This window comes from Cyprinodon tularosa, unplaced genomic scaffold (assembly GCF_016077235.1).
Source record: "Cyprinodon tularosa strain WSP-4 unplaced genomic scaffold, ASM1607723v1 ctg134, whole genome shotgun sequence".
Taxonomy (NCBI): domain Eukaryota; kingdom Metazoa; phylum Chordata; class Actinopteri; order Cyprinodontiformes; family Cyprinodontidae; genus Cyprinodon; species Cyprinodon tularosa.
The window spans coordinates 1,367,772-1,656,129 of record NW_024038158.1 but is presented as its reverse complement, the minus strand read 5'-3'; the positions used below and the strand labels follow the sequence as shown (position 1 = coordinate 1,656,129).

The following is a 288,358-nucleotide window of genomic DNA, read 5'->3' as shown; positions in this document are numbered from 1 at the left end:
GAAGGTTTATTTATTTGATTCAGTGATTTTGCATTTGTTTGACAAAAAAATAAGAAGAAAAAAAGACAGATTTTTCCCTTTTTATAGCCAGCGTTTCTAATTTATGCGGCACCACCTAACTACACTGTTTAGAGTACAGAAATCTGTTTAGTTCTTAAACATTTTATTGTAACTATTGAGGGAAGCAGAAATATCTTGCTAATACTGTTCCTCAGAAGGGTACCAAGAACTGGTATGTGACAATTGAGTTTGAATAATAAAAATTATACTATAAAAAATGACCATTGCTATGAATTAGATATTTTTCTTTGGTATTTTTATCTTTTTTAATTATCATGCTTTCTGACTTACACATAGTTAAAAGTACATTGAAAAGAAAAAAAGTGAATTGTCTGGTTGTTGTTTCTTCTTTTTCATACAAATGGAAAACCACTGAATCAATTAATCAAACCACAACAAAAAAAATTCCCTCAACATTGTGCTCCAAAATGCTTTCGATGGAGTAATAAATATTGTATGAGCAGCTGCTCAACAAAGCAATATAAAAGAAAATACATAAAACAGCAACACTAATGCACCCTCAGTCATCATAACTTTGCATGTTTGGTTATATTTGGATTTCACAGTTTACCTATAACAAGTAAAAAAACACATCTTTTTTAATATTTAAGCTCGAACGGATTGCACTATTGTGATTGCTTAATACTTAATATCTTCTTTTTGGCAGCAATTAAACACCATAGGATATGAAGTATTTTCTTTGACAGGGATGTAATACTCAGATAGCTAGCAATCTATTAAGTGCTGCCATTAACCAAACAATGTTACATAATACATTAACAGAAAAAGTTCCTGTAATGGGTCTAAAAAAAGTGATGAGGCAAAAATCTTTGCTCATAACCAATGAGAATTTCATAATAAAAGCCTAACCATCGAAAAATAGCAACAAGTTATTCCCATTTTAGTTGTCATGAACGTAAGGCAAAATAAAGCAGAGGTCTTCAACAGGGGGTCTGTGACCCCTAGGGGGTCCAAGGATATACTGCATGGGGGTCGCAAAAGTTTTGGTTTATTTATTTATTTATTTTTAATCCCCCTCTGCAATTTTTTTCACTAATTGAAATGTCTTTAAATACACATTAAGATGAATACAACACACTGTAGTAATCAGATAAGTGGAGGCAGAAGATGTCTTTCAGTCATCAATGCACACATTCAGCGACACAAAGGAGCTCTTTGAAACTGGGCACCGTTTTATTCAAAACACTTGTCCCATCAACCAGGAATCAGATTTAGAAATACTTTTATAATCCCAGGGAGAAATTACTTTCGTTACATGACTCCATCTGTAATAGAGTGACTATAGGATCAGTTTGATATAACACAATTTCATATAATATATATAATTAGGGGGGCCCTGCTCCATCGCCATAAGTTTGGGGGTCCCTGGCCTGGAAAATGTTTGGAGACCCCTGCTACAGAGGCATAGCCAGAATATTTTGATAAGGCTGGCCAGGCAATAACCAATGTACACTGAGGGGTGGCCGAAATAGCCCAGAACCTCAGGGTTAATCTACACTGTTCCAACAGGAAAATTAACAAGTAAAACATCCATATTTTCTAAATAAAGACAAACTTTATTTTCCTACAGCCTTTACTAAAAAATAGAGGCGTATATGTTTAAAAATCTGTGCTTTCTAAATAAAAGGTATGGTGGATAAAATTCTTTCAGTTTGAGATCTGGAGCGTAAATCTTTTCCATTTTTATTACTTACCTACTTGTATCAATAAATATTCTGCATAAAATTGATATTTAAAAGTACTAATATCTACATAAATTGATTATTTGATAAGTTTTTATTAAAAGTGTTATTTATCTATGATTTCACTGAAGCTAATGACTTGCAGAGACACATTTTCTCTTTACACCATATAACACAAAATCTAGTTCTGAAAAGAGCAGGAATTCTGTACTTATCATCTTTGATGTTATTATATTATATATTTAAAAAATAAAATGCTTTAAATATATAACTTGAGAGTGTTACTGCTGTCACATTCTGCATTAGAGGGGGAAAATGGTAGGGGTGATTGGCAGTGATTGGCTAAGGGTGGCAATGGCCACCCCTGGCCCCCCATCTAGCTCCGCCCATGCATAAGGTATTATTAGATTTTATTTCATTAGAGTAAACATTACACAATAATTAATTAATCTAAATCCACATATATGAATACTTGCTTAATACCCTTAACAGAAACGAAAACTTAATATTCTTACTACTTGATTTTATTTACTAAGCACATTATGGTTACTTGTCTCTACAAGAATGCTTTTATTGTGAAAATCTGGTCAGTTACACACCGGAAAAGGGGCTGTGTGGTCTGAGTACCAAGCAAGAGGAAACGGTCCGTCCTTATTCTTTTAAAGATCGCTGAGCCCGTCGGATGTTTTCGGCTCGTTTTGCGGAAGTTGTTATCATTTTTCACCATGCTACTATATACACTGTATCGCAGGGCCCCATCCAGTCTTAGACGGCTTTGATAGTGGATCATAAACAGGAAAATGTACAATACAGTAGAAATAACTGAAGCAATTTGGCTTATTATATGAAATCGTTTTCTTGATATTCTTTATTTGATAATCACATAAAAATGTTGCGTTTAATTTAAACCAAGACCATATGTAAATGTTCTAATGCTCCACTTTGTCATCAGTTGTCTCTTTCTTCAAGGCTTGTCTTTCACATTGGCCCCCGCCCGAACATTTGGATGAAGTAAATGTTGATTATGTAATCTTCTCTCTGGGCAAACAAACGTTGTTGATTGATGATGTTAAATCAAATAACCATGGCGGCGAAATCAACAGTCGGTTAGGTCACAGTAAATCTACTGCTCTTAAATATTAAAAGGTAGTAAAAGAATGTTTTCTTCACATTCCTACCACTCGAGCAGGGGCAAGCATGCGCACGAGAGGCCAAGCTTTAGCCTTATTTGGATATGTTAATGAGCGGCTACCGAAAGCCAATGGGAAGCGAGTATGATGCCATGTGACTAAAAAAGAGCGCTGAGGAGGTGGAGCCAGGAACGGACCTTCAGTTAAAACCAACGGAGGGGCTACAGCGCATTCAGTGTAGGGAGAAGCAGGGACTCACTTAGAGGGAAAGTTTGTTACTATGAAACTTAGGAATATTTATAAAATATATGCATAATTATCAAAATCCCTCGTGCATCAATAACTTGCCCCAAGGGTATCAGGTTTTAGGCTTAGTTTTCCCGGAATGGGCTTCTACACTCACTATTCTTATACTTTTTTTGAAAGAATGTGTGAGACAGACAGTTAGCCAGCCAGCTAGCTAGCTAGCTAGCTGAGAGGTGAGACAGGCGGCAGGAGAACAAAAGATTTTTTTGCGTTTTGGCCGGTTGTACTGACACCAAGTCCATGCAGAACGCGTCATTACCACCACAATGCCCGTTTTACTTTTTCTGATAGACACGTCCGCTTCAATGAACCAGCGCACCCATCTGGGCACTACCTATCTGGACATAGCAAAAGGCGCTGTTGAGACTTTTATGAAGGTACTGTAACCACGGGACACATTCATATATCGGGAGATCCCGAGCAAAGGGGGGGGGGGGGGGGGGGGGGGGGGGGGGGGGAAGAAAAAAAAAATCGCAGTTCAGATCGTCATTGTACTGTTGCAAAGCTCGCCTGTCAGAGCTGATCTCTCATTTAACCGTAACGTAATTCTTCTACTATTTCCACAGCTCAGAGGGAGAGATCCGGCCAGCCGAGGGGACCGGTATATGTTGGTAAATTTTGAGGACGCTCAGTTCGGGATAAAGGTAGAATTTGCTTTCGGGTCATGTCCAGCTTTACATCTGTCCTCCCCACCGCTCCTCCACGCTGTGATCACTGTGTCAGCCGTGTAGAGAAAATCTTCAGGAGGAGCTTTCATACCCCTTTTAAAACATGGCCGACATTTTGTTTCAGTCTGAGCAGCAAGGAACTCTGGGTGTTATTTATACAGCGAGCTAATATATGAGAGGGGGAGTGAAGAGGAAGGAGTGATACACTCAAAGCCTACTTTAGTTGTTTACAGAAAATTATCACTTTTTTCAGTTTAGATTCAAGTAGTAATTTTCTACATCATTTAAAAGTGACAAAACATGGATATAGGGCTGTCTATGGAAGAGGATTAGGGCCTCTGAAAAAATTAAGAAAGTTAATTGATTTCTAAATTTTATTTCAGCATAATATAAGAAAAAGACAGAATTCTGACTTTAATTTCAAAATTAAGTCTTTAATTTTAGAATTCCGTCTTTAATTTCAGAATTCAGTCTTTAATTTTAGAATTCCGTCTTTAATTTCAGAATTCTGACTTTAACTTCAAAATTTTGACTTTAATCTCAGAATTCCGACTTTAATTTGAGAATTCCGACTTTAATTTCAGAATTCTGACTTTAACTTCAAAATTTTGACTTTAATCTCAGAATTCCGACTTTAATTTCAGAATTCCGACTTTAATCTCAGAATTCTGAAAGCTAACAAACATGTTAGCATCAAGCCGTAGCCATGTCTGTTTTAGAAACTAAATTAGCTCTCTTGTTTTAATCACCCCTCTGCCACGTAAAAAGTCGCCTAATTTTGTCATTTTCCACCAATGTGTTACTGGCCCTCTCAGACAACTCACATCTTTGTCAGTGAAGCTGGGTTCTCCCACATCTCTTCCTTCATGGTGTCCATCTAAATTAAGATTCAAAATTCTGAGATTAAAGTCATAATTCTGAGATTAAATTCCGAATTCTGAGGAAAAAAGTCAGAATTCTGACTTTTTCCCCATATTAAGCTGAAATATATTTAAAAATCAGTTTTGTTTTGTTTTTCAGTGGCCCTAATCCTGTTACGTAGGCTGTCAAACTAATGTAAACATACTTTTTAACAGATAGTGGGTAGTTTTTTTTTTTTTCATAATACATGATTTTTAATAATTTCAATAATTTAATGCCAGACTTATTCATTATATTAGACAGTTTTTTTTTTTTAGCTATTTGCAGAAATCCTTTCTGTGCAAGTATGTGGTAACAGTGGAATGGAACAACTGCCTTTGAACAAAGAAGGAAAACCTGTTTCGAGTGGACATCTGGTGCAATCAAAGAAGACTGGAGGCCTCCAAAGAAAAGCGGCCTAGTGGTTAGGGCATTGCGCTTGAAATCCCGAGGTTCTGAGTTCAAGCCCCACTCCCACGGACTGCCACTCTGGGTACCTGAGCAATACCTATAACCCCACACTGCTCCCCGCCCACTGCTCCTGAATGGGATGGTTAAATTCGTTGCTCTGTACCTGTGACAGTGTAATCAATAATAAAAGCTGGGGGAAAAGATGCATAAAGAAAGTGAAAGTGCTCTAGTTTATTAGCAGCAGTAGGTTTTAGTGGTCAGGTTTAGGAAAGGAAAATGCTAAAAACAAATGCATAGCATGAAAACAGGAAGTTGATATGGTTAGATCTGTTTTAAACAGGCATTGGAATCGGTAGTTGATTCAAATGCAATACAAGTCTATTGACTTCAGTTGCTTCCTTTGTAAGAAATACATAGGAAGTTAGATACAGAGGGTATTAAAGTCTTTATTCAATTTAAAATAAATATCCCGGTGCAGTTTTTGGAAGCATTGGAGGCCATTAGTGGTTATACTATCCAGTGGTGGGTAATAAGTTAATAAGCTCGGTAGTAAATAGCTTTCAACATCTGCAAAAAGTTAATGGGAGTATTTACAAGTAATATCAGCGTAGACCGTCTAAGGTAAAAGGTTGGCTGAAACAAACCTACTTTCTGCCATTTTTTTAAAGATACATTTAGAAACTGAATCTCTATTTTTTAACTTACCTAGCTGAGGTGAACAATGTTGATAAATCATAAATTCTACACTAAGATGATTGTTCCATAGTGTAGAGATGTACTATTACCTCTCTGATCCACACAGAAACACCTTTTATGATATTTATCTGACAGGATGTTGGACTACAGAGTTATGTGCAGCATTTACAACCAGAAAGTTGATTTAGATGACATGTGATGGCTCAGTTTGGATGGTTTTTAATGATTGTTTTGCTTTTTGTCTCCTAAGGCTGGATGGAAGGAGAGCCATGCCACTTTCATGACAGAGCTGAGGAACCTCCAAGCAACCGGCCTAACAACTTTTGGCCAGTCCTTGAGGACTGCTTTTGATTTGCTAAATCTCAATAGATTAGTCACTGGGATAGACAACTACGGTCAGGTACGTAGTCTCTGAAGATGAAGAGAGGAAACAAACGTTCATGCAAAGTGCACCTAAAAAAAAGGAAAAACAGTCACCAGCTCCGCCCCCTTAAGTCCACATCCTCACCCCGGTAGTACAAGCATCAACACACATCCTCTGCTGCCACACATTCACAGTCAAATAAACATGAAAGCCACCAAGTTTCAGGAAAAGGGAAGTCGTTTTTTTTTTTTTTTATACATCTATAATGATTTCCTTTCCCATCAATAAGATACATACAGGTGCTGGTCATAAAATTAGAATATCATGAAAAAGTAGATTGATTTCAGTAATTCCATTTAAAAAGTGAAACTTGTATATTATATTCATACATTACATACAAACTCATATATTTCAGATGTTTATTTTGTTTAATTTTGATGATTACAAATGACAACAAATGAAAATCTCAAATTCATCATATCAGAAAATTAGAATATTACTGAAGACCAATAAAAACAAAGGATTTATAGAAATGTTGGCCAACTGAAAAGTATGAACATGAAAAGTATGAGCATGTACAGCACTCAGTATTTAGTTGGGCCTCCTTTGGCCTGTATTACTGCAGCAATGCGGCGTGGCATGGAGTCGATCAGTCTGTGGCACTGCTCAGGTGTTATGATAGCCCAGGTTGCTCTAATAGTGGCTTTTAGCTCTTCTGAATTGTTGGGTCTGGTGTATTGCATCTTCTTCTTCACAATACCCCATAGATTTTCTATGGGGTTAAGGTCAGGAGAGTTTGCTGGCCAATTAAGAACAGGGATACCATGGTCCTTCAACCAGGTACTGGTAGCTTCGGCACTGTGTGCAGGTGCCAAGTCCTGTTGGAAAATGAAATCTGCATCTCCAAAAAGTTGGTCAGCTGCAGGAAGCATGAAGTGCTCTAAAACTTCCTGGTATGTGGCTGCGTTGACCCTGGACCTCAGAAAACACAATGGACCAACACCAGCAGATGACATGGCACCCCAAACCATCACTGACTGTGGAAACTTTACACTGGACTTCAAGCAACGTGGATGAAGTGCCTCTCTTCTTTTCCTCCAGACTCTGGGACCTTGATTTCCAAAGGAAATGCAAAATTTACTTTCATCAGAGAACATGACTTTGGACCACTCACCAGCAGTCCAGTCCTGTTTCTCTTTAGCCCAGGCAAGACGCTTCTGACGCTGTCTGTGGTTCAAGAGTGGCTTGACACAAGGAATGCGACAGCAGAAACCCATGTCTTTCATACGTCTGTGTGTGGTGGTTCTTGAAGCACTCACTCCAGCTGCAGTCCACTCTTTGTGAATCTCCCCCACATTTTTGAAGGGGTTTTGTTTCACAATCCTCTCCAGGGTGCGGTTATCTCTCTTGCTTGTACACTTTTTTCGACCACATCTTTTCCTTCCCTTCGCCTCTCTATTAATGTGCTTGGACACTGAGCTCTGTGAACAGCCAGCCTCTTTAGCGATGACCTTTTGTGTCTTGCCCTCCTTGTGCAAGGTGTCGATGGTCGTCTTTTGGACAACTGTCAAGTCAGCAGTCTTCCCCATGATTGTGTAGCCTATAGAACTAGACTGAAAGACCATTTAAAGGCTTTTGCAGGTGGTTTGAGTTAATTAGCTGATTAGAGTGTGGCACCAGGGGCCATCAATTTTGAACCTTTTCACAATATTCTAATTTTCTGATATGATGAATTTGAGATTTTCATTTGTTGTCATTTGTAATCATCAAAATTAAACAAAATAAACATCTGAAATATATGAGTTTGTATGTAATGTATGAATATAATATACAAGTTTCACTTTTTAAATGGAATTACTGAAATCAATCTACTTTTTCATGATATTCTAATTTTATGACCAGCACCTGTATTTAACTCCTAATCATTTAAATGTTTAATTTTTTACGGTGGAATAACTCTACAACAAAGAAATTCTGGTTTTAAAACAAGGTTTATAGATTTTTCTTTTTAAATATATAAAATTTTGATAAATTATACACATGTAATAGGACATATTGCTTTTGATTGAATTATTTTCATGAGAAACGGTAGACTTCTTAAAAAAAATGACCTGTCTTCTAGAAAGTGGAAACATTTTAATCTTAGTAGAAAGCAGAATGTTAGGCTGATTTTTACTTTCTAAATCTATTTATGCGTATTTGTCCTGATGGAAGGTAAACTTACCGTAAGTTTAGCTTTCAGCCGTCTGATCCAAATGGGCCCCTTTAGATTAAAGGCTGTTTGTCAAAAAAGAAGGAATCAGGAATCATTAACTTTATCATAACCTGCTTTAAAATTTACACAACATATAAAGTTTGCAGCCATCCATGTATATGACACGAGGTGTTTTAGTCCTCGCTTAATGGTCTCAGAATGGAAGGATAAAGCTGTTTGGATATAATAATAGGGAAACTTTTAAAGGTGCCATGGTATGTGTTTGCTTTTTTCAAACTAAAAACCATTTCAGTCCCTTTCTGCCATAGTGGTGCTGCTATACTCGAAACAGTGGGTTGAATTGTGAAGAAAAACAAGCACCTAAACTGGTTTTATTTAAAGAATTTAAAAGAATCCAATTGATGTATTCAGGTAGAGCAGTAAAATATCCTGAAACATGATTTTTAGCTGAAAGAAAAGTCACAATGCAGCTTGATAGAAACATTTATCTACATATAAACCGGGGGGTGTACACGCAAACTTGTTAATATAGGTCAACATTGGAGTTGTGCACCTGATATGTGTTCTTTATTTTCTTTGCTGAGAAAATAACTTTTGAAATGCTCCAAATAAAAGCCCCAGATAACCGACATTTATGCCCCCGATGAGTGCTTAAAAAAATCTCTGCCTGGAACCGTTTCTGTTACAGCAGCTGTTTTACATTTGGCTGAAACTAAAATCAGATTTATTCTAATTAAAAAGTCAGTTTTTAACCCATGTTCAAGTATTTATGGCTCATGGCCGAGTACTGAGTGGTGATTTTTATTTTTCTGTTCTTTTTTTTCCAAGTAGCTGAATTCAGAGAATTGCTCAGCCAGAGGGGTTTAAGTAGTTTCTTTTTTTCCCTCTTTAAGCCCTGATGCAGCAAGAAAAATCAGCATCTTTCATTTCAGTCGATTTCTACACAAGATATATAATCTGGATGTACTTTAGAGGATAACTGGGCCAGAATCTTATCCAATTATATAGAAATAATTTCCAAACAATGCTAATTAGGGCTCAGCCATTACAGTGAAATCCAATTTTAATATAGCACATTTGGACTCAGGTGATAATTTGATGCTCAATGCTGTAAAAATATATCAGACTTCTTCCATTCAGTGGTTAATTTTTCTGGTTAAGCATGGGCGATAGAAGGAGATTAACCAGTTTATAAAAAAATCAACACTAGCCGTACAGAAAGAAAAGCTCCACACCTCAAGCAGAAATAAGAATGATGGCTGAAATGAGCAAACATTTCCAGGTTCCTGGAAAAAGTCTCATAGAAGGCAGCGAAATCTGGAAGTAATCTGCAGCCTGAGCGCCAAACTATTGGTGCCAACTAGCATCATCCTTCATGGATCAGCTGTAGTCCCTTAAAGCACTGAGAAAGGAGGGGAGGGGGGTATAAATAGAAGGTGAGACATTGTGTTTACAGTTATAGATGGCTGCTTTTATTTCAGATTACCTTGAACGCATGTCAAGGTTTCATTGGGAAACCCGTGGTCCAGTTTTACACAAAAGGATCATTGCCTCATCTTTGATGGCTTCATTAGAGAGAAGAACAATAAAGCAGGTTGCAGGAAATGCAACACCTCCCCATATTCCATTTTATCGTCATCCTTTTAAAACCCCAGAATCGGTTTTCAGTCTCTGCTAGCTTCGTATGAAATTCCATCCTATAAATTTGGGCTCTTGGCATCAATGCAGCATTTCAACATCTGTTTTCCTTTAAGGAGATAAAGTGCAGGGAATGGATCTTAAACATTTCCTTTGTAATGACTGGAGTCGCCCCTCTGCTAGGTGTAATTCATACATGCGGTGTACGTAAACGAGCGTGAAACGCTCCGCAGGAGTGTGAATAACATTCTGGCAGAGGCTGTGAGGACGCATGCCAGGGAACGCCAGCAGAGGTCACAGCAGACGGGTCCAGAACGCACTAACCCTGACCTTTGTTTCTAACCACTGTTTGCTGTGACTGTAATTATGGTTTAATAAGAATACGTTTTTGCTACTTAAAGAGGTTGGCTGCTGAACAGATGGCTCATTTCCACCACGCTTATTACGTATTAGCTTATTATTGTTTTCTTTAGAATAGAAGCCACTTGTTAGGATTGTGTTATTGCCCTCATACCTACTTAAAACAGTCCTATTTATAATTTTAAAAGGTAAATCATTCACCATTGTTTACTTTTTGATAATTATGCAGTTTGCTGGCTTCAAGTCACTCGTTATAGTCACAATAAAACAGGTGGATTTTTAATATTATCAACAAAGAATCATGGTTTTACATCTTTATTATTTTATCCCGTATTTATTTATTTATTGCATTGGTAGATGTAACTGTGCAGGACTTCTTTTCAAATCGGTGACCTTTTGTTGGTAAAAACAAAAACTAATGAACAGAATATGTGATTTAGGGCTGCAACTGATGCCTATTTTGATAATCAATTAATTAAAAGATTGATAATTGGATAGCGAGGGGTTCCTTAAAGATTTTATGTAGAATTAAACCCGGTGAAATTAAACTTTTCCACTTTGAGTTCTGGATAAAGCATTTTGCCAGAAGAAAAAGTTCTTATTTTTTTTAATCAAAAATGAAAAACATTTATATATTTTTTCACAGTTTTGGTATAATTACTGCTCACAGTGGATCACTCTGTCGGCTAGGGGTGTTTTAGCGTCTCTAAGCTCCCAATTAATGATTAATCGATGACTAGATTAGTTCATTATTTCACTAATCTATTTGTTTCAGCCATAATGTGATTACAGGAGAGTGAGACTAAAGTAAAAGGTTTCAGATCTGAATACATAGTTCATATATTTATTGCAAGGTATCGCCTCACAAGAGACCTTGAATTAACGTATTTTGTTGGGTTTTAATGTCACAGTTAAGATTATTTTATCTGGATTTTACGTGATGCGTCAGACAGGATTTTTTTTTTTTTTAACAATAGGACCATTTTTACAAATGGATCCAAATCCCTCCATTTAGCCCGGTTAGGATCACCACTCTGCTGTGTCCGCTGGTCTTCATTGTTCCCTTTGTCTCTATCCTCTAACTAACCCATAAAAGCCTTTATAGAACCACTCTATCTATGTTGCACAGTTAACAGACTTTCCTAATGAGGTCACTTTTGCAGACTAGTGTTTAGGGGGAACCGTATAAAATCAGGTTAACATTTTTTTGTTGTTTTAAAAGCAATGTGTACTTTTTATGTTATGTATGGGGGGTTATACCTTCTTTGTTTTGCTTTTTCTTATCAAATTAACCTTAAAAGAAGTATGAAAAAGAAAAATCCCTGTGAAGTCGGCATTAAGGAGGTGCAAGCGACTGTAAATGGCTCATCTATCATTTTCACAAGAGCAGACTTTAACTGTCTGAATTCTGAGAATCTTTTTCTTTTTAGGACTAAAACCTGACATGTTGCATCAGCGCTCTGACTCCATTATTTCTGTTCTTCAACCCCGAGCAGCTGTAAATCACAGCATGACTAAATTCATGTGTCGGCTTGTGTATAAAGCTCCTTCTGCGTGGTAGAACTCATCTTTCTCTGCCCGTTTTTTATGTTTTATCTGAATGTTCATCGACTCCCTGAGGTGTAAGATGTGCCTCAAGCACCAGAAGACTGTAACGAAGGAGACTAAGCCTGCTGGAAAGTTAATATTGCTCCAGAGTGTTTCTGTCTGCGGTAACAAAGAGTCCTCCAGGTTGCCAGGCATCTGGGATGACATTTCCCCCTGGGAGAAGACGAGGGGTTCGGGAGGTAAAGCGGGAGAAGGTCTGCGGGTAATCCTGATCAGTTTCCTGGGGACCAATCAAAGAGAGGAAGAAAGGGACGGCGTGAAAGAGCTGAGACTGGATTAGGACGCCTAAATTTTAATCTGTAACAGACTAAAATCTGCTTTCTTTAAAAACATATCTATTTCTGATAGATTACAATTAACATTTCAGTAACAAAACTTTGTTGTTTTGCATAATAGGTACTGAAACCAGAAGGGGAACTCCAGCTTCTGACCTGTTCTGATTCTAAGGCCCATTATTATTTAAATGGGGGGGCTCAGCTATTAAAGCTGAGAGAGCAGATGTTGCACAATCGGAATCAGAAAATCATCTTCCCATTTAGCCGCGTCGCTGACTCATTAGCATGCCAAGAAAGTTCCCCTTATAAAAGGATTTGAAGGACGGAGGAGAAGAGGGGGGGAGAAATGACTTGGTTGTCACGGATACCTCCAGTAGGGCAGAATTTTTGGTAATCTTGTGCTCTGTTTGCTCTGGGTCATATGGACAGATCCATCATTCAGCAGAGAACACGGCCCACAGGTAGAGTCCAGTCCGAGCGGGTCGGCTTCCATTAATAACCCCCGCCGGTACAGGACGGCCTTTGTGAAGCAAAGCTTCGGCATGCTGGCTGTTTGCTGACAGAACCTGTCACACTGCATTGAGGTTTTACGCCGTTAACTCACTGAGTTATTTCACGGCCCCAGTGGAGATCCCGTAAGGCTGATGCACGGTGATAAATGCAGTCCTGCTCCAGTTTCATTCTCCATGCGGAGTGCTGATGTCAGGAAATATTCTGGGATCTTGCAGAAGAGATGTTTCATACACTTGTCATTTGGAGGATAGAGGAAGCTTATAAGGGAGATGTACCTAAATACATACGTATATATGTTATTCTGCGCCGATTCTCCCTTTGAATTTTATTTGATGGTCTCTCAATTCACTTCAATGCAGCTACTAATGAATTATATGATGTAACCTGCAGAGGATTTCAAAAATATTTAAAACTCATTAATTTTTTTTCACATTTTTTCAAATACTTTATTGTATTTTTTGCCAGATCAGGCATAGTTATGGATGTTTTAAAGCATACCTAATATAATACATAGACGGGCTTCGTTGTAGAGCATTTGATTCAAGTTCCAGCTGTGGGTCTTTGGGGGCATGTCTCTATCAGCTTGGAGGCTGATTTTTTATTTCTTATTCTAGGATAATGTTTGCAGTTTTGAAAAACTGCTCAAAGCCAGTCGGAGATGATGCCAAGCATTCATCAACAACAGTTTTTAATTCTTGCAAATTTCAATGTGGACTCTGACGAGGTCGATCTAACTCATATATATTTATGAATCTAAACAAAGGATCCTCATATTTAACACATTGTTGGACAAAATCCTAAAATATTTGCTTTCATTTTATAGTTTTGCTTGTTTTGTGCTTGTGCATCATGTAAAATTCAAAGGTATGTGATTGCAATAAAACATCAAAAGGGTATGAATGCCTCTGCAAGGTACAGCAGATGTAAGATCATGCTGCTTATTTTAATGATTTCCCTGCATCTATTCATGTTGAATAAATTTCTCATTACAGGGAAGGAATCCTTTCTTTCTTGAACCTGCCATCATAATTGCAATCACCGATGGCAACAAATTGACCGGCAGCAGCGGCGTGCAAGACGAGGTCAGTCATCTTTAATCAGCCTCTGGGAGTCTTAATGCTGAAAATTAGCATAGCGTCTGGGCTGATGGATAAAGCCTGTAAATCTGTCTTTGATCTGTGTTTTAAATGGTCATCAGAATCACTCTTCAAAGTTCCTGAGATCATATGAAAGCATATATGAACCTCTTTGGTTTAAAATAAAAACATCTGTCCAACGTTTATTAATGATAAATATAACTCCAATAAAGCTTTGACCAACCTTTTTCGTCATGCACTTTCATATTTTACAAGATGAAATATTTAAATATTTAGCTTTAATCCTATTTCTGTTGAGAATAAGAGATATCAGCTTTTCAAACTTTGAATAATAGTGTAGTGGTTTAGGGTTAAAGACTAAATGTATATGCTAGTAACTGGTTGCATATGCTTTAATGACCTTGTGTCCTGCTGGTGTGGTATTTATTTTTCTCTTTTAAGCTTTGATTTTGCTCAATTTGCTAGTAAATATTAGCCTAGTAAACTAGCCCCACCAGCCAGAGGCCAAAATCATTTTACCTGTGAGTTTGGTCTAGCCTCGATCAATGCCCCAGGCCCTGGAACTGGCAGGCCAATCACAACGCAGAGTTTGTTTTGAATTTCTGGATGCAAAGTGGTCGGGGTTTTGAGGGTGTGGCGACAAATCTGCACAACGCTGGAGAAAACACAAGGAATTATTGAACAGTTCTCGTTTGACTCAGCTTTGGAATCACTGTTTTACAGACATGCTGTTTGTTTACACTCCCCCACCAGCTTTCCGCATACTGCGCAACAGTTAGTTGCGCTCATTGGTCAGTGCGTTGGCCAATAGGCACAGTCAGCGGTTTGAAAACAACGGGTTGTTCTCATCTACTATCTTCCGATGTCTCATTCATCGAGGCCAGACTAAATTACACATTTAATCTCACATTTACTCTGGTTTATCAGGCTAAGTAAATCTAGCCTTTCTGTGTATATCTACCGTAAGATCATGTGACCGAGATTACGTTATTGAGTATATGTACAACTGATCAATAAGCCGCAGCTGTGGAGGCGAGTGAGTGTGAAACTTCTGGTAGTTTAGCAGTACTGCCAGTAGGTGGCAGTGCTGTTTATATCAGCTCATTGCGCTGTTGCTGTGGTTCAATTTAGGCTCAAAAAGGACGACACAAAGACTGTCAGGACAGACGCCTGGAGCATAAAGCCTTATTTCATCATAATACACTGGATTTAGTTTTTTTTGGCATCAGACTATAATGTGACTATTTACCTTTATGGGAACAAGAGTGATAAACTTAATTGTCAAGGTGACAGGCTGGTAAAATGACACGATGAACTTAGAAACAGGAATGAGTGATTGTTATAGATTATTACAGAGTTTTTTATCCTGATCAGAACCTACACACTGAATGATAATGATGGCTAACTCTGCCATTATTGTCCACTGTCTGTAGGACGAGAATACCAGTTATTTAAGGTTTAATTGAAAGTATTGAATTGACATTGATTAAATATTGTATTCTTTGTGTCATCTTCTGTTAATGGTTACTGTTGTAGTTTAATTGAGAACTGTTTTAGGTTTATGTCAACAATGAAGTGTAGTCGTCGTTTACCATCTTTGTTGTTTATGCTAATAGTTGTAGTTTTGGCGGCAGATGATCTGACCTGTGTTTTAATTTTCTCTTATTTCATCAGCTAGGAAAGTGCCTTCATTGTTTGCTTTACGTTTATTTTCAAATCTGTCCCCCAGAGTCGTTACCAAGCAGAAATGTCTTTAAAAGGCGAAGGGGAATCTTTTCTGTTTCTGATCCATCAATGTTTTCCCATGTCCTCCACCGTCCAGCTCCATCTGCCTCTGACCACGCCGCTGCCAGGAAGCGAGCTCACCAAGGAGCCCTTTCGTTGGGACCAGCGCCTGTTTGCCCTGGTGTTGCGTATCCCTGGCAACACCTCCGTAGAGCCCGAACCGCTCGGCGGCGTCCCGCCCGACGAGTCCCCAATCACACCCATGTGTGAGGTCACCGGAGGTTGGTGAAGTTTTAGTTCATTACCTAAACCTGCCACACCCAGTAAATGGATCTAGCCACTAAATTTACATTCTGTCTGTAGTTGTCATCAGCGATGGTGGTTGAGAAACAAGAGACGACAATAAATCCACCCAATGGCCTTAAAGTAACAGGAGGAAAAAGTTAAAAAAGTATTATTAGTTATTATAGAGTCCAATATTTATGTCACTGAAAAGTTTTTGGAGGTTTCTAAAGAAGGGAAGACTATCCTTACTTCACCTCCTGTCCCTTATTTAGAAGTTAAACTCATCGGTCACTGCAGTGCCTTTCAGTGTTCTCTCATCTCTGAGGTTTTTTTCCCCCATTCTGTCGTTAAAACCACAAACCTCAATGCATTTAATAGGAGTTAATTGATCTAAAATATAATTTGGGTGTGACTGTAACAGGGTTTCCGCCGGTCATTAAAAGTCATTAAATTATAATTTTTTTAAATTAAGGCCTTAATTGGCACCAAAAATCATTAAATGTGATAATTTTCGCATTTAAAATGCTTTAATAATAAAAAAAAATGTATAAGAACAATTTCGTCAGATATATTGTGATTATATATGCACAGAACTGCTTCCGGTTGATCGTAAAGCCTTATGTTTGGAAGAGAAGCTCGAGGCGGAGAAAAATCTAGAGAATGGGGAAAATGCAAATTTCAACAAAAGTTGCTGGAAAACGAGGAATTTGGGACATGGCTGCAGCCTGTCGACTGGTACTTATTGATGGCATTAAAATAATTTCTAAGAGCATTTAAAAGCATTAAATTAGAGTCACTCATTCGTGTATAAACCCTGTGTAAGACTGAGGGAAAATGAGGCCTGGTTTTTGATTATTTTATAAAAAAAATTATCTATACTTTAATTTTGTTCTCCTTACTTTTATGCCCCTAAACTAACCAACATAACACCTAAACTGACCAGTAAAACCAGCACTTTAATAATGTTGGTAGCATCATGTTAAATGATATTTGAGAGGAATAATTGACTCTTAATGGGGCCGAATACGGATGTATGCCAAACCATTCAGGTTTTTATAAATAAAAAAAAAAAAAAACTGGAAAGCCATTTTGTCCCAAAGAAATCAAAATAGATGGGATGAAATTAGTAACATTTAAAAAAGCAACATGTCTTAAAGTTATCGTTGCCAAGGATCTCGGTTGGAAATCAAATTTAAATTATACCAAAAGAAATGGAAACGACATAGGTGTGTTGCATAGAGTCAAATTCTTTCCAAATCACTCAGCATTACTCACTTTGTGATCATGCCACACTTATTTTGTGCAGGTTTAGGGATCAACATGTAAAACCCGTACACAGTCTTTATTCATATTACAAAGAAGGGCACTGAATAAAAGCCATAGATCTTTCTAACCCACTTTTATTCAGCGTAAGTTATTAAAAATGTTTAGTATTTTAAATGCATAAAAAATTGACATTTATGCAACTTAAAAAAAAAAAAGAGAAAGTCACTAAAACCTGAAAGTAAGAGATCTTTTTTTTTAAAACTAAGGTTCGAAACCATAATTATGGAACGGAATCCAAATTAATCAAAGAATTAAAGAATGATGATAGCATTTTAAAAACGTATAAAAACTAGGGATGCACGATATTGGGATTTTGGCCGATATCCGATATGCCGATATTTTAAAACTTGTGTAGCCGATAACCGATACCGATATTTAAGCTGGACAAAAATACGTAGTCATTGAAAATAGCTTAGTTTTGTTATCCATTTCTGACACTTTGAAAAATAATATACTCAAATATATTTTCATATGCTGATATCAAATTGATTTTTAAAAAACGCGGTATCGATCTATTTTACTTTCAAAATCTCGTGATATTTTGCAAATTCTTGTGAGATTTTGTTAGTAAAATAGATCGATACCGCGTCAATATATCAACATATAAAAATATGGCAACATTTCGTGAATTTTCGGGGGATTTCGTAGCATAACGATATAGCAATATTTCATTAGTAAAAGAGATTGATATGGTGTTTTTAAATGGCAATATATCAGCATATGAAGATATTGTGATATTTTAATGTATCAATATTTTTCCCTCGTCTTTAGAAGTTTTTAAGTCGGTAAAAAAGAAGTTTTTGAGGAAGAAGAAGTATTATTTTTTTTTATTTTTTTTTAGACTTTAGAAACTCAGAAGCTGATCAAATATCGGGTTAAATATCGGTGGGGTGGCCGATGTCCAATATTCAGTTTTAAGGCCGATACCGATAGAGGGCCGATTATATCGTGCCTAATAATATATATATATATATATATATATATATATATATATATATATATCGTCCCTAATAAAAACTGCCATCTTTGGGATGTATAGAGTTCACGGACAGAGTTGTTGTTTTTAGAAAGGGCAGATATCATAACATTGTTCCTCTTTTTTTATGTATAAAAATATTCCGAAGCTCTGAAATCTTTTGTAAGGCTCTTTTTCCTGATCTATCTATTCAATAATAACAGTATCTGTTCATCCAGCCATACGTCTGTTTCTTATAAACCCAGAATATCTACAGGCTCCACCTGGTGAGTTCAGTGTATAAAAATAAACCATAAGCCATCAAAATATTGATATGAAATTCTATGAGAAAACTTGGAATCTTTATAGGAAAAGCATTTGGAAACACTAAATATTTTCAGGTTTTTTGTCTTCGTTTAGAATTCGGGTTTAAAACTCAACTGGGAGGAAGCCTCACTGGAAAAAATTGTAATCTAGATAAGTAGTTTTTTCTTAAAATAAGTGCATTTGTTCTTGGATTGAGGAGATGAAAGAGACATTTTCCAACATTTGCATTCTCTTATTTCAACTGTATGTTATCTAATCTTATTATAAGAGTAGAAATACTCATTCCGTTGGCAAACTATCTCATTTACCTACTCAAATTAAGGATAAATACACTTAATTTAAGAAATGATTGCTTTTTTCTAGATCGTTTTTCCAGTGCTCTCAGGATAGATCTGGAAAGAACATAAAATCAGGAATGAAAGCGTTTTGTTTGTAGTTACTGTTGCTGAATTGCCAGAGTGTGTTTTTATATAATGCCTTCCTCAGCTTGTCGTAGCGATCCTAAGCTGCACAGCAGAGCCTGGTGGAACACGCTGGGACAGGCTCCAAGTATTTATAACAGTACATCAAAATAGCTGTTTGTTAAACACATTCTGCCGCACAACAGATGAATCATCTATCAGCGTGATACAAGGAAAGGGTAATGTTTAGTGTTTAGCTTTTTTGATGCTGGAGGAAAAAAGGACTTCCAGTCAGGGAGATCCCTTGATTTCCTCTAAATACCCCGCACGGCTGTCTTAACCAGATGGATTTTAATGCTGCTTCAATCTTTCTCCTTCTTTATTATCTGAAGCAACTCAAACTGACGTGGGTGTAGGGAAGTGGTAGATTTATGGAACTGGTGATTTAAGATGTTCCTCTACCTGGCTCAAACCTGACTCGCAGGTCCTGTCAAAACGGTTTTCAGCTGGAAACTCCTTCTGCTTGCAGAATAAACCACAACCCCAGCTGTCTACATAGCAGCTGCGCTCATAGAGGCGGACTTGTTCCTCCAGCTGGCAGGAGGAACACACCAGAACCATGCTGGTGGCAGGTTTAAGATGAACACATGCACAGAGAGAGAGAATGGGGTACAGCGCTCTGTGTGACAGTCGCGGGGCTGAATGCAGAACATGACACGGCTCCATTGTGAGCCACGGCGGGCGACTGTACATGCTGCCTGTCCATTACTGCTGACACAAAGCCACGGCCTATTGAATGGAGAAGTGATCGGGTGCACTGGTGGGTCACTGGAGGTGAAGTGGGAGGCTTTAATTGATGAGGAGGCTGACTTTGATCAAACTGAACTCAGTGTATTTTTTAACAGCTTGTCTCAATTATGGCTCTGTGATGTAATTGGTGCTACAGCTGATTAGTTAAGACTACTTGAAGCCTTTCTTGAGCTCCAGTTAATGCAAATGTAAAAACTGAAACACATTTAAATGTTAGGATTAAAAACCAGGTTCTTCAAACTAGACGGGTTGCAGAAGCTGCAGGTTAACCGAACAATGCGTCAGAGCTTTTTCCTTAATAATGGTCGCCAACCCCTATTTATAATATCTAAGTTAATAAAAACCAAGAATCTTTGTCTTTATTAAACTGCAACAGAACCGAATAGAGGGCACAGATTATACGTCGGAAAAATCAATACACCTGAAGAATTTATAAACTAAAATATGTAGACAGAAGAGTTATCAAAATACTGAAATTCAAAATTTTATAGCGATGCAGAGGAAAATATTAAATACTTGATACCGTTTTATCATGGAGATAAACACTACAGAATAATTAAAGGCATAAAAATGTAATTAAAGTGAAAAAGGAACCTTTTTCAATGTTAGGTTGAACGTGCTTTCTCAACACAATCAGACTCTTTTACATAAATGTGCGAATAAATGCAAGATAAATGACTCAGATGTAACACTTCCTTATATTTTAAGATAGTTTGAGTTATTTTTCTTTTAATATGAAATAAACTAAAATTAGCGATGGTAAAAATGTTCAAACAGTTGTTTTCTGATTGATATCATGCCACATTAGTGTTGTATCTGGATACAGAGTTATAGTATCGGTACTTTTCAAAGTAGAAACAATTTTTTCAACCCTAGTATATACATGTGAGAATTTGTGACTACAGGGAGGATAGCTGCCTCCCCAGCTTTGAGGAAGAAGCTGTTCTTCAGTCTTTTTCTTCTGGATTTAATTCTGCTTTACATTTTTCTACACAGTGCTTTGCTCAGGTGGCCTTTAGTTGTAATCAGAAGAATTAGTTAATTATTACTAAATCATTTATGACACTGAGCGCACATTTCCAAAGGATAAGATCAGGTTTTTATTTGTTTTAAACAAACATTCCTTTGATTAGTGATGTAGATAAAATGTTGGGAACCCAAAGTGACTTTTTCCATTGAACTGGTGAGAAGTTCCCAAGATTTGAAAGCGTTGACCTAAACATCAAAACAACTTATTCCTACTGCTGTGAATTTAATAACACTGATTAATCAACATTAAAGAAAGAAATCAAGAGTTTAATTAAGTAAACATTAGTTCTGCTGGAGGTTTCTCCCTGTTAAAAGGGAGTTTTTCCTCTCCACTGTCGCTACAAGCATGCTTAGTGTGAGGGATTACATTAGTCAATGTGTTGATGAACTCAACTGGTTTTCCTTAGATAGAAAACTTTAACTTTAGCTTCTGGATAGAGCATCAGATGACACGTGTTGTGAATTGGAGATGTATAAATAAACTCAATTGAATTGAAGTAAGCATGCCTACTGCATAAAATATTACACCTTTTCTTGTTTTTAAAATGCTAACAAGGTAGAACGAGGAGATACCGGCTGGCTGTTAGTCCGACTATCTGCTCCGATTGAGCTTCCAATGACCTTTTTTTATTGTTGTAACTTTGTAATTATACTGTCACAACCAACATTTTTAACATGGACAGAAATTTAGCTTTAAATGTTGATGTTTCATTGTTTTCATATCTCTCTTTTTTTCTTTTTTCAGCTTTTGTTTAGATAAAACTCAAAGGTCTGATTCTTGCTGTGTCTGCCAGGGTGTTATTTACTTACTTACTTTTAATTATTATAATTATTTTAATTATTTTTAAGATGACTGGGGTTTGGTAAAAATCAACACACACAAATTTTTTATCACCTTCATTTCGAGTGTTCAGAATTAGTTTCACAATTAACGTTACGTTTGAGTTCACCAGCAGCTAGAAAAAAAAACAACTTGTAAAAGTTATTATAGCTTGAAAATCAAATTTAAAATGTTCTAAAATATGTTTCTTTAACTGCTCTTTGTTGACACTCTTTATTGTCTTTTAAAATGATCAGGAAGTAGATACTAATTGTGGTCGCTTGTGTGTTGCAGGGCGTTCCTACAGTGTGTTCTCTCAGCGCATGTTGAATCAGTGTTTGGAGTCTCTTGTGCAGAAAATCCAAAGCGGGGTGGTGATAAACTTTGAAAAGACTGGACCCGACCCTCCTCCACTAGAAGGTACATTTCTGGCAGCCACTTCTGTGACATCACTGCGCTGCGTCTGCTTGATAAACTTTCTCCCTCTTTATCTTTTTAATCCTCTCTGAGTTCGCCCTCAGTGTGCTGCTTATCAAGCTGCTTAGATTTATATTTATATGCATCAAGCCTTCATCTTTAAACTCTAACGTGGATATTAAAGCCTTTTAGTTGACTGATTTTGCAGAAAAAACAAACATTTTGCTGATAAATAAGCCTTTCCCTAATGTTTGTTGGCAGATGCTCCAGCTGAGGGGTTGAAGTCCGGTCCACAGCCTTGGCATTGCTGTCACAAGCTGATCTACGTCCGACCCAACCCTAAAACCGGCGTCCCCATTGGTCACTGGCCCATCCCTGAGGCCTTCTGGCCCGACCAGAACTCTCCAACACTAGTAAGAGATCTTTATAAAGAAAAAAAATTTGACTTTGATATGTTAATGTAAACAGATAATCGTTTCATTATTAATTGACGATTGATTGACCACATTAGTTTAAATGGAATTTCTTTTAGTGTTGTAATGTTAAATGCTGGATTACACTAAAAACAGAGGGTTGTATATCGCAGCTGGCTTCCACCTCACTGAAACGAAGTGATAAATGGTCTGACAGTAGGTCAGAGCGACATGCCCTGTCTGGTAAGGATAGTAAACAGGAAATCATAAGTGTTTTACATAAAGCTTAAACAATTAATTGGATTAATCTTTATTTATCGATTATTGAAATAATCGTCAGCTAATATAGTACCGTATTTTCACGACTATAAGGCGCACTTAAACGTCTTTTTTTCCCCTCAAAATGTGCAGTGCGCCCTTTGGTGCGGTGCGCCCTATGTGTGTTGTAACTGCGACTTTTGAGACCACCTCATTGAGGAGATGATGAAAGAGTGGCTGAATGTAAGGAGACCAGGTGTTTTTTTTTCCACTCATCACCATCGCTGTTAATCTGTGACTCCATGCGTGCCCATCTCACAGCTGATGTGAAAAACATGGGGAAACAAATTAACGCTGTGCTCGCTGTTCAACCGCTCGACATCGGTGTGAACCGGACCCAGCAGGTGCAGCAGAAGCAGCGAGTTTACATGCAAAGTCAATGGTTGATGCGCGTATAGGTGCAGCAAAAGGTCCTGCAGCGCGTTTTGAGCAGCAGGCGCTGCTGCTGCTTGAGATGGAAAAATTGAAGTTTTGCTGCTGGACGCGCCGCATCAACCAATCAGAGAAGCTGATCTGGGAGCTGACAGCGAGACAGACACAGCGCTCTGATGACATATGATATTAACGCAAATGAAAAGGGCTGGATGGATGAGGAGATGATGAAAGCGTAGCTGAGGGAGGTGTATGTGAGGAGACCAGGGTTTTTTTTCCACGCATCACCATCGCTGCGTGCCCATCTCACAGCCGATGTGGAAAAAAAGGTGAATCAAATGGATACTGTGCTCGCCGTTATCCCGGGGGTCTGACAAAGGAGCTTCAACCGCTCGACATCAGTGTGAAGCGGCCGTTCAAAGTAAGGCTGCGAGCGGCGTGGGAGCGATGGATGACAGACGGAGACCACAGTTTCAGGATAAGTGGAAGGCAGCGCCGGGCAAGTTACGCCACCGTTAGCGGATGGATTGTAGATGCTTGGATTAATGTGTCTGCTGGCTCTATTGTTCAAGCTTTTGCAAAAGCCGGCATTATTTCTGAGGAGCCGCGCTGCACGGAAAGTGACTCTGACAGCGAAGAAGGGGAAATTGGCATGTCTGATTTAGCGCAGCTGTTTAATTCAGAAACAGAGGATGATGACTTTGATGGGTTTGATTAATACTTTGTAATAAATACATGAATAAAGCACAATCATACTCAGTTTTGCTCCCGCTCTATTTTTCTACCTGAAAACTTAATTCAACAGCAGCCTCTGGGCCGGGTTTCCTCTTCACCGCGGTGGCTGGCAGGTGTTTTTTCATCTAAATAATCTAAATCTTGCAGCTATATTTGCTGTGATCAGTGGGAATAAAGTAGTTTTAATATGTTTTTAAGTGAGAAAGTCCACCTGAAAACTTAATAATTGCAGTCAGTTCATCCAGATTATCTATTTCTGTCGGAGGCGCTCAGACCCCCACATACCAGCGGTGCGCCGACAGGAGAAATCCTTTCATCAGCAGCCTCTAGGCTGGGCAGCCTCCGGGTTCACGCGGTGGATGGCAGGTGTTTTTCATCTAAATAATTTAAACTGCAGGCACCCATAAAAGCGAACATATTCCGTCGGCAGGTTTCAGGATTTTAAGTTAATTTAGGAGTGATCACAGCGCTCTGTCATCTGCGATGTGTCTGTCTCACGGCCAGCTCCCAGGTTTGATTAATACTTTGTTATAAATACATGAATAAAGCACAAACATACTCAGTTTTGCCCCCGCTGTATTTTTAAATACGCAGTAGAGGTATTTAAAGGTAGTAGAGGACATGTACCTGTATATAAAAAACGCGCCCTATAGTCCGGTGCGCCTTATGTGTGTGTTAAATACAGAAATGGGACACATAACTGAGACTGCGCCTTTTAGTACGGTGCGCCTTATGGTCGTGAAAATACGGTAATTGATTTAACGCTAACTGGTGTATAGAGTTGTTACACGTGCCTTTAGCTTACAGAGCAACCCGCTTACAGCAGCAATTATACCAAGATTGTAAAAAAAATATATATAAACATTTTGTATTTAAGATAAAAAAAAATCTTTTCGTCTGTCAATATGCTCTATCCAGAACTCTTGAAGTTAAAAATGTGTGTTTCATCTGGTTTATTTTCATAAAAAATCTTTAAGGAACCTTTGGCTATCTTAGACTTTAAAATTTTATTTGGCATTTTGTTTACACAAGTGTAAAACAAAAAGAAATTTCATTGTCTGATCAGTAATCGAAAAAATAATCGAAAGATTAATCAAATTCCCAAATAATCATTAGTTGCAGCCCTAGTTTCACAAATTATATTCATATTTTTTTTCTGTTACATAATAGGTTCCTGTTTTTTTTTATATCTTATTTTTTTAATGCTGTGGTATTATTTATTTTTTATTCTTCATATTGTAAAAACATATTTAGCCCTTCTTGTTATGAAAATATCCTCTTCTTAAAGAGAACACTCAGGTTTTAAAGAATTTGGCCTTTCATCAAATAATCATTTGTCGATCACTAAGATCAGTTGGCTAGAAGAAATAATTCATTTATTAACATTCCATCTGTAATTTTGAACCCAAGTCGGCCTCTGCAGATGGCCGCTCACACTGAGCCTGGTTCTGCTGGAGGTTTCTTCCTGCTAAAAGGGAGTTTTTCCTCTCCACTGTCGCTACAAGCATGCTTAGTGTGAGGGATTGCCTTCGATTCAATGAGTCGATGCAATCAACTGGTTTTTCTTAGATAGAAAACTTTGAATCAATTTGACTGGATGATCTGGTTGAACTGTAAAGTTCCTTGAGATGACATGTGTTGTGAATTGGCGCTATAGAAATAAACTGAATTGAATTAATTTTAACTTATGGATGCACTGCACTCAGTAAAAGCTATCCTGCCTCTTTATTTGAATGAAATGGAAAGATTGACAAAATATTTCAATCTCTAGATGTTCAAAGGTAATTGAGGAAAGCTCTTAAAAACCTGCAGCTTTATTAGCAGTGAAATATGTTTCTAAAATGGTTAAATTCAAAGATAGATGGTGACATGGCTGGTCAATGTTCTGGGCCAGTCCAGACACGTGTCCATCCGTTCATTAGAGCATTCAGTAGCCATGCATTGCTGCTCCACCTGTTAGTAAGGGTTTGATTTGGTAAAGTTCTATCGACCGATAGTTTTTCTTTTTTCAGTTTTATTTGCTTTTCCTTCTGCCATTTACATGATAAAAATGACACAATGATTGAAAATGTTACTAAACGTTTAATTTAAGCAAGAAGATAAAAATTTCTAAACAAATCAAACATTAGCAGAAATGGAGAGAGTGCTGTGCATTGTGCTTCGACTGACCTCAAGGTTTGGCTGCTAAATGCACCGATGAATCGGCCAACGCCAACATATCTGCCAATGGATCCCACTGTCTCTCATTGTGGGATTTTATAATATACATGGAGGAGAAAAAAAACTTCAAGCATCGGGAATCTGTCAGGCTAGATGTCATGATAATCATAATAAAACTATATCGATCAATCTGTAGTTTGATTAGGCACTGATCCTACATAATCAAATTATTTAGTTTTTTAATGTTGATAAATATAGAATAAAGCACCATCTTCCACCCATCACAGTTAGGGACTATTTTGTGTTGATCTGTTAGAAGAATTCAAATTAGATTATATATATAAAAGTCTGTGATTGTGAATAAAACTTGAACACCTCTGCAGGAAAACAATGAATAAAAATATGTGCATCATTAATTGCATAATATGACATTTTAAATGATATTGTAAAAATGTTCTATCATTAATTTTATCTTTGATAGAACTTTAGACTAATTATTACTTAAAAAGGAGGAATGTTAGACTGTATTGATAATAATGAGGTGTTCTCTATGATCCAACCACAGCCGCCCCGCTCAGCCCACCCCCACGTACGCTTCTCCTGTGTGGACGCAGAACCTATGGTTATAGACAAGGTGCCCTTCGACAAGTATGAGCTGGAGCCTTCGCCGCTCACGCAGTACATTCTGGAGAGGAAATCCCCACACACCTGCTGGCAGGTACGTCTCAGAAAAAAAGGAGGAAACTCTGAGGGGAAAGTTCAGTTTTATCTCTTTCTAACCAAGCTCATAAATTTCTGTGAATCTTTGATTTCATTCATGAAAACAGTGGTTTCAATTTGCTCTCATTCTCTTTCTTGACTATAAGATAAATCGTTAGTTTCTGATTTTTATTTTTATTTTATTGTGTGTGGGTCAAAACTTTAAAGCAAATCCTGATAAGCAGACTCTGCCCAGACTCCACATAGTTGGTTTGTGACGAAGAAACTGCTCTTTGGTTGCGAGTGTTTTCTGAAGGCTGCTGCTGTTTGTTTCGCCAGTACCAAGACTTGTACCAAAACTGTGGATAAATGCAGGCGAGCGGTCCAGCTGGACCAGGACACTAAAATGAACGAAGGTCCAACCTGTTAATCTAAGCTTAGTGTGCTTTCTGCTGTGATTTTCTGCCATTTGTGTATCAAACTGTCAACAAGAATAGATTCCCTAAGGAAAACAGGGGAGGAGTTCACTGTGATCGGTGAGAAAGTTTTGCCAAACAATACAAGGATTCTGCAGAGTTGTTTCAACTTGCAAGTTGTTTGTACTGCAAAATAATACTCTTAAAGACTAAACGTGTCATTGAAGCTAATTGCATAAAAATACACACAAAATCTTGCTTAATTTTCTCATGGATAAAAAAAGAATTAGCACAGTTTTGTACAAGTTAACATCTGAAAAATGTGGCGTGCATTTGTTTTTGTTTTTTGAGTTCTTACGGCACTAGTGGCTCGTTTTTCAACAGTAGGCTGACAGGAAAGGGGGTATGAGAGAGGGGAAGTGACATGCAGGGTAGGACCACAGGCCAGATTCGAACCCGGGTCGCCTGCGTCGAGGACTAAAGGGCTCGTATTACTCCCTGCTGCAGTGTGTCGCAGTGAGCTTGACGCAGACATTTTTGATTTATGCTTAAGTTTGAAGCGTGGTATGCGCCACGCCACAACGCAAGAGGTACAGTCATGAACTAGCTGATGGTCTAGATTAGGGTTGTCAAAAGTATCGATACTCAAAAAAGTATCGATACTGAAACGTTGTATCCGGATACAATACTCATTTTCAAAAGTATCGATACAGCCATCTAAAGTGCAGAATAGTGGAAAATGCACTTGCTTAATATCAAACTTGCTTAATATTGTGCACAGCATATAACCTCAAAATATTATTCTTATTGTTTTTTTTTTTATTTCTTGTATTTTTTTATTAATGAAAATATTTCTGTTGAATTTTAGAGTCTTTGTTTTTATTCTTGTGGTATCGAAAAGGGTATTGAGTATCGAATATTTTACTTAGTATCGGTATCGAGTTGAAAAGTTTAGTATCGTGACAACACTAGTCTAGATACGGCCGAGGCGGTGAGGAAATGGGGGCAAGTTTGTCTGACAACGGAGGGACATGAGGAAAAAGGGTCCCAGCGTTCTCGCGCATCTCGTTCTTCTAGCTGGTCCAACTTCACGAATTGTTTTCCGCAATTTCGTTCATAAAAACAAAACAAGCCGGCAAGCGGATGTAGACTCGACCAATCAGAGGCCTGCTGCCTGCGGCACTGTCTGCGGTTATTTACAATTTGTGAGAGGTGCAGCAGAGTGTCTGTGGAAGGAGTCGGGAACGTCTTTGCGTTCACTGCAACACCTACGCAGATACCTAGTATAAATCAGCCTTAAAGCCTCCATACATTGGTTGTGCATGCTAACCACTGCCACCTGCACGCCATGTGGCATGCACTTGTGCACTACAACTGCAAGTCTGCTGAGGTTAAATGTAGAGATTGAGCTCTTAACCAAGATTCACCAATTGTTTAAAGGTATAGAGTACGATCTTTTATTTTCGGGTGGATCATCTAAATAAGTGGTGACTAATTACAACGATGGCGCAGGAACCACGCAGTGGAGGAGTTACTTGACCAAGGGAGCAAACAGCAGTGATCATCAGTCTAAACTGTAATTTAAGTGAGTTTGCTATAAAGTCCACTATATAGTCCCGCTCTATATAGAGATTTAGGGATTAGGACAGACGTTTGGGCACAGTAAGCTTGTATGAGCTAAGAGAACAGCAACTTCTAAACAGAACGTGCACAAGGAGAAATGGGCTTGTGCACGCTCTCGCAAACGCATTTTTTCCCAAGTGGTGGAGGGTCTTTTAAAAAATTTGCGCAGATCCTCCACAATACTTTTAAGGCATGTACTTTTAACAACACAGAAACTCGGGATATCGCAATACATCGATCCAAACTGACTAAATGATTTACAATCTATTTACATCGAGGCAAAATGAAACAATCGACGCACAACACTCAACCCTCCCAACAGCCTTGCTTAACTTGGCCGTTGGAGAGCCTTAATCCTCTGCATACATCCCCCAGAATGCCATGCAGTTCTGTATTGAAGTTCGGTAAAATGAGCGATTGATTGTAATGTTTTCTATTGATATTAATCAGTTGTCCATTGATAAAGATATATATATACTTTTTTTTTGCTTGTTTATGTAGTCGTTTCTTTTCCCCAGCCATGTAAAATAAAAGCTGGTGATTTACATCCCTTAAACCTGGTTTGATCTAAACTGGTCTCAGAAGTTGAGCAAATAAGGTCAGGTTTACGCCTCAAAATGCTATTTAGCAACAGCGTATCGATTCATCAAAGCCGTTCCATCCCCACAGCATGATGATACCATCACCATGTTTCTCGGTGTGGATGTTGATTATATCGTTCCTCCAAAAACCACAAATTGTATTTTGTCTTCAGACAGTAAATCATTTTTAGTCTCATTCTTACTAAATTACAATGGATTTAACTGTGTTTTGAGATTTTTAAAGTTTAGGGTTCTGCTTTAAAGTTCTCCACAGCTAATAAGCAAACTGTAAACTTGTATTTAATCTCGTAATACAGACTGGTATGAATTAAAAGAATTTTAAAGGGTATTTGGTTTTACTGCCTTTAATTAATAGTGTTAAAGTTAAGGGGGGTTGAATATTAATCCCACATATATTTTTTGGATTTTTTTATTAAAATAGTTTATCATATTCACTCTGTTTTAATCTACTTTGTTTTAGTCTCATAAAATCTTAATAAATTGCATTAAATTGAGTTAAGAGGGAATTCACAGAATATAGAAACGACCGTGTGTCATTTCACTTCTTCTTTTAATGTCATAATGTGAAGCTGAGCTGTGGGGATAAGAACCGTCAGATGAGTCTGCAGGGAGCAGAAGGCAGCGATGAGCTGTCGTCCAGTCAGACGTGTGTGTTCGCCTCCTCCGAAATGATTCTCCAGTTTGTTAAACTTGAATTACATGAGCCGAAAATTTTCATTTTATAACTAATGCAATGTAATGATTATTTTTATTTATTTTTAACTGATATAAATATTCTTGAAGTGTGAATCTTAATTTGAGTTTCAAAGTGTTGCACAGATAAAAGCTGTTGCAACAAACCAGGAAATATTAAACACCGTCCTGTTTGCTGACGTTGAATTTCTTACAGTTTTGCAGAAATAAACACTAGTTTCCTGTTAAAGGGACGCCAATCTATTTTTTATTTTTTTTTTTTTTTACTGTGTTAGTTATTTGTGGAGGCTGATATTTATATAAAAGATATCCGAATTTACTTTTCTGACTATAGTTTTACACTAATTTCAGGTATTTAGTAATTATCTTGGTTTTCCATCTTTATTTGGATTCCTATTTTTTTTTGCATTTCCCTGCATCTATTTCTTAGGTCTATACATTCAATATAAACAAACATACAGCTAATGTATATAAACAAAAAAAAGATGCAAATAAAAGGCATTAGAACCAGAAAAGTTTGGTCATTTTTTTTTTAAATAAAAATGCAAAAATTATAGCTAATGCAATAAACATATCAAATATATAATATATATAACATACCAAGTTGATATAACACGTATGATGGTGTTTTTTCTTAAATATCTCCTCAAAGCGGTTTAAGTTTAATTACTGTGCTTCATTTTGATAATGCATCAAATATAATTTTGAAGTAATTGTTTGCTTTGTCTTCTGTTTGTTTCTGCAGGTATTTGTTAGTAATAGTGCCAAGTACAGTGACCTGGGTCAACCGTTTGGTTATCTAAAGGCAAGCACAGCCCTTAACTGTGTCAACCTGTTTGTAATGCCCTACAACTACCCTGTGCTTCTGCCTCTTCTGGGTAAGACTGCCGTCCAAACTAGTTAACCTCAGACATTTTCTTTTTTTTTTTACCTCGTGTAAAGTTTCCGTATCAGAAAGCATCGGTATTGTAGTTCCTTGCTGATGTTTTTAGGTTGGTTCTTTATACTCATCGTGCTCCTGTGGAGTTAAAGGTCAGGGGTTAGGGTACATTTCAGGTGAGAGGTTTATAGGAATTCATCATGGGTAGGAATTTGATTATTATAGACATTTTATTGTTGTACTTCTAAAAAAAAAAAAAAAAACTGGAACAGGATTCATAAGTTTGATGATATTCAAAGTTTTCTATATTCCTCACAATGCTATTTTACAATCAGTCCTTAAGATATACGAGCTACAAAAGTATTGGTTTATAAGAAGTTTTCATCAGCCCCCCTTCCACCACCTACAACATTTTTTTTCATCATTTAAACAAGGAAAACCACATGCAGTGAATAAATACTGCAATTATATAAATGGGAATCTCCCTTAAAGCTACAGTGTGTAATAATTACAGGGATATACAGTCAGAGATGTAATATATTATACATAACTATGTTATTTATCATCATCTACGAGCTCAGCCTCTTAACCTTAATATTTGCGTTGCCTTAGAATTCGTTATTTATAATTACATAGGAGCGGGTCTCGCAGCCATGGAGGCAGACATCTTTGCGCTACGGCAGCGCAGAGCCAACAAACTAGCGATTGCGAGATCGCCCATTACGCTCGAAAGTAACTACGGCAAGTTGAGAGAGATGAACTGAGACGGTACTGAACAATAGATGACAGTATTATGCCTGAGAATACTATCTGTAAAATTATCTATGTAAACAAACCTCATCACTTGAGAAGGTAGGTGATGCGGACGTCGTGGAAGACATTTTGTCCCGTAACGCTCGCCGTAGTGTTAGGGGGGAGAAGCGGTGCGGGGGAGATGTTCATGTTGCTTCGTTCTGTAGTCTGGATGTTAGATGTCGCTGAAAATTACACACTGTAGCTTTAAATGACCAAACTGTCGACTTCTTTAAATTTTTCTATTTTATCTGTTTAATTTACTCAACATTTAAAAAAAGACCATCTCAAAATAGGTCATTTTTTTGCATCCATTTCTACCAGGCCACCCCTGAAGTTACACTGCCCCCCACCTAGGGAACACGCCCCCCACTGGTTTGTCTATTTAAAAACCAGCTGTGACGTATTTGGGATCATCGTCCTGTTTGTTGATCCTGGTAGATTATTACATTATTAAACAGTCCGATCCAAACTTCCCACCTCAGAAAATTAGATGCTTTAGAACATCGCAGGCAGCAGAAGGCTGTTATAAACACACCGCTACATGGATAAGAATGTTCTTTGGAGAGATGGAGGGGATCAAACGCCAGGCCAACAATGACCCTAATGACTCCCTTATCAGAGGCATAGGCCAGTATCCCGTTTTGGAGGCCAACAATGACCTCAACAGCTCCCCATTACAAGTGGTGGACCTGTTTTTCGGTTATATTAGCATGTTTTCTAAGCCATAACAAGGCTTTTGTTTGGGCCTCTCTATAAGCCTGGAACTCAACGCTACTCCACATTTTGAATTGAGAAAGCTTCCTGGATGGGAAGCAAAACGTCTTTAAACTGGGAAACAAAGTCCAGTGGATTGTTTTTTATTTTATTTTTTGGAAGTAGAGGTGAGGCTTTCAGAACTAAAAGCGCTGAATAAGCTGTCAGGAATGTTGGTGGCGGCATCATGCTTGGGCTCATTTGAACGCAGTCGATCCGTCCAATAATAAAGACACAGAACTGCCTTATAATCCTTTATTTTCTGCTCAAACCAGCAAGTAAACTCATATTCCAATGAGAGGATGTGCTAAAAACCAAACTAAAAAACAAAAACAAAAAACACTCTAGAGATGATTGGATCGGAAAGAAACGAACCAGGCTAACTGGACACTTTTGGAATAACAGCCTCCTCAATGGGATAACAAGGACCATATCTGTGCCATGACAATCACTGATGGTTTTATAGTGTTTCCAGACTGAAAAAGAACAGTATAAATGTATAGTTAAAATCATAAAAGAAGTAGGGTATTGGCCAACACAAAAGGAATGAATCACCACAGACCAGAATTAAAGCCAGAAGCTGGAATAAATGGAATAAATCAGTGTAGCAGTAGCAGCAAAGGTCTGACATAGTTTCGCTTGATCTTCCTCTAGACGACTTGATTAAAGTGCACAAGTTCAAGCCGACCCTGAAATGGAGGCAGTCCTTTGAGAACTACTTGAAGACCATGCCTCCTTATTATATCGGAGTAAGTTGATGCTGCTAATTTGGGTTATTCCCACTTTTTCTAAACAAAGGCTAATAAATCACGTCCTCTCTCCATCTGTTCCTCCCACAGTCTCTCAGAAAGGCCCTGAGAATAATGGGGGCACCAAACCTCCTGGCTGAGAACATGGAGTACGGTCTGAGCTACAGCGTGGTGTCCTACCTGAAGAAGCTCAGTCAGCAGGTTGGTCTCTGGTTCGATGACTCCTCCCTGTCACCGCCTTGCACACAGACTTTAACAGAATAAATCTTTGTTGCATTGCCAGACAAAAATAGAGTACGACCGCCTGATTGCCTCGATTGGCAAGAAAGCCCCTCCAGAGCCCGGCATCAAGGTCCGATGGCGGGGAGGCGGCATCTCTTTAGCACAGAGGAGGGACTTCATCCAGCAGCTGCAGAGTCTCACAGGGGAGGCTCCCACTCTGCCCATGGAGCTCAACCCTAAAGAGTTCCAGGGTTTTCACTTGGCACTACTCAACAAAGTAAGAAGCAATGATCACAGTGCACTAGAGTTGTTTTTGGGTGTATTTTAAACTCCTCTTACCTCATCTTCTCAGGGCCTGAAGCCTCAGAGCTTCAGGAACCCCTACGACATCCCACGCAGCCACCTGCTGGATCAGCTCAGCCGAATGAGGAGGAACCTGCTCAACACCACTGTCTGTACTCTACGAGGGCAGGACTCCGGTAAATATCCATGGAAATGGGCTTCATGTGTTAATGAGAGAACTCTGATCAGAGTTGTATGGTTTGTATCCAGATTAACAAAGTTTAAACACTTTAGTTTCTCTTCAAGAAAGATCATATAAATAAGTCTCATGGTCTATTTTTAATATTTTTCCAACCTAGCTGCAGAGGGTGATCACTGATTTATAGCAACATGGAAAATTCCTGTCTTAGACTCTTTCTAAATCTGAAATGTTCCGCAAAGCCAGTGTAGAAAGCTCGAGAGCAGAGCATGTGAACAGAGCAGAGCGTCTTGCAATTCCCGCTTCCCGCTCAGGAGGATGTTTGCTCATTCTCTCCAGCGCTAGAAAGTCACACCGGGACGCTCCCCTCAAAATCTGCTCCGCGATCACCTTAATTTTCCTGCCGCCCGGGGAAATCGCTCCATGCTCGCACAAATTTCCAGGAGAAAGCATTTTCTGACATTTTTCCTTCGTGTATTTTTGTCCCTGGGACACACGGCGTTTGATTTAATGATATGACCGATACGTGTGTATTCTCTTATTTAACTCGCTGTTAAATTATCGCACAGTTTCCCTGCTGTGAACGTAACACCTCGCTCCATTCATGTTGCCCTGCGTTTCCTATTTAAGTAGAAATTTATTTTACTAGACTACACATAAGGTAACTTTGCATCCCATTGCAAATGAGATAATAGTGTATAATGCATATATGCGATCCATTTTCAAAAACACGATCACTTTAGGTAAACCCACTCTGTATTGTAAGAATAGTTAGTGTGTTTTTATGATATTTTTTAACCCACTTTTTATCACACAATATTCAATCCTCATGTCAGTGATTCCGTGGTAAAGTTGAAACATGGACTATAACAGATTATAGGCACAGACAGCATAGGCATCGGCCTAGGTTTTAAGTCAAACATGTATTTAAATAAAGTCGGAGCGAAATCCTGGCTCTGGCCTTTAAAGTGTAAACCGCTCTGCGCTCCACCATATTTCTCTTGCCCCACCGCTCGCTCCACGCTCCGCTCACATGCTATGCTTGAGAAAGATTTAAAAAAAAAAAAAGTTTAAAGCAAGCAGCTATGTAGGAAAATATTCATCCTACCTACGTTCTGCTTCCCTGCAGACGTCACAGGAAAGGTGAAGTTCCAGTGCTTCCTAAGGCATCAGTAAACATTCAGTAAAAAGTGTTGATAGCCCGCACCTCCGTGCCTTTCCCCTTTAATAGTTCCAACTGCTCCTCTTGTTTCCAGACCAGCTCCACAGCGTGCCAATCGCCCAGATGGGAAATTACCAAGACTTCCTCAAATCTGCCCCGCAGCCTCTCCGAGACGCAGATCCCGAACAGCCCAAACGTCTGCACACGTTCGGAAACCCTTTCAAACTGGACAAGAAGGTACACGGCCCGCATCCATCTAAGCACGAACTAAAGAGGGTTGGAGATTTACACTGAAATTATTTGATGTGACCGTCCGATTGCTCTTTCAGGGTATGATGATCGATGAGGCGGACGAGTTTGTGACCGGCCCACAGAACAAGGGCAAGCGACCCGGGGAGAGTAGCAACATGCCGGGAGGCGGTCCCAAAAGACGGCGCTGCATGTCGCCTCTTCTGCGTCTGGGCAGGGCCTACACCCCTCCAGTGACCCCTCCTGCCAGCCCACGCCACTCAACAGGTGACATTCAGCATAGAACGCCGTTTTAGAGACCTAAAGATGTCTTCAGAAAATAACTTGCATAAATAAACATGATAAATGAGTAAATCCGTCCCCTAAATGTCTCCCCCTGTAGATATGGACATCAGTGACGGAGCACCTGACCTGATCATCAACCACCTTAACCAGAACCACTACAGTTCCGACTCCAGCTCCGACCTAGAGCTGGATCACCCCTCGGGACCCGCCGACGTCCAGGAGAACCACAACTCCGCAGATCCTCAGCTCCTCCGGCTCAAGGATGAGGAGGAAAACAGGGGGACATGCGAGCCGCCAGGCAGCGAGGGAGGGGTGGAGATGGTGCTGATGGAGGACCAGACGACCCGATTCCTGTCGCCCGCTGCCCTGAAGAAGCACATCCACGGCGAAACGACAAAGGTCAACAACGAGCTGAGGGTGCAGATCACTAAGGAGATCAGGAAACCTGGCAGACGTATGTATGGGTGGACATGTTTGTTCTAAGCTAACGCTAAACTACTGAATTATCCCAGTAAACTTAAAAAAAAACATTAAAACGTTCAGCCCTAAAAGAGAAACTTACAGATTATATGGATTGACTAAACAGGGACAGATTACTCTATTCATTTTATTATTAAGGCTGACAGCTGATAAGAAACATTTTAAATTTCTAAGATAATTAGAAACTCTGCAGAGACGAAATCTAAAGCGCACAGGGAAAACTACGGACTTTACATTCGTCTAGCAGACAGTTATTGAACCGGTCTTTAAGGTCATCGCTATAAGAGGATGGTGGTTCTTAGAGTGCTGGATCCAGGCTTTTTAATGGAAGGTTTTGAGGAAGAAAGATGACAGGAATTAAATATTTGGCCTTTGCCTCAAAGTCCTCTTTACAGATTGATGTCTTGTTCACCTTTTTTTTAGTTTTTAAGGTCCCAGAAAGGCTTCAGATCCAGTGTGAAGTTTGGACAGATGTTTTTTTTTCATGACATGTTGTCTTCTGGTTTATGGCAACTGGGGTTTATCAAGTCCAAAGTCGGCACAGCCGTGTTGTAGAAAACTCTTCTACATTTTAAGTCAGAGTAGGAATGCTGAATGAAGTGGCACCATGGATGGGAGATTCCGGTTAGAGAATCAGGAAACCGGAGATAACGATCGGCAGCTTTATTATAGCTCCAAACACAGAACATGGTGCATAACAGGCGAAGATGCATGATTACATGTGAAACACATGTTACATGCTGGGCTCATGGAGCATATGAGTATGCTTTTATTTATTATGCACACAAATATCCACCATGAAGAAAAAAGATTTGGCGTGTGTCACACTGATAGCGGTCCGGGCTGAAACAAGAAACTAAACTAGGTTCTCTCTCAGTCTTTCTAACACGTGTTACGATAACACAGAGTTTTCTTTTAACAGACGCTAACCTTCAGACATTTCAGAGCATTTTAAGCTTCTCTCTGCTCAAAAGCTTCATGAAGACCCATCAAGGACGTGGCTCTTTCTCAGGCTGCTACAATGACCAGTACCTGCTTTAATAACCACTCTGTCATAACGCTTGTTGTAAAAATCTCATATTTCAATCGTTTTCCTACCAAATCCTAATACTCGCTTTTATTTTTTTAATTTATTTTCTTTACAAGAATTCAGTTGACATACATTTCTTTCAAAAACTAACTTTTATTTCAATCATCCGCTCTGTAGGTGACCTTAATCTAAATCTGTGAAAAATGAGATAAAACAAGCATGTTTCACAACAAACATTGGAAATATAACACTAAATGCTTGCAGCTTGTAGTATCACACAGTGACCTAGTTTATAACTTATGAATCCATGTCTAAGAACAAACTGAACTGATGTAAATCTATGGAGGCATTATGAGTAGGTTTTAAAAATCCAGATTTTCCAAAAATTAAATCATAAACAGAAAACTTTAATTATTAAATGTTGCATTTTACAAGTTATTGGTATATTTATTTGTTTAATTGGACATATATGAAATAGTCTTACATATGCATATTTCATGGCTTGCTTATTTATATTTCATTTGACATTTAAATTTACTATACAATTGATAATTGCGCTTTTCAGGAATCTGACTTTTCTTTATTATTCTTTTTTTGCCTCCTGTAATTAAATTATAGCCGTATTTTTATCTCCTCAGCCCTAAAACATTTGCTCCTGGGGTTATAAGCTTGTCTCTGTAGAGTTCAACATTATATTGACTTTCTTCTCCAAAAAAAAATCAGGAATTATTAGAGCACTTTCACATTTCTTTAGAATGTGAATGTGTGTGAATGGGTGAAGGATTGATTTTCATTTTGCGTCCTATCCGACAGAAAATTGCGTCGGACGGTCGTCGCGTTTAGCGCTCATTGAAGGTCAATGAGGAGGCTTGCTTTGCTCCAACTGGGATGGATCCCAGTATTAGTTCAGCGTGAATTCCAAGGGTCTAACAGGAAGAGAGACGCCGTTACAAAGTGAAACACATCCGCTTTGGGGGAAAACACAAATTTAAATCAGTTCATCAAACTCTGAAACGGTCAGTTTTGCATTCGCACAAAACAAATATAGCAAGTGGCACAGACTCATGCAAAAACAGTCAATGAAACATTAAAAAAAGAATACTTTACCCATGATAGGAGTTAACCCATTTAGGCCTAAAACGCCTGGAAAAAACACCTTAAAAACCTATGGCCGATTTTAAAAAATACCCCTAAAACCTGAAGTTTTCCCTGTAAATTCAGCAACTGTGTCAACGCCTAGTAAATTATTGATATCTCAGCTTCTGTAGCAGATAGAACTCAAAATATATTTTATCTTTGAAATTCTTCACAAAAAAAAGTGAAAAGCAGTAATCAAAAAATAAAAAAATTCAACCTTTTATTTTTTCCATATGTGATCAAGTCTTCATTGAGAATGTGCAATATAAAACGTTTTTAAAATAAAGAACAAACATTACATAAATAACTATCTGATGATTACTTATTAACAGTATTATTATGCATAATAATGCATATGTCTGTTATAAATTGCATACAACTTACCTCCAGATGGCCACAAATCTGTCCCGGGACATATTTTGGGGGAACTGCGTCCTGAAGAGAGGTTTACTCTGTCGCCAATAATCTCTTCGTACTGGCAACACAAGAAGTCCCATGCCCATACACAGCCCAATAAATGTCTTCATCTCCGTCACAGTCACGGGTGACCACTTTGCCATCTTTGCTCTTGTTGGAGTTTGGTTTGTTTGGTCACTGTACCTATTCGTCTCGGTAACAAGATGCATCCAAAGTTCTTCATTAAAAATATGCTCAAATGCCTGCAGCAGTGTAGCGTCTGCAGGCAAATCAACTTTCACTCCAGGTGTGCGGTTGAAAACACTCCGTGCATTGCGGTGGTAGTTCGATTGGTTCAGCGCGTTCAAAGTCATCATTTTCATCTATACCGTCAGCAAAGCCGACACACTCCTCAAAATCACTGCCTTCCGACAACTCTTCTCTGTCAAACTCCTCCATGTTTGCTTGAAAAAAACTTATTTCTTCTTGCTAGACTTATATGCTCTCCCGGCGTCAATGGTAGAATTACGCAACAGCGCCCCCGGCTTGAATGGTAGAAATGCGGTAATGCTTTCCCGGCCTAAATGGGTTAAGGAGAATGGAAAATGGATAAATTAGTGATCCTCTTTGAGCCTCACAAAAAAACAAAATAATGAGATGCAGACAGAGTAGCAGAGAAGCTCATCATTCTCCTATCTTTATGGAAAAAAATAAAAATTTCCCAGATCTCTCTGAGAATCACCTCTCTCTGCCTCAGTGAACATACAAACCATCCCACTGCATTTATTTCTGTGTTTTTCTTAGATCTCATGTTTTTAATATAGACCTATAAAAGTTCTCTGTTTGTTCTGGTTTGTGATTCTGCACAGACTTGTTAAATGTCGCTTTGCTTCATAGCTGCAGTTTATTTTATGCATTTATTCATTTTAATAACTTTTCATAATCAGTCCAAGTCAAAGTGGGAAATTGTTTTAATTTGTGTATAGCACAGAGACAGAAGTGGAAAAAAAATAAAATAAAATCTGCATGGATGTGCCCTCCCTGCTCAGTCAGAGCCTCTATAGTCAGTGTGACATGGAAAAAAATCGGATAGTAGATTAAAAGAGTTGTACGCAACCAGTGTGACCCGGACTTAAAGCGCTCACTTAAAAAAGGCGTTCTATAAGTACAGACTGTTTACCAAGGGTCACTTTTTGAATTTACTTTTGAAATAAATGTTTTTCAATTAGAATATGCACCCTGCAGATATAGGGAACTTACTGTTGATCAAAATAGTTGAGTTTTTACTCTGGTCTAACTTTATTTTTTCTTTCCCGTGTTTCAGACTATGAGAAGATCTTCTTCCTCTTGAAGCAGATCCAGGGCACGCTGGACACTCGGCTTATTTTCCTCCAAAACATCATCAAAGAAGCCGCCAGGTACCAAGTTTAGAGTTTCCCTAACCATCTCACCCACATTTCTAACGAACGGACGCTCTCGTCCACCACTTCGTCCAAAACTGGGGACCTACTCTGATCTTTACACACAAACATCTCTTTGATTTAATAGAGAATGGGTCTTTAAAAACAGTAATAAGAAAAAAAAAAGGTTGTCATCTGGATGTAAGCAACAGGCATCTGAGCACAGTTTGATGGATCTATCCTGCCTCCAATCATCAGCTGTTCAGGCTGGTTGTGGTTTAAGAATGTATTATTTTTATTGATATGCTTTGGGCTTCTTGGTAAGAATTTAACATTGTTTAAACACTACATAATCTAAATATTGTTGCTGAGTATAGGTGCATTTACACTAGCCTTTTAAAACCATGCTGAGAACGGTCCGACCACGCCTATCCTGGATCGCCAATAGGAAGCAAGGAACCATGTTAGCATGATGTGTAGATGGGCGTAAGGAACCAAGCTCAGCACGGTTAACTTATCCAAACTCGGTACTGATCAGTTTCAGAGAGGTAGTGTAAACGGTGCATTAATGAAACATTTTATATCCAGCGTTTCCATGGTTTCTTCCAATCTGATGTCACAAAGCTCAGATCCTCTCTAACTGGATACTTTGACGGAAAGATCAGTTCCTTTAACTTCATTAACATTACTTCGGTCTAAATCCAGCAGAGGACTGAGGGCGTTCGTAGGACAGGCGGAATCAAGCCATGAACTTGCAAATGACTTTAAATCTGCTACAGCATCTTAACAAACAGAAACCCATTCTGATACCTTTTTAATTTATACTACAGCTGTGCGGTTTTCTTTTCCCTTCTGTATAGCAACATAAAACATACACCTACAGGGCTAGAGTAAACAAGTTGGATTATTTATGTTCAATAAAAACTGCTTTTTAATTGATAATGAATATTTACATTTCCTAATACGTTCCTAATGTGATGTATGTCCAAATTATAAAATTAAGGAAGTTGTAAGGAGGTAGAAACAACTTTTTTTTTTTTCTAATACAATACCGATATTGCAGCTTAGAGAATTCACTGATACCAGTATTGAATCCATTTGATATCCGTGTGAATCATGAGTTATAAAAAACGTTAATCAGAAGCAGAGTGCATCTATCAGCACGACAATATCAGAGATTTTAGACACAGACCGATAAAATCCGATATTAGATTATTGGCCAATATTTGATATTCATATCGGATCGGGACACAAAAAAAAGTCCAGTACCAGTTAATTGCACCCAAACAAGTGGTTTGAATTCGTTTCCCATGCATTTATGCTCAAAAGTCATTTCCAAATTTAAAAGATCCTCGTTTTTCTTCATTAATACAAACTGGGAAAAAAAGTCAAAGTTAAAAATTTTAGCTTTAAATTGAATTCATTAGTTTTGTGCATCAGACCTAAACCGATAAAGATGATCCTGATTGAAATCATTCTTAATGCACTTTATAAAAAACCTCTTGCTTTGGCTTCAGAAGCTTTAAGTGATGCTTTTGTACATTTTCAAATATTCCTTTTTTTCTCCGCTGCCTTAAGGTTTAAGAAGCGGGTTCTCATTGAGCAGCTGGAAAACTTCCTGGAGGAAATCCACAACAGATCCAACACCATGAACCACGTGGAGATGCTCTGAGACCGGCTCCAACCAAACAGACTTTACTATGAGACCTGACCCTCCCCCCACATCTCCACCCCAACCAAGGCCCAAAGACGACACACGGCCGAACCCACGATCTCCAGCACCTTCAGCCGACCTGTCATTAAATCCACATCAATGGTAGACAGTATGTCCGACTCTGAATGGGTCTTAATTTCAAACTAGATCAAGGGGAGGGGGGCGTTAATGCTGATCTAAAGAGATGCTAACTCTCATTTTGGTTACAGTTGAGTTAACAGACACCTCCTGTATTTGAGGCGAAGTTAAAGACTTTTCCAGAGAGGATCAGATGAGGGCCTGCAACCAGAGCGTGATGTTCTTCTTTTCTTTTCTGTGACAATGTGGCAGATGGTTTCAGTCTCAGCATTATATGTTTTGTTTCAAACCCAGGGTCAAAAGGGATCCACCGAAGTGGTCATAAAACAATTTTCTCCCACTACTCTTAGTTTTCTGTGTGTGAATGAGGAGGTGAATTTGTTTCTACACTCCACCAACCAGAGCACTCCACTCACTAAGCTCCCAAACTGACTTAATTTGGCTCCAAACTGGTGATTATTATTGATGTTTGATGTTGGAGAAAGTGAAAGGTTCTCAGGATCCTCCGAGTTTCCTTTAAACCGAGAAGGAAAGGTTATGAAAGGGATTGAAGACGGGGACGAAAAAGCTCAGGAACTGTGACTAATGATTCAGCAATAACATCGAGTCCCCCCTCCCCCACCTATTTATTAAAGCCTTAAAGGGCAGATATGCAACACGGACTGTGGTCTGCTGAAAGCAGTGATTGAGTGGGGTCTTGGTTGCTGCCAAATTACTAACTCCCATCAACCACCCCCCACCCTCTGCCACGAATCTCAAACCAACTTCTTGTCGCTTCACTGTATTTGCACTTGTGTATATTTGAGAATTATTTAATGTAAGTTAAGAAATAATAATAAACTACGTATTTGTTGCAATTTAATGAAATATTTCAGCGTTCTCAAATGTACACAAACAGAACGCCGGTGGTTAAAGGTCTAGAGGTCAAAAGTTGATTTCTGATTCCAGTGGCCGTCGTCTTCCTCCGCTAAACATCCCCTCCTCCCCGAAAAGGGACCAAAATCTGCCATACTTGTCTTTTACTTGTGAAGAGGCCGCTACCAAAAGAGTATTTTGAATACACTGTAAAGATGTAAATACCTTAGAGTACTATTTAAAGAGAAATGTTCGGTGGAGAATGGCCTTTTTGTAATTATTTCCATAAATAAAGATTCTATTTTACACTGTGAAGGGCCATGTAAATAAAGTGTTCCATAAACATGTGACTCTTTGAGATTTTATTTTTTATTTGTAGCAGAACTGTAGAATAAATACACCCAATGTGTAAAAACATAAAATTTTATTTACATGTATTTACAAAAAGTAACATCCCTCCTCCTTCAGCATCGTGGTATCGTCCATTTGGTCCATAAATAAATACTGCTGCTGGAACTGGTTGGTGCGATTTGGGGGGCGGGGCTTAGAGGAGTGTTATATTACTTGGTCTGCAGGGTTCATTATTCTCCCCATAAACAAGATGGAGCCTGAGAAGGAGAGCAGACATTACTGACATTTGTGTGGGACATTTCCCATATCTTAAACTCAGATGGACTTAATTGTCACACAGAGTTTATACAAAAATAAATTTTGTTCAGCACAGCTCTCAAGATATTTCCATTTTTAAAGTGTTGCAGGGATAAAATGTAAACATAAGACGTATATGATTTACAGCATCAAACATTCAGCACTTTTTTTATATATATATATACAACATTCAGTGGTCTAATGGCAGCAGGGAAGAAGCTGCATTAGTGGAGTAAAGTAGAGATACATCAAGGAAGTATTTGTACTTTATTACTTGACACCTCTGGTTTAATATCTACATAAACATTACCAAAAAAGAAAATTAAAAACAATCCTCTGGACTTTGTTTCCAAGTTTGAAGACGCATTAGATTCTTGGAAGCCATCCGACTGCTAAATGTTATATAAAATGGGGTTAAAAAAGAAAAACGTATTCAGAGAACAGTAATGTTTATAGAAATGAACAATTGGCTCAGACGGCCTTATTCTAATATCTTTGTTTTACCTCTAAAGGATATTACCTTAAAGCTAGAGCTATTTCTAGTCCTTGTTTAATACTTTGTTGATGCACCTTCAGAAGCATGAAGTCTGTATCATGCTACCAGCCAGCAGGTCAGATGGTGAAATGATGCACGACTATCCTCAGATCTGCTTAGCAGTTTTCATTCGGAATCAAGTCTTGACGATTCAGCTGCAATTAGGATTGCTCTATTGATATTCATAAGGCTGCCACCACCATGCTTTATTGTAGAAATGATTTTGGCCGCTATTTCCTCCAACTATAATCCTTAAGGGTTACATTTATAGATGACTGATGTCACTATGAGAATGAAAAATGTCTCTAAGCTCCACAGACACAGACTTTCCAGTCAATTGAATTAATACCCGGTTTACTCCAAATAAGTTTTAGTAACAGGATTCAATATAAACCTTCATGGCGAAGCTGAAAAAATTTAGAAACGTGCGGTTTCATTTCTTTTTTTAAGTTTAACATATTTGAAAATAAACATAAAATGTCCTTTTGCGTTTAAGAGAAAACTAATTGATTTTTAAATATGTGTTTAACAGTAAGGAATACTTTCTGGATTCACTGCCCTTCCCATTTCCAGTTTTTCTCATAGCTTTCCATACATTTGTCAACCTTCCTTAAATAAAGTTATTTCTTCCCATGTTTTTCACTAAATTAAATCCACAATCCAAACCACTGGACAAAATTCACCATAGCTTTATAATAAGCTGCTAACAGTCTGTTGTGCACCATGATTCTTAGCTATTACTCTTCATGTTTTTATCCACTAGAGTTCGCTAAAGAGGATCTGCCTTGCATTTAACATATGATACATTTTTAATTTAATCTTGGCTATTTTCAGGACAAGAATTCCTCTTTTCAGCTATTTGAGATTGCTGGATTACTAGATGCATCCTTTAAATAAGTCAATCAGTTGAGGTTCACAGGAGAATCAAATGATTTTTATATAGCTATGGTATTTCTAGACTAGGTACCTGTGTTAACCTGCCGAATGAGGAACAAGAAAGGCCGGTCCGCCTTAAAAACTGGAGCACGGGATCGTTTCAGTAGCACCATGGCTGGAATGATAGGGGAAAAAAAGTCATTTGACATCCATCTACTTGGTTTAGTGATTTCTTATACAAATGAATGCATGACCCTGCTGACCTGTTGCAGCAGATGCCTTCGTCCCTTCCTCTGTAACTTCAATTCTGACTTCATGGAAGGCGTCAGAAACATAAAGACCCTCCTCAGCTGCAGGGAATCAAATCCAAAAATTATCAGTTGACCTAGTTGAGATGATTTCATTTTTATATGAAGAGAGCAAAGAAGTGATCAACTGACCTGATATCCCTGTCAGGTCGGCTAATGTCGGGTTAAAGGCATCACTGATGCCCAGAGCAGGGAGCACCGACCTCAGGCTGAACTTCTTCTGCATTCTGAATCTGAATCAAACCATATTATGAAGTCTGAGCCGCGTACGAAAGTCTAAAACCTTTAACCTCAGTGCCGGTTTATCACCTGGGCAGGAAAATGTCCATCTTGGTCCTTCGCAGGCCGGAGTCCCAAGAGGCCAGCTGACGAGCAGTGAGCAGGGACTCAAGGAGGGAGAGTGGGCTCTTCCTTTCACTGGGCAGAACCACCTGCAGGCTCAGGGAGCGGTCCGAGTACGGCAGCTCCAGCACCGTGTAACGTTGGTCGGATGCTGTCCTGAACTGACCTGTGGGGTGCGAATCACAAACTTTATTCCAATTTAGTTAAATTAAATAAATTTGCTTTAAATAATAAAACTGCACTTTTATTTGGTCCCCTTTTACTGATACCCCTAAATAAAATCCAATGCAAACAACTGCATTGTCAACTAAAAGGTGACTTATAGGTCATTAAAGCTCAGTATATCTACTGCTGAGCTTTAAGGGGAGGTTTAAAGAAGGTTTAGATTATAAAACAAGCATGCCCAAGCTTTGAACATCTCACACAGATCTAGACAAAAGCAGGGAGCATGAAAAGAGAACATCAACCAGGAACCAAAGTGCGGGAACTCTGGAGGAACTGCACAGATCCAGAGCTGAAGGAGGACCATCATCCTTAGGCTGCCATAGAACGACATAAAAGGTTCCATGAGGCTTGTTTTGTTGATTAATATAAACTTTATGTAGATATTATGATGGCGGTTGTAGTCATTCCAAAAAAAGAAAATTAAAAACAATCCTCTGGACTTTGTTTCCAAGTTTGAAGACGTGTCGCTTCCCATTCAGGAAGCTTTTTCACTTTAAAATGTCTGGAATGGCGTTGAGTTCGAGGTTCTATACAGTATATAGGAGGAAACCAAGCAACCCCTCCACAGATGCATGACCCAACACAGAAGAGCCACGTCCTCCAGACAAGACTCTGTATCACCATGCGTCTGTGGAGGGGTTGTTTGGTTTCCTCCTATATACTGTATAGAACCTCGAACTCAACGCCATTCCAGACATTTTAAAGTGAAAAAGCTTCCTGAATGGGAAGCGAAATGTCTTCAAACTTGGAAAAAAAAGTCCAGTGGATTGTTTTTCATTTTCTTTTTTGAATGTTTATGTAGATATTAAACTAGAGGTGTCAAGTAAAGAAGTACAAATACTTTGTTACTGTACTTATGTACACTTGATGTATCTATACTTTACTCCATTACTTATTCTTCTTCCTACTTCTGACTTCTACTCATTACATTTTTACACAGTTATCTGTACTTTCTATTCCTTACATTTTTAAAACAAACGTTACTCGTTACTCTTGGCTTCGGTTTAATGTTTATAAATATTTATTTAACGTCATGTGCTCCATCCAATGCAGTTGATTGGCTCCATCCACATCTGGTGAAAACTAGTGTAATTGGATGAGTCATGTAACGCAAACACTCATTGGTTAGCTAAAGGAAATCATCAGAAGCAAGCAGGTGTTCTTCAAACTGTAAACGTGAATTGTCTATTTCATGCTACAATGTTGGATTCAGAAAAAGGTGTTGAAATGTCTGAAAGGTCGGACACAGGCGAGAGCGTATCGGGAGACGGAGACCAACAAGACCTCCCTCTTCCTTGGCCCTATCTCAAAGAAGTTTTTTGAAATAGTCGAAAAACTGAGCTTTCAATTCATATTGTGGCATTTGGCTGTTTTTTTTAAAGATTACTTTATACTTTAATACTTGAAGTAGTTTTTGGAGCACATACTTTTACTTGAGTAAAGAGTTCAAGTTGATACTTCAACTTTTACCAGAGTGTTTTGAAACTGCAGTATCTTTACTTCTACTTAAGTAACAAAATGTTTGTACTTTTGACACCATTGTATTAAACATACTTTTTACTTAGACCATGTTTTTCATTTAAAAAGTCCTGAAAAAAAAAAAGAAAAACTCTTTACCGCTCTGATCTCAAATAGTATGCTGTATTGTTAACGCTGTAATCAGAAAACTGTTTATAGTTGAAAGGAATAAAGAGTTAACAGAGAAGAAGGTTTGGAAACGTACGCCTAAGTGAAATGAACTTATATAAACCGAGTCACTGAAATAAACAAGAAATCCTGTGATTCACAGCTTTCACATAGACCAGGACCAACCAACACCGAGCTGCATCATTTTATCCCTTTTATTTTTTCTCTTTTTAATCAAATTTGATTTATTTTTTAAAGAACATACAAGATACAAGCTTTACAAATATGTTTATTACACATAAGGTTTAAATGACTTTTTCACAGGTCCCTACTGGTAGTTTTGAACAGATTGCTGACCCCTGCCATAAATAACCGTATAGCAGAAAACTAACAGGGCATGTTGCACTGAGCACACAAACGAGCCACATGGTGGCGGCAACAACACGGCGTGCTGCATCCTGGGAAGATGATCTAAATTCATGGGAAGATTAGTGCAGGAAGGAAAAACCTGATGAGGGACACTCACCAAAGCTGACCTCTGCAGTCTGATGCATCATGGGCACCTTGATGGTGCTCCCATCAGACAGGATGAAGGGCAGCGTCTGAGTGTTGCCAAATATAAACTGTTTCTGCCAGATGCCTCTGAACGCCACCGTGTTGATCAGAGCCACCTGGGGACGTTGACCCCACCAGAGGGCTTCTGGCTGGGGCTCACCTGAGCCCGACAGCTCCCCACTGCTGCTTCCTGAGTTCAGAGGCCACCACTCATCTAGGACGGGGCAAAGAACACATTCTTTAGATCCTTCTTTTATAAGCAGCTTAAACAAGAAGGTTTTCATAGGTTAAAGTATGAACTGTAGTAAATAAGATAGAGGGCCTACAACAAGCCGTAATCATTCTGCTCTTTCAGGCTGGTAGGGATGACTCAGCAATAACATGTTTACAAAGAGCTGACATGTCTGCCGTTGGGGACAGCTCATTGCTTTTTGCAGAAAATGTAGATTTTTTTTCTTTAAAAAAAACACCTTTCAGCAAGAGAAGTGTTAAATCTAACAACTTTCCAACTCTGCTTAGTAAGCATCAGAGTTCTTTGCATGTCTGTGGTGTTATCTTTGTTTAAAAGGTGTGAAAAAATATATATAGTAGAAATGCTGTTTTTAACTTTCTCTAGTTAAAAGAGATTTAACATGGACCAAACTTTGTTTGGATTTTGTAGGTGCGATCTTCTAGTGCAGGCCTGCCCAAAGTTGGCCCTCGAGGCCCGCCTTCCTGCAGGTTTTAGTGGTTTTCTTTCTTCAGCACAGCTGATTTCAGTTGATAGCTGATGAACAAGTTTTGCTGAACTGCAACGATCAGAATCAGCTGTGCTGAAGCAGGGAAACCTCTAAAACCTACAGAAAGGCCACCTTTGGCTGTTCTAGTTTATTGATATCAGAGGTAGGTAGAGTACCTAAAAACTGCACCAAAGTAAAAGCAACTTTACTTAATCCTGTTTTTAGCAAAGAGTAAAAAGGTATTTGTTAAAAAAAGGCTACTCATGTACTGAGTAAATCAACATAACATCTGATATATTAAATTATGTAAAAAAGACCAAAATGTGAAGTTATGTGTAATTCTTTGGTACTTTAAATACTATAATGAAATATTTAAAACCAACAAAAGAATAAAAAATAAACATTTCAGGCAGAACATTTTGTTTTAACATAAAACCAATTTATTTATTAACTTAATTTGCCATAAATATGAATGTTTTTCATTTGGAGCACAGTTTGACTTAGTTACAGTAAAAGTAGGGATGTTTTATTAAGCTATTAGATAAAAGTAAAATGTATAGAGCACTAAAAATACTTCTAAAAGCATATTTTTATAAAATGTTGCTGAAGTAACTGTAAATTAATAAATGTAGATAGGTACTGCCCACCTTTGATTGACAGATGTTGTCAGCCGGTGTTTATGATTAACCTGAATTGATTTGTAAATTTGTAATATGCATACGAGTGAGAATCACAGCACTGGTGTTTTAAGTGCACTTTCTTGCAAAAGTATTCATACACCTTAAATAAACTTAGCCGATTAATGTCAGGTTACGCTCATACAACCATGTTTCATTTTAAAGACCAACATAAGTTAATACGTAACAGAAGAAGAATATTGTTTTTCAGGCTTTGCTATAAAAAAAGATAAATATCAAAAGGGTGGGGTGCATTTATATTTAACCCCACAGGAATAATTTGTGGACTCTTTCTTTGCCAGAGGAAGTTTTGGACTTTGACTAGGCCATTTTAGCACATAAATATATTAATCTATATGTTTTAATGTAGTTCTGGCCATGTGTGTAGAGTCTCACAAATCTAAGTATTTCAAAGGTTTACAGTATATCCCATAGAAACCTGCCACTGCTGAGGAAAAGAGTACTCACATCATGCTAGAGCCACCACCATGTTTCACAATAGGGATGGCATGTTTGGGGTTTATATGCTTCATCTTCCAGCCAACTTTGCTTTAACCCATTAGATAAAATTAATAAAGTACACTGAGGTTGTGTTTACCAAAAGTCTGAAAAGGTTTCAATGTAGAACCCTGTGTGTAGTGTTTTTGTAAGGTAATGCTGAAGTAAGATAAGGAATTAAATCATTTGCCCCAATATGCTTTGGGGTTAACAAAACTCCTCAAACAGGCACGTTTTTTTAGGCATGTTTATTGCCCTTTGACAAATGATTATGATTATATTAACTGTTGAAATGTACTCAAACTATACTAATTAATAAATAAGACAGAAACCCAATTTAAATTGGTAACAAATGCTATTAGGTAAATAAATTCAATGATTTTAACACACAGTTACTTGACCCTATTAGGAGGATTTACTTTTCCACCACTGATGCCAGTCGGACACTAACATATGGTATGCAGTAAAAGTGCATAATAAAGCTGTCAGGATCACCGTGGTTACGTCCTGATGTCTCTGAATGGATGCGATTGGGATTAGCTTGGCTGAAGTTGGCTCGAACAACGCTGGCGTTGACCAAGGCTGCAGCGTTCTGGGTGAACTCAGCCTGAAGCTGGACTTCACTTTGGATGATCAGGGTGCAGGTTAGCTGGAGCCCCGCCCCCTGGCTGCTGTTGCTCATGTCGCCCTGGGTGAGCAACAGGAAGTCTCGCACCTGAGCGTCTGCAGAGACAGACAAGAATGCAAGAGTGTTTTTCCTTCATGTCTCACTTACCTCGTTTAAGAGCAATAAATTAGCAGTTGTCTCTGCATTGTTACTTCGCCTGCAAGTTTCAGTAGCAAATTGTTAAATTCCACAATACATCTTATGGGGATCCCATACAATCAAACTAAGGCTTTTTAGGCATTCAAGCTGGTAAGTGCTGTAGGTTAGATTTACTCTGAAAAGCAATGAGCATTTCACCAAAAAAAAAAAAAAAAAATCACATCATCTCCTCCGTGCTATCTTTATAAATAATAGCACATTTTATATTGATCATTCTGATTCTTCCACTTCTTCATGGTTTAGAATTAACAGTGACAAGTTTCATTAATATTTTAGATCAATTTTGTTCTAAAACTTATTCTCTTTATTCTAACTATGTCACTGTAAATTCTCCAGTGGGTACTTTTAGTATTTGTTTAGTATTTTTTGATTGATCAGAGTTTGGAAACTTTTTATAAATAATCCAGGACTTAAAATAGTGGAGGAGTTTTGCAAACTTTTTAAAAGACCCACCCTCTCCAATTAAAAAATAAATGCACATGCACAACCTTGTACCTGCTCCCTAGAGGGAACGCCTAATAAACACGTTTGTTCGGGAGCATGCATGAGCCCATTCCTCTTCATGCACGCTCTGTTTAAAAGTTGCTGTTTGCATTGCCCATACAAGCTTTCTTGATTTGCAATTTTTCCACTTTGTCAGACTCACCACCGGTAAGTGAAAATGGGTGCGAGCATGTAGGACGGGCTAGCGCAAACATATCACCGGAACAATGGGCTCTATGCACAGCTCCACTACTTCCTGAATTTAAGGCAGCTCCTTTGTTTCCTGTCTTTCATTACTGGACGAACTGATTAATCCAGGTGTGTCTGGCCAGTTACTTAGGTCATACACACCTGGATTAATCAGTGCATCCAATCATGAAAGACAGGAAACAAAGGAGCTGCCTTAAATTCAGGAAGTAGTGGAGCTGTGCATAGAGCCTATTAGGAGGACCACTTATTTTGATGATCCACCTGGAAAAAGAACATCCTCCACTATAACTTTAAGCTTATCAAGGGTTGCCAACTGGTAATCAAAAGTTTGCAAGTTTGACTCCAGCTCCCCTCCTTCCTCGGTCTTAAGGAAAGAGGTTACATACCTATAACGTGCTTTGCAATAGAATTAGTAGTTTAATAGAAATGGCAGGGTAAGAGTCACTTTACATTTTCACTATGCCTAAAGAAACCATCACATACATGAGTCCAGTCAATTTATTGTTTGAGTTTCTTCAAAACAGGAAAGGTTAAAGAAAACATCCCCAATGAAGTAGGGTAGATGTGATTTTAGCCATGTGTCAGAAATGGGCTACAGTAAATGAGCTGATTCCCATTATCTACAATTACAGTAACTATTTCAGGTGTTTAACTGGATCCTTAAGTGAAGCAGGAAAAGGTTGTAAGGGAGTAAAACACACAGACAAATAAAACCAGTGAAGGACACTGTTAGTTAGCTGAGTAAAACCTGCATAGCAACCTTGAGATAAATGTTATAGTAGCTGGTTGCTTGGGAGGAATGGTAGAAAAATAAATTTTCTGTAAAACATTTAGAACCGTAAAGATGGACAGTTTGCTGTCCATGACATTTTGTTCTACCAGATTTTGTTTAATGTGATGCTCCTGGTGGGTCTGCTGTAAAAAAAAACAAAAAAAAAAAAACAATATCCTCTACCAAGTAAGGTGGAGGCTCTGTGATGCTGTGGGTCCTATTTTTATGTATTTGTTAAAAGCCTTTTATTACATGAATAAAACATTTTCTTTATTCACATAATAAAAAAAAACTCAAACTAAAGGTTAGAATTTTCCTTTTTTTTAATGTGTGACTATGCTACCACTAAAGAAGGGGTTTGCATTTTAAGACAACTTACAGACCTTTACCAGGGGGCCAAAAATTGTTAAAGCAACATATTTAGAGTTAGGAATCCAAAGTTCCAGGTTAGGTAAAAAGGGCAGCATATGATCAGATTTTCCAGCTATCTGAGCTGTAAGATGATATCAGGCAGCAAAGAGGAGCTTTATCAGTCATTTCATTGGTAATGAAACACACTGGCCTCCTGACCCTTCGCCCGAGGCCAAGCTGCAGGAGTGGTTAATGAGATTAGAGCTGGTGTGGAGGCAGGTATTACGGCTCCAGACACCGCTGTTCTCTGCAGGGCCAACGGCAGCAGCAGCACCGCTCCACGCCACCTGGTACCAACAGCTCTGAGCGCCACCGACAAACCTCTCCAGCTCCCCTTTTCACAGCGAAATGAGCAGCTAACGCCCACCTTCCCCCTTAGTACAAAACAAGACTAAAGCCTACCATTCACGTTGTATCCCAGCGTTCCCTCCAGCTGAGCCCGGGTGTTGCCCCTGGCACCGAGCTGCAGCAGGGCCAGGGACAGGGCCACGCTGGCTGGAGACACAATCAGGTTGGAGCTGTTCTCCGTTTCAGTGAGACTCTGGTAGAGGCTGACTGCAAACCGGTTGTGAAGCTCCCTCATGCTGTCCTGAAAGCTGCTGGTGCAGTGGCTCCTCTCTGGCAACCAGAGGAACACGAAAAGTGAAGCCAAAGGCAGACGACACATGTCCTCAGATATAGTCCACAGGATTTAATCCAGAAATCACACCTGTAGGACCAGAAATAGGAAAAACCGTTAGGATTTCTAAATATTTAAAGTTTTTTTTTTTTTAAAGAGGGTGACGTCTTTCATATGCAAGAAATAACATTAATCACAACTATTACAAAAATTACAAACAACTTGAAGTTACATTTAAAGACCAAACCATTTATTCCCGATCTAATTCGATACGATACATGAGCTGAGCATTTGGCCGATATCCGATACCGATACAATACAACTGCTGAATGAATAAACTTTATAGCTAAACTCATGTGAGTAACAGCATCATGCTTAATATAACTTTGTCAAAATAAAAAGGTGACACATTTACAGAGATATAAATCATAAGTGGCTGTTTTTGATCTCTGTGATGATGTAATCCATATTGCAATGATAGAATTGAAGTCGATTTATCGCTGTAACATTATTGCTGCATATATACTCAAGAAATAATAGAAATGACTTGATCAGAATGATGAATCAGTGTTATCAGTTCCAGTTTTTTTGATATCAGAGCGATATCAAATCCAAGTATTACATGTGCATGCATGAATAAAGCATGACTAAAATGCTTTCCTAGGATATTCATAAATATAATTTTTTTGTTTGGAAATAAAACATGATTTCTAATTATTTAAATGTTAGGCATGCTTTTTGACAAGACTTTTTCCAACCCTGCATTATTAAACATCAAACTAGTAGGAGCAACTTAGTAATAAAAATCTAGTGATAAGGTTTTAATATCCCAAATTAGATTTGTTAAATGTACAAAAAGTACCTGTGGACAGGTAAAGCAGCAGCAGTTTGATGTCACTGGAAGCATTCAGACCCTGCAGCCAGCTTGTGCTCTTCTGTCAGTTGCTTCCTCCAGTAGCCCCTCTCCCTGGCTGTCAGCCTCTGGCTCAGTCCTCCGGTCTCCTGTCTCTCTAAAACAGTCATGAGACGATATTTAAAGGGAAACTTTCTCCTTGTTTGTGGTTGCAGTCGGCGATGTCTGTACCAATCGTCCGGGATTCCTGACTCCTCCGGAGCTATAAAGAGGCGGAGGGAGGCATGTCACCAACCAGCAAATCCCAGGCTAGGCAGAGGGGAGAAAACACCCCCAACAAGTGTGTGTGAGCTTGCGGCTGAGTGTGTGTGCATGTGTATACATTTGATTTAAAGGCATGCATGTTCCCATGAAACAGAAAAGATCATCCCATTCAGTTTTATTAGGAATAACACAATAGTACAGTTATTCTAATTGCAATGAGTCAAACTCTTCAGCAGAGCACATGTCATGCGGATTGATGTTATTCTAATTGTGCCTTCTGGGGAAAAAAAAACAAAACACATTGACAAAAATTGTTGATATGCCTCACTTATGGATAGAAAAACCAACAATATCAACAGAAATATCAATAATCTGAGAAATTCAGTGAAAATGAGACCTATAAAACAAGGCTTTTCAACCAAGGTTCAACCAGAATGATTTCAAAATATAAACTCATGAAACAGGCCTGGATAAAATGATGCTAACCTTTACTTAATATTTTGTTGCACAACCTTTTGAGGCAATCACTGCAATCAAATCATTAAGTTGCCAATTAGACTCCTGCTCCTCTCAGTGGGTAATTTGTTCCCACTCCTCATCAGCAAACTGCTCCAGTTGTCTCAGGTTTGAAAGGTTTCGTTTCCAGGCGGCATATTTCAGCTCCTTCTGAAGATGCTCAATTGGATTTAGGTCACTCTGACTCTTTGCCATTCTTGTCTGTGTGTTTTGGGCCATTGGGTGCATAATGGAGACCAAGCTTTCTGAGATTAGGCAGCACATTTCTCTCTAGAATCCCTTGATATTCTTTAGATTTCATTGTACCCTGCAGAGATTCAAGACACCCAGCGCCAGAAGAAGCAAAGCAGGCCCAGAGTATAACAGAGCCTCCTCCATGTTTTAGGGGCAGTGTTCTTTTCTTGATATGCTTCATTTTTCTGTCGGTGAATATAGAGCTGATGTGCCTTGAAAGCAGAATTTTAGTCTCCTCTCTCCATAGGACATTCCTCCAAAAGCGCCCTCCTTGGTTGCCTCCTATTAAGTCCACTTTGGCTGAAACGTTGAAGACGTTGCAATTTCACATTAATGTTCACCTTTAATCTCCTTAGAAGATGTTCTTGGCTGCTTTGTTAGCATTTGTATTATCTGTTCTTCTGATTTGTCATTAATTTTCTTCCTGCAGCCATGTCTATAGAAGTTGGCTAAAGTCCCAACTTCTGAATAATATCTGCACAGATATCACAGGAACATCAACCTGATTGGAGATGCTCTTACAGCCTTTACCTTTAACATGCTGGTCTATAATTCTCTTTGTTATCTCCTGAGGCATCTCCTTCCTTCGCTTCCTCTGGTCCGTGTAGAGTGTGGTAAACACCACGTCCACAAACAGCACAGTGACTACCTGTAGACTCAGACCCACTGACTGATCACAAGATTGTAGACACCTGTGATGCTAATTAAATTAAATTGCTAATTAAATTGCATATCGGGCAGAGTTAAATCACCCGTAGATAATGGGAAAGGTTTTGCAGTTCTATGGTAGTAGAACAAAAGGCAAGGTTCTGTGGAATTGTCAACTGCCCAAGGAGAAATTTTTTATCAAATGCTAACCCAACTGTTTTTAATATTCTTTTTTGTTTCTGCATTTTTTTTTTTTTTTTTTTTCCCTACTTGCTTTGATTCTGTTTTATCTTCCTGTATTTTAATCATGTAAAGCACTTTGCATTGTCTTTGTACTGAATTGTGCTATACAAATAAATTTGCCTTGCCTTGCCTTGCCTTGCCTAATGGACACAGCTTGATTTAATACGTCCCTTTAGTCACATTAGTTTAAGTGTTTTCCAGGGGTGCCATTATTTTTGTCCAGGCCATGTCCATGAGTTTATTTATTTTTTAAATCATTAATTTAAAACTTGGTGGAAAAGAAACATCTGACTTTCATTTGTTCATTTTTTTTGTATCTTTATTTATTATTACTTTTGTCAGATTCAAGTTAATTCTGTTATCGCTGATTTGTTTTTTGTTTTGCTTTTTGTTTTGCAAACCAACAATTTTGTCCATGTGTGAAACCAAATTTTCCATATATCTCTTAGGTACAGACACACTTTCCTGCTCTGATGATATATCATGTTTTTAAAAAGTCTTACAGCACTGGCAGATTATTACACTTATTTCAAGAAGAATCTTCTCAAAAGAAGATTAATAATCCAACACGATCTGCTCTTGATTAGATATCAATCTGAATAAAAGATCAAAAAGACTTTTTGACTACATATAAGACTGTAGGACCTGGTTAGATGGACAGTTTCTGCAGCCTATAACCTCGGCTCCTCACTCGAAAAATACATTTCTGAACATTTCTGTTTCCAACAAACATAATTGACTAAAACCCTCAGCATCTGAGGCATTAGCTCTAAAGTTGTTTAAGTTTAGGTGTTTTTGACCTGTAATTATTTCACTGGAATTTGACCTTCTGAGTTTCAGTGATTCACTATTCTTTGGTCAAACTAAAGGTTTTTTCATTACATCCTCATTAAAGAAAGGTCAAGTTTTTATTGAGACAATAAATCTATAAATTGTAAGATAATAATTCTTTAATTCAATCCACTTCAGAGTGAATTCCCCTTAATTGTTCCCCTAATTGGGGCCTTGACAGTCAGCTAAATAAGTTGCTGGTATTTTTCCCATGAAGAAGAGAGCATGATTGGTAGCCATCAGGTATTTAGCTGCTTTGTCTAACTTTGGATTCCAAGCCATTACTGGAATTGACTAATTAGAGAATCCATGGCTCTGGGCTTCATTAAACAGGGCTGCTACATTCTTCTAAACCCCAAAGCTCCAACTCCAGACACAGGAATTTGGAATTTCATGTCTTTGTCAGAGCCGATCAGATGTCACAGTAAATTAAAGGACAATTGTCTGTAAATAGGGGTAAAGACTCACAAACAAGCTTATCCTGTTTTGGCAATTTTGTGAAAACTTTATTCTTCATTCGCTCCTTTCTTTTTGGTTACTGTCTCAGAAGATCCAAAGTAACCTGTGTGTTTTTCCTAAGTTTTATCTATAAACACCAAGTTATAAATGCTTTGTCTTCAAAAGAATTTAAATACTTTTATTTTCTGGTGTTTTGTAGAGATTTAATGTTAAAGATTAACACAATGAATTGATCCTCATTTGCATCAGAATTATTTTATTAACCCCTTGTGGAAAATTCTTTAATAGTAAATTATTGAATATGATGTCATTAAAAGGCTGCAAAGGTTAAACATGGTAGACATAAGTGGAGGGTTTATAGTTTGAGTGGAGGAAGAGAGGTGTCGCTTGTTGCACATCATGTTTTGGTTAACAGACAATATTCACAATCCCCACCTAGCGGTGATATTTTACTTATTTCTCCTTAAGGTTCATCCTGATCCTTATCTGAGGTAAAACCCAATCTTGCAACCTTGATGTGTTTCTTAGATCATTTCTTTTTCCTTGTATTTTTGTGTGGTTTAGTTAATTCTATGATTTGTTGTATTATTTAGCATTTCCGTTTTCAGGGTTACATTAGCTCTATGGTTGGTCTTTCATGCTGTCTAAAGTGTCCCTACACTATATAAAATATATGATATCTGTAAATGTCGGCAATCTGCTATAATAAAATGATTGATATCACATGTTGATATCAGCCCAGATTTTTATATCAGTTCCTCTCTCAAAAATCCTGATATCATATATCAAGGGTATAGTACCGTCCAATCTATTATCAACAAATGGAGCAATGACAAGAGCAACAAGCCAATACTTTCAAGGCAAACAATTCTTTGTCAACTTTGATTTTATGTTGTTGCTTTATCTTATGAACTTTGTTGAGCTTTAGCACTATAAAATCACTATATTACTGTAGTAATATAGAGTAGTTTAGGGTTATTATTACTGTACTTTTGCATTTTTGTGTTTCAAACATATAAATATGGAAACCCAAAGCACCATAGTACATGTGTGGTCTTCTTCATCTCTATCTCAGACTGGGGTCATGTAGACAGCAGTCCTACACTGGAAAAACAATCTAGAAATAAGTAAAAATATCTTAAATTAATGTATTTACCCTTAATTTCAGTAGGTAAATGAGATAGTTCGCCAAAGGAATGAGTATTTTTACTCTTATAATAAGATAATTATATAAAATGTACTTGAAATAAGACAATGCATTTGTGTTTTCTTATTTTAAGTGTAAATTGTCTTGTTCCATTGGCAAAATGTTTCTTTTACCTCCTCAATACAAGAACAAATGCACTTATTTTAAGAAAAAATAACTTGTCTAGATTTAGATTTTTTTCCAGTGCAGCAGTGACTTCCCCCTCCCCACACACCTTCTTCAGGTTCTTTCTGCGTGGCACAGTCGATCTAAGCACAGCTGTAGTATTTTTGAACGAGGGAGCAAGCAGAACCATGTCATCCACAAAAAACAAGAGTTGAAATCATGCTCACTAAAGTAATAAATGAGATCTGTGGCAGAGGGAAGTTAAACATGCAGGGGCGAATTCATGCCTGCAGTCGTTCATAATGCAAATGGTAAAATAGACCAATGAACTAAAACAGTTTTCCTTTTTTTTGCATTTATTTCAATCAGCCAGTCAAATGGAAAACCTCATTCATTCGTTTCATTGTCTTAATTCTAATTTATCAACAAGAAAAACTTCTTCAATGGCACATCTAAATACAGGCAGAAGGGGGGGGGGGGGGGGGGGGACACAAAAAATGTATGCTTTTATGCTCTTGGTGTTCCTCTATCAAAGATGATATTGATATTATGAAGATGATATTACATGATCTTGGCACTGATGACTTATAATTATTTAATTTCTTCCACCTGCTTAGCTCCACCCAGTTTTCATTTGCTCTCATCTGATCCACCTGTTCCAGTTCTTATTTAAGCTGCCTGTTTTCGAGCCATCAGTGCCAGATTATTTGAGCTGAGTGTGTCTAGTGTACCCTGTGGTGTTTTGATTACCTGATCCTGACCTGTTTCTGTCTCTGGACTCCTGAGTTTGGTTTGCCCCTGTTCCGGTCTGTTTGCTCCCCTTCCTGATTTTGGACTGCTGTTTGTAAACAACCTCGGATCCGTCTCCTGACCCCAGCTTGGAATCCCCCTTCAGTACCTTTTCGTCTGTCTGATCTACTGGCCTGGACATCTGCTCTGGATTCTCTCTTCATATTCACCTGCTCTTCTGCATCTGCTGGCTTCTTCTCATCAGTCTGCTCTGCCTCACTCCTGGAACTCTCTGGGCAGCTCCCGCTGCATGCTGTGGAGAAATCATCCGACTGGTTTCCATTCCTTCCTCTAGGCACGGACAGAACTTAAGAAGCAGGTTAGTGACTCACATGGTCACCCGTCTGAGTTTCGTAGTCACTAACCTGAGTATGCATCTCTACAGAGATTCCAGTAAGCCGGTCCCAGCTGACGAGCTGCAGTACTCTGAGCAGTCAATAACACACATAAAAAAAACAAAACACTGTTCTATCTGCCTGAATTCTGGGTCCAACTTTCTGAGCCTTGACAGATATTGTGGATTCGGACAAAACAGATGTGACAGGAGCTAAGCTTACGTTCTCCTCTGCTGGTATGTTTATTTCGGTTCTGCTGTGGGCTCAGTAGCTTTTGTTTTTGTCACACCTATACATCCAGCCTAAAATATGACTCTGCACCGGCCGACCCCTACAGGCAAGGTTAGCTACACCTGGAATTTACAGGTCTAAGTGCCTCTAATGGCTAAAAGTTGCACAGTGTGACTTTAATTCTGTCCCTTGTTTGTGTAGTGTGACCTCTATCCATAGAAGTATTTAGAACAATCTAATGTTCATAACATGTCAAGGTCGCAAAAATCTAAAGAACAAACTAAATGAAAGGATACCTTAAAGTGTTTTATAAAATGTAATGGAAAAAATAATACTAATAAGAAATTCATTAAGGCGGTGAAGCTTAAAACTGTAGGCATCATTTTACATGGGAAAATGCACAGGAAGCTGTTTAAATAAAAAGATTTCAGAGTAATTATACAAACCTTGGCTAAAATCTCAGGTTTAGACTTACAGATGGATCTTTTTTTCCAAAGTCTCTTTGTAAAGACATCCACACTTACTAGTTTAGCTTTAAGGCTCTCTGAGTTCATTGGTTGATGATGACATTCCCCTAAAAATGCTGCGTTACGCAGGATTCTCCATACCCAGCACGGTGCGGTATGAAGAGATATTCCTGCAAGTACCGCATGCAGACCACACAGACAGACACATGTTTTAGTGATCAGACTGAGCTGACACCACAGGGTCTAACACACCTCCCCACACATTACACACCTCAGGAAAGCAGCTGCAATGTAAACAAATACTCTTTCATAAATCACAAAGAACTTGGGTTTAAAAATCAAGAGATCAGTTGGGGGATATTATCTCTAATGGAAGGAATGACACATTTTAGCACAAGGGGGCAGCATTGTATAGCCCCATTTAAGCTTTGAGAGCAAAATCAAGACCTTTTGTATTTTTGAACACCAATGCATATAAGTTCTCCTTCCTTAACCAAAATAGAGAGAAAAATTCTTACATACTGTTTCTAAAAATACATCTATAATTCATCTTACTAGACATCTCTGAAAATCGTACTTGAAGTATCTTTATTTTAAAGGACTGAATGGTCAAATCTATCCATCCATTATCTGACACGCTTGTCCCGAGTGGGGTCGCGAGGGGTGCTGGTCTTCAAGAGACGACAATAAATCCACCCAATGGCCTTAAAGTAACAGGAGGAAAAAGTTAAAAAAGTATTATTAGTTATTAGAGGCCAATATTTATTTCACTGAAGTTTTTGGGGTTTTTTTAAGATGGGAAGACTACCTTTACCCTATATTTAGAAGTTAAACTCACCGGTCACTACAGTGCCTTTCAGTATTCTCTCAACTCTGAGTTTTTTTCCCCCATTATGTCGTTAAAGACCACAAACCTCAATGCATTTAATAGGAATTAATTGATCTAAAATATAATTTGCGTGCGACTGTAACAGGGTTTCATTAAAAGTTATTAAATTATCCATCCATCCATTATCTGACACACTTGTCCCAATTGGGGTCACGAGGGGTGCTGGTGCCTATCTCCAGCAGTCAATGGGCAAGAGGCAGGGTACACCCTGGACTGGTCACCAGTCCATCCCAGGGCAACACAGAGACAAATATGACAACCATTCATACACACCCTCACACCTAAGGACAATTTAGAGAAGCCAATCAACCTAACAGTCATGTTTTTGGACTGTGGGAGGAAGCCGGAGAGAACCCACGCATGCTCATGGAGAACATGCAAACTCCATGCAGAAAGACCCACTGATCCACTGAGCAGCCCTGGTCATATATACAATTACAAAAAAAATTCAAATTGAAACAGAAAATCCATTTATTGTCCTACAATAGGGAAATTCTGGTCAAATATGCTGAAAGTCAAATATAAAGTAAAACATATTCACAACAGGAACCTCGGGATCATAGACTTTCTTATTGTATGATTGAACTATTTCAAATTTATTATCTGATATGAGAACAAGACTTTAAAAATGCTGCAGCAGCTGGGATTTAGTTTCTTTTCAAACCAACTACTAAAACAACGCACCTTTAAATGATGATGTGATATTTAAGGACAGGTTAAATGTGCTAGTTTTCACATTTTGTTGTTTGTATGCAACAAAGTTGTTGAACAATACTACAATAAGACACTTTTTTATGGTTTAGCCACAAATCCAGCAGCAGAGTGAGGGATGTTTTCTGGAATAAAAAGCAATTTTAAAGCTGCTAGACTTGTAATCCGCTCAATATTTTTCTGCATATTTGATCATTTTGCAGTAAAACAATACATTTAGCTTTTATTTATTTGTCACTATTTTTATTTTATGTTACAGATAAATACAAAGGAAAAGATTTGAGTCCCAAGAAGTCCAGTTTGTAGTTGCCAAAAGTCAAGTAAAGGAAGAAAATCCTCTGGTCAGGTGAGACCCAAATTTCCTTTTTGGATGCACACGACCCTGAACGTCATCCTTACTGTGAATCACGGTAGTGACATCATCATGGTGTGGGGAAACTTTTCTTCAGCAGGTAGAGGGAGACAGGTACGATAAGGGAAAATATACAGAGCTAAATACAAGGCCAAACTTGAAAAGAAACCTCCCGTGGTTTTGAAAATAATTGAGACTGGGGCAGATGCTCATCTTTCAGCACAAACTCTAGAGTGAGAATGAGCTATTTAGCAAGAAACAATGCAAGTACTTCACTTTCTAGCTTTAGAAAACCGTATATTCTCCTAAAGCCAGCTGTTTTAACTACAGTAAAAATGTACAGACAATAGAAAACAGTATATCCCCTGCCTTTTATTGATCAACCATTTTGCAAAGCACTGTAGATAGACCTAACTGTGCTATAAAGGTAACATTTAACCTGGAACAGGAGAGGATTATATTTTAAAGAATACAAAGTTCTGTACAGAATTCTGATTGATCCTTTAAAGGAGGATAAAATTTGGCTGATATTTACAGAGATCCTATCTACATCCAATAAAACACAAGACATGCCTCAAGTTCTGAGGTTTACTCTACTTTCACTATAAGCCACTAGAGGGCAGAGTAGATTTGTGTTAACCGATCACATCTGTGGCCAAATTCAATCCTTTCAGCTTTAAATCAAATGTAAAATTCCTGCTCTTCTTCTATCCTGTCTGCCTCTTCAGTCAGTGCACTAATAATGCTGCAGCTGTCTGACAGGTTGATGGAAACTTCGCTTGAGGACGGCGCGGCACTTGTGCTTAAGCTGCCACTTTGGAGACGTGCTTCCATCAAGGTGGACGGCGTGCTGTTGATCGAGAAGCTGTTTGGCGTTCGACCCAAAGTGGCTGATTTGTAGGCATTGTCTGGGATATCAGGAGAGAAGGTGGGTCTGACTTCTTCCGGAGGCGCTGATAATGGCCGCGGGGTCAAAGGCAGGCTGGATTTGATGTAAGCAGACACCACCGAAAGGTCCGCACTGCTGCCGTGATTCACTTTGTTTCCCGTGTCCACATCTGTCTCCTCTGCACCGATCAGTGAATCCACGTTCAGGCGGAACGGGGGGACAAGGGAGGGTCTCCTTTTAAGGGAGCAACTCCGGTTGTGGAGGTTGAAAGATGGGACAGGAGCGTTACAGGCTGCAGTGGAGCCTGTTGAGCCCAAGCTGGGCACGGAGAAATGGGAGCCTGACTGATAACCCCTCCACTGGGACTTGAGGAGGTCAGGATGTTGTTGGGTAGACCACTCCTCCTGCTCATCCTGCTCCTCGCAGGCCAGAGGGAGGGAAAGGTTGGAGCTCTGGTGGCCTCCGGGACGGGAGGTCACTCTCGGCTGGTGGCGGCGGTTTTTGTGTGAGTTGACGGTGCGGGTAAAGGTGCTTGGAGCTGAGAGTGGCTCAACAACAGCAGTCGCTATGTAACAGGGGTCTTGTCTGTTCCTCAAGCTTCCACCTTGAACCTGAACAAAAAGAAATAACACACAGTTAAATACAGGCTAAAAATGAAATCTCTTCAAGATAGCAAATGAATCTCAAAACAGCCAAATAAGCTTTTGTTCATGGCAGTCACGTTGACCTTCTGTTGTAAGAAAAGCTTGGGTGGAACTACTAACAATAACACTGGACCTGTTCCACTCCAAGCTGAAGTCAGCCCTGACACCCAGCCAACATGGGGGAAATAGCAGCTGCTTGGAGCCGAGCTAAACTAAACAGATTGCAGTTTTTATTAGTTTTATCCTTTACATATCCACTTTTGGCCTCAGTGGCTTGTTAAAAAAATTCTGCTGTTAAACAGTTTCAAAACCTTTAAATGTATACCAAAGAAGCAGGGCTATAAAAGACATGCACGTTTTAAAGCATTCAGCCATTTCTTTTTTCAAAACATTCCATTAATTTTAACATAACTTGTCGATGTAAAAAGTCTGCAACTCTATATAGTCTTGGTGACAAACTAAAAGAAATATTGTCTCCTAAGCGTAACTTTCCTGTTTTGTAGTTAGAGGTGTAGAATATGTCAGGTCAAACTGTCATCATGTTTTCAAGCTTCCTCATGCCAGATGTTTTTAGTCAGTTGGTTTAAGTTTATCTGCTTGTTATGAACACATCAGGGTTAGATTTAAACAATCAAGATGCTAAAGCTTAGGATGAGTCATCAGAGAAAATCAAAACAGGTGACATGCCAAGATATTCCAATCTGAGACAGTAGGAAGTAATTTTATGACGTATGATGCATTAAACCCGCCTTATAAAGCAGAACTTTTTACATTAATGTCCATTTAAGGGGAGTGTTGGATTAGTGGTTAGAACAGTGCGCTTGTGCTCTGAGAAGGTTGCAAGTTCCCGGTTCAATCCCCACAGACTTCACTCTGGGTCCCTGAGCAAGACCCTTAACCGCACACTGCTCCCTGCAAAATCGCAGCCCACTGCTCCCCAAGGGGAATCGGTTGAATGCAGAGGTCAATTTCTCCAGTGCAAGATCAATAAAGTTAAATTATTGTTCCAATATTTTTAAGGGTAGCCTTAAAACTTTCTGTTTGGATAAAGGTTATAGTTAGAGTGGCTCAGGTTATCCTGATCTATCTCTACAGTTATGCGTTACGTTATGCTCTCTCTGCTTTTTCTCATAGTAGCTTTGCCTCGTCTGTTCCTGTTTGGCTGTGACGCCATCCTGGAGAGAAATATCAGCTGTGCTGCTGCTATCAACACCTTTGATTATAGATGTTGAAAATCGGCCTGTTTTTCAGTGTAGTCCTGTTTCTCTGACCGTGACTGAGTGGATGTGCTCTCTTCGTCCTCTGACATGGAAGTTGGCTCGGAGTTCGTCTGCCTGGCTGTGTGTTTCCTGGACGGGGCCGCCTTTTACAGCTGCCTTTTGTATGTCTGCTTCTGCCTCCGTGAACCTCAGTTGGCCTCTGCAGATGGGCGCTCACACTGAGCCTGGTTCTGCTGGAGGTTTCTTCCTGATAAAAGGGAGTTTTTCCTCTCCACTGTCACTACAAGCATGCTTAGTGTGAGAGAGTGCATTCAAGTCTATGAGTCGATGCAATCAACTGGTTTTCCTAAGATAGAAACTTTGAATTGATTTGACTGGATGATCTGGTGAATTGTAAAGTGCCTCGAGATGACGTGTTGTGAATTGGCGCTATATAAATAAACTGAATTTAATTGACTTAACATTTTTCAGTAGAACAGCACTGAAATATCTAGACATTAATGCAGTCCTGGTAATAATGATGAGTTTTAGTCAGTTATCAAGTAAAACCTAACATTTTCTATTTCCGTTATTTATATTTACTAAAACAATTCTTATCATTCAAACTCCAAATAATGAGCAGGTGTTGTTACTGCCTCCTGTGGCCAAAACACAGAACTGCAGCACTTTACTGCCCGCTCTTTTAGCTCGCCATCGTACTTGGAAAGTTTTTTTTTGTGTTTTTTTTTCCACTTTACATCAAGTTGAGATTGGTGTTCGACTTAAGCTGGATACCGGTCGCTTCTGAGTATTCAAAGAAATCCATCTTGAAAATACAGCTTTGATTGTTTGCCAGGATTGGACCCATTCAATATGGACACGCTTGACGTCACATCTGAAAAACAGCACAGGAACTTCTGACCCGCAGGACATTCATGAAAAATAGGCCACAGGCTTATAGATAGATCAGCGCTGAGGTTTTAGTCCTAAAGGGTAAAATAAAAAGGCTATTTTAAAGTTATTTTTTTTGTAAAAATCGGCATAATGTCTCTTTAAATCTAGTCTAGGGTTGAATCCTTTGAAACCTTCCATACACTTTAAATAATGGTCATTGGGGCCCATTCCTTATGAATTAATATAGGCATTGTAGGGTCGGACACATCTTTCAGCTGTGGATGCGATGGACTTAAAATAAAGAATTTATAGTCTCTGAACTAAACTGGGTCTCTTAGTCAACCCATTTAATCCCAGGTTTAAACTTCCTGGCTCCTCGTTGTGCCATTTACCTAAGAAGTGCTTGTTTCTCCTGCAGCAAAAAAACTAACAAAAACAAAACGCTCAGCCTGAAGCTGTCATCATAGTTATTAAAACAAAACAACTAAATGTGAGCGTCATCAAACCTCAGGCAAAGTGATGGTTTCTTCCTCCCTGAGTGGCATTTCTAGTCCAAAGCTGGTTTCATTGAGGTCTGGGCTGACACAAACAATTTACACCGAAACGCATGCATCTCCTGGACACCTCACCTTTCATCGATATGATGGTATCCTTCAGGATACCACTTCCTTGTACAGAGAGATACACATTAGGTGCTTCTTGCTTTCTGGCTTTCCAAACCGTTTCCCACAGAGTTAACTTTTCTCCCTCCGCTGCTGATGCCTCCCATTAGTTGCAGTTTCATGTATCCAGCGGAATCAAGCCTCCGCAGATTTACCCCCTTTTCCAAACAACATTTTTCACTGCTGGTGTGTGTTTCAGTGTCATTCATCTCCATCAGAGCCTGCTCTGTTGTAAAAAAAAACGTGTATCTTGAATTTCTGTGGGTTTATTGCTAAAACAGGTGCGTTTTAATCAAATCTAAGATCCTTAAGGTTTCCTAGAGCTTTTTGTTTGCTCAAAATTGAGCAATGCTGAAGAGTAAGAACTTCCTTATGTTATACTTTGTGCACATGTGCCAAAATAAAACCCTGCCAAGGTTACAAGAATAGGGAGGAGCCTATTCAGGGTCATTAACATCCATATGTGGGGCTCTTATAGAAGGAGGTGCTCGTCACGCGACGTACAAGAGGTGAAATACGTATGAGAGGAACCCCCAGGGCGTTCAAACCGCACTAACGCTGTACTCCGGTCAGGCACTTTATGAATCAGAGCTGCAGCTGGAGAAACCATCATAATCCAGACGAGCCTCATATGCTCGCTTTTAGAGCAACGGGCGTTACGAAAGGATTTGTCAAAACGTCTGAAAACGTAAAAGACATTTATTTTCCACAGAGATGCAGGTTCAGAAACATAAGAACCAATAATTCGTCACAAATGTAGAAAGGTTTTGTGCTTGGCTGCAGTAGTGCTCAGATCCTTTTTGGTGTCAGTAGAAGGTCTCGGCTTTGTCTCTGTTTCTGCTGCATGTCTCATTTCATGTCACTGCTGATCGTTTCTCCTTATGTCTAGTCAGATACCTGCTTTTTTGTCAGCTTTCCAAAACATACAGGGAAAAGTAGAAGCAACAACTTTCCACACAGATAATTATTTCCGAGAGCACGGAAGTGTGGGTGTGAGAGACTTTTAAAATCTCTTCAAAAACATTCTGAAATTTTCCTAAAAGCAAGAGCTTAAAAGTTGAGTTGCAATTTTCATTCGATGTACTGATAGAGGATTTCTCCCACTATGAAATATTCACGAGGATCTTCTGATGTAATGGTTGTCTCCGAAACCTTAGCATCAGCCTCATTTATCCCTTTCCAATGAAGATGAGTGTTTGGGATCTTTATCCTTATATCTATGCCCAGCTGTGTCCAAAACCAAAAATTAGACTGGTATCATCACCCTCAGATAATAATAATTTGGGAAGTTGGAGAATAATAGGAACCACAAAGTTCTGGAAGAAAAGAGCAGTCATTGTCCACATTTGACTGAGAGGGTGCTAAACAAGAATGCCACTCCCAACATGGCCGCCCAAAAAAGGTTTGGATGTTTGTTTGACCAAGAATGATGTTGGAACAAGTAAGAATTAAATTTCTATACCAAAGAGCATCATTCCGTCCAGGCAGCATCCAAAGTGCTTCTTTTTCCTGTCACTGGTAGCGTTTGTACAATAGAAAAACAAATCATAAAATTTTATAATCAACTCAAATCGATCTTTAAATGTCTGTTTCTTAGACGCGCAACTGTCTGCTCCTACTGGAACTACTGGAAACAGCAACTACACACATCAGTTAGCTTTATGGGTTGGAACCTGATTTTAACTAGAATTTTGCGCATAAAATCTGCGTCAGAATCAGGAAGCAAATCCAATAGGATGAGATCTACCAATATGAAATGAATTTTGTTCCATTATTGGTACAAATAAAAAAAGAAATATTTTGTAAATGGAATTTTGAAAAACAAACAAACCATGTTTTGTAAATTAAGAATGAGAAAAAAATTACAATCCAGAAAGAAGCTAAAAACAAATATGATAAAAAAAAAGGTTTTGAAAGTAACTTTATTTGTTTAAAAAGAATTTCTAACACTGAAATTGAATATTATATTTTTCTTAGTTCTTCAAAGAATAAAAAAATATATATTTTTACAGATTTTTTTATTTTCAAATTTTATTTAAAAAAAATAACTTTTTTTCCCCCAAATTTCTTTTTTTCAGATCAATTGTTACAAGTTGCATTTTCTTCAAATTGTGTTTCACGGATCACATTCTCTTCACTTCAAGCCCCATACAAACGCTTGTTCTTTATGCTCACATTGATCCACATAAATGCTGTCACTAATGTCGATGTAGACCAAGAGAAATGTCATTGCTCATTACTTCAGATGAAAGCCCTCAATCTAAATAACAGAATAAAAAGCATTGAAAATATCAAATCTGTAAAAAGAAAAAAGAAAAATATCTAAGAAAAAAAAAAGCGAAAATGCTCTCAAAACCTTTTTTTTTATTAAAATGTTTTTCAAAGTTTCACTTCAGGATTGCATTTTTTTTTTTTAATACAAAACATATTCTTAGTTTGCAAAATAATGGAACAAAATTCACCCCATATACCATCTGATATAAAGATTGCTCAAACAGCTAGAACTTTTCAATACAAAAAGAATGTTAGGAAGATGTAATCTAGTAAGGGGAAACTCAACCAAATATTAGTGCAGGTTTGTAAATCATGTGAGAATGTACAAATAATTCTAAGTCACTGTTAATTAAAAACCATTTAAGGTGTTTCTCAATAAACACAGTTTTAAACCAGGCGCAAACCGACAGGGAGCGAGACTTGGCACCGATTACAAAAGATCTGCCAAGAACGTGAACAGAAAAGTTAAATACATGTTTATACCTGACAGGGAAGAAGTAGTGAAAAATATCCTGCAGCAAAGCCAAAAAATGTGGCTAAATCTGCAGACAAAGCTGACTCTCCTGATGAGTTAATTTATGGTTGTGAGTTTATTCTCTTGCATAGCTTTCCCTTGAGAGTCTGTATAAATCAATGGATGAACTCAGGTCAGCCATTGTTTTTCAACTGTCATTTTAAACCCTTAACATCATCACTTGACTGCTGCACGTTTGGTCTTTATGGAGCCAAAAGTGAGAGAACTTAGAAGAAGTGGGACTGGAGAGCAATACTTGAACCTCAGGACTTCGATTTGTTGAGCAATTTAGTTTCATCGCTCGTTGATGAAGAGGAGTTAATCCAGTTTGCTGAGACATAAAAACTTGTAAAAATTGTTTATTGTTTGTTGTATTCTGGGAAGCTTACACTCAAAAGGATGATGATAAAATATGTCAGAAAGTCTTCTAGAATCAGAGCGGTAGAAAACTACTGTAAGATGTAAAAATCAGTCAACAAACAAGTGTTCAGAAAGTTTCTTGATCCTGACAGAAAGGTTTCCAGGGTTTTTCCTAAAACCCCCATAGAAAACCTCCTTCTGCCCCCAAAAAGTGCACAGAATGCTGATTTCTCTCCATTATGTTTGTATTGTAGCCAGGACTAAGAACCTATGAACATTAACTATTATTTTCAAAATAAAAAAAATAACAAACCAACTAATTGAACATCAAATTCAATAAAAAAGCATTTGTTCCTGGATAGAAAAAAAAAGTGAAACCAGAAATAAATAGCTGTTATTTAACCAACAATAAAAAAAAAAAAAAAAAAAAAACAAGCTTTGCATCTTTATAAGAAAAGTTGTAGGGAAATCATATTTAAATGTCAAATCATTCTGGCTTAAACATGTATATAACTGTACTCTATCAGACAATATTGTCCCAAAAGTTATACAATTTAAATTTTTTTGTTGTTGTTTTTATGGCACTAGTGGCTCGTTTTTTTGACAGCTGACAGTTGATTGTGCTTATTGACTAAAAGGGATTGTTTTGTAAAGTGCTGGACTATGTGTAGTAGTGACGTACCAGCTTAAATGAACCTACCGTATTATTTAAAAAAAAGTACGGTAAGGATTCTTTGATCAACCGGGATAACGTTGGTTAGGGTTGATGAAATTAATTTCAAACAGATTTAAAGCAAACCTTCAAGAAAACCTGTTTTTAACCTTAAAGGAGAATTCCGGTTTTTAACACTTTTAGCCCATTTTCTGTAGTGTCCAGGATGAAATCGAATGATCGACACCAAAATTTTGACAATTGATCCTGTCTCTGCTTTTTGGCTCATGCAGAATCCCCCCCTGGCTGCTTCAGAATGGCTTCCAGAGTGCATGTCCGATAATGTCCTTAAAACAACCTTAAACGTTCTTTTTTTAAAATATCTTACTCACCGGGTCGTCAGCGCTGTTCAATGACGTTCCAAAAAAAGTTTCGTGAAGAAAAACCGTTCCTGTCTTGTTTTATTTAGCATTTTGTAAATCCCAGAACTATTTTTTCCGATACATCACAACCGCTTATAAACTTCCGCTTCCGGTTCGAATCTGAAGCGTTGCACACTCCAGACCACTAGTTGGCGACGGTATCCTCTACCGTCAAACTCAAAGTCCAATATGTCCTCCTCAAGAATCCACCTTTCGTATTCCATTTTCAGAGTTTTTTAAAGTGTTTAACAGAGACGTTAGCACCTCGACGTCGGAGTACACAGAGTGAAGCAGAAACACGTGCCTTGCGAAAAGACTACAACTAAGCGTAAACAGGCCCCATTTCCGTTTCCGGTGGCGGAGGGATATTGACTATTCCAACAGAACTCAATGGGATTTACAAAATGCTAAATAAAACACTACAGGAACGTTTTTTCTTTACAAAAACTTTTTTTGGAACGTCATTGAACAGCGCTGACGACCCGGTGAGTAGCATATTTTAAAAAAAGAACGTTTAAGGTTGTTTTAAGGACATTATCGGACATGCACTATGGAAGCCATTCTGAAGCAGCCAGGGGGGGATTCTGCATGAGCCAAAAAGCAGAGACAGGACCAATTGTCAAAATGTTGGTGTCGATCATTCGATTTCATCCTGGACACTACAGAAAATGGGCTAAAAGTGTTAAAAACCGGAATTCTCCTTTAAAGTCGTAGGGAGGTCATATTTAAATGTCAAATCATTCTGGCTTAAACATGTATATAAATGTACTCTTTATCAGACGATATTGTCCGAAAAGTTAGAAAATTTCTATTTTAAAAAAAATCCTGTCTTTAAATCTGTGTTTTTTTTCCCATTATCTTATGCAGTCCAGTTAGTTATACGTCAGCTTGTACACCTAAATTCGGCCAATCATATATCAACGGTCAGCTGTCAATCAAATTTTTTTCGGTCATAGCATCTTGATTCATATGTGATATTCATATAAGAATCATTTCCTTTCCCATTGAGTTCCATCCCAGAGTTCACTGAGATGGACGTCTGTGTCTTTAGCAGGCGTAGAGCTAACAGAACTGGCAGCGTTGCGAGGCAAGGGCTCAAACATGTACGGCTGTAAGCCTTCTACACCAAACCAAGCTTCTGCCGCCCTGGCGTCCTCTTCCACAACAACTTCGTCCCCACTTTCCTCCTCGAAATAAATAATTTATGACGGAGGAGAATCCTCCACGACCTCCGACACAAAACTCTCCTCATCTTGCATGTTTCCGCTGTCCATAGTGTTCCTTAACAGTGTCGTTTCTACATCACCAATTTAGTCCTACTTGGTCCCAATGGAATTTTCCATTGGGAACCTACTAGCACTAAGTTGCTAACTGGTTAGCAAGATGCTTTCGAGAAACTGGCCACAACCAAATTGGCTTTCGAAATCCCGCCCTCTTGATAACATTGACTTTATTCACTCATGCACCACTCGGGAGAATTCGGAAATGAAACGGTTGGAACAGCCGCTTCCCTAAGCTGTCTATTTGACCTTTGACCCAGTCTCCAACGTTTTGCTGCTTCCATATAGATAATCAGATTATCATATATATTATGAGAGTCGTGCACCACTCCGGAATTCAGGAAAATTTAATATTGGAACAGCCGTTTCCCTATGACTTTTACTCCATCATAGTGTTGCCCACTAATTGTTTTTTTTTTTTTTACATTTTTACCTTTTAAAAAGCTTGCACAGCTCATTTGAATGTAAAACAGTAATACAAGTTTAAGTGTTTTTTCCCTCTCAGCCGTTTCTCCTGTTGTCTGCCATCCTTCTCATCCTCTTATTCACTTTGTCTCTTCTTTCAATGTCTTTGCTTTGATTCCTGAAGTGGTTGCATGCCTGCATTCTTGGCTCTCCTACACAGAGTAGGAGGCTGTAAAGATGTCACGAAGCTGTCATTTCAACCTCAGTGGTACTTAAAGGAGGCTAGAGCGAGTCGGTGTTGTTTCTCAAACAGATGGGTCATGAGAGAGTCTCTGCATCAAGCCTGATGATTAGCAGCAGGGGGCGATGGGTAATGAGGTTACTGATTTGACGCTAGTAAGACCCTCAGTGTTTTAAGCTCTAGCTATATCAGGATAAGCAGGTCTGACCTTAGTGAGGCTAATAACCCCACTGCTGCTGCCCAGCACACCTCAAAACATAAACTACCGGTTTGACAAATGTATAATTCAGCTGAAAAACCCATCAGTCTATGAAACTCACATAATGAATCACAATTTATTATGTGAGATCATTGTTAGCTAAACAGCTTAGAGTTAAATTAATAAGCCAAAAAACAAACAAACAGGGAGATAAAATTAACAGGAGCTCTGAGGTTGTTTGGTAAATCTAATGTTCAACCTGATTGAATCAAGCACAGAAAAAAGAAATGAGAAATCTTAAAGAATGTGCCTATTTTTCAACACAAAATATATTCAAATTCAACAGTTATGATAAAAGCAGGAGGAAAAGTGTGAACATTCCAAACAAAACTGTTTGTAATCATTGAGAAGTCACTATTTGTTAGCCTGTAACTAAATATCTTCTATTGCATGTATAAACTGTCCAGTCCAGCTGGTACTTAAGCATTATACATATGGTCCATTGTCATGACAGATTAGCTGGTTGTTTCTCAGTGTTGCACCAATCCCGGTAATGGATTGCATCTTAATCAGCTTGAACTTTCCAAACTACTTATGTCACACCGGCTGGACACATATTCCCTGTGAAACGGATACCCTCAAACAACCACCTTGTTGTGTGAGGTCTATCAGAGAGAGCACATTGGCTTACACAAGCTTTCCAGCTAGAGTCACTGTAATTCAAACAAAGCATTGATACTCAGCGTACAGTTTTAACATTTCTTATGGTTACAACATTAAAATTAAAAACAGACAGGAAACAGATACACTTCTTTATAATAACCCTAAAATAAATCCCCATTGACTGTCAGATGTCCTCTAATTTGGTGTCAAGTAATCTCAGAATATATTCAGCTGCTCAGTAAAGGCCAAAAAGGTTTGCAAGAGAACATAGAGTATGAAGGAGCACAGCAGGTTGGGGATAGAAAAGCTAGACGTCAGCCTACACTGGACGGTCCAGAACAGGATCGGAAAACCAGACATTCAGCCTCCATGGTAACTAATGCAAAAAGCCAGATTGATAATAAGTAGCACTGGGTTATCTGGAATCTCTCACATCAAATCTTTTTGGGGAAAAGGAGGGACATTCTAATTGGGCAGAGAAACACCTAGTTTTGTCTTAACCAGTCAGGGTAACATATAAATATGTCAGGAGATGCCATGAGAAACCACAACAAGTTGATGTGAAAGCAGCAGCTACGCCTCTATCCTCCTGTGCTGGTTATTTTATTTTGGTTTGCCTGTGATTGTCATGATCCTGGTGCTGATGACTGGCTTAATTAATCATTTCATTCACCTGTCTACCTCTGCCCGGTTTATCATTACCTTTCATCTGATCCACTTGCTCCTGCTTCTATTTAACCAGCCCTCTAACCAGTCTTCAGGGCCAGATTATTCCTGAGCCAGTGAGATTATTCACGAGCCAGTGTCATAACCCTAGATCATTCACTAGCCAGTGGTGAAAGTGTTTCAGTGTTACCTTAGTGTTTCTGATTTGTTGTTCTGCCTCTAAGCCACTATGCCTGCTTGTTTCTCACTGATCTGTTTGCCTGACCTGTCTTTGGACCTGCTGGGATCTTCCTGTTTCCTGAACTTGGAGCAGCTTCCTGGATTTCCCATCAGAACCTCTTTAGATTTCTGATCTCCTGGTTCTGAATCCTGAGCACATCCTTGATACCGGCTTTGGCTTTGCCCTCTGGAATATCCTGCCTTCCTTAGTCTACTCGGATCTGATCTCCTGCTTGTTCTACGTCCTCTGGGATGTAGAACAAGCGTCTGGAACTCTATGAGTCCCTGAGGGTCTGGGACTCTATGAGCAGCGTATGTCGCGTCTTGTTGTCAGCGCACCGGGCGTGAACTAAACTATAAAACCAGGTTAATGACTAACATGTTTATAATGATCCTCCATCAGATTATCCTGGTCACTAACCTGTTTCTCTCCAGCAGAGGTTCCTGCTTTAGATACCCTTGCTGCTGTAACTTAAGATCCTATGCTTTTAATAAACATTTTTGAGTAATCCCACAGTCTGTCTTGCCTTGAATACTCTGTCCCCTGTTCTGTGCCTTGATAGTGGGCTTCGAAACTCTTGTTTTAGTTGCATAATACTGCACCGTGATTGGCCAACCCATTTTGAGTTGAACAGCTAAAGTGGGAGTCGGACAAGATGGATTCTCGTGGTTTTGTAAACCCACAAATACTACAAGAATTCAGCTTGCAGGCAATGTTCCCCAGAGATCCATAGCTCAACTATAAGTTGTGCATGCCATAAATCTGGTCTTTTTGGAGGAAAAGCGGGATGAAACCTGTTATTGAATATACACTCACCGGCCACTTTATTAGGTACCCCATGCTAGTGACGGGTTGGACCCCCTTTTGCCTTCAGAACTGCCTCAATTTTTCGTGGCATAGATTCAACAAGGTGCTGGAAGCATTCCTCAGGGAGTTTGGTCCATATTGACATGATGGCATCACACAGTTGCCGCAGATTTGCCGGCTGCACATCCATGATGCAAATCTCCCGTTCCACCACATCCCAAAGATGCTCTATTGGATTGAGATCTGGTGACTGTGGAGGCCATTTGAGTACAGTGAACTCATTGTCATGTTCAAGAAACCAGTCTGAGATGATTCCAGCTTTATGACATGGCGCATTATCCTGCTGAAAGTAGCCATCAGAAGTTGGGTACATTGTGGTCATAAAGGGATGGACATGGTCAGCAACAATACTCAGGTAGGCTGTGGCGTTGCAACGATGCTCAATTGGTACCAAGGGGCCCAAAGAGTGCCAAGAAAATATTCCCCACACCATGACACCACCACCACCAGCCTGAACCGTTGATACAAGGCAGGATGGATCCATGCTTTCATGTTGTAGACGCCAAATTCTGACCCTACCATCCGAATGTCGCAGCAGAAATTGAGACTCATCAGACCAGGCAACGTTTTTCCAATCTTCTATTGTCCAATTTCAATGAGCTTGTGCAAATTGTAGCCTCGGTTTCCTGTTCTTAGCTGAAAGGAGTGGCACCCGGTGTGGTCTTCTGCTGCTGTAGCCCATCTGCCTCAAAGTTCGACGTACTGTGCGTTCAGAGATGCTCTTCTGCCCACCTTGGTTGTAACGGGTGGTTATTTGAGTCACTGTTGCCCTTCTATCAGCTCGAACCAGTCTGGCCATTCTCCTCTGACCTCTGGCATCAATAAGGCATTTCCGCCCACAGAACTGCCGCTCACTGGATGTTTTTTCTTTTTCGGACCATTCTCTGTAAACCCTAGAGATGGTTGTCCGTGAAAATCCCAGTAGATCAGCAGTTTCTGAAATACTCAGACCAGCCCTTCTGGCACCAACAATCATGCCACATTCAAAGTCACTCAGATCATCTTTCTTCCCCATACTGATGCTCGGTTTGAACTGCAGGAGATTGTCTTGACCATGTCTACATGCCTAAATGCACTGAGTTGCCGCCATGTGATTGGCTGCTTAGAAATTAAGTGTTAACGAGCAGTTGGACAGGTGTACCTAATAAAGTGGCCGGTGAGTGTACATTTCTGTTTGCAGTTCGAAAGTTCCATATAAGAATACATGGCTAACACATAAAAGAAGGTAAACTGGTCAGATTACACCAACTTTGATCTTTTCGGCCAACATACAAAGCCCTGTTTGAGCTAGAAATAAAGTCAAGTGCAAAGCGCCCCAATTCAACCATCACCACCATGGGTTAAAATCTACCATAGGTGACCATGTAGCTACCTTAAAATGTCACCTACAATTAAGTTCAAGATATACTCTCTGTGTGTGCCGTGTGCGAGCCCATAGAACCGCTGTACCTGTTTATAGTTGACGCGAATGTAGATGCAGTACTTGCAAAATCACAGAGGGGCAGTTATCAACATAACAAGCGTTTTTGTTCGCTTTTTATCATTTGTAGTGTATTACAACCTGAGGAAGCACCAGCAAAGATTATCAACAGAATCCTCACCTGGAGCAGGATTTTATTTCCATCATAGTCCTCCGTCTGCCAGCGGACGTCACTGATAGGACTGCAGGGGTGTGGCAGCAGTGGGACCAGCACGCCAACGTCTCGTACTCTCACCTCCATCACTGCGGAGTCCAGAACTACAGGATTCTGTCCCCGTGGGAGTTTCTTAAATGACAGCTGGATCTCCATGTCAGGGTTGGAGTACACCACAAAGAAACAAAAGTCCTCCTTCTTCTGCGCTACACGTCGCTGTAGCAGTAGCTTGTAAAGCCGGACCATGTCAACATAGTTTTCATGGCGACAGTAAACTGTAAATCGGACAATTTCCTTGCCGTAGTGCACCTGCCGGACAGCCCAGAGTGGAGTGCCCGGTGACAAGGTAAAAAAGTCCTGACTGCAAGGTGTGAGAGGCAGCATGCTGCGGCCATTGCTGACTTTTTCAGTATGATGGTAACGCCATGGCGGTCTCTGAAGAGTGCGGTGCAGCATCAGAATCCGCTCCTCACCACCGTACGCTTCCTGCAGGAAGATGATGACCGCCATGGCTGGCTGAGACCCCGAGGGCGGACTGCCGTTTTGGTACCGCTTCGTCCGAGGCCGCTGGGAGGAGGACGCCCGCTCAGAGACTCTGAAGAGCTGCAGTTCAGGGTGAACCCACGCCAGCACGGCGTCTGCAGCACGCTGAAGGAACTTGGCCTGGCCGGGGTCAGTGATGAGGTGGATGCTGACGAGGAATGGATCTTGGAGCTCACCCATGGATAACTCACCTCCAGAAGCACACATGCAAAAGACAAGAAAAACAATTTAGTAATATGAAGTATATATCTTTGTTTTTTGTGCCAAATCCTAGAGACCATGTTTATTTAGACTTGGCTTGGACTTAACTCTGGAAAGACTTAAAAGAATTAGGACATTTTCAGATAACGATCCAGGTAAAACAGAACATTTCGGCGTGAGAGGAGAAGCTTAGTTTCTCGCCTGTTATTCCTTTGGCTTGATTATTTTTCTCTTTCAACTTTTCCATCTCACTTTTGTTTCTAAAATCACCTTTTGCTCTTTACGGTCTCTATTCCACTCAGCCAAAACCAGCTCCATCTTTTATTCCAGTTTTTGTTGTTTACCTTTCTCTTCCCCCTCTGCTGCCCCTCACAGAGGAGAGGGGCAGGGGAGCAGGGCAGACTCATGTGGTGTGGGGCTCCTCTGCGAAGACTCATTAGTGCCATCAGGAGTCATTACTGTGGCCCAGAGGAATGTCTGAGACCACAGGAAGAGCGACGCATTCAGGTGTAGCCTCTTCCTCACCCCTGGACTTGTTACCATTTACCAACTACTAAAGTCAGGTTCTCTGCCTGCATGTTTAACATCTTTCTCTATGTTTATTCCTCCTCTCTCTTTTTAAAGGTTTATCCCTGCAGTCTTTAATGGACTTCTCAAGGGACTCATCCCATTTCACTTTGCCTGTGAGAAAGAACGCTCAGTCTGCTTATCCCCGGCAAAGCAGAGTGTTTGACTGTTGCCAGAATCCCTCCATAAAGCATTGAAGTCAAACAGGGACGGCGTCTGTATCACCATTTCCCACTGGCCTTTACACAAGAGCAGTTTCTGCAGGACCAAAGAGGTGACATTTCTGAATCGTTCTGATCAGGTTACTGTAAAAGCCACCAGAGGCAAACTGAACCAACATGTCTAAAATAATAAAGTCTGAAAGTTAAACATTTCTTAAGCTAATTAAGCAAATAAAAAAGGGTATCTGTATTATCCTCAGAGTTGGTTAAAGTTGTATCAGAAAAAAAGTGGCGGTTCTTTCAAGGATGGATGAACAACCCCTCCTTCTGACACCCCCTCAAACCATTGATGTCCATCTATTCTTCCTACTCTATACTAAAACTCAACATAAAGGCAATGTTACACATGTTCTGGTGTTAAATTAGTGAGATTTAATTTTTCTGAGACTTAGCTGCCCCTATGCCCAATATGCAAACCCCAGAGCTGAAGATACAAATTGAAATAAAGATACATAAAAAAAATACTATTATAGGCCCAGAGTTTAGAATAAACACTGGCTAATGTTATATGACCATAAATGTTATATGATGTTTCTGTTGTTCTGCTTTATGCACAAGTGAATTAGGAGCCTAGTGAACAGATATGGCTTTGTTATTGAGCGTTCAGTCAACAACTTAACCGATATGCATCTTGAACCTTTTGGTCATATCTTTATGAGTGATTGAGGACCCCTCTATAGTTTTACTCAATGACTGTTTTCCCTCCTTTTTCTTGTAAGCACAACAGAAGAGGTTAAGGAGGTGGGAGCTTGCAGCCAATCCTTAGAAAATGTTTCAATCAAGCCAAAACACGATCCTTTATCATGGATAAGCAGCTAATTTCTTTTTAGATTCCTCCAATCATCGTGCTGCTCTTTCAGTGTCTTTGCAAGCATGTCAAAGTTGATTTGTAAATCTTTAAAGGACAAATGTTTGGTGCATATATAAGTGTTAGCCCCGATACCTGGCTGTGAAGTAATGGCCAATACCATACCGATAGTATCTGTCTGAAACTGATGTGTGTGTATATACATGAAGAACTGCATACTACTTGAATGTAAAATAATTGCCATCATGGCTTTGTCAAGCTGCTGCCTACCTTTGTGAAGCAGGAAAAAGACTAATACAAAGTGAATACAGTACAATGTTTTATTGCCTACCTGGAATGGGTGACAATAGAATAAATTTTTGGCTCTCAAAATGGTATCGGTGCCCTATTTGTTGGTACTCGCCAATACATATACAACCATTTTAGTGCTGGATCAGGGCCCCACCGGATACTGGTATCGGTGCAACACTAGTTCTTATCAGTGAAACTATGTTGTCTGTAAAAAGAAGAAAATGGAAGAACTTTGTGTGGTCGTTGAACAATTGAACAAACTTGTTATCCTCTACAAGCCAGTTCACTTTAGCAGAGCTATCCTGAGGTTCTACATGGACCAGGGTCTCTCTTTGGGCCCAATCTGAGCTGAAGAAGTAGAACCTGGGTATTTAGACACTAGAGGCTAGGTTTCTGTTTTCACCCAGAATAAAGGGAAGGCTATTACTAAGTAATCTCGTTATCAACTTTAACATTAAATGTAAAATGTGACGAATTCTATGTGAAAACATCGATTAGCTAAAAAACATGATTGGTAATACCTTAGACCGGCTCTGCATACTTTATTCAGTTCCTGTTTTGTTCTAAAACCCAGCTGAGAAAACCAAATGTTTTACATCCTTCCTGTTGAGATTATTTCTACTTCAGTAACTCTTCGTCTCTGTTAGAGTTCAACATCTCTAAACAGAAATAGTTTGCACATAATCGTTATTTTTATGTTTATTTCCTGACATCTTCAGACGCCTTTCTAACATGCCATTAGTTTTCAGAAATGAGCTCCACGCAGGCACGGCCTCACTAATGATACATTTTGACCACAGAAGATGTTTTAGGGCAAGGCGAGAAGCCATGCTGACTTTGACCTGAACTGTAAAATAAATTAGATGTGTTTCCATCATCCTTTTGTTGAGCATTTTGAAGTGTTGCATTAAGAGAGCTTGAGACAGGAAATTGTAATGAACTTCATTTTGCAAAAAAGCTTATATGGTTACTTGAGGTGGTTTTTCACTTTTTCAAAAAAGCGTAAAGGCACTAAAACAGACGATGGAAACATATTTTTCGAATAAGTTTCGAATATGTTTCACTGCATCCTGCTGTTCCCGCTCTCTCATGTTCCTCCGTTGTCCCACAAACTTGCCCCCACTTCCTCACCGCCTCGGCTGTCTCTAGACCCAGAGCTAGTTCCTGATTGTCCCTCTTGCGTTGTGGCGTGGAATAACATAGCGCAGACCACGCTTCTAAATTGGGCATAAATCAAAAATATCTGCAACAAACTCACTGCAACACGCTGCTTTATAACTTTATAACCAGCCGTTAACAAAGAACCCAACGACTGCCCATTCTCAAGGGATGGACCCGTTTGTCCGGTTCGATTTGCATGTTTTCTAAGGCAAAACAAGGCTTTGTTTTTGGTTCACTCTATAAAGCCTCAAACTCAACTCTATTTCTGACATTCTGAATTGAAAAAGCTTCTTGGATGGGAAGCAAAACGTCTTCAATCTTGGAAACAAAGTTCAGTGGATTGTTTTTGAACCTTTTTCTAACTTTTCTGGAATGACTATGACCTGGATGACTGGTAATTTTCACCACCAATCTCAGCTAAATTTAGCTCCAATTTGCCCAATTGCCCCATTCGTATCACTCAAAGTCCATCACATTGCCAGGCGTTAATTTATTCCTGAACGCACCTTTCTATGGGATAACATGTAAATCCTTGGATCCTGTCATCACCTTCATATTCTGCTTGAATGCACATTTAGCCTTTTAAAGCCTAAAAGCAGAAAATAATTGTCTGAAAATTCAAATTGTCATTGAACATTCTGTCAAACAAAAAAAAATAATTAGATAACTTTTTTGTATTATTTTTAATACATAAGGCATTTTTGTGCAATTTAGTTTAAAATTGTCTGTTCACTACATGTGCCTGATTGTACAAGTCACAAATTTCAAGAGCTAAAAAAATCACTTTGATAATGTAGAAGTTTTAATAACTCATATACAGTGGGGCAAAAAAGTATTTAGTCAGCCACCAATAGTGCAAGTTCTCCCACTCAAAAAGATGAGAGAGGCCGGTAATTTTCATCATAGATATACCTCAACTATGAGAGACAAAATGAGAAAAAAAAAATCCAGAAAATCACATTGTCTGATTTTTAAAGAATTTATTTGCAAAATATGGTGGAAAATAAGTATTTGGTCAGTTACAAACAAGCAAGATTTCTGGCTCTCACAGACCTGTAACTTCTTCTGTAAGACGCTCCTCTGTCCTCCACTCGTTACCTTCATTAATGGCACCTGTTTGAACCCGTTATCAGTATAAAAGACACCTGTCCACAACCTCAAACAGTCACACTCTAAACTCCACCATGGCCAAAACTAGAGAGCTGTCAAAGGACACCCGAAACAAAATTATAGACCTGCACCAGGCGGCACAGGTCCTTCTATCTGGTATCTTAGGAGAACAGTGTGGTTCAAGTAAGGCAGATGAGTGCACATAATTGTTGACCCAAAAAAAAGGAAAGTTCACTTTAACCAAGCCAGAGGAGCACTTCAAAACAACAAAAGGGTTAATACCAATAGAACCAGTACAATAAATGGTGGACAGAGCCGAGGTTTAGCGAACAAGCAGGATGCTAAAAGTAGAAAAAGGTCTTTAAAACCTCTGTAAGAGAACACCAGCATAAAAGGGGCATATTGGATTCACCCAGACATCATAATCATCTATTGTCATTTATCTAAGGCTTTTATTTTGGTAGTTGTTTTTTCAACACTACTTTTAACTTAACTGAGCACTTTGCCTATCAAATTGCTCAGTTATTGTTGAAACTTTCCAGTCATTTATCTGTGTTGACATCTTGAAGCTAAATAACTTGAAAACATCTGGTAAAGTGGCACAAAAATGTCTGTTCAGCTCTGCCTTTCATAAACATATTATTTTCAAATAATTAGTTTTTTTTAGAAAAAAAAGTCAAGTTTATTTGATTTTAAAAGCAAACATTTGTTTGGTAACGGGAACCCTATTTCAAGTCAAGTGAAACATACCATGTGTTTGTATTTATGGTGCGCCAAACCAATAGGTACATTTGCCCAAATCAGCACATTAGGCTAATGCATTTCGTCTTGCAATAAATTTTAATGGGACTGCAGGAGAGAGGAGAATATTTCAGTGATTAAGCCATGCCTTGCAAGGGGGAATCAGGGAAGTCTGTTTGCAAATCTCCAGAGGAGTGTGTCTCTAAGCTCTTAATCCACCTGAGCCTTGGAGCTGAGGCTGATGTTCAGCCCTGGCAGCCCGTAGTGCATCATCATGCATGGGCACAGCTATTATCAACAAGGAGCTGAAGACAGGCATTTCTTCTGTAATTCTCAGAGACTTTTACTCTGGCTTCGCGTTCTGGTGTTAACTGGGACCACATGCTCCCAGGAAAACCCGCCGATGATGATGTGAGATAACACAGCAATCCCTCCAGTGGCCCCTCCACATATGAGAGCCATTAGAAGTGAAAACTCAGCTTCGCCTCACAACGCGTCTATGTCTCTGTGTGCATGCATGTGCTGGAGAGCAGCAGTCACAGCTTCAGCTCGTCTGGCTCTCTGTCAAAGCAAGTGGAGGAAGAAATTCAATTCACTTTGTTTCTTATGGTGAAGATGACATAAAAAGAGAGATATTTCCCTTTTATATCATGTTGGCTGACTTCTTCCCTCCCAAAAAACAGTAAACACATCCGTAATGTAGCACACAGTTTGCCAATAATCTTTCATCCTAACTATCTGCTGATAAAAACTGTTTTTTACAATGAATTTAAGTGTAAATGGAAGTAAATTATATTCAACTTTATAAAACTTTTAAGCCAAACAGCTTGCCAGGATAAAGTTTTAATCGATGCAACACCAGTATCCGACTGAAGCTGACGTCATTACTGGACTGATACCAGCAAGTGATCCAGGATGCAGTCTGTTGTTGCTACAAGTCCTAATTAACCCTTTTTTTTCTCGAAGTTTAAACTTACAATAAATTACACATAATGATCTGTTTTACATATACACAGTGAAACCCCAACCCCTAGCAGATTTAGGATTGAGGTTAGATTTTGATTCAAGCAACGTGTTTCTTATGATTGGAAGTAAGATTAAACTTTATCAGATTCAACCACAGTCTGGAATTTGCGGAGTGAGCTGGAGATTTCGATGACAGCAAAAGGACGTCCAACCACAAAGAATGGGAGCTCACTTCCAGAGGTAAATCATCAAAATACATTTGCAGCTCTACAAGTTTTGAGTTTTTATTGTTGTTTAAGTTCATCTATACTGGCCTGACATGGATTGGGTGTTCCCTGCATTAATTAATAAATGGGTATATAGGCCAAACATTTCACTGGAGCATCTCGACTGCAGAATTTCATAGATAATGCCCCTGCAGATATTTTTTGTCTTGTGAGTGCCACAGCAGCTGTGTGTCATTATTAGTGTTTATATATTTTCTACAATTTCAGCATAATTAATGCAGTGCTGGTTGCTCTTTCAGTTAACGTCAAGAATTAGGGTTGGTAGACTCTAGTTCAGGGGTCTTTAAAGTTTTCCAGACCAAGGACCCCCAAATTGATGGCAAGATGAAGCGGGAACTCCCTAATTTTATATATTGTATGAAATTGTGTTATATCAAACTGGTCCAATAGTCACTCTATTACAGATGGAGTCCTGGGATTATGAAAGTATTTCTGATTGTGATTCCTGGTTGATGGGACAGGTGTTGTGAATGAAACGGTGCCCAGCTTGAAAGAGCTCCTGTGTGTGGATTGATGACTGAAAGACATCTCCTGCCTCCATTTATCTGTTAATCATACTGTGTTGAATTCATGTTAATGTGGATTTAAAGACATTTCAATTAGTGTAAAAAAAATTGCAGGGGGGGAATATAAAAAAAACCAGTCCAATCAACAGAAACTTTCGTGACCCCCATGCGATAACTTCGTGGACCCCCTAGGAGTCCCGGACCCCCTGTTGAAGAACTCCGCTCTAGTTAATGGTTAATTAATTACTAAGTTAGTTGATGATTACTTCAATAATCAGTTAATCACATTGAAACCATTTTTTTTTCAAGTGGAAGGGACACTTTTTACAATATTTTATTTAAAGCTACAGTGTGTAATTTTCAGCGACATCTAACGTCCAGACTGCAGACCGCAGCAACATGAACATCTCCCCCCCACCGCTTCTCCCCCCCAACAGTGCGGCGAGCGTTACGGGACAAAATGTCTTCCACGACGTCCGCATCACCTACCTTCTCAAGTGATGAGGTTTGTTTACATAGATAATTTTAATACTGCCATCTATTGTTCAGTACCGTCTCAGTTCATCTCTCTCAACTTGCCGTAGTTACTTTCGAGCAAAATGGGAGATCTCGCAATCGCTAGTTTGTTGGCTCTGCGCTGCCGTAGCGCAAAGATGTCTGCCTCCATGGCTGCGAGACCCGCTCCAATGTAATTATAAATAACGAATTCTAAGGCAACGCAAATATTAAGGTTAAGAGGCTGAGCTCATAGATGATGATAAATAACATAGTTATGTATAATATATTACATTTCTGACTGTATATCCCTGTAATTATTACACACTGTAGCTTTAAACAAACAAATAAAATAAATCAAAATCTACTATTTTAGGTTAGAATAAGGCAAGATGCTTACAGAAACAGTATAAGTAGTACCGGAATATATATATATATATATATATATATATATATATATATATATATATATATATATATATATATATATGAGAGAGAGAGAGAGAGAGAGAGAGAGAGAGAGAGAGAGAGAGAGTACACTGTTTCCTTAAACTGTTGGTGTCTCTGGTGAGTTTGTGTTTAGATGTTTGTTGAAATTAAGTTACTCATGATGGTTAGAGTAGCCAGACATTTTCCTCAAGTACTGATATTTCTTTATTTTTTTCTGAAGTAAAACAAAATTAAGCTACTCCTAAAAAGTACATTATGCCAGCAAATGTAAGTAGTTGCTAAACACATCTGGTCATAAAACAGATTGGAGCATAGATGTAGCTGGAGAACCCATTATGTACTTATCAGTACTATGTGAAAATAATTGAAACCTTAGTTATTTAATCTAATTTTATATATATTTAATAAGGTGAGGCAGCTTGTTGTCATTTACAATGCTGACCTTTTAGACATTTGATCGTCACAGCATCTTTATTGCTGTTATTTCCTCTTGTGTTAACAGCCCTTAAGTCAACAGTTCTCCTGTTGTGCTCTAATTGATGAGGGAAAACATTATTTTTTTTCTCTGTAGCGCCACAGTATTGAGCCTCTAAACAGTTTCATATGTGCCACAGGAGAACAATATAATTTCACAACATTTATTGTTTATTTGTTATGGTTGTTAAATCTTTTTGGTTGCTTCCAATTAGACAAGTCAAAAGTGATAAAATAGGAGCTTGTCACAGCGTTTGTCTTCCTCTGCTTCACTTCATTCCACATGGAGGAAAAACTACAAGTTTACATTGATACACATGATTAACTTAGGCTGCATCGACCGACACATGAAACTCTGGTTTGTTTATTTACTCGCTAAGTTAAAAAAGAGCACAAGTTGGTACTTTTGCTTGATGTATTTAATTATTAGAAACGTAAGCGAGGCCAAATAACGAAGGAAATTCCTGACTTCTTTTCCCAGAGAGAGCAAACAAAGAGTTCTGTATGTATGTGCTGCCAACCCTGACGTTTCACAGAAGATAAAAGTCAAACTAAACTGTGGAGCCGCTATTCATGACCTAAACATGCCGCTACTTTCAGCCTGAGGAAGCATTAATATTATTACAGCAGACTGTTTTGAACAAAGATTACAAGATGAGAATTAGCGACAAAGCCAGATGGATCGCTTCTAAAGCCAAAAGCGCCAACAGATCAATGTGGAGTTTCTCACAGACGGAAGAACTACAGTATTTACAACTAGATTCAGAAAAATACCAACAAAGTAAAGGGGATTTCTACTTTAGCTGATTAGATTTCAGCTGAATTATCACTGATCCCAATACAGATAAATGAACAGGGACATATGAACAAATTTAGTCAGTCATAAAATTATTTAGCAGTACCAGTGCCCTTAAACAGTCTGTGAGGCATGTTTTATGCTTTATTAAAATGTGCTGTGGGAAAACATTTGGAAAACCTCCAGCGGAAGTTTTTTCTCAGCTTAAGTTTGTGCCCAAAATCTGACTTTGGATCTCCCTCTACCCTAACTGGGGACATTTAAATACAAATATTTATAGAAAGAACTATTGAGCAATGGATTTGGTCTAAATTAATTCGATAAACAGAGATTTAAAAAAAATAGGTTAAGTTTTAAGGGGTTTGCAACTGTCAAACAGTTTAAACTCCTTTTAATGAGCTGCTGAAAACGTTGGAGAGTCTTGAGCTTTCTCCTGCCATATGGAGTATGAGGTAACTCAGTGCGGTCCCTCTCCCTTTTGTTGCTGCATGGTGCCAGGCAGCTGGCCAGATTAAAACTACAGATTCCCCTTGCTTAAAAAGTAAAAAGCAGTGAAATATAAATGTGCAAAACCTGCAGAAACTAACTATAATGCAGAAAAAAGAACAGTTGCTTTTATTAACTATTACTGACAATCTAAGCATGTTAGTCTTAACAGCGAATGATTGCAGAGCTACCAGAGCAGACAGCCCGACTAATATACTACTAACAGCTAATATCATTAGATTCCCAGAGTGATTACATATTTAAAATGCTAAAAAAGGTATAATATACTGAAGAAATTCTTTAGAAAAATGCAAAGGTATCTAGTTGCAGTGTATTTTCTATTTCTGCTTAAATGCATATATAAAACTAATAATAGCAACATTAACTGTCATAATAAAATAGGTACTTTAGCTGCAATAGGAACAACTGTTTACTCCATGCTATTTTACAATTAGGATATTTATTACTGCTTAATACATTTTAAAGTTTTATTTAGATTTGGAATTTCATTCATCTGTCCAATATATATGTATTAATAAAATATCATAGACATTTTTTAAGCTTCACCAGGCCACAAAGGGTTAACTTTATGACCAAATTCTTATGAATTTTCCCCTTAAAGGTAAATTTTCATGATTTATGCCTCTACCAAAAAAACTAAATATAGTTATCGATGATTAAAAAAAAAAGGCTATATACTGTTTTGATCATCCTTTTTGAGCCTAAATATAATCTCAGCATCGGGTGCAAATTAGCTGGCATTAACCGATGTGGCGCCATCTACTGGCAGTGCCACTGAACTATTAGAAAGTCAGATGGTGGTCATTAATCCTTCAACTAAATAGGTCCCAACTGAGCTTTAATGTCTCACAAACAACCGATAGATCGGAGGATAGGGCTTAAAAGCAATGCTAACAGCAGCAGCCCTATTAGCAAAGACATGTGCTTGCGTGTCTATCAACTTTGCAGCTACATCGAATGTTTCCTGAGTTTTAGCTGCAGCTTTAGTAACTGTTTTCCCAACACAACTCTAGTTTAATTCTTCTTAGATGCAAACATCTTCTTGCACCTTTTTAGACTTGATCTTGAACTTTTCATTTTTTTTCACAACTACACTGGTAGTTCAACATTCGCTCGCCTCTAATGTTCTGCTTGTTGACTAATCGTAAGCATGTGCAGTGAAATAAACTCAGTTACATGTTGTTGTTTTAGTAAATATACACAGAAGGGCTGTATTTACTAACAGACTGAGCAAAAGCTAAGTTTCAAGGTCAAAAATACCAAGCATTACAATGACAGCACAGTGTAATTTGTATTAAAAACATGTCACTTACAAAAAAAACTACAAATACACGTAATACATGCTATGTACCTACAAGAAATATTTTTAATCTAAGCTTTATGTTAACTGTTCAGCTAGCCATTCACTGTACAACAAAATGCATCATTGGAAAGACTATGCAAACAAATCAGACCTCATTAAGGATGGATGCGATTGCTGAAAAGACCATAAACATGGATTCATGGAACCAACATATAACTGTAATAATACTCTGTATTATTAAAGTCGTAGGGAAAAGGCTGTTCCAACTGTTGCATTTCCGAATTCTCCCGAGTGGTGCACGACTTTACACGAGTGAAAAAAGTGAATGTGATTGGTCGTTTATCAAGAGGGTGGGATTGTTGTGGCGGGAGGGTTCACAAGCAAGTTTGATTGTGGTCGGTTTCTCGGGAAGCGTCTTGCTAACCAGTTAGCAACTTAGTGCTAGCAGGTTCATAATGGGAAATTCCATTGGGACCAAGTAGCACTAAATTGGTGACTTAGAAACGACACTGTCAAGGAACGCTATGGACAGAGGAAACATGCAAGAGGAGGAGAGTTTTGTGTCGGAGGTCATGGATGAGTCTCCTCCGTCATACATTTTTTATTTAGAGGAAGAAAGTGGGGGCGAAGTTGTTGTGGAAGAGGATGCCAGGGCGCCAGAAGCTTGGTTTGGTGTAGAAGGCTTACAGCCGTACATGTTTGAGCCCTTGCCTCGCAACGCTGCCAGTTCTGTTAGCTCTACGCCTGCTGAAGACACAGACGTCCATCTCCGTGAACACTGGGACAGAACTCAGTGGGAAAGGAAATTATTCTTATTTCTTGTTTCAACTGTTGCATATATTAGCTGCAACATATGAATCAAGATACTATGACCAAAGAACTTTAATTGACAGATGACCGTTGATATATGATTGGCCGAATCTAGGTGTACAAGCTGATGTATAACTAACTGGCCTGCGTAAGATAACGAAAAAAAACCCCCCACAGATTTTAAGACAGGATTCTTTTTTTAAGTAGTCTGATAAAGAATACATTTATATACATGTTTAAGCCAGAATGATTTGACATTTAAATATGATTTCCCTACGACTTTAATGGTTTTCAGCTTAAATATAAACACTATTGACTGGGCTCCACTGTCTGACAGTACTCTTTACTCTTCTGTGCCATATATTAAAAGCATGATCACATCAAGGCAGAGAAAAGAAAGTGTATTCAATTAACAGACAGCTGACAGCAGCATAATAAGCTATCGTGGTCCAGATTGTGATTTTGGCACATGAATAATTTAGTAGAGCTTTAATGCAAGCTGACTTATGGCAGAGTCTGGATCTAATAAGCTAAGCTAAACGGAGTAAATCCAGTTTGTGTGTGAGAGTCTGTTTGAGAAAGCAGAGCTGCTTCATCAAGGCTTTATCCACTCTGACTCTTCTTAAACCACCTTAAAATGAAGATTCCCGGTTCTCTTTCCTATTCTGAGCATCAGATTATGAGTGTATGGAGATGAGATGTAATGATTGATTGAATCCCTATGAAAAAATAGACCATTCAGTGAGCATGAAAAATGAAAGCATTGTTTAAATCTTTAGCTGTTTAAACACAGCTGTTATAAAGGGGCAGGGTAACAGAATCAATGATTTATACAAGATCCAAGATCTATGAGATGGAAGTTAAGGAAATACATAAAAGACAGTACTATAGTGTCCTTGTTTCCGTTAAGACTCAACAGATTGTCAAGTCATTAAGTTCCAGCAGTTGATTAGTCTTTGCATGTTTTTCTAGCTAAACATATATTTTCCACAACATTATAACCCATGAATGCAGAAAAGCATGCTTTAGTATGCAGTTCTATCAAATTAAATTCGCTTAGATCCGCCTTAAAAAGGCATCTCGTCTCAGCAAGTTAGACATCTGCTGCAAGAACCCCGAAAATCCCTGTCAACCCACAACTGCCTGGTTTTTTAAAACAACAATCCATCAATCCTCTCTGAGCCTCTGTCTTTAGGATCGTCCTCCTGTTCCTCATTTGTCTCTAATAAAGCTGTTCTTTCGCTGTCGTCTCTTTTTCTTATTTTTGCTCAGCATTACCAGCAGAGTTGGCTACCTTCAATGCTTCTCCGGTTTTATCTCCAACTTTCATCTAACTTTCTGCCTCGTGGATAATAACCATACTTCAAACTTTATTTATTTAACATTTGCAAGTATACACTTACATCCACTGAATATTGGTTAATAGACTGAAACAAATCACACATGTCCTGTTCTCTCTGTTTTCCATCCTGTTGAGCTCATAAAGTCACAAGTCCTTCCTACGGTCCAAAAACATTTATTACTCCACAGCCCACTTAAAGGCTCTGATAATCTATATGCAAGCAGGAAACCTTTGGAGACTGGGTCAAAGGTCTAATAGACATCTTTAAACTATGGCTAACAAAGTATCCCACATATGATCTTTTATTAAACATTTCAAGAAAAACAATTAAATGTGTCCTTAAAGGCACACTATGCAACATTTTTCAGTTAATTAATGTGTTCCATAACGTTATGGATGATTAAATGAGTCATTTCAGGTTGAACAAAGGTATTCTCGGCCGCCCTGGTGGTCTGTGGGGGAAATACTGCACTTGCAACTGCAGGAGCCCTTAGCCCACACCCACAGGCTCAGAAGTCTCGTGAGAGTCAGTCTTGCTTTACGGCGAGAACTGCTACACCCCCCAGTTAAAAGCATTCTCGTTGCTAGCACAGTGGCAATCTTTGTGCAGTTATGCTACGTTCACGCAGCAAAAGCAGCAAAATTGCGTCTGCTGCTTCCTTTTTGCTGCTTGTACCAGTTAGTTCTGACGCGCGGCTGAAGCAGCTTTGCTGCTCTGGCTGCGCGGTGCAAAAGTGTGTCTGAGGCGCGTTGGGCGGAGCTTCACTATCCTTTCTCTGCCTTGCAGCTATATTTGCTGTGATCAGTGGGAATAAAGTAGTTTTAATATGTGTTTAAGTGAGAAAATACACCTGAAAACGTAATCAGTGCAGTCAGTTCATTCAGATTATTATCCTGCCTTCAATATTTTTTCTGTCGGAGCCGCTCAGACCCCCACATACCAGCGGGGCGCCGACAGTATGGATCCCTTCATCAGCAGCGGTTCACCGCGGCAGCTGGTAGGTGTTTTTCATCTAAATAATCCAAACTGCATATTCTGCCGGCAGATTTCTGCATTTTAAGTTAATTTAGGCGTCAATAAACTGTTTAAGAGGAGTGATCATCAGCGCTGTGTCTCTCTCCCTGCGTTAAACGCACCCGACGCGCTGCTTCAGCTGCTCAGACGTGCTGCGCCTGGTGCTCAAAACGCGCCGCGGGACCTTTTGCTGCGCCTTGACGCGCGTCAACCATTGACTTTGCATGTAAACTCGCTGCTTCTGTCGCGCCAGCTACGTCCAGTGTGAACGCAGCATTAGTCATTCGCTGCTAAGCTCAAAACAACCGCGCCTGGCTTGACGGAGAAACCAGGAGAACAGCTGAGCATATTTACGACAGTGCACTTTTACTTTCGCCCTCTGGGGGGAGCCTCGCTGGAAAATCAACACCGGTTGCATAGTGTACCTTTAAGCATTTTGAAAATGTTCTACATGTAAAATGTTATGTTGTTGAGATGACTGCAAAAGCCAGTTATTGTAATTTTTTGTTTGATTTATTTATTATTTTGTGAGTAACTTCATTTTATTTGAATTAATTCTGTATTTCATAACGCAATGTGCACTTTATTTTAACAATATATATTTATTTTTGTCCTATGTTTGAAAAAAAAAACTTAAATTTACAGAGTACTTTGAAGTACTCTTTACTGTTCTGTAGTTTTGTACAGTTTTGATGGAAGCATAACACCTAATTTTTACAGTTTTTGAATAATTATTGGCCAGAATTTAAACAAGGATATTTTTATTCTAGTTTCTTAAAAGTGCTTGAAAAATAATAATAATAATAATACTAAAAACTTTTTGTAAAAGCATTTTTTTTAATGCCCAAATAGGCTTTTACACTTTAAGAAAAAAAAAAGATAAAATATGCAATTAATTTGCGATCAATCTCGAGTTAACTGTTGATATTATGCGATTAATCGCGACTAAAATTTTTAATCGTTTGACAGCACTAACATGAACTAAATCATTTAACAAAAGATTCTATTTTTATATAATGCTTTTATTTCTTTAAGTTCTTTAACATATATATTTATCTATGTGCCATTGCCAGACATTAAATTTACATTTGCAGGAAGAATTATCAGTTCTACTGAATGAAAAAAAATTTGTGGAAAGATGAAGGTAACTTATTTCTTTGGACTTTTACATAATAACTACCAGTTATGGTCAAACTGCGCACTTGTAAAAGTGTAATATATTATAATATAATATTGGAGAAAATGTTTGAAATTTTAAGTGCTAATTCTATCTGTTGTTTCTGCATTTTACTGCACAAAATTTCAAAAGAAACACATTGTTTTTTGCCTTTTTTCAGCATAAAAATTGCAATTTATGTAATATAAAAGACACATTTAATGGAATTAATTTTTTTCTGTTTCTAAATATGTTTTTTTTCCCGCAAATGTTGTCTTTAAATAACTGTATCACAATTTTTAATGAATATTTTTCATAATGATAATTATATAAAGTTTAAATGGGTCTTTTTATAAATTCTTAATTAGCCATCTCTCTAAATAACACCTCGGTCTTCTCTGATGTAACAACCGACATACAAATACTGATAACTTGGTTCGCTCTGCTTTGCCAAGCAGCTCAAGCTCAGTCAGAAATGGCAGAGATAATCTGTTACTCAGCTTCCAGGTGGTATAAACCTTTTCAGTAGCCTGGACTTTAACTAGACCATGCGAACGCAGGTGAAATTAAACTCTTAAGCATTTTAATATGAACCACTCAATTGCACATCTGGCTACATTTTTAGGGTGAAAAGTGAAACTAAACTCTTATATACTGTATATAACATCCTTTAAGGCCTAAAACAGGTTTTCTTGCAGGTTTGCTTTAAATCTGTTTAAAATATATTTAATCAACCCTGACCGACTTTACCCCGGTTGATCAGAGAATCCATACCCTACTTTCTTACAATACGGTAGGTTCATTTAAGGTGGTACTTCACTACCACACATAGTGCAGCACTTTGCAAAACAATCAAGTTTAATCAATAAACACAATCAACTGAACGCAGCGTCTTTGTTAGAGATTCACTGTTTAGGAAATTGTTTTATAAGCAAACTTTTCTTCAAACAGTAGTTCTCAACATTTTGACCTGATTCAAATAGAAACAGATGAACTATATTTACTAATTCTGAAGGTAATTATTTGTATTGCAGTTTATTTAGAGAAAGAAGGGTAAACGATGATGTACAGAGGGATGTCGGAAGAGGAGAGGCCTCTGCTTCTGCCACAGCCTTACCTAGGTGAGGTTAGCAGTAGGACAGACCTATTTGAAAGGTTAACGTTTGTATTCATTTTATTCCCGATTTTTTTTTTTACCTTGGTCTGTATTTTAAATACTTAAAAAAAACTAACTATTGATATCAACTAATGGTTAAAGGCTTTTTATTGTGATTTTCCAGTCATGGGGTATGAACACTTTCTAAAGACAAAGCTGCTTCAGATTCATTATTAATTAGATTTATTGTAATTAATCTAAATGTCCATTAAGAGACTAATTGTATAATAAAGTCAAACTGTATCAAAAACATATAAGGTTTGTATTTAAGAAGAAAATAAAATGCTCTGGTTTATATTCTGCAAAAAATCTCCTTTAAAGCTCATTAACTGATTAAATAAACAAATAAAAAAAACAGTTGAACAGTTGATAGATTAATCCAGTAGCCAAATAATGAGGAGTTGCAGCCCTGTTTCAAACTTTATCCCACAGCTCCTGCTTTGACCTCCAGTTCTAACAATAGTGAGCAAAAGTTCATCTGATACATCAGTGATGACGGAAACATGAGAGGAAAACCAAACCAGACAGCCACCGATGGATTACTGTGTGTCTTTGCATCCTCTTCTTCCTGTGTGGGTGTGGTGCAGGCCGGGAAAACGCAAATTCCTGAAGGCCAGATTAATGGGCTAACATTAGATTTAATCCCTCTATTGTGAAAGACATACAGAGCGAAGGCAAACCTGGATCTAGAAATTGGCTCTCTGGACAATCACAGCTAAAGCTCCACCTGTAATAGTGTGTTGATTTATCACATTAAATATTCCCAAAGATGTGGATGCAACAACTATGCATAGAATGCTAATAAGAAAATAATAAATTGCCTGCTAGTTAATTAAATAGAAAACCAAATCCACTGTGTATTCATGTGCATCTTTATCATATCTATTGATGTTCCCAGGCTCCTCTTCTGTCCCTTCACGGGACCATTTCCAAATTCCAAAGAAACTTTCTAAAGCCGTTTGTTTATTACTTATTTCTGCTAGCTTGGGGGTTTAAATTGGGGGTTTAAAGTGGGAGGCATCACATGACCTATGGTACCGTAGCTGACATTCGTCAACAGTGAGTTAATCTGCATATTATTTGGTTCAGACCAAGTAAAAAAAATCTTAGATTTAGAAGTACTAGATAATTTGTCTTTTTTTAAGACATCATTTATCCTTTTAAGTATTGCCTACGTTTAGTTTTATAACTTAAAATCTTAAACCAAGAAATTGTCGTAAGTAAAATTAATTAGCTGCAGTGAGAGATAATTTCACTTTGTTTGAGTAGCTTTTCCCTATGATTTAGTTTTATGTTTTTTACTTTAGAAGCTCCTTTTTTGCAGCGTAATGGAGAGAATTTGTCCTTTTTTCAAAATATAACACTGTTCAGACTGGGTAAATAAAGCAAAAATATTTAAGTATTTATTCTTTTTGTCCGTCCCAAGCAACCAACATGGGATCCCTAGGATCACTGATTCAGATTACTTGGCTCTTTGTGCTCACACTCCTGTCAAAATCAACACAGCATTCATATATGTTCTCCTTTTGCATCCCTGGATGTTATCCTGCTACTCTGGCCTTCTCATAAGACACAAGTGTTAGCTTAGCTGGTCTATATTGCTCTTAGGAATGAGTCTGCATGGCGGTTAGTCCTGTGTGGAAGTTTATTTTTCTTAAAATTAGAGCTTTTTTTTCTGGAATTAAGTAGTTTAGTGATACACTTTGCCAATGGAATAAGGCAATTTGCATTTAAAATAAGAAAAAACAACTGCAGTCTTTTATTTCAGGTGCATAATATCTAATTATCTAATTTTATACTCATTTTAAGAGTAGAAAAGTTCATACCATTGGCAGATAATCTTATTTACCTACTCAAATTAAGGGTAAATACCCTTCATTTAGGACATTTTTTGCAGTGTGACCTGTCTGCAGCCTAACCTTCTTCTCACCCAATGGCAGAAGGAGAGACACTGCAAAAAATAAGGAAAGAAAATAAAAAATAAAAGTATTTGCTCTTAATTTGAGATATTAAAGAATATTATCTGCCAATAGAATGAGTATTCTTTCTCTTAAAAGAAGTTAATTAGGTATTATCCATTTGAAATGAGATAATGGAGTTGTTTTTTTTTATCTTAAATGTAAATAATCTTATCCATTTTATTATTCAAATTGTCTTACTTATTTTGCTTAAATCAAGGAAAAATTCTTTTTTTTTAATAGACTTACATTTTTGCAGTATAGGCACCATTCTCCCTACAACCCTTCAAGGGTATCTGGATATAAATAGATTTGTATACACTCTCAGTTTGTATATATATATATATATATATATATATATATATATATATATTTTTTTTTTTTTTTTTTTTTTACTACATGCAAGCTATAAATTTCACAAACGTTTTTCCATTTCTCTTAACTCTGTCCATGCTGTGGTTCCATTTTACCAAATGAAATAAAGTAAACAGTATGTTAGCACAACCAAAGCATCAGTATGATGCTGAATTCAAGCTGCTCGTTCATTCCACACAAAGACTCTTCTCCAAAATCTCCTATAAGTTTCCAGGACCACTGAACTTAACTAAAACTTACTCCCAACCATTCTTCTCATCTCAGAGAGGATTTATTTAGTCAGAACACATTACAGAGATGGAACCCGCGCCTCAGCTGTGGATTTGTGCGTGTTACTGTTTGCTCTGCTTCGTGTCGAGGTTACTTACTGCTCGTCGAGGACAGAGGGCTGTAATCAGATCTGCAGGGGGAAAAGACAAAAGAAAAAAAAATGAGAATAAATACAGAGAGATGATGCAGACATGAAGGGGAAAGGAGGAAGAGGAAGATGAGAAACAAAGAGAGGAGACAGAAGTTTATATTACGGTATGAAGTGCAGCCTCCATGAGGACCTGCCTCTATTTCAAATGAAACGCTGGCTTTTGGTTAAACTTTAGAGGAGCTCCAGCTGGACAGGTCACAAAAATGAACAGAGACATTGCAGCATGGTTTCTATCTGGAAGGATAAAACACTGGGACATTTTCTCAGATATCATCCTGCCGCACTCTGCACCGCCGGAGTGTTTCTGCATAATTTAGGTGAAAGCATATTTCTATTGCATTCCAATACGGGTGAAGAAGTTCAATTCCCACTATGTCACCAGCTGCTTAACTATCTGCAGAGTACATTAAAACATCTCCTCTTTAAAGTGACAAACATTTCTAATCAAGCTAATTATCCAGTTTCTGGGTTTTACTTGTTGAAGCTCAGCACGTTTTGCACACAGCAAATGATGTATCTTTGTGGTTGATCTCACTCTTTCAGGCACAGTTTTGTTTAGACTGTTTTATAAGCAGCTAAGCTGAAACTCATTCTAATGAGAGGAGATTGAACATATTTCAGATTCCTGGCAGTAAAAGAGGAACATGAGACATTTTACAGCTGGAAACATTTGGACATGACTGTTATTCTGATGAGGATTCATACAACGGATTCTACTCGTATAAAAAGAGCTAGCCAGATGTGTTGTCTAACCCTTAGAAAAATAAACTAAAAAACAATATAAAATGTCTCAGTAAGCAAATATAAAGAGATTCGGGCAAATTCTGCCTTCATTATTGACATTTATAGGTTTATAAAGATGTCATAATGAATTGGAGCAAATTAAAAAAACATGCAGTGTTATTTTACATTGAGTTTGAGAACAAGAAAAGAGCATTTAGGCTAAAATAATAATAATCTAAATCTATCAATCTGTGTAAACTCTCTTAATTTTTATTTATTTATATATTTTGATTGAACTTTCTTTTCTAATACGACCTTGTAAATCAGATCTTAGTCTCAATGTTTTCGGTTTGTTTCTTTGTTTTATCCGGTTAAATAAAGGAAATGAAAAAAAGGAAAAATAAAGAGTTCCGACCAATTTGATAATAGTTAGAAAATTACCCTGGTTCTCAATATAAAACATTAAACTATTTCTGAGGTGATAAGCACAGTAACTCATAAACTAGAGTCCTTATCTTTACCAGCATTTGATGATAACTGATCTAATGAAACATAGAACCTTTAATTGCACCATAGTAAGTCTGTTTATACCCCTTTAAACATCTTCCATACTTTCATGTAATGTTAGGATAATTATCACTGATGATGTGTGAGTTTAATACACCTTAATATTAGCTGCTGTTTTTTCCCAGTAGTTTATCTAATTAGGACAGTACCTCAGTCCGGCTATACACAGTTATAATCTTCATTCTGCACGTGGCAAAGATTGTAATGTTTTGATAAGGCTGGAGCCATGGATGTTTTCACATCTGCAAACGTGTATAATGTAATAATGTGATGATGCGGCATACTGAAGTATAAAGGGCGGATCGTACTTCTGCAACCGCACACATCAAATGTCGCTTGCGTCTGGTCGTGAACCAGTTTTGCTGGTAGGCTTCTGCACCGTCGGTCTGGAATTTCTAGGGACGCACAGCAGTTTCCCGACAAAGCGTAAAGGCCTGGTTATACTCCTGCAGCAGTGTGTCGCAGTGAGCTTGACGCAGAAATTTTTGATTTATGCTCGATTTTTAGCGTGGTCTGCGCTATACGCTGTGGGTCTAGATACGGCCGAGGCGATGAGGAAGTGGGGCGAGTTTAGTCCGACAACGGAGGGACATGACTGCGAAAAAGAGCGGAGATCCAGGTGGAAAAAGGTTCCCAGCGTTCTCGCGCATCTTGATCTTCTAGCTGGTCCAACTTCACGAGTTGTGTTCTGCAATTTGGGTCATAAAAGCAAAACAAGGTGGCCTCCTGTCTGCGGCACTGTCTGCTGTCAGTCACAATTTGGGAGAGGTGCAGCGGAGTGCCAGCGGAAGGGGCGGGGACAGCTTTTTGTTCACTGCAACGCCTACGCAGAGGACCTGGTTTTGGAGCATAAATCAGCCTTAAGGGGGAGCCTATTCGAGAACTCGCGAGAACTTCAGCAGATGGTCACGAGAACTTCTTCGACAGCACCGGCGGGAGTGTTTGTTTTCCAAAACATCATGTCTGAGGCATCGTAGAAGTGGTTGTACTTCCGAACCTCCTTGTTCAACCTTTCGTCGCGGTTATCCATTGTTGCTATTACTCCTCGGTTTTTAAAAATGGCACACCCCGGCACCGAATCGAGAAGGACGACCACATATACAGCCGGAAAGGCATACCAAGGAACAATTACAGCTGCTTTTTGTCTGCACACTTCCACTTGAGGTTTGCGATCGTCCGATGCGTAGTCAGGATTTTTGAGGCACGCCATGGCGGTTGCAGAGTCTCTGCGCGGGGGGCTTGGTCGCGCACAGAGACAGATTTGACGGTTGCAGAGGCTATGCGTCAGAAGTATAAACTGGCCTTATAAAGTTTTGCTACCTGTTTGTCGTTGCCACTTCCCGAGAAGTGAGCCCAGTTGGTAAGCAGCTGCTTTCTGTAACCCTAAGCAACTTTTGTGATCTGAGTAAGATTAAAAAATCTGTTGTCATGTCTCATGGTTATTTATTACATATATGTTATTAAGTGTTATTTAAAGAGTTTGTCCCATGGGATCTCTTTTCAGGAAAACTGAACCGGATAGAGAAAGCTTCAAGGTGTAGACAGAGCTTTCCTTTAACAGTAAAGGCTGATTTATACTCAGAAACCAGGAAAATGGTTATTGTATTTTATTTTATTATTATATTGTATTTATTATTATATCTATTATATTTCATCATTATAAAAAAAGTTAGAACTGTCATTTTACTATTTTTCAAAGCTGCACTTTTAAAAAGATGAAATTGTCCAGTGGGCTGTTTTCAAACGAAATTTCTTTTTGTTTTACACTTGTGTAGACAAAATGACAAATAAAATCTGTCTTAAGTCTAAAGTCTTAAAGTGTAAAGGTCGTCTGCGTGTGTGTCGCAGTGAACGTAAATGTGCCATTGTGCAAATTGTAGGTGACCGCAGACAGTGCCGCAGACAGGAGGCCTCTGATTGGTCAAATCTACATCCGCTCTACACTATAAGTATTTCCTGGTTGGTGCCTTACCGCAGACAGGAGGCCGGCTTGTTTTGTTTTTATGACCGCCATTGTGGAAAACGACTTGGACTAGCTAGAAGAGCGAGGTACGCGAGAACGCTGGGACCCTTTTTCCACCTGGATCTCCGCTCTTTTTCGCTCTTATGTCCCTCCGTTGTCGCAAAAACTTGCCCCCACTTCCTTACCGCCTCGGCCGTAACTAGACCCACAGCTAGTTCGTGATATTCCACGTTGTGGCGTGGAATAACATAGAGCAGACCAGACTTGAAAATTGGTCATTGATCAAAAATATAAATAAATACAATATATCAGTGTTTTTCAACCCTGGTCCTCAAAGCACACTGCCCTGCATGTTTTAGATGTTTCCTCCCAGCTTTCACACACCTGTTATCAATTGATAGCAGATTATCAGGCTTTGCTGAACTGCAATCATCTGAATCAGGTGTGCTGAAGCTCAGAATACATCCAAAACAGGGTGGAAACAAATTAGAAAATTATAATATTATGAAATATACTGATATATATATTTTAGATGTGACAGATAAATATTTGATCTTTAATGACGAGTAAAGCTGTTTCGTTTTTTGTCGGATTGATGACGTATTTCCGCCCTAGGGCACAAACATCTTTGGCCATAGATTCTCATTAAAAGTTGTACATGCACAGTAACCCCCACCCCACCCCCATACACACACATACACACACCAGCCGTCACTGAGTTGGTATATAAACTTTTCCCATAAAAAATGTATAAATAATAAAAATCTTGAACAGTTAGCCTCCATTTAATAATGGGATCCAAATAATTAGGGTGGAATTAGTTTATTCTATCATATCCCATTTTAAAACCATCAAACTAAAACATGAAAAATTGTCAAAATAAAATGATGTAGGGATATGAATAGTCGCTTTGTGAGGTATTGCTGTAAAATTTAACTGGAGGAACTAACCAGTATTCTGGATTATGTAATTACAGGAACCATCTGTGAAACTTCAGCTTGAGCATATATACTCTCCAGCCTGGGAATATTAGTCCCAGAGGATTTAACTGACAGCCAGAGAATGCTGTCCCTCCTGTGTCTTCATCACTAAACTAATAAGGGCTCTGGAGCTGCAGGAAACAGAGGAGAGGGCCTGTTTCCTGCAGCAGGAGGTTTTCAGTCCACCTAATGAGAATTAGCACAGGAGAAAATGGATGAGAAGGACGTGGGAAAAGGAGGTAAGGCCTACAAGGTAAGAGAGATGGTGGGGTACCATAGAGGGGAAACCATAAGTCAAGCAGGCGTGGAAAAATTAAGAAATTCACAAAGCAGATATTTAACGACAGGAAGGACCCAGAGAAATGCACAAAGTTAAAAACTAGCCACTGCATGGAAAAAATATCCTTTTTTCCTATCATGACTCTTTGGAGCAAAGTTGGAGGTGGTCCTGTGAGCAGTTGATGGTTCCTTGGGGTGTGAGGACTTGGCAGCAGCTCCGGCTAACATCTCGCCTGCCGTTCCCAGACTGGAAGCGCTGCCTCACTTCATCCTCATCCAAAGATAATAAACAGAACGTGGAGCGCAGACAGGCAGAAGCCCAGCTATGCACATCAGACCTGAGCACAGGATGACCTAAAGAGGGTCAAAATGACGTGTCTGACCTCTGAAGAGACGAACAGGCTGAGGCGCCTCTGGTCCATATCGGTAGAAAAGAGATGAAGTGAAAAAGAAACGATAAAAGTCTTATCGTTTCACCACATGGGCTTAAAACCAGTGAATCATGAAATAGTGTGAAATGAGAAAAAAAATATTTGAAGCCCATTGAATGCAGGTGGTGGGTGACTGGAGGTCAGATGGTAGCAGAGACAGCAGGTGTGGGAGGTCGGATGGGAGGCTCAGCGGTTATCAGCTGCTTTTCTTCCTTTAGCATCAGCACTTTCCATTTATGTGGATCTGTGGTGAGCTCCATAAATCAGCCCTCTGACTAATATGAAGATGGATTCCAGTTCATTTCTAAAAAAGCACCAAGGTCCCATATATTAAAAAGAGTTTAATACAAGAACTGACTGGACAGATAAAGATAAGGATACAGAGACGATGATTTTTGCAAATATACTATGATATTTTGTCTTGATTTTGGTTCTGTTTGTGTTTTCTTTTTGATTTTTCATCAGTTTTATTTCCTTTTTGTGTTTTTTTAGTTGTTTCTGGTTGTATTTGAGTTGTATTGTATTGCACTTCTTGTTTACCCTCTGTTGCCCTCTTGTGTCAGTCTCCTTTCCCCTAGCTCCCTTCTAGTTTCCTCTGTCCACACCTGCTCCCACTCTGCTGATCAGACTAGGCTTTGTTCAATCTCCCTTCTCTTCAGTTACTGTTTGCTGGTTCCTCTTCGTTTCTTGGCTCCTCATGTGTGTTTTCCCAGGCGTCTTCTGGTTTCTGTTTTTTCTGTATTTGTTTTTGTGGACTTTTGCTACTCTTGCCCCTTGGATAATTAAATCTGCAAGAAACCACCTCAACTTCCATCTCTGCATTTGAGTCCTCTAAAAACCTCCTCACAACCTGACATATTTTCAAATTCACTTTTTTTGCATAATTATGGTTATTTTAACTTTTTAAATATAGTTTTTTTTTCTCTAAAAGGCTGCCAGCTTGTTAAAGATTATCAGAGAAAATACACTTCTAATTTGCAGCCCTGTCTCAATCATATTTTAACTTGAACAATCATTGATCATTGAATCTGGCAAGTTCTCTTTGCAAGATGAGAACTGAAAATATCCCAAATTCATAAAAAAAAAATCTTGCAGGTTCAGAAAATAACAATAGATAATTTAGAAGATAACAATAATGAAACTTAATTTAAGGAGAAATGTCAAACCGTTCTACTGTGTTTCATTTCAATAGTCTAAATTAAAGATTTAAAAGATAATTCTATTTTATCTGTCATTAAATGATCTAAAAATCAGCAGATTTTACATTGATTAGCAGGTGAACAGCTATAGTTGTCAAGGCAGGACAATAACTGTACTAAAGATTATTAATCTGATTATATTCATTTTGAAAACCAACTGTTTTGTTTTTTTATCCAACAAACATATACAATCTGACTGCTGCTTTAAATGTTAGCTGAATATTTCTGGGTAGCGTTTCTTCTTAACTCTCTATAACAGTAATCTATTTGGTAACGCCTGTTGTTTAATGCAATTTGAAATGCTGTAGTTGGGAAATAGATGGGAAGAAGTTGTCACAGTCAACATATTTTAATGAAGTGAAATGCAAAAAAACAAACAAAATTCAGCCAGAAGCAACAGAACCAGAACCTTATTGGGATAGATACCTGCAGACACATGTTCCTAAATGTATCTAACCTAACCTGATTGGTTCCTATAAAGGCTGTATAACATAATGTTTTTTTCCCTGGTTGTATCATTATTGTTCTGGTTATTTCCTGTATTTTTTTTTCTTTAATTTTTTACTTGCAAAATGCCCCGTAATTAAATTACAGTTGTCTTGATCTTGATACAGAATTGTGGTTTTTTTTTCATACTTGCCAAATAAATTACACTTTCTTTAATTATTTCTTCAATTATTGCATTTTTTTTAACATAGCGTAGTTTAATCCAAAAAAAAAAAAAAAGATAATTAAAAACAATCCACTGTAGTTTGAAGACGTTTCCCTTCCCATCCAGGAAGCTTTTTCCAATTCAAAATGTCAGGAATAGCGTTGAGTTTGAGGTTTTTTTGAAACAGACGAAGGGGTCCACCCATTTGGAATGAGGGTATTTTTTTGAAATGACTATGACCTTGATGACTCTTCATGAGCATAGTGCAGTTTTGTTTTTAAACCACCCTTTTTACTTTTACAAATAAAGCACCCTTTGTTTATAATAAACATATTGTTGTCTGTTTGACTTTTAACTGCATGGAGCATAAATATTTACAAGAAACAGACACAAAGTCAAATGTTGAATCATAAGTTCAGTGCATTTGAGGTCTTCCATCCAAAGCTTTGACCTCTGACCCCCTAAAGCCACTTGTGACCTAGATTACAGCTAATTAAAGTAAACAAACATCCTTAGAAAGCCAATTAATCAAGGACATAATGACATACACAGGTTCAACAACCCTTCTACTGATTTTAACCTATTTAGTTATTTTATAACAACGCAAAACAATTATTTTAAAGACAACAATGAATCTTCTGAGGATGCCTTTTTAACTGTTTTGTTTGATTACTGAAGGATAGTAAAATTCCTCTGCTTTTAAAATGTGTCTAAATATTACATATTTACATTTTTTTAAGACCGTTGTATGTAGAGGAAGTGGATCTTATGTGTACAATTTTCTCTGTGAAGATAATTCCTCCAATTTTAGCTCTACTCGCTGCAAGCATTATTTATTGCATTTCATTCTACTTAGTCAATTATATTGATTCATAGGCTAAGAAACTGTGTCTATATCTACAATGTTTTCACATTTTTTTCACTGAAAATGGAATTTAACCCCTTTTTACCAGATTTTTTGGAACTAATTGCATTTTATTATTATTAATATTATTCATGGTTAGGGACATAATTAATTAAAGAAGCATATTTGGGGTTTAAACTTGAGAAGAATGAAAAGGAATGCAAAAATATGCACATTTAATTAAAAGAATTATATATAGAGGTCTGTCTTTTCTAAAACAACAACAAAACTCTAATCTATACTATTCTATAACACAATCATATTAACAGATCATCACTAATATGAACATACCACAGGAGAAGGGGAGGCACATCTCTGCTTAACAGCTGAAATAAAGTAAATAACAATAACTTAACTTAAACTTTCTCCACTTTTAAAAATTATAACTGTCTTTTTAAATTATAATACTGACATATTCTCATATTGGAACTGTAATTATTATTTTGCACAAAATATGCTTTGATTCTGTAGCTGCCTTCCTTATTTGGATACAAAATAAAACATTTTTGCTCACTTTGATAATGCGCCACCTCCATCTGACCCACTCACACAAACAATTATTATTATTTTCAAATTCCTCCCTATATGGGTTTTTAAAGTTGTAAACAAGCCTATGTGTGACTCAAAATGTAAACACAGTATGATTTGAGTCAGAAGGGTTAGAAATGCTGCTTTTAAACTCACCCCCCTGTCTCTGCTCCTGAATCCACGCAATCATCTTCTGGGAAGGTTTTCTCCATTTCAAACTGTTCTTTGAAATGCAGATAACTGCATTGTTTCCAGCAGCTTTTATCAATAAAACGAAGAGCTCAAAAAACAGCAACACAGCTATCGTTACAGGCAGACTGTAAATCTGTAAGTGAGCTGCGGGTTTTTTACTGGATGGAGCAACAGGCGGCTGCTGCTTCTATGGTGCATTCTAGCGCTGTTGGAAATCTCGCTACTCCAACAGGAAAACAAGTTTTTAGTAGTTTAAAAAGACAGTTTTTGGAGGAATATTTGTGTAATGTGTTATATTGATAAACAAACAAACGATAGAATTAAATTATTTATTTGTCTTATTTTTTTTTCTTTCCGAGACAGAAGTTGTAAATAAAATGCTAGTGAATGAATTATACCAGATGACTTTAACAGGAGATCTGCGACCTCTAGTGGGTCTACGGAGTTACTGCATGGGGGCCTGCGAAAGTTTTGGTTGATTAGACTTTTTTATATATATTTCTCCCTGCAATTCTTTCCACTAATTGAAATGTCTTTAAATCCAAATTAACATTAATTCAAAACACTGTAGTAAACAGATAAATTTAGGCAGAAGACGTCTTTCAGTCATCAATGCACACATTCAGCGACACACAGGAGCTTTTTCAAGCTGGGCACCGTTTCATTCACAACACCTGTCCCATCAACCAGGAATCAGAATCAGAAATACTTTAATAATCCAAGGGAGAAATTACTTTCATTACATGACTCCATCTGTAATAGAGTGACTATAGGATCAGTTTGATATAACACAATTTCATACTATATATAATCAGGGGCCCATCAGTTTGGGGGTCCTTGGCCTAGAAAGCATTAAAGACCCCTGAATTATACTTTAAGTAGTGATTAAGCATAACAGGTAACTGAAATTGTCATATACTCTTTTTGTTGCGTATATGTGAAAACTGCTACTGGGATGTGCTGTTGAAGGAGTTCTGCTAGCATGTCTCCTGTCAACAAAAAAAGCTACTGTATCTCTTTAATACAAAAATACTCTCAACAAGACTTGTGGATTTTTATTTAATATTTTCATTCAGCATTTAAAATACATCTGCCTTTTATTTATCTGCTGAAGTTGATCACAGGAATTACAGTAATTCTGTCAGGGTTTGGTTGTGGTTTGAGGACCCAAATGCAGAGGCAGGACGCAGAGGTGAGCTTTAGTAAACAAACGCCTGAGGCCGGAATCCAAAAATCCAACAAGAAAAAAGTAAAACAAACAAGGAACCATGGAGATTTGAAGAGAAAACAATCATGACAAGGTAAGACACAGAAAGACGGTGTTGGACGACGTTAGACGAGGAACCAGCACTGAGGAACTGTACACGCCCGGAGAGTATTTATGTGAGACTGAACAAAGAGAGGACTAACGAGCAGATTGGGAGCAGGTGTTAAGATAGCAGTCAAAGGAGCTAGGGAAAATAAGACGTCACAACGAGGAAGACTCAGGGAGATGGAGTCAGAGGAAGTTTGACAAAGTTAGACAGTGTTTGACGAGGAGCCAGCAGGGGAACTGAAAAAAGAGAGGGCTTTTAAAGGAGACAGAGACAAAGAGGGGGCTAATGAGGAAACTGGGAGCAGGTGTGCACATAACAAGAGGGAAAGAGCTAGGGAAGAAGGAGAACACAAGAGGGCAGCAGAGAGCAACAAATAGAAACCTGGAAGACTGGAAATAACAACACAATGTTAAATTACTAGGATTATAAAAAATGGAGAAAAGAAAACTAAACACTCAAAAGAAAACATAACAGAACCCAGACTAGGACAGTAACCGGAATAAACCAAAGAACACAGCAAAATAAAAATAAAACCACTAACACTAGAAAACAAGGAGTAAAGCAAGACTGAATACTATAACAGAAACAGAAACCTGACACTCTGCACATTTAGAGTAAAGCTTTGCAATTAAAACAAACATATTAAATCATCTTGTATGCTCCTGTCTGAGTCTGTTCCAGAAGAAAGTGGAGGCATTCAGAGTGACATCTTTAATTTAATGTGGCAAAAAAAAAACAACAACAACTGTTTCCTGTGATAATAGCAGGATTTAACTTCAGTGTCTCTTCTTCTTAGATTTACAAAACAGTGAGAGAAATTAATTTATTTTCTTACTGACATTTAAAAGCTGAGCGAAGAAAACCTGCCAGTGTTGTTAAAACTCTTCCATACCATATATATATATATATATATATATATATATATATATATATATATATATATATATATATATATATTCTCTACAGTGGGAAAAATCTAATCTGGAGCCAAAATTTTTAACTAGGATCATTCTAAACTGCTTTTTTTGAATGACCGTTGTTTGTTCTCTACTCCCAAAGTCAACATCTCTTCATCCATTCATGCAATAAGAAGTTTCCTTTGACTGGATTTGATTTAACTTTAAGTCCCTCGGTATAAAATAAATATTTTGATGGAGATGGGAAATCTGCTTCCTGGTTGGTGAATAACCAATAGTTTGCATCCAATCAATTAAATAAACGGTGTTAGTTTTTTTTAAGAATTATGCTCTAATTTGTAGTTACCGATCTGTTGCTTCTATATATTTTAATTTGACGAACTGGAATTTCTCGACGTTCCTTTCCCTGTTTGGTGCGATTGCAATGCGGATCTTAACCTGCCCGGACCAGAGCGGAGCAAAAAAAAGCTCGGCTCCGTATTTTGTCGGTGAAGGACGGAGAGGACATACATGGACGGAGACGTGCTGGAGGAGTAGCCGTGGATGTGGAACAGCTCTCATTAATTTACATGAAAAACAAGCTCTCCGCACGATGTTTGTCAGCGGGGCGGAGCGCTGACGGAGTATGTGGAATTTCGGGGTTACCTTGCCGCAGCTGCAACGGACCATCTGTGTCACCTGGCAACGCCGCCCATTTAGAATGTAAGTGGGCGGGGACTCCACCAATCTAAGAATTTTCCGTTGATGATGTCATAACAGCCCAGTTGTGATTTCACAGCGGTTCTAACAAGAGCTGGTGCCTGACGCAGGAAACTTTTTAGAAAATTTTTTTAGAGATTAATTTTAAGTCTTCAAAATGTCCAAGGTATGCCCAGAATCCCCTGCTGTGAATCTCCAAAAATCAGCTAATTTTCGGAGATTATGTGAATTATTAAACTTTTTTTCAAAATCTGAAACAAGGAAATACTGCCTTATGGATTATCTGGAGGAAGGAGGACAAGCACAAATTTTCAAAGGTAGAAACCAAGAAACTGGAGAGATTGTTGCAATAAAAAGACCAACAGATTTCCTGGGAATTTGTATAAATAAGGAAAAAAAGGTCTTACGGAAAATTAAAGTGCTTGGATCGGACAACTACAACATAGTCAAGTTTTATGGCAATTTTTTCTATGGAAGAAAACAATGCCTTGTGTTTGAAAAGCTGGATATCGATTTAGACAGGTTTGTAAAAGACATTGTAGGTGAAGGACTACATTTGAGTGATATTCGTGTTATTGCTGAACAGGTTCTAGTTGCTTTAAATTTTCTACATAGCAATGGAATGGCGCATAGAGATCTAAAGCCTAACAACATAATGCTGGTAGACCGCTCGTCACTAAAAGTAAAATTAATAGATATGGGTTTAACTGACGAGATTAAAAAAATAAACAATTTTAGGTGTAATCCTCTGTGTTACTTAGCTCCAGAGGAAATTTTGCTTATGAAGCTAGATGCAAGTGTGGATATGTGGTGTCTAGCTGTCAGTTTGATCTTTCTCTACACTGGAGACAGGCTGTTCGTTTATAGCAGCCCGGAAGAAACAATCGCAGCAATTGTTAAAATGTTGGGTGAACCACATTGTAGTTACGATTGTCCCCCTGCTTTTAAAAAGAAATTCAGGAGTTATGATCCAAAGTTGAAACTGAAGTCATTGGATGACCTGCTGAAAATCCGACCACCAACACAAGACCCCATTGAAAGGGAGGATTTACTAAGGTTCATTGATCTTCTAAAACAAATGCTAGTTACTACACCGCAGGAACGTATTACACCAGCAGCCGCCCTTAAACACAGCTTTATTACAATGGACCATTTGCCTGTCATTATCGGCAACATTTCTTATGTTTTTGGGGCCTATGAGGCGATGTTTACTCACAAATCTTTGACGGCAGAAAGGTTGGGACCCAAATTATTATATCCCGAAGCATTTATAAGTCAAACTCAAAGCTCCTCTTCTGACAGTTACAGTGTCACTTCAGTGGACTGTGACCCACCCAAAGGTAATTTCTTTCATGCTAAGACTGAAAAAGTCCCAGAAAGCTTGCCAGTGTCAACATTTAGTATCTCTGACCAGAAACAAGCATCGCCACCCAGTTCCAGATGTATGGTAGTAGACAAACAATGCAATACTGAGGAATCTGAAGTATCTGAAGACATCAAATCGTCAGTTCAAGATATCAACACATCAAAAACATTTGATGATCCCTCACATCTAGTTACAGTTAAAACCAAACACACTTTTTGGAGGAGAATAAGGAATTTTTTCTCCAACCTAAACTGTTGTCGCCCTCGTTCCCCAGAAAACAGCCTTACTTGAAATTTAATGGAGTCAATGGATTAACTTAAATCCATACCCCCTCTCTTCTTTCTTCTCTTTTCCTCCCTTCACTTCCTAATCCCTTCCTCTCTTCATTCCTTCATCTCTTCCTCCCTTCATGTCCTAATCCCTTACCGCCTTCATCCCCTCATCCCTTCCCCCTTCACCCCTAATAACTTCCTCCCTCATCTCTTCCTCCCTTCACCCCTAATCCCTTCCTTTTGCCCTATCCCTGTCCATGTATGGGTTTTCTCTGGGTACTCCAGTTTTCTTCCCACCTAAAAAAAAAAATATGTTTTTTTACATTTAGATCAAAAATTTCATTGAACATGTGCTCCCGCTTTTCTGGTCTGTATGCAAAATACTGATAAACAAAAACAACAAAAAAAGACTTATTTATTATAAATTTTATTTCTCTTAACTACATTTAACAGAAATGCTAAATTAGTAGTACTTTTGTGAATCTAATCTAAAATATTAAGATGGATGATGACTTGGAATATGTATTCCAGGTATATCCATATATAAGAAAGAAATGTCTACGTTATCTTGCATTTCAGAATTCAAAAGCTGCACTTTACATTCAATAAATAAGGACACTACAAAACTTCAATGCAAGAGAAGTTACATAAACCTGCATTTGGATGGATGTTTCTTTCAATTCCAATTCCTTGATTATGTCTTGCATTGATACATCGGCTCATATTGTTAAGAGATCAGGCAACAGTTATATAGGAGATTAGTCTCAGTTTATTGATCATCCAGTCATTAAACCTTTAAACTCATATTTAGTTTTTCCCTATCCCTGTCCATGTGTGGGTTTTCCCTGGGTACTCAAGTTTCCAGCAGTTTCCAGCAATTGAAAAAGACAAAAATTAAATCAAAAACATTGTATTGTAAGCAAGATAGTGAGAAACAAAAACAAAGACTTCATTTATGCTAAATTTAACACAGATACTAAATTAGTAGAAGTTTTGTGAATCTATTCGAATCTATAAAATATTGAGATGGATTATGGGATAATAATTACTTTTGCACGATACCGATACCAGTATCGGGCAGACCCCCAAACCAGCACTAAAATGGTGGCATCGGTATTGGCGAGTACCAACAAATAAGGAACCGATACCATTTTGAGAGCCAAAATTTTAACTAGGATCATTCTAAACTGCTTTTTTTGAATGAACGTTGTTTGTTCTCTACTCCCAAAGTCAACATCTCTTCATCCATTCATGCAATAATAAGTTACTTTTGACTGGATTTGATTTAACTTTAAGTGCCTCGGTATAAAATAAATATTTTGATGGAGATGAGAAATCTGCTTCCTGGTTGGTGAATAACCAATAGTTTGGATCCAATCATTTAAATAAACGGTGTTAGTTTTTTTGGAATATATAAGAATTATGCTCTAATTTGTAGTTACCGATCTGTTGCTTCTATATATTTTAATTTGACAAACTGGAATTTCTCGATGTCATTTTCCCTGTTTGGTGCGATTGCAATGCGGATCTTAACCTGCCTGGACTGGAGCGGAGCAAAAAATAGCTCGGCTCCGTATTTTGTGGGTGAAGGTACGTGGACGAAGACGTGCTGGAGGAGTAGCCGTGGATGTGTAACAGCTCTCATTAATTTACATGAAAAACAAGCTCTCTGCACGATGTTTGTCAGCGGGGCGGAGCGCTGACGGAGTATGTGGAATTTCGGGGTTACCTTCACCCATGCCGCAGCTGCAACGGCCCATCTGTGTCACCTGGCAACGCTGCCCATAGATATCCATAATATCTATGGGCGGATATTATGGATATCTATGACTCCGCCCACTTAGAATCTAAGTGGGCGGGGACTCCACTAATCTAAGAATTTTACATTGATGATGTCATAACAGCCCAGTTGTGATTTCACAGCGGTTCTAACAAGAGCTGGTGCCCTACGCAGGAAACTTTTTAGAAAAATTTTTTAGAGATTCATTTTAAGTCTTCAAAATGTCCAAGGTATGCCCAGAATCCCCTGCTGTGAATCTCCAAAAATCAGCTAATTTTCGGAGATTATGTGAATTATTAAACTTTTTTTCAAAATCCGAAACAAGGAAATACTGCCTTATGGATTATCTGGAGGAAGGGGGACAAGCAAAAATTTTCAAAGGTAGGAACCAAGAAACTGGAGAGATTGTTGCAATAAAAAGACCAACAGATTTCCTGGGAATTTATATAAATATGGAAAAAAAGGTCTTACGGAAAATTAAAGCGCTTGGATCGGACAACTACAACATAGTCAAGTTTTATGGCAATTTTTTCTATGGAAGAAAACAATGCCTTGTGTTTGAAAAGCTGGATATCGATTTAGACAGGTTTGTAGAAGACATTGTAGGTAAAGGACTACATTTGAGTGATATTCGTGTTATTGCTGAACAGGTTCTAGTTGCTTTAAATTTTCTACATAGCAATGGAATGGCGCATAGAGATCTAAAGCCTAACAACATAATGCTGGTAGACCGCTCGTCACTAAAAGTAAAATTAATAGATATGGGTTTCGCTGAAGAGATTAAAAAAATTACAAATTTTAGGTGTCAGCCTCTGTGTTACTTAGCTCCAGAGGAAATTTTGCTTATGAAGCTAGATGCAAGTGTGGATATGTGGTGTCTAGCCCTCACTTTGATCTTTCTCTACACTGGAGACGAGCTGTTTGTTTATAGCAGCCCGGAAGAAACAATAGCAGCAATTGTTAAAATGTTGGGTGAACCACATTGTAGTTACTATTGTCCCCCTTCTTTTAAAAAGAAATTCAGGAGTTATGATCCAAAGTTGAAGCTGAAGTCATTGGATGACCTGCTGAAAATCCGACCACCAACACAAGACCCCATTGAAAGGGAGGATTTACTAAGTTTCATTGATCTTCTAAAACAAATGCTAGTTACTACACCGCAGGAACGTATTACACCAGCAGCCGCCCTTAAACACAGCTTTATTACAATGGACCATTTGCCTGTCATTATCGGCAACATTTCTTATGTTTTTGGGGCCTATGAGGCGATGTTTACTCACAAATCTTTGACGGCAGAAAGGTTGGGACCCAAATTATTATATCCCGAAGCATTTATAAGTCAAACTCAAAGCTCCTCTTCTGACAGTTACAGTGTCACTTCAGTGGACTGTGACCCACCCAAAGGTAATTTCTTTCATGCTAAGACTGAAAAAGTCCCAGAAAGCTTGCCAGTGTCAACATTTAGTATCTCTGACCAGAAACAAGCATCGCCACCCAGTTCCAGATGTATGGTAGTAGACAAACAATGCAATACTGAGGAATCTGAAGTATCTGAAGACATCAAATCGTCAGTTCAAGATATCAACACATCAAAAACATTTGATGATCCCTCACATCTAGTTACAGTTAAAACCAAACATACTTTTTGGAGGAGAATAAGGAATTTTTTCTCCAACCTAAACTTTTGTCGCCCTCGTTCCCCAGAAAACAGCCTTACTTGAAATTTAATGGAGTCAATGGATTAACTTAAATCCATACCCCCTCTCTTCTTTCTTCTCTTTTCCTCCCTTCACTTCCTAATCCCTTCCTCTCTTCATTCCTTCATCTCTTCCTCCCTTAATGTCCTAATCCCTTACCGCCTTCATCCCCTCATCCCTTCCCCCTTCACCCCTAATAACTTCCTCCCTCATCTCTTCCTCCCTTCACCCCTAATCCCTTCCTTTTGCCCTATCCCTGTCCATGTATGGGTTTTCTCTGGGTACTCCAGTTTTCTTCCCACCTAAAAAAAAAAAATATGTTTTTTTTAAATTTAGATCAAAAATTTCATTGAACATGTGTTCCCGCTTTTCTGGTCTGTATGCAAAATACTGATAAACAAAAACAACAAAAAAAGACTTATTTATTATAAATTTTATTTCTCTTAACTACATTTAACAGAAATGCTAAATTAGTAGTACTTTTGTGAATCTAATCTAAAATATTAAGATGGATGATGACTTGGAATATGTACCTCAGGTATATCCATATATAAGAAAGAAATGTCTACGTTATCTTGCATTTCAGAATTCAAAAACTGCACTTTACATTCAATAAATAAGGATACTACAAAACTTCAATGCAAGAGAAGTTACATAAACCTGCATTTGGATGGATGTTTCTTTCAATTCCAATTCCTTGATTATGTCTTGCATTGATACATCGGCTCATATTGTTAAGAGATCAGGCAACAGTTATATAGGAGATTAGTCTCAGTTTATTGATCATCCAGTCATTAAACCTTTAAACTCATATTTAGTTTTTCCCTATCCCTGTCCATGTGTGGGTTTTCCCTGGGTACTCAAGTTTCCAGCAGTTTCCAGCAATTGAAAAAGACAAAAATTAAATCAAAAACATTGTATTGTACGCAAGATAGTGAGAAACAAAAACAAAGACTTCATTTATGCTAAATTTAACACAGATACTAAATTAGTAGAAGTTTTGTGAATCTAATCGAATCTATAAAATATTGAGATGGATTATGGGATAATAATTAGTTTTGCACCGATACCGATACCAGTATCGGGCAGACCCCCAAACCAGCACTAAAATGGTGGCATCGGTATCGGCGAGTACCAACAAATAAGGAACCGATACCATTTTGAGAGCCAAAATTTTATTCAACTCTTGTCACCCATTCCAGGTAGGCAATAAAAAGTTCTACTGGATTCACTTTGTATTAGTCTTTTTCCTGCTTCACAAAGGTAGGCAGCAGCTTGACAAAGCCATGATGAAAATTATTTTACATCTAAGTTGTTTGTCTTTACACTAATAATAATGTTAGGGTTATTCTTTTATACATCATGTGCATTGTTATTTTGTTAGTCAGATTAGACAGAGTAGAAGGCCTTCCTTCACATTGTGGATGTCACGGTGTGTACGGAGGTCATCTAATTGGGACAGCCTTCGTGTCTTTAAGAATACACAGGATATGGGCACATCTTGGATAGGATAGGAGATCTGATAGGAGAACTATCCCTGAAGCATAGAGGCAAGCTGCATGGAGTTCAAGACATGGATGGCGTGTCAGTTTCTGATAAGGACAGCTAAGCATCCACATGATGCAACACAGACTCAGAAGGTATAAGAAGCAGGAGATGACGTTGTTCGAGGCTCAAACTTTGCCGGACGCTCGCGGACGTGATTTTTGAGACCACAGCTGTGCAAGCTCTAAGCATTTTTCTCTGTCCTGTAACGACCTGATCTGGAATAAACTCTGTTACTTTTTTACTCCTGTTTTATAGTCCTTTTTATATGGTTTTACCCAGTTTGAGTTAAGAGTAGTAAATAACTTGCTCCCAGGAAAAGAACCGGTGAGAAGGCCCCCGGGGCACAACAGCTTCTTCCAAGGGGACAAATCCTCCTCATTTTGACAATAACTAGAAAAAGCTGTTTCTGAGAAACAGCAAAGTGGGAATGCTTTATTCTGCTGAATGAAAAAGAAAAATTAGCTAAAGAAACTGAATAATGGAAAAAAGCAGAATTTAGCTGAAAAACCTATGAAAATGTAATAGGAAGTAATCAGAAATTTCAAACTGTAGAAAACAATGGAATGGAAAAAGACTCATCTTAAAAGCTGCACAGCCAAACCATACATGATATAAAAAAAAATATCATTCAATGTGAGCACTAGGAGGGTCTGATGATAATACTTCATAGGTTTCTAGAAAATTTCAAAATAAATTTTGACGGGGGGCCACATACTGCCCGCTCGGGAACCCCGGCCAATAGTGCCCATACACGTGATATTGGGGCTCCCTAGACCCCAGACCAATTGCTTACGCCTTTGAGGGCTCCTGAAGGACAGAACAAGGGCAATCCCATTTGCACAGAGAGCTGTTTGCCACTTTGGCTGAAAGGTGCGAAATAGATGTACGCAACATCTGACGCACAAGGGCCATATGGGTTGTCGATAAAGCATTGTAGTGATGAAAGCACTGTTGGCGGCCTCAGCTCGCATGTTATGAGCCGTTGTAGTGATGAAAGCACTGTTGGCAGGCTTAGGCTGCATGTTACGAGGTTAGATGATGCTTTATTACAGTGGAAATGTTAGAGCCTTATTAAGAAATGCTCACTGAGGTGCGTTGTCAACAGGCCTCGGCAGTGTAATTTGAAGAAATTGGTTAAGTCGAGTCATAGCTATGAGCCATACGACACAACAAATGAGTGTGCATAAGAAAGAGGCTTTTATATTGTAATCTTATTTTGAAAGTCTACCATGGATGTGTGTCAAGGGAAGGGCCATGCCCAGCAGTGATATAGAATCCATTTCCAAATGTGAAATCACTGGTTTTCCATGTTATTGGGTGAATAGATGCTGTATTAGAGTGTACATGGGAGACTTATATTGTGAAATTTGCTCTGGGATGTGTTTTGAAAAGGTCCCTAGAGTCTAATAGAAACAAGCTGGTGGAGTTTGGGTCATAATGCTGAGCCATTTGCATCAATTAATACACCAGTATAATCTAGAGGCTTTTATTTTGTGGGGTTTATACAAGCTCTGAGATGGCTCTGGTGTAAAGAAAACTCACAAAGAAATGTCTCAAAGTGTTATATCTGATTCAAAGAAATGACTAGTGGAGAAAAAAAATGTTCTGTACACAACGATTCACAGGTGATTTCATCCTTGATGCTTTGAGCCATGCTGCATTACTCATTCATACACTGGAAGTCTGACAATCCTCTATTTGAAGCAGGAATATTACAAACACTGCTGCAAAAATCCAGACCTCTAAAGATATTGTATAAGAAGTGCTAAATCAATATCAGTCGCTGCTGGCAGAATAGGTAAATTATTGTGTTTTTGTGTGACTGAATGAAAATTTTAACATATTGCAATTAAAGTATAAATTGTGCTTTAACTTTAGGCTTGGGCATAATTTCATTTTGCATGGAATATTATTAAATATATATATTTCCATGTATTGACATTTTCTTACGGTTTTATCATTAGACCAATATTCATCCCTATATAACTCTCTGAATGCACTAGTGACTTTTTTTTTTAATCTAACTTCATTACAGCTTTATTATTTTGAGGTTAATTGGTTAAAACCAAGAAGTTATAGTTTTATTGCTGAAAGCTAATGTTTTCATACTACTAAAAACAAAACAAATGTTTAGTTTTTTTCATTAGTGGCATTAAGTGAAAGTAAGTATTTCCTATTTCAGTTCAAGTAGGGTTACCAAAATAGTTTTTCATTTCCTTAATGCCTGCAACATGAAGAAGATAAGTTTCTTTGATTTGATTTAAATACTCAAACACATTGCTATGCAAACAAAAACCCCAGCATAATTTAATCTGATAAAATTTTGCTAATGCACTCCGTGACAAAGACCTTAATCAGTGATGCCAAAAGTACTCACTTTCCGTACTTGAGTAAAAGTACAGATACTTGTGTTAAAAAATACTCTGGTAAAAGTGGAAGTACTGATTAAACTTCTTTACTCAAGTAAAAGTAACAAAGTACAGGCTTGTAAATTTACTTAAAGTATAAAAGTAAAAGTAGAAACCACTTTTTTCATGCCGTTGCCTACATTTTAAATGGATGTCTGCCAATAGGACTAGATCTCTGCTGTGTTCATTTTCAATCATCTCGTCGTCCATGCTACTATGCTAACACCACCACTACCAAGCTGCAATGATTTGCCACGAATGAATACCGCCGAATCTGTCGATTCATCTTGTAGTGGTGCGTCAAATGCAACGTAGATTCCAATCCAATTAGATTAAATTTGGTATTGATGACATGAAAAATAATAACGGTAACTCCATTGAAATGATTCAAAACTAAAGTAACGAGACAATTTTTAAAATGTAAGGAGTAGAAAGTACAGATATTTTTGTAAAAATGTAAGGAGTAGAAGTAAAAAGTCGCCATAAAAATAAGTAGTAAAGTAAAGTAAAAATATCAGAAAAATCTACTCGAGTACATTAACGAAGTATTTGTACTTCGTTACTTCCCATCTCTGACCTTAATCCTTGGTAATGTGTCGTGTGGTCTGGTGAAACTGGAGTTAAAATATTTCACCTTAAATACAGTTGTTTTATTTGAGTGAAAAGGCAAAAAGATTGCAATGTGAAGGGCATTGTCTCAAATGTGAAGAACAGGGATGACAGCATCATGTTGTATTTGGCTGCTAGAGGACAGGTGCTGCTCACATGAAAACATCATAAGAAAAGAGATGAAGTGTCATCTTTATTCTTAGAGAGAGACGATAACACTAGAGTCTCTTTATAGAGTTGTAACATGAGGTATTTTTGAGGCAGCGTTTGAAGACAGAATGCAGGGAGTTAAAAGTTTGGACAAAATCGGATAATAACCTTAAAGGTATAGAGGATGATCTTTTATTTCTGGGTGGATCCTCCAAATTATCAATTATTCTGATAATATGTTTACACAAGACCATCCGACATGCTCAATCCGTTAACTATCTTTTTATCAACATGCACACTTTCAGGCGTATATCTGTAGTGAGCTTCTGTATGGCAGAGGGTGAGAAGAGGTAAAGTGTCTACGAAGTGTATGGGAAGAAAAGAAAGGCCTCAGATATATCCCAGAATGCTTTGCACAGACAGCTCTCCGCTGCAGGACATCCATTCAGTGGTGAGAGTAAAGTGACAGCAACTTCTTCTGCCCATTCAAGTTAGAAAACTTGCAACTCTGCAGTGTTTCAGCAGGTATGTTGCCAAACCCAAAGCGCTATTATCCAAATGATCTGTTTTTGTTTTATTCACTTCTCTAAACTGTAAAATGTGAATTAAATCATGTTACACAAATATCCCAGGCTAAGCTCTTTCTTTCTTTTTTTTTATTTAATTAAAGTTTCTCAATAACATATGACTTTCCATTCCAGTGGATTGTTTTTGATTTTTTTTTTCTTGGATTAAGACCAATTTATGGACTATGATGATAAAATCACAATATGGTGAAAGTTGATCATCAAAGGCCAGATGGTTAAACAATTTATGGCGAGTTAAAATGATGAAGAGTTTAATAGATTTTGTTGTTTCAGTTCTTCCATTATTTTATTACTTTTGCCTCTTATATTCATATAGAATTAATAAACTTCTGATTTATCATAATATATATTATGTAATTGTAGCTCCTCTTGCTGTTCCCCTTGATAATAGCATTATTTAGGTAGTAGAGTCAATGTTGGGCATTCACTACTTCTCACAGTTTAAATGAAGAAGGGTTAACAGATTAGAAATGTATTTTGTCCAGTTTTTACTTTTAAAATAAGCTTTTAAGCTTTATTATAAGTTTACGAACTAACCCAACCAAAAAACCTGCAGTCGAGTTTGTGTAACTTATTGATTTTTTTAAATTTATTTATTTATTTTTTTACTTACAGGTTAAACAAAAAATGTGCATTGAATTACCAATGAACATATGAGAGTATACGTTGAGGCTTAAAACTCTGTTTACATGTATGGTTAATACAGCTATTCCTTATTTGTGCACATTAATTATGTTTTTGATAAAAATCCTTTCACTAAAATGCCATCAGAATGCTTATAATATTAAGTTTGTCTCAGCCCCCACCCCTTCAGTGTCCACCACATTGGATCAATCCATTTGCTGCACATGTTCAGAAAGGTCCAAACAGACAGCAGCAAACCTTTTAAAAACAAACAGTGTGAAGAGCAGAAAAGAAGGACAGTGTTATGTACTTTTTCCGTCGCTATTTTGGAAACACAGGAAGACACAATGGGCTAAGTGAGCTCAATGCTTGCAAAAAATCTTTCATTCCTTTAGAGACTGCATGAAAAGTCAGCTGAGTAGAAAACAGAGAGGAAAACAACAAGAAAAGGGACAAGAAGAGAGGGACAAAACATAGAACAAATAATGTATGTCTCTTCTATAAAAAAATTCTATATCCGTCTGTATAATGGGTCTGTTTTATGTCTTGTCTTCTCAATTCAGAGGGCCCCTTGCCTGTTTTTGCCAAGGGCCTCAAATTTCCTGAATCTGTCCCTGGGCTTATCGCAGGCAAAGGCAAACAGAATGCAAACAGAAAAGGATGGGAAACAACAACTAGGAAAACATAAATTCAGTTCAGAGTGATAGAGCCTTTAAGGCTTTTACATTGGTACAGTACATCAAGGAACACGTATATGAAGACAATTAGGTAAAAAAGACGTTCAATCTGAGTTTTAACTTTCAACTTAAAAACTTTACAGCTGGGAATATGGAATTTTTCTACCAATAATATTAGGGTTAAGAGAAAAAATAAATCATTTTTTGGGTGTACAAACACAAAGAGCCAAATTATATAGTTCAATTTTTTTTTTTGTGGCCTTTGTGCTTTATTTATTTTATTATTATTATTATTATTATTATTATTATTATTATTATTATTATTATTATTATATTGAAATATTTTCCTAACAAACAAATATACAGATTTTTGGCCTGTATTTTTTATTGTTTTATGTATTTTTGCCGGATGACGTAGGTGGAGACGTCATATCCACGCGCTGGCTGAAGGGGATCTTACCGTTTATCTGCACGTTGATTTTTTGGGGGGTTTCTTACCTGCTAGCAGCTAATTTTTCAGCGTCGGTTTTGTTCTGGAAATATCCCCGAAATGTCAGAAATGTCTGTGACTGAGATGTTCAGCTACATCCAGGGCTTTTTGAGCGCCGACCAGGACGTCAGAGAGGTATGACCGCGAAGCTCGCGCCTTGAGGCTAACAACATTAGCGCCCCACACCGTTAGCTAGTGAGCTAACCCGAGATGAAACCCTTTATTCCTTTAAAAAATATTATTTCTTCTGAAAATTTCAACTGAAATACACCTTATTGAGTCGCGATATTTATTATTTGTGTTACACTTACACATATATATATATAATTTTGTTTTAATCTTTTCATAGTTATCAGTGTTATGTATTTCCTTATAAACCTGTTTTTTTCCTGGCAGGATATCCGTAAGGTGGTCCAGAATTTGGAGCAGACTGCCAGGGAAATCCTAACTGTGCTTCAAAGTGTCCACCAGCCTTCTGGGTTCAAAGAGAGTGAGTTTTAAAGTGGAGTTCTAGTGTATGGAGGACCAGCTCTGCCATATTTAAAAATAAATACAGAAAAAATAGAAACTCAATAAATAAATAAGAATACAATCCATTGCTCTCAAAAATACAATAAACAAATTAATGTAGGTAAAAATTAAATGATAAAGACATAATGTGTATATATATATATACATATATATATGTATATATGTGTATATATATATTAATTAGCTTCTTTATTGATTCGCCTTTGTAGTAATTACCTTATTTATTACCTACTTATTTTTAAATACTTATTTATATGCATGTCATAATATTTTTGTCTGGTTTATTCTTCCTTTTCTGTTTTTTTTACCCTCTTTATTCAACGCTATTTATTTCTGCCTGTTGTTTTTACATTTCTGTATGCATTTCTGCCTCATTATGCAAATGCCGAGGGGGTGTGTTTTAGAGGGTCAACTCTGTTCATTGGCTGGTAAGCATTTTACTGCATCCGTCGAATGTACAGGAGGAGAGGAGAGTTTTGAAATCGAGTCTGAGTCACAGGCTGTTTCTCAATTTATAGGAACGTGAGTATGGACTTGTGTCCTCGCTAAATATGTTCTTGAGAAGAACCCAGTAAAGTCTGGACTTGGGGCGAACGGGAGCACACAGCATAAATCTGGGTGAATTGGGACAGAAGTGTTCTTGTGGCATCACCACACGCTCGGCTCGTCTAAAGCTGCTTTTCACCTCCTGTTATTAATAGTCTCTAGATAATAATAAATTTGTACTTTTTTCAAATATTAGGGGGAATAATAATTAACACAGTCAGATAAACACAAATAGAATAGCCTAGTAAACTAGCCCAAAACTAGGCCAAAATCATTTTTGCCAGCGAGTGGTCTAGCCTCGTTCAATGCCCCAGGCCCTAGAACTGGCAGAGATTTTTTTTGAATTTCTGGATGCAAAGCGGGCGGGGTTTTGAGGGCGTTACGACAAAGCTACGTGACGTTGGAGAAAGCACAATGAAGAAGATGGCAGCAACTATTGAACGGTTCTCGTTTGACTCAGCTTTGGAATCAGTTTAGGAAGGATTAGACTTGGGGTTTTCGTTGAAACGTGAGCAGGAAGAGGCTCTACGCTCATTCATCTTTAAGATGGACGCATTTGCCATTTTACTGACAGGCTGTTTGTTTACACTCTCCCACCACCTTTCTGTCAGGCTTACTACGTCGCAGTCAGTTGCGCTCATTGTGTCAGAGCGTTGGCCAATAGGCACAGACAGCGGTTTGAAAGACAACAGGTTGTTCTGATCAACAATCTTCCGATGTCTCATTCATCAGGGCCAGACTAAATTACACGTTTAATCTCACTTTTAGTCTGGTTTATGTGGCTACAAATCAAATTCACATTTTGGCAAATAAAACAAAAAAACTCACCATCATAACCAGCGGTCCTTCACACACGGCTACGCCGAGAAAGGGCTGCTGCAGACGGGCTAGGATTAGACCTGGCTGCTGTTAGCCACGGTGGTCCGCTGGTTGCCGTGGTCCTCTCAACTTCAGATTTCTTTTTTTATTACGCATTAAATCGGTAGATGGGCCATATAGTGATGCTTAAAAGTTTAATGTTCTTGCCTCAAATGATGTTAAAACGTAGTTTCATTGAATAATAGCAACAGAAAAGAGAACTTTTAACTACCCTGAGCTCTACAAGTTAAGAAGATTAGCCGCCAACCAATGGGCAGAAATTGCCCCTCAAAGACACACCTCTCCTTATTTGCATAATGAAGCAGAATTTTTTTTTTTTTTTACTTTATTTATATAACAAACCAATAGTGTACAAAGACTTGTTGAGGTACAAACATTACAACGTCAGTAGAGAAAAAAAAAATAGAGGCCATAAGGCCAATGAATAAATATAGAGCAAGATTTAAAACAAAAGAAAAGGAGAAATACTGGCAGTTACTTTTTTTTTTGGCAGAAATGGATTTCAAATGTTTCAAATGAGGTGTAATACAATTTAAATTGGTTAAGAAAAAATTCAAAACAAGGAGTAGAACCTCTCCATTTACAGCAATGTATATGATTTTTGATGAGCAAGAAAACAATATTAACCATATTTGAAATTTTACTATCAAGGTCATCAACATAATACAACATGTGGGTGATTTTTATCTCTTGGATGTCCTCAGTTTTATTTTTTTGATGTATCTCCATAGTTTAAAAGAAAAGGGACAGGAAAAAAGAGATGATTTATTGATTAATCTGGACATTCTCAAAAGGCACAGCATGTTAAGTCAAATTTTGATCTTTTGTGCAAAAATTCTGTCTCTCTTTAACCTTTGGTGAAACCGGCCATTTAGCAAACTTAGAGAATGCTTTCTGAAATAGGGGCAAATTAGTTGTTGTCAAATAATGAGGCAGAAATGCATACAGAAATGTAGAAACAACAGGCAGAAATAAATAGGGTAAAAAAATACAAAGGAAGAATAAAAAAAGACAAAAGATATAACATGCACATAAATACGTACTTAGAAAATAAGTAATTAATAAATAAAGTTGAAGATAAAACGGACAATAAATAAATACGGTAATTGTTACAAAGGCGAATAAATAAAGAAGCTAATTAAAAGAGATATATACATTTATGTCTCACTGTATAATTTAATTTCTACCTACATTTATTTGTTTATTGTATTTTTGGGGCCAATTAAATGTATGCTTATTTATTTCTTTATTTTTAAATATAGTAGTAGTAGAGCTGGTCCTCCATACTAGGGCAATGTTGGCTTCTTCTAAAGTCACAAACCTCATTAAGATATTTTTGTTTCACTTTTTAGTTCCCAGTAAATGTGCCAAGGCAAGAGAGCTGTTCTGCACTGTGAGGAGTCAACTGTCTGAGCTCAAAACAAAATTCCCTGTGGAGCAGTATTACAGGTAGTCGGCTATTTGGACAACATTAATCCTGATTGGTATTAAAAAAATAATAATTTTACATCACATTGTTCACTTTTACTACAAAGAAACATACATGCTAGAAGTATCTCAAAATATCTGCTTCTTATCCCTCATAAGTCTTATAGATGTCTTATATTTATGCTTTTTCTTAGGGCTGCACCAATCGATTTTTTAGTAACCGATTAATCTATAGGTCTTTTTAGATTAATCGACAAAAACATTCTTGATACTTTGAAATAAAGAAAAAAAAACGTTGATGCACATTTGAAATTGCAAAAAACGTTAAAAAATTTATATTCATAGAGATTTAATTATGTTATTATAAAAATAAAGAAGCAATTAAATTTTTTGTTGAAAATGTATTCTATGTTTACAAATGTTTTCATTTTGAATCTGTAGAGTGTTGTCTTAATTAGTGCTTAAGTATGTTATTCTTTCAGAAAATGGTTTAAGAAGCAGTGTAACATTACTCAGGGTAACAATGTTATTCGATTACTAAATCTATTTTCAATGAACAATAAATCCGATTAATCGTTTCAGCCCTAGTTTTTATTAGCCTTAATGCCTTCCTTTGTTTCACTTGTAAACTCATTTCCACTTTATATTTTACCCGTTACTTTAATTTCAGGTTCCACGAACACTGGCGGTTTGTCCTGCAGCGGTTGGCCTTCTTAGCAGCCTTTGCTGTCTACCTGGAAAGTGAAAACCTTGTCACACGGGAGGAGGTGGCTCAGATACTTGGAAGTAAGGACCATGTTTTGTTTCAGAACTATCATTATCTCTTTGAAGGTCTCCCTAACTCTGCCATTTCTCTCTGGCAGTCGAGGTTGTGCGAGAGAAGGGCTTTCATCTGGATATTGAAGATTTTCTAGCAGGAGTGCTGATTATGGCTAGTGAACTGGTGAGTTTGGCCGATGGTTTGCTGTTACAATAATTATATTTCAAAAAAGAAAACTAAGCACAAGGCAGCTTAAATTTGCTAAAGAAATATGGGAATGCATCCATTGAAGTTAACAAAGTCACACACACACCATATGCGGGTTTAAAAGGTGAATATAGGTTTAGTATTTACTGGACCAAACCAGCACCTTAAGGGCAGATTATACTTCTGCAACCGCAAACGTCAAATGTCGCTTGGGTCTGGTTGCGAACCAGTTTTGCTGGTATGCTTCTGCACCATCAGTTTAGAATTTCTAGGGACGCACAGCAGTTTCCCGCCAAAGTACAAGGGGGAGCCTATTTGAGAACTCGCGAGAACTTTGGCAGTGCCGGCGGGAGTATTTATCTTCCAAAACAACAATGGCGCGTCTGCCAAGATATCACGGTCACAGGGATGGATCTAGAGTTATTAGACATAGCAGAGGAACAAGGTTCTATTAATGGAGTCAGCAAAAAGACCAATTAGCCTTTTGTCATAGTTGTCCATTGTAGTTGTTCCTCGGTTTTTATCCCGAAAGGCATACCAAGGACAAATTACAGCTTGAAGCTAATTCTACCCAAACTGTGGCTAATTCTACCAAAAAGAGTCAAATGCTCTCTACTTTACTTGACTCAGATGGTAAAACAGAGCTGATGTTGCAGGAAGATATTGGGGAAAAAATGTAGCAGAGAATGTGATATCTTTTTAATAGACTGATGGTAATGAAAGGGACAGTTAGAGTAATAAAACCATGCTAAACAACACCTAAGAAACGTTTTGCTTGCGGACCACCCTTGCAGCACTCGATGGTCTGTTTGCTGACTTGTCACAGGATGACAGAGGTTAAAGTTTCCCTCCATTCAGAAAGAGCAGAATGACACTCTGTGGTCTCACAGGCCGGTCTGTTTGTAATTCATTTATTGCACCACTAGATGGAGGTAAATCTTAGTGTCTCTTTTAAGGAGGTGAAAGGAAAGACAACGCTTCTGTTTCACACATTTTTTTCTTCTGCTATTAAATATCTTCATTTTTGCGCACTGGTTTTTAATATCAAGACAGGAAAATCATCAGCCTTGGAATATTAAAGTCTTTCATTCTTTTATTATTATTATTGATACGAATAATTTTAAACCACCTTTTGAATAACAGACAGATTAACAATTTCAAAGTCTTAATCATCCTGTGTAATTAACTTCCCTTTATAAAATGTAGTCAAATTTTACAAAGCAGGTGTTGGAGACATCAGACTACAAATCTGAATAAAAGCTATTTCTTTTTAGTACTTATAAAGCTCTCATAAGAACAGATTAGCCATCATTAGATTGGCTAATTAGATCCTGGAGATTTTTACCTACAAACTTCTAACTTGCAGAGCTTAAACCTGAGGCATAAGAGTTAAAAAGTGTAATTAATATTTTTGACCTACAAACTCCTTACTTCAAAAGATCAAAAGTTATTCTAAGATTTTTTGCTGTAATACAGCATGTGGGCGTGGCATAACCCCAAATTCTGACTTCTTGCCCTAACATAAAAACACAACAGCCCCAGGCCATGTTTTAGAGAGAATGATGAAACTTGGTACACAAATATGACCCAAAAAGATGTACAAAAATGTCTCTTGGAGCCCTGGTCAAAACTCCACTGGAAGTCGGCCATTTTGGATCAAATATGCCATTTTCTGTTATTGACTCATGTAGTGAGTCCTACAGCGTTTGAGTTACAAGATTCAAACGGTTTTTGCATGAAATTTAGGCATAGATGGTTAAAAGTCATCAAAATAATTTTTATACATTGAAGCATGTGGGCATGGCCAAGCATCAAAATCTTTCCTCCAGCCATACAGCATCATAGTTTTAGAACCTCAATAAGCAACATGAGTACATTTTTTTTTGTGCCATCTTCGAACAGCTTTCAATTCATTTCAGTTTATTTCTATAGCGCCAATTCAAAACACGTCATCTTAAGGCCCTTTACAGTTCGCCAAATCATACAGTCAAATTGATTCACAGGTTTCTAACGAAGGAAAACCAGTTGATTGCATCGACTAATTAACTCCAGGGCAATCCCTCACACTACGCATGCTTGTGGCGACAGTGGAGAAGAAAAACTCCCTTTTAAAAGGAGGAAACCTCCAGGAGAACCAGGCTTAATGTGAGCGGCCATCTACTGAGGCCGACTGGGGTTCAGGGAGACAGAAGCAGAGATACAAAAGACAACTGTAAACCAGCTCCACAGGCGACCTCGTCCAGGAAACGCATAGCCAGGCAGAGCTCCAACACAGACAGGGTTGAAGATATCAAAATAGTTGAAGATAGACTAGCCCCGCCCCCTGAGTTCAGGATGTCCAATATTTCACTGTTGGAAGCCCTTGCTCTCGTGTGCGCGCTCTATGGGATAAGAAATGGCTAGAACTGCGGACAGGAAGGTCAGATTTGTACCACATTGGCATAGGTGTGTGGACGACGGATGTTAGAGGCAGAGAAATGCTGATCTGCAAGGGCCATCCAAAGCCACTTGCATCTTTTATTTTGTTTTACGGCACTATTTGTCTGGGGTTTTTTTTTTGACAGTAGGCTGACAGGAAAGGGGGTGTGAGAGAGGGGGGGAGACATGCATATAAGGACCATAAGCCGGATTCGAACCCGGCCTGTGTTGCTACACCATTTTTTCCCATATAGATAATTTTTCAAAGAAGTTTTTTTAAAAAACTTTCTAAAAAAAACTTTCTAACCTTTTGACTCTGTGCCATTTGCTCCTTTAGTCGCGGTTAGCAGTGAACAGTGTCACTGCAGGAGACTACAGCCGGCCGCTCCGCATCTCCAACTTCATCAATGAGCTGGACTCCGGCTTCCGTCTGCTCAACCTGAAGAACGACCCGCTGCGGAAGCGGTATGACGGTCTGAAGTACGACGTGAAGAAGATCGAAGAGGTGGTCTATGACCTGTCCATACGCGGTCTGGCCAAGGAGTCGGAATCAGGCGGAAACTAGTAGAACATGGAGGTTTGTTGGTTTGCTGTCGGAGCAGGAGGAGGAGTGTGGCAGCTTCCTCCAGCTGGGACCTCTGCAGGATTGTTGCAGGTTGGAGAACCTTTCCCCATCTGGAAGTTACAGACCCAGGAATCTGCCTGGGGTCCCCAGCAGCCAAAGACAGACTGTATGATGGTGTGTCTGTGTATGCGTGCTAATGTTTCAGCATGTATTTGTGCAAATGCATGCAGGAGCGGTGGTTAAGATGGATGTCAGTCTGTCAGAGAGGCAGCAGAGGCGGTAAAGGATCTCAGCATTCCATTTCAGAAAATCACGACTACAGGTTCTGTTTGTTGCAAGTTTTGGAAATGTGTTCTCGCCTTGTTACAGCGCCATTTGGATTCACAGTTCAGAGTCATGTTGTAAATTAAAGTGAACACTGTTGGCTTCAACCAGTTTCTGGATTAAATTTTATTTCTTTTGTTGACTTGTTAAATTTGTCAAAGCTGTTTGCTGCAGGGTTTGGTTGCTAGTCATCATAAAGCTTTTCAACCAGACGCTCATCCAAACTGGGTTCCTAAAGCCACATTTATGAAGCAAGTTTTTACACAAGTTTAAATTTCAGTGTTTATAAAATAGATAACTGTTTTTGTCACATTATTGGTTTTTTTTTTATTTTTTTTATTCTGATTGATAACATACCTACTTTACGGATGATATTGAAAAAGTGAGAAGCAAAATAATTTACAGTTAATTTCAACATTTAAAACTAGTTAAATCACCTTTATTTAGGAAACTGTTGGATTTTGTGCTACGAAAATATTGTTGAGACATATTTGTAGTTTTGATTTGTAAAAAGTGGTGGAAATAAAAAAAGTCCTACACGGCTTTCTTCTTTTTTTAAATAAAATATTGCTTTCTTGAAAAAAAGTTATTTGCACTGTGTTTATTTTCCAGCCTTCCTCATCCTACAAAGACATCTTTGAAAGAGATCCAACAAAAACGAGCCAAAAAAACATGTTTAAAATCTTTTTAATATAATTCACAATATATTACACTAAAGAAATCATACATCAGATGTTTCAAAACAAACAGGGGAAGTAAATAAACCAAATGCAACGCACAAGGTGTTTTCTTTTTGAAATTCCTGTTTCTTTAAATCCCAGCGGCAAATTAACCTTCACATGGAGTCGAGCAGCTCTGCCCTAAACACAGTGATACTTTACTTTTTGATGCTACTTTACAATTAACATAACAGCAAAAGTTGTAAATCGTTGGTCTGAGTGACTGTAAGCCTAGTAAACACACTGTTTTTCTTAAATGAAGGAACATGTTTTTTTTTTTACCAACAGATGTACTTAAGAGTAAATCTTTCTCTTAATTATAATAAAGTGCTTCCAACAAAATAAAGCCTTCATAGGTAAAAACACACTAAAAAAAGAAGGCAGTTCACTGTAAAAGGAATAATTATATTGCCTGTAAGTAGATGTGAGTGCAGACAGAGGGCAGGCTTGTCTGATGGAGAAAATTGATGCTACTGTGACAGATCTTAAAATTTGTCAGTCTTAGTCTAACAGTGATAAAGTATAAAGGCACAACAGCTCCTTGCTGGTCACAGAACACGTTTAGTAACCTGTCATGGTAACGTGGTCGGGAAGCTCGGTCCAGGAGGAGGTCGTTGGGGGAGCAGAGTTTTTCAACCTTTTATGACGGAGACAATGAAATGAGGTGACAAGAAAATGTATCACACTGGGCCACTTATTCACAAAAACGTAAAATTTGAGCTTTTATAATGTAAAATCATCACTTTGCTAAATGTAAGGACTTTGGTTTTAAGGGTTTAGGAGCTCAAATTATTTTCCCTATACTTATTAAAACAATTGTTTTTAGAAAAATACAATTGGCGGCAAGAAATACTGCTAGAATTGATTAGCTAATAAAACGAAGTACATCTATGATGCTTAAGTTGTGCAGCTCCACAGAATGCATCGATGACGTGAATGAAAAACTCTGCTCATGACACAAAGAGGTCAACTAGTATTAGAGACGCACCTTTCAGTATTTTCTATGGCCGATATCTGATCTGTCGAGGTGACCTTTTAAAATTTTGCACAAGTTCTGTTTCTCTTTAGCAGTTATTTATATTTTGAGCAGGGGTGGGGATTTGTAGACTTTTAACATGGCATTTTAAACAGTCTTTATAGAGTCTTGTATTAGCGATTAGTAAGGCTAGAAGGTATTAGTCCTTCTCAGAGACTGTACACTCACCGGCCACTTTATTAGGTACACCTGTCCAACTGCTCGTTAACACTTAATTTCTAAGCAGCCAATCACATGGCGGCAGCTCAGTGCATTTAGGCATGTAGACATGGTCAAGACAATCTCCTGCAGTTCAAACCGAGCATCAGTATGGGGAAGAAAGGTGATTTGAGTGACTTTGAACGTAGCATGATTGTTGGTGCCAGAAGGGCTGGTCTGAGTATTTCAGAAACTGCTGATCTACTGGGATTTTCACGCACAACCATCTCTAGGGTTTACAGAGAATGGTCCGAAAAAGAAAAAACAGCTGCAGTTCTGTGGGCGGAAATGCCTTGTTGATGCCAGAGGTCAAAGGAGAATGGCCAGACTGGTTCGAGCTGATAGAAGGGCAACAGTGACTCAAATAACCACCAGTTACAACCAAGGTGGGCAGAAGAGCCTCTCTGAACGCACAGTACGTCGAACTTTGAGGCAGATGGGCTACAGCAGCAGAAGACCACACCGGGTGCCACTCCTTTCAGCTAAGAACAGGAAACTGAGGCTACAATTTGCAGAAATTGGACAATAGAAGATTGGAAAAAACGTTGCCTGGTCTGATGAGTCTCGATTTCTGCTGCGACATTCGGATGGTAGGGTCAGAATTTGGCGTCTGGATCCATCCTGCCTTGTATCAACGGTTCAGGCTGGTGGTGGTGGTGTCATGGTGTGGGGAATATTTTCTTGGCACTCTTTGGGCCCCTTGGTACCAACTGAGCATCGTTGCAACACCACAGCCCACCTGAGTATTGTTGCTGACCATGTCCATCCCTTTATGACCACAATGTACCCAACTTCTGATGGCTACTTTCAGCAGGATAATGCGCCATGTCATAAAGCTGGAATCATCTCAGACTGGTTTCTTGAACATGACAATGAGTTCACTGTACTCAAATGGCCTCCACAGTCACCAGATCTCAATCCAATAGAGCATCTTTGGGATGTGGTGGAACGGGAGATTGGCATCATGGATGTGCAGCCGACAAATCTGCGGCAACTGTGTGATGCCATCATGTCAATATGGACTAAACTCCCTGAGGAATGCTTCCAGCACCTTGTTGAATCTATGCCACGAAGAATTGAGGCAGTTCTGAAGGCAAAAGGGGGTCCAACCCGTTACTAGCATGGGGTACCTAATAAAGTGGCCGGTGAGTGTATATCCTTAGCTGTGAAGTTTCTTAAAGGCTGCCAATATTTTCAAATCCAGCATATTTAATTACAGACAGAAAATAAGAGCTCTATAGGGCCAAATAAAGGCAATTTGTAATATGTTAGTCCAGGCTTCCTGTTATCTCCTGGAATTCTTGCTCTCTCCTGGCCCAAATGAATCACAAACATCAAAATCTAATCCTTAAAAAGTTTCTCCTACCTTCAACTATACTTCACACAAAAGTTTTTTAGAAGTACTGAGGTGTTGCGTGTTTACTGACAGCAAATTATTGGATTTCTGAAATTTAAACCGATTTATTTAAACCGTCTGACTCTGGTTTTTACCTCATTTCTGGGTGCATCTCTAACTAGGACTTTTTGCTCTTTCTATTGGACAGAGCTTTACTGTTTTATAACACCATAATGATCTCAGATTTAAAGACAGAAATAGACTTCCTTGATGTTGTTGAAGAGATGCCTCAATCTTCCAACCACCTGATATATCAGAGGCCAGGTAAACCTGCCTTAACTGCCACAACATAATAAAGAATAACCAAAAGAGGAATATTGGGGAATTAACTGCATAAAAAGTAGCTACTTCTTTAAACTGGCTGAGATTATTGCTGTTTCATGAAATCCCATTGAAACACAGATACACCAAAGGTCTGCTTTCAGTCTGAGGCTCTGCTCAACTGCATTTCTGGCAGTGAAAGTTGTTATGTTGCCTACCGACAGTAGAGGGCAGCAAACAAAGAGAAAAGAGCAGGGTCAGCATAACATAAAATTACACAGAAAACCAAAAAATCAGAGGAATCTTTACCTTCTCAAATGTTTGCAGTTCTCACTGTCTCATATAAAAATGACATTGCTGTTTTCTTTTAGCAGCCGGTCATGTTCAGTCATGCTTTCATCAAGCACACCTTTAGCTACTCAACAGTCTTTACAATCAAGGCTGGCAAGAGCAGCCCAAGGATATCTTTTTTTTGGTTGTTCAAAAACCTGGGAATTTTTTTCTACTTTTTTCTTTCTGTAACAGCTTTAAAGTTAAATCCTCACTCAGTTTCATGGCGCACTTACTGCTTCATAGGAAAAAAAGTGCTTAGTTTACTCACAACAGTGTGAGACAGATTGTGTGATTGTTTACGGAAATCTAACAGAACAGTGGTGTTACTCAGAAAATGCCGTCAGCTGATTTTTTGTTTTTTTGTTTTTTTATGAGCCTCAAAGATTTTGGGTTATTTACAGAGGAACACGGATGCTGCGGAGGCTAGCCTCAGGAACGCGTCTGGTTGGCGTTGATCATGATGTTGGGCAACGCGTTTCGCCTTTTCCTCCAGGTACCCAAGTCACGTGCGTATCTCTTGATCTGGTGGAACCATTGCTGGGTGTGGGATTTGTCCGTGGCACGGAAAACAAATGACTCCCGCCTGATGTCGAGCACCTCGAAGGTGTCCTCGCAGTCCGGATCTGACGACACAACGCAGTTTCCGAGACGGATTGGCTCTCTCAGCACTGCGAACTTGCCGCTGCTCTTGTCCTTGATTAAAACCAGCACTCCGTCTCGAACGCTCTCTGCCATGCCTTCCACCTGTCGTCCGACATCAGTTGCCCGCCCAGGGGAGTCTCCACCCCGCTGTGTCCTCACCATCAGCAAACTCTGCACGTTTTGGAACTTGAGGGCCTTGCTGCCCTTTTTTAGCCATTGACCATCTGCTGGCTGGGACAGCTGGAGAGGTCCCTCCATGACGAACCGGGTGTTTTCTCTTGCCCAGCCAACCGTCTTCATCGACACCTCTCGCATCTCAATGTTAATGACCTCCCGATTCTTGCGGCTATCGCGGCGGAACGAGCGTAGAGACCAGGTGACACCGTTACCCTCCTGCTTAGTCTTCATGTTGATGTGCTCCAGATGGGACTCCACTCGACTCTTGGCCTCCCGGAGGCGTGTGTAGTCCGGGTGACATTCGGGAGTGACCTTAATGATGCGACTCAACAAGAGCGGGTACTTAGTGACGCGCTGGAGCGGCGCCATGAGGAAGGAGCGCAGGTTCATACGACGCAGTGCGGTGTTGTCATTCTGGGAAACATCCAGGAATATTCTGAAATGAGAAAGAAGGGGAAACGTCTTCAGCCGTGGTGTATCTTGAGAAATGTAAAACTTTATTACAGGGTGTTATAGAACCTCCTGGCTGGTTGGTGAAATGGAGATTCTGTCTGAAAACATGAATCATTGCAGCTTAACTCTCAAAATAGACCTACTTCTGAATAAGTGATAAGACGCTGTCCTATCCATTAAGAATTACACAGAGCAGCCGTGGCAGAAACAGCAGAAAGCTTCCAGAGCAGACCTCTCTGTCATACAGCCCAGCAGGGTGAACGGTTGTTTGGTCTTGTGTACCTGAGGAGCTCCTTCTCCTTCTCCAGAGTGTTGAGCATGTTGACCGAGGTGGACTGCTGCAGACAGTAGGTCTGGAAGGCTGGCAGCATGTTGACAAACTCAAGAAAGATTTCCCCGATATATACGGTCAGCAGGTCATCGTCACCCTGGAAACAAACCACATATACACAATTAAAAAGAAAATTTCACTGCTGTCGTGGATTCTTGCACACAAGGTGACATAATGGAGAATTTCAGGAAGTGATCACTTTTAGATTCTTTCTAAACAGCCGAAATACTTTCATAATACAGGTCACTTTTCACCATTTACTTCCTGACAACTAGGAGTGCATAAAGGCCTAGTGGGTTAGAGCAGTGCGCTTGTGATCTGAGAAGGTTTCAAGTACTCGGTCGATCCCCACAGCCTCCACTGCTCCCCAGGCGCCATGCAATGGCAGCCCATTGCTCCCCAAGGGGATGGGTTAAATGCAGAGATCAATAAAGTTCCATTATTATATTATCATTATCATCATTAAATTAAAATTGTGCCTTGATTACCTCCAATATCTTCTCTGCTATTGGATTCTTGAGGACTGTTGAAGTCAGAACTCAAAAGTGCATAAGCGTTGGACCCATTCACCATAGCCCGTAAACCTAAAGACCCTTAAAGCCGGACTTACACTGTACGATTTTTTTCCCTTCTCGGGGCGACTTTCCAGTTGTGCGATTTTTCCAATCGGGGCGACTTTCAGCTTGATCGGGGGTCGTGTAGTGCATAATTGGAATCGTGAGGTCGGGAGAGAATCAAACATGTTTGACCTCACGATTCCTGATGATTTGCGCATGCCCACTGGGTGATTTGTCGTGGGCAAATCGCCCAATGGGCATGCACAAAACAAGGATTCTTCTTCTTCTCATATGAAAACACAGAATCATGGCGGGGATGCAAGTAAAATCGAGTTCTTTCTGTGAAATTGACAGACCGTAGTAGCCACGTCTGCTCAGCCTTTGTCCAAATACGTTGTCGCCTTTTCTTTTTAGGGCTTTCAGCACACAGTATTGCACAAACTGCAAATGCAGCATGTTTCACTCTAGTGAGTAGGGCTGAGTACCGAACTTCGGTTCTTTTATGGTACCGACCGAAATGCTTCGGTTCTACAGAGTATCGAAACATGCCTCTTCTTTCGTTACCAAGTTTCGTTGATTGGCTGTAACACTTAACGTGATTGCGTCATCCGTGGTCACGCCTACAGCCAGGGTTCATGTGTATCTGTTGTGAACTGGTTGCAGCGTCGTGGAACCCCTTTAAAATGCCCCCCAGGTCAAAAGTGCGGCTTCACTTTAAGACTGATGCCAATAGTGCGCAATGCAATACATCATGCACGGAAACATTTTAAGAGCAGAAAGTTGCTCGGTGTTTGACTGCAAGAAGAGCTGACCGCAGCCAGCGCGACCATCCTCCTCTCAGCAGCCCGTGGGCAGAGCAAAGCCAGAGCGGAGTGAATCATGCTGCTTTCAAACTGGACGCAGCAGGAGCAGCAAAATCGCGTTTGCTGCTTCCTTTTTTGCTGCTTGTACCAGCTTCTAACGCACGGCGGAAGAAGCTTTGCTGCTCTGGCTGCGCGGTCGAAAAGTGGCTCTGACACGCGTTGGGCGGAGCTACTCTATCCTTTCTCTGCCTTGCAGCTATATTTGCTGTGATCAATGGGAATAAAGTAGTTTTATTATGTTTTTAAGTGGGAAAATCCACCTGAAAACTTCATCAGTGCAGTCAGTTCATCCTGCCTTCCAATATTTCTGTTGGAGCCGCTCAGACCCCCAGCGGTGCGCTGTCAATAGGATCCCATTCAACGGGCTTGTTTGTCAGACATGGTAATTTTTCTAAAGGAAAACTGCTAAGTAAAAAGGTCCTCACAATGTAACAGTGAATATTAGACACTGAATTTTTTTTTTTTTATGTAAGAGGAAAAATGTAAATGGAAAAATCAGAGCTTAAAATAAAACTCAAGATTTGTACTTTTCTTATGTTGTGTAATTTTCTTTTTCTTCGAATTGATATTATAAAACTGGTATCGAAAAAAGTATCGTTCAGGAACCGGTATCGAAGTGAAGGTATCGGTATTGGTACCGGAACCGAAAATTTTTGAACAATACCCAGCCCTACTAGTGAGCTTCAGTTTCCTCTTCTACTGGTTTGGCTTTTGGATAGACGAGTCCGAGTAGCGCTATCTCACTGCGGAGCTGAGTCCGACGTTGTTTTTAGACGTACAGTTTGAGCAGGCAGATCGCATCAGAGCGTCGTGCTACACAGTGTGAGAACAAACATCATGAGCTGCGAACTCACCCTGCGGTTTCGTCTTACAATGTGAGCTGTATCTGCAACGATTGAAAAAAATCGCACAGTGTATGCCCGGCTTAAGGTAGCAATGTTAAAACTTTCTTAACCAGGAGATACCCAAGCTACTAACAAAGTTTAATGCACATTTAACCATCTTTGGCTGGCGGTACAGATTTTTAGGTGGAATTTTGGGGGCTCAGTCCAAGAATGTTTTGACCTGGATATTTCCTGGTAAAAGGGAAGTTTTGACATTGCTACCTTAAGGCTCTTAAGGTTTATGGGTTATGGGGAATGGGTCCCACACTTATGCACGTTTTAGTTCTGACTTTAGCAGTCCTCAACAATCTAATCATGGAGGTTTGACACAATTTGAGGTTTAGCATATATGTATATATATATATATATATATATATATATATATATATATATATATATATATATATATATATATATATATATATATATATATATATATATATATATATATATATATATATATATATATATATAATGCCCTTGTGGGTTAAGCTGTGCCTCTTTACTGAATGGACATCCCATTAGCTTTGTCTGCTCTCATTCCTTTTTCATATAGAAGGTGCACCAATATCGATACTGATACCATAAACGCTGTAAACCAGTCCTTATGAATACAGGGAGCTGCAGAATACTAGCAAATAGACAAAAATAGTAGCTCGCATGCATGGAGGGTAGAAACTGGTGATCAATGCAGTATTTCAACACACTGCCCAATATGCAAATTTGTCATTATGACCTTGAAGCAAATTCAAATGTTTACATTTTGCATCTAGACCTAAAATTGAAACTTGTTTTTTCACAAACGTGAATGAGATTTAAAGGTAACTTCTGATGTCCTTCTATCAACAATGGCTTTATTGCCTCTTTGGGACTGAAAGAGCGAATGATTGATAGTGGCTGCTGATCTGTGCAGGTTCATCTTACCTTATTAAGCTACTTCTAAAGCCAATTTATTGTGCAATATTTCATTTAGCGGTTTTTACAGTCAATACATTTTTTTTGGTTGCTGGTGTTATTAAGATGAGGTTATTTGCATTTATGTTCATAAGTGATAAGAAGGTCACCTGGTCAAATGCCTGATCAATGCTGTCCTGCAGGTGTTCAGTGAAACGGTCGTTGACGTCTATAAGCTCCTGAACGTTACCAAACACCACAGTAAGCTGCTCGGCTGTCAACAGCCCGGCACTCTGCATTGGGCAGTAGAACTCCTCCTTGATGATCCTCAGGTCCTCGCCATAGCTCGACTCAGTGTTTAAGAACTCCAGGATGGCTTCCTTACGCTCGGTCCGGATCTTGGAGCAGCGCTCACACATTCTCTCCCCCCGATCCTTGGAGACCCCATCCCTCTGTCCGCAATCAGGGCACGGCCTCTGGGATTCCCACGCCCTGAGAGAGGCGGATGGCCTCTTCCACGTGCGTGACAGGCCTGGGCCAATGCCGCTGTCCACTCGCTCCACCTCAGCTCCCCTGGTTCTGCGGTGATGCCGTGGCTCGCGGTCCTCCTCCTCCCGCTCATCGCTGAGGCCCACCACGCCGCTGTCTGAGCTCAGACTGCTGATGGTACTCCAGCGGTGCTGCCCGCAGCGAGTCACGTCAAGAACTGCCTGCCGCTCTTCGCCAGGTGGTTCAGAGTGACCGCGGATCGCTGCTGGTGCTGTAAGGAAGAAAATACAGTTTTCATCTTTGAATTAACTACCTGTCTTTGTCCATTTCTGAGTCCAGCTGGCTAAAAGGACCCAATTCAATTCAGATAACAAATACTCAGTAATGCCCTACCAGAATAAGCTATTACAGATTTGATCTTATTTTAATAATTAGATACGCAGCCTTCCAGGAAAAACTTGACCTATTGAAATAGGGGGGAAAAAAAGTATTTACTGTTGTCTGACACAAAATTACAGGCTGAATGAGTCCAACTTTTTAAGAAATAACTCACAGGATTGAGTTGGTAAACAAAAACCACCGAAAGGATGATAGTTTTTACTGGCAAGAAAATAAAATGTATTTTGTTTCTGGGAGGACAGCATTAGCTAGAATAACAGTAAATATCAACCAAAATTGGATGATTAACAATGAAATTCCTTCAAAATGTGAAGAAAAACCAAAATGTTGGTGTTAACTGGAAATACGCCAGAAAGTGTGAAATGGGGACATAAAATGTCACAGCGTCAGCTCCATTGAAGACAGCCATGGTTTCCAAATGGGAATGGGTTTTTTTTACATAGTAGATAAATCGACTCTGAAAGTCAGTGAACCCTCAATGATTTTACTGACGTCAGAGCCGCGGGGCCTGACAGTGGGAGGGCGGGCATAAAAAACAGGACACACCATCCTGACAGCACACACTGCCTGGAAAACAATTGCATAACAAGTGGAAAAAAGGAAAGCCATAACCCTGGTATCTGACAGTCGACATCGATTACTCTGTGTCTGTGACCTTTACATGTATATACCTTCAAGGAAAAAGTCAGAAAAGCTAGACATACATGGTTCTATGCAACCTAAGCCCTCCTGTCCCTTAAATGAATGTAGCTAAACCAGTGGTATTAAGCTTTACTTTTTCTTTGCAAGTACCTGTTGTTGGTACTCAACTATTCCATTTCTTTTAATTCACCCTTCCTTTCTCTTTAATGATCCTCTCTTGATCTCTAATACCAAACTCCTTCAATCCTATCTCTTCTCCATCCCCCTTTGGCTCCTAAACCTCATCCCAACCTCTTTAAGCTCCTGTTCCTCATCCCATCACTCAACTTTTCAGCCATCATTTCTCCTCCCTTATTCCAAACAACTTTACCCATCATCCCTTACTCAGTACTCCCTTATAACTCATCCCTTTCCCCAAACACCTTCAACCCTCATTCTGTATCCCAAACTCATCTGATTTCATTTATTTCTTCAATGAATTAGGACTATGCATATTAATAAAAAAAAAAAAAAATGGGAAAAAAATCATTGTAAATATTCCAGAATTAGCAAAAAAAAACAAAACTAAATTGCTTATTTCTGTTCTAAGGCTGGCATCATGTATCATTACACATTCATCACATTACATGCATTGGATTATAAAGTATAAAATACCCAGAAAACATAAAAATAGACAATAGTATGGAGTATGGAGCAAACTCCGTTATCCCTTTTCTAATCCTTAACTCCTTCAACCCTCTTTATGCCAAACTCTTCTTCCCTTATCCCAAACTCCTTAAACCCTCATTCCTTATCACAAAATGTTCATCCTTTAACCCAAACTCCTTCAACCATCATTCGTTATCCCAAATTCATTCCATCTTAATTACTTATCCCAAACTCCTTCAACACTCATCCCTTATCCCAAAATAATCTTCCCTTATCCCAAACACCTTCAACCCTCATTTCATATTCCAAACTCTTCATCCCTTACCCCAAACTCATTCTATCCTCATTCCTTATCCCAAACTCCTTCATCCATTTTCTATTTCTAAACTCCTTCAACCCTTACTGTTTGTGCTGAACTTTTAACCATCATACCGTATCCCAAACTCCTGTAGAACATCCCCTTTAATCCTCATGATGACACCCTTCCTCCCTCATTCTGGTAAATCTCTCCCAACTTCCTCCTTTCTACAACTAAACTTTTCCATGCCCCATTTCTACTTCCTATCATCTCTACTTATTCCTCATCCTTTACTATTTCCTCCTTCCATTGACCTGTCTGGTCTTCACTTACCACTGGCTCTGTCTCTGTCCCTGTCCCTGTCCCGCCGATGACCATGGAGCCGGGCAGCCGCAGCAATCTTCATTTCCAGCTGTTTGCGTTTGGAGGCGTCCGCTGGCATGGGATCACTGTAGTGGGGCCGGAGGCGACACTCGCGCTGTGCCCTCACCGTCTCAGCCGGCTCGTAGGCTGCGTCCGAGCTGGAGCGCCTGCAACCCAGGCCTGTGTGCGGCTGTATGGAAACAACATGAGGATCAATGAAACGGACACAGCTCTCCATCAACTGGTTAATTAAATTACTTTTTTCTGAGTAGAGATCAGGAGATGTATATTCATGCGTGTTTCAATAAATTACGATATTTTATTTCAGTAATTCAATTCAAAATGGGGAACTCATATTTTATAGGTTAATTCTCAAGGTACTATGAGTGGTACCTTCATTGTACTCACAATTCTATGAAAAAGTTCATTTTTTTAGAAAATGCATATTTAAAACAAAACCAAAATTTCCTTATTGTAAAAATGTCTAATTTCTCTAAACTACATTCACTTAAAGCAATGCATTCAATGGTTGCTCAGAACTTAATCTGCATGAATTACTGCACTAATACTGACGATCAACCTGTGGCTCTTCTGAGATGCTGCCAAACTCTTCAACAGGTTTTGCTTCATAATCATTCAAAGCTGCAGTTTTGTCAAATGTATACTTAACTGTAAAGTCAGTCTACCCTTGGATCACGCAGACCAATTTCTAGAGTTCAGATCAAACATTCCCAGCTTTGAGAAATCTTTGCTTTTAAATCAGCTGTAAGCAATGATTATCAAGGTTGACATAAATAAATGCTTTAAAATATATCCCTCTGAGTAGAGTTTTCCTCTGCAGTGTCACCATGATTTGCTGTGATGGTGACGTTACATAAGAGCTTCTACTTATCCCTCTGATCCCTAGCTTCTAGAGGTGCCAGGAATCCCAATTTCATCTCAGATGCAGCACGGACTTCCTGGCAAGCACAAGCTACACATAAAAAAAACAAATTCTGTTATCACTACTTAAAATCACACAGGGTTGAGGATATAAAAGAAGTATTCGTCTGATGGTCTCTTGGGCTTTTCTGCAAGTGATGAAAGGAAATCCCAAACAAAGCAGACTCCTCAGGTTCAATCATCAAGTAACAACCTGAGGAGCAAAGTTTAGCTGCTTTTTGACCCTGTAGTCTCCCAATTCAGTTGAGATCGATTATATCGTCTTAAATACGAAAACATTTCTTGCATTACATGTGCTCTGACAGCGACCTGCTGACATGACGCACAGGGTGCACTTTTGATCGCCATGTCTTTCATATCACAAAGCTATGATGCGGAGCTAGCAGGAATCAGGTAAACTGAATAAGAATAATTAATATTCTGCTGAGCGATCAAACAGCAGCCATTACTTTCGGAATGCAGAGGCGAGCTATGATGCAAAACCTGACATAGAAATTGAAAAAAAAAGAACACAAACGCACCTCAACATCTGTTCTCTAAGCTACCTTCAGACATGCAAATCAGGGAGCAAAAATATCAATCCGATCAGACAGGATCTTCTGTTCTGCAGATGCAGCGGGGAGCTCGATGCTAGCTGCAGCCAAAGCAGCAGAAAGAAGGAATGATTTTCAGCAGCAACCTGGTGCCTGAGGGGCGTCTTAATCCTGCTTTTTTATCCGTCCTCAGACCGCCAGCTGCTGGTGGAGGACGGAGCAACGCATGCTTGTTCTTGTCAAAGCAAATACCTCTGCATAAAAGATCCACGGGTGATGTGCATACGTGTGTCGCAGTCTCCTTGCTTGTCCCAGTCATCCCTGAATACTGATAGATTTAAGCACTTCTTTTTTGCTGCAGGACGACATTGACGGGCGCAGATGCACAGGGGATGCAGAAAAATGACATAACAAAACCAGACGGAGCAAATAACAAAAGAAACAGGTCCTTACGCATCCTCTGGTCTCTTCCCCTTCCCCGGCTGCTTCTCCTGCAGGCTCCTCGTCAGCGGCTTCGGCTCCGCAGGCCGTTGTCGGCGTTGCCATGGCAACGGCGAGGGGCTGACAGTCGGTCGAGGGGGCGGTGATGTCACAGCCTCCGTCCCGGTCACCTGACGGCTTGACAGGGGCTTTGGCAGAGATCTCTGCACTGCAGCTGGTGGGGAGAGAAGAATAGGTGAGGATAGATGGTTGGTTGGATGGATCAGCGATGAAGAACATGGCAAAAAAAAAAAAAGGGAGAGGAAAGGAGGGCTGGGATTATAATTCTGGAGAAAAGCTTGTCAGCTTAAAGCTTCTTGTCATTCCCTTTCCTGCACACATTCCCCCTCTGCTCCCTACTGAGTCTTCTGTCCTCCACACCCATCCTCCTCTCCTTCATCGCCTCTCAAACCCCCAAACGCCTCAATCAATGCCCCTGCTTTCTTCCTACCCCCACTCCTCCTCATCCTGGACTCCTCCCCAGAGGGATACCAATTAGGGACATCAGTGCATATTAACACCTGAACCCCGGGACCACATGGGTAATTCCTGCATGCAAGAGCTGACCTTCCCGTCATTCTCCCTTTGTCTGATAAATGGACAATTATTCTCCACACACGCAGCCAATAGAACCTCTAACGCATCCTGATAATCCAGCTGACCTGAGATTACGCTGCAAATGCTGATATAGTTGATGGTTAAGCAGAAATTCACTGGTTCTAATTGATGTTTTTGTTATTTTATCTGATGGTCCAATAAAAAGTTAAAAAGTAATAGGAAGGAGGAAAATCAAAATAAATCGCAATGTTAGTTAAAAGAAAAATCAAAATTTTTGAGTTTTGGCTAAATTATTTAGCCCTTCATTCAGTTATTTTACTATATAATATTATTATATATTATATTATTTATAATTATTTAGTCACAAAATGACAATAAAAAGTCATTGTGTGACATGATGATTCAGTTTAATAGGATTTATTTAGGCTTTCTTTAATAGGAAATCTTTTTTTTTTGCAAATTTCTTTTAAGGCCAATTCAAGATTCTGCCAAAAGAAGTCGGTAGATTTGCATGTGCCATAGATGACTGATGTTACAGTGCTTGATGAGATCATCAACTGTTCTCCATGAACCAGTGATGTCTTCACCGAACAGCTGCATTAATGCAGAAATAAATCAAACACTAATCATGTGTCTTCTTCATTTACATGGATCAGGTCAAACAGGGGCTAAGTGCATGCAGCAATTTTCAGATATTTGGGAATTTTTGATGACCTTATATTGGTCTATAACGTAAAATGAAAAGTCTTAGAACAAAACTTAATTATCGTGAATGGATACCTGTAGTATTTCAGAAATAAACAGCAGGTTTATTTAATAAAGCCATTTAAAGCCTGTAGTAAATAACTATTGATTCTTGGAGCCATAAAATAATACACACGTCTTTAAACTCTGCTTGTAACATTAATCCCAACACAAACTTCCCACTAGCGTATTGATCTAGTTTTTCAAACCCTGGTGAACTCATGGGCTCCAGAAGCTACGAGCACAGGGTGAAATATTGCTGCCTACTGTTGTAAGGAAGGAAAATATGGAGGCTGAGGGCGGCCGTTTCCCTCAGATACTTTTTCACTGTGGTTTTCTCGAGATAAGTTAATTTTCTCATTCTCTAAAGATAACAAGCCATTTTCTCTTTAAAATGAGATGATTGGTGTGCATTAAAACTGATTACAGTACATCCTTTAATACCACAATAGCAGGAGATGATTTATAAGTATAAGTCATGGCATCCTATGTGTAATAATGTAAATAATCCTGTTTATCTATTAGGTAATGAGACGACGTTGTTGGTTTGATGATTTGCTTCCACTTCTGATTCATAAGCATTTAGACCTAAGCCTCTGGCGCCTCTGTGTTTTCTGAACAGCCTCCGGTGTTACGCCTGCAACAGGTACAAGATGCATTAACCCCCAAAATGAGTCCAGATTAAAGCTGAAGTCTGTAAGTTTTTAAAAATCACTTTTTTGTCATATTGGCTAAAACTGTCCCTATGCCCAGACAGCAGTACATGTGATATGTAACCTGTGAAAAAAACTGCTTCAATTGGTCCCGCATACTGCCTGTATTGCAATCTGGAAAGAATATTTCGGGACGAGACAAAACAACCAATCACAGCCAGAGGAGCGTCTGATGGAGTGTCAATCACAGCTCACACACGCTGAATCCCGCCCCCTCCCTCTCACCGCTGAACCTGCCGCTGCCGCCCGGCAGCCGCAGTCAGGAGGACGCGCGTGGAGGTCATGGCGGAGCGACAGCCACCAGCGAAAGACAAACTGCCCTTACTGCCCCTGCCGACAACTGCTTACACGGCAAAGACTTCAAAAAAGAAGATGTCAACGCTTCTGGTCATATGCGGTAGCCGCGCAGATGCTGTGAGAGGGGTGGAGCTTGGAGGTGGGGCATGAGTGAAGCAGAGAGGGTGGGGGAGTGGCGTGAAACCTGTTTTTCTTCAAATTTTCAGTCGAAGTCTGCTCTCTTCTCAATGTTACAGACTGCAGCTTTAAAGATTTTCATTGAAAAACATTCAGATTTGTTTCTACTGTATTCCATGCAATCCAATCCTCCACCACGATCTGACGATGAGTGAAACAGTCATTATTTGCACACTCGATACCGTGACTGCCAAGTCCCCCCAAAAACCAGGACCCAGCGTGTCCCTAACCAGAGAACTGCACTGCTACTGGCAATGGGGGCCGTAGTAGAACCAGGACTGGGCTGGCAGATCAAGCGAGAATTTAAGTAGGCTACTAACATTTGTAACAACTTTGATATCACTTTCAGCTACCAATGCCAGATGCATGCATGACCGACTTAAATAATGCATAAATAGTTGGATTCACAATATTGTTAAGCTGTTCTGCAGCTCATCAGCTCTATCACTTGTGAAAATAAATGATATTTTTTTGTTAAAGAATATTTATGCATATTTTGAATTGTTTTATTTATAAATTAGAATATTATCATCATCTTAAAACATTGACAAAGATTCTAATCTTACTAAGATTTTTCATTGCTCATAAAATACATCTGGTAGCTGTCCAGAGAAGAAGTGCTGAAATACTGCATGTCTGGGAGAGGGGGAAACTTTCACTTCCCCCTTTCCTGAGCTGAACTGTTGCTGGAAAAGCTGAACTTCATGGTGGACAACTAAAGAGACTCTGCAGGTTGACAAGGAGTGGGTCAAGATAATTTTTTTATTAGTTACAGGGTGGTTCAATATAACATTAAAATAATCATATTAATTTAAGATTTGTTCGTGAGAATCTAAACTAAGTGAAGTCATAAATATTTAGAAATCTATCTATCTATCTATCTATCTATCTATCTATCTATCTATCTATCTATCTATCTATCTATCTATCTATCTATCTATCTATCTATCTATCTATCTATCTATCTATCTATCTATCTATCTATCTATCTATCTATCTATCTATCTATCTATCTATCTATCTATCTATAAACACTTTTATCTTCACTTTAGATGTCAGGAAGAATCCCTATGGTTTCTTTTTCATGAAAAGTGGGTCCAAGCGGCTCTTTGAGTGTTAAAGGTTGCAAAAAGACATAAAGCAAACTGCATTACCCAAACTGTATTGCTTAGCACGGAATAAAGTCTTTTTTTTTCACAAAAAACATATTTGTGACTGTCTACCAAAATCAAAATCCATCATGGTCTGTTTGCCCAGATAGAAATGTGAATATATCATAGGGACTGCAGCACGTATTCTGTAATATATTTACAGATGCATTAGACATAGACCAAAGCCAGACAGTTTTATTACCAAAGTAAACTCCACAGGGGTGCATTTCAGCTATCTGCTCAGGACCCTTTAACTAAAAGATGTTTTTTTAGTTAAAGAGTGAAAACACAGAGTCCTTAAGGAATCAGTCATAAAGAAAACCTAACAGTGTAACGTTGTAACTAGTCAAAGCTCAGAAGAAGATGGAGGGACCCTAATACAAAGCTGCCTGCACCATTAGTGGTGCATGGAGGAACCATTGGTTCCCAGTCAAAAGGTGGGCGACAAAGAGCAGAAAATTGAGAAAAACTCGACAGGCTGAGAACAGTTGAAGAAAAGCAGTGAGTTTTACAAGTCAAATGTCCTAATGGGTGAAAACAACCTGATCTAACCTGTTCTGAGTCGACAGTATGTAAGTGGATGCAGTGCTGCACCCTGTGACGCTCTAGTAAAAACTAATTCTACATGGCACAGCCTGCGCACAGTCTTATGGCTGACGTCACTTTAGGCATGCGGTCCCTGTAGAAAACACAGCTTTGATGTAAAGCTGGTGGGGGCGCCACTAATGTAGCATCACATCCACTGTCAGTAAACCAAGGAGCTGAAAAAAGAAAAACCTGACGATGAAATGAAATAAAGGAGGACGAGGGAAAAGGAACGGCTGTTTAAAGAAAAGTGAAAAGGGTCTTTCCAGTTTTTCTCTTTTAAATCAATCTCCTATTTCCTTGCACCACTTTTAATTTGCAATAAGAAACCACACTTTTTATTTATAAACTGCACATTTTATATAAAAGGAGCTTTAAACAGGACCATATGGGAGCTAAATACTTAATAACATTTTATATAGTCTAATTATAAATATGACTAAGGGTTATGTCCATTTAAAAAAAGGTGTAAATCTAGTTCAGGTAAGGTTTAAAACACAATAGTCTACTTTAATCATGTTTATCATAATTTACCAACAACAAAATAGTGGCTAGAAAAAAACGCTGAGTGGCTAGTATCTTTGGAAAACCACTAGTCCAAGTGACTGGTGTGCAAAAAAGACGTGCACCTACAGTTCCAGAGAAAGGTGCCTCAAGACGGGTCACATCTAAATAGATACCTCAACTTCCGATTTCTATTTGTGGAAAAAAAATTTAAAACAATAATTTTGTTTTTTTTCCATTTCACAAATGGGCACCACAGAGACTTGCCACTTAATACATTACGGTGGTTGTGGTTGTGATGCAAAAAAGGTGAAAAAGTGCAAGTGGGGGAAAAACTTTCATAGAACTAAATGAGAGGTGTACTTTTTATTTATCTAATCAAAAAACCATCACAGCAAAGATGTTCAGTTTTTTAAATGAAAGCAGTGAGGCAGACGGCTAAAGCGACAAAGGCAGCCCTGAGGACGCAGCTCTGATGAGTCCAGTCGCTTCAAACTGTCATTAAAAAGGCCTCTCTCTCTCTCTCTCTCTCTTTCTCCCGTACGCTGGATTAGCTGTCATGACCCGGATGATGCATGGGGAGCAATAACCTGTGCCTTAATTCATCAGGAAATCACTGTTTGTGATGGATCACCTCTCAGTGCTGCAAGATGTGACAACAAAATTAGGCGGGCTGTCGTTTTAACCGATGCATGTATCACCCAAATGAATTCAATGCATTTCTCTTTAAGCAACGATGTCTGATAGTGATAAATAAAGGCAAAGCATGTGCTCATATACACAAGCACTGTTCCCTTTCACACTATGCTTACCCACTGCGCTTTTATTGCAGCGTAGCATTTACTCAGTGGTGCAGTTTTAATGCGCTAATCCATCTGAAGCCTTTAATAACCCTCCCAGGTATAACAACATGCCTATTACAGGAATCCTGCAGCTGAAGGAGTATCATTCTCAGAATGCAAAATGTTCTGCATGATGCGCCTGAACAAAGAGACTTGTGGGGGGAAAGCCAAACACTCCAGGGCGTACAGATCATCCAGAAAACTGTCATGTTTAATTAATAAAACTTTAAATATTGAAGCATACCCTGAGCCCCCTGGTTTGAATCTGAAACTGCTGGAGAGTCAGGCGTGTTGGATTGTGGGTATTTATTGAACATAAAAGAATCAAGTCGGGAAGAAACGGACCCAGACCTACTGAATGTCACCTTGGTCCATCAGGGGTTGAAATCATTAGCTACCCGGCTCAGGAAATAAAAGCTTTTTGGAGAAACTAGGACAGAACACTTAATTTTCTCCTTTGTTTTCGTTTGTTTGTTGGGCACACCTGTGTCTTTGTCCAATTATTTCCAAACTTTTACTTGGACATCTATTAGAAATAGGATTGATATCAGCGTTTGCCAATGTTTTCATTTTTAAAGTAATGGTCTGATAAAATTGAGCAAATATTGACAAGTGGCATTTATTTCCACTTCGTTTCTGATTTCATGATTTCAATGATTGTGATGCAGCAAAGCATTGTGGGTGTTTAACTGAAGTAGAAAAGCAATGTCGGCACTGTTTTTTGTCTTTTATGATTTCCAAAGGGTTAGGAAAATAATTAATATCTGTAAATATACCGTAAATATCGGCCATTATGGTGATATATTATTATCCAATATCCTTTGAGATTTTCATATCGGTGCATCCCTAATAGCTACCCACATATTGTACACTATTGTGATCACTTATGCTGCTCTGCTTCATAGGAACAATTGAATCAGGCCAGAATTCCTCTATTTTGAATTCCAGTTTTAAGCAAATTGCCAACTAAATCCATGGTATTGGTATCGGAGAGTACCAACAAATAGGGCACTGATACCAATTAGAGAGCCAAAAGTTTATTCAACTATTGTCACCCATTCCAGGTAGCGCTGAAAAGTTCTACTGGATTCACTTTGTATTAGTCTTTTTCCTGCTTCACAAAGGTAGGGAGCAGCTGGAAAAAGCTATAATGGCAATTATTTTACATCCAAGTAGTATGCAGTTCTTCATATATACACACACACATCAATTTTAAACAGATGGTATCGGCCGATACTGCACAGCCAGGTATCAAGTATCGGTATCGGGGCAAAAAATGGCATTTCTAGGGTTAGGGTTAAATATTGCCCATGACAGTGATTTATTAATATTTGATATCCTTTAAGATTCTCATATCTGTGCATCCCTCATAGTTACCCACATATTGTACACTATTATGATCACTTTTGCTCCTCTGCTTTATAGGAACACTTGAATCAGAATAAAGTGTTGGATAATTCCAGGTTAAAGCAAATTTCCAGATTTCCAGCTTTTAGCTGCATATTTTAAATCACAGGACCTCTTCTTTTATAAAAGCCACACCAAGTACTCTGGATTTAAGCTAAATGTGTGGTAGAAAAATAAACCCACACTGTCATCCTCAAAACAGTATCCCATTATGAGACACAGTAGTGGCAGCATCATGCTGTGGGGATGCTTAGTTTTCAGCAGCGAGAGGCTAGCTGTGGCTTGTGAAAGATCAGGCTGTGCTTTAATCAGAGCAGTAGCTTGGAGGCGCACATTATCTCTGGAGGAGCTGCAGGGATTCAGAGCACAGGTGTGACAGCTACACAGCAACGCTGCATGAAAAGCCTTAAATATAGCTGATATTGCCAGATGTTAAAACTTTTTCCCAATATGTGGTTATGTTTGCCAATTCATTTGTGCATTTGGCAGCCGTGCCTTAAGATTACATGAAGTACATGCATTCCCTCTCCTTCCATTTGCTATTGCTATCCATTCTTAATATTTTGTTGGATTTGTTGATAAATATGTTTTTGTTTACACTGAGACCTGTGTAATGTTTATTGTCATAATGTCCTATTTATCACGTAAACTGAGGGAAAAAAAGCAACATGAGCTCAAAGTATTAGCCTAAAAATATTGGCAGCATATATGGGGGATCGTTAGATCAAAATAAAGAAAATCAGTGCGTTATCTACCGTAATAAACCTGTATCTGTCTATTTCTATTTTCCAATATGACACATGGTAGAGGCAGCACCACTTGGGACCGGGGAGTTAGCCAGAGTTGATGGGAAGGTGGATAGGGGGAAGGTTTTGCTTTGCCAAACAGATTAATTAAAAAAACAAAAGCTGCAGACTTTTACATGTACTTGTTAGCTCAGACATCTATCATTTTGACTATGTGGACAAAGAAGAGAGTGAGAGGAGAGTCTGGACAGCCAGGTAAACTCTATCTCCTACTACAACATGCTCTGCCTGGGTTCACTTTATATTATTGCACAGGCCAAACCAAGCAGCTCCTCTATGCTCCAAACTTCAGCAGACACAATTAATAGAGGCCTTAAAGGCAAGGCAGCGTGGTAAATTGCACCATCATCCTGTTTGCCCTTGATTGGGATAAACTACAATCGATGTATTCATTTATCCAGCCAACAGCTGACACACACACACAGAGAGACAGGAAGCAGTGAAACAGTGAGTCTGCAGAGGCACCGCCAGTCCTCCAGTCTGCCATGCCTCATGTCAGCCTCTCGCCCACAGCCCGTCTGCAGAGACAGCCCTGTTAACTCCGACAGCTGTTAGCACAATAACTGAGATAAATCGATAACCCAACAGCATGCGCCGCCTCAAACAGATGGAGGTGCACACACTGATGTGAGGCTCTAGGTGTGCGCAGCACACAGATATGGACCTGAGAGCTCAGTAATGATCCTAAGACCAATACAGCTACAAGGCTCGGATAATTTGCACTGTCATCCCTATCATCACAGGGATCCAATGGGTTTTAAAGAGATGATAAAGGACAAAATTGGCATTAAATGTTAAATGGATGTATACACGATAATCTGTTGTTTTGTTTCTCAGCTTGAGGGTGATCTGCAATCAAATAAATGCCATAAATTCATGATAACCTAAAATCTGGTAAATGTTTCCAGGTTCAATACTGAAGTAGGAGTTCTAGATCAGACATTTACTGCTAAGAATTCAATATTATTTACAGTGGGGTAGTATAGTGGTTAAAATGTATTGAAAAGATGTTTAATTAATTTAAACAATAGAAAAAACTCAGCTGTGGCTCTACAGTTTGATGAAAACAAGTTGAGCCACATAGAATGAATCGGCTCTAATCCACTGACTAACCTTTTCTTGATGAGGTCCAGAGCAGATCCGATGAGCCCGTCCTTTATCTTGTATATTTTGGCTCCATACTTCGACAGGTCCGTCCCCTCCAGAAGTAGCGCCGGGCAGCAGCTGGAGGGACGATCCCAGTTCTCTCTGCTAGCAGTCAAAGGAACCGACCCAACTGTTTCCAGACTACTCCTCCTGCGCCTGGCGCTCCCATCATCTCCTCCTACAACGGCTTTGTCCTGGGCTGTGCAGGCCTGAGGCTGCAGGGGTGCACGTGGAGACGGGCCTGTACGGATGGGGGAGTTCCTGCAAGAACTGCAGGATGAAGAGGAGGCTACGTTGCCATTACTGTTCACTATGATTAAAGCAGGTTTCTCTGTGCAGGTAACAGTTTGAAGGTCTTCATCAGTTCTCACTGCATCTTGCTCCCTCTTTACCTCTTCAGAATCACACTTCTGAGTTCCTCTAGGTCCTTTTAGAGGCTCAGTCCCATTGGAGAGTTGTCCATTATGTTTAACACCATCCGCTGCAGGCCCCTCGCTCTGTTTTCCCTCCCTCTGCCTCATTATCTTAAACTCCTCAAATGTTGGGATGTACAGACGTCCCACAGGAGGTCTACAGCGCTCAAAGGCAGCACCTTTCCCACTCGGATTCCTTTTAATGTTTTCTGTTGTGTAGGATGTGGGGACCACTTTTGGGACAGGTGGAGAGCTTTGGACGGTCAAGTTGGGGCTGCTATTCTGCCGCCTGAGCTGCAAGCGCCTCAAAACCTCCTGCTTGATCTCCTCTGGAGATGTGCGCATTGTAAACGTCGGCCTAGAGCAACCACCTGTTGAGGTCCCCTGTTGCAAACCTCCACGCTCAATGGCGGAGGTACTTGGGCTCAACTGGGGCCGCAGTGGGAGGGGCCTTAAAGGCTCAGCAGAAGATCTTGCGCTCTGCAGACGGAGTTTGTCCCTTAGTTCCTTTCTTGTGTCCCAGTCATCCACACCGCCTGGAATAAGCAGCTGAGGGAAGAGTGGCAGATCCTTTCTGGGTAGCCCATGTCGAGGAAAAAACGCCAAACTCTCTGGGTTTGGTATCAGCCCATGGGCCCCTAGTAATGATCCATCTGAAGCTCCATCATACCAGTTGCTAGAAGAGGTGTACCGTAAAATAAACTCGCTGTCTAAGCTCCTGCATGGTGTAGCACTGAGTGCACATAGACCAGAATCTGCTATTGTGTTCCAGTTTAGGTTCTCCATACTCCTGTAAGGCCTGCTACCATTGCTTCCAGTGTCCATGCAGGAGCTCTGGGCCATCCCCTGCCCTGGCTCCACCCCCTGAGTGCCCTGCTGGCCAGAACAACACCTTAAACCAAAGTTGGTGAGTAAAGTACTGCTGTTGCACCTGGCAATAAGCGGGTATGATGGTCCAAGAAAGGGTCTGTGACGGGGGAGAGAGTTCAAGGGGTCCGGGGACAGAGGGAGGTTGGCGATGCAGGGCTGCATGTCGAACCTGATGTGCAGGGGGGAACTGCAGCCAGCAGGAGAGCTGGCGGACAGAACAACAGAGGATGTGGAGGGGTAGTCACATGGTGAGGGGAGCTTCACGTCTGGCATGGCTGTGGGCAGAGTGACAGCCCCTCAGACATACGGTTGGCAGGTGTGAGGTCTGGCCACCTGTAGGGACAAAAGAACAAAATGATAATAATGCTTCTCTAATACTGTCATTAATATGATCCTTCAACTTTTCACAGTTAATCATTGTATCACCACCAACTTCAACAAATATTACATGACTAAAAGATAGTAAAGAGATATGTCCTATATGCAAAGTCATTGCCATATTTAAACCTGAAAAATTATGCACCACTGTGAGATGATACAGGTATTTCTATTTTATTTAATTATTCTTAAAGATAAAAGTCTGGACACTAACTGGGTCATTCTGACATAAATATATATAAGCAATGTAAGTGTATCTCTAGTTTTGGGCTATACATGGTTTATGTATTGATATAAGAACCTTATTCAATAAAGGTGATCTCAATAAAGGTGTCCTTCTATGATATTAATATCGGATATAGGTAGCCAAAAAACTAATATCTGATTTCATCTGCCAGCATCTAAAATCCTTGATATTTTCACACTGATAGAAACATTTGCTTCTGTTTTTGCTTCAGTTTTCATTATTAGTAGTACCTTATTGTTTTAAATGTATATGGGTCCGTTGTTTTCATACATCTTTTGTAGACTTATGTTTCCTGTTTTAGTAATATGGCCTGATCAAGCCTTTTCTAATATATTACAGCATAAAGTAAGTGACATAAATCGGTGTGATTCATGCTATGCTATGAGTATGTGAATGATGATGCTTACTACATATAAGAAGCACTTGGCAGCAGTTCAGCAGAAGACTAATCTCCAACAAGGTAAGTTTTCGCAACAAAATCAGTCACCATGGATGAACCTGTCCTCTGACATTATGAGATATTTGAACTGATTTATTTAGTGTTCAGTGAGCTGATCTTTGCCCTGGAAAATGTTTGGTTTGTATTGGAAAACATTAGCAATGTTTTTAAAACTGGCTGTGCCCAAGTAAAAAGTAGAGTTGGAATCTGTTTTGTTTTACTCAAGATGTAAAATGCAAAATAAACCAGACTTTTTATGGACAAACAGAAAAACCTAAATAGAGCAGGAGAAAGCAGTATCCTGAGTGAGAAAGAGGGGGAGATCTTTACAAGATGACATTACATAGAAAAACTTGTAAAGCGCTGCCTGCAGCTTCAGTAAGAGTTTATAAAAAGTTAGATGTTGTAGAATAGACTGGTAAACTTTAGTTTGTATATTCAGAGCTAGTTATGAGCTGTTTTGCTAATTTATTATAATGTTTTGCGAACATACTTTTTCACGCTAATGTGTTTTTCTTCATGAACATACCAAAGTTACTAAAGCAGCCAAGAAATAAGAAAAAAAAACCCTGGTTAAATGTACAATTAATCTGTTGAGTGTTTAGCTCTAAATAAAAATAGAAAAATGGCTATTTTCTTAACAATTATTTCTGAAATTTAATAATTTTCACAGGTTTGCACATTATTCTGCCGGGTGCGTTCCCTGACAGTCTTCTTGAGACTTTCATATTATTTATATTCATATCAGAATCATATTACAAAATTGTGTTACTCTCAGGATTTTGGGTTTAGGATGACATGCATATGGAGCACAATTGTCTATGCATCACAAATACTATTGTGAATATTGTCTTGTGGACAGGTACATTTTATTTGCTTGCTTTAATTAGTATGTGCATATGTGGATCTTGTGATGTGGAAGTGAGGATCTTATCCGGTGCATGTGTGGATCCTGTGATGTGGAAGTGTGGATCTTTTCCTGTGCATGTTTTGATCTTATAATGTGCATGAGTAGATATTTTTCTGTGCATGAGAGGATCTTTCTCGGTACATGTGTGGATCTTATCCTGTGTATGTGTGGATCTTATCCTTTGCATGTGTGGATCTTATCCTGTGCATGTTTGGATCTTATCCTGTGTATGTGTGGATGTTATGCTGTGCATATCTGGATCTTATCCTGTGCATGTGTGGATCTTATCCTGTGCATGTGTGGATCTTTTCCTGTGAATGTTTGTATCTTATAATGTGCATGAGTAGATATTTTTCTGTGCATGTGAGGATCTTATAATGTGCATGTGAGGCTCTTATCTGTTCGATGTGTGGATCTTGTCCGGTGCATGTGTAGATTTTTTCGGATGCATGTGTGGATCTTGTCGGGTGCATATGTGGATCTTGTCTTTTGCATGTGTGGATCTTATCCTATGCACATCTGGATCTTATCCTGTGCATGTGTGGATCTTATCCTGTGTATGTGTGGATCTTATCCTGTGCATGTGTGGATCTAATCCTGTGTATGTGTGGATCTTATCCTGTGCACATCTGGATCTTATCCTGTGCATGTGTGGATCTTATTCTGTGCATGTGTGGACCTTATCCTGTGTATGTGTGGATGTAATCAAGTGAATGTGTGGATCTAATCCTGTGTATGTGTGGTTCTAATCCTGTGTATGTGTGGATCTTATCCTATGCATGTTTTGACTTTACCCTGTGCATATCTGGATCTTACCCTGTGCAGATCTGGATCTTACCCTGTGCATGTGTTGCTCTTACCCTGTGCACATCTGGGCCTTACCCTGTGCATATCTGGATATTACCCTGTGCAGATATGGATCTTATCCTGTGCATGTGTTGATCTTACCCTGTGCATATCTGGATCTTACCCTCTGCATATCTGGATCCTACCCTGTGCATATTTGGATCTTACCCTGTGCATGTATTGATCTTATCCTGTGCATATCTGGATCGTATCCTGTGTATGTGTGGGTCTTATCTTGTGCATGTGTGGTGTTGTCCATGAGTCTGTTAATACTCCTCTAGCTCAAATAATGCAGGGTTAGACCAGAATGTCTCCTCCATGAGCTATGGATCTCTTTAGTTCTTCTACAATTCAAACTTTTGAGTTTTTCTTTCTAATAATGTAACTTTCTTATCATACCCCATTATTTGAGTAGTCATCTCTTATTTTTCTGAACAATTAAATGATTAATTATAAAATGAAATGCTTAAATCTCAGAAAATACTTCTTAAAACCTTGATATTATTGAGGTGACACCTGACAAGTTTGAGGGTTTTGAACACTTAAAAAGAACTGTGCCTGTGTTTAATTTTGATGCTCTATAGCCCTCTGGGTTGATGATATGGAGCTGTCAGAGCTCCTAAACAACCAGATGGACAATAGGATCCATGAATATTTTATAACCACAGACCATGATATAGAAATGTTTCCCCTGAAGCATATTTCCTCCTCTACGACAACTACATTCATTTTGTATAAACGGGTGCCCTGCCTAACCCCTTAGGGCTTTTATTTTCTGTCATGATGCAGCTGGAATAATAACAGATGGATTATTGCTCTGCTTGCCAGGCTATTAAAACATGATGATTGAGAAACAGATACAAAGAGAAAAGCAGTGGAAGACGGGGTGCTACAGCAGGCAACGAATGGATGGAGAAAGGAGGAATTAGTAAAAGACAGCAGAAAGTGAAAGGGACTGTAATGAAGATTACCGGCTTGCAGAACTGCTGCCAACTACTCTCTTACTACCGACTAATCAGACAGTAGTTAGAAATTACAAAAAGCGAGAACAGACAACATGGTACTGAGCGCTCTGTGGCTCTCCCTCTCTTTCTGCAAAATGAACAAATTGCATGTTGACCAATCAAACCAAACTCCCTCCATCATCCAGATCGTATGTCTGCCACAGTCAGCAGTGCAGGGTTAGAGCCTGATTATGGATGTAATTATGAAGCAGGGACTCAGAGGGCTCATCCTGGATGCATCACGTGAACACTAAAATTTAAATATTATCTGCAGAGTCTACGATCAAACTCCTCTGCAGCTTTGAGCTAATAGATTTATTGTAATTCCTTACAAGGACGGGGGTAAACAGAGTTGTGATCAGGGTAAATTAGAGGGTGGTGTCCCTCTAATTTAATCTGTGAACTGCTTGCTGACTAAAATGAGCTAATAAAAAAAAGCCAGGACTCTAATTTATTGATTCTTAAACTGAGATGTGCTGCAGTTTATGTGCTGTTTAAGCTAGAAACAGCACATAAAATCTGCAGGCATTTGGGTCCTGTGCACAAAAATGCTGATACCAAGGAGTTATACTGTCTTTGGATTTTTTTTCAAGGGGTTCTTCATGCATTTTTCTATACAGCCTGATTGTTCCATTAACAGTATTTCTAAAGCCAGTTGATCCCTAAAGAGCTGGTAACCAGCCATACATTATCAAACAACTGAAGAATCAACTATGTCCATGGTTCTGCATCAGGGTACATGCATTCTTAATGTTTCTTATAAACAGAAGTCTTAGATACTGTTGATTTGACAGAAATGTTGTTCTTTCTCTTTTGACACTAGTCTTTATTATGATAGTACACACTGTATGATAAGATGTTAATGTTTGATACAAGTGAAAAAACAGTCAAATTAAACGTTTAAAGAACTTTAAAAATACAGGAGGACTGTATATTAGAATTGCTGTAAAGGAAAATGAACCTTGGTTCTTAGTTCATACAAGAAAAATATCAAGCCTTGGCCGAGCGTTAGGTATACAGTAATAGTGTGAAATCCTACAGTATGAATTAAAAAATAACCTTTAGTAAACTTGGATGGATGGATGGATGGATGGATGGAATGATGGATGGATGGATGGATGGATGGATGGATGGATGGATGGAAAAACTGACCAATGGATGGATGGATGGATGAATGGAAAAACTGACCAATAAATGGATGGATTGATGGATGGAAAAACTGACCAATAAATGGATGATGGATCAATGATGGATGGATGGATGGATAGATGGATGGATGGATGGATGGATAGATGGAAAAACTGACCAATAAATGGATGGATTGATGGATGGAAAAACTGACCAATAAATGGATGGATTGATGGATGGAAAAACTGACCAATAAATTGATGGATGGCTGGATGGATGGAAAACTGACCAATGGATGGATGGATGGATGGATGGATGTATAGATGGAAAAACTGACCAATAAATGGATGGATGCATGGATGGATGGATGGATGGATGGATGGATGGATGGATGGAAAACATGACCAATAAATGGATGGATGGATGGATGGATGGAAAAACTGACCAATACATGGATGGATGGATGGATCAATGGATGGATGGATGGAAAAACTGATAAACAAATGGATGGATGCATGGATGGATGGATGGATGGATGGAAAAACTGACCAATAAATGGATGGATGGATGGATGGAAAAACTGACCAAAAATGGATGGATGGATGGAAAAACTGACCAATAAATGGATGGAAGGATGGATGGAAAAACTGACCAATAAATTGATGGATGGATGGATGGATGGATGGATGGAAAAACTGACCAATAAAATGGATGGATGGATGGATGGATGGAAAAACTGACCAAAAAATGGATGGATGGATGGATGGATGGAAAATCTGACCAATAAATGGATGGATGGATGATGGATCAATGATGGATGGATGGATGGATGATGGATCAATGATGGATGGATGGATGATGGATGGATGGATGGATGGATGGATGGATTAATGGATGGATGGAAAAACTGACCAATAAATGGATGGTTGGATGATGGATCAATGATGGATGGATGGATGATGGATCAATGATGGATGGATGGATGATGGATGGATGGATGGATGGAAAAACTGACCAATAAATGGATGGATGGATGGAAAAACTGACCAATAAATGGACGGATGGATGATGGATCAATGATGGATGGATGGATGATGGATGGATGGATGGATGGATGGATGGATGGATGGATGGAAAAGCTGACCAATAAATGGACGGATGGATGATGGATCAATGATGGATGGATGGATGATGGATGGATGGATGGAAAAACTGACCAATAAATGGACGGATGGATGATGGATCAATGATGGATGGATGGATGATGGATGGATGGATGGATGGAAAAACTGACCAATAAATGGATGGTTGGATGATGGATCAATGATGGATGGATCAATGATGGATGGATGGATGGATGGATGATGGATAGATGGATGACTTAACAAACCCTGATCTTCAATTAACCGCATGAGAGGTTAAACAACAAAAATATCAAACCAGCCTTATGATAAAGTTGCTTTCTCTTTTTTTTAAAGGAACTACTTTGTAATAACTTTTTAAGTGGATTTCTATCTTTCCTCCACTGCCAGCAGATGCTGTATCATTATGTCTAATAGGCACAAACGTGCGTACGTATTAAAAAGAAGAAAAACCATTAATATGTGGAATTTGGATTTAATTAGCCAGAGTGCAGCGCTGTATCTCTGAGCCTCTCCCTCTCTCCTCCTTTCTCCAGCTGAATTTTAAACCAGTATTAACTGTTCCCTGGAGGTCTGTGCTCTCCCTGCTCCCTCCTGTCACTGCAGCTAACTGGGGAATAACTTATTCCCACCAGCAGGGCAGTATATCATCCACCATGTCCCTGGGAGGGTGCAGAATATTTTCTCAGGACTGCAGAGTCCATGAAAAAGAGATAAGTCATTAAGGTATTTCCATTGATCTTTAGCGTGACCCTAATAGAAACACTCACACTGACCTTAATAGGAACAAAATCTGTTCCTATAAATTTAGAGTAATTTAATCAGAATCCTGAGGAATGAAAGTATACAATACCATTCGGAATAAGGCTGCAACATAAATAAATGTGGAAAATTTTAGCACTGTAAATACTTTGAGAATGCAATCTAAGTGTTTAATATAAATCTATTTAAAATAGGGGTGTCCTGATAGAACCTTTGAGAACTGACCAGGACCAATACGATGGATGTATCAGCATACTATACGTACATTAACACTTATTTTTTTAGAGTGTAATGTTAGAAAAAGTTAGATCAATTGATTTTACTCACGCAGAGAACAACAGTCCACAATAATAGATATAAGAATAATGGACCCATTTATTATTAACAAACGACTTACATAAACTTTAGGCGGAAGCATTGTTTTTTATCAGCATGCTAATATCTGAGTATTTAGGTTCAGGCTAATATAATCTAATATCTGATATTGGACCTTGTTTAAAGCTCTTATAATTCCACTGTCTGTGAATTTTCTTCAGTGTTTCTCTCAGCATGCACACTCACACATGCATTACTGTGATGCAAACCAAACCAATGTCCTGAATTTTTCTATCAGCCCCTAATATGAAGTCCAAGATTGGCCCGAGGTTATCCGGCATTGAGCATCACGTCGCAGGGATCATGTTTGCTTAAATTCATGCACCTAAAGCTGCATGAAACTTCTGCGGTCTTATCTCTTAAACTTACCCCATTTTAATTAATCCTCTGTTCTTCTCGTGTTGTCCAACAGCTCATTGACTCAGATCCCAGTGCAGCCAGTTTCCTCTTCTCAGTCTCCCTCTTCACTTTTCATTGCTCTTTCAAATCAGACAGATGTGGCCCAGAGCTATAGGAAAGGAGAAAAAAAAAAAAAAAAGAGGGAGGGTTGGTTACCACGGTAAATGAGCTGTTATTTCATCTTATAATACCAAACTATCACAGTTCAGGCATTAACACTGACTAGTACTGCTACCGTTCTCTCAATGAGAGCAACACAATGATGCAAGGTTAGAATAGCAAAGGTATCCTGATACTGTAAAACAAACCCTGCTGTTCTTTTTTCTTATTCAATTAGATGCTGAGTAAGTTACATAATTAGTGCTCCTGTGTCAGGAGAGTCCAACCTACTGCGTTACAAACATTCCCAAAAATCCCCCAGTCGGTCTGCAAGAGTTTATTTGTAAATAGACCAAAATAATGAAGATTGTATTTCAGACTAACTCTAAAATAAGATCCTTGTGTATAACGGGAACAGACCTACATAGAGAAATAATCTGGTAGGCAGGTTTCACCTTGATCAGCCTTTGTTAGTGATCAACAAGTTGGAAACTCATAATAGTGAAAACATCACACGGAGCACCACTAGGTTGTGAAAATAACAAACTTCTTTAAAGTCTATGCCGCTGCTGCTAAAAGAAGACGCAAACCTCAGTGAGGTGTGTAAATTTAAGAAACAGGAAGCAGAAAGATGCAAGAAAGATACTATTGAGGCAGAGCCATGCAGGAGCAAGACTGAGCAGGAGTTAAGCAAATGTTCTGGGTTAATCGATTTACCCCTTATGTCTGGTGGGAAGTATGGTGAGATGTTTGCAGATAATAGAGTAAAGGTACGAATCTTTGTTTTTGGAATATACATTTAACCAAGCTGATCAAAGATGGGATCTGCAAGAACATTTTGTGTTTGTTTTTACAATAATGACGACTGCATTTACACCAATCATCTCTCACACTTTTATATCAAGTATTTAAAGCGAGATTGGAAGGAAAATTAGTAAAGTAAAGCCCATGCTTTCAAAAAAATGATCTATTGTACATCTATATCCATCTATTTTACATCTATATCCATCTATTTTACATCTATATCCATCTATTGTATAGCTGTATCCATCTATGGTATATCTATATCTATTTATTTTACATATATTTCTATTTTACAGCTATACCCATCTTTTGTATATCTATATCTATCTATTCTATATCTATCCATTTTAAATAAATATCTATGTATTGTACATCTGTTATATATATATCTACATCTATCTATTCTAAGTCTAAATATCCATTTTATAGCTATATAATCAATTGTATATCTGTATCTATTGATTGTACATCCATATCTATCAATTGTATATCTATATATATATCTATTTTACATCTATATATTTATTTTACATCTATATCATCAATTGTAGATCTATATCTATTTATTGTACATCTATTTCCATCTTTTGTGCATCTATTTCTATTTATTGTACATCTATATCCATCTATTTTATGTCTATACCCATCTATTGTATATCTGTATTATCTATTGTATATCTATATCTTGCTGTTGTACACCTATATCTATCTTTTTTAATATCTACATGCTCCAACAGAGGATAATATACGTTTTATTTATTTTTCCAAAATCTAAACGGAGTCTGGAAAAGTGTTAAAGATGGATAAAAGGTTGCAACCGAGCACCGACAACAAAGACAAGCTTGTACAAAGACTAGTTGGATGGAGTATTAAGTAGGCTGTTATATTCCTATATATCTATTATATGTAGGTCTTTATATTCACCATCTGGATGCCAATAATGTTGGCCATTTAAATGGGTTTTCATATTATTTGTAATAAATTCTCATAACTGACTACGGATGCAGTGATGCTAAAAGTCGTATAGAGTGATGAGGACCTGTGATGTAGGAGGCGATGAAAAGTGGGATAGTCACGACCAATATTGCAATATTTGTAAATATTAATGAATGTTAAATGTTTTTAGGGAATCTGGATTCCAGCTCTAATTAAAAAATGGAAAATACTTTGACTATCCAAACATGAATGGGATGACTTTATAAAGATAGGAGAGGCTAAAAAATCATTTTGAGATTTAAGAAAACTTAAGATTGTTAGTAGAGGATTTAAGTTGTATTCTTGGGAACCGGACCAACAGCATAAAAGCCTTAAAAATGGAGTATATCCAAAAACCCAGACTGAAATGCTCTTCACTGATAACAGAGGCTTTAGTGGATCCTGTGAATTTTTTTTCAAAACATTTAAATATGAAAATACTTTGTTTATATGAAACAAACTACATGAAAAGGTTTCCTAATCTACAACAGACTAAACGATAGAACAACAAAGCTTGCAAAGTCCGAAGAAACAACTCTTAACTGAGAAACAACGACATGCGAGAATCATTTCAAGACACAGAAAAACGAAGAAGTGATTGAAATATAAAAACAAGCTCATCCCACCTCACTGTCTGCACTAACAGCTCCATCCATCTCTTCTCTATCCATCATCCACCTGACAAGAAAAGCCACCATAGCTGAGATCATGTGATTCCTGACGTCTCCCCTGCTCATGGGATGCTGGGATAGAATGTGCTGTATCTGCATCCTCCAAAGCTTTGACAAGTCGCTGTCACACAGGGATGAACCCTCCACCTCACCCGCCTCCATCCCCAGAAGACCAAATGACTGACAAGGTTCTCCAATAGGCTCTCCCAGCTTTCCCATGCATGTCTGCTATTTTTATTTACTGAACAAAAACACTTTTAGTTCCTTAAGTTTAATAGATTTTTCATCTCAGCGCTGCAATGTGTGTTTGAGTAGAAGAGAGAATAACATCAATCCGACAATTCCACCGAAACTGACAGTCTTTAAAGGACCCGCTTATCAAGAGTGACTGAAGCGACCCATTTATTTCAAACTTTTTTTTTCTTTTAAAGCCCGGCCGGCGTTTTTTAAATCACTGAGCCAGTTTGCCATCGTTCCGGGCCGTTTCATCCATCCTCCGCTCCCTCTGAAACTATGCAGGAGGCTTTCAGAGCAGGATGTGCTCGGCGTTTATTAGTGATCTCTCCCTGTGTGCGGCGAGCTCTGAATGTCTTTCACATCCTGCGAAGTAGTCGAAGAGGTGAAAATGATGTGTGCCGCGCTTGTTGACAGCTTTGTTGCTCCCAGCAGACGTGCGGCCTGATACGAGCGCTCGTTTGGAATAGCTGCCGATGGTGTGTTGGTATGAGCGTCTGTCTGGAAGTCTCTCAGCTTCTTCCGCATCTTCACACTTCACGGTCGTATTTTCCCTAGATGACATCACCTCATTTTCATTTAGGAGTTAATATATTCTGACTGCTCGGCTTTGATGCATCCATAAAATGAGAGGACTTGGCAGGTATGAAAACAAAAACATGGAATACCAGTTAAAAACTGCATCATTAGAATTTTGGAGCATACTCAGGGAAATCCGACAGCATTCATTGCAAAAACACACAGCTTAAAAATGGTGTCTTTGTGATTATATTTGTTAAATAACAAAAAGCAAATCTGACAAAAGAAATGTATAAATATATAGAAAATAATCAGACTCGTCAATACAGAAGAAAAAAGAAACAAAATAAGGAAAAAAATATATAATTCTTAAAATTAACATGAACAGAAAGGAAGTTTAAAGTTGGGAAATCATATTTAAATGTCAAATAATTCTGGCCTAAACATGTATATAAATGTGCTCTTTATCAGACGATAATTTAGAAAATTTATTAAAATCTGGGGGGGTTTCCGTCATCTTATGCAGGCTGGTTAGTTATACGTCAGCTTGCACACCTAAATTCGGCCAATCATATATCAATGGTTATCTGTCAATCAAATTTTTTCGGTCATAGCATCTTGATTCATATGTCGCAGCTAATATAAGCAATAGTTGAAATAAGAAATCAGAATCATTTCCTTTCCCATTGAGCCCGTCCCAGTGTTCATGGGGATGGACGTCTGTGTCTACAGCAGGCGTAGAGCTAACAGAACTGGCAGCGTTGCGAGGCAAGGGCTCAAACATGTACGGCTGTAAGCCTTCTACACCAAACCAAGCTTCTGCCGCCCTGGTGTCCTTTTCCACAACATCTTCGTCCCCGATTTCCTCCTCTAAATAAAAAATGTACGACGGAGGAGACTCATCAATGACCTCTGACACTAAACTCTCCTCCTCTTGCATGTTTCTGCTGTCCATAGCGTTCCTTGACAGTGTCGTTTCTAAGTCACCAATTTAGTGGTACTTGGTCCCAATGGAATTTCCCATTGGAAACCTACTAGCACTAAGTTGCTAACTGGTTAGCAGGTACTTCAAAGAAACCAGCCACAATCAAACTTGCTTGTGAACCTTCCACCACAACAACCCCGCCTTCTTGATAATGGACCAATCACATCCACTTTATTCACTCGTGTAAAGTCGTGCACAACTCTGGAGAATTTGGAAATGCAACGGTTGGAAGAGCCGTTTCCCTACGACTTTAAGGTCTTACTGGAAGCATTAATGCACGGTTCCTCTTTAAAACAGCTTGTTTCCATGGAAATGAAATTTTAATGACATAAACTACCACAAACCAGTAAGGAGATGCTATCTGTTGTTGTCAGATCATCACTCTAAACGCACATTGATTCATGAAAAAGGATGACCGCAGCCAGTAAGAGCCATGAGTTTTTAGGTGACTTTATAAAGCATGTCCTTAACGTTATTTATTATGCGATCATTAGGAGGTCTCTTTGGTACGGACCAGATTTTTTTTTTTTTTTAAAGCTACAGTGTGTAATAATTACAGGGATATACAGTCAGAAATGTAATATATTATACATAACTATGTTATTTATCATCATCTACGAGCTCAGCCTCTTAACCTTAATATTTGCGTTGCCTTAGAATTCGTTATTTATAATTACATAGGAGCGGGTCTCGCAGCCATGGAGGCAGACATCTTTGCGCTACGGCAGCGCAAAGCCAACAAACTAGCGATTGCGAGGTCGCCCATTACGCTCGAAAGTAACTACGGCAAGTTGTTCAAGTCTACATGAAATCTATACCCTACACAGACTAATGAAATACTATCTGTAAAATTATCTATGTAAACAAACCTCATCACTTGAGAAGGTAGGTGATGCGGACGCCGTGGAAGACATTTTGTCCCGTAACGCTCGCCGTACTGTTGGGGGGGAGAAGCGGTGGAAGGGAGATGTTCATGTTGCTGCGGTCTGCAGTCTGGACGTTAGATGTCGCTGAAAATTACACACTGTAGCTTTAATGGTGATCCTTTCTATGAACAGAACATTATCTCATCTGGAGGAATCTTAATCACAAGAAGAATATGACAGGATGAAAAGGGTGTACCGCTGCTACTGTGTGAGCAAGCTGGGTGCAGCAGAAATGTATGCAAAGGTGAAGCAGTCCATGTATAAGGGCAGTGAGACAGTGGGGGGATTGTTTGTTAGGAGAGAATAGTAGGCTTTATATGGGACTATGGTTACCTTAACGATGAGCTCAAAACTGCTGTTTGCTTGTGATGGTGATGGACAAGCCGATAAACATGATCTCGACAACTGCTGGGTATTTCTAAAACCAAAATGGTGGTTTCTGTTTGCAAGGAAGTTGTGTTGCACCGATATCTACCAGTATCAGATGGGGCCCTGATCCAGCACTAAAATGGTGGTATCGGTATCAGTGAGTACCCACAAATAGGGCACCGATACCATTTAGAGAGCCAAAAGTTTATTCAACTATTGTCACGCATTCCAGGTAGGCAATACAAAGTTCTAGTGGATTCACTTTGTATTAGTCTTTTTCCTGCTTCACAAAGGTAGGCAGCAGCTTGACAAAGCCATGATGGCAATTATTTTACATCCAAGTAGTATGCAGGTCTTCATATATAAACACATATCAATTTCAAACAGATGGTATCGGTATCGGCCGATACTGCACAGCCGGGTATCGGGTATCGGTATCAAGCTTTACTGGGTGGATAAATAACTTTACATGCAAAGTATTTAGCATGAAATAATCTTCATTTGATTCAAAATTGACATTTTGATCACAAGAAACACCCATAAAGTGTTTTGACAAATTATTAATTTTTTTTGTCCAAATTTGGTTATCTGTCATTCAATTTCTTAAAATCATGAGGCCCTTATTTTTTTACTATTATTTTTTAAGTAAAATTTAACCAAACATTAAAATCTTTTATTTTTAACCCAATCAAACATTACAGTAGCTCTTTTGTAATATTTCAGGTAGCAATTATCTTCACTCAGGGTCACTAACAGAAGATCAAAATTGAATTCTCAGATGAGCAGTTTATCCTTAATTAAGAGATAGAAAACACAAACTACAATGTCAAAGAAAAAAGAAAATTCAAAATAGACGTATACCAAAAACCAGTTATTACACCAGTATATTTATATGAATGCCAACAACAAATAACTATAAAAACTCTCTATAAAAACGAAAGATAATTTCATGTACAGGTTTATTTTTTGCACATAAATCTTGCCTTTCTGAGGCTTTGTGAAAGCCAACCTGTGTTTTAAATGGTCCAATATTGTGTCACGTGCCTATAAAATAGTGTACCAGTTTAATAACAGAGAAGCTATTAGTCAGCTTTATATTTTTTTAATATAAAAAAAAATTGTGCTAAATTGTCTCTTGTTTCTTTAAGGTTTGACCATCTATGCTAATTAACAAGACACCAAACAAAGGTTAAAAGAATAATGCAGTGTTTAGGATTCAGGAAGCTTTCTATGGATGCAGCGAAACCCAACCCCATACATGTGAAGCTTAAAGTGAAAAACACACTTTCTAACTGCATAGGATTTATAAAAAAGGAGGACTGTTACAACAAAGAATAGATCAACAAACCAAAAGTATTACAGTATTTCCATTTTTTGCATGATTTGTGGAACTTTAATCAACAAGATTAAATGTAAAGAGAAAATTTTTTGGCACTATGTGAGCTAGTCAAATAGGTTGAGTACAGTACCCAAACCCTATAAAATCGACATTAATACCTTCCCTCCTGCCAGAGTGTGCTGCGGTTCATGTGGGGTCAGCATGTGAGACTCTATAATATTAGAGAGAGACAGGCAGGCTATGCTGGCACAGCTGGCGATCACAGCAGGAAGGTGACAGACATGCAGGGGCAAGCCGGAGGATGAGGAGGACATCCAGTGGGATGAAACGTTTGAATTTGCACTACTTAAACTGTTTTGGATCTTACTTCGTAATTGGTGGTGGATTTTAAAGGCAAACACAGAGTTCTTAATCTCCTGGGTGGCCAATCCAAAAAAACAGGACCTTACAATGTGAGTTGGTATTTTAGAAAGTAGCGATTAAATTTTGCTTAGATTTGTATGTGTTTGTTGCTATCCACCTGTTCAGCAGAGCGTCATGCTCTGCAAAGCGGAAAAATAGAACAACCAAAAAGCAAAGGTCTTTTTTTTCCACTGTAGTGCAAATTGAGGCAAAGTTTTGTTGTATTGTTGTCCCCTCAGTGTGCGAAAGAGCAGGACATACCACTGTCCAAGCACCACACGAGCATGCAGCTTCCATTAAAGATACGGCTCCAACCCAGACGCCTGCTGTGATATTTCACGCTTCTGAAGACTCAGTCCAGCAGCTCTCCTCTGACACACGACTGTCTGGTTAAATTTTATGAGTCCCCCTGAAGCAACAATAATTACCACCTACCACAACAATGACTTACCACTGAGGCTCTAAAGGGGACAGAGATTGTAAATGGGAGGCAGTCAGGTGTAATAACAAAAGAGAGCAATTGATGGTAGAGCTGTGAAGTGTTATTCCAGTGCTAAAACCACTATAAATGTCAGTATAAGGCCCCGTCCACACGAAGTCAAAACGAACACGAAACGCTAATATTTTCCAGAACGTTTGTCGTAAAGACGGAGACGTAAAATAAATGTGATCGTCCACATGAATGCATGAAAACGCTGCAAAATGTATGCCTGGCCTGTAAGTGGTGCTGTGGTGCCAAAGCAAAAATAGGCAAAAACAGGTAACGAAATGTTGGGCATGCGCAGTAATATTTATACAACAACCAAACCGGAAAACCGGAAAATGGCCCTGCGGGTCCATTTTCGTTGTTCAGTCAAATTGAGGTGATGAACTATGTGGTCGATATTGCTCTGTTCTTCCTGGAGATATTCCAGAAGAAGAAGATTCTGTTGTAAGCCCGACAGCAGGATGAGTAGCATGAGCAGCAACCATTCAACACAGTACGGCGCCATTGTTGTTGTGATACTGTGTCGCACATGCGTGTTTAGAGGCGACGCTATGGCGCATGCGTGTAAGAAAAAAAATGTGGTTAGAGCTTAAAGATGGAAACGCGAAAAACTGCGTTTCAAAATCTTCCCTCTCTGAAGGCTTAATAGAAAAAAGATCGTTAACAGACCCCCGAAACGCTGTTTTCGTATGGATGAGAGGCTGGTTTGGTGAAAAATTTGTGCTTTTAGGCCAGGGTTTGGCTTCGTGTGGACGGGGCCTAACAGTCTGTAAGTAAGTTATATTTGAGTCTAGGGCTGCAACAACGAATCGATAAAATCGATAAAAATCGACTTTTAAAAGCGTTGGCAACGAATTTCATCATCGATTAGTTGTGTCGCGCGATTAATGCGTCATCCGCCGCCGCCGTCATCACATCCACTTGACTGAAGCGGGGGAAGAACAAAAAATACGGCAGAGCGAGCCAGCGCTGCAGGCGAAGTGTTGCCAACTCAGCAACTTTTCAGACCCCTCCAGTGACTATTTTTCAAAAAAGCGACTAGCGACAAATCTGGCGACTTTTTGCGGTGCCACTGGCGGCTTTTGGAGACTCTTACGTGAAAGCATGTATCATTCCTACTCTGCCGTGGGGCGCCTCCCCCTGCTCCTGCAGGAGTCCCTCTCAGCGCTGCAGTCAGAGCAGCAGGATGTTTACCCTCAGCATCCAGACTGCAAATGAAGCGCGCATGCGCCGGGATTGACGGCGCAAATTGATCACAATAATTAAATAGCCTGCGCTTTGTAAAGCGAAAAAAGTCGTAACATGCAACTTTTGTCAAAACAAATTAACATGGCCCGGAACCACCACTGTTATGGCAGTGAAGAGAGCTGATCAGCAGGGTGAGCGGCCATGTTTGTTTGGTTTTAAAGGGGAAACGTAACGTTAGTTTCTCAGGTAGCTCATCTGATGCTTTCCTTACCGTGTTAGTAGGTTACAGACAGTGATAAGGTTGGCTACTTATGTTACTTTTAATTTCATTTGAATTAGCTTAAGCAGCGTTTATATTTACTTTATAAATAAATTAACTTGCAAATTATGAGGGCAAGGTTTTTAAAGTTTAAATCTTCTGGCAAAGATAAAGTAAAGAAGATCCTGCAATTTATGGAAGTAAAGCAGAATAAAATCCAGCAAGATCAGTAATATGTCAATTAATTATATGCCACATTCCCATGTAAATATCTGTCTTTGGAGGATGTGTTTTTTAACACCCCTAGTTCTCTCATTTTTATTCCAAATACAATTTATAATTCGAATCACAGGGCTATTTTTATCTCTATGGTTCAGTATTTTCTCAAGTAGCAACTTTAACTGCTATACTTTCCTGTCTTAAAAGGCAGAACTCATCTAGTCTAAAAAAAACTAATTTGTTGAAATGGGGGGGCCTGTTGTTTGAACCCCTTAGGGGTCTTTTTTTGCACTTTATGAAACAAAGTAGCCTATATTTTGTGGATGTACAGCTTCATTTCTCATGTAAGTTTGCGTAGTTTTAACACAAACATTTATTTTTCATATTGCACCAGTACAGTTAATGAGCAACCTGTACTTGTGTGCTTGTTTGTTCTGTCAAAATTTTTTATTTTGGAATAAAAAGTATAAAATATAGAAAATATTTTTTGTCCGATTCATCGATTAATCGAAAAAATAATCGGCCGATTCATCGATTTTTAAAATAATCGTTAGTTGCAGCCCTATTTGAGTCAAAAGGCAGTAAAGTTACTGGGATAGCATTTAGACTGAAAACAGTGGTAGTGGTGGTACAGATGAGCAAGAAAACGTTTTAAGAAATAATTCCTGCAATTATCATAACAGTGCTAATAAACAATAAATTTGAATTTCTTTAGTCTGTGGAGGAACAGTTTATTAAGGCTAAGAATCAGAATCATCTTTGACATTTCTTACTAAAAACAAGGAACATGACTTTTAACTAAATATCTTAAACTTTATATATGACACCAATTATTTACAACAAATGTAATAATTCATAGTTATTTTATTTAGCTCTAGAAGTCTAAAGGAGCTGAGATTGTTTCATATTGTGGTGTAGAAGCATTAGTAACTACTAAAAGTAAAACCAGATGCTGATCAATTTAAAGTGGATGAAAATGGCTCAAAATGAAACAGAATCAAATAAAAGTGAGAAATTGACTGTTTGTGTTCGTGCCATTATGAAAACATAATCTCTATACATTCCACATTACCACCGTCTCCAAGGAGCAATAGTGGTTTTTCCATCCTAACCTCCCCTAACGCCTCCATTTAATATGCAAAACTCTGGAAATGATGCTTTTCCCGTTTCGAGTTCCATCCTCCGACCACAGATGAATACTGCATTAGAAGTGCATTAGCCTGACACCGAGAGTAATATACTGAAAATTAGAAGATGGAAATAACAAAGAGAAAAAAAAGGTAATAGCTCCCAGCATATCTTTAAAGAGCTTCTTTATAGAAATGCTTCAGCTTTTTCATTTTCTCCTCCCAGACACATTCCAACGAGCAAACCCCTCCAAGCACCACTCCCAATTCCTATCGGCAAGTGAAATGTAGGTTAATGAGGCACCACTCAGGACAACCAGCAGCAACACCTCAACTAATATGTTCATCAGAGAGAAGGGAGGGCTGGGAGCCGGTGGGGGCGTAGAAAAGCGCAGTTAATTAGGCAGCGGGAAAACCGTGTGGAGGAATGACTATGAGCCTCTGTGGAGATGCACAGATTGGTAAAGTTAGACACTTCAAGAGATCAGCTTCAAGCTACGCTCTGCATGAATCTAAGACTATTTAAAAAAAAGGAGCTAAAAATAAAGTGATCTTAGTGTTATTGTTGAAGAAGCAGCAGGAGGGAACATTGAAATTCCTCAACGACCAAAGACAACCAACTGCGTCACAATGGGGGAGGGGTGGGGGTCCATGCCCTTCCCCCTTACCCGGAATGTGACACAGCACATTTCAGCCCTCTGCATTTTTAATAATGCACAGCTCCACAAACCAAAGACATCCCAGCTTTGGTCGTGCCCATGTGAAACATCAACAGCTGCTATTCATTACAGTTTAATCGCCTGTGTGCCAAAGTCTATTGAATAAATGGAGTTGAAAGCAAGTGGGGACCAATTTCACCTGATTTCAAGGACCTGTATGAATTTCAGACGAATACTATCAGAACCCTTGTGTGGAGAGTTTTCCTTTTCCCCTTGGAACGCATCTATCTGTTAGGGTGGAGGTCTTCAACAGGGGGTCCGCAGACCTCTAGGGGGTCCACGGAGGAACTGTATGGGGGTCGCAAACGTTTTGGTTGATCAGACTTTTTTTTTTATATTCCCCCCTGCAATTTTTTCCACTAATTAAAATTTCTTTAAATACACATTAAGATGAATTCAACACACTGTAGTAAACAGATAAATGGAGGCAGAAGACGTCTTTCAGTCATCAATGCACACATTCAGCGACACACGGGAGCTCTTTCAAGTTGGGCACCGTTTCATTCACAACACCTGTCCCATCAACCAGGAATCAGAATCAGAAATACTTTAATAATCCCAGGGAGAAATTACTTCTGTTAGATGACTCCATATGTAGTAGAGTCACTATAGGACCATTTTGATATAACTTAATTTCATATAATATATAATTAGGGGGTCCCCGCTCCATCTCGCCATCAGTTTGGGAGTCCTTTGCTTGGAAAATGTTGAAGACCCCTGTGTTAGGGATGTAAGTAGCTGAAGCCATCTCTTCATCGCCTGATAGTCCCATACTTTGGTAACACATATTATAGTCTTTTCTCTGTGTTACTTTACAAATTGCTCACCTCTCGTCTCTCTGGATTGTCAGCTTGGAACAGAGCTCTCCCAGATATATCCCTCAGAGTCAATCTCTCTTGTTGCCGACCTACGATTTTCCTCTTCTCAGGGACTGCATCACAGGAAGCAGCAGTTATAGGCAATCTGAGGGGTTTGCAGGCTAGTGGATATATCTGCTCATCTAGTTACCATGAAAGATCCCTACTTTTCAAGGGCCATTGTGGGAAATTTCAAGTCCACTACTTTTTCATCCACTAGACGATCAGCCAGAGTCCCTGTATCATCTCCTGGGCCTCCACACATTCAGACATGCATGTAACATGCCTTGACAGAGGCATCTCAGGCCACCTGAGAATCTCTACTCTAACCACTCTCCTGGATTACAGAACGTCCGACCCTCCCACTGCACTGTAGTCTCATTTGAGACTCTTGTATCCAGGATATAGTTTTTTTCAGTTATGATCAAGAATGAAAGAGTAACAATAAAATCAACCCATAAATCAAGAGTTTCGCCTTTTGACTCAGAGCTGCTCTCTCCACTAAGGACCAGTACTGCGTGCGCATCACAGTGATGGCCCCACCGATCCATCTGCTGATCTGCTATGGCGTAAAGACTGTGCCATTGGTTTGAGTGTGCAGGCACCGATCCGAATGGGCAGTGAGACAGGTATTCAGCATTTCAATTTGCTTCGGTGGCGCAGTGGTAAGCGTGCATGACCCATGTACTGACGCCTTAGTCCTCGATGTGGACGACCCGGGCTCTAAATGGACCTGTGCTCCTTTGCCTCATGTCTCTCCCCTTCTCTCTCAGTCGTACCCCCTTTCCTGTCACCCCACTTTACAAAAACAAGCCACTAGTGCCGTAAAAACACAAAAAAAGTTATGCTGCAGATTATTTTGTAGTGGTAACATTTTACAAGGAAAAAGGAAATAAATAAACTTAGGATCAGAATTCCTTTTATTGTCATTGTGTAAAAAAGCACAACGAAGTTAACAAAATATCAAAGTTGGGGCAAATAAATAAACGATATGAAAAAATAAGTACATGACACAGAAAAACCGGGATGTAAAGGTAAAATAAATGCAGAAATTAATAAATAATGATGAAACATGGTTTCAGGTTTTACAATACATGACATGCAGAGGTGGAAAGTAACAAAATACATTTACTCAAGATACTGTATTAAGTAGGTTTTGTGTGTATTTTGTATTTTTCAAGTAGTTTTTAAAATCGTTAATTTAAATTTTACTTGATTACGTTTTGAGTGAAGTATTGTATTTCGTTACATTACAAATCCCATCCGTTACTGAGTAAAAAAGAAACTTTGGAAAACCGAAAGGAAGACAGAAAATCGGGCCCAGAAGCACTACAGTGAGTGACGTGATCAGCATGTAGATCTAGGCTACCAGGCGCCAAGTCTTTCTGTAGGAGATTGGGAACGCGATGGAGGTGGACCAGGAGAGCGACGACGGTTCAGAGAACGTTTCACTAGAAATGCTAGCTGAAACATCAAATTCTGCTGCCCAAAACGACGAAAATCCTTGGCCACATTTGAAAGACTGCTTTTTATTTAAATTCCAGAGGGCCAACAGTATCATCATGCAATGTGTCTGCCAAAGGTGACTGAACTGGCAGCATTCAATAACTCCACATCTAATCTGCGGAAGCATGTTTTGGGAGAGATCCCCTGCTCCGTTCAACTGTTTTTTTGTTTTTTGTTTTGTTTTTATGTAACTAAGTAACTTTTACTTAAAATACATTTTAAATTAGCTACTTATTACTTTTACTTGAGTAATTTTTCTGATGGGTAATTTTACTTGTACTTGAGTAATATTTCATCCAAGTATTGGTACTTTTACTTGAGTATGATATTTTAGTACTTTTTCCACCTCTGATGACATGTAAATCATCAATCAGAGCCAATGGAAAGAAAAAGCCTTCAATTATAAATTCTCTAATATCTAAAAAAAAATATATATTTTTTTAATTGTGTTTAATTTCTTGATTTAAATTATTCCCATTTAATTGTTTATTTTTTAAACTGGGACAGTTTATAATATACGTCAACCTCAGTAAGGAGCGATGCATTGTACCTGTTATTACTTGTGCTAATTTCTACCTGTAATCCTCATGTTATAAAAACATGCACTAAGCTAAAATAACATTAATAACAGCATTTTGTTTCACATAATGCACATCCATTCATTTACAGCCACATTATATCAGACATTGATATTCAAAAATGGTGAAAAAGTGTGAAATCTGGATATTTGCCAATTTTGTTATTCCTGGTTCTAAACAGAAGTTCTTATTTGAGCTTTTGTGAGCAAATGCCTTAAAATAGCACATTAAAACAAACCTTTGATTTCATTTTTTACTTAGTTATAAAAACAATATTATCTAACCTTAATGCAAAAATTAAAATAGCTTAGTTTTACATTAAAGACCTCCTACAAATCAGCTTATAATTTAGTGTTCACCTTGTGGTGGTGGTTCCGGTCATCTTGGCTTCATTCATATTTGATGCATTCGGAAGTAGAAATGCTGTGGATGAATAATGCAGTTAGTCGATGACCTGAGAGCAAACATTTCTTACTTCTTTTGCATGAAGCTTCTCCATGAACGGCATGCATTCAATGAGGACAAAAAAGGGAGTCTTTTCCGCTAAGGAGAGACGGTTCAAAGGAGCCAATTCATGCAAATGATGAAGCGTGATAGGAGGCCTTTAAACAAAGATAAATTGTCCTGGCAAGATTGGCGCTTTGAAGTGATACAAGAGGGATCCTTTTGAGAGGACGAGGTTATTACGCTTGATGAGGTTTTTGCTCTAAACGGAGTATTTTTCAGATCTGAATGGATTACCAATTTATTCTATTAAATGTTGGGTCAGCTCTGAATTCTCCTTGAAAACAGCATTTTCTCTCTCAACGTAATACAGTTAAGAGTTATTGTATGAAAGCATGTTGTCATAATTAGGCCCAGTCAAAGGAAAGATGTCAGCAGCTCATGTTTAATTTATAAAGCAGCAAACTGTCTAATTAACCCTACGATCAGAGGAAAACAAGGCCTGATTAAAGAAGGCCTTGTTTCCATAACATAGCCTGTGTGTGTGTGTGTGTGTGTGTGTGTGTATACCTGTCTAGCCCTCAGAGTGAGGACCATTTTTCCAATTTCACCATCAAATTGAGCACCAGTTGTTCTAAAGCAAGGACATTTTGCTGGCCTCATATGCTATTTTGCTAATGGTTAGGTTTAGGGTTAGTTTTAGGGTCAGGACATAGAAAGGGTTGAAAATGACTAAAAATAAATGGAAGTCAACACATGCTCCTCACTACGATGGCAGAACAAGTATGTGTGTGTGTGGGGCCATGTCTTTAATACCTGGTGGGGACAATTTCCTAGGAATGTGCTACATTTTGGGGACTCATAGGTACTTGTGGGGACCAACAACTGGTCCCTATAAGGAAAGTTTCTCTTCTTGGGGTGGGGGTTAGGTTTAGGACTAAGGTGTGAATTGAGTTTAGGTTAGGTTTAGGGATAGGTATTTGTCGGTAATGGTTAGGGTTAGGGGAAGGGTCACGGTTAGGCCATATAAATTAGTGGGAAATGAATGGAAGTCAATGGAAGGTCCCCACAAGGATATTGTGACACAACAAAAGTGTGTGTGTGTGTGTGTGTGTGTGTCACCCAGTCAGTATTGTGGCTTTATGTCAACAGTTTCTCAATGACTGAAGCAGTGTTTATGGATCAATGGCTGCACTGAGCTAACCTTCAGAGCAACAGATATCTGTAAACACATCCTCCTCTCTATCGACTGACAATCATTTTCCTGTCTACACCCCAGCGCCATGATTAGAAGCCCTGTGAGACTTTTCAAAGTTCTGAACTTCAAACAAGATGCTGGATGAGCACGTTTAGAAAGTGTTATATCTCAGAGGAGGGGAAATGAGGCGACGCCATCGTCGCCGCATGTCTGTGCTGCATGATAAATTACAACAAGATCAGAAAATACGGCACAAAACTGCAGACACCAACAAAGACAGATAAAAAGGGGATGTTATATCACAGGCAGAGAGTAAATCATCCTGCTGGAGTTTGAGTAGAAGAGATAAAAATGTTTGTTTCAGGATAAAAATCACTCGCCTGAAGCAGTTCAACATTCCTTCATATTCTTTTATCAAAGCTTTTAAGATCAGTCATTAATCCACAAACATTACAATCCCTCTCCTAAGGTTTCAGCTTTGGTACTTTTAAATTACATATCTGCTTTATCACAGAGCTAAGATTTTGGCTAACATCCTAACCTTAAAGGTATAGTAGAGGATGTTCTTTTTCCAGGTGGATAATCAAAATAAGTGGTCGGCCTAACTGTCAATTATCCTGGTCACACGCTTACCTAAGGCCATCATTGTGCATGATGGCCTTAGGCCATCATTTTGCATGATGAGTTTGAGTAAATCCGACATACTGGGGCTTTAAAGTGTAATTATTACAATTTGTACACTTTTTTTTACCGTGTAACAGAATTCAACATTGCGACCAACATTCCTTTTTTTAAATTATCCCTCCAAATGGGTCTTTTATTCAATTAACTTTAACCAATCCCCGGTACAATTACACTGGTCCCACTCTTGTACAAGTGACTCTTGTTCACTTGTTCTGCACATCTGCATCTGGGGCTAAATGCTACAACCAGCTGGACTTGGACTTTAGTTTATTTTTCTCTGTTTCATTCTGTATAAATTAAGAGATTTCTGCCAAATCATTGTTGGAAAATACTGACAGAAACATGTGGTCCTACTTTCCTTCTTGATCCTCACTTCAGCTGAATAATAAAACCAAATATAATTATCGTTCTGCATTTTTTTGGTGTAGAACTTTGCACTTTAGTCCAAAGATATGTTCTGCACGTGTCTAAGTCGTAAACAGCTGTATTTGTTTTTATTAATTTGTTTATTAATAAAAACATTTTTAGTCACTAATCCTTGCATTACAACCCTTTTTATCATGATAGCGTTACCTACATATCAAGCTGTGTGTGTATTTGAAAACTTTCAGATTGCTAATGTTTCAAAGAGGGCCCCCAGTTTAAATTGATTTGTAAATACCAAATGTTGTATAAATTAGTGTAGGCTACATATTGGGGTAAAGGTTAGAGACAAGGATTAACTTAATATTAATGATACAAACTTGTTTTTTTTAAAGCAGGAAAACAGTCCAGTTCCGCAAGCACAAGTACACACACCTTTGTCACACCTCAGAGTTGCTCCTCAGAGGGTTTTCCTGCATCTGATGTTTCTCCAGAGGATCATAATGACATCAGTGTCAGCAAACACCTACATAAACAAAACGCCCACACAGTCTGCTTAAGTTCATATCCATATGCTTCCACACACCCTGGCACACACATGGCTGACCTCATTCATACAGTCGCTCTCCTGGGGCCTAAAATATGTTGTGGCAGACGTGGTAAGAAAAAAACATATAAGGTGAAAATAAGTAAAAAAGGATTTAGAGAGAGGAATTCAGCTTAGGGAGAGAAAGGAAATGAAAAAGGAAAATCTGGTCAAACCTACGCATCAGAAGGAGGAGGGTATTTCAGGTTAAGATAAGTAGGTATAGATAAGGCCGGTGGTGATATCAGTGTCACCCCAGGAGCCATGTTATTACAAAGAATGAGGGTCATAAGGCTGCAGCAGATTTTCTGGGCAGCAGATGGCTGCGTGAGTCACCTTCTCACAGGGAATGAATGGAGCGGATAGGCTTAAGGGCTGGTTATACTCCCACAGCAGTGTGTCGCAGTGAGACGGTCGCAGATATTTTTTATTTATGCCCAATATTGAAGCGTGGTCGGTGCTATGTTATTGAACGCCACAACGCAAGAGGGACAATCACAAACTAGCTGTGGGTCTAGATACAGTACGGCCGAGGCAGTGAGGAAGAGGGGGCAAGTTTGTGCGACAATGGAGGGACATGAGGGTGAAAAAGAGCAGGGATCCAGGTGGAAAAAGGGTCCCAGCATTCTCGCTGTTCACAAGCTGTTTTCCACAATGGCGGTCATACAAACAAAACAAGCCGATAAGGTACCAAACAGGAAATACACATAGTGTAGAGCGGATATAGATTTGACCAATCAGATGCCTCCTGTCTGCTGTCACCTACAATTTTGGAGAGGTGCAGCAGAGTGTCTGCGGAAGGGGCGGGGCATATTTGCATTAACTGCAACACACGCAGACGACCTGGTTTCTGAGTATAAATCAGCCTTTAAGGGGATTACACTCAAAACAAAAACAGAGAACAAATGGGAAAATAACATCTGCCATGTACCTTATAAAAGCATTTTTTTGACATCAGACAAGAGAGAAAGAAGTCTTTTTCAAAAAGGAATAAAAGGTGGAGAGGGCAATCATTTTTTTTTTTACAGTGCTGGTCCTACAAACTGAGAAAACGTTATAGTAGTGGTGGGCCGTTATTGGCGTTAATGTGCTGCATTAACACCAGAATCTTATCAGGCGATAATAAAAAATATTGGTTTTAATCACTTTTCTCAAACTTTGGTTGGAAGTTGGGTTTATACTAAGTAAGCTGTGAGACTTTCACCTTGATATTTTAGTGCGGATGTATATCTGGTGTGGATCCAGCAGGGATGTATATCTGGAGGTGAGAACGAATCAGTCTTCCACCCGGTGTAGGCCTACTGTGAAATTACCACATCGAACGTGACGTGCTGACATGGATGCAGCTATAATCTGCCAGGTTTGCTTCAGGGAACATTTATTTTTAAGAAGCTTCCCAATGGAAACCTCAACAAGACTAAAGCTGTTTGCACCTTGCACAATGTGGAATTAGTACCACCTAAAAACAGAAAGCATCCCTTGGCCAATGCAGAAGATGCCGGGCGAAGCACTGATGTAGCGCAGGGGAAGAGTCGTGTTCATCAAACTACTGTTAGGATAATTATCATTGATGTCTGATTTTATTACATATTAATATCAGCTGTCTGTTGCGTGTCAGAACTGATGTTTTCCCCAATAGTTTATCTATTTAAGACAGTTCCTCTGTCCGGATATACAGTTATAATCTTTATTCTGTACGTAGAAAATATTTGGGAGCTAAGAACAAAGCCTAATATTTTGATAAGGCTGGAGCCATGATGTCTACTCATCTGCTTACACGTATGATGTAATGATTTGATGATGTGGCAGACTGGAGATGTATAAAATGCCTTTTTAAAGTCAAACTAATGGGATCTGAGATAAAGTGAAAGACAGCTGCCCACATGGGGGCTCAGGAGGTACACTCATTCAGTAAATTAGAACCAGCATCCTGATGAGGCTCATTTGCCAAATTAAGTTTTTTGAAAATAACTTTTAAACTCAAATTATGAATCCTTTTTGATTTCACACTTTGACACATCTGTTTTAAAATGATTACATTTCTAATTCCATATTCTTATCTTGAATGTAAGGTTGTCATTGGCTTAGTTAAGGCTTGGAAACACAAGTCTATGTGTAATTATTATATAGTAATACGTATTGACCTGTGTTTACAAACACTCTGACATGCTAAGCTAGTGATAGTTTTAGACCTGCGAGGTTCATAAGTAGTCTGGTTGTCGAGGGTGTCACCTGATAAAGGAGGGACTACGTCATGAGAATTTGTCCACAATATCCAAAGAATTGGGCATTAAGCCGTGGGGTCTGTGCAAATTAGAAGTGTTTCCATCTGCTGGAGAGATTTAGACTTAGAATTAGACAAACTTTTTTGTCATTTTGTATACACTGAGTGTATACAAAACGAAACTTTGTTTTGTACAGCTCTCATGACAATTTCATTTCTTAAAGTGCAGCAAATGTAAACAAAAACATAAAACGCATATTGATATGGTCAACCATAACCAAATGTATCGTAGTTGTAAGTTTATGCTACGCTTATCTGTATTAAACAAAAGGTAGATGCGCAAATATGCGGGGAATGTTTTGCAATATCACAAGTTCCTGCACTCCTGATTGTTACTATTGTAACAACTGTTTACATGCATCTTGCACTACTCACCTTGACTGAATATTGATTTGCACTGCCGACTATTTATTCACAGTACCAATTGTTTGCATATACATATACACCTCCCGCCATAAAAACAGCTTCTTCCCCTCTGCCATAAGACTCATGAACACATAACTATATGTCAGACTCCATAACCTGCCCATGCCATTTACACTGCTGTATTGCACACTGCTCTATTTGCACTACCTTGTACATTTTACTTTTTATATATTTTTTTATCCATATTTTTATCCTAAGTGTATATATTAGTATATTTTTTGCATGCCTTATACCCCAGTGTTTTTAGAGATTTTTATAATTTTATTTACCTATTTCATATTATATGTTTCATGTTGCACGATTGTACCATAAAAAATTCCTAGTTTGTGAACTCCTTCACTAACAATGGCAATAAACCCGATTCTGATTTACAATACCTGTAAGTGTAATATGCAATTACCTTCCACTGCACTTTAATTTAGATAACTTCTGTCCAAACTTTATTTATTCATTTTATAGTAAAAGCCATCTGTAACTTATGCTATTGTACATAACTGTAAAAACCCTTTTTATAGTAATATCCACCTGTATATTATATTCCGTACATATTCAGCTGTAAATTTAGTTCATAACACTAGTGATCTATATATTACATTTACAGGACAAATCTATTAGTAAGATTCTGTTTATAATGGTATTCATCTCTATATTATTCAGGAGAAACCCATGTCCTTTATTTATAGAACCATTATTTATCCTGCACTTGGTGCTATTGCACTTCTGGTTACACCTAAACGGCATTTCCTTGCCTTGTACCTGTACCTGTGTAATGGCAATAAAGTTGAATCTATAAAAAAGAATCTAATCTAATCTAATTATTTTTCTGATTAATAATCCGTTAGCCAAATGTTCCTTAAAGAAGAGTTTTTACGAAACTAAACCATGAGAAACTCAAACTTTTCCACTGGAGGACTTCTGCATAGAGCTCTTGAGAGAAGAAAATCTTATTCTAATCTTAAACGCAAAATGTTTATATATTTTTTTTACAATTCTTTTTTATAATTGCTGCTCTAAGTGGGCTGCTCTGTCAGCTAAAATCATGTCTTAAAGTCTTGACACTCTAGTTAACAATTAATCGATTACTAAAATAGTTGAAAATTATTTAATCAACTAATCATCATTAATCCAATTAATTGTTTCAGCCCTTTTTTTTCATGTCAGCTAGTATTAGTGATGGTACATGCCATTCAGAGAGGCCAGATCTAAATGAATGAAATCTTATGAATGAAAGGCGGGGAACCCCTGGACAGCCATGTTTTTATGAAGGAGACAGACCCAAGGCTGCAATTCAAAACGAGGCCCTTCTTGCTGCAAGGCAGTGTTGAAAAAAACTGCACCACCATGCAGCCACATAATATTAATTACAATAAAACTTAACCGTGTTATATCACTGAATCCAAAAGGCTAAAATAAGTTCTTAAAAATACTTACATAGAATCACCTTATTGTTTTTATGTTTGCTCCAATATTTGTCAAATTGACTTATAATCCAAAAGTCATTTGTTAGTATTTCAGGAAATATTTCCTTCTGTAAATCTTTTTTTAAAATCTAAATCTAAAATATCAGCAAGGCATCTGTAGGAAATGAGTTGTCCCTGTTTGGTTAGAAGACATTCCCACATTCAACCGTGTTTCAGGGTGAAACACTTTTAGTCAGATTACAATCCAGTTGTGAGTCCGGGGTTTAGCAGGACCCAGTGGCATTTGTAGAGATCTTTACACGCAGCTGTATATAAAAATATGAGAGCAACGTCATAAAGATTTCACCTCCATCAATAAGCAAAGCATGCAGGCATTGAATGAGAAGTAAACAAGTGTTATGAAAGAAAGGACTACCAGGTTTCTGGATCTATATTAGAGCTTTTTATTGTTCAAACTGGCTAACCACCCAGAACCAGTGATTCAGAGATAATCTGGATAAATTATTACATTAAGGGAAGCTATTCCAACCAATATGTTTTTAATCTGACACGATTAAAGCCACAATTCATCATGTGCGCACAGGCAGCAGCAGCGGAGGACAGAATAAGCGTTAGCGTCAATGTTAGAATAATGAATGAAAAATACCTGAAACTGCTGTTGAATGGGTTTTCTCTATAATCTGATGTGAATTGATGTCTTGGAACCGAAAATTGCTTTTCAGTCTAATGATGCAGAAAAAAGAGAGAAGTGATTCTGGGTGTAATAGCAGGGAAAATGGGCTCAGAGTCAATAGAACCAAAATAACCGCTTTAAAATCAACCCTATGTTCTAATGGTAGCTCAGTGCCTCTGAATCAATGCTGAACCTTGACCTTCCAGAGGCGTGTCAAGGTTTTCCACACGGCTTTGTTGTCGGCAATTTGCCAACATAACAAGTAGCCGTCAGAGATACATCAAGGCTGTGGTATCGACCAAATGGCTCCTGCAGGCATCTGCAAAGATCTGGACCTGCTGAAGCCCTTCTGGATTCACCACATGACTCACACTTTCTTTAACGACGGGGAGAGAAAAAGACGGGAGGAAACGGGGGAGGGGGGCAGGAAACCCTCCCTGTTATTATAAACCTGTGAATCTACAGATGCAGATATTAAATATATAAAAATACAAAAAAGAGGGAGAAGAGGACAGGAGGAGAATGGATGAGAAATAAAAAGGTAGAGCTGCAGAAAGGATACAATAAGCAGCACAGTAAAAAACCAGGATGGGATGGAACAGGAAAGGTGAGACATTGATTAGCTGTCAGTAGATTTCACAGGGACATGATTAAAAATGCATTAGCGGCTATAGGATGTATAAAATCTTTGGTTGGCATTCTCAAACATGTTGCATCTATGATCGGCTTCAGCATTGTTTTAACATTCAGCTAGTATTTCACTTTAAGGTTAACATGTATATAACATATACCAACCCTAAACAAAGCCATCGTTTTCACCAGTTTCTCATTCTGTTCCTCTGGCTTAGATGCAGAATATAATTTAAGCCAAAATTAAGTATAATATTTAAGTTATGTGATATCAAAACCCACAGTGGACAACAAAGAGACAGAATTGGTTAATGTTGAAATGTGTCCAGTCTTTTGTCTTAAATTAGACATTGAAAAAAATCAAATTTAATTTGCTGGTTTTAGGGCTGCAACTAACGATTATTTTAAAAATCGATGAATCGGCCGATTATTTTTTCGATTAATCGATGAATCGGACAAAAAATATTTTTTATATTAACCTCTTTATTCCAAAATAAACATTTTAGACAGAACAAACAATCACACAAGTACAGGTTGCTCATTAACTGTGCTGGTGCAATATGAAAAATAAATGTTTGTGTTAAAACTACGCAAACTTACATGAGAAATGTAGCTGTACATCCACAAAATATGGGGTACTTTGTTTCATAAAGTGCAAAAAAATACTTTTTTTTTTTAAGCCCCTAAGGGGTTCAAACAACAGACCCCCCCTTTTCAACAAATGAGGTTTTTTTAGACTAGAAGAGTTCTGCCTTTTAAGACAGGAAAGTATAGCAGTTAAAGTTACTACTTGAGAAAATACTGAACCATAGAGATAAAAATAGCCCTGTGATTCAAATTATAAATTGTATTTGGAATAAAAATGAGAGAACTAGGGGTGCTAAAAAACACATCCTCCAAAAACAGATATTAACATGGAAATGCAGCATATAATTAATTGACATATTACTGATGTTGCTGGATTTTATTCTGCTTTAATTCCATAAATTGCAGGATCTTTACTTTATTTGTGCCAGAAGATTTAAACTTTAAAAGCCTTGCCCTCATAATTTGCAAGTTAATTTATTTATAAAGTAAATATAAACGCTGCTTAAGCTAATTCAAATGAAATTAAAAGTAAAAATAAGTAGCCATTAGCCACCTTATCACTGTCTGTAACCTACTAGCACGGTAAGGAAAGCATCAGATGAGCTTCCTGAGAAACTAACGTTACGTTTCCCCACTTTAAAACCAAACAAACATGGTGGTTCCGTGCCATGTTAATTTGTTTTGACAAAAGTTGCATGTTACGACTTTTTTCACTGTACAAAGCGCAGGCTATTTTAATTATTGTGATAAATTTGCGCCGTCAATCCCGGCGCATGCGCGCTTCATTTGCAGTCTGGACGCTAAGTGTAAACATCCTGCTGCTCTGACTGCAGCGCTGAGAGGGACTCCTGCGGGAGCGGGGGGGAATGATACATGCTTTCACGTAAGAGTCTCCAAAAGCCGCCAGTGACACCGTAAAAAGTCGCCAGATTTGTCCCTAGTCGCTTTTTTGAAAAATAGTCGCTGGAGGGGTCTGAAAAGTCGCTAAGTTGGCAACACTGCGCCTGCAGCGCTGGCTCGCTCTGCCGTATTTTTTCCCCTGCTTCAGTCAAGTGTATGTGATGACGGCGGCGGCGGATGACGCATTAATCGCGCTACACAACTAATCGATGATGAAATTCGTTGCCAATGCTTTTAAAAGTCGATTTTTATCGATTTTATCGATTCGTTGTTGCAGCCCTAGCTGGTTTTGCTTTTCGGGGGTTTCAAAACATTAAAGGAATAGAGGACAATCTTTTATTTCTGTGTGGATCATCTAAATAAGTGGTCCTCCTAACTGTCAATCATTCTTGGTAATATGTTTACGTAAGGCCGTTCTTACGTGCTCGTCCCTTTAGCCATCTTTTTCTGCGAATGCGCACTTTCAGGTGTGTATCTGTGGTGAGCGACGGTTTTAGACACTCATTGAAGCTCACCTTTCTCACCATGCTTCTTTGAAAATGGCCGAGGGTCATAAGAAAAAGTGTCTACGAAGTGTCTGAGAAGAAAAGAAAGCACTCTAAAGAGGCAGATATATCCCAGAATGCTTTGCGTGGAGCACTCTCCAGTGACTGGTTCTCACAGATAACTGAAAAAATGTAAGAACTGTAAATTTTCAGTCATATGTTCATATTGCTGTTTTAATATATATATATATATATATATATATATATATATATATATATATATATATATATATATATATATATATATATATACATATACATATATTTTTCAAGGCTGCACTTTTAAAAAAGATGAAATTGTCCAGAGAGCTGTTCTAAACGAAAATTCTTTGTTTTACACTTGTATGAGCTATAAGAGCAGCAACTTTTAAACAGAGCTTGCATGAGGAGAAATGGGCTTGTGCATGCTCTTGCAAGTGCATTTTTTTTTTTAAGTGGAGAAGGTCTTTTAAAAAATTTGCAAAAATCCTCCACTATACCTTTAAGAGCTGGCACCAAACAAGCAGTAGCAGTTGTTTAGCAATGGAACCACTTTCATGCGTCCACCCCAACTTCACCAAGGGAAAAAAACACACATCTGGTCCTGCAAAAAACTGCTGCAAACAAATTGGTTTCATGCCGTTAAAGTTATAGTTTTGGGAAAAAAAAAAAATGTCAGTAAAGAAGCACAAGACCTGGAACTTGTTTTATGCATAAAGCCAATTTTTAAATTGTAAAAGCCTCCTAAGAGTACTTTATACACAGCAGCATCCCATTTAAAGCCAGAAATAGAAACCTGTCTAACTCCAAAACTCTCTTTTGCCTTGAGAAGGAAGCAAAACAACATTGTCAGTTCACCTCAAACTCCTCTGAGCAACGGTACTCCCAGCTCTGACAATCAAACTTAACATCATACAATAAAAAAGCCAGATTCTCCAGTTACACCTCCTTCTAAATAACAGCTCCAGGAATAACCATTTAGACCACAACAGACACAGTCTGGTAACAGCTTTTTATCAATGACGGATGAAAATTACTAAAAACATAACACAGGTAGCCTTTTGGAGGCCCTAACAGAGATGATTAGCCTTCCACTAACCTCACAGGCCCAGAGTCCAAACTTCTAACATCTCACTCAGCAGCATCAATATCTCTATGCAAACCTGCTCATGTCAACTCAATTTATTTTCCAATATCCCGCTGGGTGAGAGAGCAGCTCTCGCCCTGCTTTTCTTTCTCACTCAGAGTCTGCCATCCATCACTCCACAACTCTCTATTTCTGCTCCTCTGCTGTCGCTGCATGTGTCTGACGCTATTGTCTGTTAATTGTCTGTTTCATCCCCTCAGCTGAAGTTTTATCTAGTCTGGTGAGTGAAGCAGGGACCTTCTCTGCTTTAGCCAGACAGGTGAGTCATCAGAGGCAGACAACAACAAAAAAGTCTATTTTGGTTTCTTTAAAGCAATTGTTTAGGACTCACTACATTAGATGACATATTTGGCCTGTTCATTCATTTAGTATAAACATAATTGGTTCTGAAGGATGAAGCTAACAAGCTAAACTGATTGATACCACCTTAAAACAACTCTAGACTGCGAAATCCATCTGATATTAAAGTAAATTTGCAGTTTAAAGCAAATCAAATGGCCATTTGATTTATTTTTAAACCTTTCTTTTATGTTAGGTGGTTACTCTGACAAAAAAACTGCATTAGCTCTGTTGTCAGTGCTTGTTTCCGCCAGGAACATTATGGATGATGCACCGCCTCTATCCTTAGTTTCTTTGTTTGAAAAATACTAATTGCATAAAGTGTAAAGATTATTTTCCTTCAGGCATATTAAAGGTGCCGTAGGAGATCTTGGAAAAACGGTTCCACCATGCCTCTCCCTTCAGACCACCCCTCAAAACCACGCCTGCAAAGCACATGAATGCGCATGCTTTCTGTCGAGGCGTTCAGATGTTTGGGAGATCAAGAACGCATCAAGCCGAGAACTGAGTGCTCATGACACGAGCTAACAACAACATAATGCTACGTTCACACCTAAAGCAGCAGAGGCAGCGAAAGCAGCTAGTTTACATGCAAAGTCAATGGTTGATGTGCATCACTGCGCATCACAAGGTCCTGCAGCACATCGCTGATCTGGGAGCTGGCAGGGAGACAGGCAGCACTGATGATGCAGAGCGCTATGATCACTCGTCTAAAACAGTTTATTAACGCCTAAATTAACTTAATATGCCGGATAACATGTTCGCTTTTACTATCCTGGTGCCTGCAGTTTGGATAACTAAATGAAAAACCTTCCGCCTTCCAGAGGCGACCGGGCCAGTGGCTGCTGTTGAATGGGATTCCTAGTGACAGCGCACCGGTCTGAGCAGCTCCAACAGAAATAATATTTGAAGGCAGGATGGTAATCTGGATCAACTGACTGCACTGACGATGTTTTCAGGTGGATTTTCTCACTTCAAAATAGATTCTACTTTTTACCCACTGATCACAGCAAATATAGCTGCCATTGTTACAGGCAAAGAAAGGATAGGGTAGCTCCGCCAAACGTGCATCAGACCCACTTTTTCCACCGCCCAGCAGAAGCAGCAGAGATGCTTCAGCAGCGCATCAGAACTAAACTTGTACGAGCATAAAAAAATGAAGCAGCATGCGCGTTTTTGCTGCTTTAGTTGTGAACGTAGCATAACAGTGGCTAGCTTCCAGCCATGGCGTCCTGCTGGAGCATTGGGGGGGTTTGATTTGTTCATGAATCAGGGTACATGCACAGGGGGCAGGGACATGCGGACAACTATGATTGACGTGTCAGGAACCAATCGTGTACAACGGACCGTGTTTTGTGTTTGGTTGAGGTTAATCATTGATTACTCACTGTAGCGGGGATATTTATTTTAGTTTCACTTTCAGACCTTCTATTTCACTGCTTGCTAAGCGGCTGTAGGGAGATCTTTAAGCCACATTACAAAAAAACTTTTAATTTTTTCAGCATCTAGAAACATATTCTATTCTACTGAGCAATCTAGACTGAGGTTGTAAAACTAAAGGTCACACAAAAGGTGCATGTTCAATATAATGTTGACATAATAAGAACCATAATAAAAACAAAATATACATTTTCATTAAGCCTTTTATAAATAAAAAAGGGTAAAATAAATCACCCTGTAGTCATACAGTAAAAGGTATAAAACTGAGATAAATCCAATGTTATTAGGTTTTATTGTTATGGAAGCAAATGAAAAAGCTGTTTGGATTATCTATTACTAATTTCCTGTATGAGTGAAAAAAATGAATTTAAGAATTGTAAATTAAAAATCTTTTTTTTCATGCATTTTAATTTTCAAATTTGAAATTTAAAAATGAATTGTGGTAAGTTTTTGCAGGGACATTCTTCTACAAATTAAATGTAATTTTTTTCTATTGAATATTTTAACAAATTGACTAAATGAGCTCTCTTGAAGAATAAAATGATAATGCAATTTGAGTTATTTACCTTTTATTTTACTTATAAGTCAAGAAATGCAGAATTATTTTGAAAATGAAAAAGCATTTCTGTTAATCCATTATGAAATTGGGACCCATTTGCTTCCATAGATGATTATTTTTTTTAAACTTTTACGGAATCCCATAGATGACCTTCTAACCTTCATGTAATATTTGTTTTCCTCAATCTGATTCCAATATCATGCATGGATATCAGACGGATTTATTATTACACCTCTACATTAAAGTTCTGATCAGACAATCAGTTTTAAAACCCTCATTTAGAAAGTGAAAGAGGATCAAATAAATGCTGATTTACAGTATTATCAAAGGGATCAGTCTTTGTAAGGAGTTTTTCCTTTTATTGCTGAGCATCTGCCCTCCTCTGCACCTGATAAATCAGCCATATCCTCACTCTAAGAAGTTTCAAATCACTACAATCAAAAACTAAATCCTATTTATTAACAGCACTATCTAAAAAAGCTGCAGATCAACACCAGTTTTGCCATTTATATGTATCAACTTCATCCACTCTCTCGTGTCTCCTTTACAATTGAGGCCACAGAAAAGGCCATTTTAAATTCATGCTGCTCTGAGATCAGCCAACAGCCAACCCAAGCACAGACACAAGGGGCCGGCCGGCCGGCTGCGATGGAATACACTATCGACCAAGCAGGAATTCATCAGCCGCTATAATTAATCTTGTGGGAAGTGGTTGCTGAATCTTTTAGCGTTAGTGGGAGAGAGTGAGTGAATTTCTCTGAGCGTGCCTCGGAGAGAAATAGGGCGAGACTACATGATAACACTGGAGATACCTCTCAGTCAGACCAGATCGCACACATACAGACAGACCCCACATTTAAAATGCTAGGCAAGCCAAAGAAGAAAGCTTTTTTTTGCTCACATATCATGTAAAATTTACATTTTCTAACCAAAATATCCCTTTTTGCTGTGTTATAGCACCTTTTAAGTCAGGAGGCTCTAAAGATGCGAGATATGCAGCATGGTGATCTGAATAAGCAAAGTGGTGACTGTAAAATGGGGCAGCTGTATCAAAAGAGGCTAAAACAGCTATCTGTGTCTATGCAAAGCATCACATTACACCTGCTGTCACCCTCCGACTTCACTCCATACAAGGCAGCATGAATAATTCATCCATCGCCGCTTTGTCAACTACTACACCTCTGTTAAGCTGGAGAATTTCTCTAAACTGCAGCCACCATTCATGAAATGACATGTTTATCATCTAACAGCGGCTTAGATAGAGAGATCTGTGAAAAAAGTGCAGCCCTGTCACTCACAAAGCAGACCACATGGTCCGTCTTCATCTTCAGCTTCTTCTGGACTCTACAGTCATGCTTCACAGATCTGCAAATGCTACAAACTCTGTGGTAAAAAAGGAGGCGAATGTCAGGAGGTCTGGGTGCCTACCTTTGTTAGGATCCCGGTTGTGTTTGTAGGGTGGATTGTGCTGTGAGCTCAGCAGCCCAGCATGCAGCCTCTCCTCTCTGTCTCGCTCCCACTGAGAGCTGGGGTAGACTAAGAGTGTGTGTCAGTGCGAGCCCTCTCGCTGGCTATTGTTAGAGGGGAGAGAGCCAATCTGAGCATGCTCCAGCTAAACATGAACAGCCCTCACGGTAAGCATGGAGACAAGGAAGCGGCTCCGCCGGTCAAGTTGTGAGACGCTTTTCAACTGAGCCTGATGCCGGCAGGTGCTGCTGCTGCTGTGTCATGATCCTGGCCATGTTCCACCACTTGACTAATCCCTAATCCTGCATTTACTTTTCAAATTCCCATCAGTCAGACCAAAGTGACAGCTGCTTAGTCGGATCATGACCTGGATAAAACTCAGAACTTCACACCGTGTCCTGGAGAAATGCAAAAATGATCTGCAGCACGACCTGATGAATTTTGACCCTGTGAAAGGTAACTTTGCTGCTGTCATAATCACAGTAGGAATGCATCCAAGCAGAATATGCAAGGGCGCTTGCCTGATGCCGTGGAAACCAGAATACGACAGAGCTCATCTGCATAATTCATCCCATATTAAACTGGGGGGGGGGGAATACATTTCTGATCTAGGAGTTCCCCTTACCGTAGTTTTGAAAAGCAAAAACAAAACAAAACAAAACCAAAAAACATTTTAGCACCATGTTGGCAACATATCTAAAAAAAAGTGGATAGAAGAAGAAGAGTATAGTAGAATCAATAACTGCAACAGTGTCTTCATAGTAGGGCTGGGTAAAAAAATCGATTTAATCGATTTTGAATCGATTCCTTTACATTTTTGCAAAATCCATTTCTAGGGAATGAGATCGATTAGTCCGCATTCAAATGAGCAGGAAAGATGCACTCAAGATGACTTCAAGCCAGACGGCTGCAAATATAGCCAATAGGTTGATTGTCGACATTAACAAAAGGGGGCTGACCAGAAACACCCTGTAGTTGTTCCAGACAACGCTGCAAATATGGTTTGTGAATTGAAGATAATGCAGCTCATGCATGTCTGCTGTATCCCCTCTGTGTCACGTCTGCTTGCTCAAGTGAGGCTTCACTTTTCCACTTTTCACAAACAAGTTTGCACTTTTGAGACAGTGTTGTTCACCTCTCAAGTTTAACTGTCCGATTTACAAGTTTGCACTTTGTGTTTAATATGAGGGGAAAAAATTAAATAAATGAGTATTTTGAAACAAAGTTGAAGCACTTTCATTGTTGTAAAAACAGATAGAATAAAAATTAATCGATTTAGAACTGCATGAATTAAAATTGAAACGATTCAGGACTTTGGTGAAAATAACCAGCCTTACTTTATAGGTCTGCCTAAAAAGTCCATCAGTCAGCTGCAGCTGATCCAAAACTCTGCTGAAAGTAGAACACATCAGCCCGGTTCTGAAGTATGTCCACTGGTTCCCTGTAGCTCAGAGAATAGATTTAAAATCGCTCTGTTAATCTATAAATTACTGAATGGATCAGCACCTTTAATACAAAACAGATTTGTTGTCAGTGCATTAACCTCCCAGACCAATCAGGTCCACTAGTTCTAGCCTACTCTGTTCACCCAGAACTAGAACCAAACATGGAGAAGCAGCATTTAGATCCTATGCTCCACTGATCTTGAACAAACTCCCGTATAATTCCTGAAAGCCTGAGTTCTTTAAAGTAAAAGTTAAAACCCCATTTGTTTAGAGCTGCCTTTGACTGTTGAATTTACACTGATGTATTAGTATAAGGTTGTGGTCCAACTGTTTTATTGTTTTACTGCCTGCTTTTATTATGTTTTTTTAATCTTTATTTACTTTTATTCTGCTTTTATTTTACTGTTTAATTAATGTAAAAATGTTGAATTGTCTTTGTAGTAAATTGTGCTTTTATTGGGAATAAATATGAATTTAGCTATGTTCCTTTAGTTTGAAAGTTTTTGCAATATTAAAATGTATTGAAAATTATTATAAAACATCAAAGATAAACAGATTGAATAGAAAATGCTGTTTTTTACAAAGTGCAAACCACATCAACAAATCTTTTAAAGGTATAGAGAACGGTCTTTTATTTCCGGGTGGATCATGTAAATAAGTGGTCCTCCTGATTGTCAATCATTCTTCCTTTTCTGCTCTGGTGTAAATATGTTGACGTGAGGCCGTCCTACATGCTCGTCCTGTTAGCCATCTTTTTCTGTGCATGGACACTTTCAGGCGTGTGGTGAGCTACGGTTTCAGACATTTATTGAAGCTCACCTTTCTCACCGCGGTTCTTTAAGAATGGCCGAGGGCCATTAGAGAAAAAGTGTCTTCGAAGTGTACGCGAAGAAAAGAAAGGCATCAGAAGAGGCAGCTATATCCCAGAATGCTCTGCTCAGAGAGCTCTCCTCGCAAAGCATTATGGGATTTGCTGTCACAGCGGCCCGCTGTTGCCATAGGCTGTTGTTACCCAACAGTGGCGACTAATAACAAAGATGGCGCAGGCACCATGCAAAGGGGAAGTTACGTGACCAACGGGAAGCGAAAAGTAGTGATCATCTGGCCAAACAATTGGTTAATCATTCTCACTATATATATATATATATATACAGTATATAGTCCCTGTTCTATATAGTAATTGAGGGATTTAGGGGTTAGGGCGGATGTTCAGACAAAGTAAGCTTGTATGAGCTATGAGAACAGCAACTTTTAAACAGAGCGTGCACGAGGAGAAATTGGCTCAAGCATGCTCTTGCACGAGTGGAGAAGGCGGGTCTTTAAAAAAAAATCACGGAAATCCTCAACAATACCTTTAACACAACTACTTTATACATATTCAAAAACAAAACAATACAACAGAATGAATTTGGGTTTGAAAACCAAACAGTGTTGTCAGTATAATGTCAGTAGGAAGCTCATACCTCAATGTGATCCAGTTTTCTCATTAATATGCAAACTTATTCACATAGCAATATGCTCCCAGTCTAATCAGCTCTGCTGCGCTGGTGCAGGAATATTTGTTGTAAGACTGAACAATATTTATAGGGAAACTTAATGCATAAATATCATGTAGCTGTGCCATAAAGAAGGTGGAGGGGAGGCTGTGTTGTCAGAAAGCCCCCCTCACTGCAGAGTGCTGTAATGCTGCTTTAATGTGTTTACTGTTTGCCTATAGCTTATGGTGGAACACTCAAGAATAATACAACCATGACTTTGAGACACCATGAAGCCATCAGTCCAAATATGAATGTTATGTTTGTATAATGAGGGAAGAAAGTATTTTTGAGATGTCAAATACTTAAAGAAAGCCTTCAGAGCAAATTCTCACTCAAAGCCACCTTGTTTTAAATTTTGCACATTTATTCAGCACCCTGTGGTGAATCCAATCTGATTCCTCCATCATACATGACAGCCAGAGAGATTTCCTGCCTTCACTGCGGCTCCTTTAGTGGTGGTGGGGGGGTTCTTCTCGCTAGAATCGGCTGCTCTTCTGCATTTCAAGGCTGCTTTCCCCTCAAAATACGCACAGGAAAGGCTTGTAAAGTCTTTCTTGGATATTTAGCAGCTCCACTGCGGATCAGAAAATCGATGGGCTGACTTCAGAGGGGATAAATCACAGGATGGACGTAGCCCTGCGTATTTATGGTGAAGCACGCAGAATATACAGCATGTAATTACAGCCACAGTGGCCATGCTGAAATCCATTTTTTTTTTACATTAATTGATGGCTGGTCGGAAACAGTAATGATCATGCGTGCTGCACATGCAGGTCATGTTGCAAAACAGCCAGATGCTTTCAGCAGGTTGGAGGATTTTAAAGTGTTAATACACAGGAAAGCTGCAAAATTTAAAGTATTAACACTGTGATGCTTGTTTTAATTAATAATCAATTGTTTGTTTTTTCCTCTTTCTGTTGTTATAATAAATAACTGGCTGGATGATGTAAATAGTTAATTAATGGAAATTTGAAATTTGTGATGCTTACAGTATCAAAAAGTCCATCCGTCCATTTTTTATTTATTAGTTAGAGTTTTTTATGAATCAAAAATGTGACTGGCTTTTAATGTGGTTATATTATTTTCTGGGGAACAGAAGAAACGAGTGGAGACTACAAGTGTTTAAAGTCGGTTCAATTAGCAAGTTCTAAAACACTTGTAGTCTCCACTCGTTTCTTCCACTCGATGATTTTTTGGTCGTCTCTATTGAAAGACTATAAAAAAACAAAAATCTCTAATATGCAAACTTATTTCACTAGGAAGACTTTGACTAGGCCATGCTAACTGAGTTTTTAAGAAGCTGTAGCTCTGTTTTGAAGCAACTATTAAGCCCCCTTCATAGTAAGCATGGTGCATTCAGGGTATTCCGGCATTATGCACTCTTCCAACAGAACTCCTTATGGGTCTCATCTGATAAAGACTTCCTGTTTCAAGTCTTCCATAGATGTCAGATTTGCAAAGGTGTCCAGTCAACCGGTTTCTCTCACCAACAGGTGTGGCTCTCCACATCTCTGGGGTTACCTTTAACCTCTTGGCTGTGTAGGTAGAAGAGGATGTCTAGTTAAAGTTTGGAATTACCGTAGGTTTTAACACATTTTTGGAAAATAGAATAAAAAATGTGTGGCATTGCTTTTAATTGTATTATTTGAGCAATTGTTAGAAAACAAAACATCCTAAAAATAGGCATAATGCTCCCTATACTTAACAGTTCTATGGTACGTTCTGTTGGTTTAAGCAGTTCATTCCAGTTAGTTACTTGAAGCCAAATTTTCTCACATTGGCTTAAATCTGAACTTCCATAACTAAGCAGTTTTTGACTTTATCATTCAGCTGCTGGACAAACAAAGGCCATCTGGGGGATCTATAAGATGCTGGTGCAATGGTATAGGTGGGTCACTAACCCTTTTAAGGCTGAGGGCTACTTCATGGCTACTGAGTCGTAAGGGCTACCAATACTGACCTATGAACAAGAAGGGTCAGCATTCACCTAAACTTCCTCCATAATAAACTCATTTTTATTGTTAACTTTTAATTTATTATTTTCTTTTAAATATTGTTATTTTGAAATTTCTATAATATGATTGAATGATCTATAAATGATAAGAAAGGAAGAGAAACTGAATAAAATAAATCTTCAAACGTAGCCCACTGGTGAGTTGTTTTGTTTTCTGAAGACGCTGAGGGGACCACATGTGGTCCTTGAGGGCCCCTTGGTGCCCGCGGGCGCCAGGTTAGTGACTCCTAGTATACAGAGTAGAAGTGAAAGCAGTTTTTTTTTTTTTTAACCTTTATTTAACCAGGAAGTCCCATTGAGATGCAGAATCTCTTCTTCAAGACAGACCTGGCCAAGGTAGCAGCCAAACCACAGAAAGTTCATACATATTTACAACATATTACATTTTTCATAATAAAATCAGAGCAGTATGTTAAAACACATTGAGGATCTCAGGAAAAACAAGCACATATCTCCATCATTACATTCTTCATGGTTGCTTTAAATTCATTAATGGACACGAGAGTTTCTAATTTGAGCTCTTTCTGGAGGTTATTCCATCCCCAAGGTGCAGAGTAGGGGAATGCAGTTTTTCCCAACTCAGTTGAAGCTCGGGGTACATTAAAAAGTAACCACTGAGAGGAGCGCAACTGATAACAAGCAGAACTCTCAGAAAGGAGGTTACAGAGGTACAGTGGGAGTTTACCAAGTATTGCTTTATAGATAAAGATATACCAGTGCTGTTTTCTACGAATTGTTAGTGATGTCCAACCACCTAGATCATAAAGAATGCAGTGATGAGTAAGGGACTTTAATTTGTAATGAATCGTAATGATGCATGGAGTCAATATGACGCAAGATGTAGGATGCAGCATGCATGTACAAAATATCTCCATAATCAATCACAGACAAAAAAGTAGCTTCTACAAGTTTCTTCTTAGCAGTGAAGGTAAAACAAGATTTGTTTCTGAAGTTAAAAGCAAGCTTTACTTTAAGTTTCTTCACTAATGTATTGATATGTACTTTAAAAGAAAGCTTATCATCTATCCATATTCCCAAGTTCTTGTATGAAGACACTCTCTCAATGGATTTCCCATCTAAGGACAAGATACTACAATTCTCAAGTAGCTGTGATTGGGCTTTTGAGAAAACCATAAACTTTGTTTTCTGTGTATTTAAAACCAATTTTACTTGAGCAGGGGCGTGCAGAGACCACTAAAGGGGCAGGTGCTCAAAAAAAAAAAGGGCACATCTTATCGCATTTTAGGACAGAATATTAACAAAGTCACATAGCTTTCAGAGTTTAATGAACAATGATAAATGACAAAATTGTGAGACATACAATCAAAGCTAAGGGAAACACAAGAACAACATCCTAATGTCTGTATGATAAAAATACTGAATCGATAGATGAGAACAGCTTTTCCTCACCTAGCTGTCTCCTCCCGCTCAGTAGTTCTTCAGAGAAAGAACTACTTTCCTCCGTTTAAACCGCTACTCTTTGCTAAAGTAGAGAAATTATACAACGTTCAAAGTTTTCCGTTGTCTGACAAGTAAGAAGCCTACTCCAGTATTTTCACCAAAAATTATGTTTTTTAATTCACAAAAAAACTGTTCTGTAATCATTACAGAACAGTTTTTTGTGAATTAAAAAACATAATTTTCAATGTAAAAGACTAAAAGCACAGATCAAACAATACTGCAGCATCCATGGGGCTCATTTGGTTTCACATCTCTATTCAGGTTGACATTGGAGAGGCGGTGCAGACTGAAGACATAGCCATCCGTCCGATCATGGTTGATCTTGCTTAGGGCCAAATGAGCAGCGGCCACAGTGTAATGTGGAATATTCGCTACCTTTAGCTCCGCAGTTAGCCGCCTTATCTGACTGTGCGAGAGGCAAGTGCGTCGTCACCGGCAAAAGGTCAAAGGTAACAATGTGACCGGAGGGCTTATTGTATTGTTTTTGTAGCACCGGTATCACACCACTAACTGCGCCACTGGACCAGTTCTAGGCTCTAAGGAGTGGGGAGCAAAATAATAGCACCAGAGACCGCTGCTTAAGTGAAAATGGCCAGCAATTTAATGAATGCAAAACACACATAAAATACAATACATGAAACCAAAAATACTCTGCAGATTCTTAATAATGAGGTAAGTATAAATGGGGAGGAAAAGGGAGAAGGAAAAAAAAGAATATATCACTCTTTTTTGCTCTTTAGTTCACCTAGGTTATTTTAATTAGACTAATTTGGATTAATTAGACCAGTATCTTTTTCATAGGTTGCACCTATTTTAAGATTTAAATTTTTCCTGAGTTAACGCTTTTCCTTTCTTTTACAGGTTGCAAAATACCTTCAACACAGTTAAATCAAGTGGACCACAATTACTCAAATCACATTCAGAAATTAAACATATGAAAATCAAAGTATGGCACTTTAAATTCAAGTTCAAGTCCAAATGTAAATATAGGCACTCAGTTCGACGAAAAGAATCAGTTTGATTCAGTCCAAAAAATAATAATAATTCAATCAGTCTCCAGTTCTTTTTTAGTTCAGTTCAAACTAGTTTCTGATATCCCTACCGCTCTGGCAGGGGATTACCACACGCGGGAAAGTCCCTCCCTCAATGGACAAGATGAATTGAAGTTCTAGGTCTGGCTCGCCATCTTGAATCCCGTCTGTGAATGTGCACGCCGCACATGGCAGTGAGAGGGGTGTGCGGGAGTTGCGGTCTCCGTCGGCTCGGTAACCGCACCGGAGCCAGTGTGAGCAAGGGGTAATCCTCGCTCCGACCAAGCTTCCAATCCAAACAAAAAACCTAACCTGTGTAACAGGCCAAAAACACAATAAAACTCTTTTTAAATACTCAAATTATGCAAATAAATTATTCTTCATAAACTTCATATATTAACTGAATAACAGTTATTAACTCTCCACCAACAGAAAAATTACAACACAATGAAAATACAGAAAAATAAACACAAAACTCACCAAAACCGATATGGCTTAGTTCTCATAAAATCCTCGTCAGTTCCCGACCAGGTAAATTATGTTTTGTTTACTAAAATATTAACTTTTTTTCTGTTAATTAATCACCGCTCTTTTTTTCTCCGATTCCTCCTCTGCTCTCTCCTTCGGGTCTGCGTACTGCAGCGTCACCCAGACACTGCACCTGTAACGCTGGTTTCTTAAAGGGACAGCGACGTTATTTTCTGTCTACAGAAAATCCCTATTTATGTTAGATCCCTATTTATGTTAGATTTTAACATGGGTTACATTTTTCTTGCCAAAAAAAAAAGATAATAATAATAATTTCAGTACATGTGTCAAATAAAAAAAATTAAGATACAAAAAAAAAAAAAAAAAAAAAAAGGACCAAAAGGGCACATTGGGATCATGGAGCAAAAGGGGCAGGTGCTCAAGCCCCCTTAGCCCCCCCCTCTGCACGTGCCTGTACTTGAGTGTAAACCACTGTATCATCAGCATATAAATGTAATTTTGCTTGAACTATAACTTTTCTATAACTGAAAGCAGTTATAGAAAAGCAACTATAATTTTTTCCCCCCAGCGTTTTATTGCCCTTACACTGTCACAAGCACAGGGCAACGAAATTAACTCTCTGCATTAGACCAAACCCCTTGGGAAGCAGTGAGCTGCCATTGAGCGGGACCCGGGGAGCACTGTGGGGTTAAGGGTCTTGCTCAGGGACCCAGAGTGGCAGTCTATTGGAGTGGGGCTTGAACTCACAACCTCAGGATTCTAAGCACAATGCCCTAACTACTCCCCATTGCAGACCTTAGCGTGAAGGGTCTTGCCTAAGGACCCACACTGGCAGCTCATTTCCCCCAGCTAGGATACGATTACTTGAGCTAGCTAGCCAGAAGAACTAAAATATACTGTACTCCAAAGGTGCAAATTCCTATTGGATAACAATTATGCAACTATAAACATAAAACATTATAAGTAATTGTTACTATAGTGTTCCATTCTGAGGTCACTTTTCTTTTGATGAAAAGACTTGAGCAGAATGGTTTTTCTGGTTTGGAATTACAAGAGAGAAAGCTTTGCTGTGAGGATATGTCTATATAGATGTAACTGCAAAAAGTTTTTTTTTTTTTTTGCCGTTATCGGGCCAATGTCTTGGAGGTAAAAACCCACAGAATCAACATGAGATGCATTCCCCCCTCTCAATTGGGGGACACACAGTTGGATAATTTATAAGGGCTTCACCGTTGGCTCAATTATTCATCAGGTGCGTCTGTGCTGCGGCTAACTCACATGCGTACCGTTCACAGAGGAAATGGGTGAGCGGGACGTTTGTGGGTGAAAACTCAATAAGAACTTGCTACAGTGTACTTTTTTTTTAGGTCTGCTAAATTTAGCACCGCTTTCATGCCTGCAGGGAATGGCCGCATTAAGAGAGGAGATGAGACAGCTTTTTGTGTTGACTTAATAACCCTGAGGGCCTGAGAGCATTTAGCATTCAGCCAACCCAGCAGGAATCAAACACCTCATGGGGTCCCAATGATTTGGATCATTTCTCCGTATCATCATACACAGATTCTGAAGAAGACATAATGGAGCAAAAATAATCATCTTGTTCAACCAGTAGAGTCTTCACTGGTTCCAACAATGGTTGCCACTGTTTGCTGTTCTTGGAAGGAACAAATCATTGTTGTTGACCATTTTGGTAGAATGGAAATGTTTACATTTAAAGAGGGGGAAAAAGGGACGTCATAAAAATGTCTACTGCCATGTCGCTCCTGCGTGATTGCTTGGCAACCACAATGGCATTGTGGGTCATGGTGCTTTTGCTTGATGCCTGACAATCCACAGTGGGATGGGAGACCGGGTGGATGCTAAGCAACATAACAATGCACTACAGAACACACTGACACAGTTACACAAATGTAGCCAGAGGCTCGCCCTATTGAACTACATTCACACCATCAACTGGGTCTTTGTCCAGTGACACAGGGTTTAAAAAAGGTCATCACAGCATGTTTTTAGAGTTAAATGACTTATCTGGTCTGGAGTTGGTTTCACTTGCTGATATTGTGGTTTTTGCAAGTCATAATCCATATAAATTCCAAATAGTTTAATAGGCCACTCTTTCCTGATTAAATCCTAGACAAATGATTCACTGTTTTAGTCAACATTTTAATGTGTGACCCCGAAATCCAACTGCGCTCCAGACTGCCTGCGCAAAAAGAAAAGCCTACAGCCTCCGCTGTTCCTCCCATCTTGATCCGCTTCGCCTTCTTCAGAGCTTGAGGAGAGCATTCTCTATATTATCATTAAATTCATAGGAGCAAAAGATGCAGAAATGAACGCCTAATTTAATATGACATATTAATAAAAAATCCCCATCAGCAGCCGGCATATGTGCGCTTTCTGCCCAAATATTTTCTTTTTGTTGTGGATTTTTTTTAACAGGGATAACTAGGATCATATAAAATTGATTTGTATGAACCAATTAAGTTGTGAGAAGCGCTCTTGGAAGTTGTGACTGGATTTGATTAACTTTAAAGCCTCTTGGTATAAGATAAATATTAAGAACGAGATAAGAAATCTGCTATTTTGAAGTACCAATAGTTTATAACCAATCACTTAATTAAACGGTGTTAGTTTTCGGGAATCTATAAGAATTATGCTATAATTTGTAGATACCAATCCATCGTTACTATATTTTTATTTAAAAAACCAGATCTTCTCGACGTTCTTTTTCTTGTTTGGTGCGATTGCAGATGCGGATCTTGACCTGGCCGGACCGGAGTAAAAATTAGCTCGGCACCGTATCTTGGCGGTAACAGACGGAGAAGACATACTAGAACAGTGACGTGCGGAGTAGTAGCCATGGATGTGGAAGAGCTCTCATTAATAAACATGACAGACAAGTAATTTTCACTTCCTGTTGTTTCTTCTTGGCTTCATAAAGTGGACAATATTGGGTTAATGATGAGGACAATGGCAAAGTTGCATTAATGTAAGGACATTGCATTATGGATAACATGCAGCTTTCCTTCAATTTAGATGTTTTTCCAGCCTAAAATCAAAGAAGATAAGATAGCATGTTAGTATTAACACTAATACATGAAAAACAACAATTATATACATAAGAAAATTTGTTTTGAGTATAAATGCTAAGTCAGATTTCTGCCAGTGTGAATGCATACATTCTGACATGTATTGCACATATTTGGGACCTCTGCTATATGTTTAAACTTCTTACAGTAGCAATACTCACACCATCTGTTCAAATGCATCATTATCTGTTTGTAGTAATGAGATTCACTCAGCTCAGCATGTCAGATGCTTGAAACTGAAAGTGTAAATGATGTGTTTCCTTCCATTCTGACTAATTTAGCCAAGGGTGCTTGTAAAACCAAAATACGTTCCCAAGATGGCCTTTTTATTTAAAATAAAAAAAAAAGGATAAGAAAAAAATAATGTCTTCTTACAAATTTAGAGTACGTCCTTCTGATGCAGCAGAATTTCATAACCTTCCCCCCAAATGCTCAATAACAGCATCTTCAAGGAAAGGCTGGGACTCCTGTCCTTCATTCATTCCTCAGATTTTGAACCAACCAAAACACATTTTTTTAGCATGTCATCACTCATAGCAGAACAGGAACATTTTCAACAACAACTTAAAAAATGACCGTGATCTGCTGGAAATAGGACAGTTACCCTTGTTGTACAAATGAGCTTTTATTCACTGGATCTGGCAGTGAACTAGAAAAAAAGTGACTAAACAGAAGCTATGAAATTAACAGACAGATATGCGGAATCATGACGCATCAGCCTACTTTATTATACATTTTCCATCTGTCGTTACTTTGTCTGAAAAGACAGGCCTCGGTAGAACTCAATTAAACAGCGTTTATGTGTCAGATGTTGCATAAGGGAGACACTGTGACCCATACCCTGCCGTGTGTTTTTGAATGGCTGAGGCATGCACCATCACTCTTCAAGCTTATTCTGGTTTATTTAAAGCCCTATGACCAAAGCAGGACCTTTTATCATAATCAACATGCCTGCAGCCACACAGCGCTCTAAATGAACGCATCTCTTTTGAAAGCAGCCCAGGAAATCCAATTTTCCTTTCAATCTATCCTTTTTACTGCACCCTGCTCAATGCTTTTAAAGCTTTACCATTTGTGAAGCATCTAGACCACCAATGACACATTTACTACCATCAGATTTTTCCTTCAGATGAGACTAAAGAACAGCAGTAACACCACTGAGGATTGACTCACTAGACTGCTGATGTTTAAACTAATCAGTTCAGTTGGCAAGGCCACATACCAGAACAGAGTACAACTACCTACTGAAAGGCATCTGAACAGACATTAGCGAAAAAGGAAACTTGCCAAACAGATATAGACACACGAGTGAGTTTTCCGTCATTTGGGAAAAGGGAGCGTCTTCTAATTTTCAGAATACATTAATCACATCAGTAGATACAGTAAAAACACAGCTGTTGGCACATTGCACTACAAAAACAATCTAGAAATAAGTAAAAATCTCTTAAATTAAGTAATTTGCCAATGCAATGAGCATTTTTACTCTTAAAACAAGATAATTACATAATATGCACTTGAAATAAGACAATGTTTTTTTCTTATTTTAAATGTAAATTATCTTGTTCCATTGGCAAAGTGTCTCACTTACCTCCTAAATTCAAGAACAAATGCACTTAATTTAAGAAAAATTGACTTATCTGGATTTCTATTTTTTCCAGTGTGGAACCTCTGATCTTGGTTAAAGGAGAAGTTCGGTTTTTTACACTTTAAGCCCATTTTCTGTAGTGTCCAGGATGAAATCGAATGAAGGACACCAACATTTTGACAATTGGTCCTGTCTCTGCTTTTTGGCTCATTTAGAATCAACCCCTGGCTGCTTTAGAATGGCTAGCATAGAGCATGTCCGATAATGTCCTTAAAACAACCTTAAACGTTCTTTTTTTAAAATATGCTACTCACCGGGTCGTCAGCGCTGTTCAATGACGTTCCAAAAAAAGTTTCGTGAAGAAAAAACGTTCCTGTAGTGTTTTATTTAGCATTTTGTAAATCCCATTGAGTTCTGTAGGAATAGTCAATATTCCGCTGCCACCGGAAACGGAAATGGGGCCTGTTTACACAGTTGTAGTCTTTTCGCTTCACTCTGTGTACTCCGACGTCGAGAATCAAGAATCCACCTTTCGTATTCCATTTTCAGAGTTTTTTAAAGTGTTTAACAGAGACGTTAGCACCTCGACGTCGGAGTACACAGAGTGAAGCGAAAAGACTACAACTGTGTAAACAGGCCCCATTTCCGTTTCCGGTGGCAGCGGAATATTGACTATTCCTACAGAACTCAATGGGATTTACAAATGCTAAATAAAACACTACAGGAACGTTTTTTCTTCACGAAACTTTTTTTGGAACGTCATTGAACAGCGCTGACGACACGGTGAGTAGCATATTTTAAAAAAAGAACGTTTAAGGTTGTTTTAAGGACATTATCGGACATGCTCTATGCAAGCCATTCTAAAGCAGCCAGGGGGGGATTCTAAATGAGCCAAAAAGCAGAGACAGGAGCAATTGTCAAAATTTTGGTGTCCTTCATTCGATTTCATCCTGGACACTACAGAAAATGGGCTTAAAGTGTAAAAAACCGAACTTCTCCTTTAAGCATGGAAGATCAAGAAAGTATTAGCCTCTAAAACAGAGAGATCAGTGATATTCCGCGGCTACAAAGACACAGCAGCGCCTAAAGACTACATCCGAGGCAGAAATGATTAATAAACAGTTTAAAATTCAAGTGCAGCAATTTTTACAGCACGAGACTGAAGTCTGGGCATGCATGTGCACATCAGTGGTGGTGGGGGCTGGTTGAGATGCTTTACAATGCTGAATATTTAGAGTGCAGGAGTGGCTTTCATGGATCTCAACGGAATTGCATTCAAGAAATATGAAAATAATAAGCAGTAGCTGTAATCTCTGGGATCCAATTATATTTAAAGAGGAGGAGGTCTGCAAAGAGCATAGCTGTGCCATGGAGTGTGACATCACTGAATAAAGGAATGAACAGAAACCCAAACTTGATTGCTATACTTTATAGTTGACAGCATGCAGAGAAGCTTTAAAGGGCCCTACAGCAGGTTATCGCTTATAGAAAGCTACTATGTGAAGTACCAAAGAACAGACAAGCAGCTTTAAGAATACCTAGATTTTGGAGCTTTTAAAGATATAATTATTCCATTTCCTTATTAAAATCAGGCACAATGTGGTATTTGACTTGATTCATGCATCTCTGAGCAAACCTGATGAGTTCTGCTGCCTGAACATCATCCCTTTACTGTCCTGTAAAAAAAAAAAAGCAGTTTGAGGCTCTAGATATAGCTGCCCCTCCTGGAAGCACCTACCTTGTCTCTGCTGTGCCTGCACTGTAAACAAAAAGCCACATTTCCAGATCAGGAAGGGATTATTTTAAAGCAGAGCACAATGATCTTGATGATTGTGGCTCCTTTAGCAGCTAATCTGTACAGAGACATAAAAGAAAATGCATTTTTAACTAATTTCTAATTAGTGAAGCCTCTTATTTGGCTTTAAGAGGTCTTGTTTTTTTTTTCCGTCTTCAGAAGTTGCAAGCAGCACCCAGATGGGGAAAGGTGGCTTCACTTTGAAAGCCTTTTTCTGCAGGGTTGAAATAAAACAAATATATTTCATCATATATTTGTCTATGGGTGACATTTAGAGGTTAAACATGATATACGATCTTTAAACAAGGCAGGGGTGAATGGATAACAATTCCTCTCAACCACACGTGATTGATGCAGACCAACACTTATCTAGGCGAACTCTGCTGCTGTAAGCATTTATACAGTGCATCACTCTGCAGCTTGATTCAGAGATGACAGAAAGCAGTATAAGAAGTAGCGGCATTCTTGTCCAGCCTAAAAAATAGGGACATTTATTCAGCGATGGGTTATGGAAAACAAAATAGAGCCAGGGAAACTGTCCCAGCATCTATCTATCCATCCAAAATTCTCTATTTCACACATCTTCAAAGCCTCTTACTTTTATTAATACTGGGAAGTATTAATTTTTAAATACAAGCACTGAACGACTGAAACAATAGAAACAAAGCAAATGGAGAAATGATGTGCACTGTGGTGGTTTAATCCATGGTTTACAACCAATCGCTTCAGGCAAAGAAGATACAGGCAGCCTGCATCCAGACGGATTCCGCTGGGACCCTGCAGATCAGGAAACCCAAACTCCCTGGTAAACACAGACATGTCGTTCCCACTAAAAAACAAAAAATCCAAATACTATATCCTAATAAATTGTTAACTTCCGGGTAAATAGCTGCAGCTTAAATCCAAATAAATGTCTTCAGAGTAACAAGCTTCACACAAGCAGTAGAGGCTCCTAGTCTTATTGGCATTCTGTATCAGACTTCATTCAAACACCAGTAACATTCATACACACAGAAAGCAATCTCCTCAGAGGGAATATTTCTGTTGCCAGTAACATGCTTTGGCCTTCACTGTGTGAATGAGAGAACAATGGCTCAGAGGGGAAAACAGGCTGCGGGGCAAAAATCCTCTCAGAGTGCTATTTTTGTTTTTCATTTTGTCAAACAGACACTGATGGGTAATGACTTCAGCGCTCACCGTCAGGAAGCATCTGGCCAGGAATCCCTATTTGCACAATAACAACAAAAGAATCTCCAGTCTGTGTCGGCCCTGATGCTGGAGGAGAGGTTAGATCAGGTGAAACTGTGATTGAAAACAGTCTTTGAATCCATTTTCCCAAAAAACATATTAAATAAATACACTAAGACGGAAATACAGTAAAGGAGGTAGGTAATCATAAATACAAAACAAATAGAAAGGGTAAAAGAAAAAATGTATGGTAAAAAAAACTGCAGTTTCTGATGGAAAGAGGTGAGGACTGTTGGGGCCATCTTTGTAGTGCTTCCACTACATGGAGAGAGCTCACACTGAGGAAGCTTTTATCCTGCTGAAGGCTGTCAGCAGGTTTATGTTTTAAAGAAGAAGTGAATGCACTGACAGGATGCTGCTGCTTGCTGAGGGAAACAGCCTTCATTCCTGTGCCAGAACAACAAGAAGCCAAACAACAAAAGAGGAAATCAGGGTGTTTGGCGTGCAGAAAGCAATGCCAATATTCAAGGCAAACATTTCAGACTCAGTCACATTTTTTTGTGGTGACATGCGTCAGTGGTTGGGTTAGATATTGATTTAAACTATGGATTTAAAATGAACATATAAGATATGTTAAACTTTTCTACAGAATAAACACCTTGATACTGCCAGTGGTTTTAATTGGTCCCTATAACATGGACTCAATGAAGAACATTTCCAGGATTAAAGGACTAATGTCTCAGCATAATATGGAAAAACTAATCCATGCGTTTATTTTTAGTCAAATCGATTACTGCAACGGTGTTTTCACAGGTCTGCCTAAAAAGTGGATCAGACAGCTGCAGCTGATCCAGAACGCTGCTGCCTGTGTCCTCACTAAGACTAAGAAAGTAGATCACATCACCCCAGATCTTAAGTCCTTACACTGGCTCCCTGTATCTCAGGGAATAAACTTTAAAATACATCTGTTAGTCTATAAATCTCTGAAAGGCTTAGCACCTAAATACATCACAGACTTGCTATCAGTGTATCAACTAGGGCTGCAACTAACGATTATTTTAAAAATTGATGAATCGGCCGATTATTTTTTCGATTAATCGATGAATCGGACAAAAAAAATTTTTTATATTAACCTCTTTATTCCAAAATAAACATTTTAGACAGAACAAACAAGCACACAAGTACAGCTTGCTCATTAACTGTACTGGTGCAATATGAAAAATAAATGTTTGTGTTAAAACTACGCAAACTTACATGAGAAATGTTAGCCTGACGTAGTCCGACTCAATTCTAGTCAGAATATGAGTCTGATACTGCTCCATAGAGCTGTGATTGTGGGGCGTGTTTCGAACGAACCAGGAAAAAAAATGCCTCTGCACTCAATTGGATAGACCTACAACCAATAAGAGCAACAGAGTGCGTGACGTATGTTAAGCGAGGCATAGTTGTTGTCCACAAAAATCAAAGCGTGCAGTTGCACGCCTAGAATAAGAAGATGAGACTTGATCGCGTTTCTCTGTTCCTCTTTTAAAATTAATTTGCTGTCGATATCTTCTAGAACAGACCTAATAGCAGAATCTACTCACCTAAACTCTCCAGCGGCAGCCATTATTGTTGTCACCCAAGCGCGCATTGGTCACGTGGTTGATTACGTTACTGTTGGTCATCTGTCCATCATCGTATAAAGCCCGCCCTGACAATTTGATTGGATCGCCTGACAGTGGGCTTTAATACTCGCGCTACTATGGAGCAGAGCCAGACCGAACTTCCCGAACTCAAACTTTGTGGGCGGGACTAAGTTCGGAATGGCACCCAGGCTAGAGAAATGTAGCTGTACATCCACAAAATATAGGGTACTTTGTTTCATAAAGCGCAAAAAAAGACATTTTTGTTTTTTAAAGCCCCTAAGGGCTTCAAACAATAGGCCCCCCCATTTCAACAAATGAGTTTTTTTTAGACTAGAAGAGTTCTGCCTTTTAAGACAGGAAAGTATAGCAGTTAAAGTTGCTACTTGAGAAAATACTGAACCATAGAGATAAAAATAGCCCTGTGATTCAAATTATAAATTGTATTTGGAATAAAAATGAGAGAACTAGGGGTGCTAAAAAACATATCCTCCAAAGACAGATATTTACATGGGAATGTGGCATATAATTAATTGACATATTACTGATCTTGCTGGATTTTATTCTGCTTTACTTCCATAAATTGCAGGATCTTCTTTACTTTATCTTTGCAGATTTAAACTTTAAAAGCCTTGCCCTCATAATTTGCAAGTTAATTTATTTATAAAGTAAATATAAACGCTGCTTAAGCTAATTCAAATGAAATTAAAAGCAAAATAAGTAGTCAACCTTATCACTGTCTGTAACCTACTAACACGGTAAGGAAAGCATCAGATGAGCTACCTGAGAAACTAACGTTACGTTTCCCCACTTTAAAACCAAACAAACATGGTGGTTCCGTGCCATGTTAATTTGTTTTGACAAAAGTTGCATGTTATCACTTTTTTCACTTTACAAGCTATTTTACAGGCTATTTTAATTATTGTGATCAATTTGCGCCGTCAATCCCGGTGCATGCGCGCTTCATTTGCAGTCTGGACGCTGAGGCTCTGACTGCAGCGCTGAGAGGGACTCCTGCGGGAAAACGTGGTTGGGATGGGGGAGGCGCCCCACAGCAGAGTAGGAACGATACATGCTTTCACGTAAGAGTCCCCAAAAGCCGCCAGCGACACCAAAAAAAGTCGCCAGATTTGTCGCTAGTCGCTTTTTTGAAAAATAGTCGCTGGAGGGGTCTGAAAAGTCGCTGAGTTGGCAACACTGCACCTGCAGCGCTGGCTCGCTCTGTCGTATTTTTTTTCTTCCCCCGTTTTAGTCAAGTGGCAGTGATGACGGCGCGGCGTATGACGCATTAATCGCGCGACACAACTAATCGATGATGAAATTCGTTGCCAACGCTTTTAAAAGTCGATTTTTATCGATTTTATCGATTCGTTGTTGCAGCCCTAGTATCAACCCTTCAGACCACTCAGGTCTTCTGGCTCCAGCCAGCTCTGCATACCTAGAACCAGAACTAAACATGGAGAAGCAGCATTTAGTTCCTATGCTCCACTTATCTGGAACAAACTTCCAGAAAACTGTAAAAGTGCGGAAAGCCTGAGTTCCTTTAAATCAAGACTAAAAACACATTTGTTTAGGATTGCCTTCGACTGTTCTAGTTAAAGAGTTGAACTGAAACATCATTAGTTCAACTTTTTTTTTTAGTCTTAGTGTTTTTAATGTTCTTTTTTGTTTCTGCATTTTTTATTTTATTTTTTTTCCTGTTTGCTTTGATTCTGTTTTATATTCCTATATTTTAATCATGTAAAGCACTTTGCATTGTCTTTGTACTGAATTGTGCTATACAAATAAATTTGCCTTGCCTTGCCTCACACCCAGTAGTCTAGTGGTATAAAGGGATAAAAAAGGGATGGTGTTTTTGTTTTTTTGGAAGCAAACATAGCCTAATAATATAGTCTATTAACCTAAAGCAATATGCATGTTATGGTTGTCATGACCTTGACCAATACACCTTACAGTAGAACTGCAGTCAGTCCCTGTCCGGGCATTGCTATCACTGCCCCTACAGAGTTAGGGACTAATTTCCCACTGGGATCAGCTCAATAGTCATGGTAGGACACTTCTTTGAGTTTATTTATTTTGCTCAGGCTACTCGTAAGCCCACAGCCCACCAAATGTTGAAAGGGCAATATTATCATCCTCCCTCAACTGGAGTACTGCTCACACCCTCCACCACCTGCTGCTACATACTGTGTGTCATGTAATTTTATAGTTTGGGTGCTGAAGAACAGCAAATGTCAAGAAGGAAGGTTTTTGTTCAATAACTGTATTTTATATGGAGGAATACAGAAGGTATGAATTTCTTTCTACATTTAAAAAGAGCACTGAAGACATTAGAAACTGTTTTCACAGATGATTGCAATGGCTGACCTTTTCCCTGAGCAATACGGGCCAAGCCTCCGCCAGGACTGTTTAATTCCACTGCTTCTGCCTCTGTTTTGTGTCTTGCCAGGAAAACAGATGCCCTATAAATCCACTGTTACTAAACAATATGCAATGTGCATAAATCGAGTGGGGAGAAATTTTGGAATCTGAGGCCTAGATACCTCAAATGGACAAATTGTTTTGCTTTTGGAAATGTTTTTGGCAGTCATGGCAGATTATGTGGTTGTCTTTCAGGCCTTATAGGATAGTATAGGATACGGTATCCAATAATGGTAATCCAATTGGTCCGGTTAAGCTTTTCATGGCTTGTTTCCTGTTGTAGTCCTGACTAACCAACCTGGGACCAAGTTGAGACCAAAACCCACGCCTATATCTCATCTCACGATAAAATCTGAAACTTTCCTGCAGCACAAGTGACAAGGGTTGGGATAAGTGAGGGCAGTAACAAAAATAGATATTGTTTGGAATTCCAATACCATAGATAATTATTATTATTATCAACAAAAAAATGTAATTATATTTCCATAGTTTTGGTCTTATATGAAGGCACAAAGTCCACAACGACCAAGACAATATAAGCACAGGAAAATACATCAGACAAAGTACCTACACTATATTGCCAAAAGTATTTGCTCACCTGCCTTGACTCACATATGAGCTTAAGTGACATCCCGTTCCTAATCCATAGGGTTCAATATGACGTCGGTCCACCCTTTGCAGCTAGAACAGCTTCAACTCTTCTGGGAAGGCTGTCCACAAGGTTTAGGAGTGTGTTTATGGGAATTTTTGACCATTCTTCCAGAAGCGCATTTGTGAGGTTGCACACTGATGTTGGACGAGAAGGCCTGGCTCTCAGTCTCCGCTCTAATTCATCCCAAAGGTGTTCTATCGGGTTGAGGTCAGGACTCTGTGCAGGCCAGTCAAGTTCATCCACACCAGACTCTGTCATCCATGTCTTTATGGACCTTGCTTTGTGCACTGGTGCACAGTCATGTTGGAAGAGGAAGGGGCCAGCTCCAAACTGTTCCCACAAAGTTGGGAGCATGGAATTGTCCAAAATGTCTTGGTATGCTGAAGCATTCAGAGTTCCTTTCACTGGAACTAAGGGGCCAAGCCCAGCTCCTGAAAAACAACCCCACACCATAATCCCCCCTCCAACAAACTTTACACTTGGCACAATGCAGTCAGACAAGTACCGTTCTCCTGGCAACCGCCAAACCCAGACCCGTCCATCAGATTGCCAGATGGAGAAGCGCGATTCGTCACTCCAGAGAACGCGTCTCCACTGCTCTAGAGTCCAGTGGCGGCGTGCTTTACACCACCGCATCCGACGCTTTGCATTGCACTTGGTGATGTATGGCTTGGATGCAGCTGCTCGACCATGGAAACCCATTCCATGAAGCTCTCTGCGCACTGTTCTTGAGCTAATCTGAAGGCCACATGAAGTTTGGAGGTCTGTAGTGATTGACTCTGCAGAAAGTTGGCGACCTCTTCGCACTATGCGCGTCAGCATCCGCTGACCCCGCTCCGTCAGTTTACGTGGCCTACCACTTCGTGGCTGAGTTGCTGTCGTTCCCAAACACTTCCATTTTCTTATAATACAGCCGACAGTTGACTGTGGAATATTTAGGAGCGAGGAAATTTCACGACTGGATTTGTTGCACAGGTGGCATCCTATCACAGTTCCACGCTGGAATTCACTGAGCTCCTGAGAGCGACCCATTCTTTCACAAATGTTTGTAAAAACAGTCTGCATGCCTAGGTGCTTGAATTTATACACCTGTGGCCATGGAAGTGATTGGAACACCTGATTCCAATAATTTGGATGGGTGAGCAAATACTTTTGGCAATATAGTGTATGTGCATGTAGGTCATAGTCCATATGTACAAATACATATTTGGTTGAGTCCAAGGCACGACCAAAATCGCAAGTATTGCAATACTGCAGGTTATCATAGAGTGTATTTGATGATCTATCTAAAGACTTAGGATGAAACTATAAAAACATATGTGCTGATATGGATATCTAATGATATAAAAGCAAAAAATTTACATTACAATATTTTCTTCCCCACCCAATTGACATCTTCAAACTAGAAAAGCACTCGGAGAGCGGGGACCTCCGCCAAGTAGCTCCTTCACCCCGACATATTGTGACTTCCACCTTAATTTAATACCTGTACTCACAGAATCTTTCAAAATAAATTCCTGGATCCAGGAGGTGATCTGGATTATCAACAAAATGTAAACATTGGTTGCCAGTCAAAATATCTCTCTGAAAATTTCAGCAAAATCCGTCCAGAATTTGTTTTAGTTATTTTGAAAATAGACAAAACAACAGACAACCCAACGCTGATGAAAACATAACCTCCTCTGCGGAGGTTAAAAAAAAAACGCTCCTCTGATTCACTTATACCTGATCTACATCACTGTCACAGGTCCAAAAATAGCCACACCTCATCATGAATCCCTAGATTTAACCAGAAGGCTCAGGGAGGCAGTCGGAAAGAAAACATATAGATTGCTCACCAATTTAAACACACCTGAATCAAATGAGTGGCTCGTTACCAAGCCTCTGCTAAGCTAACTGAGGGGATTGAGCCTTTAGGCTACGTTCACACTGCAGGCCTTGATGCTCAACTCCGATTTTTTCGTGAAATCCGATTTTTTTACGTTGCCGTTCACATTTCCAAATATATGCGACTTGTATGTGATCTCCTGTGTGAACTGCAGTCATACAACGCAAGTGTCCCGCATGCGCAGTAGAGGACGCAATGATGTCACAGGCCAGCAGGCTCTGTGGTTACGGAAGTAAAACATCTTTCAAAGATGGTTAAACATAAATACTGCTCTCCGCATCATCGTCTGCCATGGTTGTTGTTTTTCTTGGCGCTTCTTCATAGCATGACCAAGAATAGTGACCTTTGTCGGGTATTAATGCCGTGCAGGTCGGATGAATGCGACCTGGCCGTTCAGACACGGGTTGTATTTGAAAAGATTGGATTCAGGACCACATAGCCAAGTGGCCTGGGTCGCATTGGAAAAAAAATTGATCTGTCTTGTTCAGACAGCCATGAAAAGATCAGATCCACGTCGCATATGGGCCAAAAAAATCTGATTTGGGTCACTTCAGGCTGCAGTGTAAACGTAGCCTTAGATTCAGGTGTGTTAGAGAAGAGATGCATCTAAAAGTTACAGGATTGTAGCTCTAGATGACTGGACTTGAGCACCGCTGACCTAGACCAGGGGTCTTCAACGTTTTCTAGGCCAAGGACCCCCAAACTGATGGCAAGATGGAGCAGTGACCCCCTAATCAAATATATTGTATGAAATTGTGCTATATCAAACTGGTCCTATAGTCAATCTATTACAGATGGAGTCATGCAATTAAAGTAATTTTCCCCTGGGATTATTAAAGTATTTCTGATTCTGATTCCTGGTTGATGGGACAGGTGTTGTGAATGAAACGGTGCCCAGCTTGAAAGAGCTCCTGTGTGTCGCTGAATGTGTGCATTGAAGACTGAAAGATGTCTTCTGCCTCCACTTATCTGTTTACTGCAGTGTGTTGAATTCATGTTAATGTGGATTTGAAGACATTTAAATTAGTGGAAAAAATTGCAGGGTGGATTACAAAAAAAAGTCTAATCAACTAAAACTTTCTCGACCTCCATGCTATGAAGACCTCCGACCTAGACAATCAGTTCATATGGGAAATTCATGTTAATATCTTGTTAATCCGCCTACAGTGGAGACTTAAAGTCTTTGGGTTTGACAGACGCTTATGTCTGTATTCTGTCAGACAGCACTGCAGAGCATTATCACGTAAGGCATGTCAGCATTTTACTGTAGCCTCCCTGTTTATACGACCTGTACTTAATCGTCTGGTCCAGATAGAAAGGAGGGTCATAGTGAGGACTGATAACCCTTTTATGAGGGGTCTGTTCTTAGACTCACAAAGAGAATATTTTCTGATCCCGCTCACATCTTCAACTCTCTATATAAATGTAAACCATCTGGCAAACAGAGGCCCCATTCACAAGCTCCATAGATTTAAACACTTTCCCCTATCTCCAATAGACTAAAAGAGAAGTTATGAATATAGTGAGGATGGCTGCCATTGCTGCCATTTGAATGTTCTGGATGTTTATTGTTAGGTGTAATATATATTTTTTTCTAAGCAATATATCCATATATTTATTTTTTTATTTTTTTAACATGTGCTGCGTTGCAAATGAGCAAATTTATTGTGTATTTATCTTATTTTTAAATAATTGCACCAGCTTTATCCTCGCCCCCCATCCAAGACAAATGTTCAGTATGGAGACTACAAAGAAAATATTTATCTATCTGTCAGTTAATGTGATTGTTATTCAATTTTTTTCAGACTATACAGTCATTTCATGATAAAGCAACTGCAGAAAACTTTGCTTAGAGTTTGCGCATTTATTTGCTCAATAACACACCCTCTCAGAATTACTATAAAGGGGATTTAACCAGACTACTCACTTAATCTAATGTTGAACTATATAAAACAGAGAGCAAGAAACGATCCAATATCCTGAAAAATCAACATTAATTTACCAAATATGTGCATTGGTGAAAAACATTTGCGTGCAGTCATTTTCACACTCGTTTTAGGATATATAATTTGGAAAATAGCAAGACAGGCTCTAAAAGAAAAGCAAGCTGCTGTTTAATACAAAAACAGCATTAATGCTGTTTAATCCAAAAGGAGGTTTATCATGCACTAAATTTGATTTATATTTATTTTTCATGGCTTTACTAGAGATTTTAGCCTTCAAACTTTCTGATCAAAATAGGAATTGATGTGAGATTTCTTACCATTAATCTTGCCTCACATCGACATTTTAGATCATCTTTCTAAAGCTTTATTTTGAATTTCTGTTTTACAAGAGTTCATGCTTTAACACCAATATTTGTTTAAGTATCATATTAAGAAATGCATAAGTGATTAAATTGAGGCTTAAAGAATATTAAAATTAAAATTACCTTTTTTTCTGCTTTTCTAACATGACTAAACATTATTTTAAAGTCCTCCTCTTCAATTTGCCACTGAACTGTAACATTGTATGCTAATGCACAAAATAATGAGCAATAAACCTGGATGGATTATGTCGACTAATCCACTGATTTCATTATGGGCTAAAGGCCCCATTACAGAAGCTTACACCAGTCAGAAAGCACAGTAAAAACAGGTGGGTGAATATTGGAGTATTAAAGGAGGTGTCTTATTTCAACCATTCATAACATTCTGAGAAAAATCTAACTAATGTGTACAATTATAAAAAAATAGGTTATTTATTCCAATGTTTTTTTCTGAATGAGGCAGTGGTACTTTGTAAACACAATAAAATATAGGTAACGGCAGAGTTTAATTGTTTAAACTTCTGGGACTTCTAATGTTTCATCACTTTACTACCAAAAACTGATTTATCTTATGGGGGAATTTATTTAACAGACAAACATAAAGTAGATTTCAATCATAAAGTTAGAGAAAGACCGACCATTAATGACATTTAGAACAGGTGATGTCTGAAGGCAGCTGGTAAGATGTAAAAAGTGGTGAATACCAAATTATTATTTGTTTTTTTTATAAGAAAAAATGATTTACTTGTGTAAAACATTAACAGTGATGCCCAACTTTTTGTTGCTCTATCTCATAAAATCCTGTTAAAATGGTTCTGGAGTGACAAAATGGTCACAACAATTCAAAGGTTGTGGAGAGCACATAATGCTTTTACATTTAGACATAAAGCACTGATCATCCAATGAGTTCCATTATAGAAGTTAAAGCTGATTGATTTTCAGCTAAAACAGAAAAAACCTTCCACTGGTGCACCAATACAGAGGATTTCAGAAGTTGTTCTTTTTTCAGCGTGAACTAAACTAGTAAGTAAGATCGTGTTCCTTAAACAGGCATGTCAGTGTGGTTTATTTGGGACTACCTTACTCTGGGATGACGCCGTCATCATTCATTTGGCTCAAGATGGAGGAAAAGTGAAAGCCAGCTCAGGGAGAAGGGGCCATCAATTTCACACATGGATTTGCTGCCAGAGTTAAACTCGCTGAAAACTCTGGCTGGACTCAGACTTTTCTATAGTTATTACAAGATGGAAGTGCAGAACTTTAAGCTTTTTTACATGGAATCTGGTCTGGTATTGCATACATTTAAATACCTATAAGCATCATTATAGACAAGCTGTTGGAAGCTGATTTAATATATGAAATAAATTATTTTTTTGACCCTTAAATATTAATCTAGCAATTCAATATTCGATGTTTGCTTCGATCAAGTAAATAAGAAGCTAAAATTACATAACTTGCACACGAAATGCAAAATCAGAAAGATTAGGACACGTAGCAACCCAAGGTTGTGAATCCTGAGATAAGAATTTATATTTGTTGACGCCAGCAGACATGCTGTTTACAGCAGTCTTATCAAATCACCCCCACTCCTTTCAGCCAGCCTACTTTCGTTTTCATCTTAACAAAAAGATTTTAAAAAATGAACGGTATCACTTACCTGGAGTCTCTTAAGGCGTGGGCTTCGAAAAGTGAGGGATGGGTGCAAAGATAACATGTTTAATTGAAGTTTTTCACCAGTATTAAACTATAGAAAACGTTAAATGAGAAGTGCAAGGTAAATCATGCATGTTTTTTTTTACTCTTCCAAAATTTCTTTCTAAAAACTAGGGCATGCATTTATCTGTAGCATGCCCCACTTTGCATTAAAAACACTTGTAAGAATGGAGTCCAACAGTTCGCCAAAATGTAGGCATATTCATCTAAAATGCAGCTGTTTTGTGAGGACTTTAGAGGTTGGTTACAGAATATAAAGAAAAGAAACACAGCAGAAAGGTGAGAGAGAATGTTGTGTACAAGTTTAAAGATCTCAAAGAGAAATCAACTATCCCACATTCAAAGAGTTTGGTCAAACTGCAAAGCTTAGAAAGAAAAAAGAAAGCCACTCTACTTAGAAAAAACACAGGGTGGGAGAAGCAGCCAGCAGGCCCATGGTAACTTTAAGGAAAATAGGCAGCTAAGTAAAGAAACTCTCGTAACAGGAATAAATTACAATAACTGTACAATTCACAAATATGACCTCAATGTAAAGAAGGAAGCTACTTCTGAGAGAACTGAACTGACTTTAGTAGGCGCCAAACTTTTGTTAGCAGAAACTTAACATTGCACATTTACTGTAAAAACAACAACTTACAGATTTTTAACCCAAAAACCAAAGGTAATCATTTGCACTTAGTTTGGTAGAGTAAATGTACTAAAATTGCATTAGTAAACTGCGTCTCTTGAACCTGCCAGTATCCAGATTGATACGTGTAGAACTGAGTTGAGTTCTACGTTATCAATCTGGGATGGCTGCCGTTCACTCTGTCCGTGAAAAGGAGGGATGTTTAGTACGTCCCTCCATGTTGAAGTAGTAATACTTCAACATGATTGGGTGATGCACCAGCTAGTACCCACCTTCCATAATATGCTTTCAGCCAATCATAGCAGCGAATTGTGACTTTTCAGACTTAAAGGCTTCAGCAACTTGGTCGTCTATAATAGGCACCAACGGACATTCACACGCAGACATCTTTCCCATCTACAAATGCACAAAGTGTTTCTCTTTGCTCCTTTTTTAAACAAGAAATTGTCGCTATTTTAGCTAAAGTTGTCAGGATGGCTGAACCGTCTAATGCGCCAGACTCAAGGATCCGTCCGTCCTGTAATGCAGGACATCTGGTCTTCGAATGGAGGTATGGATTCGAATCCCACTTCTGACAGCAAAGTTTGGGGGAGTGTTGGCCTAGTGGTTAGAGCAATGCGCGTGTGTTCTGAGAAGGTTGCAAGTACCCGGCTTGATTCCCACAGCTGGCACTCTGGGTCTCTGAGCAAGGCCCTTAACCCCACCATGCTCCCCGGGGTGCTGTGCAGTGGCAGTACACTGCTCCCCAAGCAAATGGTTTAAATGCAGAGAGTTAATTTCTCCATTGTGAGATCATTAAAGCTCTATTTCTATTTTCTATTTCTAAAACCAAGTCAATTGGGATTTCGACTGGTGAGTCGGCAAGCCCTGACTGTCGTCATTCCCACATGTCCCGCCCCAAAAAACACTGCTGGCATGTCATTGGTCCGAGCCGCTGGTTGTTATGAGACGGACGTATTAGCAGGACTCTTTCAAGGTGGATTTTTTTTTGAGACTGAAAACTCAGCTCTCGCGACAATCCGGCTTGCAGCGCAAGGTTAGCGATTCTTTGCTATCACTAAATATCTTTGGCAAATTTTTTTATGTTGGGTTTAATACTCATTATAATCTAGTAAGTTTGTGACCTTAAATGTGATGGTAATTTTTAGATGATTTTAATGGATTATAATTAGCAATTATTCCTTACAGACTTTGCTTTAAACGGGCATATTACTATTATATAAAATGTATTCCCGGTTAAATACAAAGATATTCTAAAAAATCTTCTCATCCTGCTGCCGTATTTTTTTCCTTTTTCCTGTGTCTACAGCAATACTTCTAGCAATACCTCTGAAAAAGTTGCATAAATAATGAAGAAAAGTCACAGATCCAAAGTGTCAAAAAAAAAAAACAGATCCAGAGTGAAAAGGCACAAAAAACCATTTTATTCTAAGACGAATAAGACTCAAATAGAGCTATGAGTTCTAAAACTGTGGGGGTAATTAACATGTCCATGTGAAGTTAACGGATGTCCTTATTAATACTGATACTAGTGATAGCGATTATATTTTTGTCTCTACAGTCGAAGTACAAACAACATTATAAATAGATTGATTGATGGAAATAAACAGAGTGGGCAGGGGAGGGTGGGCTGTTTTCTCTCACAGCTGCTAGAAAACAGATGACTGCTGCTACTACGAGGCATTTCAGGACACTAAGGGCTCGGTTTGGCTCTATTAAAGGGATATTGTGTAAGAATTACTGTCATCCAGCAGGGAAATGGTATCATTTCACTCAGACCGACACAAGCAAACATTGTTTGGGGCAACGCAAGCCGCTTTGTGTCAAAAAGCCTCGACAACGCAGATATAACCATGTCACCCAAAGTGAAATAAAGTCTCTACAAGCTGGCATTTAACTGTGACCAAGTGCCAGAATTCACAGTAGCTTTGAAAGCTACTAAGCCAGCATATACCTAAAATTCTTTCACAGCCATTTCTATTGTAACTACAAACATTAAGCTGCATAAAAATTTTGCTTGACTTTTAATTTCTCGGATTCTTAGGGTTGATGAAACCGTTTCTTGTGGTGCTGCTGCGTATGTATGGTCCAGCACTGTGCTGTAGTATTGCAGATTTTCAGATATTGAATTAGTGCCTCTGAATTATCTTTGCCTCCTCTCAATCACACTGAACTGCCAGCATTTGAGAAATGCATTGTTACTCTGCATGTTAGGGCCAATTTATCCCTCAGATCTGTACTTTCAAGATGGCCGATGGTCACGGCACTTTGCAAACCAGTGACCAGCCTTATGTATACCAATAATAACACATTTAAATGCAGACATCAATTTCAGGCAGTAAAAAAATTTAAATTGTTACACAATGTCCCATTAAGTAGCGGCATCATTCAATTCTGTGTTACTACCAGCAGATGGCACACGTGTCTGTTTATTTCTGCTCATTGCACCTAGTGCAGGAACTCTATTTAGGCTAAACACTATCGGGAAGGACGGTTCATGCATTGAACCTTATTTTATCAAATCCTTTCATAAGCACATAATGACTATATCTTTTATACATCACCCTCAGAGTGCAACATAGTGGTGGCAGATCCATGGTGTGGGGATATTTTTCTTCTCTAGGAAAGAGCTCAAGAAACAACATAAGGGTTAATCATACAAACTGAACTAGAATGGACTGGCTGGGACCAAAACATGTTCAAGAGTTAGAACGGCCCCATTAAAGCCTACACCTAAACCCAGCTGGGAATCTGTGGTAAGTGGAAGTCCACAGCTTCTTTCCATTAAGTCTAACTGATCTGATGGAGACACAAATTGGGATGTTTTGGTTTAAAGAAACCAAAGCACAGAGTGTGACTAAGGTGTAACAGAAAATAAATCAAGAATACAGTTACAAGGAACAGAGGAACAGGAAACACGGAAGTAAACAAACGCACAGCAGTCAATCAGGAGGAGTTAGTAAAGAGACAGACATCCAGAGATTATTAGACTGAGAGAAAAGCAGGGGAATCGGGAGCTGAGGGAATAAACATGATAAACTAAAATGGTAACAATAACAGGGAGAGAAATAGAAGAGAATATCTGAACCAAAACAACCATTTTAAGGATTGTGATATGTTTGATCAACCAGTCTACACAAAGACTGAAGGTTTTATTATCAGTGAAAGGTGGTTTTATAAAATACATGTCCGTCTTTACACATTTTTATTTGTGAAAAATTCAGAGCATTTTACTTCTTCTGTTGGTTTGTCATGAAGTACTTTTTGTCATTTGCCAAAATGTGGAAATAATTCAAGAAATAGATTTATTTTTAGTCAGGATCTGTAAATAAGAGGTGGAATAACCCATGATTAAATGATTCAAAGCAGGCAACAAGATTTAACCATCTCTTATACATAGCCCATTGCTGCCACAGCTTCTTAATTACTGAGCTGTTAACTATTAGTTGTCTATATTGGGTCCAGACTTATCCCACAGTCTAGTGTGCTGGTTCTGTTTTGTTGGCATAGTGGGATGATGGTTTGCAAATAGAGACACAAACACACGCAGTCAACCATGCTGCCTTCACGTGGCAGTGCACGCAGCAGTCACTGATGTTCTAACAGGACACAGGAGGATGCATTACAGTTTATCCTGCAGGTAGGAGGAAAGAACAAAGGAGCTTCTCGGGGGACAATAGAGTTCAGAACCAGCATTTCATCCCTACTTGTGGCCTCAAGTGCCATCATTATCAGCATTATTTGCCTTGAATACCAAAATGCCATTGCATCAACCTTGATTTAGGGCAAGCTTGAAATGTTTTTCTTCATGCTTAAGGCAAGTGTAATCTCCATGCTCTGGATCCAGAAACATTCCTCCCATCAAGGACTTTTTAAATTATATTAGCTACAAAGACAAGCCTGTTTTAGGTCCAATATATGTTATTTAAAGGAAAAGTTCGGTCATATTCACAATTCAAACTTCTCAAAGTACTTCAAATATGAATATTACATACAGTTCAATAAAGGATACATGTTTTCAGTTAAGAGTAATTTCATTTGAATGTGCTTTACCATCGACATCCATGTTTGTTAAAAAACACTACTGCCACTTAGCAGTTTGTGACTTCACCATGCGGCTGTTGATCAACTCTCATTGCTGTATCTGGTGTTTGTTGTTACAACCCATGATTATCCAAGTCATCTTAAAAAGATTCTTCTTTAAAATGTTGGATATATATTAAGTGTTTTTTCTCTGGCCAGAAGTTCGATTGCAAATCGTCCTTCTTCAAGGTTTGTCGTTGGATTTACAACGACAAACCCGTCCATGGTGGATCATGAATCGGAAAGGTGAAATAACTAATTATTTTTTCACATTTACCCGATGTATTACAACATCCAACTGCCATGCACGTGGGCATCGTCAGTTTAACTATAGCGCTTGCGAATTTCAATGTTAAAGTCCTCTGGAAATGAAAAATAATTGTTGTTGATTGCAGATGTGTCTAGTAGCTCCCTTTGATTTTGCTTGTAAATTGGGGAGAATGGCGCTAGGCTTACCACACCGTGACATCACTGCTGGAAGATGTTGAAATTAGGTGTTACTATATTTGGACAAAAATGGCCAGACTCAGTGATCTTAATGAAAATTCTAATTTTTATTTTTTTGCTGATTAAAACTAAATTCATAAAAAGTCGTAGGGAAACAGCTGTTCCCACCGTTGCATTTCCAAATTCTCCCGAGTGGTGCCGAGCGGACTTAACACAAGTGCATAACATGAATTTTATCAAGAAGGCGGGGTTGTTGTGGCGGAAGGTTCACAAGCAAGTTTGGTTGTGGCCGGTGTCTCGGAAGAATTTTGCTAACCAGTTAGCAACTTAGTGCTAGTAGGTTCCCAATGGGAAATTGCATTGGGACCAAGTAGCACTAAATTGGTGACTAAGCAACGACGCTGCGAAGGAACGCTATGGACAGCGGAAACATGCAAGAGGAGGAGAGTTTTGTGTCAGAGGTTGTGGATGAGTCTCCTCCGTCATACATTTTTTATTTAGAGGAGGAAAACGGGCACGAAGTTGTTGTGGAAGGACACCAGGGCGGCAGAAGCTTGGTTTGGTATAGAAGGTTTACAGCCGTACATGTTTGAGCCCTTGCCTCGCAACGCTGCCAGTTCTGTTAGCTCTACGCCTGCTGAAGACACAGACGTCCATCCCTGTGAACACTGGGACGGAACTCAATGGGAAAGGAAATTATTCTTATTTCAACAGTTTCATATATTAGCTGCAACATATGAATCAAGATGCTATGATGAAAAAATTTGATTGATAGATGGCCGTTGATATATGATTGGCCGAATTTAGGTGTTCAGGCTGATGTATAACTGACTGGCCTGCATAAGATAACGGAAAAAAAACACAGATTTTAAGACAGGATTTTTTTTTAAATAGAAATTTTCTAACTTTTGGGACAATATAATCTGATAAAGAGCACATTTATATACATGTTTAAGCCAGAATGATTTAACATTTAAATATCACTTCCCGACGACTTTAAATCACAGCAAATGTATTAGTTTTATGTACAAATAGTGATCCATTGATCATTCCTTGCTGACGGGTCTTTTCCTTTAAGAAGCTGCTGTGTTCTTTTCTGAGAAGTCTGATGTGTAATTTGTTGAAGCCAAGATAATGTTAAGAAGTGTTGGAACTAGAAGTGTGACAGGTCTGAATCAGCCACTCTTTATCTGCACTTTCTTATCCTTTGGAGTCTGTTCCAACCTTCAATGAACATTATGTTGCTGCGACTCCAGACAAACTGTCAAAGTAAAAAATGATTATGGTTTCATAGGAGAAAAAAAATTACTGAAGAACAAAACATTTTTCTCAGCTTTTCTGAATCATTGTCATCTCCACCAGCACCATACACACATATAATTTTAATTACTTATTGCAACAAGAGCAACTAAAAGTATTTATTTCACCAAACAGTGCCTAATTTTATGGATATATTTTAATAATAAATGTAATTTTTAAATTCTATTTATCAACAACAAAGCGTTTCCTTTGTCCATAAAGACACACAGGTTATCATTATTGGGGTGTTTTAGAACATACAGTAATATGCAGCAGGCCATAGCACCTTTCATCCTAATAAAGGCAAGGCAAATTTATTTATTTATTTTATTTGTATAGCATAAAGGAGTAGAGAAAATTTATTTACATTATAAATCAAAGACATAAAATGAAATATTTTATATATATAGTGTATATATTGTCATGGTTTTGGTTATCTTGTGCTTTACTTTGCTCCATGTTTCATAGTTTTATTGGTTTAATTCCTATTTTGTTGTAGTTTCTAGATTTATGTTTGTTCTCAGGTTTTTCTGTTGTTGTCCTCTGTTACCCTCTTGTGTGTGTTCCTTTCCCCTTGGCTCCCTCGTTGTCTCCTCTCACACCTGCTCCTTGTCTGCTCGTTAGCCCTCCCTTTGTCTCTGTCAGCTACATATACTCTCCCTCTGCAGTCACTCCTTGTTGGTTCCTTGTTGTTGCTGGTCCTGTGGTCGCTGTTCTCCGCTCACCTCGTCTCTCCCTGGCTCCTTGTGCGTGTTTTCCCCTGATGTCTCCATGGTTCTGGTCTGTGTAATATTTTAAGTTGGATTTTGCCCCCCATTGTTTGTGTTACCATTAAAACTACAAGAATTCACCTTAGCCTCTCTATCTCTGCATTTGGGTCCACTAAACTAGCGGTCCCCAACCACCAGGCCGCGGACCAGTACCGGTACATCGGTCATTTGGTACCGGGCCACACAGAAAAAAATACATATATATTATTTCGACGATCAGAGTCTGAGTGATGTTTTATTTAGAAAAATATTTAAAAAATGGGGTATTCTCTCCCAATTACGTCAGTCGGTGCATCTGTGCCTCTTGACCCGCATCCTATTTCCTGCGGTTAGAGTGACCAAAACAAAGCTACGGAGCAGACTGGACATCAGGAGCACACTTCGTGTCATTGTCTCCGGTTACGCCTAGATGGGACCGGCTTGTTTCAGAGAAACAAGCTCAGGGCTCCCACTAATTCAACATAATGGTGAGTTTTATTTTTATGCTGTTAGTATTCGATGTTATGCCAGTCGTATTATTTTATTTTATCGTATTTACCCCCCCACACTTTAAAGGCTGGTCCTTAAAAATATTGTCTGACATATAACCGGTCCGTGGCGCAAAAAAGGTTGGGGACCGCTGCTCTACACCACAACCAAACCCTGACATATATAGTGATATAGTGAGATTCTTTTCCAGTTTGTGGAATCATTGGCCCTTTAGTTTATATGTCAGTGATTAATTATTTCATTATATATATTTTTTATTTTTCTCTTTTTTTATTTTTGTTCTTGTTTTTGTCTGTTTATGGACCATAATTGTGTCTAAATAAAGCGATTGATTTATTGATTGATACATAACTAATAATTTAAGCCATGCCGAATGGATAGTCAGTCGGTGGCACTGTGACCACTGATTAAAATCCCAGCCTAAAATCTAGTTTGCAGTTTCACCCTGTGCATGAATAGTTTCTCTCTTAGTGCTTTTGGTCAATCTAAATTGCCTTAAAGGCTGAGACACATCTTTCACCTCCGGTGGCATTTTCTTTTTCTGCCCCAGTAGCTGCATAGTGACTCCCAGTACGCACCATTGCACATGCATAGTCCTGAACTCCTCCCATGGTTAAAGTACACTTTACTTATTGATTGTGTTTGTCTGAGTCTATATACCCACAATGTATTTTCAATCAGGGTGTACCCTGCTGGTTTACCTTAGGATTCAATGATTTTAATTTGCATTTTTCCCAGAGTTGGTGTGTTTTACTTTTTCACCACATCCCATTTTCAATGGTGTAGCTAGATGAGCTCATGGCCACCCCTAGTTAATCACTAGCCACCACAGTGGTCTTCCCTACAAGTTAATTTGTGCTTAATGTTTGGACATAACTCACTACCTTTGGAACAAGCAGCTCCTCTCTAAACCAGCAGTGATCATTTAAAATAGACAGTTCAAACTAGTTTAACAGCTTAATAAAAATTAATTTACCATAAAATTACAACAAAAGTAGAGTAATTCATTCTTCACGTCATAACTCAACCCAAGCCATTTCCATCATCTACTGTGACTCCAAAATTGACACTGTGGAGTCTTTCAGCTTCCTGGAAACTATCATCTCACAGCACCTAAAGTGGGAGCTGAACATCAACTCTCTCATCAAGAAAGCCTAGAAGAGGATGTACTTCCTGCAGCAGCTGAAAAAATTCAACCTGCCAAGGACAATTATTGTGCACTTTTACTCCTCCATCATTGAGTCCATCCTCAGCCCCTCCATCACCCCCTGGTACCCTGGTGTCCCCTCCAAGGACAAGAGTAGACTGCATTGTGTCAACTGGTCTGCAGAGAAGGTGATTGGCTGCAATCTTCCATCTCTATAGGATCTGTACGCCTCCAGGACTCTGAGGCGTACAGGGAAGATTGTTGCTGATCCCTCGCACCCTAACGACAAACTATTTCAGTCACTTCCCTCTGGCAGGAGACTGAGGTTCATCAAGACAAAAAAAACCTCACGCCACAAGAACAGTTTCTTCTCATCCACTACCAGCCTTATCAACATGGCCCAGAGACCCAAGTGACACTGACACAGCCTCTCTCCCTCCCCCGTTTTTGACCTACAAGCTACACCAATGTAGCATCTCCAGACCTCCTGCATTACATTAACACGCAGCCTACTGTGCATATAGTACATAGTAGGGGTGTAAATAATAATCGTTTTGTATTGATGCATCGATCCAACAGCCAACGATCCGATGCATCGATACGTCCGCAAGAGAATCGATTCATGTTTTTTTTTTTTCCTCCGGTCTATTTTTATCCATTTGCTCCTGGGCGTAATTCTCCCTCCCGTGCTGCGGTGGCGCTAAACCTATTTTGCCCTCCTACCTCGCTTCCTGGTTATACTCTTACAGCAGCGTGTTGCAGTAAGCTTGACACAGACATTTTTAAATGATGCTCAATATTGAAGCGTGGTCTGTGCTACACACTGTGGGTCTAGATACGGCCGAGGCGGCGAGGAAGTGGGGGCGAGTTTAGTCCGACGACGGAGGGACATGAGGGCCAAAAAGGGCGGAGATCCAGGTGGAAAAAGGGTCCCAGCGTTCTCGCGCTCCTGGCTCTTCTAGCGGGTCAAACTTCACGAGTTGTTTTCCGCAATTTCGGTCATAAAAACAAAACAAGCCGGCCTCCTGTCTGCGGCACTGTTTACGGTCAGCTACAATTTTGGAGAGGAGCAGCGGAGCGTCTGTGGAGGGGGCGGGGACATCTGGAGCCGAGGTATTGCATTGCACTCATTGCACTGATTATGTGCCGTATTTTTGCCGTATTTTTTGATGCAACTTTTCTACTTCTGTTATTTGCTGTTGTTTCTAAAAAAAAATGCATAACGATATTACAGCTTTCATTGATTTATTTCAAATTTGAAACTTTGTTTAACCTGTAAGGTGTGTTAAAAAAAACAAAGGAAAAAAAAAACTGATGAATCGAATCGTATATAAGTGTATTCTTGAGTATCGAAAATAATCGAATTGTTGGGTCAGGAAATCGATACTGAATCGAATCGCCATGATGGATGTGATTTACACCCCTAATGGTGTCACAGCGAGAGAGTAAAAAGTTAGAGTTTGAACTAACAAATACTGCAGAATGGGAGAATAGAGATAGAATGATAAAAAGGGGTCCCTATGTCCTCCAGCAGTCTAAGCCTATAGCAGCATAACTATAGAGATAGCTTAGGATAACCTGAGCCACTCTAAAGGCCTTAACGCACTAGTTGCATACAACTTTTTAATCTCCAATCTGATTTTTTTTCCATGTCAAACTGACTGTGTATCAATATGCTCCAAGTAGGCAGGATGGGCAGATCTTTGCAGATTTTTTTTTCAATTCTGTCTCTGTGCCATACACATATTAAACAATGTCCCACATTTGACTTGGGCAGATTATGAAAAGTTACAAAAAAGAAAAAAAACACTAGTGCAGATATAAAGCAAATCTCCATTCAACAAGTCTCTGCCGCATCTCAAACCAGAACAGATAGAGAATGTTCATATGCCTATATTAAAAATATAATGAGATCAACAGTATATCTAAAAAAATAAAAATACAGCAATAAATGCCGTGGGGTGATGCTGACGGAGGCAGTGAGGTGATTCTCAGAGCTGTTACGTTTATCAGAGTTGGAGCTACTTTTGGTGTCTATTTAGACTTTTTGTTGAACCCTAAACATTTGTATTGTTACTGCTACATATAAAAAGGATTAAAGGCTAAATCGTGCATTTTTGTTGGTGTTGTTTTTTTGAGTTTTTTAAGGCACTAGTGGCTTGATTTTTCAACAGTAGACAGGACAGGGGGTATGAGAGAGGGGGAGAGACATGTGGGAAAGGACGACAGACCGGATTCGAACCCGGCTCGCAAACGTCAAGTAATAACCCTCCGTACATTGGTCATGCGCGCTAACAACTGCAACACCTGCACGCCCAAATTGTGCATCTTTTTATTAAGAATACAAAGTATTAGATGTGTTGAGCAAAGCCAGTTAGGTTAAATCTTACAAAGTGATCTTTTGTGACGACACGGTAAAGTGACATGTGAAAAGATGTACATGCATGCTATTATGTTGGTACATTCTACAGATTATGTAACAGATGATGTTAAATGGCTCTTTGTCAAGCCTAATGTACCGCATTCTATAAACATCACGGTGGTGTTATCACACTAACTGATGAAGAAACTGCAGGTGGCTTCTTTCACGACGCACTCTACATCTTCCTCATTTTTTTAAGTTGGACAGCAGGAGATCAAATGTTTTTTATGTTGAATTTCCAGCTTTTTACTCCTTACTAAGGAATTAGATTGTTTTTGTTTCGACTTTTAAAACACATCATTGTATTCCGCAATTATTTTTTTGTCTGCTTGTAGATTGATTTCTACATGTCTGTAAATGTGTTTTCCTTATTATTATGTAGTGATTCCATCTGAAATTATGTATTAAAAAAATGGCTCAATATTTACAAATAAGTTGCTGGGAAATAATTTGTTTCAACTATAAAAACTCCATGAAAATAGCATGTTCTGCTTTTTTTTAACAGCACTGCTTCATAGTCTTTCTATTAAAGTTTAAGCTTCATCTTTTCCTCATCACATGTGAATGAGTTATCAGCATATTTAAGGTCAGTTTTAGATTTTTTTTACTCGTTTTTTTATTTGTATCCAGAGATGGCAGTCTGTTTTACTTTGTTATACACCTCTCCCTTGTTATGCTCATAGGTTTTCCCCTGAATGTTTATTTTCTGCTCTATTTCTGATCTCTACATAGATTCCACCTTAAAGGAATAGTACACCCAAAACATGATTAGCCTTCATTTTCTACTCACCCCCATGCTGAACAACACCCTGGAGTACTTTTTTGATATCTCAAATGCATCTGGAGATCTGGGAGGCTTCTTGCTGTCTGCTGACATTCAAATAATGGAGGTCTATGGTGACCGAGACAGAAAGGTCCATAAAAGTCCACAAAAAACGTGTCAATATTCCTCCATACTGCTCGTCCAATGTATTCCAAGTGTCCTGAGTGGGTAGCATCCAGAATTTACTCGAAACGAAGTCATTTAGAATGTTTTTAGAGCATAAACAGTAGTGTATAGGATTTCCTGAAAGCGCGCACATGCGCGATCCCGACGCTACGGAAGCCGGCAGACCAAACCAGATGAAAGTGCGCATTCAGCGTCTGCTCTGCCAATAATGCAAGCGTAGAAGAAGAAATGTGCCGTTTACCTGTGCAAAGAAAGAAACAACGAAAGAAAAATGTCTGAGGACTTCAGTGTTGAGGAAGAGCATGAGTTCTTTGCCGAGCTGAATGCGCTGGTTTGGTCTGCCGGCTTCCGTAGCGTCCTGAACGCGCATGTGCGCGCTTTCAGGAAATCCTATACACTACTGTTTATGCTCTAAAAACATTCTAAATGACTTAGTTTCGAGTAAATTCTGGATGCTACCCACTCAGGAAACTTGGAATACATTGGACGAGCAGTATGGAGGAATATTGACACGTTTTTTGTGGACTTTTATGGACCTTTCTGTCTCGGTCACCATAGACCTCCATTATTTGAATGTCAGCAGACAGCAAGAAGCCTCCCAGATCTCCAGATGCATTTGAGATATCAAAAAAGTACTCCAGAGTTTTGTTCAGCATGGGGGTGAGTAGAAAATGAAGGCTAATCATGTTTTGGGTGTACTATTCCTTTAATTTGAATAAAGGCCATCTCATTAATATTATTAATCATTAGTGATGAAATTATTGCATCTAGCCTTTTTTGGCCTGATAATCCCCAGTGGGTATAATGGTGCATCTATCACAGAACAAAAACACATTGTTACAGGAGTCAGTTTCCCTACTTTTAATGAGGCAGCATCAATCTGTCAGAGAAGCGTGACAGGTAGGTTGTGAGCCGAGCTGATGCTAATGTGCACACTTGTGCCGAGCATTGTAATGTACTGTTGTTGCTTTGGACTCGGCCGGACCGGGAGTAGGAGGGTAATTACCCTGCATTAACTTATTGGCTGACATCATGGACATTTTCTCAGTTCGCTGCCTTCCAATTACTTTGGCCCTGAATAGCAGTCATTAAAGTATTCGTGCTGTTATGATCTGCTTCTTTGTCACTGTAGCTAAATGAGTTGAAATTTTAATTTAGAAAAATTGAAAAGAAATTGTAATAGCTAGTAGTTGTACGTTAATATAGTGCTGGGATCATAACTCCAGCTGCCATGCATACAACTAAAGGTCTGCACGCACGGCAAAGTTTAGCGCACCACTTAACTTTGTATGAAGTCATCTTAACAATTGGTTGTCCTCTGTATCAGGATTTTTGACTTGCTCACCTAGTGCCATTGTGCATGATCCTCTAGTGTTTATGTATTCAGTTAGCTGCGTTTCCAGGCACTGCTCTGACTGCATACTTAAATACTGAAGCAAATTGTTTTGCAAATTAATGACAAGTAAAGAAAGGCTTCAGGGCAAAAAATTAGTCCAGAGTAGTCTTTTTGTGCACCTTGGTGTACCATATCTTCAGGCTTTGAGCGGAGCTTTTCAAGCTTTGTAGAGTTAAATGACAGTTGTCATTCCTGGTAGGGAATAATGGGCATAGGGCGGCTAATTTGGGTTATAATCCTTGCTGGTGTTAGAATGAACTGTCAGAGTTGGAATTAAATTATTTTAAACACACACAAAAGTATCTAGTACATATTGAAAGGACAAAATTTTAAAGAAAATAAAAGTTCTTAATTGATAGCTGGGTTTAAGTTAATATTGCTGGAGATTCCCAGTAATTCCAGGTTGAAACCAGTGATTACTAACTCAATGTTGTTAATCTTTAACACAAAATTTTCTGCAAGTCACATTTCTTACCTGATTACTCTTGAAGAAGCCTGATATTGCTCTGTCTGTGGCTCTCCCTTTGTTTCCTCCCTCCATTTTCCCCTGAATTCTCAAACTCATTATTAGTTATGTTGAAAAAAAAATTTAAAATAAATACATTCCAGTTCACAAACTTCCTTATTCACGTGTTGACTTAAAATTTCCCATTGTATGCTCACATTTATGGATTGCATCTAAATAGATCAAAGATATTTTCAATTTCAACTATAGATATGAAGTAATATATTATATACTTATAATATATACACAATATTATAGCTATTATAAACAATAGCTTAAATCATATTATAGATCATCAAATCAGTGTCAGTTTACTCTTTCAAAGAGGCTGCCTGTAGGAATTTTAAATGTCCAGCAGCTGTCAGTATTCAGTATCGACACAATATCAATACAGTTTGTAAATGTGTCAAAAAGCTTCATGACGCCTCATGAACCCATCCATCACTAACAGACATCATTGTCCCAAAGAACAAAGAAAACCTTCAAAATAATCCTATAATAATCAGGCCTTCGATGAGTTTTTTGTAAACTTTTCAAAGTTTCAAGCATCCCTGCAAATAGCAAAACATTCTCGTTAAGGAAATTGTCTGTAGGGATATTAGATATTTCACCAATAACAGCGCCCCTTCTACGCTGCCTCACACTAACATATGACCAATAGAATGCGACCCTCACGATTTGCGGGATGTGAGCTTAGCGCATGATTACGCGAGGCTAGCTGGGGAATTCAAGATGGCGGCCCAGTGAAGACCGCATCAGCAAATTTTGATAGTTTTAGCTAAGTTTCCTGGGTAAAAACAGGCTGTACAATTTGTCCTAATTTTCGTAAAGGCCTTTCAATGAACTGCTATACACATGGCTAGCTAAAAGTCTGGGCCAGAGTATATTTGGGAGATGGCAGAAGAGCAGGTAGGATGGCCTTGGCTCAGGTGCAGTTACTCAGAAAGTTTCTTACAGTACCTACAGTACATTTCGGGAAAACTATACCTTTAATCAATAATGTTCTCTATAATATGAACACATGGAAACATTAATGCATACATTGAACAGGTTTATATTTATCTCTAATTGCACTGGAGACTAGATGACATGCAGAGATGTAAATCTTTGCCTTCTCCTGCATAAAACACAAAAACTATTTTTGAAAAGAGCTTGAATTCTGTATTTGTCATGTTTAATGCTGGTATATTAAATTACAATCAGAATCCAGTTTGTTGGCAAGTAGGTTTGCACTTACATGGTGTTGATGGTGTAGACAAAAAAAAAAAGAAATATATATATATATATATATATATATACATGCACAGAATAAATGATCTGTAGTTATATACCCTATAAAACATAAAATACACTATATACAATATATAGTATATAGCTATGTACTTGGGGTGTAAATCACACCCATCATGGCGATTCTATTCAGTATCGATTTCCTGACCCAACGATTCGATTGTTTTCGATACTCAAGAATACACACGATATGATTCGATTCATCAGCACATTTTTTTTTTTTTTTTTTTTACACCTTACAGGCTAAACAAAGTTTCAAATTTGAAATAAATCAATGAAAGCTGTAAAGTCGTTATGCATTTTTTTTAGAAACAACAGCAAATAACAGAAGTAGAAAAGTTGCATCAAAAAATACTGCAAAAATACAGCACATAATCAGTGCAATGAGTGTGATGCAATACCTCGGCTCCGGACGTCCCCGCCCCCTCCACAGACGCTCCGCTGCTCCTCTCCCATTATGTAGCTGACTGCAAACAGTGCCGCAGACAGGAGGCCGGCTTGTTTTGTTTTTATGACCGAAATTGCGGAAAACAACTCGTGAGGTTTGACCAGCTAGAAGAGCGAAGAGCGCTAGAACGCTGGGACCCTTTTTCCACCTGGATCTCCGCCCTTTTTGGCCCTCATGTCCCTCCGTCGTCGGACTAAACTCAGCCCCACTTCCTCGCCGCCTCGGCCGTATCTAGACCCACAGTGTGTAGCACAGACCACGCTTCAATATTGAGCATCATTTAAAAATGTCTGTGTCAAGCTTACTGCAACACACTGCTGTAAGAGTATAACCAGGAAGCGAGGTAGGAGGGCAAAATAGGTTTAACGCCACCGCAGCACGGGAGGGAGAATTACGCCCAGGAGCAAATGGATAAAATAGACCGGAGGAAAAAAAATAAAGATGAATCGATTCTCTTGCGGACGTATCGATGCATCGGATCGTTGGCTGTTGGATCGATGCATCGATACAAAACGATTATTATTTACACCCCTAGACACCTTCCTGGAGAGAAATACCAGCTGTGCTGCTGCCATTAGCACTATGTTAATAGATAGGCCAGCTGAGAGCTTTCCTAGGGCCCGAGACAACATAGTCTTTTTGGGCCCCTCCCTCTACACCTATTCCTAATGCAGACATCTATAGCCTGTATTTTTAATGGTCAGAGTTTCAAATTTTGGGCCCCCTTCTGTCCTGGACCTGGGACAATAGACCCCTTTGACCCCTGCGTGTTTAGAGATATTGGAGATTGGTCTGTTTTTCAGTGTGGTCCCTTTTTCTGTTACTGTGACTAACTGTATGTGCTCTCATTCATCCTCTGACATGGGAACTGGCTCGTCTGCCTTGCTGTGTCTTTCCTGGACAGGGCCACCTGTGGAGCTGTATATCCGCTTATTTTTCTATGTCTGCTTCTGTCTCCTCAAGCCTGGTTCTGCTGGAGGTTTCTGCCATTTAAAAGGGGGTTTTCCTCTCCACTGTCACTACAAGCATGCTTAGTGTGAGGAATTGCCTTCGAGTCAATGAGTCGATGCAATCAACTGGTTTTCCTTAGATGGAAACTTTGAACCAATCTGACTGTATGATCTCGTTTAATTGTCTCTGTAAAGTGCCTTAAAATGACTTGTGTTGTGAATTGGTGATATTTAAATAAACTGAATAGCCCTTAGTAGATGAACCACAAATGGGAAAAAATGTTGGATATGGAGGGAACCTCCTGTTTCCCAGTTAAACAAACAGTCTCTCTCAATTAAATCGGTCAAATACTTTTGAAGGATAAAAAAAAAAAAAAAAACATTTTTTGGTTATTTTTTTAATAAGTTTCTTCAAGGGATATTTACAAAGCAAACTGATGATCATTTATTAGTATATCCTGTTAAAACGTTTCAAAAACAAGGTTATAAAACACCTTAAAAAACACACAAAAAAAAAATAAAGGTTAGAATTAAAATCATGCTCGTCCAGGAGGAGTGAATTCTGCAAGTCAATAATTAAATGCAATGTGCTGGGCTTCCTTATATAGAAAACTTTTAATAGATCTATCCAGGAATTGATTGTTAAGTAAATTGAGATGACAGAAGTTGTGAAATAGTGTTAGTTGAATAGAATGAAATTATACATCTATTTTTTTGTACAAATAAATTTTGCCATACTTTCTGCACTCAAAGTAAAATTCATATGATAATTTATCAATGTTTTTTAAATCTGAAATACATTATTTCCATATAAAAGTTTATTATTTTTCCAAGTCAACACCAGAATCTCAAATTTAAAGGACTGATTAAAACAGAGGTCACATTAGGTCCATGTTGATCAATAGATCATAATAACTGCAGACCTCAGTCATCAATTCTCCCTCGTGGACAATCTCTTTCCCTGGTCCAAAGCAAGTTAACAGTTTTTCCACATGTTGCTTACATATAAATCATTGTTAAATGTTCCTATTAAAATGCATTTTGAAGTATAATGACTGTAAACTACTGACCTTTGCAAGTGTATTTTTCAATATTTTTACTTAAAAGCTACAAGCTTCAATGTATTTTACTTTGTGATAGACTAAAGCAAAGCATAACTGGTAAAAGGGACGAAATTATACTTTAGGAATAAAAATCTGACAAAGTAAAGACTATGGCACTGCTATAAAAAAAAAAGTTACCAAAGTAAAAAAGCGTCAAGCTGAGCATGGAATGCACTGAATAGAAGACAGTTGGGGGAATCCGTTGGCAGGACGATTTCACATCAACAATAGGTGTTTGAACTGATATTTTTAGACTTGAAACCGATTGGAGGAGAGTTCCTGACTTAAGTGGAGGAGTTCAAGTATTTTGGGTTCCGGTTCCCGAGTGAGGAAAGAATGGAGGGGAGATCGAAAGACGGATCGGTGCGGCTGCTGCTATAACGCTGACAATGCACCAGTCTATTGTGGTAGAGAGAGTTGAGTGAAAAGGCAAAGCTCTAAATTTACTGGTCGGTTCACATTCCTACCTTCACCTATGGTCATGAAATCTGGATTACGACCGAAAGAACGAGATCCTGCATGCAAGCGGCTGAAATTGGCTCTATGTTGATAGAGTGAGCAGTGTGGTCATTCAGGAGAGGCCCAGAGTCGAACCGCTTGTCCTCCACAATGAGAGGAGTCAGCTGAAGTGACTCGCATATTTTCTTCTGATGCCCCCAGGACGTCTCCCTAAGGAGTCGTTCTAGGTACATCCCACCAGGAAGAGGCCTATAGGACAACCCAGGACAAGATGGAGGGACTATGAGTGTGTAATGTTGCACCGATCTAACAGAACTAAAATGGTGGTATTTTTAGTTCTGGATCTTTTATAGCTCTTTTAGGCTGATTTAAACCAGGTCGTCTGCATGTGTCGCAGTGAATGCAAACTCTGCTGCACTTCTCCTAAATTGTAGGTGACCACAGACAGTGACGCGAAGAGGAGGCCTCTGATTGGTCATATTTTCTGCTTGGTACCTTAGCGGCTTGTTTTGTTTGTATGACCGACGTTGTGGGAAATGATTTGTGAAGATGGACCAGCTAGAAGAGGGATCTACCTGGATCCCCGCTCTTTTTCGCCCTCATGTCCCTCGATTGTCGCACAAATTTGCCCCACTTCCTCACCACCTGGGCCGTATCTAGACCCATAGCTAGTTGGTGATTGTCCCTCTTGCGTTGTGGCGTGGAATAACATAGCACAGACCACTCTTCACATTACTTTCTTACGTTAACTGGATAGCAGCCATGATCCAGTAATAGTTCCAGGACTCCATGAATTGGGAACATCTCTGGAGGATTATCTGGACTTTGGGATGCTGCTGCCTTTGTCCAGGTTTCCAAAATGAATAAAGCCATGTAAAGTCCAGGTCCATCATGTTGAGATGAAATCAACAACTGGCAGATTAATAACATAGTGAAGCATGTCATTATCATGTAAATTTGCCCATTGAATTGTCTACCGAACAAAATACACAATTTTTTGCAGGTTTCATGTTCGGTGTGAACACACTATAATAGGTTGAAGAATCTATAGGAAGAACAGCAGGTTCATAAATTGCTGCAGTGGATGATTCTGTTTGACCTGTGTTTTCATGACTACAAATCATTAAAAAAAACATTTCTGCTGGATTTAAGCATTTATTGGAAGAAACAGAGAGTAATTGAAAGGCTGCAATGATATCACCTCTATTAAAGGCAAGACATTCGTCCAGTATTACATTTACCTTAATGAGTGCATTGTTTTGTTTAATCAGCAACATGCTGAACGCTGAGCAATCAAAACTTTAAAGATTTTAAAAGTGCAGTAAATTTAACATGTACCACAACCTAGGTTATTTTCCAGTCCTAGGATCAACATCTTGGTATAAGACTATAAAAAAAGCTGAACCCATCAAATATTTATGATCCTCAAGTCTAGGATGCCATTATACATCAGTTTCTATTCCTATAAAACAGGCAAACTGCTGCTTTACCAGGAAATGACACAATTTACCTGCATTCATTATCATTATCTGATTGCAGTATGGAAGTCAGCCAGGATCCTCATCGGCCCCTGAGGCATTTCCAGGCATACCTTGGAAGCACCTGTCTGCCTGCTGCAGACCAGCCATCCTGAACGACGCAGTACTGAAAGAGTCCCAGGAGCCTTTGGAAAACTCCATGGGCGTCCCCAGGGTAAAACTAAGAAAAAGCAAAACGCCTCCATTTCATTTATTTAATGACACCACAATGGTTAGGAAACAGTGACAAGCTGATGTGTTTTCCTTTAGCTCTGAGGTTTTAAAGTCCCGCAGATCAAATAATTATCTGAAGCCTTGCAGTCAAACCCACAGACGGCACAGGTTAGGTCTTCAAAGTTTGGTGAGGTAAAGGTTTAAAAGAGGCATAGTCACGTTATAAGGCATGTTTTAAGTGTTTACGCCAGTAGCTCACTGTTGTTGCAAACAAAACTTTTCTGAGAGATTACCACGTCCTGCTGGGGTATTATTTGTATTTTATGCTTTTTTGTGCTTAATTTCTAAGTAAATAAAGCTTTTCATGTGCATTAACAATAACAACAGCAATTTGAATCGAGGCAGCAACCTCCTGTAACATATGTATACACACATACAGACATTATACATAATACACACACATAAGTGCGAAGCAAAGTTTTGAGATACTGCATTGACATCTAAAGAATAAAGTTTGATTTGGATCACAAACCTTGTCAGTGCTTATTTGAAAAACATTTTTGTTCTCCATATTTATCTAAAGTATAAACATCCCTGCCTTGTTTTTTTCCATGCTCCTTCTTACACACCTTGATTTACAGAACTCACTGTGGACTCTGCAAACTGCGGCTCAGTCCACCTCTCCCTGGCCAATTCTCCTGCTCGCAGTTGTTCTTTCATCTTCCCTGCATTGAAGACTTTGTCCATAGTGGAAGATGTTTTCATTAGGGCTGCAGCTAACAATTATTTTGCGAATCGATCAATCTGTCAATTATTTTTTCGATTAATAATCAGATGGCCAAAGGTTCCTTAAAAAAGACTTTTTAGGAAATGAAACCAGGTGAAACTAAAGCTTTTCAACTTGAGGAGCTCTGGATAGAGCAAATTGACAGATGAAAAATTATTTTTTATCTGAGATGAAAAATGTTTATATATTTTTTTTTTTTTACAATTTTTACATTACTGTTCTAAGTGGGTTGCTCTGTCAGCTAAAGGCATGTTTCAGAGTCTCTATAATCCAGTTAACGATTAATTGATTACTAAATTAGTTGATGATTATTTCAATAATCTATTAATATTGATTAATCCAATTAATTGTTTCAGCCTTACTTTTCATTCTTGAGATTCTCTTTCCCCATGATTACAGTCTGGTTGATGTAAAAACAAAAAAATTGTTTGGATATACACAACCATTACTATTGTTTGGGGATGTCCAAGGCTGGTCCTCAAGGGTCTTTCTTTTGCAAGGTTTAAATGTGCCCAACTCAACACACCTGATTCAAATCAAATGAATCCCCTAATATTTGGGAAACAATATCTACAACCAGGAGGCAGAGATTAACATCCCAGCCAGGCTGTGGAACATTGAACAGCAATATCCGAATCATACTTTAATACTTTCTGTGATAAGTCCAGTATTTTCCATAAAGCACTCTGCTTTACTTATACATGGTGTCTGCAATATAAATACATTTTTTTATGCTGTGGTCACTGCCAAAGCTATATAAAAACAAAACAAGAACAAACCAGACAGCCAGGATGACAAGCTGGACATCTAGCGAAACACTGGATCCACATGGATCAAATATTCTGCAGCTGCAGCTTACATCGAGGATTTTATAATTTTTCCTTCAGCTGATTTGTGCTAACTATTCAAATAGTGTGGTCATTGTTTAAAGGTTAGTTACACTTCTGTGCTTATTTTTTCATTTCACCAATGTTAACTGTAGGGGCCAATTATTTTCTGTTAATAATTAACAAAGTTTTTTGTTTTTGTGGATAATCTAGCTAAATGTATTCTACTTTATTGTTTGATGTCTGTTATGAGATTATGGTTTTTGGTTATTTAGTCATGTTCCTTTGTTTCTGGTTAGTTATGATTAATTTGGGTGAATTGTTTTTATAAATAGGCAGCCAATGGTAGGACCAGCATGCATCTGGGTGGAGAAGCATGGAGGAAATGTTTGTCCTTTTCTGTTTCCTCGCCTGAGGAGCATAAATTACTTAGTCCATGGTGCATCTGTGGCCTTTGTGGATTTCTTTTTTTTTTTGTGACATCATAGCTGGACCAACCAAGATATTTCTAGTCCTCTATTATCAATGCCAATGGGCTATACCGACGACACAACAATAGGCCCTTAAGCAACATTATCTGGGTGGGACCCCATCTTTCAGCAGCTCTTCTTTCCCTTTTCTTTTCTGGAATCTGCTTAAGTACCTCTTTTTAGTATCCATCCTCGCTAACACACTGTACATAATGGTTATGGTTTTAATCTACGCTATGGATTACCCATAATTCCAAGCTGTAGTGTAAAAAATAAAATACTCAAATACATGGTTCTTTTAAGATTTTAATTGCGGTTTGAAACATATTATACGAGTGTATTTTTTTACCAAACGTCTAATGAACTATACACAGTTATTAACCAAGTAATTCAAAGGACCACTTCTTTGCTATTGGTGTCGTGTTTAAACGGCTCACCATCATGTTGAAATCTGCCATGTGTTGGGGTATAAATACGGTCGGGTGTGGTCAGTCATTCTAGTATGAGGTGGGTATAAGAGGAATTTTTCGCACCATTACATCTCCAAAGAGACGTCCTATTCTACAATTGTGTAGGGGGCCTACCAGGGGTCAATGATGGGGCCCTAAGGGGTCGGGGGCCCCTAAGCAACTGCAGTCTCTGCTTACCAATATATTATGTATAATATATAATATTTATTTATTTATGCCATTGCCCAACTCCACTACTTCCTGAACTTCAGCCAGTTCCTTTGTTTCCTGTCTTTCATTAATAGCAAAACTGATCAATCCAGCTTCGTGGTTACTTAGGTCACACACACCTCGATCTATCTGTTTTTCTAGTAATACTGCAGGTAACAGTATTGGTATTAGTGATAGTGATGCGCCAATGGCATTTTTTTTTTTTTTTTGGCCCAGATACCAATACCGATACCTGGCTGTGCAGTATTGGTCGATACCATCTGCTTGAAATTAAAGTGTGTGTGTATATATGAAGAACTGCATACTACTTGGATGTAAAATAATTACCATCATGGCTTTGTCAAGCTGCTGCCTACCTTTGTGAAGCAGAAAAAGTCTAATACAAAGTGAATCCAGTAGAACTTTTTATTGCCTACCTTGAATAGAATCAAAATGATATCTGTGCCTTATTTGTTGGTACTCAACTATACAGATACCAGGATTTTAGTGCTGCATCTGTACCCCGCCCGATACTGGCATCGCTATCATTGCAACACTAATTAGTGGTAAATGTTAGAGGCAGCAATTTTTTCAGATTTTTAACCAGAGCGCTCCATTTGTTCATTTCAAGGTATTTCTCTTTCTATTATTTTCTAAATGTAAATGCCGCACCATTAGATTAGCACCCTCAGCAGTGAGCCTCACTTTGCCATAACCCACCACTGGATACAGAGGTGGAGGCGTCAGGAACTGGGGATGGTTTCCAGCAGCAGGGCATGGTCACCTCGCCATCAGATCCAGACCTGAGCTTTGATGGTGCTGCGATCCAGAATGTAGATTCTGTAAAAGCCCAGATCTTGATCTACTAGAGAGGAAATGTGTTTTGCATATGGGATCCATTCAGACCCGGCGGCATGGGCGGGCATTGTGGGACCGTGCCCGCCCACGGAGGCACCCATGCCCGCCCTGGACTGGCAGCCGTCTTTTTTTTTTTTTTTCCTTTAACTCAGCGTAGCCAGCTTTCTATTATTCCTCTCTCTTTCTGTCAATCATACAATTCAACCAATCAAACCGACGACTAAAGACAACATCCAATCAAACAACAGAGGGGCCGGGAGTCGCGAGACACTGAGTCAAACATATTTAACGTTCGTACATGCTTTAAATCCGTCTGGTCACCAGCCAGTGCGCGTCGGTATGGATATTCGGGCTTACTTTCAAAGCAATTGAAGGACAAGTACTGAAAACAGAGCAAATGAGAGTGGCCAGGGAGCAGTTTCTGCAGGATATGTAAGCAAGACAGTCAGCACTGAAGTAAAAAAAAAACACTTTTCCAATCAGTTTATTTTTAAATAAATCAAATGATGACAATAGAGTTTCAGGTGCAATATAGTCATTCCAGCATATATGTGATCTATGTGCCTGGACTGGGTCCAGCTTGAATTTACACAGAAAAGGTTAGCAAATACATCAGCTTTAAATTTTCTTAAGGCAAACCTATTTCAGTGCAAAGCTTATCTAAAAACGGCTAATAAGATATATGAAAGTCTTAATTCTGTTTGTTTCCCAGTGTAAATATTATATATTGCATGCTTTCTCTTTTTCCTGCAGGGTAATTTGTGTCTCTTAAAAGAAAAAAAAATGAAAAGGGCACAGAACATTTAAACCTGAATAATGCCCCTGACTGAATGATTTTAGCTCAAAGTTACACGTTACTGTGTTTTATGAGGTCAGATTTTATAACCCGCAGTCAATACTGCACTCAGATTTCTACATAGTTCACTTTGAAAGACTCTGATTCAAACTAGGAGTTAACTTTTGAGTTATTTGAATGGCCACAGCACTACACTATTGTCTATTTTTTATATTTTGTGGATCTTTGACTATTTAATCTGGACCTAATTGTACCTAAAATTTTATCAATAACAATGTTCAATAAATGTTTTTAACAAAATACAGATGTAACACGTATCCAGTTTCTGAATGATTGTAAAAAAAATCTTGTTTCTACCAGCAGCTGGGGGAGACATTAGAACATGGTTCAGAAAACCTGTCAGGACACATTTTTTTCTAACACTAAGAATCAAACAAATGCTGATTTTTAATTCAGCAAATTATTCTTAAATAAATGTTTTTATAAAGATTTGAGATTTCTTTTACTGAATGAATGGTCACAAAGCTAGTGTCTGGCTCAATTTACAGGTAGGAACCCTACCTAACATCTCACAGCTGTAAGCAGGGAGAAAGCAAACATTTTCTCAGAGTGCTCTGTGTTGCTGCTCAGCCAAAGGGAGAAACACATTGATGTTGGTTTCTTTTTTAAACTTATAAAACTCTATATAAAAATAGAGGGGGGAAAAAATGTGTTTATTTCTTGATAGGACTCTTGGATAGGGTTCCCTGCAGTATATTAATCTATGAACAGTGCTGCATTATTATCATCTGATGCTGTTGGACCACTGAACACATGATTCACCACCAGAAGTGAAAGCTATAGTAAACTGAGAATTGGTGCTTTGCTTTACGCTGCAGGATCCAACAAAACTCAGAATCATCATTTAAGGCACTAATAGATTAAAGCCATAAATGCAACCTCAGCATGAGGCTGCTATGCATTAAAGTGAAACATCTCTGGATGCAGGAGAATGCAAAAAGCAGGTGTTCACCTCTGAATCTACTCACTCAGAGCGCTTCATGCTCCATCACAGCCCCTGCAGCCAGGAGTCCTGCTCCTCAATCTTCAGCTTCACAGCGAGCCGCTCCGGAACAGGAACCCCGCACTAAACGCTCACTCCTGAACCATGCGTGGAAAAAAACAAAAACTCCACTATCTTCACATAAATTTCACCGGAGGATCCAAGCGGCCCGACCCGTTTCCTTTGCGGGTCTCTTTCTCCTTGGGAAATGTGCTGCCTTCAGGCGCAGCTCGTAAACTTTAAACTTATGGCCAAATGAATGACATTTCTTCTTGGTCATAGTAGGAGAACAATTTCAGTTATTTTTAATTAGAGCTCATTGAAGAGTTTAAATCAGAAAAATATAAACCTGTTACACATTAAAAAAATAGAAACAAACAAACAAAACAAAAAACACATTTTGTATTGAAATGTTTATTAAAAACTCTACAATTGACATTACATTTAAGGTATTCATAATACCTACAGTTTAATATGTAGGTTTTGTAATTTTGTTATTAAAAGAAAACAAAACACACAAAAACAGAAATGTAAACATGCACCTCGGTAAGTGAATGCAACACTGCCGTAGCACAAGGCTCTAACCCTGCTCCTGATTGGCCCTAAAGGAAAAAAAGCAGCCACTCAGCCCCCTCTGGACTCCCACCTCCCACCACATACACTCAGATCATGAGAGTCAGTCCACAGACTGCTGCACACCTTCTATGGTAACTGCCTTTCAGTGATGAATGTGTGAAAATATAGTTTATATTTTATCATCTCTGCACAAAAATAACTAAGCAAACCCAAAAGTGAAATGTGATAAGTAAGAAAGGTTATGCAGAGTGGTGGCATTGTAAAGGTTCAATATCGCTGGTTAAACTGGTCACTATAATAAAGGAGACTGGATCTATTTACTTATATATGAAACATATCCTTACTATAAGGTGATATAAAAAAAAAATCATTACTATTACATATCAGAAAATACCTGCAATTTTCACAATTGCAGTATTTTAGTTAAATAAGAAATGCAACTAAGATAGAACATGAATATGTTTGTTCAGTCAATAATTCTTAAAATGGATGTAAACCCTTACATGAGATATATTTCAATCATGGCTCTAAAGATCATCGCCCTCATCACTGCGACTTGAAAAATAGCCTCCTTATGAATCCAAATATGCCACAACATCATTATCCAACTACTTCCAGTCTTCTTCGTCTTCTTACAAGGCAGTAAGGTCTAGTAATAGATCGCATGACTCAAGCGATTCAAAAAAAGGCTTCCGTTGCAGTTTTGCAAAATATAATAATGCAACTGAAAAACCACTCTACTGAAGCGTAAAAACTTTTTTATCCAAAAATTCAGCTATTTTGAAACTAAAGAATTTTCATTCAGAAAATGTATTTTGGTAATTACAATTTGTGCAATTTGATGGTTTTTGGAAATGCAAAGTGTGACATCTACCAGTTTGCCAAGGATTTTAAAGCTAGAGAGACAAACCCTTTCTGAGGCAGCTATTCTACAGATATAACAACGAAAAGGCTGTGACAACTAATCCAAGAGGTAGCAGGAGAACCCTGGAAGACATATAAACCATTGCAGGCCTCAGTTTAGGTCACTGTGTTGTGATTCTGGTTCCATTGTCTAGTGACCATGAAATTTTTCCTCTTATAACTGTCTGGATCATTGCTCTCATCTGCTCACTCTACCATTGCTGGAAAATTTAAACCAATCTGCTGCAACTGCCCCTCTATCTTTATAGAGAAGGGTTTTTTCTGACATTTGATGCCAGATTATTGAAAGCCTTGTCTGTAGCTAAGGTACAGCGTTCCCTATCTGCCTGATTCAGTTTTATCAAATCTCATGTCTAGCTCTTTTACTGCCCCACATTGTATGAGCCTTGCCTAAAAAAGGACTTTCTCTCTGCTTTTTTGTCTTTCCCCATGCCCCCCTGCAAACGTTTGCAATGGAAATTTTAAATTGCTCTCTGTGTTCAACTGTATTTCTAAGTCCCCAATCATTGTCTTTATACACACTTCATAAATGAAAACTACGAAATGAGCAGAAATGGTATCATTGGGAGGGTTTGAAAGTACGAATTAGAGCAGAAAAAAACAAATACACGTCTTGATCATCCCCAATACCTTACGGAAAAATATTTTGTGACAAGACAAAGGTAGAGTGTCTAGGAAGGTCTGCATCTTATTACATGCATCTTAAATTATTAATATCATCATTTCAGCAAATTAACATCACAGTCCAACATGGTGTAATGCTGCTTTACTGCTTGAGGACCTCAGTAACTTCCCACAATAGATTGTGAGGATGATCATCCAACCACCAGATGATAACCTTATTATGGGCAATAATACAGAAAAAAAACAGCAAGTTTACCTCTGATTAAAAAAAGGTTTTTCATTGGCCTGTTTTTTCAATGTACAACTCCTATCAGATTGATGTCCATGCAAATATTATGCTAGTGATTATCATGGTTTAGGGGTTTTAAAGCAAAAAAAATGTGCCTCAGACAACATTGTCAAGGGTTGCAGTATTGAAGAACCAATAGTGTCACAGCCTAATTAGGTTATGAACTGGCAACCCCTGCAAAGGTTTCATAAGCCTTTATAATGGGGTCTCAGGCTGAGTCAGAAGGATACACAACCATGGAAAGACTGCTGACTGGACGGATATCCAGAATGTAGTCATTAAAACCCTCAAAACGGAGGATGAGCCACAAAGGTTGGTGCTAAAGAAGGCAGTTGTTTAACAGAGTGCTGAATCGAAAAATATTCATATAAAATTGAATGGAAGGAAAAAGTGTGGTAGGAAACAAGTATTCAGCAACATGGATAACATTAGCTGCCATACAAAACCAATTCAAGAATTGGGGAAACTTAACAAGGCATGACCAAGCTTGAAAGGTTTAGTTGAACGTTTCTTGGAATGGCCATGTTTACTGCACTGAGCTGTACAGCATACGGACTATAGAATCTATCAATACCCAGTTCTTCATTCATTTTACATAATATTCACATTTCAGAGACAATGCACTATGGGTTTCATTAAGGGTTGGATTAATTGTGATTAATCAATTATTGAAACAATCGTCAACTAATCTAGTTATCGATAATCGTTAACTGGAGTATAGAGATTGTAAATCATGCCTTTAGCTGACAGAGTGACCCCCTTAGAGCAGTAATTATACCAATATTGTAAAAAATATATAAATATTTTGCATTTAAGATTAAAAAAATTTCATCTGTCAATATGCTCTATCCAGAACTCCTCAAGTGGAAACGCTTTAGTTTCACCTGGTTTGATTTTGTAAACAGATTTTCTTTAAGGAACGTTTGGCTATCCGATTATTAATCAATTAACTGAAAAAATAACTACAGAATCATCGATTTACCAAATAATCATTAGTTTCAGCCCTGGTTTCATTTTCTATAAGCCATAATTACCAAAATTTCTCTTTTTTATTTTCTAAATGAACTGCAAAAAGTATTTTAACCTTTTCACAAGATTCAGTTTTTCTGTCATGAAAGAGTTCAGTCTAATTCAGACAGCGAGATAAATATGAAAATGACATTTTACACAGTGTTTGTACGCATTTGGCCTCAAATGTTGCACATGAGAAAATCCTCATGAATAGAAAATGTGTCCATCAATCGTACATTATTTTATTTATAGTGCATCTTATACAGGCTATAAAAATGGATACAAGCAAAAAACAAACATCTATGATAAGTCTTCACGTTTATGATTGCAAATTATTAAATGCTGACTTTTAATTAGAGTTCATGGGCCTTTCTTTCAGTTGTATACAGTTTTTCAGAGGTTTAATTGTGTCCATGTATCCTGGTTTTGAATAACTTTTTTTAAAAATTATTCTTTTTTCCCCCCAGAACTTGATGTGCAGGTCAGGGTTTGCACACGCTTTTGTACTATAAGCAAACTACCGAGTGTTATCATTTCACTCAGCAGTGCCTCTGGCTTACAACCGGGGAGTGCCTTGTTGTGGCTGGAGGATACAGTTGCTGGGAAACAATAAACCTCACCTCTCACAGTCCAGGGGCAACCCCCTGAAGAAACTGATATCAGCAGAGGACTGCAAGTGTTTACCTCCATCCATGGAAACAGACCTACGCTGGTGTCTCTTCACATGGGATTCAGATTCTGTGAAACAGGATTCCAGGCCTTTTGTTAACCTGCTTGCTCAATTTTCAAAGCACGACCAACTTTAAAGATTCCTGATACAAAAGAAGAGAAACAGATGAAAGCTTTGAAGATTTCCCCAAAATAAATCTTCTTCCTGTTTTCAAGTTCACAGGTAGTTTCACTCTTCTGTTCTGTTTAATGTCATGAGTTCAACATAATTTTTCTTCTGGAAACACAATTCATCACCCACTTCCACTCACTTCAGTGCCTCCTGTTAAACAGGAGGCCAGCAGGACTGCGGACCAGTTGGCGATAATCTGCTCCTCTAATCTTCAGATTCCAGTTGCCTTGGATGCTGATCCTTTAATGGTTGAAGGCAGTAAACCATATGGCCTGACTACAATTCAGGCAAAGCAGGTTTGAAGACTTAGGATGATTAACACTTTAACGTAAGGAAAATACACAATTTTTACCGCTTGAAGGTTGATGAATCCAGAGAAATTGAAACTGGAATCAGCACTTGATGACTTTTCCCACTGGGAAACTTTAGGACATCCATAGTAGATTTGAACTCAGACAAGTCTTGCAGTGGCCCTTTTTTTTTTTTTTTTTTTTTACAAAGGACAAGAGCAGCTCAGCATTTCATACTGACAACATTATAATAAAATTAAATATTGCAAGAACAAAGAACTTCATAGTAATTGGTAACTTTTATTACAAAAATGTACCTTTAGAAGTAGTTTCTTCTTGTTTTTCTTCTATTAGTATAATGGCAGATTGCAACCTTGACTTTCAGGTGCATACCACCACCAACTGTCCCTTAAAAAATGAACTGTCCCATATCTATCTATCTATCTATCTATCTATCTATCTATCTATCTATCTATCTATCTATCTATCTATCTATCTATCTATCTATCTATCTATCTATCTATCTATCTATCTATCTATCTATCTATCTATCTATCTATCTATCTATCTATCTATCTATCTATCTATCTATCTATCTATCTATCTATCTATCTATCTATCTATCTATCTATCTATCTATCTATCTATCTATCTATCTATCTATCTATCTATCTATCTATCTATACTGCTATCTTCACTTAAGATGTCAGGAAGAATCTCTATGCTTTCTTTTTCATGAAAAGTGGGTCCAAGCGGTTCTTTGAGACTCAAGCCAGACAGTTATATTACCAAAGTAAACTCCACAGGGGTGCATTTCAGCTGCTCAGGACCCTTTAACTAAAAAAATTTGTTTTTTTTAGTTAAAGAGTGAAAACACAGAGTCCTTAAGGAATCTATACCTGCACATTTTTTTTATCTTATTATATAATCCTATATTCTTAAGATGTTTTATAACAGCTTTCTGTATAAAACATCTGTGTAGTATGAGAGTAATTGGAGAGTATTGCTGCTCTTGCAGGTGTTAGATGTCTGAATTTAGATCAGGTGAATTTGTGACAGGTGTTTTTTTTTTGGTAAATTTTTTTATAGTTGATTTTTTATTTGGTGAAGTTTTTTGCAGTTGATTTTTTTATTTGGTAATTTTTTTTCCAGGTGATTTTTAAATATTAAAAGAATCACATAACTTGTACCACATAAAAATTCAGTGTAATTAATTTGATGTATAAAAAATTTATCTGTACTAACATCCATTTTACTGTTATTTAAGTAGTATGAGACTAATGGGAGAGTATTGCTGCTCTTGCAAGTGTTAAATGTCTTGTTACTCTTCCCATCACATTACAGCTGAATTTATATCATGTGATTATTTTTTTTTTGCAGGTTATTTTTAAATAATAAAACAATCCCATAATTTGTATCACATAATAATTCAATGTAATGAATTTGATATCTAAAAATTTAGTGTTTTAAAATTCTGCGTTTAAAAAAAAAAAGGCTGATTCCAATGAGACTATTTTACTTCCATTTTCAGATATTTATATCACTTTGAATAACTTTATTCATTAAACCACAATGATATCGTGTCTTTAATGCCTTAACAATAAGAATAGTATCATACAAAGCATGAAAGGTACAATTGAAACGTCACACTATAGATGACAGGTGTCAAACCAATGAGAAAACCGTTAAAAATATTTTAACCAATCACAATACAGCATATTTCATAGAAGGCGGGACTTAACTGTGCCTCTTGCCGTACCTGGATATAGCATAAAAACAGCCTACAGTTAACTACAGTGCACTGCCAATGAAGCATACAGGATGAATGGGACCGCTTATTCCAACTTTGACAACCAGGAACATGTTCTGAAACTCGGAGAGACATTTGAGAAACACCCTAAAAGTGCCTACCACACCGTCAGATGTAAGTGGCGCTTTGAATCAGTAGGTGACGTCTGCGCCGTTTTCTTTGGCTAAAGAAGTAGCACGCTAGTTAGCCTGAAAGCTAAACATCCGGAGTAAGTTCTCCGCTTGCACGGTTGCTTATATAAACCTTAATAATTTATTTTGTGATGATGATTGATTTAATTTTGAGAAACGATTACCTTTTTATGCTTGACTGTCATTTAGCCTTAAACAATAGGAAATATACCTCCTAATTAGGTGTCAAACATAAGCTAATGTTAGCAACGCGTTAGGCTACACGCTACCGCCACCTTCTGGTAAAGATATTCAGCTGCATCTTTTAAGACAAATTGTTGTTTTAAATTAACGTAACCTCACCATCGTCATAAATGCTTTATTGCCACGCATGCAAAACCTTAATTTTTTTTATTTTTAACCCACAGATGACTTCAAACCAGCATCCATTGATACATCATGCGAAGGGGAGCTTGAAGTGGGCAAAGGAGAGCAAGTCACTATTACTCTGCCTAATTTAGAGGTCAGAAATTCATTCAGTCAAGCCCATGTCTAGAAGTAGGGGAGAAAACATTACATTTATTCACCTTTATTTCTTATAACTTTTTTCCCCTCATAAATATTAAGGACTTTTATATCAGACCTAAATGCAGGAAATCACATTTTTGTAATGTCTCTGATCAACCACTTGTAGCTCTAGTAACTCTTCTTATTCATTGCTTTATTTTTTTATTTTTCCTCTTTATCTTTAAGGGCTCAAGTGCTCCAGTTACAGTGTTTAAGGGATCTAAGAGGCCTTACATGAAGGAGTGCATCCTTATCGTGAACCATGACACAGGAGAGTACAGGCTAGAAAAACTTAACAGCAATATAGCTGTGAAGAAGACAAGGTGGGTTGAGGTTTTTTTGAAGAAGCAGATCATTTTTTTGGTTATACTTTAAGGGATTTATCTGCTTATGGTCTTACATTTGTAAAGCTGTTTTTGTCTGGCTTCATATTTATTTCCAGGGCTGAAGGTAGTAGTAAAATCCACTCTCGCCTGGAGCAACAAACAAGTCGCCTGAGCCAGCAGATGAAGGGAAACAACAATGGTGCTAATAAGTCCTCAACGAGCTCCAAGGGCTCTCCTCCCAAAGAGAAGACTTCTCCAGTATCTCCAATGGATGACATTGAAAGAGGTAACACAGGCCGTTTCTCAATATGTGTACTTGTGCGTTCTCATGAGCTTGTGTGCTCGTTAAAAGTCATCAGCCTCAGCCCTAGTATTGTTCCAATTCACAAGAACACAAGACTGAGAACTGACAAAGTCCCCAGATGTTGTTCTGGCCCCTCCCTATTTACGGAGTATGCTTCAGAGCAGAATTGTGCATTCTTGAGACTGACAGCTGTCCCAGCATGCACTGCGGCAGCAGCAGCTTCCAATGGAGTGCTCACAGAGCTCAGAGTATTAAGCTAAAAGTTGTCTTTTCTTTTGCTGCTGTTCAATAAAAGTAAGTTTTAAGATCATTTGAAGCGAGAACATTATATTTTTAAGCGTCACTATATGGCCCGTTTACCTATTTAATGCTTAATTTAAAAATAAAATTTCCGAAGTTGAGACGACCGTTGCAACCAGCGGACCTCCGAAGCTAACGGCAGCCAGGGCTAACTGCAGCCCGTCTGCAGCAGCCCTCTCTTGGCATAGCCGTGTGTGAAGGACCATTGGCTCTGATTGCGATTTTGTTTTATTTGGAAAAATGTTAATTTGAATTGTGTTTATTTGAATGTGTTAATTATTATTCCCTCACTAATGAATAAAAGTAATAATTTATTATTATCTAGAGACTATTAATAACAGGACGTAAAATGCAGCTCGTGACGAGCCGAGCGTGTGGTGACGTCACAAGTACGATTCTGTTCCAATTGACCCAGATTTATGCTGCGTGCTCCCGTTCTCCCCGAGTTCAGACTTTCCCTTTGTTCTTCTAAAGAACATACTTGGCGAGGACACAAGTCTGTATTCACGTTCTAGTGAATTGAGAAACGGCCAGAGTGTTGCGCATACAGGTCTTTCACAGGTGTGCAACCGATGATGATTTTGCATGATTTTTTAATCTGTTGAATATTTATTCATTTATTTTTTCCCATTTAATCAAATATAAAAAGCTGCCTTATAGATTTTTTGTTTTTCTGAGGATACATTCTGCTCTGAGTTGGTTGTTTTAACAAATGGCATGTTTTAGAGTCTCTGTTCTCCATTTAATGGTTATTTGATTACTAAGTTAGTTAAAAAATATTTCAGTGATTCAGTTAATCCCCCAAAAATGTTATTGTTTTAAATCTTTAAAAGACATCTCACCCAAAACAATGACTTCTTTGGGGTTTTTTTCCTTATGAACTGTTTATTTGGATGTCTTATTGGGCCATTAACATGTACCAGGCCTAATTTTTACAATTAGCTGCACATTTGTTGCAACTCTGCTAAACTATATATGAGCCATCATCTAAAACACTAACACAAACCTGCCTCTCAACTTCCATTCTCATTCTATGAATAGAATAGAATAGAAAAGAACAGAATGGAATAGAGTAGAAAATCCCTTTATTGTCCCACAATGGGGAAATTCTGGTGTTTACAGCAGCAAAATATTATAGAAAAAATGGTCACACAAATATGGACCTTAGAAAAATGTATAAGAATAAAAAAATAGTGAAGAGTTAAACGATAAAAAAAATAAAATACTGAACTGTAAAGTGTTTTAACTATAACAAATATACAGCTATGTACACTTTTACATTTTTATAGTAATGGTCTAATGCTTCAGGAGTCTCAGCACCAATGGTATTTCTACAGCCATCTTGGATCAAACCACTATAGCTCAGGACAAATGTTAGATTTGGGCCGAAATATGACTGTAATGGGATGAGTTGTGCTCCAGCAAGCTTCTTCAGTAAAGTCTACATTCAGACTTTACTGTGTATGCTTCCTTCATGGATGCTACCCAGGCCTCTACATTTTCTTTCCTTGTAATTATTGTAACCCTCTTACAGAATTAATGGCAGAGGCTCGAGTCATGGATCAGCTGAGCAGCAGTGACAGCTCCTCAGACTCAAACAACTCGTCATCTAGCAGCGACGACAGTTCCAGTAGCAGCGACTCAGAAGATGAACGTAATCCCGCCCCGACCAACCCGAGCATGCCTCTGATCAACTCCAGCACTGGTGCAACAAGTCTCCCCCAGGAGAGTGGAGGAGGACTCATCATGAACACACTAAGTAAGTTGCACTGACTACATCAAAAGTGTTTGTTTTTTTTACTTAGATGGCTTGTTAACGACCAACCCTGTTACTATGATGCAGTAAACAGTGTGGGGGTATGAATGACTCAGACAAGCTAAACATCCCTTTCCTTAAACTGTTTGGATTCTGCCTGATAACATACCACTTAAAATAACTTCTAGGAACACCACAGTAAAATCAGAGCATTGCTTAATCTGCTAACAAGGAGCATACGCTGTTATACAGCTGCTTTGGATTGGGTTCTCTAAAACTGAATCAGATTGATTACTGAGAACTTTAAACATCATTTTATAAGCTCGTTGGCAAACTGTTGTGTAAATTCAACCAAAAGTAAATCTGGGTTATATAACAAACCTGCCTGGTGGAAGAATATTGATTTGACATGAACTGGCATTCTGTGCAGAATCTCTTACTAAACTTCCCCCAACTTGTCTTGGTTCAGGAAGGCTTTAAGTGGTTCAGTCCGAAACCAAAACTCACACTTCCACATCTGCAATGTTTCTTTTTATTTTGCATAAACTGTCAAATGACTAAAAGCTTAAAATAAAACAATCTGATTTGATTTGGCCACTGCAGTTATTTTGAAAACATGACAGTGCGCATATTGGGGAAAGGTAAGTTGGGCAAGAGGTAACAGGCCTTGAATTATGTCACACTGCACCGCCTGTTGCAGTGTATTCTGGGATTTGTTGTATTAGTGAGACTGGTATTGTTCAACGCAAGCAATATAGATAAAGAATCGAATACAATCTTATAGGCTGTGTAAATTAGGCCTCAGCTTTAACATGGGGATCCGATGACATGGTTTTGTTCACTCTTTTCACAAATATGAGGTTAAATTAAATGTTGTAGAGGGCAGAAACCATGAAACGGTATATTTTATTTATTTTTTCGCATATAAATTTCAACAGACAATCCATCTTGATTTGTAAAACACTTAAAAACTGATACCAAAGTGCTAGACAGGCAAAGGGAATTATAATAAAAATCAAAAATGGCTTAAAAATGATATATGATCAACATAAAACCAACCCCTCACTAATGTTAGAGAAAATATAAAAACGTCTGTGTATATAAATGTCTTCTTTATCAGGCCATATTGTCCCAAAAGTAAGAAGAAAATTTCTATTTAAAAAAAAATCCTGTCTTAACAAAGCTGACCTTTCAGACACTTGGACAGGTATTGGGCATTGCAGGCTAACAAAGGAGCACATCCCCCATGCCAGAGGGGTGGACACGTTCGTCCGTTTCAATGTGCATGTTTTAAAAACACAAACAAGGTTTTGATGGACTACTGTATTAAACCTGGAAATCAACGCTATTCGTTACATTTTGAATTGAAAAAGCTTCCTGAATGGGAAGCGAAACGTCTTCAAACTTGGAAACAAAGTCCAGTGGATTGTTTTTCATTTTCTTTGTTGGAATGACTATAACCTGAATGACTGAGAACCTTCACCATTAGGATGTTGTTTTGTATCCTCATCATGTTCTAATTTCATTGCTCAGCTGTCTGCTGTTTTCTTCAGTTTCAACAACGCAGTTTTTTATTAATATTCTCTTACAAACCTCTGAAGTAGAGATGTCCCGATCCAGGTTTTTGCACTTCCGATCCGATACCGATATTGTTTTTGGACTTCCGATCCGATACCGATACTGGCCGATACCAGCCTATTCAAGCATGCATTTAAGTTTAAGTTAAAGTATTTAGCCTTAGTTGTAAGACTCATGTTGAAAAGGGTTTTAGTACTCTTGATAACATCTAGCCAGCTAAATTAGGTGAGATTGAATAAAACACAATGATTGGTAACAACAAACTTACCTGTTTATTAAGAGATAAACACAAACTGGACAAAATTATGAATAGCAATCTGAAATTGCACAGTGAACAGTAAAACCGTAAACAGTTAAAGGTACAAGTATTACTGTAAGTTTTAATAAAAATGCAAAACAGACAAGAGTGGAAAATATTCTATTAACTTAGAATCAGGACTCTACTCTTGAAAAAAGACTGCTTAAAAAAAAAATCAGTGCAAATAACAGTGAACTATTACACAAAAAGGCCTTATACTCCCCAATCTCCTCCACACCTAGTCTCCATCTACACATCGTGCAGGATAAAATAATCCCACACGGCTGACATTTTCCCCGCTATCTTCCAATTCACCTGTTTTAATGGTTAGGCCGGGAGACAGACCCAAAAAGACCTGTGGGTGGGTTGAAGGTATTCTGGAAAATGCGGACCGGATTCGGGGAACACTGGCGCAAAATAGTGGAATGGATCGTTTCAATCGGTGAAACTGGAAAATACGGGCCGGATTTAAAAAAAAAAAACTGGATCGGCAGTCTGGATTGGCATTTTTACATTCTTTGCCGATACGCATTCTTTTGCCAATATCGGCGTCCCGATCCGATCCACGTATCAGTTTTTTCCCTTTCACAGTTATGCATAAGTACTTTGTCGGTTGCTACATAAAATACCAATGAATAGACTGAGGTTTGTGTTAAAGGGAAAATTTTGACACTAACCTGCACCAACTGAGTCCACAGGTATATTTGTGGGGTGAAGATAGGGGTGTAAATCACACCCGTCATAACGATTCGATTAAGTGTCGATTTCCTGACCCAAGGATTCGATTATTTTCTATACTCAAGTATACACCACGATATGATTCGATTGTTTTTTTTTACTCCTTATAGGCTGTTGTTTCAAATTTTAAATAAATCAATGAAAGCTGTAATATCGTTATGCATTTTTTTTTTTTTTTGAAACTACAGAAAATAACAGAAGTAGAAAAGTTGCATTCCACCTATTCCTATTAAAACATCATTCACTGAAAAATAATAATGCCCCTGCGTTATAGATTCTGAAAGGCCTCTCATCAAAAAATACTGCACAAAATCAGTGCAATGAGTCCAATTCAATACCTCTGCTCCAGACGTCCCCGCCGCTCCTCTCCCAAATTGTAGCTGACTGCAAACAGTGCTGCAGACAGGAGGCCGGCTTGTTTTGTTTTTATGACCGAAATTGCAGAAAACAACTTGTGAAGTTGGACCAGCTGGAAGAGTGAGGTACGTGAGAACGCTGGGACCACCAATTTTCCACCTGGATCTCCGCTCCTTTTGGCCCTCATGTCCCTCCGTCGTCGGACTAAACTCTCCTAGACCCACAGTGTGGTGCACAGACCACGCTAAAATATTGGGCATAAATCAAAAATGTCTGTGTCAAGCTTACTGCAACACAATCCTGTAAGAGTATGACCAGGAAGCGAGGTAGGAGGGCAAAATAGGTTTAGCCCCACCGCAGCACGGGAGGGAGAATTACGCCCAGGAGCAAATGGATAAAAATAGACTGGAGGAAAAAAAAAATGCATGAATCGATACTCTTGCGGATGTATCGATGCATCGGATCGTCGGCTGTTGGATCAATGCATCAATACAAAACGATTATTTACACTCCTAGGTGAAGAACTGAAACATTTATTTTAATGTTTACGTACAGATTTCCCCTGAACACAAACTTAACCTGTATTTCCAAATGTGTTTTCCCTCTGCAGAGAACGACCTCCAGCTGAGTGAATCAGGCAGTGAAAGTGACTGAAGAAGACCCATCGGGGAGCCTGTCTGTTTTCTGCCACCAATAAAGTGATTTTTTTTTTTTATTATTATTTTACATATCCACAGCTGTCAGTGATGCTGCTTTCTAACATTTCATCAGACCTTTCTCATGTGAAAGGTCTACATATGTGAAGCCTTATTTTTTTAAGTGATTAGGTGCTTTAATAGAAACTAAAAATTAGTTTTGCATTGTTTCACTTTATGCCTATACTAAATAGAGAAAGGAAATACCAAAGACTTAATGTGGGGGGGGGGGACAATTTGTGCAATGATGTGGCTGTCTTTAACCATCTACTGCATATCAGCCTAATGATGTCAAATACCACTGCTGTGCCTTATGTTGTACACCATCTGCTCATTTCAGCGTGTTTTCCATGTCTCCATCTGAGTTTAGTTGCAGAGAATATGTTCCTGTTACAGTCAGAAGTAGGATTAACCAGTGAAGTTTTATTAAACTAAAAAAATATATATATTAAGAGAAGCTCAAAGGTGGTCCAGTTCTCATTGGAGAGTGAGTGGAAAGAAGGGGAATTTAAATACAGTAAATTAATACTGCACCATAACTCAGTGGACTTAAGTAAGGTCATGTTTTGTAGATTTAAACCTGAAATACTTGAATCTAATTATTTATCTTAATACTTTTCGAACAGGAATGAGAGGATATTTATGTTGAGTTTATTACCCAAGAAATTGGAAGTGCAGGTTGCAATTATGAAGCAGAGCCAGACAGGTGCTGAAACTACTCCTGAGTGAGTCTTTAGGGCTTAACATTGTCTTTGTTCCTCAGGAAGTTCCTCTAGCCTTCCTCTTTTTTTTTTTTTTTTTCTTTCCTTCCTCAAACCCATTAATGGCAGCTGGGTTGACTCTGCGAACAGAATGTTTATTCCCGAGACACTTTGGCATCCAACCATCTGAATACAGTGAGAGGCTGAGGCAGACATTTTTGAAATGAAAAGTCATATGTAAATTTTGCATAAAGATCTTTGTCAAATATTAAAGGATTTTAATTGTTTCTTCTCTTTTTTTTCTTTTTTTTTATCTACCACAAACTATAACATTTAAAATGTCTGATTTAAAACTGCTGTTAAACCCAGCCTATCATGTCTCAGTGTTACCGGCACAGACTGGTAAGAAAGGTGCAATAATGTTTTCTATTACACATTCCTTAGGTAAATAAAGAAAAAGTATGGAAGTACAGTTAAGGCGTCTTTTAAGGATTTACTTTTAAAGATCAAAAATAAAACTTTAATCTTACCATTTCACATATCAGTAGTTTGTGTACTACCTAAATGATTCTGCACTTTCAAAAAGTAAAGGCGCTTTTTACCACTTTTAATTCAGTTGCCATTTTATTTAATTCACCTTTATTTTCATATTTAAAAATAAAGCATAAGACTTGTAAGTCTTCAAAAAGCAAATATAGACAATAAAACCAACCAGAGACATAACCAGGTTTAGATTTTGAAATAAAGCTGATCTAAGGGCCCTATGCATGAAAGCTGGAGTGTAGTTTCAACATGTTGTAGTTCACCATTTATTACCTGTTTGGATCCTAACATTTGGGCTCATTTCACTTTTCATGCTTTTTACTCCAATTTTAAATTTGTCAATAAAGGAGAATGCAGATATGAAACGAAAAAGGATAGGCCATTTTATTCCCCTATGCAGACAAAACAGAGCTGCACACTGCCTCCCAGCTGGCTGCAAAAATGTCCCTATGTTTTTCTGTTAATTAGTATTGTTACAAGAAGGTCTCGAGTTTCAAAGCCCGGTCTGGTGTCTCCATGCATGTGTGGGGTTTTCTCCAGGTAATCCTTCTTCCCTTCACACCCCAAGAACTCAGCAGTAAAGTTAAGGTGTCATAATTGCCTCTAGGCAAGAGAGTTAGCATGCATGGCTGGTTATGACAGGAAAAGGAGTGGCGACCCATCCAGTGGGATCACTGCCTCTTAACCACAGCGGTTGCTGGGGATAGATCATTTTAAACAAGGAATGGAAATATTTTTGGTTGATGTAAACACATTTGGACATTTCTTGTTTATATTTTATAATAAAACCGCTATTTACTGGATTGGTCTATCAGCTCATATCTGGTGTGCCATTAAGTAGTGGGGGGTGGGGCTATTTCTATTTAGAAAGGTAAAGGTTTCTAATATAACGTAGTGAAAACATGCTGATAGTTATGATGAAATTATGTATCTGAGGGAGAGTTGGAAGAATTATTTTCCTTAAGAACAGAATAATAGAAAATAAGCCAAGTATATAAAAGCTTTGCACAACACCACATCTGGTATGACAGGAGCTGCCTGCTGTGTAGGACATGCCTCATAAAGCAGTCATAAGTCACAGCGCTTCTGTTTTTAAAGTGTTTTTTGAATTTCAGGGTGTGTCCAGGAGAGAAACTCTGTCAGCTGCTCTTCTCTCCCACTTTCTCACATAACAAACATCAACCATGTGCTCGGCTGGCAAGAAAAAGCAGTTTTAATATTCTTTAAATGATAGAACCTGTAAACACTTATAGAGGTTTAAAGCTACAGTAGAAGGATTTACTAGTTTTTCTGTAGAAAACTTTTTTTTTTTTTGGAACATGCAAGTTATGGAAAGCCCTCTCAAAACAACAGAAAACATTAAATTTGAAAGTTTTTTATATATATATATATAGATATATATATATAGATATAGATATATAGATATCTATATATATATATTTTTTTTTTTAAGGGACAGTATGAGTTATTATAGTGTTAACGTAGCCCTCACAAAGCTGAATAAGTCTCATGAAACAACATATTTTCATTTCTGCACTGATGAGGATTTTATATTAACTTCTATTTGTTTTTAGCAATTCTATTTTTTCCAACACATATTTTAACCCCTATAAATTGATCTGAGTTCAGCTAAAACTGCAGCTCCAACCAAAATCCACCAATATTAGGATTAATTTCTTCTTTGATTACAGTAAACCCCTCCCATTGGTTTTGGTTTTTGTCCTACTTCTTATCATGGGAACAGGGGCGGAGCTAGAGAGGGGCAGAGGGGTCCCTGCCCCTTTATTTTCAACCTTCTCGGAAGGACTGCATTGTTAATGCACTGGCTGAGATTGGGAAACAAATGAAAGATTGAAAGATGCGCTCCATGTTTACTTCCCTAAACACAGAGGACGCTTGCTTGTGATGTCATTGCGTCCTCTACTGCGCATGCAGGACACTTAAGTTGTGTGAATGCAGCTCACACAGATCGTATACGGGTCAAACATATTTGGAATTGTGAACGACCACGGAACACAATCAGATTTCACAAAAAAAAAAACAGAATTGAGCATTAAGGCCTGCGTGTGAATGTAACATTAGTTACTATTTTTTAAACAGAAACTAATAATCATCCTGGTCCATGTCATAAAGGAAATGATGAGATATTGACCGTAAACTGTTAATCAATATTTAATAGTTGTAATAAGTGAGAGGAAGTATAGAAATTTTTTTAATTATGTAACTAATGTTGCACCAACAATTCTGTACTTGTGTAAAACTTTCTTTTTCTTCTGTTTTTAAGATATTCACTCAGCTATTTATAAATATATTCACATGGTGATGTTCTCTAATTTGTGTTTTAAGACTTTTATTGTAGTTATATTGTTTATGAATGGAAAATTACATACACAAATCCTATCCTCTGTGTAACTAACATGTGACCTACTTAAATTTATAGTGGGGGATGTTTTTTTCCCGTGTGGATCATCTGAATAAGTGGTCCTCCTAATTGTCAGTCATTCTGGTGATATGTTGAAGTAAGGTCGTCCTACGTGCTCGTAACAATTTTCACTTAGTCTGACATTTTTAAAAGAATCTACATTTTCTTTTGGAAAGTAGGCTTGTCTGAGTGATGCAAACAGCAACTTTTAAACAGAGCGTGCACGAGGAGACATGGGCTCCTGCACGCGTTTAATAGGCGTTCCCTCTCAGGAGCGGGTACAGGGTTGTACATGTGCATTTTTTTTAAAGTGGAGAGGGCGGGTCTTTTCAAAAATTTGAGAAACTCCTCCACTATATCTTTAAAGTCGTAGGGAAACGGCCATTCCAACCGTTGCATTTCTGAATTCTCCCAAGTGGTGCATGACTTTACACGAGTGAATAAAGTGAACGTGATTGCTCATTTATCAAGAGGGCAGGGTTGTTGTGGCAGAAGGTTTTAAAACAGGATTTTTTTTTTAATCTCTCAAAACCCACCATTTTAAAGCGTTTACAAATAATAACTCAGAATGCATGAAAATGACACTGGTAAAATGTTAACCAATATAGACATGTTAGAAATAGTTGGAAAGCTTAGATTCTCTACAATTCAACCACCAATTTCATTTTACGGCCATAGTGAGCACCAAAGCACAATGAACACAGATATAGCAGCATGTCAAAATGTACCATGACAAAGCAGCCACAACAAGCATGTCTTTATAACTGCTGTTCAAAAAACACTTATTTTCCAGAATAAAAAAAAATGACTTTGAGTCTTGATTTAACTGATGCATTTTGGGTGTTTTACTCACCCAGGTTTAATGTATATATTCAGAGACTAGAAGGTGTTAGCTTTCAAATAATGTGTCACACGTGTAATTTGGGCTTACAGCTGCTGAGTTATTTGCTTTTCCATTTGGGTATGCAAAATAGGCGAGAATTTCCCAAAATGAGGTGGATATTAAGAGGTTAAATAAAGATTTTCTAAATTTTGGGACAATATGGTCTGATAAAGAGTACATTTATATACATTTTAAGCCAGAATGATTTAAATATGATTTCCCTATGCAACAGCGTAACGACACAACAATAGGCCCGTAAACAACATTATCTGGATGGGCCCCATATTGAGTACAGCATCCACTCAGCAGTTAACATGGCGTGCAACTATTACAGGAGCTCATGTCTGGAGGAAAATGTTATTTTTCTTGGACTGTATGTTATGTTGGTAGCCAGCTGCAGGATAGTTCCCTAAAGCTCTCTCATACTGGTCGCTCTCTTCAATGCTGTTCCTGCATTTATGCGATGGAGGACCAGCAGGTTCTGCAACAGTTTATTCCCCACTGCTTAAAGCTGTTAAACTACTGAAAACTAATCAAGTCACAAATCAGTACTCTGCATCACACCGTAAACATCATAATTGCACTACATGGCAAATTTTTAAAACCCTTTCATTAAATATAATTCAACTCAGCGTTCTACTGAATTTTGCACCACATTTATTTATTTGTTTTTGCACTGCTCTGAACCTTCCACATGGATGCCTTTTGCACCATGTCTCTCCTACACTGTTTACATTCTGATCACTTCTGCACTTTATTAATGGAAATGTCCATTTCACTGCTAAGATGCTGTCCAAAAGCTGTATGTATTGAAATTTCATTTTTTATAAAATGACAATAAAGTTTGTGTAAGTCTAGGTGGAGGCTACAGCGATCTTGGGTCAATAAACTGAATGAGACATGGTTTCTCACCCCAACTCTTCAGGTAACGTGTTTTACAAAGAAATATTTCATATTTATAGTCAGATTAAAACACACATTTTCATCCAAGTATTCAATACTTTTCCAGAGTCAGATTTGTAGAGTTTCCAGATTTTGTGTTCACCTTAGAATATAAAATACTAAAGCTCAAGTTTAATTTTGGGGCCATATCTAATCTGCAAAGGGAGGACAATGAAAATAAGGAAAGCAGAAAACAAAGGGAAATGGTAAGGGAGATGCAAGAAAGGAGAGGATATGACTTTAAGAATATTTATGTCTCTAAAGCCACCTGAGACAGTTTTGGCCACCCTCCACCACTGACAAAAAAAAGAGAAAGAAATCTAGCTCCGCCTCTGCATGAGACAGCAATGAATATGAATAAAAAATAGGTAAATAAATAAATTGTTTTTAGTGAACCTGCTGCATCTTTCTATTTCTTTTTGTCTGCATGGACGAGATCATCCCCTCTACAGGTGCATGCATGAATGTGCAGCAAACAGCAAACGTCTCTCTGCAGAGAGCTGTCAAAGTCCACAGAGCTGAACTGCAAACAAGGAGCCATTATTTACAGCCGCCCCATCCCACAGACACACAGAGGCGGACTGAGCTACGGGGCTACTGCAGCTTTGCTTCTTCTCACCGCGGATAACTCTACGCCATAATGTTGAGGAAACCTCTGGTGAACATCTGTCTGCAGCTGGGCCGCCGCAGACATGAGGGGCTCTTGGGGGCCGCGGCGGGGCTGCATGGGGCCCCCCAGCGCCGGCAGACCTCCACGGCCAGCGGCGGCACCGTGATGGGCGTCAGCAAGCAGAAAACAATAGATGACCTGGGCGGACCGAGCTTCGCCACCACTTTATACTGGCTCTTTGTGAAGGGCTACTTTCAAACAACGCAGCAAATGCAGGCAAGTCCCCACGCTGAAGTTGGCCTCCGATTTGAACTTGACTGCGCTAAACTAGGTCAGCGCTAAATGTGAATCTAAAACATGATCCACACCTAAACCGGATCATTCTTACACCCGTTTTAGATTCTGTGAGAAATAATATGATTAATGATAAAAATAATCTAAAAGATCCGTTTAAAATGTTGGCTTCCTATGAAGTTTGACAGGTCTAGATCAACTAGACCTATACCAGTTACAACTTTTTATAGCCTGTGGAAACTCTTTGAAAACTCTGATTAAAAAGTCAAGGTTTCCGTAAACATATATAGTATTAATAGGTGTTATATCACTCAGCGGTGTTTCTGTTTCCCCTGCAGGAAGAGCATCACGTAACTCCTATTATTAGGTCTAGTCTAATGAATATATTTCCCTTCGGTATAGACCTGCAATAGTTTTCCACATATATGTCATAAAAATAGAATATCGATCAGTTTATTCCTTTGTTTAGATGCGTTTTATAGAAAGTAGTGGCACAGGTTAGAGGCCAATTTCATAGTCAATTTGTACACAGGGTTTACAAAAGTGATTGATCAAATGTAAACATTGGTAGGAAAAGAAAAACATGGTGCAAAAAAAAAAAAAAAAAAGTAGCTACACCCCTATTAATGAGGTTTCTGCAGTGGCGGTTCTAGACCAAATTTAGGGGGGCAGTGTTTTAAATTATTTTTATTTTTTTTATGGGAACACCAAACAAATGATTGAAACAAAAAACAGGTCAAAAGTTCATTGATTAATATATTAAGGGTCAGGCTAGATATTTTTTATCTTGAGAGTAAAAGTTGTAATATGAGAATAAAGTCATAAAAATATGAAAATAAAGTCATAATATTGCGAGAATAAAGTCAGAAAATTGCGAGAATGAAGTCAGAAAATTACGAGAATGAAGTTGTAATATTGCGAGAATAAAGTCATAAAATTACGAGGATAAAGTCTTAATATTGAGAGAATAAAGTCATAAAATTATGAGGATAAAGTCTTAATATTGCGAGAATAAAGTCCTAAAAGTACGAGAATAAAGTCTTAACAATATGAAAATAAAGTCGTAATATTGCGAGAATAAAGTCATAAAATTACGAGGATAAAGTCTTAATATTGAGAGAATCAAGTCCTAAAGTATGAGAATAAAGTCGTAACAATATGAGAATAAAGTCGTAATATTACGAGAATAAAGTGTCAACGAGAATAGTCATAATATTACGAGAATACAAGAATAAAGTCGTAACAATATGAGAATAAAGCCGTAATACTGCAAGAATAAAGTCATAAAATTATGAGAATAAAATTGTAATATTGCGAGAATAAAGTCATAAAATTAAGAGAATAAAGTCATAACATTACGAGAATAAAGTCTTAACATATCAAGAATAGTCATAAAATTACGAGAATACGAGAATAAAGTGGTAACAATAAGAGAATAATGTCATACAATAACGAGAATAAAGTCGTAATATTATGAGAATGACGTAACAATATGAGAATAAAGTCATAATATTACGAGAATAAAGTCGTAACATTACGAGAAAAAAGTTTTAGAATTGCGAGAATAAAGTGTCAACAAAAATAGTTATAAAATTATGAGAATACAAGAATAAAGTCGTAACAATATGAAAATAAAGCCGTAATACTGCGAGAATAAAGTCATAAAATTATGAGAATAAAATTGTAATACTGCGAGAATAAAGTCATAAAATTAAGAGAATAAAGTCATAATATTAAGAGAATAAAGTCTTAACATATCAAGAATAGTCATAAAATTACATGAATAAAGTCGTAACAATATGAAAATAAAGTCATAATATTACGAGAATGAAGTTGTAATATTACGAGAATCAAGTCTTAACATAACAAGAAGAGTCATAAAATTACGAAAATAAAGTCGTAACAATACGAGAATAAAGTCGTAATAATGCGAGAATAAAGTCCTAACATTTCTAAAAAAAAAAAGTCATAAAATTACGAGAATGACGTCTTAAATTTAAGTGAATAAAGTTGTAACATTACGAGAATAAAGTCGTAATATTGCGAGAATAAAGTCCTAACATTGCGAAAATAAAGTCATAAAATTACGAGAATGACGTCTTAAATTTAAGGGAATATAGTTGTAACATTACGAGAATAAAGTTGTAATATTGTGAAAATAAAGTCGTAATATTATTAGAATAAAATTCTATTTTATGACAACACCTACAAGAAGCACTTTCTTCCCTAAAACGAGGAATGTGGGCAGTCATACTTCAGCATCTGTTTGACAATTAAGGAAATCTTTTAGCACAGCAGCATCAAATTATAATAGTGTCAAAGCTGGTCGGAGCTTAAGGCTTTCTCTCTGAAACACATTGTTGTATGATGATTTCATTCTCGTTATTTTTCAACTTTATTCTCAGAATATTAGGTCATAGAAGCTAAACTTGCAACAACGTAATTTTTAAATCATTTAAAAACTATGAACAAAGATAATAAGTCCCAGTGACTTATCAGTTGTGGGTTCTGTTTCAGTGGATATCCCTGAGCAGATTACACTATCTTAGATTACATCAAACCTGAGATCCCAGGTCAACACTGGTTAGATTAAAATGGGTTTAGATTATTCAAAGCTATTCCAAAATAGTAAAAAAAAAAAAAACAATCCACTGTACTTTTTTTTCCAAGTTTGAAGACGTATCGCTCCCCGTCCAGGAATCTTTTTCAATTTAAAATGTCAGAAATAGCGTTGAGCTTGAGGCTTTATAGAAAAACTCCTTGTTTTGGCTTAGAAACCATTGCAAATTGAACCTGAAGAACAGGAGATGTTTTTGTCCCCTGTATCATCCAAAACCTCATGATGAGTAAATGAGAATATCTCATAATCTACATGTGTATGGGTAACATGTTTTACTTCCTTGTTATGTATTACCTTTTTGAGAAAACAAGACACAGAAAGTTGCATGTTAAAATACAAAGCAGACAATGATACTGAAAACAGGAAGAGACATTAGAGCTGTGGTTCTGCTCACCCAACCTCAAACATTTCTCACAACAGTAATGTTTTTCCCACTGACTCACAGCTGAACTTAATCAGCAGCAATATCAAAGTCTACAGCTTTTTCCTTAATTTTACATATGTGTTTCAGAATTTTTTACTTTTTAACTTCTTTTCCACTTCTAAAACCCAATGAATAGTCTTTGAACTTCCTTTATTTGCTTACAGATTGAGCACAAGAAGATCTACGGAAACCTGTGGAAGTCTAAATACGGCCCGTTGATTGTGGTGAATGTGGCCAGTGCTGAGCTCATAGAGCAGGTTTTAAGGCAGGAGGGCAGACACCCCATCCGGACCGAAATGCCCCACTGGAGGGGCTACAGAGAACTGAGGAACAAGGCCCACGGCCCCCTAACAGAGTAAGCCAAACATCCCCGAAAACACAAAAACAAGCCTTGTTTGTTCAACATTCTCACCCTGAATAGAGACACAGTGAAATTTTTTTTTTTATTTCAACCAAAATAAGCCAAATAAAACAGACACTTGTTTTTCCTACGTGGAACAGTATAGTTTGAAGTAGGAAAAACAAGAGAACATGCCGTTCTAAGAAGGTATGAGAGTCTAAGAAGGTATGAGAGATAGGAGAAGGTTGATCTACATATGGAGGGTGATTCAATTCAATTCAGTTTATTTCAATATGTCATCTCAAGGCCCTTTACAGTTCACCAGATCATCCAGTCAAATTGATTCAAAGTTTTCTATCTAAGGAAAACCAGTTGATTGCAGTGACTCATTGAATCGAAGGCAACCCCTCTCACCAAGCATACGTGTAGCGACAGTGGAGAGGAAAAACTCCTTTTTAACAGGAAGAAACCTCCAGCAGAACCAGGCTCAGTGTGAGTGGCCATCTGCCAAGGCCGACTGGGGTTCAGTTCTTACCAGGAATAGTAATTATTTTAGCGACACTCAGGCTAATGCAACATCTAAATAACATCTTTGTTGAAGATTAGTAGTTATGTTAACCCTTAGAAAACTAAAGCTTCATAGTTTTAACAGTTTCAGCCCTGACATCTACTTAAATGATGATATATTAGGGTTTAATAAATTAAAAGTGATTAATATAAAGAATAGAATCCAGAACTTAATTTCAGAAATATGTAAAACAAGAAAATTAAAAAGTTCAAAGGAAGTAGAGAAAACATCTTTATACAAGGAAACATTTACATCTTATTTAAACAGACAGAAGCAGAGGATCTATGAGAGAGAAATATTCAAAAGGTCAATGTGTCGTTTCATTAAGGTGTTTATCCAAAAATTAACAGTAAGAAAATGAAATATTTATTCCGGATATAACTCTGGGACTCCTTTGATAGAGATCCTGCACCTCAATCTTTAACTGTTGTATAGAACTGAATGGTTCTCGTTTACTTTCACCACTGATGCTGACTCAGATACATCTGATTGATTAATTTATACCAAAATATTTGATTTAAGTCATAGATTCTAAAATATTAACTACAGCAGATACAGTATATAAATCTAAAGAAAGGTAATACTTTATCCTAAAGTCAGTTTGTTAGTTTTCTTTTTACTTTGTGTTAGTCATGTAAAAATCAATCATTAATATTATTATATTAACTAAGCGTGCTTGTAGCGACAGTGGAGAGGAAAAACAGGAAGAAACCTCCAGCAGAACCAGCCTCATTGTGAGCAGCCATCTGCTAAGGCCGACTAATAATAAACAAAATAATTATTTAAACATCCCACTAAAACTGGAGATAAATACAGTATTTTTTAATAGGTATCTAATGAATTATATGGGCATCAATTAAATATATTGATTTCATTTCAGGAAGTGAATATAGGCATCAGAGTTTCTATGGAAACAGTCTTAGTCCCGCCTCCTTGACTTTGATGAATTAATTGATGATGTGCTTCAGCTTTGTGTAATTATATTCATTTAATAAAATGTAAACAAGATATTTATTTGAGGCCCATATAATGAATCATACATTTACTAAAATAACTCTTGTAATTATTTTTTATTTAAATAAGTTAATGACACATTTAAGTAATTATTTTATGTTATTTATTGAAAGTATTCTCGTCACCGTAGGTAGCTTTAAGGGAACGGGTGGGGATTGAAACCCCCAGATGGGGGGAGATTTTTAATAACTTTAACGAGCAGAAGTTTGAAGATCGAAGAGTCTTGGAAGCTGCTGCAGGTGGAGAAGGTGAAAAGAGGCAGATCCACATTAACGACGTGCGAGGTGAATGACAATGTGCACAGGGTGACCCATTGAAATAAAATATTTACAACGTTAAAAGAAAAATGTGATTATGTATAACAAGGCTGGAAAAGAGTTGAATCTGTCACCAAGTGCAGTGAAGTGGATTTTCAGGAGGGTAATATTTCTCCTTAGCTCACTGAAATGCAGGCTGCCAAGAGCAGCGATCTGGGCCTGATGCCATCTACTCTACTGTTTGAAAGCAGGCTCCAAATATGCCTTACCTATATTACCATCATAAATGCAAATGTTTACTCTGCATATTTTTTAAAGTGCATTAAAAGATTTTGCATGCAAAATAGTTCATGTAAAAAAGAAGGCGGCATCTGCTACGGTAGTAAAATCGAAAATGTTTATTACAGGCTTGTTCTGCTGGAGAAGAATCAAAAAAGAGGATCAAACCAAACACAGAACTGACTTTAATTGCTTTTTTAGTATCCAGAGCTTCATCCTAAAAAAAAAAAAAAAAAACTAGGGCTGAAGTTATTATTTTAGTGATCGATTTAATCTATCCAATTTTTTTTTTGGATTAATCAATTCCTTTAGAATGAACATATTTACTAAGTTAACATTGAAATTAAGAAAAAATAGTCTCTATTGTGAATTTCAGATAATTATAAATGGCTCAATTATGCACAATATACTGACAAATACACTAATTAGATGAATAAAATGAATCTTTTCAGTCTCCAATGGGAAATCTTAAAATTGTGTCTTTCTTACTGCTGTAATTCGGTTATTCTTTCAGCTAATAGCGTGTTTTAGAGCCTTTGTTCTACTACTCTAGGTAACGTTTCAATTTGACTACCAAATAGTTGATGATAATTTTAATAAACGATGGTTTCAGCTCTAAAAAAGCCTGTAGGGTTGGAGTAGGAGGAGAAAGAAGGAAACAAGTGCCGGGAATCGTTCAAAGAGACTGAACAAAAAAAGTCTTTGTATGTTCTGACTTTGTAGAATGTTATTGGAGACTTCCCAACACTTACATTCCTGCCAGCAGCTGGTGGATGCTCTGTTAGTGTTTCCCAACTCTGGTTCTTGATGCAACCTGCCCTGCATGTTGCAGATGTTTCCCAACTTCAGTACTTTTAATATAGGTTGGTGCATAAAATGCTTCTTTCTTAACTTCATTTACCCTGTCCTTCCTTTTTTCTTCTTGTATCGTCTCTTTTCTTGCAATCTTTTCTTCTGTCCTCCCTTTCTTTCCCTCTTTTCATTGTCCCCCCTTTGCAGATTATATATTACCCCCAACTACACCTTGAGCTTTAGTACTGAAAACTCTACAAATCTGACTCTGGAAAAGTATTGAAAACTTGGATGAAAAGTGTGTTTTAATCCGGCTATAGATGTGGAGCATTTCTTTGTAACAAACGTTACCTGAAGAGTTGGGGTAAGAAACCATTCAGTTTATTGACCCAAGATGACTGTAGCCTCCACTTAGACTTACACAAACTTTATTGTCATTTTATATACAGAGTACGGTATATAAAAAATGAAATTTCAATACATACAGCTTTTGGACAGCAGCTTAGCAGTGAAATGAACATTTCCATCAATAAAGTGCAGAAGTGATCAGAATGTGAACAGTGTAGGAGAGACATGATGCAAAAGGCATTGATGTGGAAGGTTCAGAGCAGTGCAAGAATAGATAAATGTGGTGCAAAATTCAGTAGAACACTGAGTTGAATTATATGTAATTAAAGGGATTTGAAAATTTGCCATGTAGTGCAAGTATGATGTTTACGGTGTGGTGCAGAGTATTGATTTGTGACTTGATTAGTTTTCAGTAGTTTAACAGTCTCATGGCAGCGGGGAATAAGCTGTTGCAGAACCTGCTGGTCCTCCTGTTGCAGAACCTGCAGGAACAGCATTGAAGAGAGAGACCAGTATGAGAGAGCTTTAGGGAACTATCCTGCAGCTGGCTACCAACACAACATACAGTCCAAGAAAAATAATATTTTGCTCCTGAAATGAATTCCTGTAATAGTTGCACGCCATTGTTAACTGCTGAGTGGATCTGTCTGGGCATGCAGCTTTTAGGGGAGAATCATTAAAGCAGCTAACTGTTATTTTTTATCTGGCAACGACACGATTCTCTGCCTGCGTTATCTCAGCCAGCCAGCTCTCCATCCCAGAATACTGCTAAGAAATCAGATATCCAAAGTACTATCATTTATTACCTGCTGTATTTATTCTATGTTATATTTTCCAATGAGGATATCCCTGAATGAGCATTTAATAGCATCATACATATAATACTGTCAAAAAAGACTACTACCATCATTCAGAATATTGCTTCCACTAAATATATTGCAATACAGACTAATTTTAAGGAATGTAAACACAAGATAAGAAAGAAAAACTGTTTATAGTTTACTCTATAAAGTGTTATGCTTAGAAAGCTCAGCTCTTGATCATAAGTTTTTTCTCCAGTCTTTTTGTAAATCTGTTTAATTCCCTCGTCCCGGTTTGCAGGATGGGAGCCAAGTGGCAGAGGATCCGCAGCATCCTGAACCCTCGGATGCTGAAGCCCAAACACGTCTCTTCATACTCTAACACCATCAACGAAGTGGTGACGGACTTCATCCGCCGCGTGGCCTGGCTGAGGGAAACCAGCGGACAGGGGGTCATGGTGAATGACCTGACGGAGGAGCTCTATAAATTTGCATTTGAAGGTAAGCTGACGGTAAACAAACTGCTTTCGTTTAAACTTAAAAATAGAAGATATTATGGTTGTCTTGGAAACAGCAGGGGTAGAAGGTTGGATGTATGTGGATGAAATCAGCAACTTTTATCTCCTGCAGTCAATGAGGGCATTCCTTTAGGGTATTTAAAAGTAGACTGTCCAGCCTTACACTGACGTACATCAGTCGGACAAGACTCAGACTCTTCGCTCTAAAACAGACCAATCACAGAGCAGGAGGCGGGAATTAATGCTGGCATCATGCAGCAGACGTTTTCTGTAACCATAACACTGAGGATTACATGTTTTAACCCTTTATAGGAAACTCAGTGAAATACTTTGAAAATCAACATTTCAAGCCAATAGTGTTATTGGAATCCAGGACAAGACCTTATTACCTTTATAACGTTAAAAAAATATGGATATTTTGACAGCACAAATTTATGTCAATGTAATAACAAGAAACGCCAACTTGCCCGAATATATTGAGACAAAAAAAAACAAAAGTGCTTCTATAAGAAATTCATGAAAAACACTGTGAGAGCGACAGAAACACGTTTTTTGGTACAACATAACCTTACAGGCATTAATGCTGATACTGGCACTTACATTTTTTAGTTTATAAACCTAAATATAATTGTTAACTAGGCTCCTTAACTTTTTCAATTAGCTTTTTACCTTTTTTCTTAACTTTTTTCTCCAACTTAATTTCCAGTAGGTAATATATCATTCAAGGGCTCATCTAATTGGTCAAATGCCACAGTAAGATGTACAGCCATGTAGCAGCATCTTTTCTGAATGGCTGGATATAGATCTTGTTCTTCTAGACCTCACTGAGGGATGGAGGGACTCCATTTGTAAGGGGTATGCAAGCGATCTAAAAAGGTAAAGTGGCCTATAAAGGGTTAATGGTGTTCTTTATTGTGTCCAAAATGAGCTGGATGTATTATTAAACTTTCAACAACTGGCTCCTGTAAGGCTTCTTTTTCAAAGAAGACATTTTTGCATCGGCTCTATAGATAGCTGATTGGTTCTGCCTGTTTCCATTGACTTAGTCTTGCTCTGGTGCTGCCCTTGAAATCAGGCTCTACCTGCTCCTTCCAGTTTATGGGCTGAGTCAGTTTGGGTGGCCAGGCTAACTTTAAAGAAACCAATCAACCTTACATTTATGTAGAAACGTATGTTTTTTTTTTAAGGAAGTGAGAGAGTACCTGACTGGAGCTAGAGCTAGAACATGCAACCAGAGAACATGCAGAAAAACTCCAGGCTGGCATTCAAACCCAGGACAAACACATGGTGTTACATCTGTGCCACTACCCTACATTCCCTCTATGTTTTACAAATAAATATATTAAAAAATAGCCTTCCTAACAGACAGCTATGCATTTATGTAAAATCTGTTCAAATTTAAAACTATTTAATTAAATTCCAAAGAGAAATAAAATATTGTAGCTCCTATTATGCGCCTTTCTTCTACTAGTTTTTCTGACCTCTTATCAGCACTGATTCGCTTCCCTGTTTCTGTAGGAGAAAAGCATCCTCAGCATTATGCTGCCACCACCTTGTTTCACTACAAGGGAAATGGTTAAATAGAATTGGGTCTCCTCCAGGCAGAGAGTCTTCTTTCCATGTTTGCTTTGTCTCCTACATTCCTGGCAGCGCTTTGTAGAGTAAATAAACCTTTTTTTACGGTTAGCATAGAGAAAAGCCGTTTGCAACAAATTCTCTCACCTGAGCTGAGAATCTATGCAGCTCTTCCAAAGTGACTAAAGCTGTCTTTTTCAATTAGTGCTCTACGTGCCTGGCTGATTGTTGGGCAATAATGCATTTATCTACACATACGGTGTCCTCTGCATGTGGCTGGTTGCACCGATTTTATTTTATTTTCAGCGTGGGGGGACTGAAATTTATGCTTGATTTTTTTTATAAAAAGGAACATAATCTGTTATAATTTGCTGTCCATTTTTGTAGTTTTTCATACTTTGTGTTATACTTTCACCTGAATAAATAGAAAAAAAAATTACATACTTTTTTTGTCATAAAAAACACATAAAATACGAGGGGAGTGTGTAACGGTAGGTGATTTAATTGTCATCTGCTTTCCTGCACAGCTGTGGAACAGAAAAGCACTTGTGTAGCAACGACATGTTGATGTTTGATCACTTGTCATTCAGGGAGTTATCTTTGAACCGGCTGCTGACTCTTTGGCCTTCAGAACTGATTAGATACTGGAAATAACCTTGTGCTTTGGATTATTGTAGTGCATTAGGTCAGAAGGGATGAAACCCCTGACTAATAGTCCAGAATGATAAATCTGAGATCTGATAAATATTTTAACATTTTTCTTTTAATGCAAATTATAGAAAAATGTGCGTTTCTTTTATTACAGACTACTATGTTTGCTTCAATTTTTATCCTGATTTGTAAAAAAAATTTTGGGATTTTCTACATCAAGCAGCTGTTTTTAAGTTACCTTTATGTGATTTGATGAATTAAGAAATGACTCTTTAGGTGAAATCCTGTTTCCTTCTTTTTGATGTTGTGTATCTCTCTTCCCTGTTTTTTAGACTTCATTTTTTTTTTTTATAAAATGCAGCTTAAATTAGAGTTATAGATATATTTATTTCAATCTGAAAAGCTCACACAAAGAGAAAACACAATTAGAAGAAATTTATTGATACAATTACTTGGATATGCGTGAACAGGAGCAAAGCACAGGGCTGTTTCCCCCCAGGCCTGAAACTGGTGGTGGAGTGGAGATAGATGAAGTTGGTCAGTCTGTAGACTGCTTAACGAGATGGTATGCTGAGCTTTATGGGGAGATCCAGTGGACTGCGTGAGCTGATTCTAGAGCTTCACTATGGGACCTGGAAGATTGAAGTGCAGTTTGGATAACACAGGTTGAGAGAACCTGTCCATGATATGCAAAGAGGAAGCGACAGTGGAGAGGAAAAACTCCCCGTTGGGAACAGAAGCCGCCGGCAGACAACTCTGATGAAGTTTTAGCTACTATGGTGGAGGAGGGGCTGGAGGTGGGTGGAACGGTGTCATCTGAATGAGGTCACTCAGCGCAACCACCACCTGCGCACAGGAGCAGACAAGTTGTGGATCGAAGGCTTTTTAAGATGAACTTTGGATGGCGATTGGCTATCATGGAGGTGTGGTTCAAAGCTGATTGGCTGTGTCGTAGGCAGATGAAGGCGAGCAATCAGTTTCTTCAGTTGAACTTCCACCTAGGCTCCATTTGGAAAAATATTGCCATCATTTCCTAAAAGTCGATACTTTAGACTTATTTCTTTCAAACTAAGCAAAAAAAAGGACCCTCATCCATATTGCTTTAACTACTAGCTTTATGATTAATATACTCCACTCCTTTTCTTTTTCTGCCATATATAAAGTTTTAACATATTCATACAATGACGTAAAATAGAACAAAACGTACTGAGCAGATGTGTCCAAAGATAACAAAACCTGCAGTTGGAAGATTTGTTGTTTAACTCTTGTGGTTTTGTTATCTTTGTCTAATGAGTGTCTGAAACCAGTTTTGTTTTATGGGTAAAAGGACTTTGGATCCCAAATAGACAGAGAAGAGCTTACTCTTTATGTTATTTTAGACAGCTTATTTACAAACAGTCAAGCTGTTTTTATTCAGTTCTACAATACTGTGATGACTGAGACGGAGGGACCCAGTATTCAGGCAAGACAAAGTGGGATAATGCAGCGACGAACAGTTTGCAGACCTGCAGCAACAGTGGCTAGGGCATCCAAGGGAGGTAACACTGGCGAGAGGAAACACAGGTTAGTGACCACGAAAAACCTGACAGAGGATGATCTGAACATGTGAGTCACTAACCTCGTTTAGAGTTCAGTCCGTGCCCAGAGAATGAGGTTGAAGTAAGGCGAAGTAAAAGAGGCAGATTCAGGTTCAGTCCACAGTAGAATCCAGCAGAATCCGAAGACAGGTCAGGCAAACGGATCAGAACAGGGTCAGGCAGGCGCAAAGGTCCAAAGACAGAAACGGGTCAGGAACAGACAATCAGAACACCATAAGTAGAGCTAGAAAACTCTCACACCAAAGGCTCAAGAATAATCTGGCACTGACGACTGGGAACAAGCAGCTTAAATAAAGGCAGGAGCAGGTGGATCAGATGAGCAGTAATGAGGAACCAAGCAGAGTTAGACAGGTGAATGAAATGAGCAATTAAGCCAGCCATCAGCACCGAGATCACAACAAATATTTCATCTAAATGCAATGCAATATATAAATGCTTCATAAATTCATGTTTCATCCCCATTCACAGAGCGGCCCGAAATTAACAAGCCAAACATTTGGTCTGTTTTCACATATATGTTTTATTTTTTTGAGGTTTTTGCCCTTTTTGCTTGTTTTTTTTTAATCGGTTGCAATCTGCAGAATAATCAGTTGATGTCACTAATCGTGAAAACATCATAAAACCTCTTCTTTCTCTTTTCTCTTTAATGGGATTGGTAATTACTGCTTCGAAAATAGATACAAATAGGTTGGTATTCTTATGTTTTTAAGTGGAATAATATTGTATTTATTTATTTCTTAAGGCTGAGAAAATCATGTTAAAATATCTGTATTTTTCAGTCTCAACTGCTCCGGATCATATATCCAGTTTTCTTAATGGTTATCTGTTCAGTGCTGTTTAACCCTGTAATGCCAAATGTATCATATTTGATACATACGGTTTCTGAAATGTTTTACATCTGACACTTTTTGCATAATTTAATGGAAAGAACTTTGCTTAAAATCCTATTGTACACAATCAGATGTACCTGATGACAGCCAGTAGAAGACTACACAAAAAATAATCTTGACTTATCGCATAGTAATAAGTTATTAATATCAAAAATGTATTTCTCTTTTTTATTTTTACATATTTTGTTAAAAGGGCAAATAAGGACTTCAAACCAAAAAAAAAGTAATTTTCTGTTTTGTTTTATTCTTGGATCAGGCTTTAAAGGGTTAAAGTAAGTTAGTATTTGCATTAATTGTCTTACTTTTCTGTCCAGGTATCTGCTCGGTTTTGTTCGAGACTCGTATGGGCTGCATGGAGGAAGTTATACCTGAGGAAACTCAGAAGTTTATCTTCTCAGTCGGGGAGATGTTCCGGCTCTCCCCCATCATCGTCCTCTTCCCCAAGTCCCTCTGGCCTTACTTACCTTTTTGGAAACAGTTCATTGCTACCTGGGATCATCTTTTCAAAGTTGGTGAGCAATGGGCTTTTAAGATAATAACCAAAAAGCTGATTTAGTGTATTTTTATAAACAGTTTTTGAAATTTATAAGCAAAGTTTGAGGCCTTAAATATTACTTTTTTGACAATTATTCCCTTTACAGTTGTGTCAGGGCTTGGAGCTTATGATAGATATACATTCCCATGTCTGAAGATAATTCACCCTGTGTGTAAAACAATAACATGACAGAAATTATGAAAAAAAAACTATGCAACAATAAGCAGATCTGGCCGTTTCCAAGCAAATATGGAAGCAGCTCAAATGTTTATTAACATTTAATTTTATTGAATAGAAAGTTAAGTTAAATTGAAGTTTCAAGCTTTGTTACTGATAATAAATATGCACAGAATTAAAAGTTACAGATAAAGTAAGTTAAAATCTCAAAACAGAAATGTAAAGCTTAGAAGCATGTCCTGAAAAATACCCAAACATGGGTCAAATACCTCATGGTGTGTATCATTGGACAGATGGATATTCACTAATACAAGGTTTTTATGCAGCCTGGGAAAGTATGAAATAATCAGATTATAATAATAATCAGTTTGTATTTCCTTTGTTATCTTTGAATATTGTACAGTTGCTGCATTTTCTTATTATTTCTTTACTTCCTCTCATCCTTCTTTGTATTTGTGGAGGCTTTGTTCTTTCCTGTTCATGTTTTCCTGTACATATTCTTCCCTCTTTCTTCCTTCCTTCCTTCAAATATTGTTCCTTCTTTCGTTCGTTCCGTCAAGTATCGTTCCTTCAAGTGTTGTTCCTTCCTTCCTTACTTAAAGTATCCTTCATTCCTTCCTCCGTTCCGTCCTTCGTTCGTTCCTTTGTTCCTTCCTTCCTTTCTTTTCTCAAGTATAATTCCTTTGTGCATTCCTTAAAGTAGCCTTCATTCCTTCCTCCGTTTGTTCGTTCCGTCCTTCGTTCGTTTGTTCGTTTGTTCGTTCCTTCCTTCCTACCTTCCTTCGTTCCTTCCTTCCTTCCTTCCTTCCTACCTTCCTTCGTTCCTTCGTTCGTTCCTTCGTTTGTTCCTTCCTTCCTTCCTTCCTTCCTTCAAGTGTTCTTCCTTCTTTCGTTTGTTCCGTCAAGTATCGTTCCTTCAAGTGTTGTTCCTTCCTTAGTTCCTTAAAGTATCCTTCATTCCTTCCTCCGTTCCTTCATTCGTTCGTTCCGTCCTTTGTTTCTTTGTTCCTTCCTTCCTTCCTTTCTTTTTTCTAGTATAATTCCTTCGTTTGTTCCTTAAAGTAGCCTTCATTCCTGCCTCCGATTGTTTGTTCTGTCCTTCCTTCCTTCCTTCCTTCCTTCCTTCCTTCCTTCCTTCCTTCCTTCCTTCCTTCCTTCCTTCCTTCCTTCCTTCCTTCCTTCCTTCCTTCCTTCCTTCCTTCCTTCCTTCCTTCCTTCCTTCGTTCGTTTGTTCCTTCCTTCCTTCAAGTATTGTTCCTTCTTTCGTTCGTTGCGTCAAGTATCGTTCCTTCAAGTGTCGTTCCTTCCTTCGTTCCTTAAAGTATCCTTTACTCCGTTCCGTCCTTTGTTCATTCCTTTGTTCCTTCCTTCCTTTCTTTTTTCAAGTATAATTCCTTCGTTTGTTCCTTAAAGTAGCCTTCATTCCTGCCTCCGTTTGTTTGTTCTGTCCTTCGTTCGTTCCTTCCTTCCTTCCTTCGTTCGTTCCTTCCTTCCTTCGTTTGTTCGTTCCCTCGTTCGTTTGTTTGTTCCTTCCTTCCTTCCTTCCTTCCTTCCTTCCTTCCTTCCTTCCTTCCTTCCTTCCTTCCTTCCTTCCTTCCTTCAAGTATTGTTCCTTCTTTCGTTCGTTGCTTCAAGTATCGTTCCTTCAAGTGTCGTTCCTTCCTTCGTTCCTTAAAGTATCCTTTACTCCGTTCCGTCCTTCGTTCATTCCTTTGTTCCTTCCTTCCTTTCTTTTTTCAAGTATAATTCCTTTGTTTGTTCCTTAAAGTAGCCTTCGTTTCTTCCTCCATTTGTTCGTTCCGGCCTTTGTTCCTACGTTCGTTCGTTCCTTCCTTCCTTCAAGTATTGTTCCTCTTTTCGTTCGTTCCGTCAAGTATCGTTCCTTCAAGTGTTGTTCCTTCCTTCGTTCCTTAAAGTATCCTTCATTCCTTCCTGCGTTTGTTCCTTCCTCCATTTGTTCCTTCCTCCGTTCGTTCGTTCGTTCGTTCGTTCGTTCGTTCGTTCGTTCGTTCGTTCGTTCGTTCCTTCCTTCCTTCCTTCCTTCCTTCTCTTTCACATCCTTCCTTCTCTTTCACATGTATAATCTTCCTTTTGCAGAGCATGCTGTTTGTAAATTGATGAAAAACCCTAGTATTTAAATTTAAAACCAGTCTAAAGAACTTGTCTATAGTTGAAATTGTCTATAGTTTTAGAAATTGTCTATAGTTTTTTACAGGAGCCATGTCTAGGGCCCCTGGTCGTAATTTAAAAAAGGGTCTACCAGTAATTCCTAAGAGTTCAGAGCCATATAAGAACAATACAGTTAAACAACAATGGAACAGTTTTAAAACACCCTGTTACATATTCATTTCCAGCAAGGTTAGCTGAGGTCAGATTCCAAGGCCGTTTTTCAGGCACCATTATCTAACCCTTTCAAGGTTAACACCCGCTTATGACTCTTTCAAAAAGGCAAAGTCCAACATCCAGGTTCCTCTGACCTTAACCTAATTCAGAGCTGCAGCCTGATTCCTCCCAGTGTCTCTTTTCTGCCACCTAGTGGAGAACATGTTTTATCCATCTTCTGAGAAGTAAGTGAAAGGATTTCTTGTTTTTCAGCTGAGAAGTTGGTAAATAAAAAAATAGAAGAGATCCAGCAGAACATGGACCTGGACAAGAGCATGGAGGGAGCTTACCTCACGCACCTGCTGCTCAGTGAACAGATGACGGTCACTGAGATCCTGGGGAGCATCACGGAGCTCCTCCTAGCAGGAGTAGACACGGTAGGATGTGTCAGCTGACTCAGCACGAGTGTTTAAAATCAGTCTAATAAAATCTTACAATCTGTTTAAATAAAATATCTCTTTAACTCATGTCTTCTTTTTTTATCAAAGCACTAGGAGCTCCTTGCACTTCACACTTCTTCTGCCTCTTCTTTCTTTCAGACTTCCAACACCATCTCCTGGTCGCTCTACCACTTGGCAAAGGAGCCAGAGATCCAGGAGCAGTTATACCAGGAGGTGATCAGTGCCTGTCCTGGAGACAAGGTGCCGAGCAGCGAAGACATTAACAAGATGCCGTTACTGAAGGCCGTCATCAGAGAAACGCTCCGGTTAGAGACAGATTTTTATATTTATTTATTTGATGGGTTTGTGTTTTTGTCTGCATTTATGTTGCCTGGTGAAGGTCTGACATCCTGACTAGAAGTAGACCAATACATCGGACATAATTTTGATGATAGTCGCATTTTATTTTTATTAATGATTTGGCTTCTTCCGATATGTTCATGTGTCCGCCCATTCATCCATGCATTCAGCATGGAATAGGCAGGGCTCTGCTGCTTTCAAAACCCAGAGAGCCATTTTGCCCTGAATGCAGCTGAAAAACAGTCAATTAGAGCCAAAGGTATTACATGAGCTTTTTGATTAAAAGACAACTCATTTTGGTTAAATATTTCCCGTTGTAAAAGTATTTCAATCTCAAAGAATTGAAAACACCTAGAACTTTATTTCAGTTATTAGAATAAAGAAAAACACATGGAGTTTGCACTAAGAGGATTTGTTGATGTTTATGTAAAACAAAAAAAAGACCTTTAAACATGTTGATTCTTTCTAATGTAATTTTATTGAGGGTATTCCATTTCATTAAGCTATGAAAGAACTGCTAAAGCCTCTAAAACTGGTTTGTTATTTCACTGTTCTCAGAATCTACTTGGTTTCTTAATCAATTTTAGCCAGGATTAAGAGCCATTATAGGAGGTCCAAAGAGCCACTCATGGATCTGGAGCCGCAGGTTTTGGACGCCGTATAAAACAACAGTATAACCAGTTTTTGTTACTGAACCAAAATGAGAAATCAGATAACAATCCATTGTCCGATTTCAATTGTTAGATTGTTACTTCCTGGTTCAGCGCACTGACTTTCTGCAGAAGTAGACACTGATCTATCAGACAGCAATAGAGGGAATAGCAGGTGAGGAAGGGAGCTACAAGAACCTTGGAATACCAAAGGGAAATGGGAACCAAGAAGAGGCCATAAGGAAAGCTGCAACAGCCAAAATACCTGCAACTAGTAAGGCCTGTTCTGAGAAGTCAGCTAAATGGTAGGAACAAAGTCCAGGTTATTTAACAGCTATGCCTGCTGGTAATCAGATACCCTGCTGGAATAATAAGTTGGCCAAAGGAGGAATGGCATGTTAAATCATGAAAGCCACTAACAATAGCAGGAAATCCAGTATCCACAGACTATACTCTATATTAGTGAGCATCACAGCCACCATCTAAACTCCAAGAATACATCAGGAAAACGTCCCCAAGCCAGGAAGGACATCGGGAATGTCTCATACGGTGGAAGCTGGAAATTAAGGAACTGGATGAACCATCATGGGAGGAAAAAACCTGCATGGGATGTTCCACTAACAGATAGCTGAAGCGGCTAATATGATGAAATCCTACCAATGGTTGGAGAGGGTCGGGCTGAAGGCCAGCAAAGAGAAGCACTGATCATGGCAGCGGAGGTGGAAGAGAAAGCAATATGGGCTCCAAGAAAAAAAGAAACAAAATGGGAGCTTATATCAGGGATCAATTGCAGGAGCGTTCCCTGGATCTGGGAACATTGGGGGCTGAGCCCATATATGGGAATTTAACTGGGAAAAAGGCACCTTGTTTAAAACCAAATACTGTGGTAAGTACAGGCCACCCTAAATATGAACATCTAGAGACAACATTTGTCTTAATCCGTAAATATCAGATCAACAGAATGCGGAAATATTTTGGAAACTAAGTATTATCACTGTTAAATCAAATAAAGAGCAGAGTTAAAATAGTTTTAAATTCTTGCTGGTACTATATAAAAAAACGTTAAAACGCAATTTTACTAAATAGAAACATATTCTAACAGAAATCAAATAAAATAGTCTTTCATTTGGCCTTTAAGCAAATAGTTTTGATGATATTAAATGAATTAAAATGGGAAAGTTTAGTTGCTTATTGTTGAAGATGATGAGTTAAAGAAAAGGTTGGCTGCTTTTCTGTGCATTATAAATAATCTTATACCAACCCGCAGGATGTTTTAAAATAAAGCACTCAATTTTATCTGTTTTTGAGTCACAATGATGTAAAAATAAAGAAAACTACAAATTTTCTTCTTAGCAAGAAGATTTATTTATTTAACCCCGTTTGCAAAGAAAATAAAACCTTTTAACTCTATTATATGTGAAATACCTTTATAAGCTATCTATAGCACAATTCAGCGCCAGGACAATTCAGAGTGCTTTACATAAATAAAGAATAAAACAGAAGAAAATAAAAGCAGAAATAGAGCAAATGAAGATAAAGACATGATAGAAGGAAAATATAAACTAGCTGGACCACAGCCTTAAACTAAAATACCTCAGTTAACAGTTTAACTCCAACAGTCAAAGGCAGCTCTAAATAAATGGCTTTTTAACTTTGATTTAAAAGAACTCAGGCTTTCAGCACTTTTCCAGTCTTCTGGGAGTTTGTTCCAGATCAGTGGAGCATATAAACTAAATGCCGCTTCTCAATGTTTGGTTCTAGTTCTGGGTGAACAGGCTGGAACTAAAGGATGTGTCTCTAACACTGTGAATTCTCTGCTCTCCAGGCTGTATCCGGTAGTTCCAGGAAATGCTCGTGTCACAGCTGAAAATGAGATCGTAGTTGGAGATCATCTCTTTCCCAAAAAGGTGAGAAAAGAGGTTCCCAGCTTTCTGGTAAGAATAGAGGCTCTGCCAGTAAACAGGACCATCTTCAGATTCACTCTTGTTGCACAGATATTTCAATTTCGATATTATTATAATGATTGATTTTTAGATGAATAACACAAAGTAAAAAAAAACTTAACAAACTGACTTTAGGATAAAGTATTACCTTTATTTAGATTTATATACTGTATCTGCTGTAGTTAATATTTTGGAATCTATCAGGAATTTTGGAATCTATCAGGTGTATCTGAGTCAGCATCAGTGGCGAAAGTAAACGAGAACCATTCAGTTCTATACAACAGTTAAAGATTGAGGTGCAGGATCTCTATCAAAGGAGTCCCAGAGTTATATCCAGAATAAATATTTCATTTTCTTACTGTTTATTTTTGGATAAACACCTTAATGAAACGACACATTGACCTTTTGAATATTTCTCTCTCATAGATCTTGTGCTTTTGTCTGTTTAAATAAGATGTAAATGTTTCCTTGTATAAAGATGTTTTCTCTACTTCCTTTGAACTTTTTAATTTGTTTGTTTTACATATTTCTGAAATTAAGTTCTGGATTCTATTCTTTATATAAATCACTTTTAATTTATTAAACCCTAATATAACATCATTTAAGTGGATGTCATGGGTGAAACTGTTAAAACTATGAAGCTTTAGCCTTCTAAGGGTTAACATAACTACTAATCTTCAACAAAGATGTTCTTTAGATGTTGCATTAGCCTGAGTGTCGCTAAAATAATTACTATTCCTGGTAAGAACTGAACCCCAGTCAGCCTCAGCAGATGGCCGCTCACACTGAGTCTGGTTCTGCTGGAGGTTTCTTCCTGTTAAAATGGAGTTTTTCCTCTCCACTGTCGCTACAAGCATGCTTATCAGAATCAGAATCAGAAATATTTTAATACTTACTTTTGTTACACACTCCAGTTACAGTTTTATATATATATATATATATATATATATATATATACAACCAACCACACAAGGTAATAAAGATAAACATATATACACATAAAGATAGCTCTTCTGTATATATAGAAGATATATATATATATATATATATATATATATATATATATATATATATATATATGAATATGGGAGCAGGTAGAAGAATGCCCACTTAAATCAGGACTTGTTTTAGCTATTCCAAATCATAAATTATATCCATTAAATCACGTATAAATAAAAGCTTATAAAACCTCAAAAAATCACTAAATGTAGTTAAATAATTTCAAAGCACTAAATAAGCATTTTAATTTGAAAACAGTGCATTATTTTCTCTAACATATATAGAGAATTGATTTTATTGAGAATTATTCATGAAAAAATTAAAGAAAAGTTTGTCTGATTTTGTGTCAGACAGTTAAAAACCAACCTGATACGTCCTTTTATAGTGTGTCCATGTAAACAGTTTAAACTGGACATGTTGTTTTGTCGTTTCTAACTTTCTGTGCCTTGTAGACTCTGTTCCACCTGTGCTACTACGCCGTTTCCTACGACGACAGCATCTTCCCTGATCCTCACACCTTCCTGCCGCAGCGCTGGCTCCGAGGCGGCGATGACAGGACCAAGCAGCACCCCTTCGGATCGGTGCCGTTTGGTTTCGGGATCCGGGCCTGTTTAGGGCGGAGGTTGGCCGAGCTGGAGATGTACCTCCTTTTGTCCAGGGTCAGTCCTTCCATCTGTACGCCTCACATAATACTCTGTTTCAGGATTAGTTAAACTCAGCAGCTCTTTTGCTGGTGTTTTTATCTTGAGTTTAATTCACTCTCAGCTCAAAAGCCACAGTTAAAGTTGAGTGTTTGACATAAACAATCCTCTCTTTGCCTTATATTTTAGGTGATAAAGCACTACGAGGTTAGGCCAGACCCTGCTGGGAAGACAGTAAAGCCGATCACCAGAACTCTGCTGTGTCCCGCCACGCCAATCAACCTCCAGTTTCTGGACAGAGTAGCTGCTCCGGTCGAGGAGAGAGCGACAGCATAATCAGATTCTTTTATATCTGGGCTGTTTGGTATTCACGCCGCTCTGCTGTCGTGTTACTAAGCTCTTTGTTTCTGCAGAGTTCAACTGCATAAACAGTAAGAGGAATAAAGCACTGAGGTTTACAGCACAGGCTGGATGGGCGGGGCAGAGAGCACAGCTAAACCTTCTCTTCTTGTAAATCTGAAGACTCTGTCCTGCAGTTTCTTTTAATCCACCCTTTTGGAGATGTAAGGTTTTAGTTTGCACAAATCGTTGCAAATGCAAAACTGATTCATGTCCTTATTTCATATGCCACTGCCTTAGAAAGGGAACACATCTTTTAATCAGCTTTCTATTTTATAGGGTTTTTGTTTGGAAACATCAGGAGAGATTTTAGAAAAAAATTTCTGTTTAATAGGGTTTGCACATGAAGCGGGCCTTATATAGATGTGCTTTTATATCAATTTAAAGGGAAAAATCACTTATTTTTTCTTGTATTAAACTTGTGCTAAATAGCCGTACTTCTGTCGTGCCACAACTTTACTTAAAAGTAATTTTCGTTTTAATTTAAGAGATACTGACACATAAAGTCTGGTGTTATTGCAAAGTGAAAGTTAAGAAAACACATAGAAGAAAAACATCAGTACAGCATAATACTGCCACCGCCATGCTTAAGGCTACTGTGCTCGCTGGGATGTATGCACAAAATCAAAACCAAAAAAAAGGTTTAGTTATTAGTTTTTGTCCATTCCAGCCAGTCAGTTTAGGTGGAAAATTGCTTGTTTTATCCAGGATCGTCCGTTTTCTAGCTTCCCACACAGTGAGAAATTGTAATTATTTCCAACTACACTGAGTGTAAATCTGCTCAAGTGTTGGGGTCAATAATCAGCTATGCAGAACAACTTTTACTCTATATGGTGTCGATAACCAAACCAGTCTATGTCTTCTTGATTTTGACATTTAAATTACCGTAATTTTCGCACTATAAGCCGCGACTTTTTCCCCATTTTTCGACCTAACAATGCGGCTTATCTATGGACTTGTACAGCTAATCTATGATTTTTACCATCCACCATGTTGACGTCACATTTGCTTCAACACACAAGTACGGTAGCCGCACGTGGGGGAATGCGGAGGTCCTACGAAAGCAGATGTCTACCACGAGTGGTACGAGACAGAACGACAGCGAGAAAGACGGATATTAAACATAAAAAACCTGCGGCTTATAGTCCGGTGCGGCTTGTATATGTACAAATCATGCAATTTAGCTTCTGTGGCTTATATTCAGCTGCGGCTAATAGTCCGAGAATTACAGTAGTAAAATGAACTCTGAAAAGTTGGCACTGGCTACGGAGTAAATCCTACACAAACTGGGAGTTGAACCAAATGTTATCTTAAATAGTTATATTAACTTGCTAGATGTTAAAGAAACATTTTATTTTTTAACTGTTTAGGTTCATTCTCACTAAAGGTTCCTCCCCAGCATTACACTGCCACTACCCTGTTTCACAGTGGTGCGCCCTTTTTTGAAAATAGTTGATTAATTACACTCAGGTGTGTCAGTTCCTAATTCTGAAGGCGCTGGTGCAGCTTCGCTGTCAGGTCATTAATTCTGAAGGCAAATGCTTGAACTGGATTTAATTTAGAGGCATCGGAGTAAAGGGGGTTGCATAATCTAAAGATATGGCTCAACAATGTCTTTAGCTGTATATTTATTTTTTTAATGTTAAAAAAAACAAATGTTGTTAATCTGCTTACTTTTCTTCAGACAGATGTTTGTCTTCGTTCCTGCTTTATCTTTCTGTATAGATGATAAAATGCAATTTTAAGGGTTTTTAAACACACAAGCAGTAATTTTAAAATGAACGCAGAGATATTCTTAAAAAATATTGTTGTCTGAACTGTTTTTGGAGGTTGAGTTAATAAAAATCTGTATCATTGGTCACTGTTATGAAAGATGGACATTAATGGAATAAAAGCTTTTCTTTTTGCTTTTTTTTTTGTTTCATGCTTTGAATAAACGTTTAATGTGTTTAGTTGTTGGCAGAGTAAGAATAAAGGTTGTTGGTATTACCTGTTTTGCTATCAGTGGTGAAATACATTTAAAATAATATTTTTAGATTAGAATTTTAATATTTTCTTGTTTTTAAAGACAGTTATGGTGAGCTACTTTAGGGTTGTGATGGATCACTGATATTAGATTTCTCTTTCTTTGGAGCACATTTCCAGCTATGTGTTTTAGTTAAAAAAAAAAAAAAAACTAAAAACACTAAAATTAAACTTTCAGACTCAATCATTTCTGTAAAATCCTGCTCTCTACTTTGACTTTAATTAGAACAAAACAGGTGCTGATTCTATTCTATAATAATTTGTTTCTTTTTACAAAAATAGTAAATTAAACCAAAAAAATTTAATAAACAGAGTGAAACAGTTTCAGTCTTCTATATAATCTCAGGGTTCTATATAATTGGAGAATAATAGCATATAGTTGTCAGATGAATTTAAATGTATTTTATTCAACGTTATCCATCATAAAATGTATGAATCCTCTATATTGTCACTGCTTTCAGCACTTTTAATAAATAAAGAAATAGGTCATAATTCTGCAAATAACTTTTTAACATTTTAGGCCAAACATCACCCTTTAAAAACCTTTTTTTTTATTCTGAAGTTTTCTTGTGTTTTTGTATTATTATTGTTTGCAATCAGTTTACCAGCTGGTCGACACTGCCCCCTTGTGGATAAATGTACTACTGCCAGATTTCTTTTCAGTTAGATAATCTGGTTGTTCCATAAACAAACCAGAAAAGAACACAGGTGAGCACAGATTCTGCCCCATATTGTCACTTTCACCTATAGATAAAGCTCACACATCATCTGGATCATTACCAAATTTTAGCAAATTTTACCTTGGACTGACCTTTAATTAACTTTGGTAATAATTTGTTTATAATCCTTCCATAAGTTTATAAATAGGGCACAGCATATGCCTGCAGCCTCTGGTGTTTGTTCTGCTCTCAGCTTCTTCATTTCCTCTTCTGGACTATTTTAAATCCAATGCTGAATCTGTCAGTAGTCACTGCTGCCACCCTCTGGTTTAGTCTGGAACTGCTTGTTCCACCAAATATTGTTAAAAAAATATATCATTTTTTAATTCCTGCATTCGGATTATGAGGTGGATCATCACCAGTATTTAAGGGATTGTTCCTTGGCCTTAGGTACACCTTTGGTAAAAATTTTATTAAAATCAGTTCATGATTTTTCAAGTTATCCTGTTCACAGAGAACGACAGATAGACTGGACTAAAAACAAAGTTCTTAAGTCAGTCAATATGAATCTCCTCATTGCAGGATTTGCTGATTATAAAAACCATGGCCTTAACCCAGCAGAGGATGTGCTTCCTACGGTAGCTGAAAAAATTCAACCTGCCAAGGACAATGGTGGTGCACTTCTAATCCTCCATCAATCTTCCATCTCTCCGGGATCTGTACACCTCCAGGACTCTGAGGCATTCAGGGAAGATTTTGGGTGATCCCCATTCAGAATTTCCCACCTTTCCTTTATGGGCCCTTGCTGTTCCTTGACTGATCCCCTACAATTCCTTTTAAACATCAATCTTTGTAATAAAATATTCTTTCTGTCATTATTTGTGGACAAGATCTAAAGAGAAGCGCCATCTCCTGGTCAGATCCTGTAATTCAGCGAAAGGGTGGAGTCAGTAAAAAATATGCAAGAGGGGCTCACTCCAGGGGCTGGAAGTTGGGGGGATTTTGCTGGGAGTTGGAGGGAAGTAGGTTGCCGTTTGGCTGGGAAGGGCCATTTTGAATGTCTGCTACTTTACTATATATTGTATATAGGATATTTTGTATTGTATATAGCTATAAATGGCAAAAAGGACACTTTGTGACCTCGATGTCTGTGAAAGGTGCTATATAAATGAACTTTACTTTCTTATTTATTATAAATTCCATATTCTGATTATAAATCTAATTTGTCTGCACCATCAACACCAAGTCAAATTCATTATGCAAACCAACTTGGCAATAAACTGATTCTGTTATAGACTTCTCTACAACTTCAGATCTCACGCTGAGGTCCCCATGGCACGCATGGAGAAATACTGAGTTTAAATGATGTACATTTTGAATCTATAAAAAATGTTCTGATGGAAGGTGGATAAACCTGATTTCTAAGGGCTGAATAAATCCTGTATGCTTAGATAATGGTGTCCTATTGTTTAGTCCATCGATTTAAATCTGAATATCTCATGCTTCTTCTGGTGCCAGTGAGATAATTCTCAATGTGTGACAAGTTAAAGCATCAATTTGTTGTCCTTTTAGGTCAGCTGACTGCTGGCGGATGACCTCCGACCCTTTACATTACATGCAGTAATTGTTAAGGGCTTGTTGTGTACAGAAAGCATCCTTCTGTTTCCATTCTGGACTTAAACTGCCTGTGATGTTCTCTTCTATCCCATCAGACAGGAAACAGATTATAGCCAGAGACGGAGTGCAAAAAAAAAATATCCCCACAAAAATATTCTGAAAGGCGTGGAATAAAGTTTGTTGTAAAGTTTAACACAGTTGTACTATCTAAAATCTTTTGTTCTATCAAAGGAACCGCCATCATCCATTCTCAGTCTCACCACCACAGTCTGTTCTTCTTGTATAGATGTTCTTATGTGTCATCTATGCATCTATGTGTCTCCTGACTACCACTTGGCAAACAGTACAGGTGGTCCTCCATTGCAACAGAAGGTGCAAATGATCTACAGCCGTTTTACTTGTATTAAACTCCTAATGTAAAAATGCGTAAGGCTGGCAAGTTTGTCCCCTTCCAGCTACTCTATTTAAAACATGGTGTCTCCCATTGAGTGCACCCCCCCCCCCCCCCCTATATATTTATGGACTATTAATTCTAAGTTATGAGAAGGCTTTAATTATGGATATGATGATATTAGGCTTTTGTGGAGTAATGATGTATTTTTTAAAGGAATTCTTAAATTTTGCTAATAAAGGTCGAATTTCTTACACACTGCCCCTTTAACAGAACATATGTCTGTACTTTACTTAAAGGTATAGTGAAGGCAGTTCTTTTTGCGGATGGATCATCAAAATAAGTGGTCTAATTGTCAATCAATCTGGTGATATGTTTACGTAAGGCCGTCCTACATGCTCGTCCCCATTTTCAGTCTGACAAAGTGGAAAATTTGCAAATCTTCTTTTAGAAAGTAAGCTTGTATGAACGATGCAAACAGCAACTTTTAAACAGAGTGTGCACAAGGAGAAATGGGCTTGTGCACGCTCTCGTACGCATTCGATTGACGTTGATTGACTCTTGGGAGCAGGTAAAGGTTTGTGCATGAGAAGTTTTTTTTTGTTTTACAGTCGAGAGGGTGGGTCTTTTCAAAAATTAGATAAAATCCTCCACTATACCTTTAATATGTCTGTTTTGGCTCTTGAGGGCTGCATAAATAGCCTTCACTGACCAGATTTAGGTGTTGGATCTGGCAGAGTATAAAATATCATTTTTTAGTCCAAGCAAACTTTCAAATCAATAAAATAAGTAAATTAAAGTTTTCAAATTGTCCATTACTAAATATCCTAAGGAAAAAAAAAAAAAAATCTGTGGGGTAATTTAAATTGGGACCTGAAATATTTTCAGAACCTGACAGGTTAGAAGAACTAATGCAGGTTAGAGAAGTCCAGACGCAGACAGACTCTTAGCAAAAGTAAAGCATAAAGTGTATCTTTTAATGGAGACCAGCCAAAAACATGAAAACAGTAAAAAAAGAAACACATAGTAAAAGAAAATGACATCAAAGATGGTATAAATATTTGAACAAAACACCAAGATCTATCTATTCGTCACCAAATAATTCAAATAACTATTTAAACACATGTTGCCTAGCAAAGCTGTCAAGGGTTGAAGAAGAAATCATTCCAGAGTTAGCTCATAAACTAGTTATTCCTTCATCCCTTTGCCGGTCTTATCTGTGGTGAGCAGAACTGCACCCACTCAGAGCAATTAAACTTTGTGTAAAACTTTTTATACATTTTTAAACGTCTGTAATCTCTAAGAGATATGGGATCCATGACAGCAGCCTTTTACATCATGTACTGTGTGAATCATTTAAGAAAAAAAAAAAAAAACATGACTAAAAATAACTTTTCTGCAATTTCCAAAAAAGAAAAGTCAAGCTTTTTTAAAGGGGGTTTAATGCAGTTGGCTGAACAAAATAGAGGATAGCTGCCCTGCGTTCCATGCCCTTAGCATGATGCTGCCACCACTATGTTTCATCATGATATGGGTTGTTCCAAAAAAAAAGTAAAAAAAAAACAAACCACTGGAATTTCTTTTCCAAGTTTGAAGATGTTTTGCTTCCCATCGAGGAAGCTTTTACAGTTCAAAATGTCTGGATTAGTGTTGATTTCCAGGCTCTGTAGTGTAGCCAAGCGAAGCCTTGTTATGGCCTAGAAAACATGCAGATTAAACCGAAAAAACACCACAGTCCACCCCTTAGTAATGGGGAGTTTTTGAGGTCATTGTTGGTCTGCAATACCCGATACTGACTTATGCATCTAAAAAAGGGAGTCTTAAGGGTCATTATTGAGTCTTTAGGGTCATTGTTGGCCTGGTTGGCCTGGTGAGATGTCTTTGTCCCTGCATAGCGATGAGGGT

The 288,358-nt window shown here is 38.5% G+C and overlaps 7 protein-coding genes across 10 annotated transcripts; 4 read left to right on the top strand and 3 right to left on the bottom strand.

The window, feature by feature from the left end:
- Positions 1-3,114: 3,114 nt before the first annotated feature.
- On the top strand, positions 3,115-43,086 carry ints6 (integrator complex subunit 6). Its single transcript, XM_038277756.1, has 18 exons — positions 3,115-3,576; positions 3,766-3,843; positions 6,125-6,274; positions 13,840-13,929; positions 15,767-15,950; positions 21,917-22,042; positions 22,301-22,452; positions 26,603-26,755; positions 30,816-30,948; positions 33,153-33,247; positions 33,338-33,448; positions 33,531-33,746; positions 33,822-33,948; positions 35,207-35,349; positions 35,442-35,628; positions 35,744-36,100; positions 40,014-40,107; positions 41,668-43,086. The coding sequence occupies exons 1-18, from the start codon at positions 3,466-3,468 to the stop codon at positions 41,759-41,761; spliced, it is 2,601 nt and encodes an 866-aa protein (XP_038133684.1). The 5' UTR covers positions 3,115-3,465; the 3' UTR covers positions 41,762-43,086.
- Positions 43,087-43,092: 6 nt separating this feature from the next.
- serpine3 (serpin peptidase inhibitor, clade E (nexin, plasminogen activator inhibitor type 1), member 3) lies at positions 43,093-54,185 on the bottom strand. Of its 2 annotated transcripts, none has more exons than XM_038277758.1 (9): positions 53,929-54,185; positions 52,850-53,156; positions 50,241-50,468; positions 47,823-48,065; positions 45,413-45,611; positions 45,236-45,336; positions 45,059-45,145; positions 44,887-44,970; positions 43,093-43,344 (listed from the first exon to the last, which is right to left on the bottom strand). In XM_038277758.1, exons 2-9 carry the CDS (start codon positions 53,112-53,114, stop codon positions 43,292-43,294), a joined length of 1,260 nt encoding a protein of 419 aa, XP_038133686.1. In that variant the 5' UTR covers positions 53,115-53,156; positions 53,929-54,185; the 3' UTR covers positions 43,093-43,291. The 2 variants fall into 2 exon arrangements, with proteins under 2 accessions (XP_038133686.1, XP_038133687.1); XM_038277759.1 differs by having other exon boundaries at positions 52,850-53,065.
- A 7,901-nt stretch (positions 54,186-62,086) lies between these two features.
- On the bottom strand, positions 62,087-105,152 carry LOC119778499 (protein FAM124A). Its single transcript, XM_038277755.1, has 4 exons — positions 104,928-105,152; positions 96,493-96,524; positions 76,853-77,619; positions 62,087-63,700 (listed from the first exon to the last, which is right to left on the bottom strand). Exons 1-4 carry the CDS (start codon positions 104,981-104,983, stop codon positions 62,882-62,884), a joined length of 1,674 nt encoding a protein of 557 aa, XP_038133683.1. The 5' UTR covers positions 104,984-105,152; the 3' UTR covers positions 62,087-62,881.
- Positions 105,153-120,036: 14,884 nt separating this feature from the next.
- Positions 120,037-128,281, top strand: tsn (translin). Its single transcript, XM_038277754.1, has 6 exons — positions 120,037-120,238; positions 120,500-120,593; positions 123,412-123,508; positions 124,158-124,273; positions 124,351-124,430; positions 127,210-128,281. The coding sequence occupies exons 1-6, from the start codon at positions 120,164-120,166 to the stop codon at positions 127,435-127,437; spliced, it is 690 nt and encodes a 229-aa protein (XP_038133682.1). The 5' UTR covers positions 120,037-120,163; the 3' UTR covers positions 127,438-128,281.
- A 2,469-nt stretch (positions 128,282-130,750) lies between these two features.
- si:dkey-91i10.2 (uncharacterized protein LOC555224 homolog) lies at positions 130,751-241,003 on the bottom strand. Of its 3 annotated transcripts, none has more exons than XM_038277752.1 (8): positions 240,803-241,003; positions 159,113-159,251; positions 150,197-151,845; positions 141,273-141,474; positions 139,315-139,534; positions 136,676-137,265; positions 133,259-133,404; positions 130,751-132,959 (listed from the first exon to the last, which is right to left on the bottom strand). In XM_038277752.1, exons 3-8 carry the CDS (start codon positions 151,783-151,785, stop codon positions 132,134-132,136), a joined length of 3,573 nt encoding a protein of 1,190 aa, XP_038133680.1. In that variant the 5' UTR covers positions 151,786-151,845; positions 159,113-159,251; positions 240,803-241,003; the 3' UTR covers positions 130,751-132,133. The 3 variants fall into 3 exon arrangements, with proteins under 3 accessions (XP_038133680.1, XP_038133681.1, XP_038133679.1); XM_038277753.1 differs by having other exon boundaries at positions 240,819-241,003; XM_038277751.1 differs by lacking the exon at positions 240,803-241,003 and adding an exon at positions 189,040-189,197.
- Positions 241,004-247,136: 6,133 nt separating this feature from the next.
- eaf2 (ELL associated factor 2) lies at positions 247,137-255,214 on the top strand. The gene is made up of 6 exons (XM_038277750.1): positions 247,137-247,311; positions 247,736-247,830; positions 248,061-248,197; positions 248,317-248,486; positions 250,339-250,563; positions 254,142-255,214. The coding sequence occupies exons 1-6, from the start codon at positions 247,209-247,211 to the stop codon at positions 254,183-254,185; spliced, it is 774 nt and encodes a 257-aa protein (XP_038133678.1). The 5' UTR covers positions 247,137-247,208; the 3' UTR covers positions 254,186-255,214.
- A 4,991-nt stretch (positions 255,215-260,205) lies between these two features.
- Positions 260,206-282,724, top strand: si:dkey-91i10.3 (cytochrome P450). The gene is made up of 9 exons (XM_038277748.1): positions 260,206-260,603; positions 263,830-264,020; positions 268,365-268,564; positions 273,610-273,807; positions 276,603-276,766; positions 276,929-277,095; positions 279,605-279,686; positions 281,174-281,380; positions 281,552-282,724. Exons 1-9 carry the CDS (start codon positions 260,358-260,360, stop codon positions 281,696-281,698), a joined length of 1,602 nt encoding a protein of 533 aa, XP_038133676.1. The 5' UTR covers positions 260,206-260,357; the 3' UTR covers positions 281,699-282,724.
- Positions 282,725-288,358: the final 5,634 nt, after the last annotated feature.

What these genes read in the sequence shown, in the direction of transcription:
- ints6 (XM_038277756.1), top strand. Translation starts at nt 3,466, where the DNA reads ATGCCCGTTTTACTTTTTCTGATAGACACGTCCGCTTCAATGAACCAG. An exon ending in CATGTGTGAGGTCACCGGAG is followed by an intron (nt 15,951 to 21,916) that starts GTTGGTGAAGTT and finishes TGTGTGTTGCAG; the next exon opens with GGCGTTCCTACAGTGTGTTC. An exon ending in TGCCTCCTTATTATATCGGA is followed by an intron (nt 33,248 to 33,337) that starts GTAAGTTGATGC and finishes TTCCTCCCACAG; the next exon opens with TCTCTCAGAAAGGCCCTGAG.
- serpine3 (XM_038277758.1), bottom strand. Translation starts at nt 53,114, where the DNA reads ATGTGTCGTCTGCCTTTGGCTTCACTTTTCGTGTTCCTCTGGTTGCCA. An exon ending in GACATCAGGACGTAACCACG is followed by an intron (nt 48,066 to 50,240) that starts GTGATCCTGACA and finishes GCCCCGTCCTAG; the next exon opens with ATGAGTGGTGGCCTCTGAAC. An exon ending in ATGGACATTTTCCTGCCCAG is followed by an intron (nt 45,337 to 45,412) that starts GTGATAAACCGG and finishes GGTTTGATTCAG; the next exon opens with ATTCAGAATGCAGAAGAAGT.
- LOC119778499 (XM_038277755.1), bottom strand. Translation starts at nt 104,983, where the DNA reads ATGGAGAAAACCTTCCCAGAAGATGATTGCGTGGATTCAGGAGCAGAG. An exon ending in TCAGGAGCAGAGACAGGGGG is followed by an intron (nt 96,525 to 104,927) that starts GTGAGTTTAAAA and finishes TTCCCCCTGCAG; the next exon opens with ATCTGATTACAGCCCTCTGT. An exon ending in GAAATAAAATCCTGCTCCAG is followed by an intron (nt 63,701 to 76,852) that starts GTGAGGATTCTG and finishes CTTTTTGTTCAG; the next exon opens with GTTCAAGGTGGAAGCTTGAG.
- tsn (XM_038277754.1), top strand. Translation starts at nt 120,164, where the DNA reads ATGTCAGAAATGTCTGTGACTGAGATGTTCAGCTACATCCAGGGCTTT. An exon ending in CCGACCAGGACGTCAGAGAG is followed by an intron (nt 120,239 to 120,499) that starts GTATGACCGCGA and finishes TTTTCCTGGCAG; the next exon opens with GATATCCGTAAGGTGGTCCA. An exon ending in GCCTTCTGGGTTCAAAGAGA is followed by an intron (nt 120,594 to 123,411) that starts GTGAGTTTTAAA and finishes TTCACTTTTTAG; the next exon opens with TTCCCAGTAAATGTGCCAAG.
- si:dkey-91i10.2 (XM_038277752.1), bottom strand. Translation starts at nt 151,785, where the DNA reads ATGCCAGACGTGAAGCTCCCCTCACCATGTGACTACCCCTCCACATCC. An exon ending in GGACAGAGACAGAGCCAGTG is followed by an intron (nt 137,266 to 139,314) that starts GTAAGTGAAGAC and finishes TCTTCCTTACAG; the next exon opens with CACCAGCAGCGATCCGCGGT. An exon ending in AAGGAGAAGGAGCTCCTCAG is followed by an intron (nt 132,960 to 133,258) that starts GTACACAAGACC and finishes TTCTCATTTCAG; the next exon opens with AATATTCCTGGATGTTTCCC.
- eaf2 (XM_038277750.1), top strand. Translation starts at nt 247,209, where the DNA reads ATGAATGGGACCGCTTATTCCAACTTTGACAACCAGGAACATGTTCTG. An exon ending in TGCCTACCACACCGTCAGAT is followed by an intron (nt 247,312 to 247,735) that starts GTAAGTGGCGCT and finishes TTTAACCCACAG; the next exon opens with ATGACTTCAAACCAGCATCC. An exon ending in TTACTCTGCCTAATTTAGAG is followed by an intron (nt 247,831 to 248,060) that starts GTCAGAAATTCA and finishes TTTATCTTTAAG; the next exon opens with GGCTCAAGTGCTCCAGTTAC.
- si:dkey-91i10.3 (XM_038277748.1), top strand. Translation starts at nt 260,358, where the DNA reads ATGTTGAGGAAACCTCTGGTGAACATCTGTCTGCAGCTGGGCCGCCGC. An exon ending in GCCCACGGCCCCCTAACAGA is followed by an intron (nt 264,021 to 268,364) that starts GTAAGCCAAACA and finishes CCCGGTTTGCAG; the next exon opens with GATGGGAGCCAAGTGGCAGA. An exon ending in GGATCATCTTTTCAAAGTTG is followed by an intron (nt 273,808 to 276,602) that starts GTGAGCAATGGG and finishes CTTGTTTTTCAG; the next exon opens with CTGAGAAGTTGGTAAATAAA.